This window comes from Drosophila pseudoobscura, chromosome 4, assembly GCF_009870125.1.
Source record: "Drosophila pseudoobscura strain MV-25-SWS-2005 chromosome 4, UCI_Dpse_MV25, whole genome shotgun sequence".
Classification (NCBI taxonomy): Eukaryota; Metazoa; Arthropoda; class Insecta; order Diptera; family Drosophilidae; genus Drosophila; species Drosophila pseudoobscura.
In genome coordinates, this window is record NC_046681.1 from 28,563,299 (window position 1) to 28,803,744 (window position 240,446).

Sequence of the window (240,446 nt, forward strand, 5' to 3'; positions counted from 1 at the left end):
ATCTGATCAAGGAAAGGAGTTTTTTAATGTAGCCTTCGGAGAGTTAATGAAAAAGAATAACATTAACCATTACCATACATATACACACCTTAAAGCATCTATTTGTGAACGTTTTAATAGAACATTAAAAAATCGTATGTGGAAAATCTTTAGTATGCAGGGTAATCATACGTGGATTTATATCTTGCATGACTTACTAAAAGATTATAATAATTCATATCACCGTACTATAAAAATGAGGCCTATAGATGTAAACAAACAAAATGAAGAGTTTATTTTGAAAACAGCTTATAATATTTGTAAGGTATTTCCTAAACACAAGTTTTCCATTGGTGATCCTGTTAGAATAAGTAAATATAAAGGTATTTTTACAAAGGGCTATGATCCAAACTGGACAGCCGAAGTTTTTAAAATTTTAAAAGTAAAGTCTACTAATCCTGTAACATATGAGCTGGAGGACTATAAGGGGGAAATGATCAAAGGCTCATTTTATGATCAAGAACTCCAAAAAGTTAAAGATGAAAATGCTTTCTTAGTGGAAAAAATACTTAGAAGGAAAAAAGAACAAGTTTTTGTTAAATGGTTAGGTTTCGATGAAACACACAATTCATGGATAGATAAAAAGAGTATATTAAAATAATTAAGCACGCAAAATATTTATCAGATTTAATTTATTTTTGTGTATTTTTTTACATTGAAATATAGTTTTAATTATACACAAATTAAAAATAATAATAATATAATGTTAAATTTACTTATACCATATTTTGTGTATTATTACTAGCACCTAAAATATTTTTAATTTCATAGTGATTATGAGCTAATGTTGAAATATTATCAGGTAATATAAATCTTTTGTCATCCTTATAATTTAGACTTATCTTATTTACAATTTCAGTATAAATTTTATGACCTCTACTTCTAATAACTCTCTGTTGTCCATAATAAGTTTTTTTATGTTTAATGCATTCAATATAATGAGTATGAGTTAATCGTTTAACTACTGACTTTTTTACGCCTTTAACCTTTTTTACGTTATAGTCAGTGTTATCATCTTTAGCAATTAAATATGAGTATGCTTTCGCTTTTAATCCTGCAAACGACGTCATTATTTTTCCTGCATTTTCGTCTTTCATTAATCCAAGCTCTTTGTTATTAGCGAGATTGATACCGAATCTGTTTGAGGCTAGGTAATTGGATGTATCAAAGCGATTAGGATTGAATTTAATTAAATCATAAAAATCTTCTTCTGATGATATAATAAATGAATCTGTATCCATATAGAGTATTTTTGATGATGGACATTTTACAGAATGAAAATTATAGAAATAGTCATACATTAACCATTTTGAAAGTTCTAGTACACTAACTCCAATGTATATGGGCTTATCATAAAAAATTCGGGACTTAGTTGATTCAATGGCAGCCAAATTATCTCCAAAGATTTCAACACTGTGGAAATTATGTCTTGCTATGCGTTGTCTAAACCCTGCTGAGTTTTGTCTTGACTCATAATGCTTAACTAATGCAACCTCACGACGTTTTTCTACATTCTCCATTGTTTTACCGTAAACGGCATTAACCATTAATTTGTAAAAGTTTATCTCAAAGTCATTGCTAGCTAATTTTCTAAGAGATGTATTGAGGTCAATATATGGTTTCAGCCAACAGGACTGATTAAATGATAAAACTCTAGATATTTTTTCTAAAATCATACCTTGCTCTATACATAACTGTAGCTGCTTCAAATGAATTATATAGTTCTTTTTATCACTTAAGTCAGCTATTAGTTTTGTCTGCTTTCCTCCTGGTGGAATCTTATTTTCGGGGCAAAAAGGTAAACTATTATGCTTATTATGAATATCATCAGGATATCGCAAATCTACTTCTAAAATATATCCAACATCACTAGATGCCGATATGCTAAGAACGTTGAAAGATGAAATTTCATCGTTACTTAGAAATTTAAAATTAGAAAATGGAAGGGGTTGACTCATAGCCCATCCATATAAGTTGTTGGCGTCAATATATGAAAGGAAATTTATGGGTTCGTTAGGCTTAAATTTATTATTTAAATATTTGTTATTTGCTGTTGCAATCCGTTGAGTGCATTGAGTCAATCCTCCACGAACAGCAGTTTTTAAAAAATTATAAATGTCAGGATCACTAACAAGTTCTAATTCTACTCTTGTGTATTTTAACATTGCATCCCATGAAACTGAAGGAGCAGTAACATAATTAATGGGGTCTAACCTGTACACTCGGGAACAAAGACTCCTAAAATTCTCAAATACATCAGCAAGAATTAAAACATCGCTTTCCAAATATAATTTTAAATAATCTCTAATAGATTTGCAATTAAATGCGTTCCAAACCTTCTGGGCAAAGTTGTAGTCTTCAACACTACATTCCTCATCATTCAGTGAATTATAAAAATTATCTCGCGAAGGAAGCAGGGATTCATCAAATTTTTCAAAACTATCCAAATAATCATAGGGAAATACTCCCTTTCGTCGTAGCATATCAAATTTTTCACCTTGATATTTACTTCTCAAAATTTTAAAATTCGCTATGTTCATATAACTAGCGAGTTTTTCTAAGCTTGAATTTAAAAATCTATTTGAATCTATATATCTAATTTTATATTGATGAAGATAAGATTCATCGAGCTTACAAATTTGAGTTAACGCAATATATAACTCTTTATTGCAAGGAATGGGTCTTAGTTCATCTTTTATTGACGTAACAAATAAATGTATATCATAACGAGATAAGTTATGAAAAACTACCGGGAAAAAGGGATCGCTTAATCTAAATGTCTGTTTACACAGCTTATGAATAGGACCTACATATTGTCCTGTAAACTGATCAAAGAATTTTTCTCGATCATCATCAGAAATTTGTTTCTCGCAGGCATAGCATTCACCGTGTTCCTGGTAATCCTCTTCCCAAATGTTAAACTGATAGATTGGTTTTTTATAAGACTTCCAGTACTTCTCATAAAGTCCATCGGTTTTCATCCTAAGTGCTTGACAAAATTTTTGGATACAATCCGGTCCTGAAATAACGAAATCATAATGTTTATGAGTTTATTGCCTTTGCTGGAATGTTAAAATATTTACCTTCGTATGTCCACATCTCATTTAGATGTTCATTGTATTTATGTACAATATAAAATGATGCTGCACATGCTGTATGCCTCTGTGCCATAGTAGTTGATGATTTTGATGGATCATTAAGATTTATATCGTAATTTTCCAAAACTGCTTCGATGTCAGCATAAATTACTACTGGTGGAGATAGTTTTTTAGAAAAACTTTTGAATACAGTTTTGGTATTAGGTTCAGGATACAAAGCAGCAACTTTTCCACACTCTTTAGTGTCATGTATAGTATTTGTTGTACTATAAAATTGCAAGCAGTTCTCGCAAAAATATGCCGTATTATGGGATTTACTATGTTGTGAATAACATAATTTTCTCATGCACGTTATATATGCATAATGCATCATTTGCATATTATCACTATTAATTCCAAGCAAGTTTATGTGGTGAGTCCGAATTTTCTTAGTCCTCACTGTGGGTCCCACAACGTTTTTTCCATTCTCATCGACTTCATAAACATTGATGCTAAAATCCTCATTTGCTGATTCGAATCGCTTGATTCCTTTGCTTGTTATTGGAAACTCAATTCCGGAAAAATTTAATCTTACTCCTTCATAATAAATGATGTCTTGCCGTATGTTTCCGCATCGATAGGATGATGGTATTGTTAACTTATCTCGGGAAATTTTTTTTAATGCTGCTGTTTGATATATAGTTTTAAGGTGTGTTCCATAGGCTAATGATGCTAAAACACACCACTTGAAACAAAAATCATCGTCATTTTTAACATTTATGAGTGCATTTCGTGACTTAATTTTTTTGGGAGCTTGGATAAACCTGTTTGCAGCGATATGCTCTAGTTTTATCATGGTAAGTTCAAAATATTTAAAACACTTTATTGCCCAACCTGAATCCTTCTCCTGGAATTCACTGCTGAGAGTTATCAAATTTTCTATTGTATCATTTAGATGATCATCAATCAGCTCGTTTTCATATATTGGGTTGTATGGCGTAATGAAATGCTTCATTGTTTCTGTTAAGCTTTCATCATCAGTGTTTTTAACGTATAATCCATATACTTTTAAATTGTATTTTATGGATCTGTACTCACTCATGCAGTGACGCAATAAATTGATAATATCATTTTTGCAATCATAAAAAAACTCTTTTAAATCAATCTGTTCACTTTTATTTGAGTGAACACGATATGATTTTAAAGGAAATCGCGACTCCGTTGAAATTAAAATAACGTTTTCATTTTCCTCTAGTTGAGCTGCTCTTGCATTCTTATGTTTGTCCGACATCATATGGCGTCTTTCCCTAGACGAAGGGTAACTTTCACCGCAAATTGAACAGTCAATAATCCTTAGGTCCATCGGAGTATCCAATCGAGGCCGTTTTGAAGCTCCTGACGTTGAAGCACCTTGAAGATCACTTGAATTAGATCCTTTGCTCATAAGAATCTCAAAAGCATTCCTAGGTCCCAAGCATGCTTCATAATGACTATCAAACTCTATTAAGTCGATGGACTTAGAGCAAAGGTCACACACTACATTATTACGCAAATCAGAGCATCTCTCATAATGAGATTGAAACTCTGAAAAGTCAACGGACTTATCACACATGTTGCACTGAACTTTTGATGCCATTTTAAGTTTTATTTATTTATTTATTTTTTTTTTTGTATCGAACTAACCACTTTCACTATTGAAACAGGACTAAGGGTTTCCTTTTTAAATGGTATCTTTTTAGGCCCCTCCCAAACACCTTCTTAATCTTTTATATCCAAAACAACAGTACCTGTTCACAAACCTGTTTCAAACGATCCCTACTGGGTCAATCTAATAATATGAGGGAAAGGTTACAACCTCTATTCTACCTGAAATCCACTTATTCTTTTTGTGTAATCCTCACGTGGAAGAAACCTGTTTCAAACGAATCCTATGATTCTCTTGTAATAAGAGGAAGTGAAATTCAACCAATCAAAAGTAAAACAGAAACATTTAAAATAAATAGTGGTTAAATGTGTTATATTTATTATATATGTACATATGTATATATTATTTTTAGAAAAATACATAAAATATTCTTATTATATAAATATGTATTCGTATTATTAAAATTTCGCCTCAGCTAATTTTACCGCAGCAATTAAGTCATCATCATCTTCGTCCCGAAGTAGTTCCTGGAGTTGAGATCTTTTATCATCATCCTGATTATCTACTAAATCGAAAATGTTGTCATCATCCGGGAAAATGTATGCTGGATTATCATTATTAGACGTTGCATTCCTTGGGTCATCGTCGTCATCATCCCATTTAATGTCACTTAACCAGGTCAAGTTGCTCTCGAGATAGGTTTGAGTCTTAATCCCAAAAATCAAGGACAGGTCTACGGAGCTCGGCTGAGAGTCCAGATTTATGGTTGATTCCGGTTGGGAATCGATAAAAATGATTTCAAGGTCATCCATCGTTGTTGAAAGATTACTAGTTTATGTCCTAGCTGTTAGCTGTGAGTAGTTATTATATAGGCACTTTGCTATGGGACAGTGGTAGGTACACAAAGGAGGAATATAAATTATAGAGAAAGTAGAAAGGTTCAAGGGCATCGAAACCGTTTTTCAGGAAACACTTAAAAAATACCTCTAAACTATCACATTAGATTCATTGCAAAGGGATGACCTACCTGTTTGAGGGTTGTTTGAATCGCAACACGGGACCAATCGTAAAAACAGGTTCATTGACAGTAAGTGGGAGGAGAGAGAATATAAATGAGCGAAGGATCGATTTGAGAGGATTTTACATGGTTGAGAAACAGGATTAAGATCGAAGTTAGTTCACATTATCGCCGATAGGTGGCGCCACCAAGTAGTAAGGATACGGGACAGACGTATATTTACTCTAAGTAGCATTAATTAATTTTGATGTCTTCCTATTATAATTTTATTCTTTGCGTGCTCCTATATATATCTCCATTAATTTGTGTTCTCTTACCATTCAACCCTCTATACGGACATCTAGATACCCAGGTTTCCAACCTATGTTTTCTATAGGATGTAAATTTCAGAAACTTCACACATTTGTTTTCCCAATTCAATGTTAATAAAATATCCTATAAGTATTTATTTAACTTGACCAGTTAATAACATAGCAGAAATTGGTTCCCAATTCAATGTTAATAAAATATCTTATAAGTATTTATTTAACATGATCACGTAATAACATAGCAATATGATGCACACTTACATTCAACATGTTGCCAAGCTGCACATGCTTAAGCAAATGTTGCTGCAACATGTTGCGAATTTGGTAATTCAGTGTAAAAAGTCGCTGTCCCGTATCCTTACTACTATTAGCCACGTTCAACGGGGCGTATGTGCCACGTTATCATCATCATCATCGTCAGCATCGACAAGCGATGGTCACTGGCCATCGGCCATCGGCCAGCGGTCGGCGCTTGTCGTTCGGCAATTGTAATTAATTGTTAATGGGCCCCCACATAAATATATATAATTTGCTTATTTTGTGCAGCAAATATTTGCTTTAACCGCAAACTTTACCATAGTGGATCGGGGTCCGGGGGGCCCCCAAAGAGTTAAAACGACTGCAAATAAACCTGGGGCTGTTGTTTTAATGCTTTTTAAAAACGTTTAATGATAGGGGAGGCAGAGAAGGCCTCCATCAAGTTAATTTACATATAAAGATTCTCCGAGGGCCTCAATAATGATGAAAGTGATGAAGATTGAATAAAGCCAACGCCAAAGCATGTGGAATAATTTATCATGGTTTCTGTTTTCGTCTTTTTGTTTGGTTTAATGAAAGCCATATTTTCGTTAATTTAAACAAATTATTTTTGATTTACATTTAATATTATTTAAATGAGGCCCGGAAAGGCGTTGTAGAACATATGTGGCAAATAAAGAAAGATGACTTGGAATTTGGGCTGCTTTCAGCAACACTTATTTAGGACCAAGTTGACGTCTTCACCGCAGCTGCTCTCTTTCGAGGGTCCATCCGTCTGTCAGTATGCATTCAAACGTGCAGAGCCAAGAGTTCCACATGGGATCCACATCACTTTATTAGTAAATTCCCCTTGAATAGGACCTCCTATCGGCCCGTTCTCGGGCTACTCTCTGGGCGAGGTCCCTGATACCTACTCTCTCACCCACAGGAGTACAGCAATGGAATAGGCAAAGGACAAGAATAACGGCGGCAAGGCACACGCTCAAAATACTCTAAAAATAATCTCACGATACCACATATGCAAATCAATTGGAGAGACAGGGACCTATCTTTTTCTCTTTCTCAAAATTATAGGATTCCGAAGGACCTTCTTGGGACTATGGCCTATTAAATCTTATCCGTTTTCACGCGTGACCTTCTTTTACAGGCTTTTCTTTGAAACTCAAGCTACTTATACTTATACGAGAGGGCAAGCCCCCAGCATATACGCTTCGCTACCCGGCTCACCCCCGGCTCACTCGCTTTGATTGCTCGCGCAGAAGTGAGTAAAATATCGGACGAGACCGAGAGATGAACATGGAGCCGATTTTAAAAGCTTCCTGTTGAAAAATCTAACATTAATCCTCAGCTCCTTTGTCAAGTTCATTGCTCTGGCTATCTACCTCGCAATCTTTATGCAGCAAATACATATAATGTCACTCCGTCTAGACCGTAGATCATCAGTGGGGTCCATATATAACGAGTGCAACTCATATAAAGATTCATCTTTAGTTTTATTGACAAATTACTTGATCAAATGTTCAGCAGTGTGCCAGGAAAATGGGAAAATAGTTTTTCCTTTCGCTTGCACACTCATTGATGAGAGGTGGTGGGGGTGGGGCTCCATCAACGATAATGATTGTCTTGCTGGTTTTCGGGGTGTGTGTGGGGGGGGGCGATGGGATGGGATGGTAATGGCACTCATACATAATGATTATGGGGCCACTTTTCTCATAAAAATTCAAGCAGCAGCCCCACGATAATGATGAGGTCGATGAGGGTACGCCGGAATGGAGATGTACTTCGTGGACTGATGGAAAAACAAGCAACAAATTTGACTCGGGCAAACACTTGTCATGAATTGAATCATTGATATTTCTCTTGATTATGCTTTGGGGCGTCAAATCGTGGACTCCTCTGGCCCTGCCACAACATAATCATAATATTTTATTATGCCAAACTTTCGGATACCCATCCCCCAATGACGCTTTGTTTTATCGGCAGCTCCCGAAACCAAGGAAAAACTGATCCAATAACAAAGGCAAATATTTTCTGCCCCAACAGGAGAAAAATGTGGGATGGTGGGGGAGGGGGTATGCTTCACTGCTTTTCCTGGCATTTAAACAAGTCAAGCGATGCTGCTGCTGCTGCTGCTTCCCCGAGTCAAGTCTTGAGTTCTGCCTTTGAAATGAGAAGCCAAGTGCCGAGAGATGCCCCTGCAGTCCTTTCCTGGAATGCTCCCCCCCGGGGGCCCGATTCGCTTTCATTTGATTAAACTAATTCGAGCAGACGAAAGCTCTAAAAGAGACGAATTTCTGAGAGAAAACTGAATTGAATAGAATAATTAAGGAGTTGGAAATTAAACGGGAAATACTACGAAAGTTTTGGTTAATTAAAGCATAATGAGAGCGGATTATGGTCAAGGCAGGTATCATGGGGGGGGAATGCAAATCCCTTAAACTATAACTAATTTCGGCCAAACAAAGTCCAGTCATTATGTTTGAACTCTCATTAAGCCCAAAAATTAAACGAAATATTTGCCAAAATTTGGCTTAAATTTCGCTGCACAATCCCCCATCGATTGGCTGCTTAACTTTTGTCATAAATTTGGACTAGCATTGGACTAGCGTTTTGGCTTTTTCCCATTTTCCCGCACGGAATTCGATTCAATTTTCAGCCATGATACACGGCACAATGCAATATGTTTATCAGTTTATTGATTTTCGAGAGCACAAACAGAGCTCCTCCTCCTAATCCCCCCAGTGGATTGCAGCGCATTTGGCAAATGTGTATCCACATGTCGGAGTGGAAGGAGAGTGGTCCATGGTCCGTGGTCCAGGGGCCCTGGTCTCCCCAAGACTTATGTCAAATGGCACAAGATCAAATATCCTGTGGTTAAAATGCGATTCAGTGATAAATGCGACACACACATGTGACTTGCGGGGGCGAGTGGGAGTCGCCGGCATGCGGCAAACAAACAAACAAACTTCTCAGAGTCGAAGGCAGGGGCAAAGGTTACCAAATGGGGTCGTTATAATGCATGCCCAGCCATCAATATGGGGGCTAGGGGCTAGAACCCACCCTCACAGCATCGGGAAAAACTCCATCCTTGGATCCGTAGCCCCCCACCCGCCCCCGCCGCTATCGCCGTATCTCTGGCGCCATTAGTTTCCTGCAGGAAGGGTTCTGGTCCACTGCTCTCGGAACAGGTTCAGGTTCGTGTTTGCGGTCGAAATTAAATTGCAATTTCAAACTTCCTTGGCCATTTTCATTTTTATGGGATTTACGCCGGATCCTAGCTTCCCCCTAGCCCCCTTAGCCCCCACCCTATCTGCAGTTCCAGGCTTTGTTCTGAACTGCAGCTACGTGCAAAGTGTTCGCACGAGAGAGAGAGAGAGAGAGAGCAGGGAAAAAGGAAATAGTTTTTTCCATCTCTCGCTAAATGGATAAATGGAACGGCCAGAGCCTGCAGATAGCTTCAGGTTGATATTCGAGCATTCTCAGTTACCGTTGCGCTTAATGCATTTGATTTGCACTCTCCCGAGTGTATCCCCCTCTCGCTTACTCTCTTTTAGTATGCATGTATCTCTCCCTTTTTGCCCATCATCTGCCTTCATGGAAAATAATGGCAAAACTCGCAGGGAAGGTAGGGTATCGCACGCGCATATTATGTGTTTTTTTATGCAGCTCAAATAATTTATTTATGTGGTTTTTTTAATGCAAGATATTATAGATAATACAAAACAAAAATAGTAGAAAAACGGAAAAGTTTACTCAATCTATGGATAATTTTTAATACAAATAAACTACTCATTAATTGAAGCATTTGCCTTTGTTTGTTGAGAGATTAAACACAGAAGGAAGGGGGTTTTTAGATGGAAAGAGTATCCCAGAAGCCGGCCTTTCAGGATAATCCATTTCCGGACTTTTGCGTGTTGGAAAAACATAGTTTTCTGCCTTGTTAGAGCATCCCATATTCGTCCTTGTTCCATTCCGAAATTCCTCTTCCTGTCCGCTTCTTTTTTCCTTTTTTCTCGCTGCAATTTTGTAACTTAACTAGGGTTCATTCATTTAGCAATGTCAACAGTTGGCTGACCAGAGGCGTCTTTGTTCGACGCTGACCGAAATGAATGAGTGAATGCCTGACTGAATCACAGAACGAATGAATGAATGAGCGAACGAATAAAAGGAAGCGGGCAAAGAGAAGGGCCCTTGTGTCTCTCCAATCTCTCACGTAGCCGCAGTTAGTTTTCGGTTCGTGTCAAGTGTCGCCGGTCTCTGGAAATCCAAAACCGACCAACTTTAGGGACTACTGACCAAGAGCTAACTGACGGACAGACTGACTAACTTTGTTGAATGGAAATCCGTGCTCCACTGAAGAACGGGGTAAAGAAAAATGATACATACTCGGACTCGTACTCGTACTCGCCGGCAAACTGTGAAATGAAATTGATAAATGATGAAGGAGCAGGCACGAGTACTTTCGATCCAAGATCCCAGAGATTCGAGTGCTTTTTCCCAGTAAATTGTGCTCTTCTGATGATGCATTCATTAAACAATTAATTGCAATGGGCCACAGAGACAGAGAGAGAGAGAGTCTGATGAACTCTGTGCACCCTCGCGCTGGGCCTGCAATTAATTTCACTTTCAATTTACTTTTAATTCTCCATTTGATGGTAGAGTTTTTTTGTTCTTGGTGCGGAAGCCGAATGCAAATTAATTTTAATTGCCATCATTTTAGATAATCGAATGAACTTGACCAGAAAAGGACCAACGCCCCAACACCCCCCGAAGGCTGTGGCTTAGAGGCCTTCGTTGATATTGAATTTCATTTTCTATTCTCAATTGTTTCGATTGTCTAGTCCTCGGCCTCTCGAAAGCAATTAGGTCTAAAGTCAATTATTCAGAAGACAACTTCCGCCCGAACATCCTCTATTAAAACCCCTTATTTTTCCCTTTTTTCTCTTCTTTTTTGGGTGGGGGCGCCCATTAGTGCCGATAAATTATTCCGCTACGATTTGTTGCTTCCATTTCGTATTGACAGTTTAATTAGAGGCATTTGGCTTTGGCTTGGGCTTTGGCTGGGTTTTGGCTTCGGATTTGGCTTTTCAATTTATGCAAAGTATACAAATGAAATGCAAAACTTTTGCATCTTCTTGGGGCTCGTGGGGGCTCGGTGCGGTGGCGGGGCGGCCTTTAAAGCCACTTAAATAAATCCCCAGTGGTGTCTGGCACTTTTCACCCGTATACGTATACGTATACGTATAAGAATATTGAATAAAATAAGCTTTGGAAAAGTTTTGGCTAATGCCTTTCAGGCGGCAACTTTTCCTACAAAACAATAACAAAGCACTCGAGTGGTGCCTCTTGTTTCCTTTTTGTCTTTCGGTTTTTTTTGGCAGTGTGCCCAGCTGTGTGGCTTGCCAAAATCGTATTAATAATTAATTTATTTGTGCCCCTCCTCACGGCCAGCTCTCTGGCTAGGGTCTGCCACTGCACTTGACCATATATTGAACTTGGTTTTATCTGCTATATATCGTCACTCTATATAGCATATATACTGCTGGGTCTGAGTGGTTTTTTGTGTGGTTATACCCACAATTTTATTGCCTGTTCGAGTTGTCCTTATTGCTTTTGTTGGCTTGTCCTTGCCTGGCTGGCTGGCTTTCCTTTGGAACAGCTGACTTCTCTTAACTTTGACATTTTCACAGTTTCTGGCTTTTGGCCTTTCAGCCGACCTGCCGACACTGCCTGTCCTGGCCATGTCCTTGGCATTTAAGGCTCTCTGCATTTGGCCTGTCACTGACAAGATTTGCTGCATTTTCAATGTGGATCAATGACATTGCATCGGGCATACAAAATGCATGAGATTTTGGGGTATTTAAGAGCAGCAAACATTGAAGAGTAGCCGGAATTTGGACGGAAGATGATTGAATATGGTTTATTCTTTGTTTGGGAATTTGATGGGAAATAAATCGGTTTCCGATTGCGAATTGATTATTTTAATTAAAATTCATCCAAAAACGAAGCAGAAACAGATTCTTCGATGCTTGATCGTTTTCTTTATCTGGCAATATCCGAAAAGTGGCCTTTGTTTTAGTCGTTTCGAACCCAAACATCAGTCAACACCCCATTCCCCCAAGGTCCAAAAAATAGAAATAAAACCTGGCGCACAAAACTCAAACTTAAGCCGTGGACGGAGGATCCTGTGGAGGATCCTGTGTGGTGCAAGAACCATGGCGATGATGGACTACAGCCTGAGCAAGGCCATGCGCCACTTGTGCACGGCGCCGTGTCCGTGCCAGAAGTGCAAGGCCCTCAGGAGGGCGCGGGCCAATGGCGGAAAGCCCTGCAGACCCAGAAGTCCTGCCGGCAACGGGGAACCCCCCTCGGGGGAAGATCCCCTCGACGAGGACCGGCACATGAACTTCAAAGAACAGGACTCGTTTGGGGAGCGGTACAGCACCCTGCCGGCGGGCACCATAGTGCCGGCGGTGGTCGACATCACATGCGGCCACGAGCAGCCTGCGAATACGTCTTCGTACGTGCGCCACTCCAATATCCGCGACACGTTTGGGGTTCGTGTGCCGGAGGGCACCGGCGATCTGGTGGGCCCCGGACACAGGCTCTGCAGTGCGGAGCTGCACTGCGATGAGAGCTGCGGCTACGGCACGGGCTGCAACGCCGTCTGCACCAGTCGCACGCAGCCGGCCTTACCCGTGCCACAGCAAGTGTCAAGCAGCGTGGTCCGAACCGAGGGCAGCGGCTTCAGTGGAGTCGAAGGCGAAGCCTCCGGCAGGATAAGCGCCTTCGAGGGCAGCGGCTTCGGGATGCCGAAAGCCTCCGGCGGTGGAGTAAGCGACTGCGGAGCCAGAGCCTACGGCAACAGTGGCACCGGGACTGTGGGCAGTATCTGCAATGAGGGCTCGAGAAGCGTCTCGAGAGCTGGCGCAAGCGTAATGGCAAGAGCAGGCGCCACCGGAAGTGGACGCGGTCAGGGTCTGGTAGAGTTTGACGACGCATATGGGGGATCCCCACCCAGCAACAGCTACAACAACAGAAACAACAACGACGCGGGCATCCAGCTGTTTAGGGACATGCGAATCAATCAGATTGTCACCTTCATCATTGAGATCATGGGCGTGCTCATGTAAGAACCCCCTTCTAGATCCCAGATTCCCGATCCCTAATGGCAGCCTCCCTTCAGGTTCTTTGCCATCTGCACGATCAGCTTCTGGATCACCCTGGGCTACTATGTCGTCAAGCTATTTGTGGACCTCAAGGATGCAGACAGGTGGGTGAAAACGGCGGCCGGCATCCTTGTGGGCATCCTGCTGATTTCCTATTGTGTGACGGCGGTTACGAACAGCGAGGGAGGCTTCTGCTGCCGCGCGAAGAGTCGAGTAAAGGCCAGGAGCAAGTGGAGCCTCGACTGTTGTCCCAGGATCAAGGGTTTGCTCAACTACTGCTCCGGCAAGCCCCAAGCCGTCTGCCCCAAGGCAAAGCCAGCAACATGCCCCAAGGCAAAGCCAGCAACATGCCCCAAGGCCAAACCCAAACCCAAACCATGCCCCAAGTGTAAGGCACCGTCGAGCACCCTCATGTCCATGATCTGGCCCCAAAAGGTCCAGCCACCGCCGTGCAAGAAACCCACCAAATGCTGGTGGGGCAAATGCGACATCAAAGGCACCCCCAGTCCCAAAAAAAAATGCTACAGCGACAGGCAAGGGCGTTCCATCTTCAAGAGCTTCAATCGGTATGGAATACCCTGCGAAATGAAGCAGCCGCCGATGTGGATCGTCTGGCTATATCATATGGTTATGAACCTGTTGGGCTACTGACAGACAGGATCCGTCCGGACAGCAGCAGGAACGGTATTCAGGGAACCCAAAATCTTGAAGTTTAAATAAAAACAGTCTAATTGGCATTTACAATGGTTCGAATGCGGCTGGGGGTGGGATATTGTTTCAGGGAATAGTAGGGGGAGGGAATGGGGAGGGGAACCCTGGTCGTTTCCGTCCCCAGAATCCACAGTCTGTGCACGTCTAAGCACATGTACACGGATCCTCAATTCCAAGAAGCCATAGATTGAGAAGGTTGTGGCAAGGGCCGCGGCTCTACTTTATACTCGATACTCAGTCAGTCAATGCATTGAATCCCCTATACTCTTCGATTACCAAGAATAAAGAATATTACTTGGAGAAAATTATGAAAAATACGAATAAAATATACCATTTATCATCTTTATCGATATTTTTACACCAATTATTCATTCCTTTTTGAGGATTTGTAGTCTTCAGTGTTCGTGGAAGTCTCTTGTAGCTTGACGGATTCATGCTCTTCTTGGGGAGTTTTATTCTGATTGGGAGTATCATCTCTTCAGTTTATATTGGGAGAAGGTCCCTGCCTCTCATATTCCCCTTAGAAATATTCCATCTTCTGCTGATTGTCCATCATTAACCGCCAAGTAATAATACTTATTTCTTTTCTTTCATTGTTTATTTTCAGATGCCAAATGAATTGGCTGACACAATGTTACAGTGCCTAAAAATTGTATCTTTTACATTATATTAGGGTAAGAATGAATGAATAATTTGGATAGATTGATTAGGTAGATCATGTTCTACCAGTACTGCCATTCAGAGTCCATAATTATTGTTGCTTAATCATTTATGAAATAATTGCTAGACAAAAGGCTTCGAATGAAATTCATGTTTCCAAATAAATTCAAATAAATAAAACAAATAAATGAGAATTCGCTGTCGTCGGTTGAATGGAAACGTGTATTTCATAATTATTAAACAATTGAAAGGCAGACACAGACACACACACAGACACAGACAAAAACCAATCGAGTGAACGCACGCACGTAAAAAACAAACCCGCAAAAACACTGCAATTTGTTTATGATCAATGCAAATTTATTGAACAATATTGCGGGCTTATGGCTCGTCCGTCCACACCCCACAAAAACTAATTGCAAATACCCAAAAAGACCAGACAGTATATTGCAAATAAAAAAAACAAATAATAATAAAACAATGAAAATGCGACGGCGTGTGGCAGAAGTTTCGCCTGCAACCGAAATGAAATGCAGACACATAAATTTTCCACAGACAAAAACGGCGCGTCGTGGGCCATTGTCTGACATTGAAAATGGGAATGGGGGAGAAAAAGTTTGGGGAAGCCGTGCTCAAGTGTCGCAACTCTAATTTATTTCAGGCTCGAATGCAGTATCAGCACCAGCTGAAGCCGAAAAACCCCAGACCCCAAGCCCAAACCCGAATCCGAAACCGACAATGGACATGGACACGGCTTAATTAGCAGTCGAGTCGAGTAGAGTCGAGTTGAGTTCAGGGTCCAACCAGACACTTGAAAGTTTTGTTTGTCTCTCGTCTGGGGGCCTGGGCTCTGGCGGTGGTCCTCGAGTGCCACCGAATGCCATCAAGAACTCATTTCCGGCAGGGCTACTTCCCACAGGATTGCCTGTGCAATTGCAACAAATTTGCTGTCATTAAATTATTAAATGGAGCGCAAAACAAACAACCAAGACAGGAGGGCAAAAACGCACAAAACTTCTTCCTGCCTAATCAAAAAAAAAAAACACTGAGTTGACCAACCCCAAACCGCAGTCAATTTCCCTACTTCCCAGGGAGTGGTGGTGGAGTTCCTTTTTCCTCTTCCCAGAGTTCGGTTTCCCCCTAATTATGAGTGCTATTCCGGCTTGTTGCTGTTGATTAACCGTCCAGGATTACCCATCAGTCCATCAGTGCGACAGAGATAGAGAGAGAGAGAGAATGTCGCTGCATTTTGCATCTGCATCTGCATCTACATCTACATGTGGGTGCCCGTAACAGAGTAAACGGAGTACATACACAGCCAGATTGTAGCCAGTTCTTATGCCAGTTCTGCGCTCGTTCATTCTAATTGAGTTTATGAGGTCCCTGACAGACGGACCGGAGAGGAGAGGAGAGCAGGGAGCAGAAAAACTCTGTGCCTTGCATTTTTGCAGTGAGTCGAGAAATCTCTGACTTGTCGTTCACTTTGATGCATGGCATTTTAATAGAAAGGCAACAGGAAAATGAAGATTAACTTGTTACTGGGGTGGGATTTATGGGGTAGGCTGTGTACACTGTACACAGCGAGTGGGATCCAATGGGAAGGCTGGAAATTGGCTGACAGAGAAGACAGAACACAGAAGGATCCGCATTTAGTGGCAAAGTAATGAGGAAACTAAGCCTTTACCAACACTGGCGGGCCACAAAGAAACAAAGAATGTATACGTAGATGTTTAGTTTTATAATTATAAGCATCTATTCAAGGAAGTAGTTTTCCCTTTTGTTTTCCTGAAGATTTCCTGCACTTTTGCTTAAGTTTTACAACACTAGGTGGGAATTGAAAACTCCCTCTGTTTATAAAAATAGTTCAGATAGTTATATATCCCTACCTTTATGTCTCTAAGACGCCTTCTGTCCCTCCGATTCCCTTTAGCAACACTCTTTAATGATCTTCACAACACTCTCTGGTTAATTTACATACTCTTTCCCTTCAGAAACAATAAACTGATTGTTGAAACTATTCTAATACCATTTAGGTCAATCTTTTCCTCTCTAAACCCACCTTGTTGATCTTTCCAACACTGGCTGCTCATGGAAATAGGTTTTCACTCTCAGCCAAACTAAAACCTTTTCTAATATGTATATCCCTACCACTGCCATGCCTCTCCTTCGGCTGCACTCTGCCGTTTCCCTCTTCAACTACGTCAACACAAGTTTATCAACACTGGCAGGCAGAATCTCGAACAAAACCAATTAGATTATCATTTATATAGCAGCCATAATGTAATATGATGTGTAAACAATAAGCCCGGCATTAGAATGAAGGATGAAGGACGAGGCCCAGCTCCACACCCGCCGAACAAAAGCTGAGGGGAAACTTTGCCTAAGCCCAAATACAAACCCAAGATGCCGGCATCAGGATGAAAATCAATTTCTATAACTAAACTGAATTTAGGAGAAAAGATGGCCACAATACGATTCCCGTCTACGTCTCCGTCTCCGTCTCCGACTCTGTGTCCGACTCCGTCTACGTCCCCGTCTCGTTAGAGGAGTTCTGTGCGAGAAAAAAGTATTGCTTCTGGTTTGCTTCTTTATTCCTTCGATGTTTTCGTTGTATTGGGAAAAAGTTTATCGCAGAGCAGAAATCTATTAAGAAAGTTTTGCCACAACGCAGCAGTTTTCGGTTATGCTTTTTGTTTTCTTGGCTAGAAAACTGTAAAAGTTGCACTTGCCTCTTTCTTTGGCTCTGGCTTTATGAGTTAGTTGCTGGTATGGTGGATAAGTGTTGGCGATAGGCCATGGAATCCACTACACAATACTTCAGGAACACCAGGAGCCAGGAGCCAGGAGCAGCAGCAGCACCGCAATAAAGGATTTCATCAAAGTTGCGTCTAAAGCAAAAGAAGGTTTCGTTTCGGGCGCTGCCAAGTTGCCAAATTAGTTTTGCATTGTGCATTGACATAATTTCCCCTTGAGAATGTTGTTCGCAATTTGTTTTCAACATTCCCGTGCCCCGAAGGCACTCAACGTGCGCTCTATTGAGTTTTAATTAAGAAAGTTACGGGCACAAAGGACCCATTCTGTAGTTATAATTTGGACTCTAAATTGCCAGGAAGCCTTTTCGGTCTTTTCGATCAATGCCAGACATATCAATTGTCATTATTTGTTAGTGTCGCTCCTAATAGACCCCCTAAAACAAACACTTATCTCTGGATTGCTCTCCAGCCAGACTTGTGCGAGTGTCTGCCCCTGAAACTGCTGTGAAACTGCTCTGAAAAATTGCTTAATACGCGGCCGCCCCCACCACAGCGTGTGGCGCCCACACCAAAAAACACACCCGAAAAAAGAAATAAAAGACCGAACAAAAACTGGCAGTGAAACTTTTGATATTGCATTGCTTTTATTCGGATTTCTTTAAAGTTTTTCACACTCTCCCCGCCGCCCCTCTTGTGTCCCGCCCACTCGCTTCCTGTGGAGAAGCTCTTGCTGATGCGTGTAAACTTTGGCATTTGCGCAAAATTTAACAGACATTCAGGAGAAAGACACAGAGTGGAAAAATCCTGAGGGAAGACAGATTCGGGAAATCTTTATGATATTTTTATGTGCCCTGAAAGTGGGAAGTAATGGCCTGAGGGCGGGATTTGTCAGGGAACTTAAAGAAAATTACCCGCGGGGGGAAGCTTCTCCCAGATATTACCCATAGATATATATGTATGTATTTGCCCAGGTACATTGACAGCTCACACTAAAAACATGATTAGCGACTGAACAGGACACTTCAGCATTCGATTTCGTATAAATAAATAAAGTTTTGGGGGCATTAACGACACTTGAGAGGAGAACTACCACCGAAATTGGTAGCAACATCTTTCGGAGTCGCAATCGGAGTCGAGGTCGGGGCTCCGAGCATGTCAACAGAAAGAACGACAGGGAAAACACATCAAGAGAGAGAGACAGCGAGAGGAGAGTAATGGTCGGACATTTACGTGACTCGAGTCGAGTGCTAAGCCACAGGAATGGGTACACTCTCTCTCCCTCTCTCTCTCTTTCACTGTCTGTCTCATGGTGCTCCTTTGAGTGGTTCGTCCTTCTCTGTTTGTTTGCTCAGTTCCCCTCGGCCTGAGCCCGAGCCCGAGCCAAAGAGGAGTGTTCCAGCTGATGATGATGATGGTTTTTGGCTGCTTCTGGGGTGTTAAACGTGCTCTTTGCCGTGCACTTCAGTCTCGGGGCGAGGGTCCCCTGTCAGTGCACTGGTCAGCCATGTGTCCCCACTGGTAACAGGCCAGACATGACCATAGCCATAACCATGGCCAAATATGGCCAAAAGCAGCAGAATCAACCATGGCTATCCGAAATGTGGGAAATGCGACTATGAGTTGTTTTGGCGAAATGAAGATAAATGTTTAAATGCAAAGTTGAAATGCTGACGCCACAGCATGACAAGTGGGATAAGAGGAGCAGATGCAAGGATATATTTTATATTTTTCATGCCACAACAGTTTCGAAAAGAAAACAGGAAGATGGGCAGAAGATTGCAGAAAATGGTAGACAGAATCAAAAAGGAATAGCTAATAAAATTTCATTAAGTAAATCCCATAATATCCCCAAAATAACAATATAATTTTAAGATAATTTATAAATAAAATACAGATAAAAACCTGGAAAAATACGAGTAAAATGTGCCTCTCATAGATTTCTATTTTAGTTAAACAAGGGCTTGTATTATTTTTTGTTAATGTTTTATTGGGCTTCTTAATTGAAAATTCGGTTAATTTTAGCCTCGAACGAAGATAAAACTGCTGAAAATATTATCTTGAATAACTCAAAGGCCTTCTGCTGTCTTTTCTTTTCCCCACACACCCATTCACTTATTTCCCTACAATTTTCTTCCCATAAAACCAAGATCCCATCCGAGTATTTGCCCTAAATGACGGACTATCCCCATGGCATTGGCAACCCTCTGCAGTGCTTCAAGTTTCCTTTGTTTTTTTTTTAGTATCCCACGCGTTTTAATTGCCTCTCCCTTAGGTGTCGCTGAAGCAACATAAATTAGTGACAAATTCATCGATATCGACACATATCGAATGACAGGGAGTGTCTATTTCCCTGGCCCTTCCCTATCCTTTGCTGTCCTGGCAGGTCCTTGGATGACTAATGAACTGATGACAAATGAAGCAAATGTCACAATATAGCGACAAATGAAGCGCATTAAATGGAATTGTTGCGCCCGACTTATTGTGACATAAAAATGCACTAAAAAAAAGAGAGAGAGTCCGATGTGGCAGTGGCAGTGGCAGTGACAGCTGTTGCAGCCACTGCGAAGCGAAGCACTCGACGAAAGAAGAAAGACAAAAGTCAGGCTACTGCCCGGAATGATCATCGAATGCGACTTTTGTTTTGAGGCCCCAGCCCCTGTAATTATGCGATCAGTCGCAACTGCAGCCGCAAACGCAACCGCATGAAAATGATGCTGGTCCGGGTCTGGGTCTGGGTCTGGGGTTACTGGACCCCATAATGTCATCATCATGATCATCGGCACAGACCCCAGACCCAGGCCCGGACATGTTCCCACATCAAGAGAGGAAGACACCCTCCCCCGAATCGCATTAAGTGATGGATAAGCGGTTTCTGATAAAGTCAAAATAATAAAAATTTAAAAAAGGAAAAATAATAACAATAAACGCGTGTGCGCATGCGTGCTGCAGTTCTCCACCGAAAAGGTCAACTAATCCAAACGAAATTGAACCTTATATGAGGGCGAGGGCTGGGGCTGGGGCATGTGTCTGCCCATATGCTCATCTTTTTTGTTGTGTTTTAAACAGTTTTCGGGGTAAGGGAATATTTCATAAAGCAAACATGTGCCGACAATGTGTGACCAAATGTTGAGACAATCGGAGAATAAGAGGGAGACTGAGAACAGCAGGATATCTCTCGAGATGAGAGACACGAGACACAGATCCAAAGATACCTGACAACCTGGGAGCCTGAGAGCGGCTCTTAATTGGTCCAAGGTGCTGCTGCAATCCAATCATTTCTTATCGACACGAGATGCAATCAAAAGTGAAAAGCAATTACATCTTCTCGCCTTATTTTATGGAATTTTAATGAGTGAAATTATGCCCAGGGCAGGGTCTTGAATATAGACCGCAAAATACAAAGAAAAAAGTGATGAAATGTAAACATTTTCGGTTAGAATTTTCTTGCTGTTGATTTTTGTTTCGTTTGGCGCTTTCCCCCCGTCTAATAAAAATAACAGCAAAAACGCGCCATGAATATGAAATTCGATGAAAATATTCAACGAATGCTGCCACAGAGCCCCTAAAATATGAATAAAAAACAGCAATTGGGGAAAATAATCGAAAGGAAATGAAAACTTGATAGATGCTGGAAAGTTTATTCTACTTTGGTGCCAGATTGAAAAGTTTGTTCGGTCTAGACGGGGATTTATGGCCAGAGACTGCGAATAATCGGCGAGCATTTTGGGCCCTTGGGGTTCCTTAAAATAAAGGGAAAGCGAACGTGATTTAAGATGATCTCCAGCAGGGCTTTGCAGTATTTTCTTCAACTCAAATAAACAAGTTTCACCCACTTTTCCCCCCACAATAATTATAGCCACAATCTTCCACTCATTCAATTCCTCCCTCAGTGAAAATCAACCTTCGATATTTCCATTAGGAATTTTACAATACATAAAGTTGAACCATTTTCAATCAATTTCCTTTTTTCTTTGGGGGTTTCGCGGAAAACTGTCAAGCAATTATTCTGCATTCCGTGGAAATCAAGTTTTTACCCTGCTTTAGTGGAAAAGTTTTAACGCACAATTCCTGTAAGGGAACCGACGACCCTAGCCCACCTGAGTGCTGTCAACAACATCGCACCATCACCAGCATCACCATCATCAGCATCACCATCATCACCATCTCTTCATCAACACCATCTTTTGTGGAACAATCTGTGCCTTTTCCACCTTCTGGTTGCCGTTTTAAATCCGACTCTCTCGGTTAATTAATTGGCCTTCTTTTTGAATTTGAAATTAAAACTGCCGTAACCCTTGCCACCACTCAAACGCCGGTCTTAACAGCCTCTTCCCTCCTCCTTCTATGACGCTACAGCACTTCCCCTCTTCCGCTTCCACTTTCCTTGTTACGCAGCACCCTCTTGCCCTCGTGCCACTACATACTTGCTGCTTAATTACAGAAATTCGTGGGGCAACATTTCTGCCGCCCCTAATCCAACTCCCCCTTGCCCCCGCTCCACAGCTTCAAGTACTCCTGCCTTGGGGGGTGGGGGGGTCTTGGTCCATCATCCACTAACCAGCAAACTGCATTCACCAAAACAGTCTGCAAAATGTCGCTCCCTCTCGCTCGCGCTCTCGCTCGTGGCGTGTTCCGATTCCGTTCCGTTCCGTTTCGCGGCCGCTCCTTGCGAATTGTCGTCTCAGAGTTGCACTCAGAGTTCCGTTTGCTGCCGTCGCGTTCGGTGCGTTACCGTTTTGTTCTTCTTCCAATTGGAGGCACGTGCGATACGGGTTTCTTAACGGTAACTTGTTTCCCAGCTGTGCTTGTGTGTGCCTGTGTGTGTGTGTGCGTGTGGCATGCGTATCTGCTGGGGTTGAGTGTATCTGTGTGTCCGTTTGAGTGTATTCGTGGACCGTCGTCTAGTGGAGGCATCATCGCACATAAACAACGCAGACTCTCCCTAAGAACATGGCACTTTTTTGGCTAGGATTTCCACTCTTACACCCTCTATGTGTGCGTGCGTGTAGGTGTGTGCGAGGGTCCTTGCATTTACCACTTGACGTGCTCCCATTTCTCAGGTTCTCTCTCGCTGCAGCACCCCTAGCATTCCTCTGGCCCTCTCGTGTTTACTCGATCATATGGCGCGCATTTTGCGTGCTTCCTTCCTCTACTTTCCAAAAGGGGTTCTCTTTCTCCTCCACTCCTCCGCTCCTCGGGCTCCTCGGGCTCCTGCTCCTTTCTTTTTTGTTTTTGGCTAACTTCCTGTTGCGTCCTTTGGCTGTTGTTCTTTTTTAGTATTTTTTTCATAGTTTTTTTGCGTCTTGGCCTCATGCTAAATTTACGAACTTCTTGGGGAGCGTTTATTGTGTGCATAACTTTCGCAAGGGCGGCGGTAGGCGGGGGGCATGGATGGATGGATGGGATACGACTTCCACCTTAAATATCTGTATATTGCGGGCATATAATTTTCATCGCGTCGTCGTGTGCAGTGAAATGCAAATTTCATTTTATTTTCTCATTCATGCAAAATGAGTATTTATGACTTTTTGCATTGCATTCGCTTGTACTTCGTCTTCTGGCTGCTGGCTGTCGACTGCTGGCTGCTGACTGCTGACTGCTTCCTGCAGCTGATTTATTTTATTTTTTATTTTTAGTTGATTTTTATACCATTTCCCCTAAAGTTTTGGGTGTGTCGCACCGGAATGGCTTCTGAGGAAGTGGAAGGGGGCCGTCGCGTAGCATTTGAAATGGCGCAATTAAGACTTTAATTTGTTTTTGATTTTTTGGAATAGACTGGTATAGGATCTGCCTGGAGTTTAATACTCCAGAGAAGGTTTTTTTTAGTACTCGAAAGAATGTCAGAATTCGTGTAAAAGGTTTTGAAGCTCCTTATGGAATTGATCACATTTTTTGGGAATTATTTGACCATCAGAACTTTTTCCCATGCTCTCTCCATCGCGCTTAATTGTTTTTTTTTAATCCATAATATTTTTTAATAATTTATGATTTTTTAATAATTAATTAATTTCATAATTTTTCATAGGGATTTGCGATACTTTTTAAATATTTAAAATATGTTTCTTCGCTTAAAATCCCCATTTCGGAATTTCTAATAATTTATTTATTTTATTTTTTCTACCTAATTTATTTTACTTTATTTTGGAGCGTCTCTTGGTGAGATGTTTTCCACTTTGCAATCCCCTAGCTTCATAAGCTTGTACTTTCATCGACCATTTAATTACCTTTCTGTGTGCTTTAAGACCCCACTTCGCCCCGAAACTCCCACCCCCAAAAACGCACCCCGAAGCATCATTGTAGGAGCATCACTAGCAACCAGGAAAACTGACAAAAAAAAGACGTCGAGTGTAACGGAAACTCATGAAACTACAGGATATTACACAAATACAGATAAACAGCAACACCTCAGAGGAGCCAGGGAGCCGGGCAGCCAGGGACAGGGCTTATAGCTATGGCTACAGCTATAACCGAAACGTAGGAAGTCAGGAAGTTCCATCTGCGGTTGATTGTGTGTGTGTGTGCTGTGTGTGTGGGGGAGAGATGGGATCATCCAGAGTCAGGATGTGTAGGCCCAGGATGGGATGCAAAACATATGATTGAGAGAGAGAGATAGTTTTCTCTCCCTCTCTCTGCGCCCACTCACTGCAAGCACGCTCTCTCTCTCTCTCTGTCTCTCCCTGTCTGTTTTTCTTTCTTTTTTGGTGGTGGGAAATTCTCACAGCGCTCCGCGCTCTGGCTGTGAGGACTTTTCCAATGTGCGGCCCGCTCATTGTGTCGTTTGAGTTGCTCGTGGTAGGACGACGACGGCGTCTCCGCGTTTTCACAGGGCAGAAGACTGTTTATAGAGCTCCGGTCCCCGGGTTCTACGCTTTGGTCCGCGCCAAAGGATATACACAGACACACCCCACCCGCCCAACTCCCCACACCCCACACACACACACTCACACACTCACACACATCCATCCGGCTGTACAATACATAGGCGCAGAGTGAAAAATCGTATGTCTGTGTTGGGTTTCGCGTCGCGTGTCCCGTGCCCCGTGCCCTGTGCCTGTGCCCCGTGCCCCGTGCGAAAGTGTGTGCATGTCTGTGCGTGTTTAAAATGGGCACAGCTCACAAAAAATTGTTTTAAATAAATTCTAAAAAAAAAGTCCATGCAGAAAGTATCAACCAAATCCGATTGAATCCCAAGGAAATTCCTGTATAAAGTGGAAAACCGAGGAAAAGCCTCGCATAAATATTATACATATACAACAAAAGGCGATATATATATGTGTGCGGATATATATCCATGTGCGTGTGTTTGTGGAAACGTGCAAAAGTGTTTTTTGGTAACTAAAAATCCCATCGAAAACCCGGGTTTCAACATTTAAGCCAAAAGCCGTAAGGATTATTGAAGTTAAGGAGAAAAAAAAAAAACACCGAAAGCTCTGGATGAAAATCAATAATTGGGATTAGTAGCTGAAGTTTATAACAAAAAAAGGAAGCCAGGAAATTCGAGGAAATTCCAAAGCAAATGTAAGCCAAAATAATGGTTATTTAATGGATAATTTTTAGACCTCAAAACTTTAAAAATTGGGTTTTGAAATGCCAAAAAATCCACAAAAGTAAATGTTTATAATCAACGAAAGTTTGTGGTTATTTCTACTAAATATATGGGTATTTTCAATGAAATTTAAACGATTTTTAGCCCCTTTGTTGCTCAGGTATTCTTTTGTAGAATTTTTGCTTTATTTCCTTTAACAAAATTCAATTTTGATTTTGTATTTCTCCGTGCCATTCTCTTGCTTTGTGTGCCTGTGTGTGTGTGTGTGTGGCGCATTTGAGGTTAACACACCTTAGACATATACATACACAGCACACACAGAGGAAACTCTCGCACACACACACACTCGTATACAGGCAGAGCCACTGTGGAAGAGCGTCCAAAAGCGAAGCCCCAGCCCCGAGAAGCCGCTATGGCTGGCTCCTGTGCGTATGCAGCAATTTCTTTTCGGTGGAGCCGGAGCTCTCCCGCTCAGGTTTTGGGGAGCATGAAAAATCGATCGATTTCCCGGTTGGCCCCCCCCCATTCCACTCTCCGTCTGGAGCTACAATTATGGCCTGGCCTTACCTCCCATCCCCCCACGCGACGTCGCCTGGCGCTTATCAGCACAAAATACGAATCCGTAGTACTCCACATAGTTTCCTTTGAACAGAATTGGCAGGACACTGCAGAGAGTGCCTCCCGGGGGGTGGTTGCTTTTTCTGCAAATAGAGAAGGAGAGAGAGTGGGAGAGGGAGAGCAAGAGAGTTCTGCCAGCTTTGCAGAGCTTACTCTCAGAGGCACAGGTTGGAGCTGGCGCTCTCTCGGAGAGTCCCTCTGGTGTATGTGTGTGTGTGTGTCTCTCTGTTGACTGCACTTGTTCGTTCTTTTTGTTCTTTCATTTTGCTTTTGCTGCGCCTTTCTTGCCGGTTTCCTACTCTTTGCTTTCATGTTTGCTTTGTCCGGAACGAGCGGACGGCCAGGGGAGGAAAGCAATGAAGGGTGAAATAACGGGAATCCAACTAGAATTTCACAAAGCGAAAGGAAAATACAGCTTTGGGATAGTTTATGCAAAGGATACGATATTTTTATAGAGCGGAAAAGTAAAACAGATACTTTTCGATTATGGACATACATTTTTTTTAGACATTTTATGGCCATACAATATATTCAGAAAATAAATAGTTTTTCTATTGCATATGAACTATAATAAATATATAATTATTTAAACAATTGTGGTTGGTCTTTTGGGATGCTATATCTTTGGGTATATTCATTCCAACGACACGAATCAAACATCCTGTGAAAGGTCGTACATTTTTCTTTTCAATTCATCAAGTTTTTCAATAATATCCGCACTACAGATGTCGACTAAAAATTATAAAAGTGTGGAAAAAATAAAAAATTTTGGGGGTCTATTCCGCATCCTATCCTATAGGCCTACAACCTTACTTTTGTCTCATGCTAAATTCACTAAAAAGTTGTTCATTTTGTTGGAAATATTCGCTGGTATTTGTTGGACACCAAAGATTATTTCCCCAAATTCCCACCTGAAATATTCAATCTTTGGATTATCCAAAACCATATTCCACAATCCGCCGCCACTTAAAACATTTTTGGGCTACCCTGCCGCTCTCCACTGCTCCTCACACACAGACAAATACTAAGCGGCAAGCGGCAAAATTGCTGACAACAACAGGAACAAATTTCCATTTTATTGAAAAAGATAAAAAACTAATCACTATAATTTGTGAGTCAATAATAACAGCAATAATTTGCAGCCGAGCCAACAACCAGCCAAACTATAATCTAGCAATTTGCGAGCAATAATGTAATCAGTAAATTGCGTCTACACTTCTCGTGGGTCCGAACAAAAACAGAGCCGGGCCCGGACCCGGACCCGGACCGACAGACAATCAAGACCGAAGCTCAAAGCGGTTCGAAGATGCCATCCCAAGACGGCGAGAAACAGCAACAAAAATTAAATAAGCAAAGGAAAAAATATGTATATAAATATGAGTGTAAATCTACGTGCTAGTCCGGAGAGTAATAAAACACAGGCTGGCCAAAAGCCGAACGCCGAAAGAGTTTTTTGTTTGGGCAAAGTGTGGCACAGACAGTGGATGGGACGGGACAGTGGTTTAAAAACGATGAAAGTTGTGGGAATATCTGTATGGAAACTGTTTAAATTTGGATACATAGGTGCTAGTAAATGATAGTGATTACGATGCATAAAGTCATGCCTCGATATTCAGAAATGAAGCCTAAAAATAGTTCGATCCGTTGTCTTGATGCATGATGCATTGCTGTTGGTTAGCTGACATATCGATTAGGATACATAAACAAAGAAAAAATAATACAAAATTATGTTTAAAGATTAATACTTCCCTTTTACGCAAAATTATTCCAATTTGACGACGAAGCTTCATACCAAATATCGAGGGGTTCTGAGCCGAATATATTGGCGATGGCGCGATAGTAAGGAATGTATCATAGGCATTCCTTAGGATTCAAAATATGATATATGACCCTTGATACATGATGCATAATACATTGTGCTGCTGATTCACTGTGTAAATGATTGATTAATGGATTGTCAAAGAGAGTAATCGATGAAGAAAATATTGTGGATGTGGTTATCGAACAGATACCTTTATGAAAACTATCTGAATGGAAGGAACAACAATAATAGATATTCTGGCATAGATTTAATCAAGGTTTTAATATCTCCTTATGTCCCTAAAAAACAGTCAAAGGATTTCTAAAAATACTAGGATACTAAGATGAAGAACTCCATCGGTTTTCGGGTCCCTCTCCGCAGAAACTCCCCGACTTCCCATCAATATCTGCCTTCCGCCCATTACCATGACATGCCTTACCACTGTCCTAGCATTTTGCCATTGACAGCGTTGATGTTATCGCCTTGGTTCGAGCCAAAGCCAAAGGCAGCAACAAAAAAACAGCCAGAAGAATCGGAAGAAGCGGACAGTGACGTTGACTTTCAACTGTGGGAATTGTGAGAGGAGCAGCGGAGCTGCTTGCCACCTTAAAAGCTTCAGACAGCCTCAGAGAGTTCTTGGCCAAGAAGTCAATATAATTGACTTATCTGCGCTGCATTGTCTTCCCTCCAGTCTTTTGGGGCCAAGACGACGACGTTGGTTGCTGGGTTCGTCGGTCTGTTCCCCTCTGCGGTTGGGTTCGAGCCATAATGAAGCTCGCTGGCCTCGTATTTGACTTATTGCGGTCGAAACCAGCCGCCGCCGACCAAGACGCTACAGAGACGTATTACATACACATATAAAAAAAAATTCATTGATCGATGGCGACGGCGGCGCGAGAAGCGAACAAAAACACGTGAAATATTGGACTCAGAGCCGTCTCAGGTGAGCGGCACGAGGCGGGGGGCATGGGGCACGGGGCACGGGGCGGTGGTCTGGTCAATAACTATTGAGATTGATTGAGATTGCTTTGCGGTTAAATTGAAAGAAAAGCAACAAAAAGCTTTCCCTTCCTCTGGTTATGCAAAACAAAAACAGGGCAAAGATAGTTGCGAGATTGCCAACTTCCCTTTGCCCTTTCCCCTTTCCCCATTCCCGTTGAGAGCGTTTTCAATTAATTTTTTTCGGCACTTTCATGGCCAAAGCAACAAAAAAGAATGATTAATTTCCACCTCAATTTCCTTTAGAGAATCTGAGAAGCCAGAGAACTCTGTGGCAATTTTCCACTCAAGCGACAAGTGCTTCGGCCCCGAAGCCCCATCGAAATGAAAATGGTCCTCCATCTCCAGTCGCATCTTGTGGACTTTGGTCCGAAAGTCAAAAGCAATTTATTTGAACCCTAACCCAGGAGAGGCTTCTCTCAACGCACGTCCCCGGCATTCGATACACAATTATAATTCCTGGCTCCGTGTTTGCTCTCGGAGCGGAGTTCTTCGTTCTCTTTGCAGTAAAACGAATTTGGAAATTGAGAATCTTAAGCGCTCAATGAATTTGCATGCCTGCCATCCGTGTGTGGCAAATATTTAAACAATTTCTCATTTATTATATACTTGGTTGAAGTTTCGCCAATTTTCATTTCGTTCGAAACGGGTCTGAGTTTTTGGGGAATGCAGGGGCTTAAGCGGAAGGGGGTTTCAAGTGGAGGAGGGTCTTCCACATCTGAGGAACAGTCGCTCTTCGGATTCTCTGTATTTTCCCAGGCTGTAGTCCCAAGAATCCTTTTTTTAAATATATTTCCTCAAAATGTATTCCAAACCATTTTGAAAACCTCTCTTTTTCGGTGCCTCTTGATTCCGGCGCCTTCTTTATACGACCCTCTCAAGGGGCTACCTACCCACGCCCCTGGGCCTCTGGGCTCATAAATCTTCCTCCTTGTTGGCCGTTTTGCTGCATTCTTTCGACTGAGTGCCATTCCAACGCCTTGTGGCCTGAGAGCTGGGCAGAAATGAAATGAAATGAAATCTTTATGAATGAAATTTCTGCTTAATGCATTCGTCTCGTCTCTCGGCCACATGTGAGCAGCATGTGTGGGACGGGCCTGACGATGATGATGGCTGGCAATGGGGGAAGGGTCAGCCTGGGAAGTCCACATGCAACGTTCGCCCTCACCATTTGGTGCAACATCTTTAATTGAGGCTCGGTCTTCTGTGGCACTGCAGAATTTGTCATTTCTAATGGAATTTTGTGTCCACAGAAATATGCAAACAACTTCCGTCGGAGCGGCAGGGGCACGTATGCTTAAAATGCAACCGAAGGCCTCGCACAAAAGAGCTGCCACTGCAACCCCAATCTAAAATGATTTCCCTCTCTGCACTCCGGTTTTTTTTTTGTCCATATTTTCCACTGCATTCCGTTGCTAATTGAGGACAATTAAAATTTATTAGCTGGCAACAGCAATTAAATGCAGAGACCCGTCACAGAACGAAAGATTTTACAAAATATTAAAATTGAAATGTGCAAGAAAAAGTTATATATGGGATGGGTTTTTAATGGCAAAATGTTGTAATGGTATCCATGTTAATTATGCAAAAAATGTGTAGTGGATTCAAACGTTTACTATCCATAGAAATATCTGCTCTAACAAATATGCAGGTTATCAATTAATTTTCTATAAAAAAGGACTGGAAAGTCTTTTATTAAAACGTATTTATTCATTAAAAGTTCATCGAACAAGGGAGCCAACCCCCGGCTCACTCGCTTCTCTCGTTCGAGAAATAATAGAGTGATGGTTCGATCCCAAAAACCTTCCAGTGTTCGCTATACAGAGTAAAATAATATCTGATGGCATTAAAAGACTGTCTCCATATCCTTTTACCTCTCGAATTTGAAGTTATTTCCTATAAAAATTTATATAAAATTTCAACGATAGATTTCTCCTGATCTAAATTCACATTCTGGCCTCAAAATTCTCTGTTTCTTCTTAGCATATATGTATATAATTATTCATAATCAACATGACAAGCCATTCAAGTAAAGAAACTAAGCATTTGGTTGCCCAGAGTCCCCATAGATACAGCGAGCATCATCCTTCTGCTGCTGGCAGTGGCTCTTTCATGACTCGTACAAAGTATCTTCTGTCTGTTGTCAAGTATCTGGAGCTTCCACTCGCACTCCCACATGGTGGGTGGGGAGGGAGGGGGGGAAGGGCTAAGCTTATAACTCTAACAAGCTTACATCAATTCATATTCTGAATAATTGCATTTGTTGGGAATTGTGCGGAAGCCCCTGCGAGAGGGGTCAGAGCCCGAACCCACTTGACAATCAATCAGTCTTAAGTGGAGCAGCAGAGAGGCTTCTGCTTCTGCCTCTGCCTCTGCCTCTCTCTCGGAGTACCAGCATCAGAAGGCGGCATTAGCTGCTAATCTGCATATTGTGTCAAATGGTTGATGTGCGTTCGTTCGTTCGTTCGAGTTAGTTTATTTTTTTGCCAAGTGGCACTTGCAACAAATTGGAGATGAAGCCAGCTGCCGCCGCTGCGGGTACAAATTTGAATCTGCAACAAGAGTGAGGGGGCGGCAAGGCAAGAGATTTACGAGAAATGGTGCAACGTTGCCGCACTGTGCTCGGCAAAAACAATAGAAAAATCAATAGGAATTGCAACCCCGAGCGAAAATCATATATAGGCACATTCTGATCTCCAAAGTCGGGTGATTGCCCTCTTTGCCGGTGGCTGTGGTCCCTGAATGAATCTGCTGCACCCCTGCCACCCCTGCTGCCACACGCTTCCTCCTGCTTTGATTCCGATTCCGACTTCGTCTACGCCGTAGACGTCTCTCAATTGTCTGTGTGTGTGTGTGTGTGTGTGTGCGTGTATGTTCCGTGGATGTTTATGTGTGTGCGCTCGCGCATCGTATCCTTTTTATTGCACAAAAGCAGGAAGCTGTAGGGCTGGACCCAGGACCAGAATCAGGACTCCGGACTCCGGACTTCCACCGCTACCCACAGGGTTGGGCATCTGAGGGTGGTGACGACAAATGGCAAAAAAAAAAGTGGAAGCAAAGTGCGGAGAGCGGAGTGCGGAGTGGAGTGCGGCAATACTTGTGACAAATCTGTAGGAACACAACACAAAAAAACTGCAGATGTACGCCATACAGGAGAGGGGTTCTACACGTCCCTTGCACGGTTGGTAGAGGGGGGTGTAGGGGTGTAGGGGTGAGCCACACAGGAAGAACAGGGGCACGGGACTGCTGCCGCGGCCAGGCGCTATAAAAATGTAAAATTCATTCAGAAACAACAAAAGAAAGAGTGCGGGAGAGAGAGGGAGAAGGAGCGAGCAAAGAAGCAGAAGATATGCGACAGCAACAACGTGACTGCGCATAAATATACGTGAAAGAACAAAGAGAAAGCAAAGAGTAAGAGTGAGAGAGAGAAAAGGGAGTGAGAGACAGTCGAGCAGGGAGACAGGGAGACAGAGACAGAGCGAGGAGAATGCCAGACAACGGCAATCAATGACTTGTTTAGGACAGCAGTAAAATGTTAGTTATAGCAGGGGAATACAATATGTACTACATGAGATTTATGGGGGCAAATAGAGCAAGGAAAAGAGTTAAAGATTTTAGAGGAATATGTTATAGAAAGTAGGGGATATTTATATAAGATATTTCAGCACTGTTACCTTTTTCCGATTGTAAGAAATTGAGAAGATACGTTCACTTAGGATACAACTTTTCCTTCTGAAATGTTTTCACCACTGAAAAAATAAACATAAACAAATATATAAATAAATAATAAATATAAAAGAATAAATATATTAATAAAATATACATAAAAAAATAAAAATATTAATAAAAAAATAAATAAAATATATATAAAATTATGCACAATAAAAATGTATAATTATTATTAAAAATAAATAATAAAGTAAATAGTAGCTAAATATATTTCCCCTTCTAGAAATTTTAATAGGGTAGGTTCTTATACGGTATTTTTTCGTCCATTTATGTCCTACCATTAAGCTAATTTTAATCTGTATTTGCATTTCGTATTATTTCTCACACTGATTAGCTGAATTGAAATTCATAACCAAAGGAAATGTTCCCCTATTTCGTTTTAATATTATTCCTTGCTCTGATTGGAATAATATTATTTCGGCAAACAGTTTTCCCCATCGATATTCCATTGTATTTATTGCCCATTTTGCCACGTTTCACCCTGCACGTGGCGTCGTGCGAGTGTATTCATGGAAATACCAACATTTTCCGTCGTGCGTTTAGCATCTGTTATTTTATTTATTTAGGTGTTCCTCTCAATCGATGCATTTATTCCCCACTTGGGATATTTTTACATTTACAGCGTTTTACGGTTTTATTGTTTTTACGGGATTGCGTATTGGAAATGCTTTCCAATTAATTCCCTCCCCCCGCCCAATCGACCGTTTACGCTGCGGATTTTGGCCCAATTTAATTAGTGTTGCGAGGCTTTTGGGAATTAAAGTGTCGTCCAATTAAAATGTGGCACGGCACACAGACAGCACAATACACTCGAGTGCAAACCGCGTAGAAGAATGCAGAATGATGCAACAAAAAAAATGCAAATATTTAACCTTGATGCCACATTCCACAGGCACACGAACAGAGGCAACCCCTGCCTCAATGTTGAGGCAAGTTGAATGGCCTTTTGCTGTACCGAAGAGGCACCCTCTAACTACCTTTCACCCCCCCCTACCGCTCGCACTCTCTCTCCCTGCCATTCTCTTCCATCGCTTCCATCGATTGCAATTTCTGCGTTCTACTTTGTTTGTTTTTCATTCTATTCTCTCTGCTTTTTTTTGCTCGTATGTTTTTTTTGTTTAATTCAATTTTAGTACATTGCACTTTTTGTGCCAGCGATGACGCCGGAAGTGCAGCGGAAGGTGATGGAAGTGCTGGGTGTGGTGGCACGGGCTGGGGCTTCCCCTGCAGTCAGACAATTGTCGACAGACAGCCGGACGGACAGCCGAACGGACAGCCGGACGGACAGTCATGAGTCTTACATGAGAGTTGCTTCTGCACTGCCTGCCTTTCCTGCCCGGGCACACTGCCAAACAGCTCTCTCGCTTCTCTCGGACTTGTTCCGAGTTGCTCATAAGTTTTTGGCACATTTCATGCCCGTTTCTGTGCTGTTCCGTGCCATTGTTCAACATTTCTCGTTAGCTGAAAATAATGTCCAAAGCTTCCTTCGCTGGAGGTTTATTTAGTTGTGCACCTAAAGGCCCACAGAGAAGGGTGATGGAGGGGCATATGCTCGTTATGGGATTGCTTGTAATCCTCAATGTTCACATTTCGAAGAGGATTAGGCGAGGGGTGTCCTTGTATACATATGTGAAGGTAGAACCTTCCTCAAGCAAGCGCCTTCCAGGGTATCCAAACAGTCAGCTTTCAAAATCCTGGCGGATGGAGTAGACGATTGCATGCAGAACGCAATGTTAATCCCAAACACACAAAATTACTTAATCGCCTTTTCCAAATAAAAGTAATCAGCAATTGCCTGCCCCTGCCCCTGCCCCAGAGCCTGCCACAGTTCCGTTCCATTAATGGCACATCGAAGAATTTGCTTTGTGGACACGCAGAATATTCCTCGGAGCTCAAAAGCCAGACAAAAGTCTGCAAATTTAATTAAGGTGTTACCTCTATTCAACACCTCCCAGGCGTTCGTTCGTTGGCGCTCCCAAAGCCCCCCAAAACGGGGGAAACGCAGCGGGGAAAGAAGGTAATTTCTTTCAAAGGGTTTTCCTGGAAGAAGACTCCTCCAAAGGCATAAAGGAAGGGCTCGCTCCGGTTACTGTCTGCAGGTCCTACATTTAATTGCTTAAAAGCTTCGGCATGGAGCATGGAGCCGGGTGCATGGAGTGACCCACAGCACTTTCGATCAACTAAAATTGTTATTTCTGAAGCGAAATATTCGTACGCCTGCAGGGGCCGGCAGTTAATGACATTATAATGGCCAATTGCTGGGGTTGGACGGGGGGAAATTGTATTGTAAATAAAGGTAATTCGATTTGTTTTACTCCGGAATTAGATTTGATAGCTGGAGGGGCTAGAGACAAGATATTATGTGCAATTATAGTAGATACTGAATCGATGAAAGAACTCCTGAATAGGTGGAAATTTTCATTATATCTGCGCCAGCAAGTGAAGCGAGTGAGCCGGGGGTTGATGCACGATCGAAGCGTGTGTTTGGGAGGCTCGTGAATGATTTATCTAATGATTATTTTCAAGAAAATGCTGCAAATTCTAGGTGTTGTTTTCAATTCTGAAAATCTTATTTCATTGTCTCTATAAAAGGTTCAATCCTGGAATTTCAAACCCCAAAAATATCTCTGAATTGGCCACTAGATTTTCCCCCGTGCACTGCCACTTTATGCTCTATTTCTCTCTCTAATTTCTCCCAGTGTTTAAGCACTTAAACTATGATTACCAACAACATCTTAACCACTTATCATCATCATCGTCCTCAAGTGTGTGATCAGCTACCTGAGTTATCATTATCGCTGAATTCCAGTTAGCACTACAGGTAGTTTGTTTCTTGTTCTTGTTTTTTTGCCCACTCGGCGTCTAGAGGAGGCGTGTCACCAAAGGCTCATGCCCATGTGTTAACACATAATTTGTTGAGAGCCCAGCCAGCCAGCCAGCCAGATGGACGGACAAAAACCCAGACGGAGGCGAGTATCGGGTTTACCTCGAGTGTGTGCACAGACCACGCCCCCTCCTCCTCCTCCTGCTGCTGCTGTGGCTGCTTCTGTTGTTCCTTTTGGACCGACCGTCCGTCTGGCTACCGTATTTACGCCATTCGAACGGGTTTCCTTGGACGGTTACCGTCTCGCCTTGTGTTGTTTGCCGCCGATATGCAAATATTTGCCACGAACGAACGCCCCGATATGATATGCATTGTCTGGGCCAATTTTCAATCGAATCCAATCCTCCGGCGCATGGCGGAGCGGGCTGGAAAAAGTGCAGCAGAAAAAATATATATAAGGAACGGGTCGAAAAGGTGCGTAATGACTTTATTTATGGCCGGAGACTCAGACAATAGCCTCGGGAGAAACCAATGCAATATTTGCATGTTCAAGTCATTTTGTGCTCTGGCATCCTTTTTGCGAAAGTGTTGACAGGCCATAAATACTCCAAGGACCTGGGGAATTTAATGAGTTTCGTGGCCCCCAGACCGATGTATGATTTCACGGGAATTTCATTGGGAAATTATATACATATTTTGAGGGGAAGGGGGATGGGGCTGGGGGGAATCTTTCGACCTGACTCCAATTTAAATACCAAAAACAACGGCTCAATTAATCATTGTCTGCTCAATTTTTCATTGTCACCGAGGGGCATGCACCAGTAGGATGACAATTTAGGTTGGGGTTGGGTGTCCCCTCCTCTCTCCCATGGGCCCCTGGATGTAGATCTGGCTCTGGCTCTGGTTCTGGCTCTGGCCTATTTCATATTTGATGAAGCACTTCGTTTGTGTCCTGTCCTCTCTCTCTGTCTGTCTGTCATCCATTCTGTTGCCATATTCCCGGATACATTAGGCGGACCCTCTACCTCGCCCTTGCTTCAAAATTTTCATCCGTTTTTCATCCCCCAGTCGCTGCTCCTCTCCCCTCGATGCCTGTCATTCTATTCATTTTCAAAAATTTCTACCTGAGAGTGAGAGGCAGTGGCTGTTCGCTCTATTGTTGCTGAAGTGCCACGCGCTGGCTGGTGGCACAACAGAGAAATCTCCTCTAACAGAATGCTTCATCGCCTTTGATGAAGTGGGCTTTGCATATAGGGATTTACACAAAACCCTTCCCTTCCCCGGCATATGGGATGGGTGGCGCTCCCTGTTTTCGGATAAACGTTTAAATAGTTTCCTTTCATTTGCATAATATTCTAGGGGTTGTGCCCGCAGTTCTTGGTAAAAAATTTTGTAATTTAATAATCTTTATTTTTTTGGGGGAATTTTTCTGTCAAAGGATGTGAAAGAGTTTTTTGACCCTGCTAAATGAGTTTTGTGTGGGGAAATGTGTGGGAAAAGGGTTTAGAATGAGGGAGCATCTCTTAGGACTTAAAAACCATTAGAGATGAGATTGAGGAGCTTTAAATCCTACTTTTCAATGTCTTCTAAATATTAAGAGTCTCTTTCTTTATAGCTGTTAAAGAGCCACCTCTCTAAAGCACCTTCCTTCGCCTCTTAACCCATCACCCACAACTTTCATTTCGCTGCCAATTTAGTGGCCCTTAAAAGTATTTAATAGCCCTCCATTCAAGCACAATAAAATCTCATAAAAAGTCTTACTTCCTTGTTGAATATTAAATCTAAAACGTAGCCTGAATGAGTGGAAATTATTCGAAAAATGGCCATAAATTGATTCGAGTTTGGGTCTCGTACTCGTAAAACGGAATTTGAATTGGAATTCGAAAGCGCGTGAAAGAAAATGATGCCAAAGTTTTGTTTGTGCGGGTGAAAAGCGCCTGTCAATAAAATATGGAAATATGAATTTTAATTGCATGCCCCGACCATGGGGCAGGGGGCAGGGGGCAGGCCAACCAAAGTGGAAATCAATAGAGCGGAATATCAATAAGCCATACCCGCAAAGAAGAAAGCAAACATATCATCCTCAAAAGACAATTAAAGGTTCATTAGGCAAGTTTTTCTTTCTTTCTTTGTTTTTTTTTTTGGGGCTTTGGGTCGAGCGTCAAGTCAACAAATAAAAGTGTCGTAATTTATGCATTTTGTGGGTTTTCGATCTTTTATGAGCTACGAGCTACTGAAACTTGTTCAAAAACTGTTGCCAGCAGTTAAAAATCGAATAAACTAAGGCACGGAGACGGAGGCTGGGGACTGGGGACTGGCTGTGGCTACGCCTTGAGTTCTGGGGTCTTCTTTTTTTGGGGCTAAGACACAGCCCGGCAGGTGGTCGCTTGGCGTTGACTTTTAATCGATTTTAAATGACTTTAATATGGCCAGAGCTGGGCTTGCCCCAAGGAGGATGCTCCGCGGGGGCGTGTCGCAACTTTTCCTTTCCTTTTCCCCCGATACTCGATAGTGCAATTTATGGGCTTAGCTTTCAATCAACTTTATAGCTAATGCATCTTTCGTGCCCTTTTTGGAGCCTGCCATGACGCATCCATCATTTGTTGTATGCTCTGCGCATATATAAATATAAATCAGACAAAACTGAAACAGAAACAGAAACATTCCAGCATCAGGTATTCATTTATGCCGAAATGTAGAGCTATGCATGATCGTCTATTCAGCATATTGTATCGCATTTTATCTTCGCTTTTAATTAAGTGACACTATGAAAAATAAAACAACTTCGGACCAACTTTGTTTTGATTAATCGCGGGATTGGGCCGCATTTCGAATGGGATTTTACACGCTCGAAGAGCCGCTGCAGAAGCAGCTGCTCGATTGAAATGATTTTGTTTCGTTTTCGGAGAGAAGAAAACGCTGCCAAACAAATTGTAAATGATTTATAAGGCCCAAAGATCGGCTCGCCGTGGGCTTGTTACCCCCGAAACTATGGGTTTATTAGCGGCCCAGAAGCGGGTTATGCAAATCGCGTACATTTCGATAATTTGTTTGGTAGTCAACTCCGTCAACTGATTAGCAGATGCCATAGATACAGATACACCGTAAACGCCGTATGCTCCGTGGAGTAGCCAAAGCTCTCCGTTTTCATAGCTAATTGCAATTAAGATGCCGCTGTGGAGATAGCCCCCGAGGAGGTGAGAATTAAATGTATTTGTGAGTCGAGTTTCGGGACAGACGATGTTCAATGGGGCACTGGGGGAGCGAGGTGTGTTCTCTGGAGGTTATAAATGACAAGAGATCGTTAAAATTGGTTAACAATCATTTGGAGCTCGGATTAAATACTCCTGAATGGAGAATTCAGAGATCAATGAAGTCTTACATCAATTTAAAGAAATTTTGTTAATGAATTTGTTTAATTTTCGAAAGAAATTCCATTGAAGAAGAGTAGAATGTGTGGAATATTGTTAGAGAATAATTCATTTGAGAAACTTTTGGGCCTTAAAGAGGCACTACAGATTTCAGCGAATACCAACAACTAATTAGGCCCTAAAAAATCATCCTTATTGAGGTTGTTTCTGGCTCTCTTGGCCCTTGCCTGATTCAGTGTTCCCTTCCCAAAGTGAATCCCCAAGTCCACACATCGTTAGCCATAACTCAGGGCCAATCAGCCAGACCATTTGTCACTGTACATCATCCACATGACGGTCACACCCAAGGAACCCAATAATCGCCTGGCTCAGGCTAGTTATAAGATCATTAGCCATATCCCTCTCGTTCCCAGGCGAACAATCGACAATTGTTGGACCAGAAATCCTCCTGCTCGTTGAAGATAATAACGCGTAAAAAGCAAATAAAATTATTGTCAACACAATCGGTTATTGTGCAACGAAAAGTCAGCGGCGCCTGCGCAGCTGTTGGAAACCACTCCCCTCCCCTGCCCTAGCCAGAGCCTTACACTACCTTCGCGTACCTTACACCCAAATAAGAGGGTGCGTGCCGGTTCGGGCTCGGGATTATAGATGAGGGACACACAGCCCAGACAGCCCAGACATGGCGTGTTGCACATCGCGTAGCGGGTAATTAAAATAATTTCCACCATGAAATGTTGTTTTTTTTTCTTTTTCAAGGGCGACCATGTGTGGTACACATTTGGGTCGGAACTTCTGGGGGTGGAAAGACCCAAAAACCCAAACCTAGGGCGAAGCCTGGGCCTAGGACAATGTGATTGCCGGAGCGTTATGTAGAGCATGTCGGGGCGACATCAAAAAAGCCACCGAAAAATCCCACATCCTGTGCGAAAAGTCCTTGACAGCGGCACAACACCCACTCTCTCGCAACCTTCTGCACGGTGCGAGTACTTTGTGCTCTGTGTGCTCCGTGCCAAATAGCTTGAATATTAAATATTTTTGCTAATATCATTAAAAAGTTTTCACTTTGTGCAACATTCTCTTCTGTGACGACGCTTTGTGCCTGCTGCTGCTGCCCCTGCTGCCACACAGCAATTAAAAAGTGAAAAGTTGACAATTTTCTCAGGCTGCAGTTGCCACTTCCACATCCCCATCCCCATCCTCCCCTCTGGAGCTGTCCAAAACGTTGTTCCGTTCGTCATCTTTTGTGGCTTTCGCCCCTGCTGTGGGGGGCTTCTACTTTAATTAGCAGAAATAAATTGTAGGAATTTCTGCGTGATTATGCCAGTGGAAGGAGTGGGAAGCTCCTTTTAATTTTGGCTTTTCGGTGAGATTTGGGAGGCAACGCCGGGCTGGCCGACTACAAAGGCAGCCAATTAATGCGGCACCTAATGGCCTCAGACCCTGTAATTATCGACATTTTGCGAGGCTATGCATGGCGATAGATCGGGAAAAGGCTTGCAAGTCAATTGTTGAATTAAGAATGGAATAAACCAGATGTAGAACGTGTTTAACACCCAAAAGGAAGCGTTTCCGAGCCCATAAGGTATATATATTCTAGATCTGCACTTATATCAGAGTCGAATAGACCTAGGACATCGAGACTCCTGTGGTATTACACAGTCCACAATGTACAGTGGATTTAAAGTAGAGCCTCGGCCCTTGCCGCTGCTCACAACGCTCCCGCTCGCTTTTATGACAGATGGAAGTTCGGCGGAGCAAAAGGAAAAAAGGGGAAAACCTTTGCTAATTTAGAACATTATTTTCTTTAAAATCTTGGATAATTATGGATTACCTCAGACTTTTTCTAAATTCGAATTCGATGATTTTTGTATGATATTCAAGGAAATAATTGTAGGAACACAATATATATCCCATAAAATATGTCTTCCTATTGCCATTTAATCCCCAGAGAGATTAATCCCCACAGAGAAAGTTCTTTAGTTCTTTAGTTTTTACGATCTCTGGTCACGCATAAAGCGGAGCCCTGAATACTTCATTAGCCCCCATAGGAGGCGGCACAAACGTTATTTACGCCACAAAACCAATTGAATAATTCACTTTCAATGACCCATAAATATTTCCATGTCCTTCACTGACGAAACAGAAATCAATTTAACCTTTTTTTTGCCCTCTTCTATTTGCAGAAACCCACACAAAGCAAAAAGAGAAGAAAAACCCAGGAAAATGTATTAAACTCTGGATCGAGGAACAAAGGAAACGAATCCATGAATAATTCAAAAGTAAAGTGTAAAATCCACAAGTAATAGTTATAGAGAGAGAGAGAGAGAGACAGCGAGAGAGAGAGAGAGAGAGGTAGAGAAGCAGAGGAAACGAGGACGAGAGTCAACAATTAACTTGGCCAGAAGCAAAGCCAACGCGTGCCCCACCAGAATGGCGGCACGACGTTGCCACTTGGCCCGCTCCCGCGACGGGGGGCCGCTCCGGCAACGTACTGCTTGCAACAGACTCAATCTATCCTCCTGCGCGATAATTGTGGTAGTGGTCCACCTGCTGGCCGTCTCCCAGGCCGGGAGCGAGGAGGAGACCAGCTTTGCCGGCCTCTCGGCGGAGAATGCCGCCCGGATGCTGGCCGGGAGTCCCGGCGATGCGGAGAAGAGCTCCTCCCATCACAGCGAGATGTCCCTGGTCCTGCCCCACGACACCTATCCCGGTTTTAGCATCAAGAAATTTAGGACACATCCGGTCAAAGGGAATGGCACGTCGCACGGCGGTGCCAGGGGCGGAACTGGGGCAGGAAGTGCCGCCTATCACATGCTGGACAGCGACTACTCCAAGTACTTCACGGTGCTCGATGACGGAGTGGTGATGACCACGGCGGACATCTCGCCGCTGGTCAATCGTCCCGTTCAGCTGGTGGTGGTGGAGCAGACCCCCAACGCCACCAACACCCACAACCTGCAGCTGTTCGTGATGCACCGCAACGACATGCTGCGGTTCTCGGGCTCCCTGCTGGACGCCAGCGGCGAGGTGCGGGAGAACCATCCCGCCGGCACACGGGTGCGCGGCGTGCCCCTGATGCAGGCCTTCTCGGGGTCCATTCTGGACGAGGAGCTGGCCAAGCCCAAGAAGGTGCGCTACACCATCATCGATGGCAATGTGGACGACGCCTTCGCCCTGCAGGAGCGCAAGGCCAATCAGAACGTCCAGCTGAACGCCAGGTCCCTGGTGATTGATGGCAACGACGAGTCCGGCGTGTGGCTGGTCACCAACCGTCCCCTGGACAGGGAGCTGCGCGCGCACTATGACCTCTCCGTGGAGGCCTCCGATGTGGACGGCCTGGACAAGACTGTGTCCAGGATACAAATCGCCGTGCTGGACGAGAACGACAACAGGCCCGTGTTCAAGTCGCAGGACTACAAGTTCGCCATCGCCGGCCAGAAGTCCTCCAGCATGGAGAGCAACAACAGCGTCACCTACCAGCGCTTCGCCATCCTGGGCAAGGTGGAGGCCACCGATGCCGACGGCGACAAGATTGCCTATCGCCTGCAGTCCCCCTCCAATGTGGTCATCATTGTCCCCCAAACGGGCGAAATAATGCTCGCGGGAGAGCCCAGCGCCAGCGAGCTGCTCATCGAAGTGGTGGCCCACGATCTGCGGTATCCCAGCCTCCTGAGCGCCCAGCCAGCCAAGGTCCTGCTGGAGTTCCTGGCCCCCGAGCCGGTGTCCTTCATCATGCAGCACCTGGAACACGACGAGGTCAATCTGCACTCGCATCATCGCGAGAAGCGGCGTGTGACCCGCGCCGTGCGACCCACCAAGCGGATCGAGTTCACCGAAGCCGACGGCGACACGGAGGGCAAGAGCGTTTTCCAACTGGAGAAGGAGACCGACAAGGAGACCTTCAAGATACGCGACGACAATCCCTGGGTGACGGTGGAGACCAATGGAGCGGTGCGCGTCAAGAAGAAGTGGGACTACGAGGAGCTTGGACCAGAGAAAACCATCGATTTTTGGGTCATCATCACGAATATGGGACACAATGGTGAGTGTTTTATATGCTTTATATGTTTTGAGTTTAAGGTATGGTCGGGGGCCACTGATGGCCTCCTCCTCATCGTGATTTATCCCCAATTATTCGCCTGTTTTCCCATTAGGCATTCTCATAAATATTCCGCCGGAGCAGGCCAGATTGAAAGGCAATTAGCGAGTATTTACTGTATTTATTTGGGGGCACAGACACTCACACTCACACTCACACTCGCAAATTTGCTGCACATTTAAATATAATTATATGTGTCTCTCATACGATTATGGAGTGTCTGAAATATCAATGCGCCTGCATAATGAGCCCCTGACACAATGGCCACATTATGGAAATGTGTGAAAGATGAGACGACGAGAGGAGAGGAGGGGAGGGGAGGGTAGAGGAGGGGACAGGACATAAGTGCCTTTCAGCATGGCCAATCCAAACAGAATCTAATTGAATTCGGATAGCAGTGAGGCCACGGAGGTCAATAAGTGGATGAAATATAGATGGGTCGTCTCCCAGGAAATGGCCAAGAACAGCTGCCGGCCTAATGAGCTTCCCAGAACTCTGACGAGGCGTGTAAATATGATTGGAGCAATCGATTGATGGGAAATTCTAAGAAATTTCAAGGGGAAACCCAGAAAAAATGGAGCCCATGGAACCCAATTAAATCGCAGGAGAATCTAGTCTCTCCCCCTCTTTCGGGCTGTATGGGTTTTTGTTTTGAGACCATCTTTTGTTGCGATAAAATTGCAAATTGCTTTTCAAATATTTGGTTGTCATGGAAAGCAATTACACTTGAAACAAGAGCAACACACAGAAACAGATACAGATAGAGATACAGAGAGAGTGGCCAGGCTCTGTGTGTGTGTGTACTTTTTTCAAGCACTGTACTTGGTCTGCCATTTCGAGCGTGGCTCGATAAGCAAATATTGAAGGACTCGAAATCCATTCAGGCATCAGCATGAGCAGCTGTAAAACGACTTAGGATTACACTGTCCGACAGTGGAGAGTGGATAAAAAACCCCAAAAACCACACAACCACCCCCGCACGGCCCCTCCCACCCTGCAGCACCCACCCACTATCCATCTGGATGCTGGATGTGTGCGCCCCCAAAAGTTTGACACGAGTCGAACAAAAAGTTGAACTGACGTGACAGCTCTGGGGTCTCCCAGGATGTCCATTCTGGTTTACATCCATGTGCCCAGGTCTCCGGCAGACCGGACAAGTTCATGAAATGTTGAAATATATTCAGGACCCGCACATAGACAGGCACCCACCGATGGCCACACGCCCACACAGATACACCTTCCCCCACACACACAGACACACACACAGAGATACTTGTTTCATTTAAATCAACGTCTGGCACAAAACTGAAAATAAAACACTTTTTCCTCTGCAGTTTTTCCGCATTGCTCTCCCGCTAATTGTTGAGGCCGTTGACGGGTGCTCCAATGGATTCGTATGGGATATGGGGCATGGCTGGCCAAAGGGATTGTATGGTTTCCCGAATGGGATTTCGCATGTGTGTGTGGGATTGATGGGTTGGGATGGGGTGGGATTGGATTGGGAGTAGCCCCCTCGCAGCCCCCTTTTGGACAGTTCATCTGTCAGTCAATTAACAGTTTCCATAAATGTTGCAACTGCAAATGTCACTCATTCTGTTTGCCCCATCGTGGCCCCCCGTTTGGCCTCTTCTCACTCGTTTGGAGTGATTTTCATTTACATTGTTTGCTTGCCCCTGCCCCCTGCCAGTTTGATTGCCTTGACACTTTTGGAAGCAGCTCTGGAAAACTTATTAAACATGTATTTGTTAAGTGCACCGAAGAGCTGGCTGCTCCAGGTCCTTGGGATTGCTGAAATGCACGAAGGATGTAGATTCAAAGTAATATCGAATTATGGGATAATATTTGTGGAAAAGCCAATTCAAATTTAAAGTTGTGCAAAGCCCATAGGAGTAATTAGAAGGTGTTTGCCTTGGTCATTGGGGAATCGAAAGGAAGGAAGGCATCAGGGAATCGAAGGGAATTTTATTTATCCTTCAATAAAGGAGTTCTGAGCATCATTATATATGAATCTTGAACTAGAAGAAGGCTCTCAATCTCCTATCGATAGCGGATTATCTATCTATCAATCTCTCTCAAAATTTACTCATATTTGCGCTCGGTGCGACCGAAGCGGGAACAGGCGAGTCGACGGAGAGAAGCGAGTGAGCCAGGGGTTGGCGCACGAGTGAAGCGTGTTCCATATAATGGTCTAGGCTATCCTTAGTATTCCGCATAGAATACCAGTAGAATACGGAATATGTTTAACCCTTCTGCTGACTTTTGAGGGGATTTTTCGGGATCTCGAGGGTTTTTCCCCGATATTTGAAGATGTCTTGTTGAAACAGAGTCTTCATTAATCTTCTATAATGTTTTACGTATCATAATCAGTCCACAGATTTTCAGTTTACCTTTAAAAATGTATTTTCTTTATTTCAAGACTACATTCTAGATCCTAAATCATAATTCTTCTCATAGAAACCTCCTTAACAAGATTACAAATATCATTCTACCTACACTACAGTCCAACATGCTCAGCATTTTCCTCGTTCAGATAAGGAAAAACCATGTCGCCGCTTCTTTCTTTCCATGAACTAACAAACAAACCACTTGATGACATCTCAGAAAATACTCATTACAGCACCCGATAGCCTCCACTTGAAGTGCAGTTTAGTGCTCGTATTTCAAGAGGGAAACCTAGAGACCCGGCCGTAGCCCAGGGAACATTTCATGCACAAATTGCTACGCTCTCTGCCTATCATCCTTGATCCTGGCAACTTGAGTTAATTTATGTATGTAGCCGTACGGTACGGCTCCTGGGGAGGAAGGACAGCCGAAGCCTGCTCACATGGGTCCGATAAGCATGGCCTCCCTGCCTTAAACGGTGAACGGGTGGGCAGGGTGAAAAACTGAAGGAAAAACCAAACTATGTAAAACACTTAACAAAGCATTGCACTTGCACTGCGGGGAGGGGAAGGGGCTAAGGGAAGGGGCTAAGGGAAGGGGTACTGCAGCACAAGTGAAGAAGAAATTTACGACAATATTTTTCATTCATTTAAAATGCTACGCCAATACACATGACAGTTTGAGAGAAAGAGAGGGCTAGAGAGAGAGAGAGAGAGAGAGAGGGTACGCTGCAGAAATGCATGGAAATGAAACACAAATGTTATGGGAATGAAACGGAAAAGGAAACACATGAAATTTGAACAATTTGTTGGAGCATGCGCCTGGTGAGAGAGAGAGAGAGAGATTTCTGATGGAGAGATTGAGCGATTGCCTCGGCTAAGGGTTGGGTTCCTCAACGGACGCGTGCCAAGTCCAACAGGAAAACGCTCGTAACAATTAGAAGAATTCCCCCCCGTCCCTTCCTCCTTACAGCAGCAGTTTCAGGCCAAGAAACAGAGGAAGAGCATACGCACAATTTGTCCAGCAGAAAGCCAGAGTGACAGGGAGAGAGACGGCGAGAGAGAGAGAGAGAGGGGGAGTACAGGTGGCAGTAGTCCTGATTGAGTCGCTGGTCCTACGATGTACGATGTTTGTTTTAGAAATTTCCGAGCGCATTGTTTTACCCAAAAATGTATGCAAGGCTTTTGCCATCAAATAGCTCCGGCAGGAGTGGGTTTTTAGTGCATGCCAGCAGGGGTTGATGTTTCAGTGGGTGGCTTTGACATTCCGCCACTCACACACACACACACACACACACACAGACACTACCCCCCGCCCTTAGCCACACACGAAAATCGGGCCAAGCGGCGGTAAAAGGGAAAAGGAAAAGGCATGAAATTTTATGCACTGCATGAAAAATGAAAAGTTGCACGCAAAAAAAGGAAACCACAAAACAAAACACGAATAAACAGTTCCCTGTGGGCAAGATAGGGGGAGAGGGATGGCAGGGGCATCTCAGGACCTCCCCCCAGGGTCCTGCAGGTCCCTGCGTGTGGCGTGCTGGCATAAGGAACTTGAAGATATGCGCCAGGTGACATTCTCCGCCCCTGTATTTCGTACAACTGCAATTGGCAACTTTTGTGCCGATAAGAATGAAGTTTTCCCAGGGAAATGCCCCAGAACGAGACATGAAAAAGTTTACAGAGGGACAAACGGACATGGCAGCCCATTCCTAAGAGAAGCGCGCAAGTGGCAACCCTGAAAAGAGTTGCCACTGCATACTTCGGGGCGGCAGGTAAGACAATGGCAACCCTCCACAAGCTCTAAGACGTGCCTTAATTATGAAAATCAAAACTTAAGTTTATGCCAAGGAAAAGTTTCCTTTACTTGCCGCGTACTTCTTTGCACTCTTGCTCGTAGCTCTCCCATAATCGAGTTGAGAGTCGCACACACATGGAGAGAAACTTGCTTAATTAAGCATTAATTTCACGTTTTATATGCATGTCGGCGGCGCCTAGACAAAGTAGGCGGGGTAGAGGGGCGCAGGCCGCCGTCAAAGACCGTTCTTGTAATGGCAATTATTTAAATTAGGTTTACGGCACAGCGAATGGCAGGCAGTTGTGTGTGTGTGGGCATCACTTATGCATGGGCTTTGTTCCAATTTAATTTTAATATAAATTATGAACATTTTACAACAATTATGGCAGGCATTCTATTGCGCAAATGTTCGGTCTAAAGATCAATCTCTGAGAGTGGGTTATCCCTCTACAAATACTTGCCCTAATACACCTTCTAAATATATTCCTTATGCCACATTTCGTAGTGCACATCTGCGCCATGTTGCCAGCTTCGAAAGTGTTGTGGCCTAAATTCCAAGTGCCACAAATAGGGGGCGGGGCGGGGCGGGGCGAAAAAAGTTTTCCTCTATGCAGCGGCGTGGATGAGAGATGGTTAGGCTAAGATTTTCCAGTGTGACAGTCGGGGAGGGTTCGAGGCTTCGTTTCGAGTTAAATACATTTCACGTTATCCGCAACAAGGTTTGGCAGGGCCTGTCCCAGATACACATTTTGACAGTCAATGGGATTGGGATTGGGCTGTCTGCCGTCTAATTGGAATTGCATTCAGATTAGTTTTGCCCATGTCCTTGATAGTTTTACGGACTAATTCCCATATAACCCATCACATCAGAGGCTTGACCTTTTCATTGTTAGGGCATTTATTGACAGGCAAAATGGTAAGTTATGGCCAAAATTACTTTTGGCCAGCGGCAAACTTTGGCCAGAAAACAAGAAAAATTACTCATGTGCCTGGCACAGTTCTGCCATCGATTTGCGTTATCCGTTTTTGCATTTTGTGTCGAATTTGCATTTGCCATGTCAGAAACAGAAACAGAGCCGAATAAATACAGACAGAAAAACCATGTAAAATGGCGCATACGAGTGGAAAAATGTTGTACACGAACGAAACAGCGGACGAGTGCATATGAAATCGAATAAAACACAAAAACTACCGAACAATGCTTCAAAATTATTAAAAAAAATAAATTGAATATAAATAGGGGAAAAACTGCATCATACATTTGTTTGTAATATGCCAGATCACCCGCACGCAGTCTCTCAATCACCGACATTCAACATGTTTTGCAACAGTTTTTTGCAGCATTCCATTTTCGTTGCTGCAACAATTTCAATGGCCCTCGAAGGTCCTCAAAATGAACAAGTTTCGAATAGTTTTTCATTGAATTTCAGCTCAATTTGTCCGTTTGTTCGTTTGCTACAAAGGAAAACCCTGCTGGAAATCCACCAAAAAAATATCACAAAATTATGTCTGACAAAATTTGATCATCTTCTGTTCGAGGAGCAAATCAGAGAAAATCATCTGCAATTGTCAGTATTTTCTGTTTCAACTGTCTTTTGTTCACTCAATTAACTGCGCTCGAGGGCAAAATATTGTTCAATCAATTAAATAATTTTCCATAATTTAATGGGATTTTCATGTATAATTGATTGGTGTTTTTTAGTTGGAAAAATAGTTCAAAAATGAGTTAGAAATTTGCTGAACTGTCAGCGAAAGAAAAGTTTCTGATTGCCGAATAATCAGAGTAGACAGCGACATAAATGTTCAGGGCCAGATGCGCAAGGAGGAAGCAGGAACTACATAATATGTATGACATAGGGCCACAGTAGCAGACATATAGCCAGAGTCAAAGCCACAGTCACAGTCAGAGTCACAGTCAGAGTCAGAAGAGTCGACGGGGCCAAACCGCCTAAAGGCAGGCTACACACAGAAAGGACATCAGACAGGCAGGCGGCCACACGGGATACGGGATACAGTTCTCCACCAAAAAGATGTGGCAACAAAATGGCGACGATGTTGCCATGGCGGCAGACGTCGACGAAGAATGATGGAAACAGGAGGCTGGATTTGAAGCAGCAGCTGCCTTTGGCGCACTGCGTCCGTCCCGAGACCCAGACCGGGACAGGGACGGGGACCGGGACCGGGCTTATTCTGTTTGTTTTGTATTTTTAGTTTTCGGTGGAAAATGCGAGACTGCAATGGCAATAATAACACTCATACAACCATAGATATGTATATATATATTGTTTATATGGATACACATTCATAATGGCGTCCAAGGGATAAGTAATGGCGCCCCCCCGCCCCCCCCTTTTTCGGAGCAGTCAAAACAGGAAGAAGAGCCCTTAGAAAACTAAACGACAAATGGAATAATAAGTATGAAGTAAACAGAAAGGCAGACAGCGCGGGGGCAACACAATAGCCCGCCCCCGCCCCCGCCCCCCGATAAAGCAAGATTTATACATATATACTCGTCCAAGGAAAAAGTTGACTTGTGGGGGGGCTGACTTTCTGTTTGTTGTCCAGCAAACAGCCCTTGGAGCGGCTTATGATTTACTCTGATTCATAAGATCAACTTTAAGGAATGTTCAAGTTTTGCCAGCTTCATTTTTCCCCAAGATTAGCTTCAAGTTTCCTTAGATCAGCATAGTTTTCCCCAAGCATTTCTTGGCTTATTTGCTGCAAGAACTGAACTTTCTTATATGGAAAAATCGCCTAATCTAAGGGGAGAAAACTGTAGCAAATTAAATGCTGAAAATTTATTTCAATGCCATTTCTTTGCACTACACTTTCTCTGCCTCTTTCTGCCACTCCCTGGGGTTGTCTTTTCTTTGTTTCTTGTTTTTTTTGCCTGCTCCTTGTGTGTATTTTATTTCCAATTTGTTTGCACTGCAATTTCATGTGCCATTTTTAGCCAAGTTTGTTCAAACCAACGTCGTTTGCTGGGACTGGACTCTCGTTACGCTCCTTAGAGGGTAGAGAGAGGGTGTACGGGTCCAAGGATAGGTCCATCTTGTGGATCCTGTAGTTCTTCCCAAATAAACCTCCACAGGGTATCACTTGGGTCTCCTCCCTTCGACCTGTGTCCGCTTCAACTTCATTTTTCCATTTTGCCATTTGCCTTGCTTTGAGTTGAGTTTCGCACATCCGCTCGGCCATTTCGCCGCAGTAATAATTCATGATACAAATTGCGTTTATTACAATATAGCAGACCAGACCAGACCAGACCAGCCCAGCCCCAGAGTACAGTCCGCACGGAGAGTCCGAATGGAACGGAGCACGAAGGAGCGCCATTCCGGGGGGGCCTGCTCTGCGCGTGGCAGGCAACTTGATTTGCATTGCAAAAAAGGGTTACGTTACGCAGACTTTGGTATGCACTGGGGGCGTGGCACTGGATTGGATTGGATTGAGGATGGTGGACGGCGGACGGTGGACGGAGGGGCGGCTACAATTGGCCTGTGGCAGCAACTCGGGCTTGACGTTTTCTTGCGGCAGTCGGCAGTTATTTATCACAGTTCCATATCCTCCTCCCATCCATAACCATGCCTCCGTGTGCGCTGTGATTTGTGTGGGCGTTGTGGCACTGCATGATCTAGAGAGAGCGCGCGGGGGGGCGTGGGGGGCACGGGTGCACGGGTACACGGTCACACGTCATGGTCCAATTAGCAGCCGAACAGCGCCAGGAGCGATAGAGTTGTTGGCCATAATAATCGCGAGGGCACACAGTGCCGATGAAAAGTTAACGCACAAAATCTTCACACTTGATTTGGTCAAAATGGTTTTGGTTTTTGGCTGGTGTTTGGGTGCGGGTTTGGGTGCGGGTTTGGGGTCTGGTGGCGTGTCCATTGATCCGTGAAAATTGCACATGTCAATGAATCTGATTATCCGACGCTCTCGGCTCTAACAAAATTAGCGAAACGGATCCACGTCAGATGCCAGACCGAAAATATATAAATATTTAACACGTTTTTGCCACACCCCCCCCCCACACACACACACACACACACACACACACACACACACACATTATACGCCTGCATAGCTCCACAATAAATTGCATTAAAATTAATAATTGATGCTGTTTTTCTATATATTTTTTTTTTGTCTGAATAAACATTCACATAATCAGTGGGGAGGCCATCAAATTATGGGATTAATCAAATGAGTCTGACATAAGCAGAGATTTTGCATTGTATTTTGAAATGCCTTTAAAATAAAGTACTAGAAAAATCCATAATCCAGAGAATGAGTACATAAATACGGTATTTGAAACCAAAAAGGGGCACTCTAGAAGCGGTGAAGAAGCATGTTATAGGGCCACCTTCTAAGCACCAATCGGTACCCTTCTATCGGTGGGGAGCGGCACAGGATCGTGTCGAGTCGTTCATTTACCCAATAATTCTAGGCAAAATAATCCCGTTTGAAACCCATACATCATATTATACATAAATAAACATTGGAAGATTGAAATTCCTTCATAAATCTGTTTGAATGTGTGACTGAAGGTGCCATAGAGATATGTCCGGTCAGAGCGGATATTATAATTAAAGCTTGTTTATCTTTTTGTTATATGTAGATTCTTGATTTGGCGACTAATAGAGTATGTCTCCATTAAATTTCATACAAAAGATATATATTTTACAATTATTATACTCCTACAAACCCTGAAATTTCCTGCAGTCTTTAATTCTCTAGCTTGGGGTTTCCCCAAATGTTATTCGATTCGTCTTATTTTTGTTTTTTGACATCAATACTTGAGTATAGCATAGAGATTGTATAAATAGTATTGAGTAAATTAGTTTATACAATTTTGAAAAAATCTTTTTCTAAATCCCACTCTTTTTGACAAAAGACCAAATGATGGAAATAGATTAAATAAAATTAAATTAAAAACAAAAATTTTGTTCAACAAAAACTAAATTTTTCCAATAGTTTATTTTGTGACAAAACAAATATATTTCAGAACTTATTCTCTAAATTTTCAATTTATAAATATGTGGTGGTACCGCCCTAGCAAGCCTTCAGATATTCATCCATTATGTCCTCAAACCAAATCTTTTCTCTTTCTTTATATTCCCTAAGCAAATCAATCATTAGTTCGACGAATTGTGGGGCTAATCAATGCCTAGCCCTTAACCAAAAATATCTTTATGGATGTATTTGCTTTCCAGTGCGTATTTCACTATAAAATTTAGTTCCATCCTCTTTAAACTCTTTAAAACATAATCTAAATGCACACAATCTAAGGGGAAAACTCTGTATTAGTTTTTCGCGATATTTATGGCCTCCATCCGATAAAAGTATATTGCGTTCGAAGCTTATTTTTGCCAGATTTAGAGCCTTGTTTATCATTCAGTGATAGTTTGCCCTGTTCGAAAATCGGAATAATAACTTTCGCTGGGCCAAATCAATAAACATTTGCCTGCTGTGGCGGAATAAATAATTTCCACACGGGCAAAAAACTGCGCGACTTGAATAAGAGCAGCGGAAAAACAAGTGAAAAGCATATTTTGCACTGCATTTTAGTTTCGGTTTTTGTGTGTGGGCCGTGCGATGAAAATGAAAACGGAAAAAACTATTTTTTGAGTGAGAAAACACAAATCAAACAGCAGGTGTGCCCGCAGGACAGGAGGGGTGAAGGGGGGGGGGGGTGCGGATTGGCCGTGTTCGGTGGCCATTTTGTTTTCACATTGCAAATACAAATTGTTCGCTGCGGCCCCTCCCCTAACTCCACAAAACAAAAAGATGGTTGCAAAAACATACAAAAATTTTCTGTTTTTTGGCCCGGGTCGAAATGGCCCGGCCAGAGTCCTTGCTTCCTTTTCATTTTTCTGCTCTCTTCTGCTCTGCTCTCCTTTTTTTTTTTGATTGTTTGGCCGGGACCAATCACACTTTGCATATGCAGCGTTGCGGTATTCACACCAGCGATTGCTGGGGCTTCCCACTTCCCACCGACGCCACGGGGGGGGGTGCCAGTCGCTGCCCAAAAACATGAACCGTTCGCTTCCTGTGCCCCGAACTGTGTTTACTCATTAAAATGCAAAATGCTCGACCCTGTCGCTCCTGTGGAGGGTAGAAGTGCAAATTATGCCGTGCGACAGACAGGCCCCAAGCCATACCCTGTTCCATTTTCCGTTTTGGGGGGCTGTTTGGGCCGGCCTTTAATGACAACATGCCAGATGTTGCTCCGTCTGAACTGGACACTTGCCCAAAGCCCCCCCATTGTGCCCCTCCACCCACCACCCTCCACCCACTGTGTGGGCGCCATTGTGCGGTTGCAGTTTTATTGAATGGAAAGTGCGTGTCAGTCGCCGGACAACGACAACAATTTACATAGCTTAATGCGTGGAAACATTTAAATATTGTTCGGTATTTGCATTTAATTTGAGCAATTTCCAGTGGCTCGATTTCAGGCTGTTACGAATGGGGGGCGTTGGGTGTGGCTGGCAGAGATTTCCCTTTGGGATTGCAGATTGTAGATGGGATTTGTATGCCAGACATGCGAGACACAAATCAGCATCGGCAACGGCATTGGGGCCACGTTCTCTCTCTACCTCTCTCTCTCTCTTCTGCTCGGGATATGCGCTAAGCTTTACGATTATGATTACGATTTTCATAGCATACTTTTGTGTGTATGTGCCAGGCATATCCTTACGATAGCTGCTCCTTTTTCCTCCTTATGACTGTCGCTGCCGCCGCTTCTGCCGCTTCTGCCGCTTCTGCCGCTCCTGATTATTATTGGAAAGTAACGCTCATAAAAATGCATATTAAATGCGGTAATGGTTATGGGGCAAACTATAATTTTTCGTGGGGATATAAAGTTTTGCTCAATGGGCGGAGCGTGCCACGAGAGACCTTAATGAAGTGGCGTGGCACCACCACCACCAGGGGGAGTACAATCAAATCAATGAAGTCGATTTCTTGCAAAACATTTCCCTTCCACACCGCACTCGAATATGTAATTTATCTCACATGGCCACAGTTCAGTGCATTTCTATGTCACACTCGCTCTCCCTCTCTCTCTCTGGAGGAAAACTTAAGGGAAATTTATGAACAGGGCAAAACTTAAAGCTGTGCAAGAAACTACTCTTCGGTCCGCTCATCAATCAAAAGCCAAAGTCCTGTGCTTAACGAACAGGAGAGTTGCCGGGGAAAAAAGCTAATGTCTCGTGCCACTGCCAGAGGCCTTAAATGACAGACTGCCACCACACCTGTGGGTGGGTTAGCCCCAGTCCAAATTGGGGTGGCACTTCCACCTGATTGGTATGCACAGGCCATGGCCCGGGCCCCCAGTTGCTTCTGGGCATCTCGAGGAATACCCCCACTACTGCTGGTGTCTCCTGTCCCCTGTCCCCTGTCTCCAGTCCTCTGTCCCCTGTCCGGGTGCCGGTGAGGCAGAAATTGCAATCAAGTCAGCGCAGTTGCCGCACAATCGCCATCAAACTCAATCAAGCTCACGGCAGGCAGCCCCTGGATAACAACGGATTGGATGGATGAAGCGGTGCCTCCTGCCTGAATCTCGGGGAACGGAACGGTGATAAAGCCTTGCTGCAGCACTGCCTCTGCTTTTCCACTGGAGGCGCTAAAAGAAAATTTCATTAATTTTCGCTTAATGTCCGCCATGTGCGCAATTTCACTTCGTTTTCCTTTTGGCCATGGCTCTGCTCTGTGTAGGCAAAAGCCTCTCGGAAGGAGACCCAAGGAAGCGATATAAATGGATGAAGAGCGAGGATAAAGGATAAAGCAGTTGTTATGAAGTTTGATTAGCATTCAGGTGGCAGTTTGGTTGGAAAATCTTTTCAATTTGGAAGAGGGGAAGTGATTTGCGATACGATAAAAATCAAGGGGAATTAGAGTACCGAAGATTCCTATGATTTGAGGAACCTAAGCCTCGGTTTTAAGGCGGATTCTGAGCTTAATAATCTTTAGAAATTATTCCAGTGTATCTTAGAGTTATTATTCAACAGAGACGAGGCATTTGCCGGACATGATCCACCTGGATATCTGCGGATTATTCCTATAATTGGTGGCTTAAAGCCTTCGCTTTAGTGAATCTTTACCCCCAATAATCCCCTATAATGACACGAAAATCCCAGTGCTAGGACACAGCTCTTGCGCCTTAATTACACCGATATCAAACCCCGAACATGCCTGCCTCAAATCCCGCCTTGAAGTCCATTACTCACATCATCTTTGTGGCTCTTGGGGAATGGATCTGACGAGTAAAGGCCATATATTTTGCCCCATTTTCGTATAGCTCATGTCAACCTAATAACGCTACTCAATTCCGAGTTGATTGCGTAAATTTTAATTGACTCGCAGAGCACTTCTCCGTCTCTGTCCTCGTCCAGGCCTGGCGCAAATTAATTTATTAATGTTGGTAATATTTTTTCCTCATCTTTCTTCTGCGCTGAAATTGGCAATTAAATTGACGGGATGGCCGGGGAAAAAGGCAGTGGCAATGTATCTTCGACTAAGCTTTTGCAAATGATGTCCCTGCCTTACGAGCATGTGGGGGGGCGGGGGCGGGGCGGGGTCTCTGGTCTGGTTTGCTGCCTGGCTGGGAAAAAAACGTTTTAAATTGCTAAATTTATTTATCAGAAGCACAGACAGAAATGTGACACCTGCTAAAGTGTACATTTTTATGGTAAATGTCAGTGGCAGTGGCATCCACAGGCGCGCGGGCACCAGCGGTGGCAACAACAGAAGTCATAACATTATCTTTATCTCCAACTGCCAATTTGTTGCATTGCCCTGCCATGCAACGAGGCGTGGCAGATAAGCGAGGCGCACCGAAGAGCCGCAAGGAGGCCGTATCTCTATCTCTCCGTTGCTTCGAATACCCTGTAATCGAAGGAATAAAAGGGTATATTAGCAGATAGAGAACATGAGGACACCTTTAACCATTCGGGGAATGCCTCTTAATGCCGCTCTTCTCTTCAGCTCAGATACTTTTGTAATGGGCATCCCGTAGTCGTTGCTGCTCGTTTCTGATGCTCCTTTTTTCGCACTGGGTCTCCTGTCTCGCATAACTTTGCATTCGAAAGCAGGCACTGCCTCCCTGCCCCGCCCCTGCCACAAAGTGCGGCTGCCTAGTGAGCAGCAAACTCGTTGTTGCCTCAGCTGCAGCCCTGCCGCATGCCCCAGACCAAGTGTTAACTCATTTGCGTGGCTGTTAAGTGACTCAATAAACGACATCTCAAATTGAGGACTCCACGCTGTGACTGCTGCATCTGCCTCTGCCTCTGCCTCTACCTACTGCTCTCCACAGAGTATTGCCACATGCAGCACTAGCTCAGGCTTATATAATGCCCCCCTCCCTCTAGCGACACCTCTCTGGCATACCTAAAGCCAGACCTGCAGATTTTCTTGGTTCTCCCCGATTTGCAATGACAAATTTTTAATGGAAACTGGTTTTCGCTTATTAAGATAGTTAGATACAAAGATACTTGTCTACGAGTAGTCTTGGGCAAACATATTTCTATACAAAGATTCGATTTCCAGCCAATGCTCTTAGATCCCTCATATCTTTCATTTCTGCTCCCATTTCCCGTAGATAAATGTGGTAAAAGTATCTTTTTTCCCCCTCGCTGCTCAACTAGTTATTTTCCAAAGTTTTCCTCAGACTCATTTCCTCCGTTTGAAGTTTGTTTCAATGGCTCCAAGGCGCCCTCCCAGGAGTTGCCCCAACATCCCCTCCCCGTCATTCGATTAGGTTTGTTTTTGTTCCATTTTCTTCGCTCCGTTTCAGTCCAATCAAGTCCATCCATCGCGCAAAAACTTCAATCCGAATTAGCCTCAATGCTGCTGGAGGTCCCTTTTCGTCCCCCTCTGTTGCCCTCCCCTGCTGCCCCCCCTGCCGCTGCTGCTGCTGCTGACGTTCAATCAATACCTTTCGAGTATGTTCAATATTTGGCAATGGCTTTTGCTACTTTCTTGCTCTGGCCAGAATCCATTGTTAACAGCTTCATTAAATCCATGGCGTCGTAAAAAAATGGAGCTCAAGGAGGGCTCCCGCATAAGGAAAAATATAACACCAGCCATAAAAATATTTCGAAGGGGGAAAAGTTCCTCTTCAACATTGTACTCGTATTTCTTGCACGTATTTATCCAAGGCATAACCCGCCCCTGCCCCACCCCCCCGGGTTGTAACCGCAGAGGAAAATGAAGAAATTCATTTGGAGCGAACGCGTACCTGGATGCCAAGAATAAAGTTTCGACTTGACTGCATTTTAATCAAGCCAAGAGCCAAACCGAAGAGAACCGCATTTTGACCCTCTCGAGTTTGCAGAACACCCAAGGGGCTGGGTGGTGCCGGTTCCCGGGTGGTGTCAATTGTTCCGGTTGTGCAACACAAAGGTTAAGTTGCCGTCAAACTGTGGCGAGAGGAGGGAAAACATTTAGCCAAAATATGCAGCTATTGTCGGATGTTCTCTCATAATTTGTGGCGGAAACAAAAGCATATTTTCTCGAGTGGTTGATTAGGGATAGATTCCAAGGAAGGAAGACCAAGGGGAAGCCTGGCTGCTACGCTTTCTGGCACTTTTTGATGGGATGTGTTTCTTCAGACTTCTCACAGCACAACATGGATTATTCTTTGGAGTATCGTTGGGGAAAGTTTATCTAAACATTCCCGGAAATCCTGGCTCTGCCTCTGTTTAAGTGGCACTCAAACGGCACTCCCTGCCTGGCACTACTGTGGAATACATGGAGAATCCACCAACAAACGACTTTCATATGACAAAAGGTCGTTTCAAAGTAAATTTTTGTCAAACGTAAAACAAATTGTGTATGCAGCAGGGAAATGACATTAATGTTGCACGTAGCACAAGTTTCAGTTGTCAATTTTCTTAACAAATTCAATTTTTATGCGCGCATCAGCTTTCCACCGAGATTCGTTTGCTTCCGTCCAAGACGAAGGGAGTGTGCGGGGGGAAGAAAAAACTTCAAGCTGGCACCCACTTGAAGATGGCACCACAGACGATTGCCTGGAATGGAGAGGGAGGCCGTCCCCCCCTGCGTCCACAATATGCCATCCCTTAAAACGTCTGAGCTGTGATGAGCCCTGCCTTCTCTCGTTTTTCTTTGTATCCGACTCGTGCTTTTGCTCACTGCAGCATCTCTCGTTTTGACTGCTGGCTGGCTGGCTGCCTTCTAGTTAATCCATTGAAACAATAAGCTGCTTTGTTTGTTCTACCGACGACGACAGTCGACAGTCTCGCACTTTTGCTTTGGGCTTTTGTTGAAAGCGACGAAAGAGACGGCTATAGGTGCAGCGGCAGTGGCAGCGGCAGCGGTTTTGTGCAACTTTAACCTCGTGTTACTCTTACTCTCTCTCTCCGCTTTTTTCTCCACTTTTCCTACAGTTGCCATTGTTGTCGCAGCGCAGCTGAAGTGCAATGCAAAGCCGGGACAAAGCGCCGTTTCCCGGGCTCCTTTTGGGTGTTGCATTTAGTGCTAACCTCTGGGTGGATCCAGCCTCCAGCCGGGCATCCCCTTGTCTGGCTTATGATGAGAATGGCCTGGGTCTCTGGGGGTTTGGCACAGGCAACGGCATCCCTTGGCAGTGATTACGAGTATTATAGTAGCTGCATGGTTTTGACTCCTTAAGGGTCTCCCGCCGTCGCCTCCGTCGCCTCTGTCGCCTCTGCCGCGTGTGACAGTCACTTAATGTGCACATGTACACGTATATGGCGATTCTGATAAGAAATAGGCAGCACAGATACACCCACACGCGTATATAGCGGAAGAGATCTACAGAGGAAGTGCTAGAAGAACTCTTAGGGGTTGACGGAACACACAGAAAGGGTCGTCGTCTAATGCGGGGGCGAAATCGTGCCATGAAGTTTCATTAAATTGAAATGAATGCGAGGAGAAGTCACGGGGGAAGATGGCTGGGATAGTTCCTTATTGAAACAAAAGCGAGGAATTAGTGGCACTCCCTTTGAGGAATGCAATCTCTAATGAGCATCTGATTACACTGACACTTTCGACGGTCTTTGGCGAGAGTTTTGTGGTTGGATCTTCATAGAACCCGATAAACCCAGAAGGCAGCTTCCTTTGTGATTGTGTATTGAGGCAAATGTGCGCCAATCGACTTTATAATTGGTTTGTGCACTCTACAAGGACCCGTTTGAATGGAATAGGTTTCAATCTGAGTCCCTAACGATGAGCCACGCGATGAGCGCCTGATAATGGGGACATTCCTTGTCCGTAGCTCCAGTCAGCACTTACGGATGAGCGGAATATTCAATATTTGGCTAAAAAAACGAGCTTGAGACGTTGCTAGCTGGCGTTGCCTGCAAATTTCTCCTTGCGACATGCTCACACGCACATATTCGTTATCTTCTTGACTTTGTTCTCATAAATTCATTGAAACCCATTCAACTCCAGTTGAAAATTTCTCGTTTAAATCTCTCTAGCTTCGTCTGAGGAAACTTAATCACAAATCACAGATTTATTCATGCTTGTTGTAGAACACCACATAATGAAAATCGTTGGCATCGCTCTGTGCCTTTTATTCGCTCCATACATGCATTTATTTCTCTGGCTCTGACTACAAAAGCCATTTCCAGCCATATTCCAGGACCACATTCTCATTACCCCCCGCCCCTCCACCTATCCCCAGAGGCTTCTCGTGTGCATTGTCGCCACGGATATCCGCCATGTTGGCTGCTCCAGCTCCAGCTCCTCCTTCTGCTTTTCTCTCTATGCACATTAGTACCCCTCACACTCTCACACACACACACACCACACACCCATAACAATAAAACTCTTTTCATATTATTTAAATTTCAAGTTATATATATTTTCTCTTTCTTTATTTTTTTTGCGATTTTTTACCTGCTTTGGCACTGGCGCACAATAAGCCATAGAAAAGCGCTACAATGCCAAGCTGCTGGCAGCAACAAAGTTGGCAAGAATCAGCATATAGCTGTGCCAAGTTATGGCCCAGCAGGACTATGGATACCCTGCCATCTCCTGCCATCCAGTGCACCCCTATATCAGGGCCTGTGCAATCTGTTGAGCAAAATGTTTGTGGATTTCTGTGCAAAGGTCCTTTCTTTGTCGGGGGTTTGTTGTTTCTTTAGCCATATTTGCTTACCCATTGGTGGCGGGGCTGGGGGCAGGGGGGTTGGGGTTGGGGTGCCCTGTTTACAATTCACTTTGGCTGCACTTGAGAAATTACACATGCAGCAGCTCCCCCATTTCTGCTCTCTCTCTCTCTACTCTCTCTCTACTCTCTGGCCCTTTTTTTATATCGCGCTCGAATTTCTTTGTGTTTGTCGTCTGGTAAGGGCGGAAAGGTGGGCAAGTAAATCGTCTGTCTTATTTGCCTGCTACTTCAGTTTTAGCCGCTCATTCAACTCCCGCCCTAGCCCCCACACACGTACCACCCCCACTCTCCTCTGTGTCCGTGTCTGTGCTGGGGATAGCTCCCCTTCTAACCAGTGGGACTACAACATGATTGGAATTTTCCGGTGCAGACATTTTTTGCAAAGGTAGCACAAAAAAAAACGAAAAAAAGGTGCGAAAAAAGACCGAGACCCGACCCTTGCCTTTCTCCTGCTTTCACCCAAACAGTCGGTGGTTGTGTTATTGATTTTTTCAAGTTTAAGCGCTCTTTTTTTTGTTGGTGTGCATGTTTAGTGGAAATTATAAGTTGGCTTTCGCTGGAGGTCTTAAAAATGTTAAATAATTGCGGCGGCAGCGGCAGGGAAAGTTAAACAAAGGCTAAAAACATTGGAAATTATTTGAGATACTTCTTCCATTGGATTTCAAATCCAAATTCCCCAAATTTTGCCTTTCATTTGCCTTGAAACTGCTTTTCCAGCTGATTGCATTCGAATGGCTCGAGTGAAATCCGAGAGACTTACATTACAAAGGGGAGATGGATGTGGTAGCCACCCCCATCAGCCCCCCACCCCCTCCTGCCACCATCCATTAGTTGAAATAACAAAGGGCAACCGAACCGAAAAAGCTTGCAACCAAAAAAACACAAACAAAAACCGAAAACCCGAAAACCGAAAACAGTGAAGGGAAAACACATTTCTTATATGGCTTTCCATCTCGTTTCTTGCAGCGGGCATCAAGTATACGGACAACCAGCGTGTGATAATCCTGGTGAAGGATGTGAACGACGAGCCGCCGTACTTCATCAACCGTCCCCTGCCCATGCAGGCGGTGGTGCAGCTGAACGCCCCGCCCAACACGCCGGTCTTCACGCTGCAGGCCCGCGACCCGGACACGGACCACAACATCCACTACTTCATAGTGCGCGATCGCACGGGCGGACGCTTCGAGGTGGACGAGCGTTCGGGCGTGGTGCGGACCCGAGGCACCGATCTCTTCCAGCTGGACATGGAGTATGTGCTGTACGTGAAGGCGGAGGACCAGAACGGCAAGGTGGACGATCGCCGGTTCCAGAGCACGCCCGAGGAGCGGCTGTCGATTGTCGGCGGCAAGCGGGCGCCACAGTTCTACATGCCCAGCTACGAGGCCGAGATTCCAGAGAACCAGAAAAAGGACTCCGAGTAAGTTGTTCACAAAAAAACACAGAGCACAGAACAGAGAGCACAGAATGTATGCAAATTCCGTTGGCTGCCAATAAAAGTTATGCATAGCAAACTAGTCTCTGAGCCCTGGACATGTGTGCCACAGTGTGTGTGTGTGTGGGTTTGTTTATCCTTCGCTCTCATTGGAATTCCACTGGGGAAAACAACTGTCAAAAGGCAGTCGAGCATCAGAGAGGCGACCCTTAAAATATGCAAGAAAATTTTACATTTCCCTCAGCTCCCCCAACTGCCAGCTAACCATCTTTCCGTTTCCATTTCCATTTGCACTTCCATTTCTTTCATCTTTCCCTTTTTTTCAGCATCATTTCGATTAAGGCCAAGTCCTTTGCCGACCGCGAGATACGGTACACATTGAAGGCGCAGGGTCAGGGCGCCGGCACCTTCAACATTGGACCCACATCGGGAATCGTCAAGCTGGCCAAGGAGCTGGACTTTGAGGATCTCCGACAGCCGCACGTGTACTCGCTGATTGTGACAGCCACCGAGGACTCGGGCGGGTTCTCCACCTCAGTCGATGTGAGTCTTTAAAGGGCACTTTAAGGGGAAATATCTCATCGCAAATCTCTCCTGCAGCTCACCATCCGCGTCACCGATGTCAACGACAATGCACCCAAGTTCGAGCTGCCCGACTACCAGGCCCACAATGTGGACGAGGACATACCGCTGGGCACCAGCATACTCCGCGTCAAGGCCATGGACTCGGACTCCGGATCGAATGCCGAAATCGAATACCTCGTCTCCGATGACCACTTCGCCGTCGACTCCAATGGCATCATCGTGAACAACAAGCAGCTGGATGCGGACAACAACAACGCCTACTACGAGTTCATTGTGACGGCCAAGGACAAGGGCGAGCCGCCGAAGAGCGGCGTGGCCACCGTCCGCGTCTACACCAAGAACAAGAACGACGAGGAGCCCAAGTTCTCGCAGCAGGTGTACACCCCCAATGTGGACGAGAATGCCGGCCCCAACACCCTGGTCACCACCGTGGTGGCCTCCGACAAGGACGGCGACAATGTGCGCTTCGGTTTCGTCGGCGGCGGCACCTCGTCGGGCCAGTTCGTCATCGAGGACATCACCGGTGTCATCCGGCTGCACAGCAAGGCCATCACCCTCGATCGGGACAAGTACGAGCTGAATGTCACCGCCATGGACGATGGCTCCTGCTGCGTGAACGGCGATCAGACGATACACACCTCCACGGCCGTGGTCGTGGTCTTCATCACGGACGTCAATGACAACAAGCCCGTGTTCAAGGACTGCAGCACATACTATCCCAAGGTGGAGGAGGGTGCTCCGAATGGCAGTCCTGTGATCAAAGTTGTGGCCACCGACGAGGACAAGGGCGTGAATGGACAGGTAAGAGATATATTCATGGAAAAGAGCAATCAAAGAGCTCGTAAATATCATTCGAAGAGTATCTATCAATCGTAAAAGCTTTGTTACCTCAAATCTCGTGTCAATCAAGGCCTCCCCTTGATTACTTTCCTCCCCTTTGAGCACTTTCATCGACACCCATTTTAATTATGGGCTATTTGTGTTTTGAGGCCAGCCAGCCCTAAACGAATTATCCCCATGTGTTGGGAGAGATTTCATGACGAGATTTTAGCCATAATTTTCGTGTCGTGTTTTGGCCAAGTTCAATGCACTCGAGAGTGCACTCACGGCATGTCGTGTCTCGAGGTCAAACGCCTCTCTATCGCTATCGCTATCGTCAATCGTTAAGCAATTTTGCATGTTCCTTCCGTCTGCAGGTGAAATACTCGATAGTCCAGCAACCGAACCAGAAGGGAACCAAGTTTACGGTGGACGAGGAGACCGGCGAGGTCTCCACCAACAAGGTGTTCGATCGAGAGGGCGACGATGGAAAGTTCGTTTCGGTTACGGTGAAGGCCACGGATCAGGGAGATCCTAGCTTGGAGGGTGTCTGCTCCTTCACGGTGGAAATCACGGATGTGAACGATAATCCCCCGCTATTCGATCGTCAGGTAAGGAAAACTCTAACAGTAAAGGGAGTCCAAAACAAAGTCTAATGAATATTTGGCCTTTAGAAATATGTGGAGAACGTCAAGCAGGATGCCAGCATTGGGACAAATATACTGCGTGTCTCGGCCTCCGACGAGGATGCCGACAACAATGGGGCCATTGTCTATAGCCTGAGTGCGCCCTTCAACCCGAATGATTTGGAATACTTTGACATCCAGGCCGAGTCCGGTTGGATTGTGCTCAAGAAGCCACTTGACGTAAGTGTTTGCTTTTCGATTCAGAGACTCACTGAGACTTTGGTTCATGTACCCCTCTTTATGATTTTACCAAACCCCCCACCCCCAAAAAAAAGAAAGAAGAAACTAACCAAGTTCTGTATGATTTCCGTTCTAAATTTTGAATCGTTCTTCTGTTTCTTACTAACCATTCAATGACGGATGCTTAGCATCTAACCAAAGATCTAGAGAGTCTGAGCGGCTTGTAATCTAATCTTGTCTATCTATCTGTATAACTATCTTATGATTGAGTTCTTCGGTTTTCAAACTGCACCTTTCTTCAGTTCTGTTTTTCGTTCAATTTCGACGACGCCGCCGCCGCCGCCAGAAGTACATATTCGATGTGCAAGCAGTGCAAGTTTTTTTTGCCACATCGATAGCTACGTTTAGAGCTATCTCGTATATCGTATAACGTATATCGATATCGTATGTCGTATATTTTTAGTTTTGATTCCAAACAATTGTTTTGTTTAGTTTATAGTTTATAGTGCGTAAAATTGGCCCAAACGAAAGCAATCTAAACCCGAAAGCAGAATGCCAAGAAAGCGAATTGATTTTTAACATTTTTTGAAACAAATCAAACTAACACACAGATCAGAGGTTGGGTTGGGAATCAAACGAAACGAAACGAAAACGCTTATAACAGACCGTACAGCCGCTTGAATACCTATTTTTTGTGGTGCTAGGTTTCTAGGATTAAGAAATGATGTAAATAATGGAAGCATTTCCGCCCCGATACGATCACGAATATTTTTGAGCATCGTTGTAACCATTTTTTGATGGCTCTCAAAAAGAGAAAACTTTTAAAACAAAAATATATCAATTTTCCTTTTTCCAAGTAGCTTTATTTTGTATTGCCACTTTTTGATTTTTACCCAAGAGAAATTTACAAAAAAAAACTCCCCACAAAACCCCCGAAGAAACCGAAAATCCAAAACGAAAACTTTTTGTCGAGACTATGAATTTTTTTGAACGTCTCCTGCTGCCAGCCCAACAAGTGTTTTTCATACATTTTTCTTTAGAGTTATTCGTATTTTTTGATCAAACAAATGTTTTGTATTTTTGAAGAACATTTCTGTTTGCATGCCCATGGAAAATGTGGCCATAATCGTGTTTTTTTTTCTTCATGGAAAGCTACGCGGAGAACCTAGAATATGGTTTTAAAATGTGTAATTTATGTTTTAACTGCACCTTTTATGTTATGATTTGATTTGTGTTGTTCCGAGAGGATGATAGATGACGATCGAGAGGCATTTTAATATTTTCGCTTTTAATTTCCCATTTTATATATTTACATATTCAAAAATTATGGTGTTCTATCGAAATGTCTAATCAACGATTTAGGGTTGTTATCCAGTAAGTAAATGCGAATATTTACTGCTTTACTGTGCTAACCCCGCAACAAAAATCACACAGAAATCTGTAAGCTAACCTCAAAAAAAAAAAAAAAAAAAAAAAACGAAACTAACTCCAGAAACAGGAACAGACTGTACTTCATAATACTTCATAAATAGTTGTGGAACAAAAAAAAACATCACTTCATTGTAGGGCACCTCCGAAAAATAGACCAAGAAATAGTCTCGTCAAAAAAAGCAAACAAATTATTTGAAAGGAACCCCATCCCAGAATCCTTATAACATTGCTATTCCCCTACTAAAACCACTCCTAACCTCACAAATTTTGACTATATTTATACCCCTCTCCTGAGAAATATTATTTTTATGAATATTTGATCTTATTTGATTTGGTTTGTGTTTCATATATTATTAAAAATACATTTGAAATAAACATTTAACGACAACAACGATGCCATCAAATACGTAATCGTCACGTAACCAAACGTAAACCCAAGACACAAACCAAACCTAACAACATTTTGCTAACACTTTGGTTCTGGTTCGGGCATTGACTACCCATTGCATTAACATGGCAATGTCCCGTTCTGCTGTTAACGCTAACATTTTCGGCTAACACTACGCTTCAATCAAAACTCACACTCAATCGATCAATCAACAGCGCGATCGCTATCGCTTGCGCGTCCGCGCCCAAGACAAGGGCCAACCGCCCTCCTATGCCGATGTTGATGTTGAGTTAGATGTCGTCGATCGCAATAATAAGCCCCCCATTTGGGATAAGAGCGTTTATGGGCCGATTCACATACGCGAGAATGTCACTGTGGGTACGGTTGTAACATCGGTTAAGGCAAGGTTTGTATAGCCAACACACACACATACATACTCGTACTCGTACTCTCTTTCTCCTCCCTCCATCGCAAAATCTACACACACTTAACACTAACATGAGAGTCTAACAGCTGTCTGTAACAGTCTCCTAACATAGTCTAGTTAACAGCATTTAAACATTTGGCTAACATAGCATTTAAGCTTTCCCTACGGTGCATTTTTAACATCCGGTCTGCCGGTCGATGCTGCTGTTATCCTTCTGCAGAGCGAAAGCTTTACGATGTACAAAGTACTTTTTGGTGGTCGTAAAAGCTCTCCCAAGTTTCACACCCGTTTTTTTGTGGGTCCATCAACAAAGTTCGAAACCAAAGAAGAATTCGATATGGAAACAAAATTCAAAATCTGGAAGTCTTTTGTTGCTGGATTTTGTAACGATTTTGAAACGAGCAATCCTTTTTGCATTTTGATGCGGTTCCCCATGGAACTCCCCACACACTTACCCCCGCCCCTTGGATCTGCTCCTGCTTCTCTGTCTCTGATTTATCCCCCATTCTGTGACTCAAATTCCCCCCACGACACGCCCGGAATGCTGTGAGGATCGTAATGAAATTTTGGTGTTGGTTTTCATTGGATTAACAAAATATAGGTACCAAATATTGTATGTACTCCAAACAAGGTTGCAGTTTAGTTTTAAGGCTCTAGGAATCACAAGGTAAATACTGGTACACTCGTACACAATGTGTTCAAAAATGTTAAAAAGCAATAGTCGGAAACGAAAACGAAAAGAATTACAACCAAAGCAAACTGTATGAAAAGTATGCTATTGAAAATTCTACCTATAAAATGCACAAAAACCCGATATTCTTTTTTTTAAATTTAAAACCATTTAGTTGAGACTATATTTCCTATATTTATTTTAAAGCCACACAAAACTGAGGCGAGGGTCGAGACAATATAAAATAATTTGCACTGCATTCAAAAGAAACCAATTTATAGAGAAATTGTGAAAAAAGGCCTAAAAAAACTGTTTAAATATTCGTTATTTTTTTTAATAAGTTTTTACTTCTTTTTAAAGAGGTGTTGGTTTACGAATTTAATTTTTTGTTTTTTTTAACCATGAAAATACAATCTACAATATTTAATTCCATTTTTTTACAACTTCTTTGAAGAAATGTTCCAACTATATTATGTACTTTTGTTTTTTGCCTTTTTCCTAAACAAACCTGAAACGCAAAAAAAAAAATACCGTGTACCGACGTGTCGCGTCATGTTTTTGCAACGCCTTGCTTGATTTTGAAATACAAACGATTTTTGAAATGTATATAAAATACAGCGCGAGACATACAAGTTAGAGGCCATGGCCCAAGACAAGGGCTATCCGCCACTATCGCGTACTGTCGAAGTACAGATCGATGTGGTCGATCGGGCCAACAATCCGCCCGTCTGGGATCATACTGTCTATGGGCCCATATATGTCAAGGAAAATATGCCCGTTGGCGGCAAAGTCGTCTCGATCAAAGCCAGGTCTGTTCATTTTTCGTGCAAAAAGTTTACCACATTTCTCAAAAATCAAAATCAAAAAACAAACAAAAAAACAAATCAATCAAACATTTTGCTTAGTTATTTTATAAGAAATATGTATCATTTTTTTAGGTGTCTTTTTTGTTTCGTGTTCATACTTTATCGGTTATTGGTGTCATATTTGTCTTGCCATTGAGTTACTTTGTGTGTTCTGTTTGTTCCTAGCTGCTCCTTAGAGATTGATTCCCGTTAGAAGAGGGGTCCCTGGCCTCCTCTTCGAACCCCCCTTTGTTTACATCCTTTAGTGCTCCCCGTTCCCATATCATCATCTCTCCCCTAGTATCCCTCCATCATTTATGAAAGCACTCCACAAATGCACCTGTGATATAAACACAACTATAAGCTGAAAATGCACAAGCCACACGTTTATAAGAAATGCACAACATTTTTTTTTTGGTTTAGTATTTTGTTTAGTATATAATATAGATTCTACGCAGACGCAGATACTGAATAGTGCGATATTCCGCATCGTATCGAACTCCTGTCTTAGGAAAAATCAATCAATAAATGGGATCACTTAAAGGTGTAAAGGAAAATAAGTTTCTAGACTAATATACTCCATGGGGAGCGCCTTGGGCGCCTATCCTGGGATCCTTCGCACCGATATGAGTAAAATATCGGATCTATTAGATAAAAGAGATATAATACATGATACAGTACAGGTTTACTATTATAGAGTCATCGAAACGCTGTGTCAGAATGGTACAAATATCTACTTTAGCTACTTTCAAGTCTTCAAAGCGTCGCGCGTCATGCGGCAGCGACCCTCGGTCGGTTAGGCGGGAGGGCTACTGGGTTATGGTCTGGAATCCGAATGGTAGAGCCCACTGCTGGCGTCGCATGGGTCACCTGATGGTGCAGTCATTGCAAAATATTACAAAAAAATAAAATATATTTATCATCCATAATTTCAAAAGAAAACTTCCATATTTTCTTTTATCCAAGTTGCACTTTTATAAATCAATAAATTATGGCCTCATATGAAGTATCAATCGATAATTATACGATTTCTTTGGGAAAACTTTCGCTTTTCTGGTGATATTGAAAGAAAGTTTGTTAAATCTTTGGACGTTAAAACCCCATTAGAAGTGATTAATAGACAATAAAGCTATTTCAATGAAATAACTCCTATTCCAGTTCCGATATTGGGGAGTAATTTGGTATGTCTGGAGCTTTGTTACTCCTCCATTAGCTGAATAAATGATAGATATAGTATTTGTTTCCACCTTATGGCCTTCAAATAGTAGACTCTACCCTCCAAATTTTTGAAATTTTTTAATGAAAATCCCAGTGAAAAGTCTCACTTGATTCTCATTACTCCTCAAGGGTATTTCACGCTTCGCTGAGCCTCCGAAAAGTTTCCTTCTTCTCCTTTGGACGCACATGTCCATAAGCTGCTGCTCAAACTTGAAACTGTACAGAAGTTGAGGGGGGGGGGGGGGGGGGGGGGGGACCTTTGCCGCATGATGAGGTGGGTCAGTTTCAATTACCTGCCACTTAGTGTCAGCCAGTGGCTAAAATATGAAAAAAGTATAAATCCCGCGCCCCACAACTATTCCAAAGGGGAGGAATGGGCGGGGAAGTGGGTGGAAAGTTTATTTTAAACAAAGTTTTGTTTTTTATAATTGCAATTAAAAAGGAAAAGAAAAAAAACCAACCTGAAGAAGAGCACTTAAATGACTTCTGGGTCGCAACTGGGGGGATCTCTGGGATGCGGTCAGGTCAGCCCCCCCCACCCTCTCTCCCGCTCTCTCTGCGGGGAGCGTTTTATCTTCGTGGCAAGCCATCCACATGGCACTGGCATTTTAATTATGCGTCAGTCCAAGTCAGTTTTTATATTATCCTCTTCCTCTGTGTAGTTTTTTTTTGTTGCGCCACCATGCACTTTCCCTTCTGCCGCACTAAAAGCAAATGCACTTAGAACCAAAGGATATAAACACACACAAAAAAAATACAAAAAATAACTAGAAACGATGCACATACGCACCTGCACAGAGCCTTAGACTTGGCTCGAACCCGAATCTATCTAGAGTTTGGTTTAGTTCCGTGCCCTTAAGTACACTTCCTTTCTGTTCCCCAGCGCGGTATTAAGGAAATTACAATCTATTAAACGTGCCTGGGTTTCTGCTTCTTGTGTTTCACTCAGTTTCTGGCCTTAAGTATTCTCTTGGTTTTATTATAATTTTTAAAAACATCTTTCGTTCACCTTTCCCTTCAGTTAACGTTTCTCTCTCTCTCTCTCTGTCTCTCTCTTTGCAATTATCTGGTCATGTCCCAGCACAAAAAACAACAAGAAATTTGTCAACATATATATATATATATACATTAGAGGGCGGGGGGCCAAGATGCCATTAGGAGAGGGTTTAAGTGTTGGGAGGCGCAAATCATAGTAATTGGGGCGCCTCGAGTTCCCCATTGTGTGTGCTGTGCGGCACGTGGCAAGGTCGTGGGCACAAATACTCGTACATACGTTTATCTATACAGCCTAGAGCAGCTTAATCTTTTGTTTGTGTTTTTTTTTCCTATTTTAAATTATAGAAAATAGTTGAAACTGCAACAAAAGAAGCCACAATTGTGCTCAGTGTACAGAAATAAGTATAAACAAAAAATATATATATTTTTCCAACACTTTCTTTTGGGTTTACCAACACTCACACACACACACATAGACACACACCATCAACGGAAATTTAATGAAATCTACTCACACCTTACATCCAAATCACAGAACAACAACAACAACAGAAAAAACAGAAAAGAAACCTCCAAGAAAATTTCATGCAATCCACAAAAAATTTCCCACCCCCCCACCACCACCCGCTACTCCACCCACTCCACTCCACCCCGCCATGAGTTTTTCTTCTCATTTTTTGTGCCATTTTTTTGTCCTTGGCAACATTTTTGCGCAGTCTGACAGTTTTCATTTATTTCTTAAGACCCGGCTCTTAAGGCTCTTTTTTTTTTTTGTGTACCGCCACTCCCGCTGCTGCTGCCATTTTTCTGTCAGCTGCAAGTGTTGTCCAAGCGCAAATAATATATGTATATATTTCGTATATATATATATTGTTCCCCCCTGATTTTTGCCTAATTTGTTTTTCATTATCATATGCCGAAACCGAACCCAAACCCAAACCCGAAACCCAAATGGCAATTACATTTTTTGAAGCCATTTTTATGTTGTTTTTCCCCCAACCGTTTTTCCTTTTCGGTTTCCCTCTGCTTTGCGGAAAATTATATGTACTTTTCTTTTGCACAAAAGACGCTTTAAGGAATTTTTTTGTGCAACAGCAAAGAATCTTTTTGAATGCACATTGTTTTTAGAGCAAGAATTCTTTTTATGCGTCGTTGTGTTTGAATTTTGTCATGTTGCATGTCGTATTCTTAAAGAGAGAGTGTGTGAATGTCTTTGAAAACGAAAGAGAACTTTCCCCTGGAACTTTCTCTTCATTGATTTTTGATAAATGAAATAAAACATTTAACCATTTCATTTCGTAGCCTAACCATTATTTCATGTAGAAACGTAATATTTTTCCCCACAAAACCCCATTACCGAAAATTTACTAATATCCGAATCTTGCCTTCTTTGGCTGGGCCCTTTGGCCGGGACGCGTCTGCAGTTCGGGCATTGAAGGCAATCCGACAGTTTTCTACCGACTGATGCCCGGGTCGACGGCTCAAACGAACAAGTTTCATACGTTCTACCTGCAACAAAGACCGGACAACGGCGACACTTGGGCGGACATAAAGGTGAACCATCCGCTGGACTACGAGAGCATCAAGGAGTACAATCTAACCATACGTGTCGAGGTAAGAACTCAATTTAAACTTGTCCCAAACAGGGCCCCAAGAAGACGTGTATTTGGGGATTGACTGTCTGTAATTATTTGATTTGAAAAGTTTTAATTACTTGCGCGAGTTTCCCATGCAAATGGCAAGTGGCAGAGGGCTGGGGTTGGTCTGGATCTCCAGATTCATTAAGAACTAGCTGATTGACAGACTGACAGAGCAATCAATTGCATTCCCCATCAAAGTCAAGTCTTAGAGGCCTCATTAGTTGTTGCATTCAGATCCCGGCTGCTCACAATGCTGAAATATTAATGAGAATTCCGGATAAACCGCAGTGCATGGCCTCTAATGAAATGCCATAAAAATTCAATTGCACAAAAAGATTTTTACACCCATTTTCGTGCAATGTTCAGGTAATTAAATATCACCGGGTTTCACTTTAATTCTGTGCATTCGACTGAATAAAATAAAAGCTAATGGACCCCTGTGGGCCAGTGGCCGCTGCTGTAAAGGAAAACAAAATTTCAAAATTATTTGCGGTTTCATCCATGAAATACTTGAATATTTTCATATTAGTTTGACAACAATTTCGAATTAATTTTTAATGTCCTTTTTTGTTGTTGTTTTTGTTTTTGCTGTTTTGTGGTTCAACAAAAATGCCAAATAGATGCAGTGTTTTTTGGCGTCCTTTGCGGTTGCCGTTGAAATGCAGAAGAATAAATAATTTGTTGGAAATGTTTTCAATTTTAAACTTCAAAAATAAAGCACTCTTTCCCCTGCTTTGTGCCTGCTTCAAGGCTTCTAAAACAGTTTTCCCCACTGATTTTGCCAATTAATCGAATGTTCTGGGGCCCCCACCCCCCCGTCGTCCTGGCCAAAAACGAGCCTAATTACGGCCCTGTGTTTGCACAGGAAAATGTGGAATAAACACAAAATAAATAATTCATTTCGGGGCTCGTTCAAGTTGTGGTGTGTAAACATGTGTCTATTTCTATATTGATTCCCATATGCATTGATTAATACCGTAATGCCGGAATATGAATGCCAAATGCTGTGCAAATAGATACAGTAATATTAACAGGACACTCTGCCACAATTCAGAGCCTGCTGCTGGCCAACAAGGCAGCTAATAAACGACAGATGTTGCTCTATTGATTGATGGTGTTTAATCAATCAAATGACAAAGGATTTTCATTAAAATCCCTTACACGGGGTAGTCCCCCCTCAAGCCACCCTCAAGCCAAAAAGCCAAAAGTATTTAAAATATTTTTTAATCAAGCTCGTTTAATTTTTATTGCAAATTAATATACAAATATTTAATCGAGGCGAAAAAAAACGACTCATTAAACACACTTTATTGTTTAATTAAAAAAACAAACGAAAGAAGGACAGAAAAAAAAAAGTTATGAAAAATCAAATATCCCCCCTGAAACTCCTGGAAACCCCTGGGAACCCCTGGAACCCCTGGGAGCCCCTGGAACCCCCTGAAACCCATTTTTTTAATATTGCTCACATTTTCCTCTTTTTCAGAACAACGGAGCCCAACAGTTGGCATCGGAAGCGACCGTTTACATAATGCTCGAGGATGTTAATGATGAAATACCGCTGTTCACCGAACGCGAACAGGAAACGGTGCTGGAGGGCGAACCGATTGGCACCAAAGTGACACAAGTGAATGCGATCGACAAGGACGGCACATTCCCCAATAATCAGGTGAGTGCACGGCCATGGGGTGCGAGTGGGGGGCCTCGAGTGGGGTGCGGAAATGCCAGGCGATTGCTGTAGCAAATTAATGGCTGGCGCACGATGAAGTTGGCAAAGAGACACGGCGTAAAGAGCGGGGGGAAAAGGGCGATTGACAGGTGAGAAGATTGAGAGGTAATAAGAGAATGGTAATGGAGAAAAAGATAGAGGAAAAACCTGCAGATATCTGTATCAAAAGTGAATGACATTGTGGGGCTTACATATTTTTATGGGAGATTTCTGTATAGCCAAGAAATGAATAAAACATGTACTTCCCAGAGATAAAAGAACAGTAAATTATGCTGATAGATCCCCATTCGAATGGTTAGGATTTCCATTCCATCGTCCAAATATTATCCCTTAATTCCAATAAACTGTAACAACTTTCCATCTCTGTGAGTACAACCCTTAAGACCCTTTTAAATTACCATCATCATCCATGCTCCGTGCTCCATGTTTCACGCGGTCCTTGCCCCCAAATGAGGCCTGGTCTGGCCTGGCCGCCCAATTTATTTCCTTCTTCATTTTGTAACCCTTTCACGCCTTTGTAATTGTTTTTTTTTTGTTTTTATGGCTGTACGCCGTGTCCTTCGTCCTTCCATTGGGCCATCAGCTGGCAGCTGGCTAATAAATGTCAAAGAGTTAGCATTTTTGCACGCCTTCCAAGTGTGTGCTAAGCCCTCGGATGGAAGGGCCAGCAAAAAACTAATGCAAAATGCAGAATGAAGCCCTGCGAGGACCCCCAGGGGTTTGTCTTTTGTGCGTCCCACGATGGACATCCCCCTTCCCCCCTCAAGTCGCACTCGCGATTATAATAATATGGCACTTTGGCGACGTTGCTGGCCATTCTTTCAGTCCAGTCCCGAGTCTCCCCCCCCGAGCCAAGTAATTTGCATGTACGCGTGAAATGTCCGCACTAATTAGCGTTTTCATTTATAGTCCTCGGCGACCACAAACGTCAGATTCGCAGTGGCAACGCCTGAATGAACGGCCCTGAACGGGTCGGCACGGGTCGGTCCTCGTCTCTGGATTTGATTATCATTATCGTTCCGCTTTAATGTCTGCAAGGCGGTAATTAAATTTTCGCCACGTTCTTCTCTCCTCTCGGTTTCGAACTTAATTTTTAATTTGTCTCCTTTTGATGTTGTGTGTGTGTGTGGCCCTGACCCAAGCCCATGCCAAACCCATGCGGAACCCAAAAATAAACCCACAAAAATTCTACTTCCAGGTCTACTACTACATTGTGGACTCGCCGCGTAACGAGGGCAAGGAGTTCTTCGAAATTAATCTACAGAGCGGCGAGATCTTCACCAAAACGGTGTTCGACAGGGAGAAGAAGGGCGCCTATGCCCTGGAGGTGGAGGCCCGCGACGGTGCCCCCTCGGCACGACCCAATAGCAATGGACCCAATTCAGGTGAGTGGAAGAATTTAGATATATTATAGATGTGGTTTTAGACGAAAAAAGAGGTACAAATATGGATATAGCATGATTTTGGGTGTACTTGTAGACAGACCTCGAATCTGTGAACAGCAGGGACATATACTTGGTTCCTTTGATGCCTATCTACTTCCTGTTGAAACTTTTGGTTACAAATGCATAAAATACTTCGGCAGCAACAAATTCGTTAGGGCTTTTCGAGTGCAGCTGAATTTCCCTACAAATGGCAGCAAATAAATTGTACACCGAAATTCCCCAGACCAAACCAGAACCAGACCAGACCCCAAAAACGAATTCGTTCTCCAAATATTGACCAGGCCAACAGCGAATGCGTGCGTGTGTGGGTGTGTGTGTGTGGTCGTATCCCCTGTGTATCTGTGGGTGAGTGTGTTTAGTCAAGTGCATTTGGGCTATTTTATTTATGCGGCATGTTGGCCAGGCATTTGCCACACTCGGTGTGTGTGAGGACATCAAAAACATTTCGCATAGGTTTCCGACTGCCTCTGAATGGTTAAGCTGGTTGGAAAAATATTTGACATAGGTGCGGATTGTTGGGCGAATGAGCGCACAGATTGCAAAACTAAAAGCATTTCAACCTAAATGATCCATTTGTAGGCCCCGGAGCTTTAAGGGAATTAATCTCCCGCTTGTTCACCCAAAAAAAAATAAATAAAAAGAAAAAACAATTAAAAGAAATGTCAGGGCACAAATTTTGATTGTTAGTTGTTCCATATATGTATATATACGATCTAATGCCTGTTCTTTCAAGGCCTTGGCATCGTTCTGTTCTGTTTGCTATTCATTAAAAATTGCCCCTGAAATGGCAATCAATTTTTTGGTTCGGGCCACTTCTCATTCCATTTTGATTTCATTTTTTGTGTGGATTTTTTCCCCGCTTTTTCACTTTTTCTGGGGGGCTGTTAAAATGCTTTTCAATTGTTTAATACATCGCTAAGCCGTACGTAAGCTCGTGGTAAATGGAAACAGTGGCAAACAGATATATGTATATATTCTGTGCAGTGGCATGCCACAATTGGCAATGATGTGATGCAAGGGCTGAGGCTAAGGCTTTTGGCCATGAAAAACGAAAATTAAAAAGTTTTCCCTCTGTTTGTGTTTTCGGTGGGGGAAAATGGGACGGAAAACAGAGGCATAGATACGAGTAGATGTAAATTACAAACAGTTGCTTACAAATATTGATATTCAAGCGGGGGAAAGGCACGGGGGGGGGCCCGGCAAGGGCTTATGGGGTCTGGGCCTCGGCAACAGCTTGCGGTTTGGCAATTTTTGGCAATTTTGGCCAACACCAAACAGAGTGGGAGCTTGTTTAGAGAGCAGGCAATAAACTATTGTTAAATGTATCCCAGGCTCAGGCCCGGTCCAGGCCAGGCCCTGGCTATGCGATGATTTGTTTTCAGTTCTGCTCCATTTTGTTTCTGTTTCCGTTTCAGTTTTGGGCTTTCGGTTTCGTTTCCGGTTTTTGCTGATGCAATGCCAAAACTTTTTCCGGTTTTCATTTATTGTTTTTAATTGATGTTTCCCCATTTGTTTTTGCACGGCAAAGGGGACCCAACATTTTGTATATTTTGTGGGTGGAATAAAACATTTGTCTGGCAACCAAAAAATGCTGCAAATTTACATTTTAAACCCAGCCTGGTTTCGGTTTTTCGCCGGTGTATTTACATATGAAATTCAGTGCATTTTAGTGGCCACTTAATGGGGACTTAAAGGGGGGGTTTTACAGGACTTCAATTAGAGTTAATTTAATTGAAAAAAGAGAGTATTTTGAGGTCTCGACTACTGCCCCTTCTGTTACCTTTAGTTATTCTTTAAGATATCACATTTTCTTTGCCAATCAGAGCTAATAAATTGGCTGTTTTTCATGCACTTCCCTTTGGAATAATGCTTTCTTTTGTCGTTGTTCTTGAACCCATAAATATGTATACTGGAAAACCTTCAAACCATCATTTTCGAGTCAAATAACAGAGAAACGCAATTTACCGGAGATTTCCGCGAGTATACGTAGTATTTCTCCTTTGGCAGACTTTCATTTAATTTATTTGTATCTGTGCGGCGCTTTGGACCAGCTCCCAGGACTCGGCTGGGACTGGGACTGGGACTGGGCTTTGTTCCGTTTCACTTCAATATTTGTCCTGTCACTTTTAGCGCTTCGCATTGGCATTTTGTTGCTGGCTTTTTCCCCGAGCAGCACGAATGCTTGTTTGTTGAGTTTTTGCATAGTTTTCCCCTCCTGCCTCTACCCCCTCCCCTTGGGTTTTCTTATTTTTTTACCTGAATGTTTTCGCAGCGCTTTGACTGCATTTGTAAGCAATTTCCCACACCCCCCGCCTCCCCCATTGTGTCGTTTCCCTGGATTCCGCTTTGCATTAGGAGCCAACTCATTTTATTTTGGATCTTTGAGCGACCTTGTGACCTCTTTAAATGCTGGTTCGGTTGGCTGTGGCCACAGCTGCTGCGTTTTGCTTGCATTTTCCGCATCATTTGGCAGCCAGACCCCAAAGGGGAATCATTTGTTGCCTAAACAACAAACATATCTGTTTTGTTATCCCAGGACCCACCCCCCCCACCCCACACACACGCACACAGATACACAGATACACGGATACCCAGATACAGTTATCAATGGCTTGTTTTTCTTTCTCGGTTGTTTCTTTCTCGGTTGTTTTTGCCCGTATCTGCGGAACGTGCTCTTTTTAGTTATGCATACTTTTAGGCTTAGGAGCCACAGCCACAGCCACAGCGACAGCGACAGGACCTGCACGTACCGCAGCCTTTTGGCTCCTTCATGCATAAATTGCGCCGGAAACAGCAGCCAATGAATTGAAGGGCAGCCCAGGGAGCCGAACGCCGGCATACCCTGGCCGTTCGAGGGGCTTCGAAGGTAGCAAAAGTCATGGGATTTCTGTTCCACCTCTTGGCGAGTACAGCCAACAAAAAACAACAATCTGCTAGACAAACAAAACATGACAAATGTCGGAAAGTTACATTTTAAGCATCAGTAAATCGCCCCCCGAAAGAAGAAAGCAAAAGAGTTATCCCGCAGGGGGAAAAACTCTCTCAAAAAATATTATTTATTCGTGGGATCCTCCTAGAAAATTGAGCCACTGCCAGGGGCAAATTAATCCCTTCCTTGACACTCGTAAAAATCGCATTAAATGAAATAAGCAGAATTTGCATGACAAGCGCCCGAGTGGACGACCCCAACAATGGCCCCAATTGTTACACACATCATAAATTCACAGGGAAAATCGGGCTCTCGTACACCCTTCAGGGCATAAATGCTCTCCAGCAGTTGTCTAATTTCTGGGGCGGAAATAAGTGCTCGTAAAAAATGTTCGGGCACATAAAAATCCACTTCCAATACCATTGGGGAAGGTTGGGGCCGAAAGTGGGGACAAACTATGGGATCTAAACGCTCTCATATCATATTCGATAATGTCCTGCCAGCCATTCAATTTATGACCTTCTTGCCTTTTGGACCATCAAAAATTGTGCTCGACTCTTGACTATTTGTAAATAGTTTGTTGGATTCTTCAACTTTAAACCGCTTTGGCGCACATTGCGCATACGCAGTGATGTCATCGAAGCCATCGAACAATAAATGGTCGCCAAGTCGGGAATTTCCTTTACAGCCAGAGACCATTAATCTTGATTGCAGCACTCCATCATTTATGATCGATGTTTGAGCGTTGTTCTGTCCGGTATAAATTGATTTCTGCCTTCGAGGAAACCCCAAAGAAAGCTCCTGCCTAACTAGGAGTACATTTTCGATGTAAATTTAATGCCTTTTTGATTTTTATCTAAATTTAACAATGCTTTTCCGTGTTTCCCATTGGGAAATCTATTTAGATAAAGTATCTGGTATGTTGAATCATTGTATTTGGGAAAAGGAATGGTACTTACACTGGGGGGTTGTGGCAAAAACTGAAAAAAAGACGGGAAATGTTCTTTAGTTACTAGAATTTTTTAAAAGAAATATTTTTTAAAAATATAAAAAGGTTTAAAAATGCATTAAAACTTTACTCAGACTTCTTCTATGCAATTTTTTCAGAATAAATTATATCTCTTATTGGAGGATATTATCAGAGATTTGTTTCGATGTTCTGTACTGAATATACACCAGAAAATATATATAAATATATTATATATTTTATATAAAAAACTGAAATATTAATCTTAGATTTTTCCATATCATTTTTGCATTTATATCTCCTGTAGTACCGATTTATTCCATTAACTAGATACAAGACAAAGAACCATAGACGAAATCCCACTCTATTTCTGAATAAAACTACAAGAACCCTTTTCTATAAATCTACATTAAAAAGCCCTTCCATTTCTGCTCCAAAACTGCTTAAAACTCTTGCAAAACTCTTTCTCAACCCCTTCGCAATCGATTCCCTCAGACAATTAGGTAATAGCCCTGACAATTCCCAGACTGTTGCACCACCAGTCAGTCGCTGGCGGAGAACAAAGCCAGATAGATATGCACTGTTAATATTGGTCCAGGGCAACGCCAAACAATTTGTCAAAAGCAAACCCCGGGCACTCCTCAGATGAGGAAAAAAAAGAGGAAAAACATTTCTCCACCACTCACACGCTTGTCCTGTGTCTGTCTGTGTATGTCTCTCTCTGTGTCTGTGTGTGTGTGTGTGTGTGTAAGAAATCATGAAAAATGGCATTTCCGCATTGCCAACTTCATTTCCGTTTCTCCATCCGTCCGAATGGTCAGAGAGTGGCAACAAGTCAACAAGTTGGCCAAGTGGCAGCTGCATTTACCAAACGCTGAAGAGGGCCCCGACAGCGTCTCGAGAAATGCCCAAAGCTTGAGGAGACCCGCCCGGACAACGGTATAAAGTGGAATCCAGAGAAGGGAGGAGTCCGCGTCGAGTAAAGTAAACGCAAATATGTACTTTCGACCATTAAACAAAGCACTGGTAGGGCAGTCAGCAGGCACTTGGGCCAATTTGCAGCGTTTTCTGGTTACCGCCTGATAAACAACTTGAAATATTTAAACGCTTTCTTTCGCAGCCTCCATTCCCCAGTTAACCCACTTCGTACTCTTGTACTCTGGAGCATCTTTAATTTGCATAAATCGCCTTTAATTCGGCGAAGCATATTTAAAGACTAGGCCCCCTCCGATCCGACCTGATCCGACAGTGCGGGGGGGGGGGGGGGGGAGGGGTTTGCCAGAAATAGACACTGAGCCGAGTCAATTGCGCTTTCTAGAGCAATAAATCTTGCAGATTATTTTAATTTCATGCAAACTATTTCAAGCTGAGCTGCGTTGAGATGCCTGTCAACAACTTTTGCGACTCCTCGAGAGCGTTGCGCCACCAGCCGCCAGCCACCCGAGGAGAGCACAGAGCACAGAACAGAAAACAGAACCAAAAGATAACAAAAAGTTGCCGAACCAACACAAAAAAAACATAGAAGAAATTCCAGCCACCAGAAGCGAACTCTGAGTGAAACAAAAATGAGGTTAAAATCCACAAAACGCACACCCGCGAAGACACTTCGTTAATTACTCGCGATTCTGAGAACCTCTCACGCTCTGTAGCGCTCTCTGTAGCTCTCTCTCTCTCTGTGGAAGCTAACATTTTTCGAAGCCTTAACAGAGCGAAAGCCGAAAGAAGGAGAGCGCGTACCTCTGTTGAATGTGGATTCCCTTTGGAATGAATGTTAGCAGCCTTTCTGTTGAATTCTGCACAGATTCTAACATTCTGCGATGGGAATTTCTATTCATGTATCAGACAAGTACTCAGCAGACAACATTTTGAATGTAAAGTCTTTCTATTCACCTTCTGATAGGAATGGAATATACATATGTAAAATCATTACAGATTTAATTCTGTTTTTCTCTGTTCAACCAAGTGTCTCCTGTGGATTCCTTTTGGCAGCCTGTCTGGTAAACTCTGTACATTTTCCAGCATTCTGCAATGGGATTTTCTATTGCTGTATCTAAGAACTACTTAGGAGACAACATTTCGAGCGTTAAGTCTTTTTATTTCTAGTCCACACTCTACAAGGGAAAGAATATCTGTTAAACCTGCCTAAGAAATCCTTAACAGCATTCCCCTATAGATGGCTTAACAGACCAAAGAGGGGAATCAGAGCCCTAACATACACCTCTCAAGCCGAAAGGAGAATTCCTGTAAGCTACAGTCCCCTAACATCTGTGTCCCACATTCTGTTAGCAGTTCTGTTAGCTAACAGCAAACCTAAGCGACTGCTCTCTCGCCCGGGCTCTCTTGTGGATCCCATGTTAAATCACTTCGTGTGCGGCACTCGTCGTAACTGTTAGCACTCCCACATCCAGCAGCGAGTTAACAGGGCCGGCTTTTGGGCAGGTCTTTGAACTTGCACGCCCCTACCGCCGCGTCCATGTGGGTGTGCAGTATCTGTGTGAATGGGAAAGGACTCTCCGCTGGCACTGCTGTTCGTGGCGCATCTGGAGGGCGCTTCTGAACATGTTGAGCAGCCATCGGGGCGCAATGCAATGAAATGCATCCTTATGTGCCATCAAAAATCTGCGAATCTGTTGAATGGGCGGATGCGGAGAAAGAGTGTTAAGTGCTATTTGATGATCATCATATTAATGCAATTTTCATTCGCCCTGACCTTGACACCCATCCGCATTTCCATTTGGCAGAGTTTTCATTTGATTGCGGGACACTATGGGAGTGAAAATCGGTGGAATCCTTTAAGTTGCAGTATGTCCTTGACAGCTCCACCGCCACCCCGCTTGGCAACGGCAACGGCAACCCTTTGAACTTGGAAAAGAAACTGCAAAAAGAGTGTCTTTTCTTTTGTGGGCGTGTCTGGGTGGCCCCCTGCCCCCCCGCCCCACTCGAGTGGGATATTTATGGCGCAGCACTTTGGGTCCCACTTTTCAATAAACTGCTTAGTCGCTGGCAGAACAGAGGCATCTCTCCTGCATCCTTTGGTGATTTATGGATGGGTGGATTTCGCACCCCTGCATCTTGTTGCCATCAAAAGTGCAAATAAATTACACCTTTGGCCGCGAAGGCAAAGAACTGCCCATTTGGCATAATGCCGGTCCCACCATCCCACCGGCCACGCCCAAAGGATGCACCTCATGGCGGTTGCCGGTTGAGGCTGGTCTGCTGCCTAAGCGTTTTCTGATGAGGCATCGCACCTGTGGCCGCTCTTAAAGCCATGCAAATCGATGTGCCAGAGGCATTCTCTGTTCACCATTCGATTCAATTACGGATGAAACATTTCCCCAAACATTTAATTAACATTCTTCCGGGCGGGAATGGTTTTAATTGCCACAGGAATTTGCAGGTAGCTAGTTGCTGGTTCTGGTACTTATTCAAGGCATTCGCTGTGGCCTGCGATGCCCATTAACGTGGCCATGTCATTCACTTTGACATCCTGGAGGACGCTTTCGAACGTAAATGACACGTGTCAAAAGTCAGTTGCAGAAAGTGGCAACAACATCAGCAGTGGCAGCGGCAAGAGGCAAGAGGCAAGAGGCACACCTACACACAGGCACCTTTAATTGTTAACGAAGCAGAAATTTGTGGCCGCTGAGAGTCCAAGGACTTTTTGATCGACTTGCTACAATCCTGCGAAGCTCCTTCCAAAGAGCATTTCGTTTGCTGCTTAAATACTTTTCCCGGACTCAAGATTAACATCGCCCACGCCGCTGCGTGGCACCTTTGTGGAGCCCCCGAATGATTAATGACAGCGATTTTCCTCGAGGCCTCGAGGCCTCAAGGTCGGGAGGGAAAGTGTTTTTCTTGATGGAAATCTACTTGTTGGCGCCACTTTTCGCTGATGGACACGGGCTCGTGGGACGGGCAAAGCCCTCTCCCAGAACCGAAGAAGCGGATGATTACGTTGTCCGGCACTTGAGCTTTTCCGACTGGCCTTTTGCATAAATTAACCATCTCAAAGGTTAAGCGCTCGTCAGCAGCAGCCTACCGCCACATAAAGGATTCTCTTTCCCTCAAAGTTTTCTTTTGGTGGCGGAGAGGAAAACCCGAAGCTGCACGCAGCTCATCAATTGTCAGATGCAAATGCAGCGCGGGGCCGGGGGGTGGAGGGCGAATGCCAGGCAAATTAGTGGAGGATTATGCTGGGAAATTCTAGGAGATAGAGACTGGCGCTGCCTATCACAAAGCCAGGCCAAAACTTCAGGTAACGCCAGACCCCTTCTGGCTACAATATTGAAAGCCAACGAGCGAAAAGAGCTAGACAGAGAGGCAGCACTCGTCGTTTGTCGGCATTTGTCACGTGCAGTGACAGCCAGTGGCAAGACCTCACCCCCACACCCCCCACCACGTCCACCCCTCCATCGGTTTGTTTGGGAATTTGTGTGCAGCGCCATTTGATTGAAAGGCGTTGCGATTGCCGCTCCTGCCACGTTGCCATACCTAACCCCAAAAAAAGCACCAGGAAATAGTAGAGAAGAGTGCAAAAAGAGGGAGAATTTTCTATGGAAATTCCCGGGCACACGCACACGCACAGCGCCAGTCAGTCAGTGAGTCGTCAGTCAGTCAGTGAGTCAATCAGGCAGTCAGTCATGCATTCAATTATCCAATTCAATTCATTTGAACACGTTGCACTCGAAATTATTGCGCAGGCTCTTGTTGAAACAACTTGATGAGAAGGAGACCCAAATTGAAGAGCACACAACAAACGGGAGCCGTGCGAAATGTTGACTCTGGAAAAGTGCACAGGGAAATGGCATTTTAGGGATAATGGCCACAGTTCGAATCGCATTTAAATTTCCACTAAATTTCCACGAATATATAATTGTAAATGCCAACATTTCCATTATAATTAATTCGGCAAAGTGCTAGAACGAAATTATTGCATAAACAGGCATTTTTTATGGCTTGTAATAAGGGTAATTAGAGCGCGAAATTCCGCTAAATTCGGGGCAGCCAAATAAAGTACGGAGGAGGGAGTGGGCGTGGGCCTGGGCGTGGGATGTGGCACCTACACGTGTTGGTAATTTAAATAACCTCCTAACCAACTTGCTTAGTTCGTTTAGGGCCATACAAATTGCACTTCACAAAAAAAGGAACACAAGGAAAAAGGGAAACCAGGTCAGAGCAACAAATATTGCGTATACGCCGCGTGTACACAGAGCGTTTAATTGATTTTCGTGTGTCCAACGCTGGGGACTAGGGACATCAATGCCTGGGCAAGTATTGAATAGGTTAAAGGCCATATGTGTGTGTGTGTGTGTATTTGATGGATGAAAGCCAAAGCCAAATCTAGGCAGCGAGGACACATTGAATGCTGCTAATAAATTGACACTGACACTTTTTTTTTTGGCGGGGGGGGAAATCTTTAAAGCCACGAGTATTCAATCAGGGTATGATTTTCACGCTTGAAAAATCCCCCAAAATGCACACATGAATGGGGAATTCCGTTCTCGTTTTTGCTCTACCGCGGGCCAAAACGCATAAAGTGTCAACTTTATCATGAGACCGCAGCCGGGTGGCACTCTCTCACGGGTTTTTGGCCACCTTTTTGGCGACTAGAACACTCGGTGAGAGTGCTGGAAAATATTACCGATGCGTGCACATTTCGCACATTTATCGGTGAGGGTCAGCCTCTCGGCCAAAGGTGTTTGGCTTTTTTCCTCTCTAGCCCAAAAAAATTCTGACAGTGTGCGTGCCTGAGGGCCATAAACTGTCAGAAAAGGTGGCAAATATGTATTGTTAGATTTCTGGAGAATGAGATATTATAAAGAGGGACATATGATAGAAATGTATCCAAAAGATATAGATATTGGAGGGACCCACGATCCACCTTCTTTGGGCCATCTTTTCGTAAATTTGAAAACTATCTCCGTTGTAAATTTTCCCCCAACACAAACAAGAAACCCAATTTGCTTGTCATTTCCCGAACAACAGAAAAAAGTGTCAATGTAAAAATCTAACAATTTAATTAAAAACTTTATGGCAACATGTCGCTCCTTCCTACTACCAAGAAAGAGAGACAGAGAGAGAGAGAGAGAGAGAGAGAGCGAGGAAAAAAGAAAAACAAGAAAAAATACTTCATAACTTCTGTGGCTGACAATTGTGTGGCTCGGGAAAAGCGAATCGAGTCGAACAGAAAAGAAAATAAGGAGGAAAAAGCTGCAAATATTTTTCATGTAACCAATAAAAGCATAAAGTAGACCAAGTCCTCGCGCGCTGCTGGCAAGGAGATGGAGATGGGGATGGAGGATGGAGGATGGAAATGGAGTCTCCTCTTGATATATTGTCATAAACGTTGACGAAAGGCAAACATAGGAATCACAAGCTGGAAAATCATCATCATGAAAGCAAAACAAAAAGCCAGACAGTCACACAGATACCCCACACACACACTCACACAGATACACACGGCTACAGCTACACAGCTGCCACTGACAGTGGGAAATCACATGAAAACAACATGTCGCTGACATCGATGGGCGGGGGCGGGGGGTAGTGGCCCTGGAGTCGGGTGTGTGGCGCCTGAGTGGATGAATTTTCCCGCCCCCACCCACAAACTTTTGAGACTTGTAAAACTTTTCCAATGCCCCGATATAGCCGCCCAGCAAAAAAAAGGACAACAAAAAGTTTTCACATATTTTACTTACAATTAAATGCAATTGTTCGAGGCTGCCACTAAGAAGAGGAGCCACTCTCCGTCCCTCCCTCTCTCTCTCTCTCTCTCCAGTAATTTATGAAAACGCCGAGCGCGTAAATTATGAAAATCCACTTAAACTTGCGCCAAAGGTGCGTGGGGGAAAGGGGAATGGGGGGAGTATCTGGGGGCTAACGAAGCAAAACAAAAGTCGAAACGGAGGCCAGACAGGACTGTCGGTGCTGCTGCTGTTATAATTGTGGTTTTCCACTGCTGTGCTGGCACTTTTCCTTCAACGCTGCCTTTGTGCAGATTCAGCCGCAAAGAGCATTAAGATTTTCATCTGACATTTGAAATTGTTGCACGATTCGCACATCAATAAAGATTATGAGAAAGCCTTATCAATAGGGATTTATATGTGTGAAGATAATAAATCCAAGGGGGAGGTTTCTGGGGGGTACAAATAAATTCCCTAAATTCTTTATAAATTCAAATAATTACTTTTAATATTTAATAAATATTTACCCCACCCAATTTCGGCCTCCTTGTGGATGTGGGCCCCCAGATGTTGCCTTCAAAATTCCCTTAAACAACAGTCAAAACTCACGACATGTGAAACATGATGAAAATATGGTCTCAAGTTAATTTCGAGGCTTCATTTCTTTTTACTTTTATTCAAATTTTATGTTAATTTCGTGTACCACACATAGGGCCGATGGAATGGCAGGCGACATCGTTATGAAAATACTTTACTTTTTGTTTGTTGTTTTGTTTTTTTCATTACCCCTAATTAGCTATGAAAATGTCCTTTTAATTACGGCCGTAATTAACTCTAATGAATTTTAATTGTTCGCCGGGCCGCCATATGATTTAATCAAAGACAACTGTTAAATATTTTCCCCAATTGTTGTTCTGCTGTCATTATGCTTGATTGTCGTCTGTCTGTCTGTCTGTCAGCGTCTGTCTGTCCTGCAGCTTGTTTGATTGTCGGCACCTGTCATTTCATGCGGTTTCCTTCAAAAGTTTAATATCCCCATGTGTGTGTGTGTCTGTAATTGAAAACCCGTGTTCCAGGTGCATCTGAGTGGCGATAATTGGTAGAACAACTCCCGCGTTTCACATAATTATTCAGATTCGAGCTCAATTAATTAAAGAGGACTCTTGGCTATATACTCTTTTTTTTTGGTAAAATATAGTACTACTTCTAGTACCGATTCAGACCTAAGGATGCATAAAACTGTCGACATAACTCACAGGTTCAGCGTCGAGTCTCTCCAGACACTGGAGGGGAGGGGGGGAGGGTGGGGTAGCAGAAAACAATTGCAATTACCAATTAGAGAGTTTCAGGGTTTTCCCTTTCGCATCTCCAGCGGAAACAATTTCATTGCTATTTTTGATTTATTCGCCCCGAAGTCGCAGACAAAGACCCAAAAATGGAGCAGCAGAACGGAGCAGAACAGAGAGCGAGTTTCGTATAAATCAAATCCAGCAAGGCGTAACAATTTTGTTTAATATATAATTTATACATTTTACAAGAGTTTCAAGTGTTTGGCACGAGAGAAAGTTAGTGGAAGAATAATTAAAATACAAGTACTCGTTGGGTTTCATATGTTTAACCTTGGGGACGATTTTTTGGGCTAGTATTGTGGAAAGAATATTTAAAAAATATAGAACAAATTATGGGTATTTTCTTTTAATTTTGTGTCCAAAAATATAGTTTTTAATATTCATAAAAACCCACTATTTCCCAGTAAACCCATATATATATTTTACACCCTTAAACGACTTTCATTAAAAACTTTTTGGCCAAGTTATCATCAGTTTTTCGCGGTGCATTAATTAATATTCCGTGTGCAGCGGGAATCGCAGCCACAAACATGCAAAATTATTAATATTAACTTATTTAGTGAGGGGTTTGTGGAAGCAAACCACATGTGGGTAGTGGGTAGAGGGTTGCGGGTTGCGGGCTGTGGCTTGTCAGCGCAAATATTCGTGTCGCATGCAACAAGGCAGAAGAAATGACGACCCTTCTACAGAGCACTGTCGCTGTCCCTGTCGCTGTCCCTCCAGCCCACTCCTTCGACTCCGCTCAACAGCTCAACGCTTTTGACTTTTAATATGCAAGCAACACAAAACCATCTCCAGGACCCCATCTCTGTCGCTGCCGCTGCCGCAGCCGCTGCCGCTGCCTCTGCCACATCCACATCATGTTTTGTTGCAGCTGAAATTATTTTGTTGGAGCAGCTCCGACATTGAGTGTTGCTTTGTTTGAAGAGGCACCAGACCCAGCACCAGCACCCTTTTCTATCCCCCACTATAAATTTATGGGGGCCTCCCCCCTCCCCACCCATGGTATAGTCTTTTATTAAAGTTTTTGCCACATTTTGTTGCTCTTCTCTGGAGGTCCTGCCACGGAGCTCCTGCTCTTTCTCTGGCAATTTCTCATATGCAACAAAATTTGCATAAAAAATAAAACATCAGCAGCCACGCCGAAAAATTGTTGCGTTGGTATTTTTCTTTCCATTTCCCTTTCTCCCTTAGCCAGTGTATGGAGTGTGTGTGTGTGCCTGAGAGAGTGTGTGTGTGTGTGTGTGTGTGTGTGGGGGAGGTCCTGTGTTCATGTTGTTATTTTTACAGTTTGGTTACTCTTTTGGCCCCCAACTCATAAAGATATATATGCAAATTCTGTTCCACTTGGCCCACGGCCCTCTAGCCTTCCAGCCTTCCAGCCGGCATATGAGTTGGCCTAATCATGTGCCACTCAGTCAGCCATCCCATCATGTGGCATGCGGTCGGGGTACTGGGATACTGCAGGTCAGATTATCCTGCTAAATGGGTAAACAAGTTCGGGGCTTCGTCTCAAAGTTTTATCATTACCGAAATTCACTTTTAATGGATAATGTATCTTGCAAATCCGATTCGAGGGTGATTCCATTCTGATTTGATATTGAATTTATTTGAAAAGTTCTTTGGGCTTTTTCTAATAATAATTTTGTTTGATATCTAGAAAGCCCTAATATGCGAAAAATATTTGGAAAAATGTGTCTTCCTCTTAAGAAATTATAGAAGAGTGAATTAAAGACACAATGGATTCAACAGCTGCTTGTGAAACTCAATCGAGATGATCCTGTGACTACAAAAATTATAAAACTCAAGAAACAGTTGAGGAAATCAACTCCCAGCAGAGTCTGGGGGGAGAAAGCTCTCTTTCCAAGGGCCCAACTCTTATGAGAACTTCGATGTGATCTGCCAATATGGAAGAAGATATAGCAGACCCAGATATAAAAGCATAAGCTCGCTGGAAAAGAACAACAGCAAACATTTACAAGCATTCAATGCAACAAAAAAACATCAAAATCGAACAAAAACGACTCCCAAAAAAACTGGCAACATTAAAACACACCACAAAAAAACAAAACCCTTTCGAATGGGTTAAAAATTGCATTCACTCGTGCCTCAAGTTGCGAATTCATTTTGAATTTTTCGACTGCAAAAAGCCACCGACAAAAAACCCTTTTCACAAAGGCCGCAGAATTGCAGTCGAACCACGCCCCCACCCTGTCCCCATTCTGCCGATGTAGCGGCTCCTTCAAATACAACAAAAACGAGGGGAAAACGAAAGCCTTTGTTAGCATAAAATTGAACATGTGTGTGTGTGGTGCTCCTCTTTTTTGAGTCCTTCTTTTGGGGGGCCGCACGGATTATCCATGGGATTATCCTGTGCAGCCTGACTGCGTTTTAGTGGAAATTTCATTCTTGTTTGAGCTGAAAAGGCAATCAAATGAGGGCCAATGTGTCCCCCACTTTGGTGTATTTTCCCCCTTAAATTTCCCTCACAAGTTTCTTCAAGTTTTCCCTTCCCCCGCCCCCTCCGCTCACCCGCTGAAAGAAAACTTGCAATTTGACTAATTGAAAATGTGTTTGCAAAAGCAAGAAAAATAATTTCCATAATTTGATTTCCCCCCCTTTACGTGCTGTGCCCCCCCCCCCCCCCCCCCCCTCCTCGCAACAGTTTGGCGCCTGAGTAAATTTCAAATAACAATAAAACAAAAAACAAAAAAAAATATGGCGAAAATTTACAAAATTAATTAAAAATAAAGGTTGGAGTGGGGGGTGAGTGGGGGGTTGGGGGCTAATAAAGGGCTGGCTGGCTGGCTGGGTTGTCTCCGGTGGATTTTGTTGTTGCGGCGGCCCCTAATTGAGTTCATCAACAAAATTTGTTTTCTCGCTTGTTCCATGCGTGGGGTTTTTCCCATGTAATGCGCGCAAGGGGTGGGGCGGAGCGGGGGCGGGTAGGGTGGAGCTTAAGTGTAACTTCAATTGTTGATTGTATTTGTGTGTGTGTGGGGGTGTGTGTGTAATCCGATGCGCTTAGTCGCTGTGCCACCGCAAAGGATTCTCGAAATTTGGGGATTTATCTTCCAATAAGTTTGAAGCCTTTAAAGAGGCAGAACTTTGGTTAATTTTCCACCTTTAAAAGACGTAAAATCAACACGATTTGGCCGGCACTTAGCCGTTGAGGAGTGTTCCACTCTATGGAAAAACCTAAACCAAATACAAATACAAATACAGCCGCAAACAAAACGGAAGCAAAGCGGAGTCCTGCCTGTCTCGGAATGAGCAAACAATGGTGGATATGTGTGGCCAAAAGGGTTCAGGTGGGGTCACAGCCCGAGTCCCAGTCAGAGTCAGCTGTGGTCCAGAAGGGTCTCGGGGGCGGGCGTGCTGGTGTCAAAACAACAAATTGTTTTATAATGCGAGACCCACAACCGAAACCCAGACAAAGGACAAACACACTCGTCGTCCTCCCAAAGAGAATGGAAATGGAAAATGGAAATACTCACCCACACACACACCCACACACAATGGGCAACCACATCCCCCTCTCCGCCCCATTGAACAACCAGGGGCGTGGTCAGCACGTGGTCTCTCCTCGAAAGCGAAGCAGGCTTATTGTTCACATTGTCTAAGCTTAAATAATTTGCTCCGGCCAAATGTCACACGGCGGGCGAAAGGTGCCGTTCCGCAAAAATCTGTCGCCCCCCCCCCTCCCCCCTCCCATGCCGGTGGCACAAAGTGGAACTTTTGTGTCTGCAATTTTTGGTCGTGAAAGGCAGGCCAGCAGCGAAAAGCTGCCCTCCAACAAAGCGAAGCATAACTAATTGCTGCAGCGTGCTACGCCCTTTTTGTTTTTCTTTTTTTGGGATACCCAGGGGCACCTGGTGACCAGGGGGTATACCTCTTGGGGTAGCAGGTGAAATTCTATAAAATACAAATAGAGATATCTGGAATATCTATAGAGGGCTGGCAGGCCTTTAACCAGCTGTTGAGTATCGATCTATCATTAGGGATAGTCAAGGGTTTGAAACCAAGAACAAATATTGTACCCATACTTGTTTGTGGAGTTCCTGGAGCAGATTCCTACTCCCTGTGGATCCCTACATCTATTTTATTCCTTCTCTAATGGGTACCCCTGTAGTCGCTACCTCTCATCTCCCATAATTTTTTGTTGTTGCGCATTTTTGGGCAGAAAGTTCTCCATAGTTGTCTCAATGGTTTTTGCGTTACCGACAGGCAATATTCCAGCAAAAAGGAATTTGCTATTGGCTTTATTTTCGACCCCAGGGAGGGCCGGATAACTGCAATTTCCAGGCTTCAACTTTTGCTCCTGTTGCATATTCACAATATTAAATAGTTTTCAATATAGAAAGAGGCTCCGCGATTGAGTAGCAGGTGATTCTGGGGCGGATTCATTGAGTTGTCACCTCGACAGGTCGCAAATTGGCCACGACTAATGCAATTGAGCAACTGCTGGGCTGGGGTTACGGGTGTGCCGCCGGAGAGTTGTGGGAATGTCTCGGCCCGTAAATTGGCATTCATTTGCATTACCGTAAAAAGTTATTCGCACATGCATGTGTGCACTTGGCCCGAGAGCCGAGACCCAAGGCCCGGGCCCGGGCCCAGCCAGCCGCACGCTCCAACAAATTGCAGCTACTAAAGCGCTAAAACGTGACGACAGACGATGGCAAGGAATGGAACGGAACAGGTATGGTCTTTGGCCAGAGTTTTGGGGCAGCTTGGGGTGGGGTTGTGGCAAATACCCCAGTAAATTCGAGTGCAACAAGCCTGACACTGGCCTGGCGTGGGATAAGGCGCAGCGGCGCCAAGGCATTTGCCTGTCTTTCCACTTTTATTTCACTTTACTCGGAACGCTTATTGGCTTAGTCCGAGATGCAGATGCAGTTGCCATTGCCGTTGACTCAATAAATGTCATAGACATGCATCCATACTTCCTCGAGAGTAGTGCTCCTCGAGTAAGCCGCTTTGCTAAGCATTCTTCCAAGGACCGGGAGAAGGACTCGGCATGCTTTGATCCAGTCGGATGGATTGAGTGGGCGGACGAGGCTTTTAAGCCAAGTTTGCTGACTTGGCAACAGCTCGAAGGGGAATACAAATTAGCTTCGACTGCAGCGTTAAACTTTAAGTACAGCAGAATTTTTTGCAAGAATTTGAAGCCATTGAAATCACATTAATTTTTGTATATTTCTTTTATTTGCAGGTATGTCACGATTTTCGGAGAAACAAGGCCATATTTTCACGTATGTAGAAATATATATTAATATTTTTGAAAGGGGAATATGTGCCTTAGAAGGCTATAACGGGGGATATAGTTTATTGTAGACGATTAAATCAGTTTTCACGACTAGAAATATCCATCCACCATCTGATTTTTCATAGGGCATCCCGCAAGTATCCACCAGAACCCATCGAACCCGCAAGATGGACAGATAAAAAGAACTAATAGACATCTAGAAGGCATAGCTTTAGGAAAGCCCTTGTTTACTCATCCCGAGGCTCAATCCTCTCCACCGCAAATCCCTTCGAACACAGAGCTCTTCGGAAGCATCTGTTCTAAAATTAAATGCATACAATAAGGCGCTGTCTGTGCAGCAGTTGGCTCCACTCTGAATGCGGTGTAACGGGGGGGAACCACGCCGGAACAATGACAGTACTGCCATTTACAACCAGGGCTGGAAATAAACGCAAAATGACAGCCAACAAGGTGCAGGAACAACAACGAGAGGCACGACAGCAACGACGACAGGCGTGACGCAAGTTATGCTCAAAGTGGAAGCGCAGTTAAAGTGTCAAAAACACGCGCACACACGGGGGGAGAGGGGGAGCAGGGAGCAGGCAGGGGAGGCGTAGGGAGGAGTAGGAGTTGCCACGCCTTCACACACACCAACCCCCAACCTGTCGTACCGTCCGGTAACCACCTTTGGATGTGCGTGCGAGTCAGTTTTATAGATTTTTTCGCACGTGAAGCATTTTGGACGCGCCATTAATCTTGAACACTCATGGCGACCCTCGCAGGTCCCCCGCACCCTCTTGCAACAGTCACGGCCACATTTGTCATAAATATCGAACAAGCAAGTGGTTGCCACACCCCTTCCCCTTCGATAGCCCCTGTATTCCAGGCACTCAACGCAGGGCTATACCCTTTGCCAGGGCCAGGGTATTCAGATTTTCCGATAGACCTTGGAATAGACCTTGACAGTCTCGATCATGCTCTCGTTGAATACGGACGCGTTCCAACATCGCTGTGAAAGACTTTGCAAAAGCAATAAAAACGGACAAGCCCACTACAGTGGCAACAACAAACAACTTACTTGTGCGAAAACGTTTAAGCGCGCGGTACTCGTGAAACTAAGTGCCGCTCGTGAATCTAAGCGCGCGGTACCAGTGGGACTAAGCGCCGCTCGGGTTCCTTAGCGCGCGGTACTCGTGTTTGGCCCCGTCGCTCGCGGGCCCCCAAAGCGGGCGCGACCTACGGTCAGTGCACGCGCCTACAGACTAGACCTCAACTTCGTCTGGGTTAAACGCCCAAATCTACCTGACTTAAAAATGGAACTACGTTCATCTAAGTCCCTTACTAAAGTCTCTCGTAGCATTAACAAACCGTCAACTGCTGATCCAATGAGTTCCGCTACTGCCTCAGCTCTTAAAGCCCAGCTCACTTCAGAACTGACAATACTTAATTCTACGCAAAAGCAAGTTAACGACCAACGTGCTACGGATGGTCCCAATAACATTCCCCACTACCATGCCCCACAGCCAACTGACGACCCTCATGTTTCTTGGCAGGACAGAGGAGCTCTCCCTCCTCCAAAAAAGAAACTTCACTCAACTGAACGCAGTCTCCCAAGTAGTCGAAACCCTTCTTTCGCAAACTACTATGCGCCACTCGCGGACACTGACGACTCAACTGCCGACGGTACCGAAGATATGGACCTCAGCCCTCACAAGGAATGTAATGAATCCCCTACAACCAAACGCAACCCTCTGCCTCCTCCAATCATCATACCCGGGGTAAACGACATCACAATGTTCTGGTCAATGCTGGATACGTTGGCAAGCCCCGAAAATTACCGTATAAAAACAAGCACTGGAGGACAAATTAGACTCCTATGCAACGACTCAACCACTTACCGCAAAATCGCCTCCGCGTTGATGGCTAAAGGCGTTCTCTGTCATAGCTACCAGTTGAAAGAAGAACGGTCATATAGAGTAGTAATCAAAAATCTTCACCACTCCACCCCAACTGATTATATTAAGCAAGATCTCATGGCCAAGGGGCATCTAGCCCGATTCATCCACAATCCTCTTAACAGAGCGACCAAGAAGCAGCTCAACTTATTTTTCGTGGACTTAGAGCCAAATGAAAATAATAAAGAGATCTTCAAAGTATCAGACCTCTGCAGACAAAAGATAACTGTTGAGCAGCCACAACGCAAACAGGAGATATCACAGTGTCACCGTTGTCAAGAATACGAACACACCAAAAGATATTGCAACAAAAAATTTGTTTGTGTTAAATGCGGGGGTCCGCATGCCACCATAGAATGCTCAAAGCCACAAGACGTCGAGCCCAAGTGTGCCAACTGTCTTGGCTCCCACACTGCCAATTATAGAGGTTGTAGGGTCTACCAACAGCTTCTATTGAAATTTTACCCACAACCACCACAGGTAAATTGGGAAAACACTCATCAGGCGCAACCTAGGGGAAAGAATACTTCCGGGCGCACCCAGAAAAACTCTCGCTCGCTCTCGAGAAGCAGCAGACAGAGGGACATGCCACGCAACGATATGTCCATTTCCCAGCCAAAAAGTCAGGAAAAACATATATCCTATGCTGAAGTCGCTAGAGGAGCCCAGCACCGATCAAGGAGTATAGCAAGAGAACCAGGAAACCGGAACCCATCCCGTACTCGTACCCAACCAGAATCACCTCACAACACGCCTCTTGAGAACAAGCTAATGAATCTTGCAGATAAGCTAGACCAATTCATGCTAATGCAAAACAGGCTTATGAAAATGCAAGAGCAGATCCTCAACATTCTCTCAGCCACTAGCCTCTCAAAATGCCTTACCGTATAGGTATTTGGAATGCGTCGGGCATAGCCAACAAAAGCCTAGAACTCAAAAACTTCATTGCATCGAATCAAATCGACATAATGCTTCTCTCGGAAACGCACTTCTGCAGCAGAACAACATTCAAACTAATAGGATACGAACTCTACACTGCAAATCATCCCTCCGATAGTTTTAGAGGAGGATCTGCTATCCTCATCCGCAGCAGCCTCAAGCACTTCCCAATCAACCCCATTACAGATGGCCAAATTCAAGCCGCTAACATGGTGCTAAGCACCTCTCTAGGAGAAATAACTATCTCGGCTATCTACTGTCCTCCTGCTACCTTATGGACAAGTTCTCAGTTCCGCTCTTTACTATCTAGTTTTGGGCCAAAATACATTGCAGCTGGGGACTGGAATGCGAAGCACCAATGGTGGGGAAACCCTCGCTCCTGCCCTAGAGGTCGCGAAATCCACGACTATATAGTCTCAAGTGGAGCCAACATTCTTGCCACTGGCTCTGCAACCCACTACCCATACGACTCCAACAGATCGCCTAGTGCCTTGGATTTCGCTATCTACAAAGGCGTTCCCCATAGATTCCTGCACATACAAGCGAACTTCGACCTTCCCTCCGATCACCTACCGCTTCTCATAGAAATGCACTTATCCCCTGTCAACTACCCCACTAAACAGAAGCTCCTGCACAGTCGAGCAAACATTGAGATTTTTCAAACCCATTTGGAAGATCACATCCGACTTAACGAGAGATTCGAGTCTCCAGAAGACATTGACGCGGCTGTACGCTCGCTTAATAGCCTCATTCAGGAAGCAGCTCTCTCCGCAGAACCACCCACGTCCGAGGAGCGCTCGACCCGACCTGCTGCATCACCTGACCCTCACATCGAAAACCTTGTGCGTATCAAGAGAAGACTAAGGAAAGCTTTCATAAGAACTCACGACCCAGACACTAAAGCTCAGATGCACAGAGCGGGCAGAAACTTAAAAAAGGCCCTCGCTGAGAAAAGCAGCAAACACTTCGACGAAATGCTAAAAAGAGCCGATACAACTGAAAGTAGCCAGGTCAATCTCTGGAAACTCACCCGTGGCATCAAGAGGCAGCCACTGTGCAGCTTTCCATTAAGAAACGACAACGGTACCTGGGTGAAGTCTGACTTGGAAAAAGCAGAAGCGTTCGCTAGAAATTTAGAGACCAGATTCACTCCAGCCGATATAGCACCTCAAGATCACACGCGAGCACTCTCCTGGTACTTAGAAGCGCCCCTACAGATGTCGATACCAACCAAGCCAGTTTCACCTTCTGAAGTCCAAGCGGAAATAAAAGCTCTTGTGAACAACAAAGCTCCTGGGCACGATTTAATAGATGCCCGCATCGCAAAACTGCTTCCACGCAAGGGAGTTATGTTTCTAGTTGCACTCTACAACGCCATCCTCCGCATCGGCCACTTCCCCACCCAATGGAAGTGTGCAATGATTGTGATGATACTAAAGCCAGGTAAACCAACGTCAGCCCTAGAGTCATACAGACCAATAAGCCTACTGCCAGTTTTCTCCAAGATATTCGAAAGAATATTCTTGAGCAGAATGGTGGCTGAAAGCTGCGTCAAGGAAGCTATTCCACAGCACCAATTCGGTTTCAGAAGACAGCACGGGACTCCGGAACAAGTACACAGAGTGGCTCAACACATCCTCAACGCTTATGAAACTAAGCAATACTGCTCAGGGGTGTTTCTCGACGTGAAACAAGCTTTCGACAAAGTCTGGCACAAGGGACTTTTATATAAATTAAAGATGCTACTACCCGCCCCCCAGTATTCAGTCATAAAGTCATTTTTGGGAGAAAGAACGTTTATTGTCACAATCAAGGACGCTATTTCAGACATAAAAATTATCAGAGCTGGAGTTCCACAAGGCAGCGTCCTTGGGCCAATCCTGTACACATTGTTTACACGCGACCTGCCGCTACCGCACGTCAACCCAAGCAACTTCCTGGTCGCCACTTACGCTGACGATACTGCTATTCTTTCGTCATCCACCTGCTACAGAGCCGTTGCTGAACAACTTCAAATCTACCTCGAATCCGTGGAAAAATGGGCAAAAAAATGGAACATCACAATTAACGAAACAAAGTCAGTTAACGTAAATTTTACTCTAAGAAGCAAGCACCCACCAGACCTAACCTTCAACGGAAATATAATTCCGCGCAAGAGCAGTCACTGCTACCTCGGTGTCCACTTCGATAAAAGCCTAACTTGGGGACCGCATATCAGAGCTACAGTCATCAAATGTCAGAACAAACTCAAAAAGTTGCACTGGCTCATGAACTCAAAAAGTAAGCTTCCCCTACGCAATAAAGTCATATTGTACAAGGCAATTATAATCCCTATATGGACATATGCCATTCAAGTCTGGGGATGTGCAGCGAAGACGCATCTGAATAAAATCAGAGTCATGCAAGCGAAGGCTCTAAGGGCGATGACAGGTGCCCCGTGGTTTGTTCGGACCACAATGCTGGAAAGAGATCTCCTCATCCCAAAAATTGGAGATCAAATAAACCATCATAGCAGTCGATACAACGATAGGCTCATTAACCATCCAAATGAAACAGCTAGAGGATTACTGCACCCCCAAATCCCACGCAGACTCAAACGTCTCCACCCATTGAACATAAAAAATAGAAAAATTTGCTGAATAACACATCATTAAAATGTATATATAAACCTAATCATTAAACTCTTATAATATGTAGTAAGCCAATGTAAATATCACTAAAATTAGATCATAGTTTAAGTAAAGCTGATTTCTAATAAAATAAAAAAAAAAAAAAAAAAAAAAAAAAAAAAAAAAAAAAAAAAAAAAAAAAAAAAAAAAAAAAAAGACCTTGAAAATATCGCCACGAGACCCAATCGCTCTTCGAGGGTATGTGCTGCCTCGACTACCAAAGCCCGCTCCTTCCTTTTTTGTTTTTATATGACCACAGACAGATGGGCGGGCGTGCAAGTGGGCGTGCAATGGTGCAGGAGGCTTGTGGGAAATGGGAGGGGGGCAGGGGGGGCGGTGGGGCTCCCTGGCGATTGATTTAAAATGCACTTGAAATTATGTACGATATATTTGACAAGTGAATTTATTTAAATTTTGTTTTTGGCAGGTGTCCGATGCGGCCACCGATGGGGCGTACGAGTGTTTTTACTTTATGGAGGAGATGGGCGGTGGGCGGTGGCGCAGGCGGTACCATAACAAACGACGAGCACTGTAATTTATGATTTCGAGTGTTGTCTGCTTTTAGGGGTCAACTCATGGCCCGTGTGTGCTCTGCGTTCGTTCTGGCCATTGTTTATGGCCCCTCCGCGCACTTTTTGCCGCAATATGTTGCCCCAACCCCCCCCTCGCCACTACCCCCCAAAACACAATGCGTTTGTAGCCCCGAAACAGGGGGGCAGAGCGGCAGAGGGGCAGAGGTTGAGGCAGAACAAATTGCGCTACATAAATTATGCGAAATGTCAAAAAGTTTTTGGCCGATTGAAACACAAACACACACACACACACACGCACGCCCCCCGCCCCCCCATCGCATGGAAATAAATTGAATTAAATGGACATTTCCAATGGGGTAAATTTGTGGGGCGGAAAATATGACATTTCGGACATCATTAAATGGTTTTAAATCAGTTGAAAGTAGCTGTAGAACGGGAATAGGCTGTACATGGGATTCCCCACGAAATACGATAGATGAAGCCACTTTTGTGAGTAATCCTTGCTGTACAAGCTCCCTCTGCTGCCACGAAATTGATGAGCATCCATCTTTCATCTAATAAATGAACTTTTTCCATCGAAATAGTTTTACGCAGAGTTCGTTTCATTACGAGTTTCGCCAGCCAAAACTTGTGCCATCAAAAATGATGTTCTTTTACTTGTACGATGATCTGGCTTTTGCTCTGCATTTAATAAGCAAAGTAAGTTCAATTTATGATTTTATCATGCATATAAACATTTCACAGCTCGAGTGTTTATGGCAGACCTCCCACTTCCAATCCCCTGTCTAAACTTGCCAATTTTTGCCCATCATCAGCCACAGAAGCCACAGCCCTCTCGAGGACCCTCTCCGCCTTTGATGACTGCATTTAAGGGCCACGCTTTGGGTTATAAAACTTTAAAATATGTGCGTATAAAACTCAACAGCAGCGTACTCCGATTTGCATCTAACAATGTAGGAAACGCGTTTTTGGCAACAGCTGAGGCGGAATGTTTTGAGCCGGCTTCCAAAGCTGGCCAAAGCTGGTGGACAGGGAGGACTCCCTCTCTCTCTCCCTAATTCCTACTTAGTTTCGTCCCCAATAAAGTTTCCAAAATGAGACAAAGTTTTACACGGGGATTTTAGTGGCTAAAAGTATGGGCAGCGACTAGCAGTTTGCGTTGAGCGACTATCAAATTAACAGCTGTTCCTGAACACTGTTTGAATACTACAAAATTATCTTCTAGAATTTACAAGAGATTTATTGTGTTAATTGGCAAAGTTAAAATCGCATAAAAGGCATCAGGAATAAGCCTCTGGGGCAGCTATAAATTTGCTGGAAAAAACTCTCCACAAATGCTTCGTTAAATTACTTTCTTCTACCTTCAAAAACAACCAAGAACTTCTTACCACATGCTATAAACTAAATGAAATTTATAAATTCTACGCTTTCGGTACTTCAAAAGCTTATTGTATACTACTGAATGTATACTAAGTGCACTTTTATAAGTGCCAACGTGACTTATACTCACGCTTATATTAGCTTCTCTTGTACTGTATAAGCTGAAAGCTTTTGCAAAGTGGTATATCTTCTACTCATACTTATACATTCGAAGATACTAGGAAGCTGAAAGCTTATTGAATGCATCTTCCTCCAATACTTATACATTCGAAAGCGGTATAAGCTGAAAGCCTGCTCATACATTCGGTAGTCAATATAAGCTGAACGCTTCTTGAATGCATCTTCTACCAATACTTATACATTCGGTAGTCAGTATAAGCTGAAAGCTTGCTCATACATTCGGTAGTCAGTATAAGCTGAACGCTTTTAGAATGCCTCTTCTACAAATATTTACACGTTCAAAGTCAGTATAAGCTGAAAGCGTTTGCCATTCTTTATTATAGTCCAGTCATAAGTTTTTATATTATATAAATTCCGCTTTGTATCAGCCATAAATATACAACCGATTACAAAGGACTTTGCTATAGTTCGAATTCGTATACCATTCACTTGTATACTATTCCCTCGTATACTTTTTACAAGTCCCAAATATCCTCTTCTACAAACTGGAAGCTATATTTCCCTGAAGTTCCTGAATCCCATAAATTTTCCCAGTATATCCTCTACTTTACCCTTTTAACACCTCCTGTTTTATGGCTTAATCTTTTCCGTATAACAGCGTTTCGCAGCCTCCACTTAAGCGACTCTCCCAAGCCCCATCTTAGCCTGCTTCCTTGCGGGTTAGGACTTTCATTCACCGCTGTTGTCTTTTAGCCCTCTTCTCGTCTTTTGTTAGTTGAGCCAACTTAATTACTTCACCGCCTCATTCATTACAACAGTTTGCTTGTCGCACAATTAAAACTGTAAGACTGCCCAAGAACAAACACGAGAACATATTGGACAGGCGACAGGGCAGAGGCAGCGGCAGAGGAGCTCATCCTTCAGCTGCTCTGTTGGCTGTTGCAACTTTGATAGCCTTGGAGGGGGGTTTTCTTCGAGGTTTTGCTCCCACTCGAAGGGTGGCTCATTAGAGTAAATTATGAACAGTTTAAAAAATCATTAGCAAAGTTGTGTCTGCCGGAAGGAGGCATGGGAGTGCACGAGTATTATCGCAGAATTAACAATTCCACAGAAGGCATAGGAGATCTGTTTTAATGGGAGTACAAGGTCAAGTGTGGCAGGAGCAGGTGCAGGGGCTTCTCCACCCTCTCGGAGCAGCAAATCGCTTAAGACCCTCGAACAAATAAACAACAATCACAGCATTTAGATGCACGGATACGGGGATATAGAGACACAGATATACAGATACACAGATACATTTGTCAGTCAATTTTCAATTGGCTTTTGAGCCTTTGAGCCGGCACGTAAATTTATTTGCCTTTGGGCTGGCAATCAGAATGGGAGCAGGCTCGTATTTGGTATCCGTATCTGTATTTGGTATCTGTATCTGCATCTAAAATCACAATCAAATCAGGCAAAAACAAACACCTGAACAATGAAAAGTCGCTGGGATTTGCTGGCGCAGGTGTACGCCCCGAAAATCCCCTCCTATAATGCAGTCAATTGAGTTTTCATTTCAGCGAATGGATCGCCAAAAGGCTGCTGCAGGCAGCGAATTCCGACGATTTATTAGTTGCAAATCGAATTTTAAAAATACATGCACCTCGACATGTGGCACACACGCGTCCATTTAGCAACCAGGCAGGTGCTAATATTTCGTGGCACATACTGTATTTCGTGATTTGTGTAAATTATATGCACATCAGGCTAATATTTTAACCAGTTTTTCCTCATTTATCATTCATTTAAATCGAATCGCATCGCATCGCATGGCATCGAATGCAATGCATTGGCGTGTAAATTTGATGCTAAAACTAGTCATGCATCGCACGAATCACAATAATATTTGCAATTAAATATTAAATTTGCATTAAAAACATTCCTCAATCAAGGGACTGGCATTCCCATCAATGCATAATGCAGTTTCTGTGTTCATTCCAATTATGCGAGTGGGTGGGTGGACATTGGCAGCTGCCATCATTTCACATTTCACAAATGATGGAAATGGGTGGGAAAACTCCTTCAAGATGTCCGCCTTTTGTTTTGGGGGCCCGAAGCAGAGGAAATGGAAAATTATTAATTACATTTTATACATTTTATGCGATTTATTGTTTGATTTATGCGCAGTGAGACGCCGCCCCTCCCCCCCCGCGAAATGAATAACTTATTGTTTACGACTCACTCCGAGTGAGTCCCTGGCAGTCTCAACTCTTTCCTCTTGCCTCTTGGCCGTTTGCAACGATAAATCAAGGGTTTTTTGTTCTATTCCGGGGGCTTTGTCCGGGCAGCTGTCAGGCATTCCCCAGCGGACACTCGAGTATGTAGAAATATTATGACATTCCTTTCAAAAAGGATAAATTGCTTGCTGAAAAGAAGAAGCCAAGCGTGAGACATACTCCATAGGTCGTGGAGTTTAAGAACTAAAAAGGAACTGCCCCACCAATCGGTTTTCCACTCGGTTTTTGGCTTTGGAAAAACTTCTCGCACAGCTCAGGGAAAACTTTTCAAGTGGCTGTGGCGGAAGAATAATTTCTTAATTTTCAATTAAGCAACACAAACAATAATTTAGACGTGAAATGGAAAAAGTGTCGCTTGTGCCTGTCTGCCGCCTCTACGCAATTAATTTGCTGGGAAAAGGGGCGGACAGAAATCAGCTGAAAAGCTGACAAAAAGTAACACGGCACGAGAAAGCAATTGCAAGACAATCTTCTGCCACTTCTTTCCCACTTTTTCCCCCCCGCCCTCTTCTTGTGGACTTTTTTGTGCCTTCTTGCTTGGAGCTGAATACGCATAAATTCACATCCGGCGACAAGATGGCGCAATGTGGAACGAGTTTTCGACTGCAATACCTCGTTCACTTAAAGCGTCGTGGAATTGTCAACGTTGCACTTTGTCAAAGGGAGAAAAAACGACACAGAAAGAGAGCGGCAGAGGCAGAGGCAGAGACAACTCTCAGAGACACTTGCCATCCCTGTCTGTGTGTCTGAGTGTCTGTGTGTTTGCCAACATGGCGTATGCAGCACTTCCGCTAAGCGAAAAAAAAGAAACAACGAAACAGAACGGAAATGTGCAAATGAGAGCGCCTTGAATATCTTAAGCAGGCCATGGATACGAATACAACACCCCTCCGTCTCCCCGTCCCTCCGTCTCCTTTACTGTCATTCCAATTATTGTTCTGTTTAGCTTTTTCCCCCTCCCTTGCTCCGATGCGCCCCGAAAAAAGATGACAAGCTTCGGGGTAAAACAACGATTTGCCATTTTTCTGTTATTTCGCTTAATTGGAAAGCTATCTACAGCAGTAAAATGCACAGCATTCCGGCTGCAAAATGGGGCCGAGAGAAGAGTAGGGAGAAGCCAAATGATTGGCATTGCAGATTAGAGGCGAAAGTGTTGGCTGGTCTCTGGGTTCGAGGAACGATTTAAGGGAAATGCACTGCAGGGAATCAGATTTAAACTATATTTTGTGGTGGAGGGAACCCCTTATCCAATTCCCTCAAGTTCGAAGCCCAAAAACCACTTTGGGCTCTTTGGATGTGCCGAGACCTTAACCCAAATTGATTGCACGTCCGAACAGCAGCCCCTGCGTACCCCTTTTAAGCCACAAAACAAATTCCAGCAGAGCTATTTCAATTTGTTACTCATTTGCACGCAGCAAACAATCAGAGACTCCCCCCCCCCAGCCCCCCATCCCCTAGCTCCAACGGAACACACACATTTAGCATCAATTACCATCGCGTGCTGGCTGTGCCGGGGTGGGGCAGAGGAGCTCTAATTAGATTTCATTTTCAGCCTCGATGTGAAAAACAATGCCGAGTGCCGTCACGTCACGTCACGTCAATAGGAAAAACAACAAGAAGAACAACAACTGTGCAAATTAACAATGGACAAGGTTATACAATCAAATAGTCGACAGATCAGATCAGGTTATCCGTTTTCAATGAGCTCTCCAAAGGGTGGGGGGTGGTCCTTGACCAAAGAGAAAAGAGCTGGCAGACACTTTAAAAATGCCATTATTTTGGATTACAAATTCGCATGCGACTCTCTCTCTCTGGGTCTCTGTCTAATTTTTCATTGGAAACCAGAAAACCAGAAAGAGATGGATATAAATCCACAGAAAGAGAGAAGCCATGCGTCTGTCTGTCTAACTTTGACCGCAAAAAGCGCCGCGTTTCCATTTCCGACAAACACCAAGTCCGCCAAGTCCTGTGTCCTGCGTCCTGCGTCCTCTCTGTGCTCTCTGTGATGGATGACAGCAGCGAGTGTGCATCATTCATCAGTCCACCAGATGTGCATGTGTGTGTGTGTGTGCGTGTGTGTGTGGGGATGTGGAGAAAATTGAAAAATTCATTACAATTAGTTGACGCCACTGGACAATGACCAAAATGATTTCCCTCATACAAACTCCCTTCAATTTCTGTTTAGCTTTTCCATTGCCATTTAGAGGGGGCTTTTCCCCCGTGCTATTTGTCCACCTTTTGCCATTCTGGTCCATTCCTCCATTCTCTGTTTGTCTATTTCCTCTGATAATTTGACAATTATCACTTTTTGGGGACTTTTTATAAGCGACAGATCCAGCACGTGTCAAGTGCAGGCGGCTCTGCGACAGCAAGGGTCCTAGAAGGGCAAGTCCCTCCTCTACAGGGTGTTCCCTGTGCTATACCATCGCTCGAGTCACATTTTTCTAACACAATCAGGGCGAAAGTTTATTTGCTCGACCAGCTGTCACACGGCGACCTTTATCACGTTTAACGAGGCACACCAAAAAGAAAAAAAAAACAGGACAAAAATTTCATTATCACGTCAGTGAAATACGGTGGCCCCCCAAAATCTATCGTCCACTCCACCTTTGGGCGCCCACTGCCGCCGCTCTTTTTATCTACTCTGCGCCGCAACTTTTATCTACTCTTCACGGACTCCTTAACCTTTGTCTACCCTCCCCCGCCCTCCGCCCGCACTCTCTAATTGACCCGAAAACTTGCTCAAAACTTGGCTCAACAATTTTTCACGCCAACTTAAAGCCGCTTAAGCCGTGGAGGCGGCAGACAAACCCAAGTTCAGAGTCCCAGTCCCAGGGAATATCTTTACGGTTGAGTGGACTTTAGGGCCTGCACTTCATCGTGCTCGGGCCTACCTCCTACCTCCCACCTCCCACCTCCTACCTCCTCTCTGCTCAAATGCTCATTAAGATGCATTGCAATCTGTGTGTGCAATATGCCTTTCCCGTGGGCCTGCTTGCTGATAATAAACGTAAAAGTTTTTCCACAACTTGAGTTGATTATTATGCGCCGACAAACTTGGAATTGTTAGTGCGTGTTAAAGATTTTGCATTAATTATCAGGATGGCGGTGGAGGCGGCGAAGGCGGTGAAGGCGGTGCTCCTCAGTTGGCTCCTCTTGTGAAAACTTTAATTAAGTCATTATGCAATTGTGCATTGCGCATACGCCTCGTGTTTCGACTGTGTGTGGCCGAGTGCTCGTTCCGCAAACTAATTAAAACGTTCCGGGGCTAACCTGTCTTCGGCTTCTCTGTTTCAAAACTCAATTTGTAGTGCCAATATTTCCAATTAAAAAAAAAGTCAAATATTGGCCACAGTTTGCCATGGAGAATGTATCTTAACCGAATTAAAGCCTTAAGGAAGGAAGAAGTATAAACAAACACATAAAAACCGTAACAGACAAATAGAAAAGTCATAAATGCTGATACGGAAAACCACATTCCAACAGAAACTTTTTCATACAAATGCCATAAAATGGTGAAACTGCAAAACTTGGCCCGAGACTGCAGCCTTTTATGGGCCCCACAATCGAAAGTAAAGCCCCTCCCCGCCCCCCTCCCCCTCCGATTTGCCTGCTGTCAGAGTTGATTTCCCTCACTCGTGGCGTATTGAACTTTTTGATGATTTAATTGTGCGGCAGGTGGCTGTGGCAGTGGCAGTGGCAGTGGCAGTCCTTAAAGTCCTGTGGCAAAAATATATATACATTCGTATTTATATATCCTTTGTGTGGTAGCCAAGCGGCTCTCCAGCTCCTGGGCTGTAATTCGCTTTGTCAACGCGCAGACAATTGAGCTCAAGTGTTGCCACTTGGCTCTAAGCAGCCCCGTCCTCGACTTGGCCTCATAACAAGTCGTAAATGTCTCTGAGAAGAGGGTCCCACAAGCGATTGTGGGCGTTGGACAATACAAAAAAGAATTTGGTGGAGCTAAAAGTTTTCTTGAACAAAACTTGCGGGCACGTGTCGCTGCCTGTGGTCAGAGATGGACGGACAGTCCTTAAGATCTGAGACATGTGTGTGCCATAACGCATACGCCTAGTGGTGCACGGTTTATGCAACAATTTAAAGCAGAGATATGTGTCTCGGTGGCTGCTTATTGATTAACTGCATTGCCTTCTGGGACTTTAATTTCGTGTTGCTGTTGCCCCCAAAGGACAAACAGAAGCTCCAGCCCGAGGATTGCTTACTTTTCTCCATTATTACTACTATAATGGTCGAAATGCTCATTGTCTGGCGTGGCTGTGTGTCCGTGCGGCATCTTGTGCCACCCCGAGTGCAATTGTTAGAGCGCTGCAACAGAATTCCGGCTACATTTTATACCACGGACACGTCCTCGAGTCTCGTTTAACTTTTTACTTCCTTGTGGCCTTTGTGTCGCTTCCTTCTGTCGCTTTTTTGTGCCTTTCTGTGGCTCACAATTGAGTCGCAAAATTCACAAAAAGTTTCAAATCAAAACACAGTCAACGCCTGGAAGCCAAAGAGAGGGAGAGGGAGGGAGGGAGAACAAGAAAGAATATTCCTTCTCCGGCAACTAATTGAGTTTTCTACGAATTGAATTTTCCATCATTCCATTGTTTTATTGAATCCCCCCCCATGCCACCCCATGCCTCCCCATCGAAATTGGGGTCATGGAAATTATTATCAGCAGTTGGCCAGCAGTTGTTCGGCAGCTGCTTTAAAAACCCGCTCGCTCGCTCGACTGCCAGCAAATTAGCAAAAAGCTTCTTCTGCCAAGGACACGGCACAAACAAAAGCCAAGAAGGCAGGCGGCAGTCGGGCAGGCAGGAAGGAGAGAAACATTCACGTGTATATTTTATTGAAGCGACTGTGATTTTACCTCCACATCGAGGCAGTAAATTCTCTAGGCGTACACTGATTGCTACACCGAACACCGAGCAGTCGAAAGAGTCGACAGAGAGAGAGAGAGAGCGGTAGGACCCACAACGAGGTCAGGCCTCGGCAAACACGCACCCAAAAGCCAAATCAAGACGAGCTGACTTGGCCCGAAACTGGAGAGATTTCTTTCTTTTCATCCACCTCCGCATCCACATCCTGCACTATCAGCACAACCCAGGGGGAGGGAGGGAGGTAGGGAGGCCCTGCAGGAGTGGGATAATGAAATAAGCCACAACAGCAACTGCTGCCCGAACATATTGAGTGGAAGCTGGACAAACAAATGAACTAAATGTGAACACGTAAGGTAAATAGTGGGCCGAAGAGATTGCGGCTCCAGGGGGGGCTGTGGGGGGCAGTACTCGAAACATATACTGCCACAAAAGGATGCTAACAAGCTGGCTTTAATCTTCGATTCATCTATGAATTGGTTACTAAACTGTGTGTAAACTCTCTCGCTTTCTGCCTGTCTGCTCATTTTTGGGAGTGTAGGAAATTATGAGGGAAACAACAAGCGATGGAGTGCTCGGACAAGGGATTAGACCACTGGAAACCGGTAGATTTAGATGGGTTTTTAGCCCAAAATCATCTCAAGTCCTGGAATTCTAAACCCTTTGGATCGTACAGCTGATATATCTGCCTCTTCTTGGTCAACTCTGGCCCTTAATCCCCATAATTCTCTCTCTGGTTTTGCCAACTTCTGGAACACAACTCAGCAATTAATCTGTGGCACGTGCCACGCCCCACTGCCACACACACACACACACACACAGACACAGAGAAATGTTGATAACAATGTGCATTGCCACTTGCAACGTGTTGCGAGATTGTTGCGTCGCTTTTATTTATGGAATACTTTTTTGCTGGCACTCTCCTCTGCTCTCCTCTCTCCTCTTCCGTTGTTAGCACTTTTTGTTGCAGCCACTATTTTGACAGTAGGTTTTTTTTGTTTTTGTTGTTGCTGTGGCTGTGGCTGTGGCTCTGCCTCTCTGGGTATTTGTTAAATGTTCGGCTTTTGAGTTTTTTGTGCAAATTGTTTGAACAAACTGTCACCAAATGACGCCGACGTCGATGCGGATGCGAATGATGATGATGGCGATGACGAGATCCGAGGCAGGGAGGATGCCTTTTACGTTGTTATGCGTGTACGTCAGGAGTGGCCACTGGCCACTGGGATACAGGATGTGCATTCAGCTCTTGTGGCATTTTTTGAAAGTAATTAAGTGAGAAATGAAAAAGAATTTCCATACCCATACGGAAACGGGCACAGATTGGAGCGGACCTTTTTTGTAGCTCGGACATGTAAATGGCATTGAAGATTAATCAGGAATTATATGGCATAAAAAAAATACAAAAATATTAAAGCTACTCCTGGGTTGCATGTGGGGAAAGATGGCAACAAATTGGTGGCATTTTTACACTATGGAAAATTATGGAAATGGAACTAAAAGCACTCGAATAAGGAGAGTATTCCAGTTGATACAATTGCCCAATCAGGATTATTTATGGATTAGAGGTAGATAATAGACTGAAGCTTATTTACAACAAATATGAGAGCCATATCTTGAAAAGGCCTAGAATATTATCCATTAAAGCAAAAAAAAACCTATAAAAATCCCTCAAATAATCCTCATATCTTTAGAAATATGGAAGAAATCCGAGGAACCACATAAAGCATAGAAATATAAAGAATATGTATAGAAATCTCTATAAAGTCGAGCATTTTCCAGCTCTGCTCTGGCGACCTTTAAGCCTTAAATTCTAATCTCAAAAATGCAGAAAAGACTATATATAAATCGAAAGGTTTTCAGAGCTCTGCCAGGGCCAGGCACAGACTGCAATCCGGCAGCGGGGCAGCGTGGCAACGTGGCAGCGTGGCAGCGTGGCATGTTGCATGGGCCATGGCATTGGGCAGATAAGCTGCATCTTATGCAAATGTAATTAAAATGCAACAGAGAGCGCTGTTTTACAATATTTTATGTTACTTTTTCTTGCTTGTGTCTATTTTTTTTTTGTCGTATTTTATACCCCATTTTGTTGGGTGTGATGCTGCCCCATGATGCGACACTCCGCTGTTTGTTTGCCTTTCGCTCTGGACGCTTTTCGCTTTTCGGTCAGCGTATTCTATTTCCCTTTCAAGTTTTTTGTAATTAAAACAAATTAAAGTTAATTAAATACATTTTGAGCAAAGCAGAGAGCCATGAAATTACCTGACGGGAGGAACAGCCAAGAGGCGACAGAGAGTGACAGAGAAGCACTATCCCAGAGCCAGGTTAATCGCTTATATAATCAAGTAAAGCGTAACCCCAAAAGTCCACTAATTGGTTCACATAACAAACAGAAGCCACCGAAAAACCAGAAATCCACTCGTGGAAGAAAAACCCAAATCCAAGATTCATTCCAACCAAAAAAGGAAGCCCGAGGGAGAGGGAGATGGAGATAGAGATAGAGGGAGGTGTCCACTGCCAAAGTCCTTTCACTTTAAGCTGATTACAAAGCACTTTTTTCAGTGGTCCCTCTGCCGTGGGATTTCCATTTCTCTCTCCTTTTTCATTGTCACTTTTGTCACCTTTTGTCGTGATTTCTGGCAAACGTCAAATACAGATTATGCAACAGAGAGCACAGAGCACAGAGCATGGAGCACGGGAGAGTGAAATTCCTGTGACAGAAAATACTTCCTGCAGTTTGCCGATGAATGAAACAAATGTATGAAACAGCAAGCATGATTTGAGCCATGAAAATTAATTTCTGCCTTAATAAAGAACAAGGAAAAATTGTAATTTAAGGCAACAAAGAGTGTCGACTGCCAGGAGCAGACTTCCTGTGTGGCCGGAGCATAAGGATTCCCAGAAAAATGCGAATAAGCAAACAATTTAATTAAAATTCTATTTTCTTCAAGCAAGTGTCTATGGGCGGGGGCAGGGGCTGGTGCAGGGGCTTCAAAGCTTAAAATAAAACTTAAATTTCCCCCCCGGGCTGTGTAATCGGAGCCACAAGTAAACTGATACTTTGATTAGTGATTTCTGGGAGGGGGGTTGGTGGACGGGGGGCTGGGAGAGGTGCAAATAGAGACTTGCTTTGATGGGTATATTCCAGGAGATGGGCCCCGAGGGGCAGACCTCATAATGAGGCAGTGAAGGAAAGGGTATACACCCGCCCGAGAGCAACTGCCGCATGACGCGTGCCTGCTGGCAGGGGTAGAATTTTAAAATGCTAATCAATCGAAACCAATACCAAAACTAATCCCCTCTTTTCCTTTGTATTTTTTTCTTTGCAGGTGAATAAAATCACATATGAACCCCGCCCCCCTTACAAACCGCACGGGGAGGGGCACAGGTAACCGCATGGAGGAAAAACTTTAATTACTTTGACGCTGGAGTTCAGTGCCAGTTAACTTTATAAGCAATCCCTCTTAACTTTAAGCTGCTTAGGAAACACAGAAGCAGCATCGTGGGATGGGATTGGGATTGGGATTGGGTCTGGGGTGGGGAAAAGTCAAGGAAAAGCACTGAAACTTTCATGGGCTTGGGTCAATAAAACACAATGGAAACAAACGAAACGAAAGCCGAGCGAAGGGAAAGAGAATACCTGAAAATATGCATGACACACACAGATACACAGATAGATACAGGATACACCTCTGCCAGCAAGATTTGTAGAGCTGCCAAAAGCAACAAGGAAAAAGGAGAAAGGGGGATAGGTGGGTGAGGTGGTGCACAAACATTTCGCATAGAACACCAAGTGCAACATGCGGTTTTGTGGTTCGGTTTGTTAGGGGCTGCAGTCACTTTAATTTTCACGCAAAAAATACACTCGAACAAGGGAAAAATCGAGCAGAGCCACGCACTGGCCAGCGGAAAAACCAAACATTCATACTCGTATCTTGTGTGGCCATTTCCGCGCTCAAAAACCTAGATACAATTTTTGGAAAATCAACTAACTAACATTTGAACTCCAGCCATTGTTTCATTTACACAAATAATTTCATTGCACACACGAGCACGCCGCAAAAATTGAAATACAAATAGAAATGGAAATAGAGAGGGGGGCTGAATATCATATCTATAAATCCATGTGCCCCAGATAAGCCCTGCTTCCGTTTGCAGGCCGGCAAAGGCCTGGTCCTGGTCCTGGTCCTGGTCCTGGTCCTCGTCCTGGCCGACATGAATATTCTTCTCTTTGAAATGATTGCATATTTGATCTCTGGTTCTGGGAAATGCACAATATTTTTGTGCTGTGCTGCCCGCCCGGCTAGGGGCTGGGCATTTATTTTGATAGGGAATAAACGATGGAAATTTCCAGAGTGAAACACAAAGAAATATTTCTTGAAATTTACATTTTTGATAGAATTTCGGTTCCTTATTTGAATCAATTTCCAGGACAATGAATGCCAGAGGACAAGCGATTTATTGGGTTATAGATTCGTTATAGATTAGTCTTAGGATGGAATAACAGAAGCTGCAATGAAAAGACTAGGAATAGGCTACTGATTCTCTGCAAAACCAGGCCATTGAGAGCTCCGAAGTGGATCATATTTTTATAGTTCTTGGAAAAGAAGTTCTGTGGGAATTCTATGGGATCTTAGGCAACAAAATATACTGCATTTCGTAAGCATTTCCAACGTGTAATCGGGTGTAAGACTCTATTTTTATTAAACCATTTCCAAAATGTTCTTAAAGCCTGTAAAAGCTGTAGAAATTGTAGCTTTACAAATAGGAAGAAAATATAATGGATTTTTTGACAGGGAAATGGGGGTAGGACTTTATTTTTATTCCAAAATATTCTTCCTCTGTAGAGGAAAACTTTCCACTTTCATAGGGTTTCATGCAGCCCTCCCGCAAGGTCGAATTTCTGAACCTCACTTTAATGAAAACGAAATGAAATTTTATGCTTAGGTGTGGAACAAACATAAACCCGCAATTGTAGACGAAACACATTCGCATTCAGAGTCGCATTGTTTGTAATGCGAGTCAACCACAGACCGCAATGGGGCATAAAGAATATTTATAGTGGGACGATGTACTAGATGGGGAGGGAGAGAGGAAACCTTCTACGGGAACAACAATGAATTTGTGGCCATAAAAGCCAAAACATTGTGCAGCACCAGCTGCTAGATGAAACAGTGGCAGCCACACAGCACAGCACAGCACAGACTGTGGCAAGGTCTGGAGACGTTTCAGACGTATATGGTGTGTGTGTGTGTGTGTCGTGTGTGTGTGTGTGTGTCTGTCGTGTCCACATCGATAAGTTGTCTTTCCCTTTCCTGTGCTCCATATTCTATCTCCATTTGAAGCACATTTCAATGGTTTTTATGGCACGGAACATCAATCAAATGGAAAATATTATTGACAAAACATGCGCACGACATTGTTGATGCGATTTCCACTGCCACACTCGCATGAGCAGAGGACATAAAAAATAAAGCAAATATATACTTGCAGTAAGTGCTAGGGACATGCTCGTACAGTTGTGGTCACAAGAATAGGAGCGACAATCAGGTTGAGCAAAGAGAGACGAGGCAGAAGAGGAGTCCCACAGCAATAAAGGCATCCGATCTATCGTTCTGTCTGTTCTTCGATCCTGAATGATATTTGAGGTGTTTTATACACTGTTCCTTCCATAGACCTTCCCATGCCCGCTACAACCTTCTTCCGAGAGTATTTATTGGGTATAGCACACCTCGTTCAATTTTCCCTAGATATCCCCTATTATTTCGGCCCCAGGTATTCCCCCATGTTCTGTTTCCCAGTATCTGTGTACGTGCTGCCGCAAAACTAGGCAACAATTTGAATTGTATCGCACCGCATCGCAATAGTTTGATAAATTACTGCCAAAAATTGATTGATGCTTGGGTCTGGGTCTGTGGAAAAACGCTTTCCATGGGCGGGGCTGGGGGGGTTCGTGTTGTCTCTGTGTCACTCCCGAGACGCGTGTCGATAAGTCACGCGTGACTATCCAACTGACGGCTCCTGTCCTTGGTCTCTCTGGGTTCTCTGGTCTCTCTGGTCTCTCCGGTCTGTGTGGCACGCGTGAGGGCATAAATCAATGTAATTAATTTGAGTTTATCAAATGCTGAAAGTTCTTCAGATGCCTAATGGCCATTCGAGTGCTGGATAATTATCTCCATTTGTATGTGGCAGACACTCCACCACCACCACCCCCACGCCCACCAAGCGATAGTCCAAGGTCAAAGGAGCCCCCTCAAAGAGATGCCAAGTAATTTGTATTAATAGGATTCTAATTTGTTGGCTACTTTTCTCCATTAACGAGGGCGAGAGAGACCACTGCTCTTAAAGCCATAGATTTCTTAAATTAGTTGAGGCCCTGCCCCCCTCGCCACCTCATCCATCGACCTGTCTCCTATTCAAATTCCTGGCAGCAGAGTTTCGACAGTCGTGATGAAAGTTGAGAGATACAATTTAATGCCTGAGTGCAGCGCGGGGCCGACCTGCAAGTCCTTCGAATGCCCGACACGCATTCGGGGCCCGCTCGAAAGGATACTCCAAGGGATACCAATCAATGGACATATGCCGGCGACTAAGCTGGAATTCCCGACATGTTTACACCGCTCGATGCGGCCTGCAAGCTGTGGATGCTATTAAAAGTTTTGGCCAAAGTTTCGCACATAATTTAAACTATGACACGGGCTTCAGTCCCCGCCCTGCCCCCCTTCTCTCCCGCCTTTCAGCGTGATTAGTCGCCACGAGAGGTGGTCGCAGGTGCGTTTCGGGGCAAGTTTTCTGCTGATATAGCACTTTGTCCACTTGACGTAGTTTAGCGACATTTTAGAGCTCCCCCCCACCCCTTCCCACCCCTTCCTACAAGTTCCCAATGACATCCTGGACAGGGCCAACTTTTGTGGCACTCAATTTGCTGTCGAAACCGGTAAATGAAGCTGGAAAATGAATCTCCCTCGGAATGGAATGGAGTGGCATGGAATGGTTCGAGTGCCTCGGACTAGTAATTGTCATGGCCCCATGTCCAGGCCCAGTCCCATTCATTATGCAAAAGCTGTTCGGGGGGCTGGGCCTGGTATCTGCATAAATTCCAAGAACCAGAATGCTCCCAGAACAAGCCAACAGCCCGACACAAGGCATAAACAAGTCAAGTGCAAGAGCTGAGGCTCTAGTTTTTGGTCACAACAGAATTATGGCCATTTGGTAATTGTACCAAATCGTATGCAGCAGCAACAACAACAATGACAACTATTTTTGGGGACTGCAAGATGTTTCTTTTGCCCCCGACCCCCCACACCCCCCCCTTTGGCTGTTAATGTCATCAGCCAAAGTAAAAATTCCCCCCACTCTCTCTCTTTCTCTTTCTCTGTGCTTTCACTTGGACCGCAAAAACCGCAAAACACCAAGGCTTCCAAAAAGTCGTTTGCTTTTTTGTCCTGCCACAAATGTTATTATCAGCCGTGTTGCAAGACTGCTGCTGCTGCCTTAATGCCTCCATTTAGTATTCGCTTTCAACTCGAAGGCCGACTGAGGCTTTAAGAAAATTGAGGGAAACTTTTTCTGCCATCCATCATGATGGAGTCTCGGAGCACTTTCCACTTTCCACTCTCCACGATTTATCATCGCTCACCTGGGTGCCATAGATTATTATTTTTTTTTATCAATTAATGCCCCTGGTATCGCCTGTCAAATTTTGGGGGCTTCATAAATTTGCCAATGCCTCGCGCAGGACGTGACAAAAATTTCCTTGGCTGATTTTCCCAGCCACAAGGAGGTTTGTTTGGCTGTCAATTGATTTTAATGGTTCCTTTTTTTCGGTGGCTCGTGGGCGACGCTGTGTCTGGCATATAAACTAATTAAAAAGTGTCCTTGAAGGGCGGAAGGACAGCAGCAGCCAAGTGGAAATAAATCATGGGCCATTGAAGGGACACCTTGGCACCGCACCTCACATATTTGCCCGCGGAGAAAGCACTTTCTAGGGACTTTGCCAGGGAGGTATTATGTTCCTTTTGCGGTGCATTTCATATGTTCGCTCTCCGAACAGGATCGTGTACCAATCGACAGACAGAGCCTGTCATATGGGGTGTGAAAAACCCCAATAACCACAAACATGACAATCATATGTGTACGCACGGCCGCAGAATATCAGGGCGAGAGACCGCAGGACACATTGTTGTGGAGCTCGCATAAATTTTTGTTCTACCAACGACCAAGGACGAGCGTCGGGACGAGCTCAGGACAGCTCAGCATCTGCCAGTCAGACGGGCTGACAGACAGACAGATGGACAAACCACAATCATAAAAGAATCAGAAGCAGAAGCTGCAGCAGCATCATCCGAGCGACAAAATGCATTTGAACAAGTTTTTACGACATCCACAAGCCGGAGAGGGAGCGGACGGACGGACGTACGGGCGAAGAGTTTAAGAATTGCAATAAAATATTCTTGCAACAATTTAGATGTCTTGGCCTTACTTGCAGTTTCCTTTCTCTTACTTTCGTTTCCTTTGCTTTCATTTCATTTCATTTCTGCCTGGATGGCGTTGGCTGGCATTAGCCAGGGCCCACAGAGACATTGTGATCTCTGTGCTCGGACATGCAGTTAGCTTGTCTTTATGGCCAGGCCACATTAAGCCCCATTAATGGCCTCCACACACACACACAGTGCCCCATAGATCTACAGGATGCAGGATGCAGCCAGCGATTCGTGTTGTGATTTCCTGCGGCACATTGTGTGCCGCAAATGCATCTCAGTCATAAAATAAAACGGCCACGTGGGGGGCACGCAGCGAGGCCAATTAGTTTTACCTCGAGCTGAAAGGCAGGGGAGGACCAAGGACCAAGGACAAAGGACGTACTCGTCGATGTATCTTCCCTGGCACTAGGTCTTTAGGAGGGTATTCTTCCTCCTGCCTCTGGCTAGGGTCTGCCCCACTCTGAAGGAATGCCTAGGCTCCCCCTCTTTAATGGCCGCGAAAGCTGAGAAAATATTTATTTCTCCAATGGCTTGTGATTGTTTATTATTTTTTGTGCTATTTAATATCGTTAAAATTCATTCAAGTGCAAAACTTGACGATAAACTTTTGCCGCAACAAAACAGCCCAAGCGAGAGGAGGAGAGGGGGTAGGGGGGGGGGAGGGTAGGGGAGGAGCTATATATGGGGGATATATGGGAGCCAGTCCCATAGGAATACTGCCAAAGAAAGCTCTGGGAAAAAATATGGCATCTTTGATTTTGACATTGTGCCACATCACGTACTCATACATACACACAAAAGACTCTACATACGAGTCTGTGTTGGTGTGTGTGTGGTGGGGGTGGGGGGGGAGGGGGAGAAAATAGCGCATAAATTTATGACACTCGAAGGCGTGGCATGTGGCATTTTGTGCACCAAAGCGTGACATCTTTTGGGAGGACGAAAATGGAACACTATTTGTTTGGCAAACCGAGAGAAGCGAGTGGGAGTGCGAGTGGGAGTCAGAGTGGGGGGTGTGGCACACACTTTATGTGGGCTAAATAAGTGATAAAGTTGACTTTGATTCTGGCACTCCATGGTACGCCACTCCTTGCCCCTTCAATCGAGTCCAGTTAACCCGAAATTGCTTCAATGTCAATTTTTACGAACGATCCGCAGGATTCCGAGCAGCTGTCCAAAAGCTCAATGGGATACATTCTATTTCCCCCCGCCCTTCTTGGCCTAGGTTAGTTTTTCTCGAGTGGAGATGCAATCAAAATGGTGTTGGATAAATAGATAAAGTATTTCCGGAGCTGTTGTGCGCCTCAAGCCGATAAAAATGTCACGGCGGATAAAAGCTTTTCAAAATTAGATTAAACGTTGGCTTCGGCTTTGGCTTTGGCCTTTGCTTTAAAGGTTTTGCTTGCTTTATAAATAATATAAATTCCATGCATCCCCTGGATGGAAATTCCATTTAACTGATGCTTTCATGTCCAGGACACGCGTTGCAGGGAACTCAAAGAGAGAGCTCTCCCTTTGGCATGACATGCCGCAGAAGGCAGCAACAAAAAAAACACGACATTAAACACGAGGCAACGTGAAATTTTTCATAACTTAAACATCAGCATTCAATCTGCAGCCATCTGCATCGATAAATTTAATTTTGATGTAATAAAGTCGGGGCAGAAATTGCTGGCAGAAAGGTAAAATGGAAAATTATATTGAATAAATAAATAAGGACAATAAGGGGCAAAAGGAGCAAAGGAGCAGGGGCCAGTAGGCTCTGAAAGTACTGGGCATATTTCTTTGATTAAAGAGGTTGAATATTAATGGAAGTTAGTCCCTGTTTAAGCCCAAAGCCCAAAAACAAAACTAGAAATGAAAACAGAATGCACACAGATTTATTTCGAAATTAATATTAGACATCCGGCAGAAGCAGAGAGCGAGGGGGAAAGAGCTCTGTTACATAAGCATAAATATTAATAAGTATGCTGGAAAATGATTTGCATTTAATGCCAGTCCCTGTGCCAGTGCCAGTGCCAGAGCGAATGGGACTATGATTTCCCCCAAGTTTTAATTAAAATGTCGTCACATGGAAACCGAAATACAACTGAGTTGGCAATTAGCAATGTTTTGCCATAAATTTAATTCAAAACGTTGGCCCAAACATTTGCTAATTTAAGCGCACCGAACGCACAAATACACGCCCAAAGATACAGATGCAGATGCATCTCTCTTTGGCAACTTATCACACAAGCTCGCAGGCCATGCCACAGATGCAGCAGTTGCAGCAGTTGCAAGCAGAGTTGTCAACCTGCAAATGTGCATAATTCTGGCAAACACAGATACGTACGATCCAGGACCTGGCCCAGGACCTGACCAAGGACCTGGGCTGGGCCAAATTATAAGCCAAGATACAAACACCACAGCCACAGCCACAGCCACAGCCACATGTACGTGCAGTGAAAGTTGTGTCCTTTGGGAAGAAAACGGAGGACCTGTACCTAAGTAAATTGATAAACAGAAACACTTGGCCGCAGCAGGGACGATACGTTTTCCACCGACGGAGACCACAGGCTGCCGGCTCTCAATCGATTCCTTCCATCGCTGGAAAACCCATCGTCTCAGAGCCTCTCCTCCGAGAGTTGTCTATGGGCTGTTAAGCGGCAAAAGTTTGTCGCATCCTGGGACACATCTGCCACAAATGTTGGAGCATAAATCTGAGCAATGTCCCAGGTCTTTGGTCTCTGTTTGTCTGCCTTTCCGACTCCACAGACTCCACAGACTCCTGCATTTATTTAATTAAAGCTAAGCGAAGCACTGCACTGCTTTCGAGTGTTGTTATTGGCGCAATTATAAATGATATATGTAATTTACTTGACCAGTAATGTCCACTGATATGTCGTCCCATTGTCAGTGGCTTTGTTTGAGCTCTCCCCCGCCGCCACTGCCCCCGAAGAGGGTATTGTCTTTGGAGTCCTTCTTCTATTTGCCCTGCACTTGCATATTAAATTTCTCTGTGTTTTCTCTGGCTCTGTGTCCAGCCATCCATCCATCCATTTGAAACTCAATCCGACCCATTTTCTAGCCACAAAAGGTGTTGTTTAACATTTGAAACGTAATATTGGTTAATTATGCGGCCAAGTCTTGCCCTTAATATTGAAACTGAAATTTATTTCGATTGGGGGTAGTATGCCTGTGGCGAAATGGAAAATCTATGAATATCAAATAAATTACATCATCACACATGCAAATAAGAGCCAAAGTATCTCTGCTTGTATCTGCTTAATATGCAAAATGCGTAGGCGGCAGCCAGTGAAAAACGTGGCTGAAAAGAGGCGGCGATTTGGAGTCGAAGCTGGAGATACCCTAGAAGAAACACAAGGACTTTTTTGGACAAGGCTTTAACTGGCTTTGGGGTGCCTTCTAGCCCCTTTAAACCATTTTGAAAATGTATCAAACCCTTCTTCGAGAGCCCCCAAAACATCATCTTGTAAAAATGGGCCAACAAAATGATTGTGGCCTCAATAAGAGGCGTCAAATTGTTGCCTTGTCTCCCCCCCATTGTGTCTAGTACGTGATAATTGAGCAGACAGCCGCCCCCAGCCGCCCCCCAGCTGCCAGGACGACCTCCCTTCAAGTGTCGAAAATTGAAAATGAGAAATTTAACTAAACGAAATGTCGTCTTGTCTCCATTTCTCCTTCGCAGTCACCAAATTCATACGCATTGGCATTGCCGATAAAAACGATAATCCGCCCTATTTCGACAAATCGCTGTACGAGGCCGAAGTGGATGAGAACGAGGATATCCAGCACACAGTGCTCACAGTCACGGCCAAGGATCACGATGAGTGTGAGTATATCCCCCCACCGCCCCCCAGGAATTCCACAATTATTATCTTTCACATACTCGTATTCTTTGGTCTCCTCCAACAGCCTCACGTATCCGCTATGAAATTACAAGCGGCAACATTGGCGGCGCTTTTGCGGTTAAAAATATGACGGGTGCCATTTATGTAGCCGGCGCTTTAGATTACGAAACGCGGCGACGGGTAAGTTTCCCCCCTCCCCCAAAAAGAGGGACAGGAGCCTGCTCCTCTGTAATCGACAAACGTTCTTCCGCAGAGATATATTTATGACATAAGCGTGGCGCCCAGTCAACTGTGAGATTTGTTTATGTCGCTCCGAAACATGTAAAATTTCCCCGAAAAAGCGGTTCCTTTTTAAAGGAATTTCAAGGATCCGAGGAGTATTTTAGATATTGCTTTTCTCTCTTTAGACTTCTATAAAATTCATTAAGAAACTCCCCCCCGGTCCGTGGGGGCCGCCAGGGCCACCGCGAGGCTACTTAAATATTGAAGAGCTCCCAAGCAGAGTTTTGGGCGAAAAAGTCAAATAGCAGTGGCCACAGAGAACCTTGGCGAAACATTAATTGAACAGAGCAACACAGCAAAAGGCAGGCGAAATCTTAATTGAATTTCAATTTGAACAATTGGCCAAAAGTGCAGTGCAAGACGGGGCCAAGACAATGGCAGTTTTGCCTTGACTTTAATTGGAAATTCCTCATCGAGTGGGACCTTTGAGGGCATACCCGTACAGTGAGGGCTTACAGTATAGGGCACACAGTGTATGCAAATATCTCATCAATTAAGCAGCAACAATACAAAATTACAATATGAATTATGTAATTTAATTATGAAATATTCCCTCCATCCACGCATCCTGCCTCGTCCTTCGTTCAGTACGAGCTACGGTTGGCCGCCTCCGACAATCTGAAGGAGAACTACACGACTGTGATTATCCATGTCAAGGATGTGAACGATAATCCGCCTGTTTTCGAGAGGCCCACCTATCGCACCCAAATCACCGAAGAGGATGATCGCAATTTGCCCAAACGCGTCTTGCAGGTCAATGATTCAAACGATTCACTCGAATAGTATTCACTCTTTGGTTGCGTTATTCGTAGAGCTTTTTGCTTTTGCTCTTAGGCTGATGGAAACAAATGTTGTTTTTGGTTTCCTTTTATGTTTTCCTAGAATTTTATTGCATGTCAAGAGTTTTTATTCCCTCAATCCCGTTCCATGCCTGAAGCCACAAATATTATTGCACCAAAAAAAAAACACCCACAACAACAAATATATTTTAGAGTCAATTATTTATGGGTCGGGGCGGGGGGGGGAGCACTTTTTGCTCCTCTTTCTGTCAGTCAATAAATTGTTGACATATTAAAGGTATTTACGGCTCTGCAAAATTAATGGACTACGCAGTTTATTATTTGAAAAAGTTTTGCCCCTTGCATGAAGGTTTTTTTTTGCATTCGATTTAAGGCTCGTGTGATTTAAGGGCATAGAAAAAAACGCCTGAAAAGTAATTGAACAATTAAAAAAGGGCCGTCCATTCTGGAGTGGACAAATGTCGGCGAAAAAAACTTAAAAATACTCGCATATCCACAGTCATCTATAAATAATTTCCATTGCGGTTTCGAGGAGGCGAAAAAAAGTATAATAATATTGATTTATCATTAAGCACGGAACGTCAATTGAAAATATAGTACAAATATGCAGAAGATCGGAGCATATTGAATTGTGGCCTTTTAATGAGTAAAAGCGGGTCAAAGAGGGTCAAAGAGGGTCAAAACTATTACAAGATACTCTTTGCTTCAGTTTCGAGTGGGAACCATCTGGGGCAGTTTTCATTTGACCCACAAACATGTGTAAAACCATTATTTGAACTGAAATTTTACTTTAATCAATATTTTAATGGTTTCTTTTTGTGTGTAATTTATGCGTATTTTATTGTTTATTGTTTAATTTTTTGGTTTATTCTTTATTGTTCTTTCCCCGTTGCGCCCGAAAACAAATGTCCTGTTCGCCGGCCATATATTTTATTTAATGTCCTGTGCATACGGTAGTACGAACTGAAATTGGTTGCGTCGGACAGTTTGAATGAGAATCAAACGACCATCGTCATAAATGTGCGCGACGTCAACGATCTGCCGCCCCAATTCCCGCAGACGTCCTACAACCGTACCCTTGACGAGGAATTGACCACGCCCTTTACCATCATGCAGGTCTCGCTATAACATATACCATATACCATGTACCACTTACCATATCTCTCTCTCCGTACCGTATCCATGCCATTTCCATCTTGTACATAGCCGTGCCTACTCTCATTTAACAATTAATTTAACCCCCAGCGACATTAAATCCTCTCCACCATTCAATCGCATTTCGCATTGTAAGCCAGCAATAACAATCCGTAAACATAATGAATAATCGCCTGGTGATGGGTAAATTTGTTAATTTAAACCATTCGGCAGTAATTTTAAAAAATTATATTTAAATTGAAAGTAAAATTCCCCCAGGCATTCAGGTTGAAAGGACATGGTGAGGCATTAATCCCAGGCCACACGATGGGTTTTCCACCGATGCGACACGGCGTATAAATATACGCATATTCCTCCGGCTGAAAACGCCTCGTGTAACCTCCTTTTTTTGAACATTAAATTTTTGTATTTTATTTTTCTGGTTTTTGGTAAGCGCCAACCATCTCTGCGGTCTTTAATTGCCCCGCTTAAATGTCGGGCGTAAAGTTTTCCCATTTTATTTATCATAGTTTTTCCATTAGCCCGTTTTCTGTTTCTGTTTCTGTTTCTGATTTTGATTCCGCCCGTAAAAGCTGCTAATTAAATCGAATACGCTCTTTAAGTATTAATGCCACACACACACACACCCACACACACACACACGTACAGCATTTGCTCGATTAAGCTTGGGGTCGGTGCAGATTTTGTATTGTGGTTTGTGCTTGTGTGTGTTTTTCCCAACTAATTTAATTAAACTGGTCGGAAAATGGAAAATAAATGTAGCTGCAGCTTAAGGCTAACAAAGGGAATTAAAACCAATCTTTCAGCACTTTTGAATCACCTTTTATTTACATTTTACTAACCGACAAACAAACGCCATTCTCCCCGGTCTCTCGAACATATTTTTCCATTGACTAAACCCCAGATCTGTCGCCATTTGGCTAACAAAAGCATAATCCCCGCCGGCACAAAAAAGTCCCATAAAAATGGGGTTCAATTAGCCAAACATTTTGATTAGAGTTGATGAAAAAAGTGTAATAACAAAAGCCAATGGTAAATGGGGATTAAAACAAATAAAAGTCACCGAATGGAAAAGTTTTTTCGAGAGAAATTGTGGAAGAAAAAAAAACGTAGTGCATGATTTTGTTTAATTTATTTTGTGCATGATAATTTATGGCATGTTTACTGCTGTGCTTTTTGTTCTGTATTTATTTGTATGATTTATTCCAGAATATTCCATAATAATACCAGTTTCTTGCGTTAAACAGGTGACTGCCACAGACGGCGACAAGGATCGTCCCCAGAACATCGTGTACTTCCTCACGGGCCAGGGCATTGATCCCGATAATCCGGCGAACAGCAAGTTCGACATCAACCGCACCACCGGCGAAATATTCGTATTGAAGGTAATGAAATAATCTTAAATCAACGTTAAGTACGCCTCCCAATTTGGGCATTAACAAGTTGCCACAAGCCGCAGGCACACGGCGTACACAATAAATAAAAAAACGATATTTAAAGAGCAACAGACTGATTGCTGATTGGGGGGCCACCCCCCATCCACCCATCCGCCCATCCGCTCATCCGATGCTCACTTAAATCTGTGAAAAAAAACCCCGGGAAAGTGCTCATTATTGGGGGCTTGAAAGATAGTTCTTGTCGAGGAAACAATTAAAAATACTTGTACATTCCCTCAAACACCAATTAAGGGATTCCTGGAGATCCTTTTTGGGGAAATAAATTGCCAAAACCTTTTCTAATTCCCCGAAAAAAGCACGAAAATCGAATTGAAAATTAAATTAAAACTAATTACAAAAATCACAATTGAAAAACCCCATGCCGCATTCCAGTTGCAAAAATTTCGCTTTATTCCGCGCACACACTGACTGCCAAAAATATACGTACGTACGAGAAATACTCCAGGGCCAAATTAAATGAAATTCCCATGCGTGCATCCAAAATACTCGCAGAATGGAACGAAAAAAACATGAAAAAAACATGGAAAACATTTGGGGGCCCAACCACTTTAGTCATTTTTAGCCCCATAGACCAAGCCGACTATTCCTCCCTCCTACCCTCCTCCCGCTCTATCCGCAAACAAATATAATTTTGTATTTTCAACCGCTCCTCATGGCAGGAAGAGTGTTTCGGAACACCCCCTGAAAGTCTGGGGGAGGAGCACATGATAAGGGATAACATGTACAAAGAAGGGGAGGGGAGGGGGTGGGGGCTATAGTCCGTGACCCACTCACAACTAATCCCTTAAATTGAATATGTCATAACAATGTTGGCAAATTTGTCATGCAAATTAAAGCGATGACGACGCAGGAGTATGGATACTCGTATATATACATTATTTATTTTTTAGATTCTTTTTTCTAGACTAGAGGGTAGTCCGGGGTGTACCCTTTAGGCAAAGACTATGTTTTGGTTCTAGAAATGGTTTGCTGGAGTACAAAATGCCTTCCCAGAGAGGTGCAAATTTCTAGATCCTTCCCCGTGGAGACCCCTTATGGGCAGCCCTTTGTTCCTCGATCACTGGATAAACCTTGCGTCTAATCCATCACTCAAAGAGGACCCTTTCTGCACACATTTGTTCCGTTGTTGTCGCCTTTTTGTGTGGCACATTCCTTTTATGACAAATCCAATGTCAGCGCCATGCAAAAGTCTCTCTCTGTGGCTGTCACATGAGAGGGAGAGCGGTGGGGGGGGGAGCTTTGGGGGCATTAGCCAAGGGTTCTGCCAGCAGCTGTGCGGCATGCGCCAACAGATACAAAGCGCTGATTAAAATCGGGTTTTCCCCCTTCTTTTTTTGCGCTTTTTATCATGAGGAGGGTCTGTGCCCCCCCTCACCCCCCTTCCCCCACACACACACATCACTCAGGGTGCTGTGAATGCATATCAAAGTCAGAATCAACATCAGGTACAGGTACAGGTACAGGGCTCAGGGCTCAGGTTGGGCTTCCAGCCCCATTGTGCTTGAGACAGGCCGAAGGAGAGTGGGGAGGGAGGGGGGTTTGGGGACTTACAACAATGTTGTCCGCCCTGATGTTAATCGGTTTTGCGTTTATGACAGCTTAAAATTACACACAATACCCGTTAGGGAGTACGCATATTAACCCCCAACGGATATAACGGCGCTTTACACTCTCCTTTTTTCCTCCTTTCATACTTTTTATAGCCCTTGGATCGCGATCAACCTAATGGACGGCCCCAGTGGCGCTTCACGGTCTTCGCCCAGGACGAGGGCGGCGAGGGACTCGTGGGCTATGCGGACGTCCAGGTCAATTTGAAGGACATCAACGACAATGCCCCCATTTTCCCGCAGGGCGTTTACTTCGGCAACGTCACGGAGAACGGCACCGCCGGCATGGTGGTGATGACCATGACGGCGGTGGACTACGACGACCCCAACGAGGGCTCCAACGCCCGGCTCGTCTACTCGATCGAGAAGAACGTGATTGAGGAGGAGACGGGCTCGCCCATTTTCGAGATCGAGCCCGACACGGGCGTCATCAAGACGGCCGTGTGCTGCCTGGATCGCGAGCGAACCCCGGACTATTCCATACAGGTGGTGGCCATGGACGGCGGGGGGCTGAAGGGGACGGGGACGGCCTCGATACGCGTCAAGGACATCAACGACATGCCGCCGCAGTTCACGAAGGACGAGTGGTTCACGGAGGTGGACGAAACGGACGGCACGGCCCTGCCCGAGATGCCCATCCTCACGGTGACCGTCCACGACGAGGACGAGACGAACAAGTTCCAGTACAAGGTGATCGACAACAGCGGCTACGGCGCCGACAAGTTCACGATGGTGCGGAACAACGACGGCACGGGCTCCCTGAAGATCGTCCAGCCGCTGGACTACGAGGACCAGCTGCAGAGCAACGGCTTCCGGTTCCGCATCCAAGTGAACGACAAGGGCGAGGACAACGACAACGACAAGTACCACGTGGCCTACTCGTGGGTGGTGGTCAAGCTGCGCGACATCAACGACAACAAGCCGCACTTCGAGCGCGCCAACGTCGAGGTCTCCGTCTTCGAGGACACCAAAGTGGGCACCGAGCTGGAGAAGTTCAAGGCCACCGACCCGGACCAGGGCGGCAAGAGCAAGGTCTCCTACTCCATCGACCGCTCCTCGGACCGTCAGCGACAGTTTGCCATCAACCAGAACGGCTCCGTGACCATTCAGCGCTCCCTCGACCGCGAGGTCGTGCCCCGCCATCAAGTGAAAATCCTGGCCATCGACGACGGCTCGCCGCCGAAAACCGCCACTGCCACGCTCACCGTTATTGTCCAGGACATCAACGACAACGCACCAAAGTTCCTAAAGGACTATCGTCCAGTGCTGCCCGAGCATGTGCCGCCCCGCAAGGTGGTGGAGATTCTGGCCACCGACGACGACGATCGCTCGAAGAGCAACGGCCCGCCGTTCCAGTTCCGCCTGGATCCCAGCGCTGATGATATTATTCGGGCCTCCTTCAAGGTGGAACAGGATCAAAGTGAGTACAGCAAGACCCTTAGAGATATATGAATGGAAGGGATATCCCCTTACGTTTCCTTCCCCTTTGGCAAGTTTCGCACATCCCCAAAGCAAGCACCAAGTTATTTCCGACTTGAATGCCCTTCGATCCGTTCATTCGTTTGCCGCACACTTGCCAATTACTTGCAAATTGCTCCGCACACACACTGGCACTCCATCGAGGGGGGGATCGGGGGTTTGGGGGATCTGGAAATAGTTGCCAGTGCTGACCATTTCGACTTTTTGGCCAGCAAACTTTCGCCCTGCTGCGATGCAATGAAAACTTTACCAAAATATTTGGGTCAAAGCTTAAACAATGCACAAGCGTAACATTTTTTCCACTGCTCTCCCCCCCTCCCCACCCCCTTTTTGGGGGGGTGGCTTTGGTATTGAAATTTCCTAACAGGCTATTGAGGGAACGGGCTGGGATGTGTCCTGTGTGTCACACAATATCGCCACGCTAACAATAGCATAAAAATGCAATTACACCGAACCCGCAAAAAAAAGAGACACAAAATCGAGTCCGGAGTGGAGTCCGGAGCGGAGTCCCGAGCGGAGTCCGGAGCGGAGTCTGTGGCGGAGTCTGGGGCCGAGTCTGGGGCTCCCCCGCAAATGAATAGCCCAGGAATCTTTGGCCATAAAACGGAAACAGCAAACCGCATCGCACCCATTGCGCCAGGTCCCATGAAAATTTAAATAATATAAGCACAAAGATACAGATACACAACCTGCATGGGTGTGCGTGTGTGTCTCGAGCAGGAGATACAGAAAATAAAATGGCAAATGCACAAGTTTTCAATTAAATTACCTTCCAGGAGGGGGCCAAAAGGGGTGGCCAGGAGAGGGCCAGGAGAGCATGTGTCTGCCGCAAAAGCCAAAACTACACACACACACACACACACATGAGTGTGTCTGAGTATCTGTGTGCCGGAGCGAGGAAAAGCCAAGTTAGAGAAGGAAAAACTGGGCACAGCTCGTGCGGGTGGCAATCCAATTTTGATGCCACAGCTGGGAGCCCTGGGAACTTCGGGGATCAGAGCCGGAGTGACTCTCAGACTCTCTGCTGTGTGCGGACTCGTATTTGCATACAATTTGCCTAAAAACACACCACGGAGTGTCTTTAAAAATACATTTCCAATGTGCGGGAGGAGTCCAGCCCCCTCCCAGCCTCTCGGGCTCTGGGGCAGGCCACAGTCGAAGACTTAACACTTGTTGGCTCAAAGGCGTAATTACAACAAATGCGGGGGCCAAAAGTTGCATCCGCAATCAGGTGGAAAGCGTGCTGGCTAATAAAAGAGCTTAGTTTTTGGTCTGCTGGCTGATTGGCTTACAGCTTACAGAACTGAGGGATTTTCAAGTTTATTAAAAGCCTAAGCCCTGCCCAAAGACCTATTGAATGGGGAATAGGATGGGAATAGTCTTTCAGGGAAATAAAAAGCCTTTCTGTACATCTATTCACTCCCTTTACCCTCTCTAATCCCACCTTAACAGAGGGCGCCAACGGCGATGGCATGGCCGTGATATCCTCGCTGCGATCCTTCGATCGCGAACAGCAAAAGGAGTACATGATACCCATTGTGATCAAGGACCATGGCTCGCCGGCGATGACCGGCACCAGCACGCTGACCGTGATCATCGGCGACGTGAACGACAACAAAATGCAGCCCGGCTCCAAGGACATCTTCGTGTACAACTACCAGGGACAGTCGCCGGACACGCCCATTGGCCGCGTGTACGTCTACGACCTGGACGACTGGGATCTGCCCGACAAGAAGTTCTACTGGGAGGCGCTGGAGCATCCGCGCTTCAAGCTGGACGAGGACTCCGGAATGGTGACCATGCGGGCGGGGACCCGCGAGGGCCGCTACCACCTGCGGTTCAAGGTCTACGACCGGAAGCACACCCAGACGGACATCCCCGCGAATGTGACGGTTACCGTGCGGGAAATACCCCACGAGGCGGTCATCAACTCGGGCTCCGTGCGCCTGTCGGGCATCTCGGACGAGGACTTCATCCGCGTGTGGAACTATCGCACGCAGAGCATGAGTCGCTCGAAGATGGACCGCTTCAGGGATAAGTTGGCGGATCTGCTGAACACCGAACGGGAGAACGTGGACATCTTCAGCGTTCAGTTGAAGCGCCGCAATCCTGCGCTGACGGACGTCCGGTTCTCCGCCCACGGATCGCCGTACTACAAGCCCGTGAGGCTCAACGGCATCGTCCTGATGCACCGCGAGGAGATCGAGAAGGACGTGGGCATCAACATCACGATGGTGGGCATCGACGAGTGCCTCTACGAGAACCAGATGTGCGAGGGCAGTTGCACGAATGCCCTCGAAATCAGTCCCCTGCCCTACATGGTGAATGCCAACAAGACGGCCCTGGTGGGCGTCCGCGTGGACACCCTGGCGGACTGCACTTGCGGGGCGCGCAACTTCACCAAGCCCGAGTCGTGCCGCACCAACCCCTGCCACAACGGCGGACGCTGCATCGACACCAGGTTCGGGCCGCACTGCTCGTGTCCCGTGGGCTACACCGGGCCTCGCTGCCAGCAGACGACGCGCAGCTTCCGCGGCAACGGCTGGGCCTGGTATCCCCCCCTCGAGATGTGCGACGAGTCCCATCTGAGCCTGGAGTTCATCACCCGCAAGCCCGACGGCCTGATCATCTACAACGGCCCCATTGTGCCGCCCGAGCGCGACGAAATGCTCATCTCGGACTTCATTGCCCTGGAACTGGAGCGCGGGTATCCGCGACTGCTCATCGACTTCGGCTCTGGGACCCTGGAGCTGCGCGTGAAGACCAAGAAGACCCTGGACGACGGCGAATGGCACCGCATCGATCTGTTCTGGGACACGGAGGACATTCGCATGGTTGTGGACTTCTGCAAGTCGGCGGAGATCAGCGAGATGGAGGACGGCACCCCGCCGGAGTTCGACGACATGTCCTGCCAGGCGCGCGGCCAGATCCCGCCCTTCAGCGAGTACCTGAACGTCAACTCCCCGCTGCAGGTGGGCGGCCTGTACCGCGAGCAGTTCGATCAGAGCCTCTACTACTGGCACTACATGCCCACGGCCAAGGGCTTCGACGGCTGCATCCGCAACCTGGTGCACAACTCCAAGCTGTACGATCTGGCCCACCCGGGACTCTCGAGGAACAGTGTGGCCGGCTGCCCGCAGACGGAGGAGGTCTGTGCCCAGACGGAGACCACGGCCCGCTGCTGGGAGCACGGCAACTGCGTGGGGTCCCTGTCCGAGGCCCGCTGCCACTGCCGGCCCGGCTGGACGGGTCCTGCCTGCAACATTCCCACCATCCCGACCACCTTCAAGGCCCAGAGCTACGTGAAGTACGCCCTGAGCTTCGAGCCGGACCGCTTCAGCACCCAGGTGCAGCTCCGCTTCCGCACGCGCGAGGAGTACGGCGAGCTGTTCCGCGTGAGCGACCAGCACAACCGCGAGTACGGCATCCTGGAGATCAAGGACGGCCACCTGCACTTCCGCTACAACTTGAACTCGCTGCGCACCGAGGAGAAGGACCTCTGGCTCAACTCGATCGTCGTCAACGACGGCCAGTGGCACGTGGTGCGGGTCAATCGGTACGGCTCGGCCGCCACCCTCGAGCTGGACGGCGGCGAGGGTCGGCGCTACAACGAGACCTTTGAGTTCTCGGGCCATCAGTGGCTGCTGGTGGACAAGCAGGAGGGCGTCTATGCCGGCGGCAAGGCCGAGTACACGGGGGTTCGCACCTTTGAGGTGTATGCCGACTACCAGAAGAGCTGCCTCGACGATATACGGTGCGTATACGCTACATAGATGAGGGATATACCCATGAATACTCACCGCTTTGATCTCTCTCTCCCCCTCTAGTCTTGAGGGCAAACACTTGCCCCTGCCCCCCGCCATGAACGGCACGCAGTGGGGCCAGGCCACAATGGCCCGCAACCTGGAGAAGGGCTGCCCCTCGAACAAGCCCTGCTCGAATGTCATCTGCCCGGATCCCTTCGAGTGCGTCGATCTCTGGAATGTCTACGAGTGCACGTAAGTTCCAAGCCCTCCATCGTTTCGATCATCCAACGCATTGCTTTTCGTTTCTCATCTTCCAAAAAAAAAAAAGAAAAAACCAAAAAATTAATTGACTGTTCGGACTGAAATTACAACCAAAAATGTATCCAAAAACAGGTTTATAAATTTCATTTTGATTTACAAAGAGCCCCAACCCAAAATCCCAGAAAATCCGCCACAAAAGCCGAACATTTGATGGGCTTAATCAATTAAAGGCAGGACCCCACACACACACGAGAAACAGAACAAAAAACAGAGGAAATTGAAGTAGGAGGGCAGCCTTACAGGGCAGCCAGCAGAGACAGAGAAAGAGAAAGAGTCGGACACGATACAAAAGTCCAGTTAGTGATTGGCACTAAACGTTGCGTGACAAATCAATCGGCTTAGGCTTACGTTTCTGTCGATTTCAATTCCGATTTCGCTTTGTCGAGACTCGAGTCGTAGGAGAGAGAGTGGAGAGAGAGAGAGAGCGTTTGTTCTGCTTGTAATGGTCTTTGTACATATTCACGCTTTTGTTTCATTACACACACACACACACACACACACACCTTTGAAGAGCTTATGCTTTGCCCTTAGAGCACCCCAGGTACAGGTACAGTTGTGTACCCAAGTACTAGCCGCTTATCTTACACGTAAACCCAGGCACACACACACTTTTTTTTGTGCTCCAGTCAATCCCTTGGGTCAAAGTGCTCAAAATCAATCACCAAAGAACACACAAATCCCCTGTAAAGTGGTCGAGAATCGGTTCAAGTCAAAGGTTTATAAATTACACGACCCCCGTACCACCCCTCGTTTTGCGTAATCAATCGTTCAGCACTCACTTCTTAATCGCTTGAGAAAAGGTGACTCTATCGAATCCTCTGAAGAATGATTCCCATTTATTCCGTATTTACTTTTATATTTTCCGTTTTATCGGTTGTCCTTCGTTTCTGTTCAAACAAGACTCTACTGGGACCTACATAAAAATCGGTTAAATCAATCCATTCATTCGTTAAACGCATTTTTTTCGGTTGCTCCAATAAACTAATGATATAAAATCTGTAAAAAAACAACAACAAAACAAACAATAGTTGCGGCGAAGGACGTATTATGTCGCCCGATTCCAAGGGCTGCATGGACCGCAACGAGTGCCTCGATATGCCCTGCATGAACGGCGCCACTTGCATTAACCTCGAGCCCCGACTGCGGTACCGTTGCATATGTCCGGACGGTTTCTGGGGCGAGAACTGCGAGCTGGTGCAGGAGGGTCAGACCCTCAAGCTGAGCATGGGAGCCCTGGCGGCGATCCTAGTCTGCCTCTTGATCATACTGAGTGAGCATCAAAGATCGAACAAAGAAGAGACCCATTGAATCCCCCCGCCCCTTTGAATATGCAACAACAATCTTGAATCCTAGAGCCTGCTTTTAGCCTTTAGACTGAATGTTGTAGCGTTTATTCAATCATTCAATCATCCAATCATCCAACCATGTTTCCATGCACTTTTGCACTTTGATTTCGTATGATTTTGCCATCTTTCTCTCCATCAAAAATTACCAAAAATCTAATCGAATTCTCCATCGAAATCACAGTTCACCGAATGTCGCCCTTATTTCATTCAAAAACTCATTTCCATATTCATATATCGATTCATATAGCGTATCCATTTTGGAATGTTTGCTTCTGGCACTTTTTCCCGCCTCTCCCTCAATCAATGTTTTTTTAATGTTATTCAATGTGCTGTGTACTGTATGTAAATATTTGATAAACAAATGCGAAACGAAAGGTTTGTACAACCCGCCTGTAGTGGAATATTTTAAACAATTTATAGCGGAAATTACAGGACACTGAAACCAGTCCGCAGACCCGCCATGGGTGCTCCCTTTAGTAGCTTTTCCGCCTCCCCCACCCCCCAACCCTCACTCAAAGTGCACTCAACTAAAGAGAATGCCCTTCAGGTAAGTTAACAAATGTGCAGTCAAGATACAAGACAAGGCCAAGACCTGGCCAAAACGGTAGAGCAATTGCAATTGTTGGCTTTGGCGTTTCGTAGAAATCACGAAGCACTAAATCCACATCACTGACAGAGACACCCACACACACACCCACACACACACCCACACACACACGCACACACACACACACCTGCACATAAGAAGGGAGTTCTCAGACGGCTCAAAGGAGCTTCCAGCTGGCACTAAGAACTCGAATCTCGAACCTCGAACCTGGAGCCTCGAACCGCTGCCCGTCCGTTTCATTTTGCTGGGATTTACGACGATGGCAGAAGGTTTGCATTTCTTTTCGAAATGCGAGCATCTCTCGGGGTAAACAGCCAGAAAAATGCCACTTTTAAGTTTAGAGCCAAGCCGGGCAGACACGAGACTCGCCCACGAACATTTACAAGTAAATACAGAGTTTATTTCATGCCAGAATCAACTTGAAATAAAAACTTAATGACGTACAATGTGGCAGGCGAAAAGGCCAAGTGGAAAATGGGAAATGGGAAAATTCAACAAAATTATCAAGTACCTCACTCACTTCTGATCGGTTTAAACTACGCACTTGGGAGCCATCGAACAAAGAGTAAAAGAGGGCCAAAAGAGGGCCAAAGCGGGTAAGACGGGCCAAAAGGAGCAGCTAGAAAAAAAACTATTCAACTTTTCAACTGGCGCTGATTTAGTGCGAAAGTTTTCTCTGCTTTTGAGGTATTTATTCTATCTGCTGCGTTCTTTTCAAGTTATTTGCCTCCTTTTCCCCTGCGATGCCCCCGCTGTGTGCTCTCTGCGCGCCCCCGCGGCACTCGCCAATCAATAATCGACTTCGTCAATATATCAAAAGTGTCTTAAGTCTGCATTTGAAAAGTATTCAATTGTGTTTGCCGGCAGTCTCTCATAGTCTATTGGGTTTTGTGAAGGAGCTCGGAGTGAGGAGGACATGGACATGGCCTTAAAGAGTGGACAAAGGGTAAACCAATTTCCGTCATTTGTAGGACATTTACGGCGACAGATGATATGAAGGCATACACATTCTTTGTCTGTGCTCCCAGGAAGATTTTCTTCAAAGAAGAGTGGAAAAAGTGAGTATTCTCTTGGAGAAAATCCCACGAAAAAGCCAATTATTTATCCCCATGAAAGTGGGAAATTTAAACAAAAGAAATCCATATTTATAGGAAATTTATTTGGTAAATATAAGCTTGAAGTTTCAGAAATATGTTTTATCATAAATTTTGAGATATTATCATCAAATTTTGAGATTTATTATCTTCCAATAGTTTTCCTTCGTGCCTCATAAAACATTTATATGGATATATCTCAAGATTCTTTAAAGAATATTCATAGGGGAAAGGGTTCGCCCGTGGCCAATTTTCACAGAAAAAAGACACAAAATTCCATAAAGTTTTTCGGAAATAAAAATAAAAAAGAAAAGGGAAATTTAGCTCTTTGAAATTCACAATTGATGCATCTATCACCCATCAATATTAATAAATTCGTGCCAGGGTTCCAGGGGTCTTCCCACTTTACAGCCAAAGTTAGAGCCAAAGTAAATGCCATGCATCTCAATTATTCGTTGCCTTTGGACGTTTTCACACCTCAATGTCCCCAAGTCAAATGGCATTGTAAAGTTTTGTATGCCCCAAACGAACCACAACACACACTATTCCAAAAACTAATCAAAACAAACTTAAAGATAGAGATGGAGATGGAGATGGAAACAGTGCGAGAGCATAAAATGAAACTCAAGTTAGCGAAAGAATGCAGCAGAACGGAAGAAAAAAGTTTATTCAATTCAAAACCGAAAAACAACGCAAAAAGATTGTTGCATAATAATCATAAAAAAAGAGAGAAAATAAAGAAGAGAAATTGTACCAAAAACAGCACTTAAGATGCGTGTTAGGGAAAGGGACTACGGGGGCGACTAGGGGGGGGGGGGGGACTAGAGGGATGAATGCTCGGCCAATGCAAATGCAAATGCAAAAAGTTTCTCACGCCATTGGAAAAACTGAGAAAATAAACTCCCACAAAGCGTGAAATAATAACAACAGCAACGAAGAACGAAGAACGTTTATAAGACTTTCCGACACGACACTTTCCCCCCATAAAAGACTCTGAGGAAACGAAAGAGAAGCAAGCGTTACACACCTGCATGATGGAAACAAATTTTTAAATAATTTCTTTTTGTTTTTCCCACACATCCAAACATCCGAAATCCACCCACAACATTCCACACTCCAACAAAAACCCGTGCCACCGCCACACACATATCGTCTTTTGGGGGCCCGTTTGCTCAGGTGTCCGGCGGGCTATAAGGCCTCCGGCAGTAGTTGTGTGAACGACAACGAGTGCCTGCTGTTCCCGTGCCGCAACGGCGGTCGGTGTCGCGACCATCAGCCGCCCAAGAAGTACGAGTGCCACTGCCCCATGGGCTTCACGGGAATGCACTGCGAACTGGAGTTATTGGCCTCCGGGGTGCTGACGCCATCGCGTGATTTTATTATTGCCCTGGTCCTTTGCCTCAGCACGCTGATATGTAAGTATATCGAAGTGGAGTGATTGAGAGTCCACAGAAGGCTCGACAGAAGGTGGAGGGACCTCGTAAGTTAAGGTTCACCCCAGACTAGACTCCAAAGAGGCTCCTAGCGGGCCTCAAGTAAGTTTTGCATGACTCACAGCCCATTTGTGCGTATTTATTGTATGTATTTATCCTTCGTTTTCTTCGTTTCTTATGCCAATTAAAAGTTTAATCAAAAGTTAACATGCCATTTAAATATTGATGGCCATCGCTCTTGAGCTGTAAAATTAATTAAGTCGTGCAATCACACCGAAAGTCATTTCCGCAAATTAAACGACACAACATACAGAAAAGTCTTTCATAAATTAAAGTTTATTGTATTGCCGGCCATGGCACAATTTTTGCATATCAATGAAAAATGTCAGCCACGGCCCAGGAGGGCGGGAGGGCGCGAGTGATAGCCGCGAACGAGGGGAAATGCCTGTTTGACTAACACAATAATTGCAAATTACGAAATGTCCAGCTGGAAACAGAAAACATTTCCACAGAAAGTTTTACAGAGAGACTAGAATCAGGGGGGGGAGGCAATGGGAAGTAGAACCTGGCCAAGAACCAGGGAGTACAGTGAGATAACAGAAGTGGAGCCTGAAGAGAGTCTTGGCGAGGGGCTTGGAGTCCATTCTGGCACGAGGAAGGCCAACAAAGTTGCCAGAAGCCGCAGAAAATTACTTACGTCAACTTCAACGGACGAAACGGAACGGTCGTCCTGGCCATTACAACGACTTCAATATCATCCTCCAAAAAAAAACAAAAAACTTTGTGCAACAGATGCTGTCTGTCCCTGGGACCACGCTTCGCAATATGGTGGAAAAGTGCGCTGAGAAAATTAGAAAATCACTCGGGGAAAAGAGAGGGAGAAGCGACCAGTCGTCTGTGGCTTGATTTGCTGTTTGGTCAGAGCGCCATTTGTCGCTGTTTTTGGGGGAAAAGGAAGAGAAAGAGGACTCTGGGGAGAAAGCGGTCAATATCTGTTTACTTTTTTGTAAAGCGCCCTTTGGAGGGGGTAGTACTAGTTTTGCAATGATATTTATCCACTTTTGTATCTATGATATCCTAGAAAGGAGAACATATATTTAGTTCCTTTTTTTTGCTCGGAGAAAGCGTATCTTCTAGTCGCATTAATTCCCATATATTTTTCATATTGCTTTTAAGAATTTTTCTGCATTTCTTTATATCCGTTTTAGTAGTTCCACAATTTAATTAAGCAAACTCCTACTCGTACTCGTACTCGTATATATTTTATTCATTTTGTATCTGTTGGCGCCCCTCTATAGCCCTCCCCCTGCCGTTTTTACAACTAAAATTGCTTTGCATGCTAAATTAAGTGTAGTTTAATGCAATTTGTATACAGTATTACGTGCTGGGTCCCCCGACAGCTGTGGCTGCGGCTGTTGTTGTTGCATATCAAAGGCGGGTGGGGGGATAGACAGAGAAACCGCTTTCATGGAACTGCATTTTAATATTGTTTTATTTGCACGCTCTCTTCCGCGCAGTACTGGTGCTCGTGTTTGTCGTTTACAATCGGCGGCGCGAGGCGCATATCAAATATCCAGGTCCCGACGATGATGTGCGCGAGAACATCATCAACTACGACGACGAGGGCGGCGGCGAGGACGATATGACGGCCTTCGACATCACACCGCTGCAGATACCCATCGGGGGGCCCATGCCGCCCGAGCTGGCGCCCATGAAGATGCCAATTATGTGTAAGTATTCCTCGACTGAGAGATCTTTCAGAGAAGATGCATTTCCCCTCTTCATGTCCAGATCCCGTCATGACACTGATGCCCGGTCAGGAGCCCAACGTGGGCATGTTCATTGAGGAGCATAAAAAGCGCGCCGACGGCGATCCCAACGCCCCGCCCTTCGACGACCTGCGGAACTATGCGTACGAGGGGGGTGGCAGTACTGCGGGCTCCCTCAGCTCCTTGGCCTCAGGTGGGTACCGCCACGAATGGTTTTGGTTAGTTTTGTTTGCACCCAATATCAAAGCAGCCTGAGATGAGCCCCCAAGAACCGTAGGCTATCGACTAGAGAGAAGACTAGAGTAGCGCACTCGACTCCTTGCTGATTAAACATATTTTTCTGACACTTTCAGGGCAGCAGCTCTCAGATACGGCTGAATATTGGGTGTAAATAGGCGTTTTGGTGTTCTTTGATTAATATGGACTTTTGGGTGTGCGTTTTTCGTGGCGTTTTCTCTTCCCCCCTTTGCAGGCACGGACGATGAGCAGCAGGAGTACGACTACCTTGGGGCCTGGGGGCCGCGCTTCGACAAGCTGGCCAACATGTACGGTCCGGAGGCGCCCAATCCGCACAATACCGAACTGGAGTTGTAAGTGGCAGGGCCCCAAGGGAGGGCCCGTGCACTAAACGGTGGCCCGAATGGAAGGAAACTAAAGGAAAGATAAACTGTTGGTAGATACAAAAGTTGCATTTAAAGAAATCCAATCCAATCTCTACGAAACACACACACACACACAGACAGACACACACTCATACAAAGAAAGAAAGCGCAACCAAAGAAAAGGCATTGCAGAAGAAAATCTTTAACTAAGAAAAGGAGGAAAGGAAAATGGTAGGAGGGGGAAAAAATCAAACACATATTATGACACGTAAAATGACATTTGTATAAATATTTCATCAGCATTTAAATTTAAACAAATTACCAGATACGAGATACGAGATACGCGATAATGAAAACTAAGTTATTTTTTAGGGCAAACGAAAAGCGAGGAAAATCGAGAAAAATCGAGGAAATTCGAAAGAAGAAAATTGGAAAATGTAAGAGAGAGCATACCAAAGCTTAGTTTAGGGAGCGCTTATGAATTTATATCTTTAATTCGTGAACAGATTTGTTGTGCATATTATGTTTTAAGTTGTAATTATTATTTTTAGGACTCTCCCTACGTTCTGTATAACATATTCGATGTATTCGTATCCAGTCATTTAGGGATTAAGTTCGCTCCTGATTTCGTATTACTTTCTAAGGATTAAACATTAAAGGATTAAAACTTACATAAATGAATACCCAAAGACTGTTTTCGTTCCATCATAACAAGTATATAAATACATTTAAACACACTCACACACACACACACACAAAACACATACATATATATTACCATTACCATTAACATTACCATAAATACGAATATAAACATTACGAAACACTTTTTAAACTGCGAATCCGAGAGATCGCTAATTAGAGCCTGATTGGTCGAAAGAGGATACTCCTAGAATTATATTCTAAATAAAAAAGCAGAAATCTTAAGCTAAATTCCCCGCAAAAACTAGCCACGAAAAAACAACAAAAACAACAAAAACGCTAGAAAAGTAAAGTAAACGCAAAGGAAAATGGAAAAAAAAGAAAAAGAAAATTACCTTTAGAAGAACTTAGCGCAATTGAATTAATATATAAATAATACCTAAAAATAAACAACAAAAAAAACAAAAACAAAAACACTTATATATATAAAAATTAAATATGCCCCTTTCCGGGGGGGGCAGGGGTATGGAGATGGAGATTACATTTTACATTGTATATATTATTAGTTTTTAGCACGTATACAAAGGACACACACACACACACACACAGACACACACACACACACACAGCCAGAACATTAAAGCCACATACGAAATTGGTAGCAGAACCGAAAACTACAACTAAAACTAAAACTAAAACTGAAGTCTTTATATATAGTAAGTGGCGAAAGGAGGGGGAGAGGAGGGGAGTGCATTCGCATTCGCATTCGCATAACAAATAAAATCCAACATTTCATATGCATAAACCCGAAAACCAACTGCATTTAAAAACCATTTCATTCCATACGACAAAGCAAATGTTTTTTTCGAGATCGATTTTATATCAGTTTTTTTTTATGGGTTTTCAATACCTTGGGAATACTGGGAAGAGTAGAAGAGTTTATTGATTTGGAGGGAGGGAGAGAAAGAGAGATATATGTGTGTTGTAAGTGGAATTCGGGAAACTTTTTCCTACAAATATTATCTAGAAAAACATGGGATTAGGGGCAGTATATCGGATGGAAAATTCTCTTTATGCGCAGCCCATTGATAGTTTCAGACATAGAACAAATGATTCTGGTTATGGTGTATCCTCCAATCGATCTGGAGAAAGGCTAAAGGCTATGGCTATGCCTCCCACATTCAATAGAGGCATTCATTTGGCAAGTATCTGCTTCTAGTATCTTTCAAATTCCCCTTTACCGGAGCTAGATCAGTCGCAAATAGAGACACAAGAATTTCAAAGATATTCGATCGAATGATCGCATAAATATGACCGCCACAAAAGGGAAATCATACCCCAAGTTCTCTTTGAGATATTATCCAGCCCTGTGTTCCCCTTCCATATACAGCCGTAAAACAGAATACCAGGTATCCCGATGGTCGCCACAGCGACTAAATCGACTAAAATTGGTTTCTTTTTGTTGCCATAAACTTTTGTAGAGCAGACTTTTTGGCTCCTGGAGAGGGGGGGAGACCACTCGCCCCGTCTGCCCATCAGCTTAGGCAATCGAAAACAATAATCGCAAATCTGCTATGATTTCATCTGTTATTTCATATGTGAATGGGGGAACGAAGAATAGACTTTATTTTCATTTTGTTTGTTCAATAGTCAGCCAGAATACAGAAAAAACTATGAACAGAATGCAGAAAATACAGAACCGTATTGTAGAGAACCGTAAGTACATAATATATACAAAAATGAACAATATATATATATATAGACACAAAATATACGAGTATGTATATGAAATCTATCTAAATCATAGAGTTTTCCAGGCAGCGTACACATAAGATGCATAAATGCCCACAAACATGATCCTATATAAAATTCATTTTCAGTTCCACGCACACACACACACACACACACAGACACAGTCACAGACATTTTTCGGTGTTCGAATTATTCCTATTACCACAGAAAAGATAAGAAGATACTTAAGATATCCAACACAAACAAACAAACAAACAAAAAAAAAACAACTGCAACAAAAGTTGACTATTGACTATTGAAAAGTGCAAAGATTTTAACGTAATTGTTAAACCATACAGCGAAATAAATATTTAAACTGATGCGAAACCACAATAAACTTCTCCGCTGTACGACGAGGACTTGTTTGAGAGAAATTCTTAGAACTTTTAAAGCACATTAATTGTTAAAAAGCAAATCAGCCCGAAACCAAAAGTAGACATTTAGAGAGAGGAGGAGAAAGAAAACAAAACACCAGACCACAGACCCGCGAATGAGTCGCTTCGATGGCCGACTGAATGCAGCTCTGATTTTCTGCGATATTTATTGAATGCCGCTTCGATTATTTACGCCTTGCAGCTCTGACTTCCAGCCCCCATTAACCAACCCGATTTGCTACAATTTGCTACTTGCTTTCGATCGATGGATCGATCCTTTCGGTACAGCACACACCCAAAGACACACACAGAAAAACACTGCCAGAAATTATGGGTTTAGTTCTCTCGCAAAACAAAAGACTTGAAAACGGAAAGACGATTCAACGAACAGTTCTTTTTGTAGGCTTTCGCTTTTATTCTGAATTCCTGATTTTTCGTTCTTCGACGCATCTGACTATGGATAAAATTTTGCATTTAATATACGTATAGGTCGAGAACCCGGAAACTTTTTTAAAAACAAATCCAGCGCCCAGACAGACAGAAAATAGTTACAAACCGAAAACCAGGAGAGGGATATTTTATACAGAAAACAAATAAACCACAAGAAAATTAGTAGACAGAAACGCAGAAGTAAATTATATACTCATTTACACACGTATTTGTTATATATTTTGTAATGTAAGTTAGAGGCATAAACTATATATATATTGAATAGTGCACAGGACACACACACACACACACACATACATGATGAGAAATACATTTACACAGACAGACAGACAGTCAAGGATCATACTATTTGATAACTATGTATTTATAAGGTATGAATTTTTTACCAAAACTGCAAAAAAAAGCAAAAAACAAAAGCAAAACCCAGATGTAACCCCATATAAAATCGATTGAAATGGAAAAAACTAAACACAACTCAAAAAAAGAAAATCTGGAGACAGAAATCCAATTGAAATGCAGTTTTCTATAGAAATTTGCATATAAGTAAATTATTATGTAAAATCACTTTAACATACAGTAAAAAAAGCAAAAAATAAAAACTAGTATTTAAAAAAAAGGAAAAAAAATTATGAATAATTTACGAGTAATATTAAATGAAAATCGAGCGCAAACTAACAAATCAATTGTGCGGCATTGCAGCAGTCTCGATTCGGTTAAAAAATTTACATTAGAATAATGACTAAATATGGCAAGATATCCAGCGATGGAACACTTGCAACTGAATGGCAAATCGGGAATAAAATTAGTTAAGAAAAAAACATATACACACACACACACACGAACAGCCTACACAAAGGACACACAGACACATACACATGCACTCATAATGAGACAACAACAAAAAATACAACAAAAACTGCAATTATATTAAACAAGAAAATTATTACAAAAGCAACAAAACACAAAAAAAGAACAGTGGAAAACCAACAAAAAGAAAAGGATAAAAAAATAAATAAAGAATCTGTAACGTTATATGGAAAACAAAAAAAAAAAATACAAAAAAGTGTGGTTTTATTTTGGAAATCAAAGGGAGTTCCGAATGGATTTATTTTCAAACAGGAATTTGGCAGAGGATTATTGCTGAAAGTATTTGTTGATGGGATAAGGTGCAAGGACTTCTTCATCAAGGGTATCTCCAAGCGACAAGGCCGACCTGAAGGACTCTGTTTGTGTCATTGGAAATGACTGGAAATGTGTCCTTTGATTATGGATAATTTTTAGAGTAAATCACACTGTCACACATGGTACAGGGATATAGCAGAAACGTCTTAAAATTGTATGGGAAATGGAGGCTTTTCTGGAATCAAACCTTTCCAGAGTATTCTAGAAGGGATGGTGAGTCTTTTTACAGAATATTTATGTCTGTGGGAAACGAAAGACAGAGGGAGACACGAAGCAGTGTGGCTTGGTCTTCATAGACCAGCCGTCAGGATAGGAAGAGGGAGAGATATCTCAGTTCTCAGATCAGCCAGGCATCGGATACATAAGACTATGACTATCAGTAGCTATAAAACCTGGAGCTGTTAGAGGGTTCGATGTACTCATAAAACACACGTTCATCGTTCCCATCAAGCCACTTAATCCCCCACATTCCTTCCAGACATTTAACGAATCAAATGAATAATTATGCTTCTTCTACCGATGTTGCCAATATTTGCATTAATTTTGCCCTTTTTGAACTACTTTCAAGGCCAAAAACCCATCAGTCCTTTAGGCTTAATGAACCATTTGAAAGATGCCTGAGGAGATGGACTGTGTTTACTGTGTCATTTCTTAGAAGGTGACAGCTTCATCTCATTACAGATCGTATTACCCGGACTACTGTGTCTATTCCTATAAGTATTCCCATTCAAATAAAAAAAACCACCAATCTGTCGCCCAGAATCCACTTTCCATCTGAGTTTTCCGCCAGTCCAAAAATGTATTTTTCCCTTTAATTCCCACAGACTCATTTACGGTCAGTCGGTGGCACTTGATTACGATTCGTATCGAGGGCCAATGCAAATATTTGACCACCACAGTAATCGCTTGTTATCTCAGCTTTGGACACCGTGGCCACCACTCCCTTTTTCCTTTTCCAGGTGGAATCCAGCACACACTTATATTCGTTTATATTTAGGAATATTTGTGTATATTGTGTATATTGTGCGAAACGAAATGAAACCAATATTAGCCAAAGTCAATGTTGAGTCAGACATGTACTCCGTGCAGTGCTCGGGGCAGACACCACTCACAGGAGCATATTATATCCTTATTTGGCTTTCGGAGTGTGGCCTTTGCCATTGTCTGCTATCCGGCACTATCTCGGCAAATACATCCCAGAGTATCTATAAAAACACACACACACACAGACACAACAGCAACAGTGCCACAATGCCACACTTTTGCCCCAAGAAAAGTTGGCGCAACAAGGGGAGAATGTACAAATACATTTCTTTACCGATTTTCCTTCGCTTTTTATCCTTCCTTCTTTCTGCATTTGCCTTTGGAAGTAAGGAGGGGAGGGTACGGTGGGGTAGGGGGGTAGAGGGGGAACGAGTCTGTAAATGGATTTGGCTTTTGGCTTTTCTCTCACTACTCGTACAATTTCCGTTTGGCATTTTCCTGATAGTCAAAGGAAGGAATGAAATCTTCGCTCGACCACAAAGGCAAATATGTATAATGGGGCAAAGGGCCGGCTCGGAGCTCCCAGCATCGGTTTGTTTTCCCTACTTTCTTTACTTTACCCTTCAAGGGGGTGCCACGATTGGGGCTAGAGGTTCGCCATGCAAAAAGGTAATCGTTTTGGGGCACTAAAAAGTATTCAAGACCATCGATACAGCCTGCCGATTCACATGTTCTTAGAGATGTGGGGGCGTCCTTCAAGGGTATCTTTCGCATCGGCTGTCGCCGGCAGATCGTTGTGCTCTTTGTTTTCCCTTACATTTTCCAGTGAAGCATCAAATTTCCAATATTATTGCTCCTTGTTGAACATTTGTCTTGTCCGCTCGCTCGCCGTTTGTTCTGTGTCGGCTCTTGGCACGTTCCAACAATTGTTTAAGGCGCCAAAACAAATTGCGCATACGACGGGTGGTACAGCGGCGAAGCGAAGCGAAGGGCTGCAAATGTATCTGCAAACATTCACTTTGGAGCACAATTTATAAGCCACAATTTGTGTGGACTATTTTTAGCTAAACAATTTGTTTAGCCGTCTCTTTTGCAGCTGTCGATTTATTGGCCAGTCACGGAACCCTTTCACCTCCCTCGCCCTCGCCCTAGCCCCCCTTTTGTCTTTCCTTTCCCTTTCGTTTGCCTTTTCCTCGCTTTCTGGTATTTATGGCCTTTGTTTCGGCTGCCAAATTTATGAATTTTCCTCTCGCTTATCGCGTCTAACAAGTGGGTGGTGGTGCTTGTTGCTCCCGACCCACACTAGCCCGCACTTTCCATTTCATCGCTTTGGATTTTCTTTGGATTTTTATACAGGGTATTCAAAGGGATAGGGGTATGCCCCTCGCCTGAATCCACACCCGTACTCCCACTTATTGCCGGGTATCGCCGTATCGGTTCTCTCGCTCCACACTGGAATTTCTCTTCGTTTTTGCTCATTTGCAGTAACAATTTCTAGTTATGGCCTCCGCGAGGCTGCTGCACCGATATTTGTATTGATTTTGAGCCTGGGCTTCATTCAGGCGAATGTTTCGACTTCAGTTTTTCCAGTTTTCCTCGCTTCCTCGCTTTTCTGCGTGCTCTTTTTTTATGGCAGGTTGTTAAATGCTTTTTGTCCGGCATTTTTTTTTGCTCAAGTCCTGCCGTTTATGAAATTGCTTCGAGCGAGGACGAGGAGGAGGACGAGGAGGAGGAAGAGGAAACTTTGAGTGGAATTCAACGATGAATTGATGGCAGCGACTTTTAAAGTGAAAGATCAAATCACATTTCGAAATTTTAAGGCACCCCACGATTTATGAGAAATTTCTCATAAAATCCCTCCCGACTTCAAACAGAAAAGTGAAATCGGGCTCGAGGAGAGTGCGGACTAGATAAGCACACATCTGTCAGACCCACATGTTCGACCCCTTTGAACGGATCCGACGTCCTTGTCTTTGCCTTTCCTGCCGACAGTCGACTGCCGACTGCCGACAGCCCACACATATTTCAATATTTTGCCAACATGTCACTCAGATGACATTCATTTCCTACAGTCAACACGCACAATTTGTCGCTCTCAAATGAAATGAAATGAAATGAAAATGCTCGAAGAAAACCTACAACCTACACGCCGAAACACCGAAACACCGAGAGAGACGGACGGAATCGGGAGGTACACACAATACCATGCATGACACACCGGAAAATCTTGGGGAAAAAACAAAACAAAAAAAAAAGTGAGCGAAACATGTTTCAGCAAAAGCACCCCCCAAAAAGCAAAAATCAACACATGCAAATGGGCGAAAATCTAGGGGGAGGAGGGGGAGGGGGAGCGGGCACACAGATATGACAGCCTCGGGCGCGATGCCTGGGAATAGATTTCAAGAAATGTTTATCCACATCCACAGACACACATACACACATACACACACATATACATCTGTACACTCGAACGAACATGTAGCCAGCCGTGGAAGCCCATTGTAGACCCACGGGTGGGGCCCAGCACGTAAATGCTTTTGTGAAGGCCCCAAATGAAGCCACCGAAAAATGATAAGTGAACAAGCTGCCACATAGAAAAACGCTCAACTCAACAGATACTCAGTTTATCGCATAATAATAGATATTCATTAATTTATTCAATAATTAAAACTTGAAAATAAAGCCATCGAATGCGAGGGAAATAATATACGAGTAAATGGCAACAACAGCATAGAAAGAGGCATTTTTATGGAATACTCGTATAATAAATACCTATGCACTATAAAATACCACAAAATAATAATAATAATAATTAATACTACAGTCGAACTTCTCTATAATGAATCTCTTGTACAATGAATTTTTCTATATAAAGAATTTATTTCCAGATCTCTTAAAATTCGTTAAATTTTCATACCTTTTTTCTCATTTTTTAACCAGTTTCCTAATAGCGAATATTTTTTTACTACTATTTTTTCTATGCCCATAGCTCGAAAGCGCATTTGATCTCCCTTTAGGGAATTTTTTTTTTTTGATGGTGATTTCCTATCAAAAATGTATTTGGGGAAGTCCCGAGCTATACTTAAATGTGGCGCTGATAATCGATAAACAGTCACTGTATACCTTTTTGACGATGAGAAATAATGTTCCTAAAAATATATGGCTTCTATAACGTCCTCGAAGTTTTTTTTTTTAGAAGGAAAAGTGATCAAATCGATCGCAATAAAATTAAAAAATTATTTGAAAGTAAAAAAACTGAAAAAAATAATTATTTTTTTAAATTCTTTTTTACGAATTTGTTTATTTTTTTCTTTGCTCTGCTTGAGATCCGCCTTATGGAAGTTCGACTGAATTATTTTCGAAGATTGTCAGATATTTTCTTCGAGATATGTATCTGTAAAAGAATCATATTCACATTCTATTCACAGAATCTATAGCCCTATCCCTGGTAGATTCAATTGTATCTTATGTGACAAGAATCCCGGAACTTTTCAACCTTTTCTTCTCAAGCATACCTCACGAAATACCCTGCTTAAGAACAAATACCCAAAGAGCAGACAGCAACGAAAACTTGAGCAATTTAAATCGTAATGAGGCTCAATTTGATTGTTCCACGCCCACAGCCTAAAGCCCACAGGGCGCCAGTCCTTGCTGGGGTCCACTTCCACTTGTTTTCGGTTACTCGTTTGGGCCAACTTGTCAGTCAATCAAAGGGCAAAAGTATGGGCCCAAGACCTTTCAAAAGAATAGCAAAAAAACCCAAATATAAGACGGGACAAAAAGGGACAGTGTCCGCTCGGCTGACAGGCATTGAATAAATAGCAAAGGATCAGTTTAGAAACATATTAAATTTTGTGGCTACAAATAACTTAATGAATGTGGGAATGCCCTGCACAATCTCCATATATCCCTCCATCCGCTTCCCACATCCCTTTTAGTCATATGCAAATGCTTTGGGGGGGCCAAATGGACTCTGAGCCCTTGAGTGGGCGCCAAAAATGTTCGCTCGGAATTTGCATAAAGTGTCGTCGGGCACGTCTGTCCCAAAAGCCTAATTGAGCCGAAAGATGGCTCCGTTTTAAGCCAGTTTTAATTGCTAGGGATACCGGTAGCCGGCTACCGGCCAAGTCCTAGACTCTAGCTGAGATTTCTCTAGATCATAGCATATCAAGCGGTTAACCGCTATTTGTGAAATTAATTGGCATCTTTGGGGCACGGCGCACGCTTTTGAGGGGCACTCCGAGACTTCGGACCCAAAAACAAACCGCACACAACATACGAAGCCGTCCACTCAATTAATTTTATGTTTGCTCTCTGGCCTTTTGGCCGGCATTAAATGGCAGCAGAGGGGACTGTGCAGGGGGCTGTAGAGGGGGGCGGTGGAGAGCGTTTATCTGGTTTTGGTGTTTTGGTAAATGGATTAGTTCATGAGCATATTAAGTGATGGTTCAATTTGGGAGCAATATATATATGTATCTGTATCTGTATCTGCAATGCAGTTGGCGGTCACTAATTGCGGGCTTTTCTTGGCACAGTATTTAAACACATCGAAAGCTGCTTAAAAATAATGATTTTATGGAGTACTTAATGCGGAATTGGCATGAAAAGCCTTTAAAACTATTAAAAATCTAGAGAGAAAATTAAATCAATCATTATTTTCCATTAATATATCTCCTTCTTCCAAAGATTGATGGCCTTGATTGAGCCTCAATCAATCAGTTATCTCATTATACTTGTATCCAGTGAATGCCTCAGAGCTGGAAGCAGATATCGAAACTAATTCCCCAGCAAATTGGCCACACAGTAAGGACTGGCCTGCTGCATGCCCCCGAAGCAATGATAATGCGATTTAATTATGCAGCAGCTTAGTGGAACGTCATCGAAGGACCTTGTCTCTGGGCCCCCAAATAATGCAGATTAAATGTTGCAAATGTTACGTGAGGTAATTGCTAGTTTGTATTGAATTTTGGTCCAATCAATTAGGGGGAGGGGCAGGGGAAGAGTGTGCGGAGGGCCGCATTCGATATCCTCCGATATCCTGCTCAACTCTTTCGAGTAATTTAAATGTGTGTGTGCGCACACACAACGGTAGCATTTTCTGATTGCTTTCCATTTGCGGAAGAGATTTCTCCCCCCCCGCCACCCAGTCGAAGGATTCGGCCTGGATATTCATTTAATAAAAAGCCAACAGGGAACAAATTTTAATGAAAGACTGCAAGTGCGTGCAGGGCTGGGCGGTGGCGGGGGGGATCGGTGGATTCGTTGCCCGGGAGAACTGCATATGTCTGGGTCTGGCCTTAAGCGCCCCAAGGCCCCCAACAGCCGGAGAAAGGCCCCCGAGGCGAATGACAGCAACAGCAACAGCAACAGAGAGGCAGTTGCAACAGGACTCGGCAAAGGGATAGCACGGCAAGGAGCACTGCGTTACGTTCGTGCCTGATAAACTCTTTGGCAGGGCTTTTGACGGGGTCCGAACCGCTGAAAGGACATAATAAATGCCTCAATTTTTGGGGCCTGTGCAGCGAGGGGCGGTGGGAGTGGGAGGGCAACGTCAGCGGACAACGGACTCAAATAAAAATGTGTAAAATTCGTTTTGGACTGCCAACCAAAGATACTTTTACATTTACACACACGGAGTGGCCGGCAGTGCCACAGGGCGAGTGGGAGGGAAGCCAATTTCATTGAAATTTCCCTCTGTGTGAGTTGTCATTGCGTATTTAAGTTAAATGGACGCATGGCCGAAAGGATACACACGCACGTAGACAGCAGGCCCACCGTGTGGGCTGAGGTCAAAGGTGGGCCCTCGACGGCGGAAACCAAGAGGAAATGCTCTTAACCAATCGATAAATGCAACTTGGGCGGAAAAGCTCTTCATATTTTCACTTACAATTTTGCACTATTTTTTTTGTCTTAAATTTCCCGATTTTTATGTAAACTTTATTTTAAAGCCGAGCCTTCAGGTCTGCCCCTAATCTTCCGCTTCTCTCCCACCAAAACCCCTTTCTTTCCACGCCCCTGCACCGCTGTGTATCATTTCTCATTCCGTAAATTACATTACAGTCGAGTCATAATTGCGCTGATTAATTTCCATACAGTAGCCAGTGGCCAGTGGGCCAGAGAGCCACAGAGACAGAGAAGACAGGCCGCGGCGCTGTCTGGTGGCAGGACCACAGCTGCCAGGCGGCATTCCATATATACATATATTCCATAAATTGCAGCAACAAAGGTTTATGGGCTCCATCTCCTCCTTCCATCTTTCCATCTTTCAGTATCTTTCAGTATCTTTCTGGCATTATATACTCGTATGTGTGTGTTTTCAATTCGTTTCTTCTTTTTTGCGGCGTCATTTAAAAGGCAGCATTCTCATTAGCATAAGAACCGCAAAGAAGAAAACAATTATTACTTTTCGGGCATAAGACCCACTTGGAAAGGTAAAGAATGGGGTTTTCCAATCAATAAGGTTTCTTATTTTAAGGCATAAAAGGTGGGACGATGGTTCAAAGGCTTACTTTCCGTTTCGGTTTAAGGATTCGCCTGAAAAGTGGAGGAAAAATCACACATGAAGCGATAAGAATCAAATTGGTGCTCTATAAAGAGTCTGCGATGAAAAATCTGTAAATGGAAGCCCACTTTTAGTTCCAGAAACATAACAGAATGGAGTATCCTTTACTTTTAAGCTATTTTAAAGGACTTCTCATACTCTAATGACTTTCCATTTCACACCTGTATCTCTCTATCTTCCCGTTACTACCAATTCCGAGTATCTGAAACCCATTTCGTGTCAAATATTTACCTGTCTCGACAGCCACGTGTCACCTGCCCGGCTGCCTCCTGCCTCCTGGCATTCGCCATTCGCCATTCACCATTCACCCGTGCTGCCTGTGACAGGAAACACGTGACATTTGTGCGCGCCGAAGACGGAAGAACACAGGGGCTTGACACTCTATAAAAATCACGTAAATTTCATTAACAATCCTCCGCACAGAGCACGGGAAAAGGGACTTCCAGAGAGTGGATACAATGCAAAAATAAAATAAAATAATAATTGCAGCGAGATTTAATTGTGCATGTGAGAAGTTTTCGCCCAAAAATAACCGGAAGTCACATACGCATACGCACAAACACACACACACGGAGAGAGAGAGAGAGGGAATGTCACACAATGGTGGCAAGGTGCAAAAGGGATATGCACCATGAAATCCATGTGCTTTTAATGTTGAAAAATGAGTTTGTGAGCGACCATGGCTCTTGCTACACCTTTCATTATTGCCATTCGGAATCCCTGAATCCCTGATCCCCTCCCTGCCTCCCCGCCTCCCTCCCCCCTGCCTTTGTGTGTGCAGCGAAGCAATTTGGCGTGTGAATCGGGTCAGGTCAGCCTCGTCCTGATGCTAGTCCAGGTCCTGGTGCTGCTCCCATAGTCCACACTCGGCAACATTCACCGTCGGAATTTATACTGCACTCGCGAACAAAATGCCAGCCACCCATTTTGATACACTTTCGCGGGGAGTTCCACTCCATTTTGATCAGCTGTTTGCCAGTAGATAGAAATACTCTATAAAATATGAACATCGAACCATTTCTATACCATTTCCATTCCATATATATCTTTACAACAGAACATATGCCACAGAATCGATGTCCTATAGGTTATTCCAGTCTTCGGCGCTCAGAATCCAGCCATTATTTCTCGCGTTCCTGTGTTTGTTGCTTTTTTTAAGATCAATATGTGCATTTGCCTCCCCCTCCCCACCCCCCGTGCCACTCCCCCGTGCCGAAGGTGCACTCTGGCAAGTCATTAAGTGTACGTGCTCGCATGTATGCGGCCACATGCAACCTTTAACCACATTTAATTGAAAGAAATTTTATTCTAAGTGGCTTTAATAAATACGAAAAAAAAAACAAGAGCAAAAAAATCCTGAACTAGATTCTTGAAATGTTCAGCCAAGGTGCAGCGGAAAATGGAGCGAAACAGGAGCAATAATTGTATGCGTGTTGGGGCACATTTTACAGGAAATTTTTTAAGGAAGTTACACTCGTGAGCAGCGAGAAAGTTTTTGTTGAAGATGTGAGGAATCTCTAGAAAAGGTAACAGCAGTAAAAGTCTATAGAAATATCTACCTTTCTGCCTACAAATACCTTAAGGAATAGAAAACAGAGACTGATCGTTGAGATTGATTAATGCATTCATACTTACATATGTACATACATATGTATGTATGTACATACATATGTGTTGGGTCTCTATTAGAATTCGGTTCTGTTTCCATTGCAACAAGTCAAAGATTTACTCCGCGGGGGGCATCTGTGTGGGCAGATAACTCAGAGAGCAGAGAGTAGTTCTGTTCTCTGAGCATGGCCAAACCCTCCCTCAAAGCCAATGGTCGCTCTTTCTCTTTCTAACCCACACACAACGCCACAGAGGAACACGCTCAACGCGCGCTCTCATCCTCTTGTCCGTTTTGATCCTCTCTGAGCGAGCAGTCGCTCTGCCATCGCCCTCTCTCGCTCAAACCTAAACAGCCATGGGACAGGCAGTGGACGAGAATGAGCTTGCACGGGAACTGGACGGGCAGTGGACAATAAGCAACGGTTAATCGGAAAGAAGGCAACGAAAAAGAACACTGCGAACAATCTCGTAGCGTGCAGCTTGGAATACACTGAAAATAATAGGAGGATCCGACATTAGATTCTGCGGGTCTTCCCATTTATAGACTAGAAGCATACCTGAATGAATTCCATGACAAAATACAGATACATATATCAAGGTTTAAACATTTGAGAAAAGCACCTACTGACTTACATATCAGCGATTTAAGCCACCATTTATGCGAATGAATAAACCGAATCTCAAGGGGGAATTCGTTATAGGGAAAATTCTTGGTATAAAACTAATTTTCGCAGAATTTAACATTGCAGTGTTCTTGAAATAAATTCGTTGTACGGAAGTTCCTATAAAAAGAAGTTCGACTTTATTTATAAATCGCGTGTCACGGTGTTTGTGTTAAAAAGTCCTGCCAAATGGATTGATCGATTTATATGAAATTTGTTTTATTTATGCTATTAAATTTGCACCGAGAATGGAAATATTAAAATGGAAATATTTTCCCACATTTGACTCATATCTGCGCCACCGATGCGGAGTTGGACAAGCGAAGCGGGTGTACAGGGGTCCCCCTGTGCCCTGGTATATGTTTATAAGTAATCATCATCTCTGAAAAACTTAAACAGAATTCAGCAGCATCAGAGATCAATTGAGATCTTGAAGAGCCCGAACTTTTGCTTTGCGGTAAGTTTTCTCTCTCTAAAATGCCAGAAACCAGACAGAAACCTTTCAGGGCCATGCGAAAAACAGCTCGAAAACAAAAATCTTAATTAGCAGAACAACAACTTTGGGCGTTTTGGGTACACAATAGTTTTTTAATTAAGTAAAGTTTCGGTTTACCCGTTCTTTACCGAAAAACCGAGGATAAATTTCTGGGCAAACGTGGGAAAACCCAAACCCAACACCAACGCCGTGGTATTGGCTGGGAAAGCGCGAAAAGTGGTTATCCTGCAGCCAACAATGAAGCGGCGGCGAGGAGGGCTCGGAGCTGTCAGACAAACTGTAAGCAATCATTCGCTACTCCACAACCAGAGGGAGAGGGGAGAGGGGAGAGGGGGGGATGGGGTTTCCCCTCACCAGAAAGGAAAACCGCAATGAGCGATAAACTTAGCATTCACCTGCTGCGTTTAGTGTCGTTTCCGCTTCCGCTTCAAGGCAACTGCTTATTATTGATTTGTGCCAGAGGTTTCTCCAGGTTTTACAACTACTCGGGGTACTTCTGGTAGTCCTGGCACTCCTCATACTCCTCGTACTCCTGGCACTCCTGATGCTGCAGCACATGTTGTGCGAATTGAAATAGTTATGACAGGCGTATGCGCAACGCGCAGCGCTGCCAGAGAGAGCGCAGAAATTACCATATAAATGGATTACGAGCAAAGCCCGAGCCCGAGCCCCAGTCAGGGTATGAGAGCAGGTGGAAAATGCGGATGGAAAAGCACTCACAGAACACGCAGAACGCAAAAATCACCGAGCAATCGGTGGGGAGACGCCACGCCGCGCCGTGCCGCGCCGCAAACGTTTTTCCAATTTGCCAAACGGAAATCATTTTCTTATTAAAGTTGCAGCCAGCCGTTGCAATGGGGCAGGTTCGCCCTTTCCCCCCGCCATCCTGTGGCACTGCAATATCGACAGTTTTGTGGCTGATTAGCTTCTCGAGACTCTCTTTGCCACATTAGCGCCACTTTTACTGTCAACTCCGAAAGGAATTATGACCAGGGGCGGGGGCAGGGACTGGGACTGGGGCAGGGGCAGGGGCAGGGCGGAAGTGGAGCAAGTTTTTCCACCAGCTTTGCTGCTGCGGAAATTGCACACTAAATGACAAGCCAAGTATTTATGATTATGCCCTGTGCCTCAAAGGGTATACAAGGCTGGCAAAAGGGCTAACGAGTGCCAGAAAGGGGAGGGAGGGAGAGGGGGAGTGTCCTCCTGCCAAAGGCAGAAGCATGAAATATTGACAGTGCCAAGAAGAAGGCTGGGTGCCAAGCAGGAGTCAAGTTTAACTAAAGGGAAACTGGAAACACACAAGGAGTGGCCAAGGATGCATCCCTTTAACCGAGGAATACCTGATTGGGACAAATCCGAAGCCCCCAAGGACACTCTTTTGCTAAAAGCTGTGCCTGCATCCCCCTGGATGGTCTTTGGGCCATTTAAAGACCGGTTTCTGGCAACAACTGTGCAAAATATGGCAATAAATTAATAACAAATTTAATTAGTTTTCAACGAGATACAGCAGCAGACAGACAGAGACAGAGAGAGAGAGAGAGAGAGAGAGACAGGGAAGCTTTGCATTTGAAACCAGTATTTTTCGGTGGGGGGGGGGGGGGGGAATGGAAAATGGTCCAGAGTTGCGTTTTAATTCTTGTTCCCGCTGCCACACAGAGCAAAACTAATTTGAAAACATTTTAACACTTGTTTGGTAATTTTGCACCGGTTACCCATGTTGTTGTTGTTGTTGCTGTTGTTGTTGTTGTTCCCATGTTTCGGCTTTTTGGGCATTATTAGTTGCTGTCGTTGTTTTATTAGATTTCATTTCGGCTGCTACATTTACTTTTCCCGCCAGCCATTATTATTACACTCCACTGTACCGTGCACTCTGCTCTCTACTCTCTACTTTCTACTCTCTCTAATACTACGAGTATTTCTGGTGCCATTCCCTGGCAAAAAAAAACACATTTGTTCAAATAACGACCAAAGCACCAGAGAATGCGATGGTAGATCCGACAACGCGACACCCAGTAGTGCTCAGGAGAAGGCCATGCAGATCTTACAAATATTTTTAGATATATTTAGGATCCTCAATGAGTTTCCCAAGAAGTGAGGTGTAATCCGGTCACAAAACTCCATAAAAAAGTACTCCACACGTCGTTGTATTGAGTAATCGGGTTTAATGTTTATTATAACTTTCAAATATATTATAGTTAAGTTTCTTTCCATATCTTATTACCCCTTATTACCCTTCTCGCTGCCAAAGTCCAACTCTTACTCTACTATCGATATATCTTCGTATCATTCGTATAGTATACGATATATATTATCCATGGGTCTGCAATGCCTAAATATCGTTGCTTGTTATTTATGAATTTTCCCCACAAAATACCTGCCCTTCCGATAAGATATAGCTACAGTTTTTGCACAGCTATTTAGTGTTCTACCCCTCAGTGTTTAAGCTGCCTCCTGCACTCATCATACCCTCCCGAAAAGGGTGCAAAAACAAGCCCAGCAACTACAACAATATTAGCAATAACAACAGCATAAAATATGTATCCACTTTTATGGAGTTTTAATTTGTTTTGTCGCCAAAAACACTTCCCAGAGAGAATCCTGCCTGGCTGCCATTGAGAGGGGGGGCATCCAGGGGGGCATCCAGGGGGCATCCAGGGGGGGAGGGCACAAGTTGGTAATATCCGTTTCACGTTTTGGGCGAAGCTAAAACACTCAAAAAGTGTAATTACCCAAATGGTGTTATAATTTAGATGTGCCTCAGAGTGTGTGTTGTGCCACCCCCCACAAGGGCTGGGGGGAAGGGGAGGGGGGCGACAAATTGAAAGGGCTGTGCACAAGAAAAGTTCAAGAAACTTTGTCGTGGCAACAATTTCAGATTTTCGGCTAAATGCAGCCAAAAAATTGCCAATGTTTTTCATTGCCTTTTTTTCTTTTTTTTTTGTTGGTAACAAAACAAATTTGTGCTGCCACATTAGAAGTTTGTTTAATGGTTGGGAATTGTTCTGTCATTAAATCTTTGAAGTGATTGTTGTTTAATGTTTATTCGACTGCAGGGTGGGGGGGAAGGAGGGGGGACGGCAGGCACTCTTCCCTCTTTGAGCAGTCCTTTTAGGCACCTAAATATTCATCTGCCATCCCGCGGATTGCATCCCAATTTGTCTCGAAACAATTTCCCTCTGCCCGTCAAAGCCCCCCCTTTGAGGCCCCTCCCTCTAGCAGATTTGCAAATAAATTACACTGAGGGAAACGTGAGAAATTTGTGTACTGCATTTGTGTACAATTTTGGCCAAACAAAAAAAAGGGAACATTAAATTGGACAACATGTGCGCGCCTTTTGCTGTAGCTTTTGCCATAAATTTTACTGATTTACGAGAACGCAATGTGGAGGGGCAGGAGGGGGCAGGAGGGGAGTTGGAGGGGCGCTTCACCAACTAAATAAATGTGTGCAACTTTGCCCCATCTGGTGGCTGCATATCAAAGTATTTGTTGCACTTTAATGGTCCGCCAAAGTGGGGCACTAAAACTTCTCGAACTTGCACTCTGGCTGGTTCTGGCTGGGGTTTTTTTTTCTAAATGAATTACACATTTGACATTTGGCAAACGATTTGAATAATGCAGCAGGCGGGGGCACCAACAACAGGTGTGCGGCCTCTCAAGTGCGGTTCGGCGAGAAAGCTTTTAGCGCCTAAAGGTATGCAAAGCAGTTAACAGTTGGCACGCGGCAGGGGCACACGCCACATGCCACATGCCACAAAGTTGCAGGGCGGCAGGCAGGCCACTTCACAGGCCCTCGGTTCAAGGCCCTGCCGCACCACCCTGCCACCCTGCCACCCTGCCACCCTGCACTTGTCATTAGATGGTAGGTCCCTCCTTTGCTGCCCTTTGGCGCCCTTTCGACCTTCTGCATTCTGGCCACGCCTTTTGTTGCAATCTTTGGAGCAAACTTTTCGCATTAGCTCCGAGTTTGATACTCCAAAAACTATTATAGAAAAATATTTTTGCAACTCGAGTGATGGGTGGGGGGTGGTTGCACATTGACGGGTACATTGTATGGTCTGATAAGTGTGCGTGCGGCAATGGAACAGTGGTTCCAAAGGCAGTGTTGCCAGAGCGAAAAGAGGCCAACAAACGCGGCTCGTAATAGTGCTAGAGGGGGCTCTAGTTCCCTATTATACATATATTCCAGTGGTAGCTAGTATTTTCCACCTATATTTTCGCACCTCTTTAGGCCACGTCGTAGCACTGTTCCACCCTCCTCCACCCCCCTGCTCTCGTGTGAAACGTGTGTCCTGACAAACTTTCCTTGAAAACTGCCAAATGCTTTTCCTTCTTTTCACGTATGTCCCGAGTGTGCGTGTGTGTGTGTGTGTGTGTGCGTGTGTGTGTGTGTGTGTGCGTGTGCGTGTGTTTGTGCAGTAACCATCGTTGTCGACATCGCCCAGATTGGCACTCGATAGACGCAACTGCAATGCATTCCTGCAACGTCACTCCTGCCACTCAGGACACAGCCCTACACTCCTGTCTTCCCCCCTTCAATGGGTGGGGGGGGGGGGTACTCCATGTATTTTCAGCTTAGTTAACACAAAGGCATATTTACTTTTTCCCAGCCCCAGCCCCACCCACAAAACCCGAAAGTTACTTGCATAAAATTTGATAAATTCCGCCTCAGCCCTTGAGGGGCGGGAGGGGGAGGACACCCTCTGACTGACGGCAAAATCTAATAAAAAATACCATTCAGGAGCGGGCCTTGGCTGCACGTGAGGCCCTCACATTGCGGTCAAAAGTTAACATCCAGAGTGCCATCGGCAGTGGGCTCTTTCAGGACTTTGGAGGAGAGCGAGAGAGTTCCACTGCCTTTTGGGCATCATCCCCCCACCCTCCTCTCCCACTGGCTTTCAATTACCTTTTGGGCTTTGAAATTAGCATCAAGCTGGGAAAACTTAAAGCCGGTGGAGAGGCGCCTCGGTGCTTCGGTGCCTCGGTGCTTCGGTGCTTAACTCGAACCAACTGTTGCCGCGTGATATGTAACTTGTCAGAAGTTCGTTGACGGGCAGATTAAACGGCAAGCACTGCCAGGAGCGGGGAGCGAGGCAAACGCTACTCGGGGGGCATCATTTATCATAAGCTGCAGAGCATTTTGTTGACACTCTTGAAGGGTTTTGCAGTTCATGGATAGCGTATTCGAGGGAGTATTCAATTATGCTCGTATTGTGCTTTAAATCTACTACTTTGTAGACTCGACTTCGACTTGGACTTGGACTTGGACTCCCGCAATGTTTGATCAAAGACCACTGGCTTCGCCTGCTGTGTCAACTGATTAAGACACTCGTACGCGTGCCCCCAAGGAGGATGTGGCAGATTGTGCTCATCGGAGCATTGCAAATCACAACAATCATGCGCGTTCAATTGCGCATATTGATTGTGGAATATAATGGAGCTACGGCTACAGCCACAGCCACGGCTAGAGGCCTATGCTTTGATTATGCTCACAGGTCACACAGCAAAGGTCCCCGGAAGACACCCATCCTTATCCACATCCACATCCACATCCCTCCTTCTGTGTGTGTAAACTAGCTCAGGTCTCAGGTCGCCACATCCTGCGGCTCGGACAAGTAGCATACTCTTGTGTCTCTCAGCTGTCATTTGTCCGTGTCCGTGTCGGCTGGGATGTAGTCCCGTGACGAGGACAAGAGGTTCATCCGTCTCTCTGTGTGTGTGTGTGTGTGCGCGCTTGTTGCGCGACCTTAAACCACATACACTCGCACTCGCACTCGTCCTAGTACTCGTCCTCGTAGTCCTGCCTCCACCACGCTGTCAGTGTAATTGTGCGCACACGGCGGCAGGGGGCAGGGGGGCTAACCTCGTTTGTCATTGTAAATTATGCGGTTAAATCGTTCGTGGGCCTAGTTCTCTGTTGTGTTCTCTCTTTGTGTGCGTTTCCCGGACAAACCCAAAGCCCAAACCGTAACCGAAACCGAAACCGAAACCACGGGCTTTAACACACAATCTTTTTCCGTCTGCTTTAAAGTATCTCCAGCATACATCCTCCCCCCCCTCCCCTCCCCCCCTCTAGCCAAAATGAATATTCATATGCGAGTAGTAGTTCTGTACTTCAGAGCAATTCGCCCGGCACTCGCCTACAATTTCCATATCTTTCACACATCTCCTACGTAAGCAAAAGGGCGGAGCAGGGAGGGGCAGGGCGGGGCAGGGTGGGGCAGGGAGGCCAGGGAGGGGTCTAGAAAAACTATATATGAAATGCAGTTGGCCTGCAGTTCAAGTCGTGAAAATCATCTAAAACTGCAACAAAAAAAGTAATGAAAACGCAGCGAAAGTTAAAATGTGGCATTCGAAAAAAGTGGCATAAAAATTAAAATGAAAATAGTGGAAACGGAGAAGGGAATTAAATCTATTCCAACGAGGATTAGATACCCTCACAAAGCAGATGGAAAGACTTCAAATTTCATCCGATCTCATCAAAAAAGTTCCAAAGGGAAGACCAGGTCCAGTGCTAAGCAACATCTCTACCAAATATTACTAGTATTTTTATAGAAAAAATACCAGAAACGGGGTGGACATTCTATTATTTTCTTATGGAGTATATTATGGTAGGTTTTTTAAGCATCGAATATTTTAGATATTTTTTGATTATATTTTCAATCTTTATTTTTCTTCTTTTTATTTTTTTTTAAAGAAATTCAGTCCGTATTAATCGCAAATTTTAGTATTTTTGTAGCAATGGCATGTATGGATTAATTTCGACTTTTTAGAACAATTTTCGAATACATTCTGGTACTTTTGTTAATCATGGAATATTTCAGATATTTTATTATTATATATGTATATAAAAATTTATATATATTTTTTTTTAATTTCGACAATTTTTGTTAATTTGTGTATAAAAAATACTAGACTGCGTGGACCATTCTAGTATTTTTGTGACAATTTGTAGAGTTTATTCTGGTAAGTTTTTTAAGCATCGAATATTTTAGATATTTTATTATTTTTGTTGTTTTTAAATATCGACTATCGACTAAATTTCAGTACTATTATAGAAATAATTCAGGAATCAATAATAAGAATGGATTAATTTTGATTTTTTAGATCAATTTTTGTATTATATTCTGGTACTTTAGTTAAGTTTCGATGATTTGAGATTTAAATTAGTATTTGTAGATTTAATAATATTTTTATTATTATTTTTTTTTTAATATCAACAATTTTTGTTTAATATCAAAGAAATATTACCAGAATCAGTCCAACAGAATAATACTGGTGCCCTAATGGTTACCCTTTTATGAGACATTATTCGATCCAGGCATTCCATATTGAATCTCCTGCAGAACTCCTCCTACCACCCTTCCTCCGCTAGTCCTATGATATTTTCCACTCTATTAAAAGTAAATTCACTCACAAAACGCCTTCCAATGCAGCTATACCCCTGCTCAAGCTAAGGGCACTCTAGGACACACCAAAAAATAACAAAAAAAAAAGGAGAGAGATACCATTCCTACACAGATACTCGTATAGCACTCAAGGACCCAGAGTGAACTTTGACTTTTTCGTACCGCAGAGCCATGAATATTTGTGTTTATTACGAGTGCAAACTGTAAGCCAGAATTTGCATTTGCCAAACAGGGATACTGTAGAGAACAGCAGATACTACTAGGGGGGGGAGGGAGGGGGATGCAGGGATTGTGCAGAAGGATGGATGGAAGAGATCCTTGATTAAAATAGTCATCTGGTAGTTGATTAAATTGTTGTATGTGCTGGCCATAATTAAATGGCAGTCTGTCGGGGGATAAGCATAAAAGCCCTTAATTAAATTTCCTTAGAGAGGCATTTGTGTGTTGTCCGGAAATCCTTAGAAATTCACACGAGACCTCCTGCTGATGCCCCATCATCCGCATCTGCATCTCCATCTCCATTTCCATCTCCATCTCCGTGCCGCAACAGGCTCCTCCTTTCATCCTTGATGGATTAATCTCTATCACATGTAAACAATTCACGTGCTCTCTCGCAGACACTTGCTTTTTCTTTTGTTTTTTTCCCCCACTTTCTCCCACTTTCCCCACTTTCCTCGTTTTTCCGTTTTTCCTGCTGTGTGCTGCTGCATGTTATTTTTCAGCACTTTGCTTCTGGTTTTTCCTCTGGGCTGCGTTGCATCATAAAGTCATTTAAGCATATAAATTGCACTTTTATTCTCCCCGCCTGTCACACAAACACAATTACTCAGACACGTTCGCTCGCTGGCTCCATGGGGGCCCCCCCTCCATGGGCCATCCAGTGAGAGTGTTGCCTTTTTCCGGGGACACACGAGAGACGCCTCTTGAAGATACTTTCCCTTAAAAAAGCTGAACACTTGAAGAGGATAAGTAATAGACATCGATTGGAGGACGCATCTCCCGCATAAAATCCACATTTTAAACCTCTTTCTAGGATTACATTAATCCCCATAGAATGTTAACCAAAAATACCTGCACCCCCCCGGGAGATACTAATGGAAAACGGAAGGGAAAACCCTCTTTCGTGTTCTTTGAATAATGGCAATGCATTCGCATTCAGTACTGGGATACTAGGAGTAACTCTAAACCAAGGCAGTGCCCCTAATTACAGCTCTTCAAAGCCATTCAGGCTCCAGGCGACTTTTGTCCAGGCTCCAGGCTCCAGCCTCCGGGCGATGCCCAACCAGCGATGGGGCTAATTAACACGGGGTGGTTGTGGATCCCAGTCGCAGTCGCAGTCGCATTAATAATTCCATCGCAAAAGCAGCCCAAAAGCCAAAAACGAGTGCAAGCTCATTTCGCATTTCGCATACGCCAGAGAGCCACAGCCACAGGCTTTTGTCATCCACTGTCGGCGTGATGCATACTTTCAGAGCAGACTGTACGGCTCTGTTGTGTGCGTGGGTGGTGGGGGGGGGGGGGGGGGGGGGGGGAGTGCAGTGGCAACAACAAATTATAATGCAATTGCAAATGCGCGTCGTTTGTTCATTTTTCTGCATGTGGGTGGAGGGGTGGGGTGGGTTGAGGGGGGATGTGCGCTTGTCTGCTGGAAAATGGATGCAAAATTTATGTGTGTTTTCCCAGCATTTCCTGCATTGCATTGACATTTACTTGGGTTATTACCGATGCTTTGGGCCAGCCCATTCCCCAGCCCCCCCCCCAGCCGCCACCCGCCAATGCGACTCATTTCGCATAAATGCAAACAGCAATTGTCGCTGGGAAAACAACCCCCTCCCTCCCTCTCCCTCTATCGCTTGGTCTGTATCTACTGCCATTTTCCTGTCCGTTGGCTTGTTTTCTGCGGTTTTTCGGCATTTTTCCGCCAATTGTTTTTGCCTGGCTTTTCAACACTTTTGCTGGAGCATTTTTGTGTAGCGATTCCGCGGTCAACCGCATCCTGTCAGCGGACCCTCGACGATTCGAGGCCAACCAATCCTCAGTTGCATTTACCTGACTTTAAGCGGAAAAAATCCATATGAAAATGGTATCTATATTGCTGTCGAACTCTAGGCCAATAAATGAAAGATTTCTTGGGGAGGAACACAGCTAAAGATACTTTCTTCTCAAGCCCCAAGGCAGGCACTGATTTTGTTCGAAAGGAGATCAAAGTAGTCCTCCCTGATTCCAAGAAAAGACCATAAGATACATTTTGATAAGTTTCTAAGGGAATCTGTGGCATCTCCCATAGAATAAATTTCCCAATTGCATTCCTTTTGCCTTTGCTGGCAAAAGATACTCACCCCCTCCCTGAATGGAGCAACTTGTTGCATCTCAAAGATAGAGATACAATTATAATTCTGTTGATAGGAAAACTTTTAATCGGCTTAATGCATGGCGAAACTATTTAACTAATTCCAGGGGTAGGCATCCGCCGGGCTGCAGCACACCAGAGTCAAGTCCTGTGGCTGTTCGATGGGATGCTCGTACAACCGAAAATGTATCCACAAGATACACAGAGGGAGTGATAGGGGGGAGTGGTAGGGGGGAGGGAGTATCGCACTTAGCTGAGTATGCATAAAAGCGTAACGGTACATAATTTCAATGCTTGCACAAACTTTAATTAAAACGACTTTACCGAGCGCTAAACATCAACGCCCCCAGGCGACAAACCGCACACACACACACACACACACACACACAGATACCCCAGACACAGATACAGATACATGGGACATACTCGTAGATACACTTTGCTCCCCTGCTCCTCGCTCTGCTCTGCTCTGCCCTGCTCTGCCGCTTGACATGACGCTCCTAATGAAGTGCATGAATACCTTCAACAACATGTGGAACAACCTGAAACTATGTCCGTGTGTGCGGGGAGAGTGTATCTGTGTGTGTATCTATGGTTGGGGGCGTGTGCCTGTATCTACGGGTATGTGCGTGCTCATAATCATTTTGATGGGCACGTAAAATTCAAACTAAAATCACTCGAGCGTTGCCGTAGCGCCACCGCCACCGCCACAGCAACGGCAGTTGGCAAAACCAACAAAAAATACGGAAAAACAACATCAGGGAGAGGCCGGGAAACTAATATACAACAGTTGCACGTGACTTTGATATTGAAAATGGTGTATGCTCCTATGTGTGTGTGCTGTGTGTGTGTGTGCTGTGTGTGTGTGTGTGTAGTGTGGATGTGTTTGAATGGGCCTCCCGCGGCGCTCTGTTAAGTATTCTATACAAAATGGCATTTCAACATTCATTGCCAGGCAGACATCCCCACAGATACGCAGATAAACAGATACACAGACACAGATACTCACTCACACACACACAACCCAAAAAACTACAGACCCCTTCATGCTGCCGGGATTTATGAGGAAACTTTGGATTCTATTTAATAATATTTGGTTAGACCCTGAAAAGGGGACCCAAAATTGGGCAAAAGTGAGAGGCAGGATTTGCTACTATACTGCTTTGGATCTGGGATATATATGTACCTTGGAAGTAGATATCTGTGAGGTTTTTTATTGGCAAAAGATAAGCTTCAGGGATCCATTCATTCGGTTCTTTCTAACAATACTAACAATTTCTATGGGTTTTCGCAATGGATGGAGCATGAGGGTATTGAGAACATACGATCGGATGGATATGGGTTTATGTTACACACTTTATAGTTCTTCGAGATCCCCTACGTCCTTTAAAAGTAAGATTTTCGACTCAGGCATAGTCTATAGCCATATAGGCACTCTTTTCAGCTTAGTTTTGGTTTAGTTCCAAACGACACTCTACTGGTGTTCTGGTGTTCCACAGAGAGCTCGAATTGGAATTCCTGAAGTCCTGAAACCCTGTCCATGCCATGATGATGGGTCTCTGGAACATCTTCTCCCCCTTACAGATCAGACTCCAGGCCATACATCTACCTATTGAAGACCAGAGGTCGGACCACAGCTCCCCCCCACAATTACAGATCAAAGTCCAAGACCTGCTTTGGGGAATTGGAAAGAGTGTTGACCCCAAGCGGCGTGGATAAGCCATTGAGTTTGGGACAGGCTAGCAGTGATTAAACGGCCGGTGGTAGGCAATGATAGCCGCAGGACAGGCTTTAAGTCATGCCCGTAATAGCCGCAGCTGTACAGTAATCTAATGCAATAATTAGGTAATTAATCATATCAAACACAGACACACCGCACGCACCGCTGGCACACCCCCACCAACCACTCCCAATTGGCCGTTAAGTCAGGGGGAAGGGGGGGAGCCCCCACCAGCCACACCCACCCACACATCCCATTCTATATTTTCCTTTGGCTGAGAGCCCCCATTCTATGCGTTCCTTCTGTCCAGAGATAAGCGGCAGGCCATAAACTGCTAATTAAAGACAAACAAAACACTTTAAAAATCACAATGAACTGAAGAGCCGCAACATTCCCCGCCAGGATTCCTCCCCCCGCCCCGGGAAAGCCCCCAGGAAAGCCCCCTCTGGTTAACCCAGACCATCGGCCGTGCCTCTTTTGTGGCATACAAATTGAAAAGAAAATATTTAATTATAAACGCAAGAAAGCAGACGGTGAAGCGTTTACCTGTTGAAGAAAACTCATCTCGCGGGGAAAACGCGGAAAAGCCCCCAAAAGCATACATAAGAAGAGCTAATGGAATTTATTGTTCTGCTGGCCCGCAAAGAAATTTATGATAATGCAATAATAAAGTACACAATCAAAAAAAAAACACAAGATACCCGACAGAATGCTGTTCCAGTTGTGGATTTCCTTCTGAGGGGAAATAAAAGTCTTACCTGTATGCCGGTATTTTATTTATTATTTATCGTTCATTGCCTTAAAAAACGGAAGGCTTTCAAATACAATAAAGAGGATAATGAGGGATTAATCACAGCTGGTTTAATGGAAATCGAAATGGAAATGCGCATATTTTTCTGAAAGAAAGAATAAAATAAAAGCGAATCTTTTTTTCTAAAGGTTATTCGTGGACAAAAACTATATTTAAATATCTACAAATATCATCAATATCAATGCCGTTCAATGGCGAAATTATATTTCAGAATCGCAATAAAATTAAACAAAAGTCCGTGGGATTTGCTTGGCGGACAAACCAATTAGGCTAACGCTGTTGATAATGAATAAATTGCAGCAAGAAACAGGCGAAACAGATACAGATACATAGCCATAGAAGTGCAAAGAGATACAAAAAGAAACAAAGAGATAGACAGAGAGGGAAAGGGGGAGTGGCAGAGGGAAGCCTGAACAATTTAAAGCCCATCAATTCAGGACAAAGGCAGCGCGCGTTGAAAACAATTGAGCAGTTAATGTTTTTGTTAGCCCAAAGTCCACGAGGAATAAAATGGTGGAAAAACCGTGGGATAAAAAATTCAGATACTACGGGGGAAAATGGTGGGGCCCAGATTGGGGATAGAACAGTGCCTAAAATAGGGGATTGTAGAGGGTAGTACTGGGGGATGGATGAGGGAATGTGCCTCAAATTGAAGATTGGAGAGCAAGTGGAAAAAAGAAAACCATTTGCGACTTTTCTTTAGGGTTTTCTTAGGCATTTCTGTGGGCAACGTGCCGGGCCGAAACTTTTAATAATTGAAATAAATAAAATACAAAAAGAGAAAGAGAAAGAGAAAGAAAGGAAGTAAACATTTTTTGGGGATGGCAGAGGTCGTAGAACCGCCTGGGAAATCCCCCGATGAGGGGCGGGGGGGGGGGGGGGGGGGGGGACAGTCTATGTTCGTATATCAATGAAAACTCATTTGGAGCCATAACAAGCGGAGGCCGGATATTTTATAAATAACACGGATATGCCCGCCGGACACTCGTGTGCTCCCTGCAGTAGAAGAAAATTTAATCAAGCGACGGACCCGGCGAATTATTTCTGCAAATTCATTTACGCATTTTCGTTTTGGATTCCTGCCGCCCCCAAGATCTTCCCTCCTCGCCATGGGGCATGCAAAACGGTTTTTAATCCCCAGCATTGTTGGGCCGTCTCTGGATTCCTGAACAAACGCATTGGCCAATTTGTGGCAAGCTACAAAAGAAGAGAGAAGAAAAAACGAACAAGTGAAACTGAAGGTTGAAGGCTGCTGGCGCCGCAGGCCCTGTGGCAGCCACGAACTGAGGCATTGACAAATGGAGCGAGGCCACTGACCGGTTTACTCGGTCATCTATAAGTTTCAGCCTCCATTTTGAGGCGTCCTTGCCCAGAGCCTTTCCCTCCCATCCCCACCCCACCCCCTCCCCGGCCACAACCCTCTGGACAATTATCCTAATGAGTGTGAGAAATGGAAAGTCGTATCGCGTCATCCGCACTGAAAATAAACGGATTATTTGTATGGACGCAGTTTTCTTTAAATATTTGAGGGATCCATTAAAAATTTTGGTGCCACTTGCTGTTACAATTTTGGCATAGATTTTGGAGCAGAAGAGCCGAAATTAGAGGAGAAAAAGAAAATACCGATTTTAATGCGCTCCAATGAAATATTTGTGAATAATATAATTTTATTCTATTCTTTTTTCACTCACCCACTATCTATTTGCTGTTCTTTTCCCTTGAGATTCGATTCTGATGAAGAAAGAGAGCGCACGACGACTTCGACTTTTACGACAAAACCGCACCGAAACCGCACCGAAACCGAACCGAAACCGCACAGGCAACGAAACGCACGAAACGATTTCCAATAAGAGCACAAATTTTACGCATATTAATTTAAGGTGAGGCACTAGGGGGCGGAAGTTCGTGTGAATACACCAAGCGGGAGAGAGTCAGATCAGCGGGTAGTGGGAATGCCTCACCCCATCACGAACTTCACTTTTAACGAGAGCACTCTCTCCCTTTTGATTCTCTTCCTCACTGCATCCCACTACTACTCTCCATTGAAGGGAGTGGGAAAGGGACGAAACTTGACGAATTTTCAAGCACGCACACAAACACACACACATTGCTAGAACTCACGTGATCCAGCGAAAAAAAGGCGAGACAAGGAAAAAAAACACATTTTAGATTTTTACACATAAAAAAAACGAATTATATAAAAGTATTATGTTTAACAAACATACATCAAACATTGCACGTATAAAACACATATTTTTTGCACTTTTCCTTCGTAGATCTGCATTTTTGCCGCCATTTTGCCTCCTTCTGCGCCCACGCCTTCTTCCAAACACTTTTCTTGCATTAAAACACATTTAATTTTTACATTTATATATGCACTGCATTGAACTTCATTTCACACACCTTCTCGACATTTTTCCTGATGGATTTTCACCTTTTTCCACATTTTCTCGAATTTAAGCGCGGAGCTAACTTACAGAACGCGCGCTTTGACCGGCTGAAAAAATTTGAATGAGAGCGCTGCAAATGCGTTCATTCTTTGATATCCTGTTCCTCTTCCTAATTGCTCTCTCTCTCCAGCTACTTTTGCGAAAACGAGACGAAAAAAAAGCTGGGACAACGAGACAATAACAGATTTTAGATTTTTCAACTTCTTTCTCTGCTACTGCAAATAGAGATCAGTTAATGTAATAAATCTAAGTCATTTCACCATACGCTGCACCTCCAACGCGCACTGTAACTCACTCACCTGTTTCGTCTCTAGATCACACTCAAACTCCCACACACTTTTTATCTCTCTTTTCAGTAGCAGAGGAAAACGACAAGGAGCATGATGAAATTTTACAAGGTTGAGTGAGAGAGAGAGCAGCACCAAGCTGTTGCACTGAGCAAAAGGTGTCGTGAGAAGAATGCGTGCTGCGAGAGCGGACCACCATCATGAGCTTAAGCAGCTGCAGAGAGCGTGGGAGTAGAGTGAGCAATTAAGAAGAGTAGCAGGCATGGGCTTACCCAGTTATCAGAAGGGGGGTGACTGGCCGCCCCTTCAGCGTGCTTATTAGTGGAAAACATATTAGAATTTAATATTCGCTGCATATTGAAATAAAAAGGTTTCTACTTAATTGATTTGATATGAATCAATGTTTCTAAATGCATTTAACATCTTCATCAAACGCATAACAATCACTGACCCCTTCGCGAAATACTGGGTACGCCCTTGGCAGCAGAATGAGAGATCAAAGAATGAACGCATTTGCAGCGCTCTCATTCAAATTTTTTCAACCGGTCAAAGCGCGCGTTCATAAGTCAGCTCCGCGTTTAAATTCGAGAAAATTGGGAAAATGGTGGAAATCCATCGGGAAAAATGTCGCCCAGGTTTGTGAAATGAAGTTCAGTGCAGTGATTATATAAATGTACAAAATAAATGTGTTTTAGTGCAAGAAATGTGTTTGGAAAAGGGCGGGGTGGCAAAATGGCGGCAAAAATGCAGATCTAAGTAGGAAGAAAAAGTGCGGCGATTTTTGGCATATTTTTATATATGTGATATGTATACATACATATGTGGATAAACATATTTTGTGCAAAAATTATTTTTTTTCGTGTGGAAAATCAAAAAGTTTTCGTTGTCTCGTCCGTTTTTTCGTTTCGATTTTCGTTTTCGCAAAAGTAGCTGGAGAGAGAGTGCGAGAGAGAACAATCAGGAAGAGGAGCAAGAGATCAAAGAATAAACGCATTTGCAGCGCTCTCACTTTCATTTTACCGTCGGCAAAGCGCGCGTTCGTAAGTCGGCTCGAGAAAATTCGAGAAAATTCGGAAAATGGTGAAAATCGATCGTGTAAAATGTCGCGCAGCTGTTTGAAATGAAGTTCATATATAAATGTACAAATTAAATGTGTTTTAGTGCAAGAAAAGTGTTTGAAAAAGGGCGTGGGCGCAGGAGGACGCAAAATGGCGGCAAAAATGCAAATCTACGAAGGAAAAGTGCAAAAAATATGTATTTTATATGTGCAATGTTTGATGTATATGTATGTATGTTGTTGAACATAATACTTTTGCATAAATTCGTTTTTTTTTATGTGTAAAAATCTAAAATGTGTTATTTTTTCGTTGTCTCGCCTTTTTTTTCGCTGGATCCCGTGAGTTCTAGCAATGTGTGTGTGTTTGTGTGCGTGCCTTAAAATTCGTCAAGTTTTGTCCCTTTCGCACTCCCTTTAATGGAGAGTAGTAGTGGGATGCAGTGAGGAAGAGAATCAAAAAGGAGAGAGTACTCTCGTTCCAAGTGAAGTTCGTGATAGGGTGAGGCATTCCCAATACCCGCTGATCTGACTCTCTCTTGCTTGGTGTATTCACACGAACTTCCGCCCCCTAGTGCCTCACCTTACATTAAATTAAATCAAAGTAAATCAAATTAGAGGGATGCTTTTACGGCGATGCGATGGTAAGTAAAAAAGACATAATTCATATTTCTTATTATATTTGCATATTAAACGAGTAGTTTCGAACGTGAAAAATACATATTTAGCTGAGATTTACTATTGGAGGTCCCTTAATTTAAAAAAGTTAAACCAAACTCTAGGGCTTTGGTCACGGCTGCCATTACCATGTCTGAAACCACAACTACGGCCTGGAAGAGCATGTCTGTCAATTCCGGGATATCGAAAGCAGATACTAAGCGGATCAAAATCACGGCAAGCACCAGCATGACAACCGGCCAGACCAGCGAGAGCACGAAGCGAGCCATCCAGATAATCACATACCAAGTGATCACGAAGACCAGTACGTAGCCGATGAGCGCTCCCAGGTCCGACGACAGCGCCATGTTCTTCACGAAGTACTCGTAGAGAACCGTGTGGAGTGAAGCGTCCCGCCAGTCGCCGATGTCCTCAGTACTGCGCCTGGTTTTCCACTTTTCCTCTATTTTGGGCTCCATTTCAGGATTTTTTTTTTGTTTTTTAGATTAATTTATTGAGAGATACGAGTGCTCGTTGTCAAATGAACTGAAAAATCCGAAGGCATGCTATGCTTTCGGGAACTAGTTGACACATGGACCCAAGGCCAATCATTAAGTGCCCGGAAATTCGAGCAAATCTCATGGTTCAACAACAAAATTGTAGGGGCTTGTTTTAGTCTGGAAAAGGGGCCTATGTCAGATCGAAATAATCTGGTAAAAGGCTAATGCGTGGTCCAAAAAGAGTGAAAATAATGCCAAATTTTCTAACGTTTAATAGGTTCTATCTCATCGTACCGCCCCCCTGCCGCCCTCCCCTACCGTTTCCCAAGGGAAAGACCGTTTTGCACCAATCATACGCTAGCTTTAAATCAAAATTTCAAATAGTTTCTCCTTAGCATATTAAAGTGGTTGGGGCTTAGGAGGAGGGATGTCCTCTGGCTATTTGTGACTCCTTGTTAGGTGCTTTGCCAACACAAGGATAAGTATGTTGATCCAATCAGAGGGAACAGCAACCCAATCGTCATCGTCATCGTCACTGCCACGTCCCGGCCATCGCCCAAAGACTCTCCGCCCGACTCCGGCCGCAATCCACTCTCCGCTGTCCACCGCATTACGGTTTTGGCTGAATATATTTTCTTTGGGATTTGCGGCGTCTGTCAACTGTCGTCGGTCACTGTCGTTGGTGGGCCATCGGTGGCGGCTCTGCTGCTCACGTCCCGACCTCTAACCCCTGGCTGAGCTTGCAATATTATCATAGATGGTAGATGGTAGATGGTGGAGGGCAGAGGGTAGAGGTGGAGGTAGAGATTTTACTCGTATTTTATATTTATTTTTATATTATTCGAGGGCAGTGGAAGAGGCAGAGGCAGAGGAAGGGGAAGAGAAGGGCGGACGGGGAGGAGGGGGAGCTGCTCTACATTCAATAACTGTGAATAAAACTGAATAAAAACTGAATGAATGAACTGCTGGCTAACCTTGCCGCTGGTTCTGGGGCACCGAGCACAGGGCTCTTTTGCTACTCTGCTTTGTGTTCAGTTTATTAAAATATATTTTCCCCCCTCCCCCCGGACACCCCCCCCCCCCCCACACTTCTCCACCACCCTTTTTCTATACAGAGAGAGAGAGAGAGGGCGAAGGAGTGAGCTTTCCCTTTTGTGTGTGTGTTTTCTTTACTCTTTAGCTTTGGTAAATTTTGCAAAAAATTTCCTTTATTTAAAATATACTTTTCTTTTTTTTCGAGTCGCCGCAGGTCAAAATGTCAGCTGAAACTGGACGATATATACGGAATATGTATTTATTTTCTGCCGCATCTTGTACTATTTTTTCGTGTCGGGTAATATGGTTTTTAGAGGAGGTTTGTAATGCCGAAAGGTTATTTTCAAAGTCTATACAGAATATAGAATAGATCTATAGCTATGTATGTCCCAAAATGGCATCTGACGCATTTCTCACAGTCATATGAGTTTGTTCAAGATCAGTAATATGTTCTAATAAGTTCTAATCGTTATAATAAGAAGAAATATCGGTCGAAAACGCGTTATTTCTACCAATTAAATATTTCTTAAAGAAAATCCGATACCTGTGAGAGAACCCATCATTCGTAGAATAATACGTATGGGATTTTTATATTTTTTATATTTCTTCCAATTAAAAATAAATTTAATAACTTTTTCAGGGTATCCCAATCGTCCACACCCGACTGGCAGTCACCTTTCTTGTACTTTATTTTATTTCATTTTTTGGACTTGTGGCCTCTGCATATTTTATGCCCATTTGCATGTTCTTTCCACGACCTCGTTGTTTTTTTTGCGGTGTTTCACTCTCGAAGATTTATTTGTCAGATACGCTCTTTTTTATTTGATTTATGATGGTGCCCCCACACAATGGGGCCTGGCGGCGGCCGCCAAGAGTTGATAAGCAGCCACCCAGGAGAATCCTGTCGAAACCTGAGAGCTCTGCCTACAGTTATAGCCACCTGTCCCCCCCGACGATTTCGGGCTCTTCCACCTGTCCAGCCCTGTCCAGCCCAGTCCTGTCCAGCCCAGTCCAGTCCTGTCCAGTCCTGCCCAGCCCGACAATGAGCGACAAGACGCCACTGGACCCCAATCAGCCGGTGCTGTACATTGATCATTGTCGGTACCGCGAGAATTTCCGCCGAGACGCCCTCCAGCTGCACGTCTCGCTGGCGGAGGCCTTGCGGGCCCTCCATCCGCGGGTCAAGCTGCAGCTGCGGATCAACGAGCACGGTCCGCCGGAGGAGGAGGGCGCCTTCGAGGTGGCGATTGCCGCCACGCCCGCCGAGTCCCCCTCGGACAGGCAGCACATCTGGACGGGTCTGCGGCGGGTCCCGTTCGCCGCGAAGGTGCCGCATGTGGACGACATAATCACTCCCGTCTGCAATGCCCTGCAACTGGTGCGGGACGACGACCACACGGACGGGGAGTCGCACCGACGGAAGATGGCGAATCTGAGACGCAGTCGCAGTCCCCGATGAGCCCAATAACAGTAGGGCAGGGATAAAAGTGGGAGGAGAGTGAAGGGCAGCGGAGGAATCTCCTGGGGAATAAAATTTGGAGCAGTCAAATCCCTGAAAAATCCCTGGTAGTGTTTCCTGAGCATTTCATTGCAGTCCTCAGCGATACGGGTAAAGACTCCTAATGCTATGGGCTGGCCAAGAGAAGGATATCTGAGCTGGATAACACTAAGGACCGAAACTAATGAAAAGACAAACTGTGTGCCGCCAGGAGCCGGGCTGAGCTGGATCCTCCTGCTGCCACTTTTGCTGCGCACCAAATTGTGATGTGTAACTGCGTGCAGAACGCCGCCAGTTATGGCAGGAAGGAAGCTTGCCAAACGATGCAAATGAAAATTTCAGAGGACAAGAGGCAAGGAGCCCTTCCCCAGAATTTCTGCTCATTTTCGCACAGAGCGAAGGGGCGACGGCAAGACTTTTCCTCCCCCCAGAATCTTTGAGGAGCTCGAAAGAGGAGCTCAAGTTGAGTGCTGCTGCATTTCGGCTTCATTGCATCTGGTTGAGCAGCACACTGGGCAAAAGGAGTCTGCACACACACACACACAGAGGCACACAATAAATCCCTTTCCTTCCCTTTCCTTTCCCTTCCTTTAAAGTAGTTGTATAATATTTTCGTTGGCAAAGTATTTCGTTGGCTGTCGCTGCCTTCTGGCTCTGCTTTCGTGACTTAAGTTTTCAACACACGCACTGAGATGAGAGGAGCATCCAGCATCCTGCATCCAGCATCAAGCATCCAGCATCAAGCACCAGCACACGCACACTCATTAAACTGAAACCCGGCAGTGAATCTATTACGGGATGCCCTTTAGAGGCAGGTAAAAGCTGCCCAAACAAAGGTTTATCAACGAAAGATTTGGATGGGTATCCCTAGATCGTATTTAATTAGCTTTTACCAGCGAAATCGGAGATCGAATCGAGAAGGTTCTAGGAAAATCCATCAAATAAAACCCAAAGCTCACTGTTTGTGGGCTCCGTGCTCCCAGACCCTTCCTGCACCCCGTTACATGCCTCACCACATCTACAATATACCCTGCCTGCTGGCAAAGTACTTTTGCACACATGTGCCTAGGCAGGACGTGCTGGAAGGAGCTTTTGCCAGGGCCAGGGCCTGGACCTGCAGTCGGGTGGCAGAGGGAGGGGGGGTGCCCGTCTTGAAAGGCAGCATAAGTAGTGGAAAACAGCAGCATATTAATCTTGCAAACAACAAGCGGCTAAAACAATAGCCATACTCGTACTCCGTACTCCGTACTCCGTACTCCACACAGAGCCGCGAAGACAGCCCAGCATCCTTGCCCCCCTTGCCACCCCTTTCTGCCCTTTCCCCCCGTGCCCCACTCTCGAACAGAACGGAACACATGAAACTAAAGCGTTTTTGTTCTCCGCCCGTATTTTTGCACAAAGTAAATGAACTTCATTATAAATAAAACGTCTCTCTGGAGTTTGCTTTTCTTCGTTGTTGGGTTTTTCTTTTTCCTTACTTTTTCTTTTCTTTTGTTTTGTTTTGCTTTTTTGCTGTTTTGGCGGAGAAAGGCTTTCGGTTTCAGTGTCAGTCGGGATGTTAACAAAACGCCTGTGAAGAGTGTGGAGTACGGCTTTTGTTTTTCCGTGGAGTGGGGAGTGGAGTGGGGATGGTGTCACGTCTGTCGCTGCAACTGGGTTGAGGCTTGAGACCCAAAAAGCGAGCAGCCACAAAATATGCCAGAGATCTCTGAGGGAAATAATGGAGACTTTTAATACAGTTTTCTTGCCAAGGACTCGCCACACCTTATGAGGTATCACAGATCCATTTTTATAAGTTCGATGAGGAATGGAAACCCCTACTTTTTATATGGAATTTTAATTCCAATTTAATTTATTTGATGCATTGCAGAATTTCCATCCTTCATTCGTTCTATGTCCTTGGTATTTTGCTGCTCCCTAATACATTTCCCCGCTCCCCGCTCGCATCTCCCATGCCCCCCCTCCCCCATAAATTCTGATTCTCTTTGAGAGCTTACTGCCTTCATTATCCTCCTGCTTTCCTGGTACTATTTCCCTTTGCATTCGTTATAAACTCTCGTGTCATTTATATTTGCCAGAGCTGCAAATATTTAAAGAGAATTTTGTTAAGAGACGCACATTTTTCCCCCCAGGACGCCACTCCCCAAAAATGTCACACCCTTTAAGGTCCTTCCTCCTGGTCTGCGGAAAAGTGCAAACTGCATGTAAATCGCGTTTAAAAATATTTCAAAATGACATTGTCGATGGGCCCCCCTCCTCCCACCCCCCCATTGACATTCAATTAGCGTGGAACACTTTTTCCCAGCGCTTTTCCAGCTGCAGCAAATGATAAGTGATTGCTTTCTGGCTTAGACGCGTTTCAAATTTGTTACATTTCCGACGAATCGAAGCATTAATCAACGATGGTATATCATTTATTGTAGTTTTCAAGCAGTTTTAAGCGTTGGTTTTTCCAAAATACAACCAAAATGGAACCTTAAAGGGTATCCCTTGTGGGTAAAGCCAGAATTTTGCCTTTTAAGCTCTAATCCAAACGTTTTTGTCGAGGCACAAGGGAGGATGCCCACAGAAATGCCTCCCACCTACAGGATATCCCCTAGTCCATACCTTCTCGCCATCCATTTATTACTTTCCTTCAAGTTTTTCCTCTCCTCTCCCTTCTTTCCTTGTTTCAGCTTTCACTGGCACATCCGTTTTGAAAAGTTAATTAAATTTCTCCTTCAACTCTTTACATTTATTGATGTATTGAGTATTAAAGTATTATTATGGAGCATTTTCAATCATTGTTAAAGGCAATTTATACGATGCCAAAAATCATTGAATGGAATGCCAAAAAATAAAGCGTTTAAGTGGTAAATGGAATCCAATCCGTGACCTGGCTAATTGCTACGTTCTACGGCCTTTGTTTGTGAATCATTTATGCACTCGTATCAAATAATCATAATCATCATTGATGGGTCATCACAATCATCCGGGGATTCGATGATTCGATGCTGCTGCTGTTTTTAATTAACAAAATTCCCATTTATGACAACATTTGGCCGTAACTGCGGCCTCATTTTGACACAGTTTTCTAATTAGATTACCTCTGTTTAAAGGGGATCTATTTGTGGTTAAAGTGGGGTTTTATTTGCCGATTAGAGGAGATCTTAGAGATCAATCTATATAGAGTACAGTGTTTCTGGACCATCGCCCATCCTTCTCTCATTCCATATCCGCGAAATCCATTCCTTTATTCTCCCTTAGCCCTACCTCCAGGTTAGCTCAAGGTTAAACCCCGTCAGGGCTCAATCCGAAGCTCAAACGAATACAAAAGTAGAACATCTGCCTCCAAAGTCAATTTCGATTTCAATTAAAAGCCGCCTGCAAAGAAACGAAACTCACGGGAAATGCAAATACAATTTTTGACATTTGTCCCCAGAACGAAATGCAGACAACGAATGGAGACTCGAGAGGTGGGAGGAGCACGAAAGGGGGGAGGAGGCTGGCGAGGTCACTGGGCCAGCACTCAACCGAGTGACAAGTCAATGGGAGATCTATCTGGCAGTCGGCCGTGAGACCTACTCGATGGGCCAGACATATGCAGAATGGAAATGGTATTTCAAAGGGGAAAAAAGGAACATTTTACAAGCCAGGAATTGGGCAAGGGATTGGCTATAGCCAGAGTCAAGATTCCCTACCCTTTGGCCTTTGAAAATGTGGCTCGTTAGACCCTACTTTGTCCGTCTAGTGGGGAAAATCTCCATTCATCTAAAAGCGATGAAGAAACAACCAAGATACAACTTAATTCCTACACAAATATCTCTCCAGTTCAATCGAAGTCTATTCCCAGTTCTAAATTCATCTGAAATTCCATTCGAAAGCAGTCAAATCTTTCCAAATTGAATTCAAAAAGAAATCACAGTAAGAGCCCCCCCAACCCCCTCCCCCCGGCCGATACTCGCATGACAACCACTTGCCCTAAACTCCTGCCAATCGCTGGGCTCCCGCGACTGTCATTTGTGATGATCTATGACGGGGACCATAAATTTTGACTGTTTTCCATCTGCGGGGGACGGCGGGGACTGTGGGGACTGTGGGGCAGCGCGTGACGGCACAACACAGTCGTTCGACTGCCGGGGACTGTCACGAGCCGCGCGGCTATCGATGGCCCGCGACTGAGAATTGAATTGAATTTCGGGTAGAATTTTGAGGAATTATTACAACTATCCGTGTTTGAAAATACGGGGGCGCTAAAAACTGATTGCCGGAAATGCCTGTAATCGGTTGCACATGTGGCTGCTGCCCCCCCCTGGCCATCCGAGGTTCGGGAAGTGGTTTATTGCTGATTGGGTGGCATTCACATGGGGCCATTGTGGCAGCCATCGGGCCATCGAGCCAGCGAGCCATCGGTTTGTTGCAGTTTTTAGCATTATTGTTATTATTTCTGCGGTGCGGCGAGCGGGCGCTTCTTAATGATTTATGCATTCGTTGTGCATAGAAATGACATTGCAGTACCAGAAGGGGGTGCCCCTGGGTACTGGCTCCAGGGGGGTGGCTCTCTGCTAATTTAAATGCACATTTGGGGCACTTGCCACGGGCTGTGGCGGGGGCGGGGGCGGGGTACGAGTATGTAACCGCATTGCCGTCGACAGCCGTCGACTTCTGTGATTTATGCGAGCTCTCTTTCTCTCTCTCTCTAACAGGGCTTTAGCAGAAGAGCATTAGCAGTGAAGCCTTAACAGCGCTGCCTTAACAGCGTTGCCCTAACAGCGTTCCTTTAACAGTGGAAGAGCCCCGCCTTTAACATTGAAGAGTAAATATCCCAAAGAGCAGGCGCTGTTAAGTCTAACATTCGTCTCTGCCTCGCTCTTCGGACTGTTGCCAACAGCTGTGTAACATCTGAAAGAGCGTTGTTAGAGCCCTGTTAGCCGGGACAACATTAAGGCTGTTCGCGCCGCCCATTAGCCAGGCGGCATAGGTCAGTAATTTCAGGCCAAAAACAAATACAAAATCCGAGCAGGTGACACCATAAATCATGTGCTTTAGCAGCTCAAAAAATACACATATTGTGGGTATGCAGATTTGTGGAGTCCCTCAAACCCTTCTTGGGATACAACCAAGAACCAAATAACCTTTATTTTTACCTTTAGTTTGATGCCAGACTTCAAGCGGAAATCCATCCATTAAATTAATGTATCTTCTGCTTGGTCATGGCTCAGCTCGGTGGGGCTTTCGGTTTGCTTTTAATTATGTTTCGATTATTGGCAGCAGCCATTGTCCATTGGATAATGACTTAAACTTAGATATGATTTTATGGTTCGTGCCCCGCTTTTGTGGACCAAAAATGCATTAAAAATTCAGCTCAGTCATCGAAAGATCTACGAAGGGAGGGGGAGATGGAGGGGGAGAGGGGTAGAGGGAGGGACACGACCACAGGACAAAGGGTTTAGACACAAAAGAAGCCAAAAAGGAAAACAGGAAAAAGCAACCAAAAAAAGATACTCCAAATGGGATACACATTTGTATCTGTATCTGTGAGTGTGTGTGTGTGTGTGTGGCTCACGTTGCTATTTAAAATTCATTTAAGTGCAAAACAATGACAGCAAACGGCAGAGGCACTGGCACTGGCACTGGCACTGGCACTGGCATTGGCCCCCGTGTTGCAAGTGTATAATGGGGCAGTGGCATGACATTGCTTTGGCTTTGGGCCTGGACCATGATGTCGGTTGTCGGTGCCGTCGCTGTTGTGCCTGCAGTCGCGGCAAATTACGTGAATCGGCGAATTTTGGCAACAAGATACGGCCAACGACAGCCGCATAACGACGGTGTGGCCAATTGGCGATTAGCATCACTTTTACGGGGCAAAACAGAGGTGAGGAGCAGCAGGGCCACGCAGCAGGAGGCAGGAGTAGTTTACAGGATTCCCCGTAAAGGAGAACAAAACAAGGAACTGCGAACACCGAAAGGATGAAGTCCAAAAAGTGTTTCGGGCTGGCGCCCTGCGATATGCAATGCAAAAACAAAGGCAGGCGTTGCGGAATGCGAGTGTGTGCGTGTGTGTGGGTGTGCCTGTGTGTGTGGGGGTGTGTGTGAGTGTGGCGTGACTGTAAGTGATTGTAAGCAAGTGTGAGTGTCTAATGAAGCCATCGGCCGATGGCAGGCCATACCCATCAGTGGCCCGAAAGAGTGCCAGGGTATATGGGATTCATTACACCCATGAATGCTGTGAATGGATTCACCTAGAAGCAGCTTGAATGGAGAAATATTTCTGCTTTTTTTTCTTGATACTTTTTGCCCTTTCATCGCACTTCCTCTCTTCCTGAGTCCCAATTAAGGTATCGCCTAGTCCTTAGCTGCCTCTCTCTTCCTTGCCTTGTCTCTTCCTTGTCATTTCCCGTTTTTTTTGCTGCGCCTAAGGGCTTTGAGAATGACAATAACAGCAGCAACAGCCACCTCAGAGTCGTCGGGTCGGGTCGGGGGGGGCAGTCCCAGTTTCAGTTGTAGGCTGGGACGCAGACTACGGACCCTCTATTCAGGAGACAATGATGTCGCCGAAATCGTTGACGAGGAGCTGCCACACACACTGCCGGGGGAGCAGGGGGAGCAGGGGCCAGGCCCGCCTGGATTTGGAGGACTCAATGCCGGGCGCCCGACGAGTGTCAATATGAAAATGAATGCGTGCGGTTTTCTTATTCCATTTTTTTTCGCTGTCCTCCTCTGCTCTCCTGCCCCCCTGCTGCGCTCTGCTCCGCCTCTATGTGTGGATATGAATTATTCATAAAATGGCAATGGCACTCGTGGCAGCGGCGGCAAGAACAAGACCAAAGTCGTGACGAAGCCATTGGAATGTGTGTAGTCCGCAACCCGGGACAAAAAACCCCAGAAGAAGACAAAAGGAAGGGCACTTTGCTGGTGCTGGCGGAGGGTTAATTTACCCTTTCCCAAAGGGTACCACGGATTACACGGGATCTTGACAGGTTCAGCGAGGAATGGGAGGAATATCCTCCTCAAATCTGATCAAAATCAGGCGACATTGAAGGGTATCCCCGCCACCATCAACCTCCGCTGATATCTTTCCCTTGTTTTGGTGACTTTTTCGCGGGTTCCTGTGGCACCGCGACACCCTTAATGGGGCAGCAAAATGTAACGAGGCTGACGGGAAGAAGGCACATTTCTGTGGCCTCCTTTAAGGCAGGTTTGACTCCTCGACTGGACCCGACCCCTAGATCTACCCAAAGTTATCCACAGTCCTCGATGCAGAGCCTGCCGCTGCTGCCGCTGCATTTTTCCAGCTAATTAGCAAATTGGAAAGTCAGAAAGCTTATTATGTCGATGGCAAAAACTTTCACCCTCTCGAACGTTGCGTATAAATCAAGTGGCGGAGGCGAAGGCGGAGGCGGAGGGTTTCTGTTACCTTTTCGAGTGGAAAATGCATAATTTCGCAAAGCAGAACCAAGTCAACAATGGCATAAACATTTGTCATCATCATTAGCATTAGGCATTGGCCCCACCCCACCCCTCTAGATCCTTTTGGGTCCTGCCTGCATAACAACAAGCAAATCCATAATATATCCCCAATCAAATGAACCTAAAAAAGAAAGGGGGGAAAAAGGGAAAATTAATCGAACTACCAGCAAAAGGCAGGGAAAAAAGTTTCCCTTCAACAACAAAAAAAAAAGGATTCGGAAAAGGAGTAGGAGAAGGGAAGGGGGAAATGGAAAAGTGAGACTCCCCATATTTGCATATGAATTTGCATATTTCTATGTATGTATGTATGTGTCCCCACACCCACACATATGCACACACTGGTATCTGTGTGTGTGCCCGTGTATTTGTGGGGCTTAGCATTGCAAATGTTCGCGACTTTCGCCGAGGCTGAAGCTTATTCAAATTATCTCAAGAGTGCTTCTGCTGCGCCCAGATAGTGCGGGGGGCGGGGCGGGGGCGGGGTCGGGGGCTTCATGAGTGCGGGAGACGACTCGCAAAGAGGCAAACAAAATCCATATTGTAGGCTCTCGTTGTTGCATGAAGTGGCGGCTGTTGTGGTAGTAATTAGCTCAGGAGTTGCAACACAATTGATTCGCGGAATTCGATCCCAGGAATATTCGGAAAAAATACCACAGAAATATGGCAATTTGTTGTAATTGTAATCCATTTTTTTTGTATTTTTGAGTATTGGTTTTTAGTATTTTTTGCGGTATTTGTGTAGTATTTTTATAGTATTTATTTTAAATTTGTAAAGCAATTTTGTGGTATTTTTAGTATTTTTATAATATTTATTTTACATCTTTTTAGCATATTTTTTTGGTATTTTTTGGTATTTTTATCTTTTGTTTTAATATTTGATATGATATTTTTGTGGTATTTTTAGTATTTATTTTTGTTGATAATTTGTTGAAGTATTTTTGGTATTTTTCTTAGTATTTTATCCGAAAAATACCACTAAATACCTAAAGTACTATTTTAAATATTTTTTGAAAAAAGATTTTTAGAGAAAATTAAGCTTTACCGCAGAGCGGGATGCGCTTTTAGTTTGTGGAACCTTCCTTTGGAATTCTTCCAAATATCAACCTATCCTATAACATTCCATTTCATAGAAATATGAGCGGAAATAAATGCGAATATCAAATAGCACGAAATGTTCCATGTCCTTGACTTCAAGGGAGCTTTAAAAGGGATCTATACATTAAACGCTCGTCCTGCTGTACGCTTCCGTCTCCTTTAATATCCTTGAACATCCTTGGACCCTTTCCGCCGCCTAGGCATACTTCATTTGTGGCGGTAATAGTTATTTGGCCAGCAGTAAAAACAAAAAGGATATAAAACAATTATGGTCCCCGCGCTGCACCGCATAAAAACCAGGACGGGGCCACAACCTTTGACAAACTTTTGCGACCGTCACAGTCCCGCGACTGTCGCCGCTGCCGCCACTGTTACGCACCGCAGGACTCGTCCTGCACTTAAGGCGGACTCCACACACCTCCCGCACACCCGTGGACACGTACATGAAGCCTTTTGTCGCGGCCAAACAACTAACTGACTGACTGACTGACTGACTGACTTGCTAATGAAAAGTTTATTGCTCCGGGGTTGTATCTACTTAGAGGGCTGCTGCTTCCAGGGACCGCCGTGGACTGGCAGGAATGGCCTCTGGAATGCCGCCACCTCTGCTTCATATGCAATGCCTCCTGGTCTCTCCTTACGAGTGATACCGATACTCTTAGAGCGGTTGCTGTGACTTTAACTGGATGTCTGGGGACAGCCTGGATGGTAAGCCTGGAATTTTCGATTGGAATTTGGAAGTTGGAGTCTTTATCTTCCCTGTAATCTCCTGGTGTCTCATGTTTGAGTAGAATACTTAGGTATTCCTTATCTAAACCAGAAATTGCGACGAATATACAATCTTCATAGCAGAAGTTCTGCTTGGCATGGCTCTCGCTTTTGTCAGGCAAAGATTTGATCACGAAACTCCTTGGAGTTGTTCTATGACTTCTCTCCTTACACAATTCCCTCTCAATTGCTAGAATACCTAGATTCAATGGAAAAGTAAACTTTTTGTTGCCTGAATAGGACTCGGACATGAATGGATTGGAGCTTTCCAAAGAATTGAAACAATCCCGCCGTATCGAAGCTCTACCCATTCAACGGCTAGTGGAAGTGGAAGTCATTGGACTCCCAAACGCACTTTGGATGGCCGAAGTGGATGAAAAACTTGTACTCCAAAGCCTACTCCATTACCCAATGTATTTACAGATGCAGTTAAAATGTGTTTCTTTGCCGAAAACTCTATCAGGAGTACGATTCTGCAGGACAGCAAAAGGGTTGGGTCTCAATGCAGGGGAGAAACGGTGGCACACGTTCTGTAGAGCAGATTTTGGCATGGTGACAGAAAAAAAACATATTGGATGTGATTGGATTGGAAGTGATTGCCTCTCAAACGATATTTAGATTATCGTTCTCCTCTTTCTCTTTCAATCTGGGACCCCAAAAGCGACTGCGGCTACAGTGCGACAAATCAGACATTGATCAATCGATGGATATGATAGATAATGCAGTTAAAGTGTGTTTCGTTATCGAATAATATCGTTATAATGGATGTGTTTGGATTGGTAGTCAGGTGTCTCCCAAATGCCTTTCATTTTTGAGTATTTTTCCTGTATTTGTTGCATGCTATAAAATATATTTTTCTTAGAATTTTATTAGAAATCTCCTAAAACTCCTTGAATGGCGAATGGTCTCTGTTCGTATTATCCTTATCGAATGAAAAGATGTGAAATTTTCCAGCGAATCAAAGTCGTATATCGTATTCGTATCTCCTCCATAGAGCGAAACGATAGTTTGTGAAGGGTATCTATGAAATGCGCTGCCATCTGTCTCTCCTTTTTCCCCAGTTATTGTTTCCACTGACACTCCTGTTGTCTGTTTAGTGCTAATATTATTTACACCGAAACGACAGAGAGAGAGAGTGGAGCCCAGACAAGAGGGAGAGAGGAAGGGAGTGGGAGGGGGGGGGGGGGGGGGGAAACAAATGACAATGCGACATAGACACATAAGCACTTTATGTGAATGACGGCCCTAGGCATAAAGTAGAATTATAACGCACACACACACGGAGTGACAGAGGAGACGCCGAGGAGGAGATGCCTATCCTGTGAGTCCTGTGAGTCCTGCGACTGTGCCCCCACAAAACTATGCAACAGCATTTTGTGTAACTATATTTTAAAAGCAAAGTGTGTGCCCGGCCGCAAGGCACCCGCAAAGTGGCACCAGACGAAGGCAGCCTCAAATGAGCATTGGAGATGGCCCCCAGAGAAGAAGAGGCTGGGAAAGGGGAGAACCCCTCCCCTCCCCCCATTGAACGGCTAAAAGATATGTGTGTGTGTGTGTGCTTTCTCTTTATACTCGTTCAGCGACGTGTTTGTCCAATAAACCTTGAAAAGTCATTAGAAATTTTTCAATTATGCAAACAAAACGACCGAAGCCAAAGGGAAGCCAACCGAAACCTGAATAAATTCTGTGGCAAAGCGAAGATAGAGATGCTCCAAAAGGGAAATCATTGGGCTTAGGAAAAGCGTTGATCTACATATGGGGAAATTCGTATCTGGAGAAGGGAAGCAGCACATCGATGAGGCATCTTTTACTTTAATTTCTACCTTTTGGGAATACTCATATACATTCAGGGCTGTGCTTTGATCAGTGAAGATTACACAGGGATATGTGTATATATAGATCCTCTAGATATGTTCATATTTCGTTGATCCCTTGAGCCAGAGAATCACAGAGTTATAATCCTTAAAACCAAACGATTATCTGTCTTAGATCCGACGGCAGCCTCATAAATCGCTCATCTCTAAGGAACGCACACATATGCGTGTGGGTGTGTGTGTGTGTGTGTTTCTGGTGTGCTGTTCACGTATTTTACGAGCTTTTTTTATTGATAAACAATAAAACCAGCCATCGCACTGCACCTGGAAAATCCCTCCGCTCTGAAGAGCCGGGCAGAGCAGAGCAGAGCAGAGCCATCCGCGGCCCCAACTTTCGCGCCTTTTTTATATATTTTTGTTTAATTTTATTTATTTTTGTTTGGCGGTGTATTTATGGGGCAACATGCAAATTGAAAAGGAACATGAGGCACGACACACACACACACAGACACACACACACGCGCGCACAGGTGGAGAGGCCAGGGGAAAGCGTGGCATGCCTCAATGAAAAACGATCACGAGCATTCCGTAGTACGTATTCCGTATTCCGTATTCCGTATTTCTGCTTTTATTCTTTATAATGCAATAAATAATTTTATTATGTGCCAAGACCAATAAACACATTCGCTTCGGGAGGAAAGCAAATAATCGAAAACATGCAGGATATGCAAAGGATAAGGGGGCGTGGGACGGGGGCTGGGAGATTCGCATATAAATCAAGGATATGCAAAGGATATGCCCATCCCCCCTCTTTATGCAGCCCATTTTCCCATATTTCCCCACTTACGGGAATACCCTAATTAGAGGCAGAGTCCTAACGGAATTTGAAGGGGGTTTGCCTCTAAGCTTTTCCCGGGAAAAGTGGGAAAAACCCTGTTTAGATTTTCCAAAAATATACCCAAAATATTTGGATATTTCTTCCAGATCTTTAGAGCATTTTTCAGTCGTGTCGACTCCCTGGATAGCCACTCAATCTTTTCGTCTCGTCTTGACATTAGGAAATGAGTTTTTCACAATACTTTTGGCAATTTTCACAGGCTCCCTTCGAGGGGGGAGGGGCGGCTACTTAGCCACGCCTCCACCACACACGAAAACACACATTCTGGCTTACAGAACAGGACCAGAACCAGGACCAGAACCAGGACCAGGCCGTAATGCCTGGAAAATCCACAAAAACCTTGTTAGCTTAAGCTCATTTGATGATTCGGCAGGGGCCGGATGGGTGGGGGGCGGTGTATCCCAAACGTATGGATGTAAGAGCTTTCCCTCCCCCCCCACACACACCCTTCGTATGGGTATACGTGTCCTTCCCCCACATCGTGTGGGGGGTGTACAAATGATATGCGTATTTAAATGGAAGTGGCAGTAGCTTTTCAGACAAAGGCAAAGCCAGGGGGAAAGCCAATAGAAAGTCAAAGACAAAGTGGCAGAAGGAGCTCCAAGGTGGGGCTGAAGGCCGGGAAGGGGCGTGGATGAAGGGGTAGCTGCGCAGCGGAGCAATGAGATAATTCGGCAATTGTTTATTTACCCATGTAATCCCTGATGGCGGAATAAATCATCCCACCAGAAGCATCTTTTCCAGGAATACCACGAATATCTGTGGAAGATATATGAGCGATCTTTGCAGGTTGGGAATGCGATGATTTTCGTACTATTAGTAACCCGTTTTTCCCTCCAAACTTGCATCTCTATCCGCCCAAACCATGGCTCCTGTGCACAGGCAAATCTGGCGTCACAAACCCCTTCCCTCCCTCCCTTCTGATGTGTTATTTTTCCATTTTCGTCACGGAGATACACACGACTGGGATTACCAGTGGCATGGCGTGGCGTGGCGTGGCGTCTCTGCCATGTGTGCAACCATATTGATAAATAATAATTTTGTGCAACTTCACTCAAAGCAACGAAATTTAATTGCAACTGCGAGTGCGAGGGCGAGGGGGAGGGGGAGTGCGAGGGGGAGTGCGGAGCAACTGTGGAAATGTGGAAATTGTTTGATTAGACGTCTACAAATATTTGCACCCTCTCAAACCCTCCATCCCTCCATTAGACATGCCCCGAGGGCCCCCCCCCCGCCCTTCCGTTGATTAATAAATGTCGCGCTTTTGTGGCGCACTGGCAAATACGGCCCGGAACACCCTTTGGGGCACCGCAAGGCAGCGATTTGCTGTCAATAAGCCTTGTCAGCAACATGAAATTAACGCTATTCAAGCCTTCGGCGGAGCGACGCGCGCCATTCGAGAAATTCTTTCACATTTCGACAAATGTCTGGCTGTTGAATCAGAATTCCCCGCCCACCCCCGTGCCAGTCTCCCCCCTCGCCGCTCTCGACACTTTCAATCAGGGAACAGGGGATGGAGGGGGGGGGGGCACTCTATACAGCAGACATCTCTGCGCTCCGTGACAGCCATCGAGTGAGAGAGGGAGAGAGAGAGAGAGAGAGAATGCCAATGCCGCTCAATAAATGTCATTACATTGTCAAGTGCATATTAGCGCCATAATTGAGCGGCGTGAGCAGAATTTCTCTCTCGTCTGGGAAAAAGGAAAAAGGAGGAAAAAGGAGTAAAGAAAACCTCGCAAAGGGGGGGCGGGAAACTTTTCCGTTTGCTGTGTAATCGAGGCCACACACACACACACACCACAAAAGATTGCGAATTTTCTATAAAAACTCGTTTTAACTCTACTTCTTTTGTGGGCTTTCCAGATCTGTTACCAAATCGGGCCTGCGATTGTTGTGTATTTCTGTAATTATCTGTCCACCTCCCCACCCCCCGCACCCCCGGATTTTCCACAGTTTAAACAATTTAAAATCAAAGCATTTGAGAGCCAACTAATTAACTGGAACGAAGTTCATCGCAAATTTGCACGAGTGTGCAAGCAAAACACTTGTTTGACTTTTGCAAATTAATTATTTAATTTAATGTAAACATTTCGGCCGACGGCCGGACGAGAGGGCCAATTAAAATTGGTCGGACGGCAGGCAGGGGATGGGGATACCAGGCACAGGGAAAACAAGCTCCGAAACAGCAGCAATCCATCGGTTTCCATTGCAAAACTTAACATTGAAATTGTTTACTAAAAATAGTACTTGGTCCTGGCCTTTCGGCCTCCCCATTTCTGGCTGGGCGCTGGAAACCATAAACCAAAAATGCATAATACTTAGCGGTGCAGCGGATTTGGCGGCTGCCCTGGAAGGAGGCTTCGGGGAGCTTTCTGGAGCCCATTGGTGGATACCCTTGCCGATCCTTGGCTCTACAAGGCTTGGCTTCCCAGGGAGTCATTGTTTCAGCTGTTGATTCTGATCAATTTTAACTTTCTTGCGTTTGCGGATCGCCATCAAAAGCCAAAGAGTATCCCGCCACCCACACCCGCCCTTCCTTCAAAAAAAATCTCTTGGCAGGACACGTACCACAGCCCATACGCCCCTGCCTTTCTGCCCCTGCCTTTCTACCCCTCCTTTTTGGCTGATTTTTTCAATTGAATTTTTAGTTTATGCAACAGCAGGCGATAAAATTGTGTGGGCGTGCCCTGGCCCTGGCCATGCCCTCGAACCAACAAAACTGGAAAGACGCCCAAAATTATTAGAGAGAAATTCTCATCTTTTTCGCGTTTCTTGGCCCCGGCTTATGTTTTATGGCCCGGCCGCCAAATGCTGGCCATAACCAGACACACACACAGAGGCACGGGGTAACTGAACTTTCGGATGGGAAAAAGTCGGAACATTTCGCTGACACCGAAGGGGTTTGTACCCTTCAATGGGGGCAGGGAATGTGGGGAATAATTCTTAAGGGTCTCTTCGAAAGAAAAGACGGCCCTAAGGGCTCTTGAAATTGGGAGATAGAGGTTTTTAGGGGATTGTGGGGAGGCTCTTGCTGGTTTTCCCTTCGAGTGTTGATGGATTAGGAATTTATATGCAAAATTCTTCCAAGATTCGGGCCATTCGGTGGATATACCCTGCCTTTCGGACTTGTATCGAGCACTTTTTTCTTCGTTTGCCACTGAATTTATGGCTATCGAGCGAGTTAGCAAAGGGGGAGGGGAGGGAGGGGAGGGGGCAATGTGCAACAAACAAACAAAACGAAAACCAAACACATGAAAACATAACTTGGCATCATTATACGATGGCTGGGACTGTACTAGGGCAGGGGGCGGGGGGCAGGGGGGGACTGGAGCAGTGGGCGGGCTTTATACATAGATCTAGATCCAGTTGTGAGCTCTTGAACTTTTTCCTGCACTTTGTTGTTGCTGCTGTTGCAGATTTATGTTTTATGACCAAAATGTGTCTACGATTCTTGGCGCGAGGAGAGTGTTTTTTTTTGGGGGGGGGGGAGCCTATCCGTGGCTCTCCTCGAAAAGAAGTTCAAGTATAACTCATGTCGAGGCTGGGGCTAAAATACGAGGCATGCCTGGCGAGTTCCTGGCGGGCCACGACTGCGGCCAACATATTTCAATTATGAACCGGGTTTCTGGAAGCGTGAAAATACCGCTATATGTCCTGCGACATGCATTAAAAGGCGATTAAGTGAGACATTCGTAGTGCTGGGAGTTCGAGAATATTTTAGGGATTTATTCACGGTTTCTCAGGCGATGAAAGCTTGGGGCTTCCTGGCAATCCTTTCGCCTTCAATGGCAAACATAACTTTTGGGCAAATCCTCCCATATACGCCTCTCCTTATCAGCTCTAAGCCCAATGCCGCACCTGCCCGTTGTGCCGGGCCCTGTCAACGCCGACTGTCTGTTATCGGCCTCATCAGCGGCGGTGCGGGGGGCGGTGGGGGCGGGGGGCTGTCTACATCCCCAACATAATTCCCCGACAACACAATGGACGCGCGGTGCCAGTGCGATTTGTGTTAAACAATTTGTAGTTCATGTTTTGTTAGTGGCGCTCTGAGAGCATAGTGATTTCACTTATCGCGCCGTGCCACACGCCCACGCACCCCCCCACCCCCTTCCCCCCCGCCCGACTGTGGCGTTCATGTGAAAACAACACACAGATACAAGCCCGCCAACACGCACACTTACACTGGGAGAAATATCGACAACTCTGAAGGAAATTGGAGAAAATCTGCAACTGTTTTGGGGGGTTTCATTCCTTAATTTCGAAGTAAAGATTGTGAAGAATGGTTATAGATTGTGTGTAAAGGGGGTAGAGGGGGGTAGCAGTCCACATTGTGTGCAGGAAAACCCTTTTTCATTGAGTTTCAGAGCCCCCTTGCAAGACCTTTCGCTGTCTTTTCCTTCAGTGTCCATCCCTGAGCAGCCTCCTGTTCAAGGACACCCCCTGACATGGTCGCCGCGATACGCGATGTAACAGTTACAGTCACAGTCACAGTTTTGGACACGGGACACAATTTACAGTTGGCCGTGTGGCAGACAGGCAGACGGGCGGGCAGACGGGGCCCCGAAAGGCCTTCAAAACTTGCTTGTTATTCGATTTTTGGTGCGATATTTATGATAAATATTTGCTGGCTGTGCAGGAATCCCCTCTCTATGCCCTGCCGGTCGGTGTATGTCCTGTCCGTCCTGTGCAAATGATGTGCCAGACAGAGGAACGACCCGAACGCCTGCCAAATGGTCAGTCATTCAAATTGAAATTGCGATACTTTTCATTTTTTAATGCCAGAGAATATTCTTTTCATTCTTTTCAAATGAAAATCTTCATCTCATTTGCTTTCATCATTTGGGAATTTTCTGCGCAATTTGCATTTGCTCTGTCGCTGCTTTCGGGGGCACTTAACTGGAAAATATTTCAATTGAAGTGAATACGGGGCAGAAATTTAGACAAGGAATAATGCTTTGTCATGCATTCGAGGCGGTGGTTGGGAATAGTTCGACGAAAGTATATATTAGATATTAAAATCGTATAAAAGATTGTGTATGCTTATAAAAGATATAGATATATAGATTAAAAATCAATTTAAACAAAAGAGGGCGATGATTTTTATACTAGAAGACTTCGAACATCACTAATGGACTTTGATGGAAGCGGGGATCCCCAAAGAAGCTTCTTCAAGCCGGATTTCACTCTGCTGCTGGAGCCATCGTCCCATTGCCAAGGACTTACGCGATCCCTGAGCTTCCTCGCCAATGGACAATGGATTGAAATCGATCTGGGAACGGATGAAGGTGGCAGCAGCCTCATTTCTACAGCGGATGTTCAGCCTTTCCTCCTCTGTCCATAGCATAAGAGAGTCAATGGCAAACCCCAATCCATTCTCCCTCGATCTCTGGTGTTGCCGGAGATCTGTAGACCCCATACCAAGTGGGACAACAAAAGAGAAATGAAGAAACACTCCTCCAACACATGTAGACCCGAAATTCTATCCCATACCTCCATTTTTAGCTTGGACTGGAATACCAAGAATCCCGAATTTAGGTTGGAAAATACCACATTTATTCCAGAAAAATACCAAATGCAGTTAGACAGCGCATCAAGCCACGAATCCCCGCCTTATTGAGTCATCTGATGGCTTCTCGACGCCTCGCAAATCCTTTTCGCTTCGGATCTGAGGCAAGAAGTTGCCTTCTGCCGCAGCAACTTAAGGGGAAAACCTATCCGAGCAATTGAGTGCATTTCCTGACTGTGAAAACTTATCGACTGTTGGCAAGAAAAACCAGCCAACCCCCCCCCCCCCCCCTGGCTCCCCCTGCCGCACCACCTCTTTGATCTCGATTGAATGATGTGTGCGTGTCACACTTTTGGCCAAAGTGCAATTACCTATTTGTGTCACGTGCAGTTTCGGGGCGGCCAGGGGCGGCAAGGGGGCGGGGCTGGGCAGGACCATCGTGTGGGTATGGGTATGGGTATGGGTATGCACATAAATAGCGAGTACATCAAAGTCAGTGCGGCGTTGCATGCACCAGCTCCTCCTCATGATTAGGGTACTGAAGCCAGTTTGGTTGTGGCATCCACAGCAGCAGCACCAGAAGCACCAGCAGCAGCCCCAGCAGCAGAGCCAGAACCAGCCATTGTCAAAACATCAGGCGGAAGGAGGCAGGGAGGGACTCTCTGGGAGGCGTCTCTGTGGCCCCCATCTTTCCGTGCACTGTGACGTGGCAATTGTGCGGGCACCGAATGTCTGATCCCCCCCCCCCCCCCCCCTCCACCTCTCTCTGTTGCCCTTCTTCTTACCCTGTCAGCGGCACTCAGTGGCCCAGAGCACACACTCACTCTCCCCCTCTATCCCTCTCCCCCTCTCTTCCTCTGTTGGCCGCGTATCCCTCATTCCTAGAATCCTACGTCACGAGGCTTAAATCACGTTAAGATTTTCAACGCTACGACTTGGCATGTTTACTCTCTGGCTCTCATGCACTCCCAGTCTCCTATTCTTAGGCTCTCCTGCCGCTCCCTCCCCCCTCCTGCTCCACCACTGCTCCTCCTTCTGCTGAAATCTCGCGCTCTACTTACTCGGCTGCTCTGCTGCCTGTTTCCTTCAGTGAACGAGCACCAAGACCCATTAATATGAGGTGAGGAACTACTCCGCCACTCGCTCTCGCTCTTACAGAAAATAATGTGAAGCGATAGTCGAATATGGGGATCGAAAATATTGGATTCACGTGAGAGTTTCTCTCGAAATTCCCCGCCTATTATTGAACTCCCTTGTGACTACTTCTAACACAATCGAGACACAATCTCGAAGAGAAAGCGAAGTGAAGGGAAGCTAGGGGAACACCCTCTGCTATTTCGAGAGCACGACGAGTCTATTGGATGACGGGGTCAGGCGGCAGACGGCAGACGGCCGAAGCCCTAATGCCAGCGAGAGCGCGACAGATCGAGAGAGCGGTAGAGCGGTAGAGAAGGCGAAATACAGAAAGAAAGACGCGAGAGGACGGCTGCAGAGGCTGCGAGGCGAACGCGGTGGTCCGCTAACTCTCCTTCAGGTCTTATTTTACCCTCTTTACGCACTGAGAGCGCTCTGACGCCTTGCGTGATGCGAGAGAGATAAACGAAGCAAAATAAGACCCGAACAGAGAGTGCGTTGTGAGAGCGGACCACTTGGTATAATTTCCTCATGGGCGGGAGCATCTGTATGTACACATTTATAAGGATATCAATGTGGTGCAGTGGGCAGTGCTCTCCGTTACTGCTGCAGCACTGGCTGTAATATGTAGATTACTGGCTAACATTGGGCTGCGTAACCCCACAATGAGAACACTCCAGATGTACCAACGAATCTTCAAGCCGTTTCTCTCTCCCACTCTCCACTTCCAGAGCGGGCACTGGTAGTGTCCCACCTTTTATTCATACACTTTGCCACCGCCCCTCTCTGTGGCCCCTCCTAACTCTTTCTGGATTTGCTAAACGCATGCAAACATCGCTTTACTTGGGGTACAAATGATGCCAGCCATCCGTCTCTGCCCCTTCCCCACTTCCTGCCACCCTTGGGACGCCCCCATTGCAGTCCCTGCAATCGGAGGGCGTGTCGCCAGGCAAATGTGACAATGATTTCTGCTACTGCTCCGAAATTTGGCAAACAGATGACAAGCAGTGGAAAGGCAGTGGACAGGCAGTGATGCGAGGGTGTGCGGGGTGCGGGGGGAAGCACGTATTGAGCAGCAGGAAGGAAGTACAGTGGGCAAAATCGGGGGATAATCGGGAGCATAGATGTACCACCTATGAAGGGCCAAGATCCCCACAATGGGAGACGATTAAGAACGTGCACATTAATGGGGAAGACAAGGAGAAGGAAGACAAGCCGTTTAAAGGCTCGATAAGAAAGGGTAACGAGCGGGAAGGCACTTGAGCCTGCATATCGTTTATCCCCATGCCACCCACCTAGTGATCTATTTGAAAATATTCGATCTCTTTCCATTTTCTGCTACTTTTACTACTACTTATGTCCCTCCCTCTCTCTCTCTCTCTCCTCACCGCCAAGGGGTGCACACTGCACGAGGAAGAGTGTGTGCGAGAGAGGGAGAGAGCGAATGAGTAAGCACATGGAAGGAGTAGCGTATTGATTTGTTCCTTCGGGCTTTAATAATGATCCGATCTGATCCACAATGATTCCTTTTTCTCGGTTCTTCAAAATAGGGGATGCCACAGATCTTCGCTCTTTGTGGGGGCGGTACGGAGCAACCTTTTGTTTAGAGACCTCTCCAATATCCAATAAACAACAAAGATCTGCATTGAGTGGTTGGAAGTCGAGTGGAAGCATTGAGATTTGGGAGACATTGAGATATTCCAAACACTGCCATTTTTTCTTTGTCAAATTTCTGATATATTCCTTTTGGGTGCAGCTTTCAGACTTTCTTCCATACATTCGTACGTATATTAGCAACAAATCCTTGTCTAGTATATCCTGGCATCCTGAAACAACTTCATCTTTCTCTCTGTCTCTCCCATGGACAATTTACAAGCCCACTCTGTGGCCATAAACCACTTGAAACTTCAATATCTGCAGTCCGGGCTCCGAGGCAGTCTGGTTGGCCCAAAAATTGAATACGTGCGGCCCTGTTATAATAGCCGGGACTCTCCTTTTGGTCCGATTCTTTCCCGACTGCAATAATATTTACGGCTTTTCGCCTAAATTCCAATTAAAACTGGGATGCCTTTAAGTGCTGCAGTCCGTCGGGACTTGTCTTTGCCCGCACCCCTCCAGGGGGGCCCCAGGGGGGGGGGGGAGGACAATATTCGGGCTATCTAAAAAATGCATAGGCCACCTTCGCATGTGTTGCCAACTCGACCAAACCGTTGGCCGTTGCCCAGCAATTAGAGTTCTACAGTGGCTGACCACCGCCTCCGTGCCCGTGACCACCGGAGATGTATTCGCAGAGCACAAAAAACGCACAACAGGAAGGAGAGTGGGGCGGGGGCAAGGGCAGGGGCAGGGGCAGGGGCAGAGGAAGCAACTAGGAATGTCAAACGAGGGCTAAGGGATACCTGGTAATGGGATTTGGCTCTAGAAGGTTCTAGGAGTATAGAAAAGATAAGGCTTCCCAGGGAAACGATAGCGTAGATCGAATGGTGGCTATGCCTCGTAGAGCTCCTCTCTTAGAGGTAGATATCGAAGGATGCCCGTCACATACGGCTCCACCCATTAAGTATACCCCTTCTGGAGCCCCGGAATACCTTCTAAAAGGGGGGGGGGGGGGGAAACGGAATGAATGAAAAGAAAAATGCACAGCAAAGTAGAAAATCGCACAATCAAAACGAAACTGCTGACCAGCATCGATCTATGGCAGACGACGACGAATCGGAATCGAAATCGAAATCCGAATCCGAATGGGAATGAGAATGGCAGCCGGAATGGGTATTGCAATGTGTCCTGTACTCTGTGTCCTGTGCTCTGTGTCCTGTACTCTGTGTCCTGTGTTGTGCAGAACCATTAAAGTGTGGATGTTGTCGCCATCAGGAACTGGCACGTGGAGGGGCACAGGGGGCGGGATGCAAGGCAAGGCAAGGCATCAGGCATCTGGCAAAGCCACAGAGCCGCAGAGTCACCGACATGGTAAAAATTCATGTTTTCCAATGTGTCCTTCCCGCATGGCTCCATGTGGATGGCTCTGTGCTCGGCACATATGTGGTGGGTGGCCTTCTAACTGGCGGTGCGTTGTCCTATTTACGTTGTCGTACTTCATGCATTTCAATCACCAAACACAACACAATTTAAATATGCTGATTGGGGGGCTGAATTTCGGTCGCCAGGCCTCCGTTTCGCTCCTCCAGGGACATTGTTTTCAGGGGCTCCACCGCGGGGTGGTGGGCATCTTTAATTGGCTTTAGCTTTAGCCTCCCATCCGGCCATCCTTTTAGCCATTTCCAGCCATTGTTGCCGCTGCTGCTGCTCTTTTGTCGGTTGCCATAAATTTTGTTCATTGATGAGTTGCATCCATGGTGGCACATCCGATCCCCACACGCACCCGTCTCATTGCTTAGCTAAAAATAATTTAATTAATTTTTGTTTGCGCTTTTTAGTTCGATTTTGTGTTGACATGCAAAATGGATTTTTTATAATTGGTTTAGCGAACGCTTTTCTGCACCGAAATTCCGGGGAATGGCATGGGGATCCGGGATTGGGATAATCAGGAAAATGTATGCGAAACTTCGGCTAAAATTGGTTGAAGGGGGGATTACTGTGCGGGGGAATGTTTAGTGGATAAAATGATATGTTTTTGGGACGGATTGGGGGGGGTACAAGGGTGTTCAATCAGCTCTGCGGTTCGATGGGGGGAAAGGGTTCGAGCGGGAGGCACTAGATCAATTTTATTTTTGTTATTTTGGTACATTTTTCATGTATGTGAAAAATCATATCAATCTGTCTTCTTTTTAATTATTTTTTAATATGGAAAAAATCAAGTATCGTGCAGGGTTTGAATATTTTTAGGATTTTTAAAGCGTAGTAAATTTATGAAGGAATATTGAAAGTGTAAAAGGACTTTTCGGTATAAATTAATTAAATTTAATTTAATTTATTTAATTAAAACGTGGTCGTATAGGCCTTGAAGAAAGCCTTGAAGACGATCCACGACCCATAGGTAAGGGCCCAGCTATGTCCCCTGAAAGATTTGATTGTAATCTACTTAGGAGGATAATTATTTACATTTTAAGGATTTAATATTCTCCCAAAATATCCCCCAAAATTAATACGATTTTCCATAAAATCAAACGATGGCAAAAGCCACTCGAATTCAATAAAGCAGACGTAATGCCCATAAAACTATTTTAAAGTAAATAAAAATGGAATCAATATTTCGAAAAGTTTGTCACTGCTGAAAACGCTTGAAGGGTGGAAGGGGAGGGGAAATGGTGGCAAATGGCGACTGATCAAAATGTACACCTCTGATTTCCCTGGACAGTGGAGGCAGCGGGGACAGTGGAGGCAGCGGAGGCAGTGGCCCCAGAAGTTCCGGCCAAGAGGAGGCGTCACCAAGCTAATCTGCTGGCTGTCAAAAGTCATTGAAACAATTCGAAATGACAGCAAATATGGAATCGCACAGAGATACAGATACAAAGCAAACACCTACAAGGAGGAGGCGAGGGGGGGGGGATAGGGCTGGTGCTCCAGACACCAGACACCAGACAGTGGGGCTCACATGGACAAATGTGGAAATGGCGGGAAAAGCCGGAGGAGGGCGAGGGGGAGTGGAAATGGAACTTGGAAGCGAAAACTGCTGACAGTTGCATAAACAATAAAAAAAGGCAACCCAAAAGGGGTGCCAAAGGGGGGGGGGGGGGGGGGCAGCGCAACGAGACAGCGATTGCGGTCAACATCAAAAGAAAACTAAAAGAGAAAGATAGAGAGAGAGAGAGAGAGAGAGACAGAGACGAAGAAAAGGAGAGCAGTATCCGGGACAGTAGAAAGGGTGAACTGAAAAGAAAAGCGAAACGAAACGAAACGAAACGAGGAAACGGGAACTATTACTCCTTTTGGAAGTGCCACACATGCATGCAACGTGTGCAGCTACACCCCAACCCCCAACCCCCCATCCCCCAACCCCCATCCCCCCTCCCCCTCCAATCTGCAACTCCATGATGGCTAAAACAACAATGTGACATTTTTTCCGCTTTGACGACAATTTCCCTCGCGGCACCAACAGGCATCGCCATCGCCATCGCCATCGCCACTGCTGGTGCGACTTAACGATACAGAACACAGGAGCAGGAGCAGGAGCAGAAAACTCCCGAAAACAAGACAACGGAGGAACCCATTGGCCTCTCGAAGCAGGTGATACCCTTGCAAAGGGATTTAGCAGGAAGAAGTCTTCTGCTGTGCCTGAAACATTGGGCTTTGGCCGAAGGAGGGGATCCTTAGGGATCGCCAAGAGTTCAGCTGAAGAGGGGCCTCCTTTGGTCCCCACTCTGACACCATTTTCTTGCCTTCGATGAAGAATATTACAGCCAAACCATCCTTTGAGCGGAAGTACCTCCAAAATGATTGGGATAATTCCTGGAGAGGGTATAAAACGGGAGAGCATCAGTCGAGAGTGATAAAAAGGATGTGCTAACCGTGTAGATGTACGCAATATCGTATTGCTGGAAGGATGTGCACTAGTAATACTGCTCCCCTTTCCCAGGTATCTCAAAGGGAGCGCAAAATTGATTGTGTAAATAAGAAAACGAAAATGCCGTTAGTTTACGTTTTCCGCTGACAAGCTCTTGAAACTGTCCACAAACCGAAGGGCCAAAAGGGACGAAAAGATGTCCAGAGTCCAGGGAAAAGACAGGGAAAATGGCTGAGGAATGGCCAGAACCAAGCGGTAGGTGGGGGTGGGGGTGGGGGTGTGGGGGCAATAGCAATGACAATAAAAGAGAGATGATGCACAATCATTGCACAAAATTGGCAGACAGATAGACAGACAGAGAGAGAGAGAGAGAGAGAGAAAGGGAGAGTGTGGAACGAAATTAAAATTGAAATTCATTCGAAGTCTCGCATTTCCAGCTTATTGCCAACTGACTTGCAATGCAAATGATTATCCATGAAATATTGTTTGTCCTACAGCCAAGGAATGGTAAAAATACATCATTTTAATCCCAAATTAGTTGTAAAGTGAATCTATTCGGGTATTCCCCTCTTATTCCTTGGTTAAATCTCGTTTAGAGAGCTACAAACACAATCGAACTTCTATGTAGCGTATCTCAAGGGAAGCAAAGAAAAACAAAGAAAATTCCTAAACAAAAAATAGTTTTTAAGTTTATTTTGTTTTTAAATAATTCGTTAATATTTTTTCCGTTTGATTTTTTCACTTTTTCTTTTCAGCAAAAACTTCAACGACGCAAAAGGAAGCCATGGATTTTCCGGAACATTATTTTCCATCTCCAAAAAGGTATGCAATGCCGTAACATTTATATTTCGGGACTTTCCCAAATACATTTATGATTTTCTTTTGGTAGGAAACACATATTCAAAATTATTGAACAATAAAATTCGATCAAGGGAGATCGAAAGTGTTCGACTTCCGGCCGTAGAAAAAAATCTTAGTAAAGAAATATTTTCTATAAGGAAATTCGTTGTAGGGAGAGCAAAATGTACTGAAAATTTAAAGAAATTTCAGTTTTCTGGAAATAAATTCATTACTTAGAAAAATTTGTTATACGATTGTTATACGATAGTTCTTCATTGAGAAGTTCGACTGTACCTCAATTAGAGGTTTCTCTTTAAATGTGCTCTAATTTCACTGGAATATTTTCTTTAAGTGTAAAAGTTCTATACTTTGTTATAGATAAGAATAAACTACTTATAATGATTCCACTTTAATGTTAATTCCGCCTAAACGTTTCGCTGGCCAACTCTTTGGATTCTTAAATTAATTTAAAACTTGAACTGAGGTTGAGGTTTTGGCCCCGATTTGCCATTCAATGGCGTGGGCCGAAACCAAAAGAATTCCCATCGATTGGCCCTTTTCCTAATCTTCTTTTGGGTGGACTTAAATATTTTCTGTTGGCCAACTTGTTGACCGGGCTAGGGGCAGAAAAAACTTTACCGCAAACCCGTTAACTAATTTTCCAACATTCACTGATAAATCGAAGGGGAGGGGGCATGGGGCGGGGGGCAGGGGGCAGGGGGCCTCGCTACATTGGCTGTTAAAGCAGCCATGCAAGAGGTGACGGAGACGCCACAGGGGGGGCAAACGGGGGAATCTGTCTATAAGTTCACCGTAAATTTCCTTTTCAATCAAAATGTGCTTCCATTCAATTTGCGGGGCGTGGGCGGGGGCGGGGGCGGGGGAGGGGCCTGGCGACGAGGTAAGTAGCCGGCTGCCACGACACCACGACACCACGACACCGAGTGTGAGGCAAAGCTGCAAAGCCAACTTTGAACTATTGCCAAGAGCCAAGAGCAAAGAGCTGTTGTGGCGCCACACAGTGGCAGGGGGGCAGGGGGCGTGGGGCGTGGGGCGTGGGGCCTGGGCTGCTCACCGGAAACGTTCGCCTGGAATTTCAACAAAGTCCGAGCCCGAGTATCTGCTCGCATTATGTAGTGACCCCGGGATAACGACTGCAAAGCAAACTGACCGACCGACCCCCAGACCCACCCACCGACCCCTCCAGATAGAAGGCTCGATTCGATTCCATTCAGAGATACTCGCATAATCACACCGTGAGGATAGTTTAATTATTTGCTTGCCATTTCCCATTGTTTCCGCTTTCAGAGGCTGCTTCAAAGTGAAATTTAGACCCGAAAGGTTTCCCATAATTGTTTTAGTGGGGAAAGGAAAGCCTTGAGCTTAGGGATTTTCCTAAAGCTGCCCTTTGAAGATCGGTTTTCAGAGACATTGTTGCAGGTATTCTCAATCGTGATGAGATAACTTCCTATATAACACGAGATATCCTACAAATTCACGAGAATGTAGATCATTACATAATATCGAATCAGAAAATGACTAAATTTCGATCAAAGCCTAGGGATAGGGATTCTGGCTTGTGGAGTTTTCCCCTACCTCTGGAAATAGGTATGAAACCATTGGATCTTTTTCCCCCAAATGATACTCTTATCTACTCTTATCTTAAGTCGAACTCCAAGGTATAAATTTCTCATACAAGAAGTAGAATAAAAAGTAGGGCTAGTCCTAGCGCCCTCTCCTATAGAACAGCCTTGTACCTTCCACTAAATTTAATTTAAAAAAGAACTCGTGTCCCCATTTTATATCTAGGATACTTTCAAGTGTTTTATTTCCAATAGATAGTACATACACGAATATGGAATACATAGTGCTCTCAAACTAAATCTATTATATTGACTCTATATATCAGATACAAGTTCATATACATATATACCATAGATTTCAACTACAATAGATTGGAATATATATTCTAAAATACACATACTTGTATACCTGCATTCGAAATCATATTCAAACGTTCGCTTTCAACCACTTTGTGCCCTCTTTGCCCTGAAACCAACTCCTGGAAAGCGACCAAATCATAAAAAGCTTTTCTCCTACGAAATTTTCCTCTAAGAAACTTGCATGTGTATATAATAGACAATGTTTCATAAATATTTAAGCATACGATTAGCGTATATGTATGTATTGTATATATTCTTTGATTAATTGATACCATTGGAAAGCACAAAGTATTTGATTTTGGTTAGATTTTGGAAAATACCATTTGACACTCTTTTTACCGATTCAGACATCCTTCTTAAAACGTATCCCTGCAGTTCCCTTTGTTTCCAAGTTCGATTTGATTGTTTTGTTGATTTTCTAAAAATTTTTGAAAATATTTTTTCCTCTTTTCTACATCTACATTTACGTTACTTTCCTTCGTGGCCCACCTTTACAATTTTTACCTGTTTTTGTTTTTTGTAGCTGAGTTGCAGTAAATTGAACTAAATTTGTTAGTTTTTAAGAGTCGGTCCGATATAGATTGGAAATATAGAAGTTTTTTTGGCAGGAAATGCCGAAATTTGGCAATTTTACATCCACTTGACATGTCGCATGCATCGTACAGTGGCGCCAAGTGCGCCACGACTGTTTTCGGAACCATTGAGTTCTACATGCGTCTTACGTTCCACCAAGCAGTTCGGCCTCATCTCAGACACAAACCGAGCTGTGGAAGCTAGTTCTTGTTGGTGGTGGACTTGGCTGCATTGGCCAAATTGGTGGCTGGCTCCTGGAGTGGAACCCATTGCGCGGTGGCATTTTTGGCGCGAAACATCTCCTCGAAGAAGATCTTCTCCTCAGTGCGCACCTCGGACGAGTTGCCGATGAGAGTGCGGCCCAAGATTTCGCTCGATCCTGTGGGAAAATCATCGAATACTCAGGGAAATCCCGATGCAAACACAAGTTCCACATACCCAAAAGACCGTCGTGGACGACAGTAAACTCGAGCACGCAGTTCTTCAGCGTCTCCTTGTTGACATCAAAGGCCAGGGCCTCGTTGTACACAGGATTGACGGTGCTCCGCTGGACGCCGGTCTTGCGCTTCTTCATTTTCTTGCCCACAGGCCCGAGGAGAGTCACCTTCACGTACGGATCGGAGGAGTTCCTGGCATCGTCCACAATCCGCAGATTTCTGGCCTTGATCAGCACCACCATCAGGCGTTCGGCCGAGGGAAGGTAGGCCAGGGACACCATTATGTCCCCCAAATCCACTTTCATGTCCTGGGCCGAGGCAGAGCTCAAGGGCGTCCACAGCTGCAGTTGTTCGCTCAGATCGATGTTCGCCAGATGGAGCTTCGTGCCGCCAATGCACACGTGCCGCGAGTAGGCATCAAAGTCGTACAGCAGAATCTCCACAGTTCGCTTGTCGATGACCCCAGCGGCCACCTCAAAGACAAAGTGCTCGTCGAAAACTGAAGGAAGAGAAGGAATAATAGGGGGGTTGGGATGGGGATTGATCTAATTCCTACCTGGATTCAGGGTCTTCTTGTGAATGCGCGTCTGCCAAAAGTTCTTTTTGTCGGGCAAGAGGCGCACCTTGGCGTACGGATCAGCAGAGCCACTGAACTGCCTGGGCTGCAGGTTCTGAGCCTCCAGCAGTCGCACGTTGAGCAGACCCCCCACAGGATCGTAGCTGATGCCCACGTGCAGGTTTCCACGCACTTCGATGGCCGGAGCGGGGTCCAAGGTCTTTGGCTGAGCGTGCTGCAACACAAAAGCCTTTAAGTATGGAGAAATCCTCGAGGATTTCCTCGTATCCTCGCACTTACGCTTCTGTAGAGGGTCATGTCGATTTTGGTGTGATCCAATTTGGCGTTCATGGAGGAGACGCGGGGACGCGTGGGGTGCATGGCCAGGACGACGTGCTTGTCCGATCGGGCGATGGGCACGGAAGCGGTGGAGCACAGGGACAGGGTGTTCGACTTGAGGCTGCCAGTGGGCGAGGTGGGAGTGGGCGGGGCCGACTCCTCCGTGGTGTTAGACACTTGTTGTTGGACGGCGGCCGTGGAAGTCACCGAGGCCGGCACCCAGAAGGCCGGGTCGTTCTCGTCGTTCTTCAGGGAAGTGGGACTCAGATTGCCGCGCGAGCACTCGTTGAGGTTGTCCACATTGTAGCCGGCGGCACCAGCCACCAGGGCCTCCCTGCTGCAGAGATAGAGAGGATATTGACTTGGGAAAAACGGTGGGGGCTCAGGCCAGTACGAGTACCTCTGCTGATCCTCGTCCTTTTCGTTGGCCGACTCCAGGAGGTTCTGCTCGAACCAGTTGAGGCGGTAGCGCCTCGAGCAGGTGGTGTAGAGAGCCGCTCCCACGGCCGACACCACCAGAAAGGAGACCGAGGCGTAGACCCCGATCTGGGCCAGCGAAATGTCCTCCTCGCGTATGACAATGTCCATGGCTGTGGCTGCAGGAGAGAGAGGGGCAGAACGTGGTTCAATTACTTCACACGACCCGACTTCGACATCGCCTAATGACACCCAAACTAGCCATAAAACATTCATTAGCAAGTCAGGACTACGGGACTACAGGACTACGGGATGAGTCTCATAAATAAATCAAAGCCTGCCCCTGCCCGTGCCCCTGCCCCTGCTTCTGCCCTGTGGTTGGCCTGGGGTTATTAATTGAGCGGCTTAAGGTGGCCACAGGCACGTGCTGACAGTTTTCCCAGTCGCCAGGTCGCCTAGTAACCACAAGGACCAACGTTTTTCCACTCCCACAGCATCAAAAGAGAAGAGAAACGAAGGCCAGGCCTGGTCTTTGTTCAACCGCCGCCACCAAATTGCCCATAAAGGCGCCTCAGCCCCAGTACCAGCCCCCGCCTCCGCCTCCACCTCGGTTTAGCTAGCAATTAGCCGAGCAAACCGCCAGGTGACCCCGCAACTACCAGCCACACAATCCCGCAAATCCCCAAGATCCTCTATGCGGAAGTTTAAAGAACTGCAGAGGCCCGGAGTTGGGTCCGACGTCTGTCTGTCTAAGCAGTTGAAAAATTTATAACCGAATTGTTAATTAATTAGTAAGTATATTTAGGAGAATGCTACGGCCACCTCTGGACGGGGGGCTGGGGGGGGCCTGCATTCGTTTGATGGCCCAAATGCCACTCCCTTCTGCCCGCCCTTGCCTGCCAATTCCCGCAAAATTTGCTCCCGAGTTTATTATTTATTCAAGGGCAACTTTTGTTTTCGGGTTTCCCTTTCTTTAATGGCAATTGCATGAGAGGTGTGCTGTATGCGGGCTGGACCCGAGCCTGGGAGGCGACTCCCCCCCATTGGAATGGGAATTTCATTCTGTAAAATCTCTGCGGAATGATTTATGTGCCCCCTTATGTGTGGATCTGGGGATTGGGGGCAGCCAGTGAGGGTTTTTCGGCCTCGTCTTGGGGCTGCTGCGTGGGAGGACGGCTGCTGCTGCTGCCACCGAAAGTAATTTATGAAATTAGTTCTAATTTCAAGTTTGACAGTTTACCGAGCGATAAGCAGGGTACCTGCAGGGGGCTGTGGCCCCATAAATCGAAGGGAAAACACGGCACATCCCGCTTAAGTGCATTATGCAGCCGTTTCCAGTGAAATTCGGAATCTATTTGCCTGTCAATCCCTCGGTAATCCCCTGGGAAATATCACGCAAAATGCCATCGAACCGATATCACCGGTGGCTCGGCTGGAGGATGGAGGAGGGAGGACGGAGCAGGGAGGACGGAGCACGGAGGCCATGTAAATCACACATAACCCAATCAATGTCAAATTGGGCGGATCACAGAGGAGCTGCCACGCCCTGCATCATCAGTCAGTCACTCAAAATGTTGGGTTCGAGGTCGCTCAAACAATTTGAGTACTCTAGCGGAGGGTCGCTAGCCTTTCACTCGAAGTTTGTGCCTTGGAAAGGGAAGTATTTCCCTACTGAATGTCCCTCTTTTATACCTCAACACTCCGTTTGGGGGTTTTGATATGAAAGATACTTTATGATCACTTTGTAGTGAAGATACAATGGGAATCATAGCTCAAAGAATGGAATCTCTTCTATAGAATGCTTTGAAATTGAAGATTGAAGCCAAATCCTTCAGAAGAAGCCACAGAAATCAATGAAACTTTAGATATTCGCCAAGAAGATATAGTATCTATAGTTGTTACATTCCAATTTCTATGCCCTTTATCCCGTTTAATCAGAGAAAGGGCATTCACTGGTTCACCTCCAACCTTCAGCCAAAAAATCTCGTATCTTTTTTGAGGTTTTTCGCCCGCTACAAAATGTTTCGTCCCGACGGATACGAGTGTGCGGCCGTGTGTTTAAATGAATTTTCGAGCTTTCATCTGTCGCTGCCACATTTGTTACATATGTATTATATATGTACATATGTGTATAGGGATTTATGGGCATTGTCGTAAATTTTAATAGAGAAACCGCACAGCGCTCTGCAGCCCTTCTGCCGAAGGTCTGGCCGCCTCGACGGTCTGTTGGCTTTGTAAATCATTTCTCTGGCTTTTATCGGACACATTTTCACTTTTTGGCCGGGCTCGAGCCTCGCGCCTCGAGATAAGAGTCGCAGGCACTACTTCCGCTAATGTGTGCAAAGTCAAGGCCATTCGGGGGGCCGCCGCACACCCCGCACCCTCCCACTCCCCCAATTGTGGGCCAGCTGTCCGCAAGTCCAGGCCGTAATGTGTTGACAGAGTGACTAAAATTAAGTTTATCTAATCGATAAAATCAACCGCATGGTTCATTGCCTGTTCTGTTGTCGTTCCCTTTCCCGCACCCCCCTCCCCCACCCGTGATTTCTTTCAACTTTGGCCAACGATTTCATCATAGAAATGCCCTTCGCTCTCGCTTTAAAATGTATCTTTTTCGCCACGCTCGCAGCGCCCTCAAATTGCACAATTATGGCAAATTATGTTCATTAGTCTAATGAAGTGTTTTGTGGCTCAAAGACCCAATTTTTGCGACAGACAAACGACCCCCTGTGCCTGCGTGGAATATACCCTGTAATCTTTGTGGGTCAGTAGTTATCCACAGAACGGATAAAGGACTGAAAAATAGGCAGATTCTGTTCAAGTTCAAGTTAAAATTCTCCATAGAAGATATCTTTCATCCTTCGGCTCGTCTTCACCGCCCAAAACAGAACAGAAAACGTCTTTGATTCAACTGAGGAGAGGCTTCTTCCTTCTTTTTTCCTACGAAAAGCCCATTAATTAAGTAAAACATGTGACATCAAAGCCATTATACTATCATCTTTCAGATCCGGAAACAATCTGTCTGTCTCCGCCTTTGTCTGCCTCTCAGGAATGCGACTCCGACTGCGGGCTTTCTCCTTGGCAAGAGCTTCCCTCTGAAGCTCTGTTCGGCGTCTGCTTCCTCAGGTGGTACGTGTTTTGCTGGTCTGGGACAGTAATTAGATTATGGCCACGGGTCCGTGTGGTGGCGCGTGTTGGCCTGTCTGTCGCTGGGACAAAGGCATCCGCAGTGGCGGAGAACAGTGCCACTTGTGCTCTTTGCAGCGGAAGGAATGCCTTAATAAAAATGTGCCAACCATACGAAGGCTGCCTTCCCAGGAATCCTTGGCCATGCCTTTCGCAGCAGCAACTCGGCTTTCTCCGCCCTAGCTTATCCGTAAACTGCAGCAACGTCTCACCCCTCCCCCCCTGTTATTTGTAGAGGGCAACCTTCTGTGTGCATAAACAAGCAGCAGAAGTTTGCCCATCATATCCGGGGGGGTGGTGGGGATGGGGGGAGTTGATGAATGCTCCCCCGGTCACGGAGGGGGCAACAGAGTCATGCCAGGGTCTGCTCCGTCAATAGACTGCCAACAGCCATTTGTAATGCCCGCTGGAATGACACAGAGAAGGTGCTGGCTTGTCGGCATCAACAACATCATTATCGTGTGCCATCTAGGACTGTTTTGTGGGGTTTGTCTACAGGGTATGTGGGGCATAGAGTGTTGAAGGTGAAGCACACAACGAATGCATTCACATCGATCTGAAGCGTGATCTAGACACTTGTAGAGTATCTCCCCGTCGAGCACTCTTCCGCTTTGCCTTGTCTTGTTATTCGAGTTGATTATCCGCCGGCCAGGGCTGTGCAGAGCCTGGCAAATTGGAGGCTGTGCCCATCCCCCGGACCTGCTTAATTAGCCATCAATGTTGGTTATTTATGGCATAAAGGGATGAAGGGATAAAGGGATGAGGGATTGTGCGTTAAGGGCTTGGCTGAGAGCCGAAAAGGCTATTCACAGCCATTGAGAGGCTCTTCGGAGCGAAATGTCAATCAAGGAAAACAATTTCCAAAGAAAACCCATTATCTGGCGATATATTCATTCGGCAAGTTTCCTGGAATTTTCCCGCAACTTTCAAGCCTTTTATTTCCCACAAGAAACCGGCCTGAAACACTCGTCCCGCATGCGAATAAAATGTTCCATTAAAATCAACAACCATATTTCCTTTAACCACAGGCCATTAAACCTCGAGAAGGGGCGGGAAGGGGGGCCGGGACTGACTGCAAATATTGAAAATAAAATACAAGAGAGTGGAGAAATGCGACAGCAAGATAAACAGCAATTTAATAAAGTGACCCAAAGTTATGGGCCCAAGAGCCGAGCCAAGAGCCGAGCCAAGAGCCAAGAGCCGAGAGGAGCATAAAAATAAACAATAAAATGCTCATTAAAAAGCAAAAAATACCCAAGATATGCGTACAAGCGGCTGAAGCCGAAACGGAAATAATAAGTGTGATATTAATACTTGTTCTCGGAACAAAAGCGAACAGAACAGAGCAGAACCCTTGGCCTCGAGCACACACTCCGCCTCGACCCCTGGGACCCCTCCCTACCGCTGCCCCAGGCCGAAGCCCTGCCTGGGCTGCCAATAACTCAACAAGTTAGCAAACATGGCCGCTTGGCTTCTTTATGGGGCACCCCCGAGTCGTCTATCTTGGGGGCTTTGTGCGGTAGGTTTTTGCATTAAAGATGCATTAATCTTTGGGCACGTGATAAATATTCATGGCTGCTGGCCGTGTCCTGTGTCCCGTGTCCCGTGTCCTGTAATGTATGCACTTCTTAAATGCAGCCTGTTGCCCGCCCGACACGCAATTTGTTTCGGGCAAGCCGAAGGTCGAAACTGAGCCCGAGGTCTAGGTCGAGGTGCCACTGAGGGTCAGGGCCAAATACGGGTGTTTCAAGGACCCAGGCCCGTGTTTGAGTGGCTCAGAGTTTCGCCCAGGTTCAAACAGCCGCCGGCGCAGTAATTTCTCGACGGAAGAAGTCCTTGCTGGCTTTTCAGAAGGCTTTTCACTGCCAGGGAGCATGGAAATGCCAGCATATGTTGGCATCCCACAGAAGCTGCAGAGTAATTTAATTAAAAAGAATGTGGGCTTCAGAGGAAATGCACACCGCGGCGCACGGCTCGTATACGCAATGCAATCAGGCTAATCTGTAATCAGCAGAGAAGAGTCTGTGTGCTTAGATATCCAAGAGTCATTCGGGAAGGTGTGTTACGCCTCCACTCATTTTTTAAGCAAACATTTACATATCTTAAAGATCGATTACCAAATCGGAGAGAAATCAGTGGCCTTTGGCTTCCCTGCATTTCGTATTCCCCTTGAAGGAAAGTTCCCATTGTTCCGGCGACTTTTCCTTTGAAGTGCTTGCCCCTGGGGTAATCCTAAACCCATCCGTCAATGCGGGAAACTAAACCTTTTGCTGGAATTCACCCCCTCCCCCTCCACACAACATAACATGCTGTAACTTTCACAGAACTAAACTTTTTCACTTAAACTTTCGCCAGTCGCGTCGCTGGAAAAGCAATTTAGTTCTCCCCCATCAGGTTCCCATCGCGAGCAAACATTAGACAACAACTTGGAGTCAATAAAACCTAAACATAATTCCGTGTAATCTGTTTGCCGAGTCAACCCGTTTCTGGCTCGATTTCAAATCGGAATTTTATCGCCAAATTTGTATGCAAATGGAAAACGGCCATCTGGCTGTTGATTATTTACAAATCGGAGACACAAAGCCTAGTGCATTTTGTGTGTGTTTTCCGCCACAATATGTTTCAAAAATCCTGTGCGCTCAACGTGGCGAATGCGCAATATGCTCTAGAGGACACGCATACCGACCGTTCTTTGGGGCTCCTGATGAATTTACGAAGACAATTTCCTTATTAGCAGTCCGTTCATAAATTTTTGATTGAGTTTACGGCGCGTTACGGCACGGTTATCAAGTGATTTTAAACAATATATCCACTGGGCAGGTCGGGGACTCACGCGCTCGAACAACTTGGTCGGTGCGTGGCTGAAACTCGACTGTTTTGTCGGTGGCTGGCCCAAAATTACACGCAGTTCCCTCGATGTCATTTCCCTCAAACACACCCGTCGGTGAAAGCCACACAGATACTTTTGGGGGGAAACTTTCGCAGATGCAACGCGGAAGGAAGTTCCGGCATCCCAAAACTGAAGCTCGAGTCAGTTGATGATGGAAATTACAGAGGAATGTTTGATAATTAGATTAAACAAGTTAAGTACTGGATATATTCTGTAACCCCAGCAATCCTCCACTAATCGGCGGCAAATCCCCCCACCTTGGAAGCTCTCCGGAAAGCAACAGCTGGCACATTTGGAAAAGCCCGCGCAACGGGGAGTGCGTTGCCTGGATAAAAGCGTCGCGTTTAGAAGAGCTTTCCTCCCAGTGGCTCAACGTTGCCACGTGGCTGTACGGCTGTGGGCTTTTGGAATAGTATTCATCGCTCTCTAAACTCGAAACAATCCTAGCAATCCTGTGCCTAGATCCGCATCTATGGCTCTTTTTTGGGCGATGCCCATGGACTTGAAAGTACGCGTGTACTCTCTCATTATCACTTCGTTCTAGTCTATATTCGCTTCGACTTACGAGTTCCATGGACTTGAAAACGAAAGCAAGCGAAAACTTAATCTCAAAGCAATTCTGAAACAATCTAAATTCCGATCTTCGACCTTATAGTAATCTTTATTTGGACTATTCTGATTGTGACGCGACATCATTTGTTTGGGACATGACATCGTCGCCTACCCAAAATCTGACGCACAGTTCTTGAGTGATAACCCCAAAAATGGGGTTCAAATGGAGCCTATATTCACACCGTATACCCACTGGGGTGCCATCGCTCTCTGGCTTGTTCCAAACGATATTTGATACGACTGCGGCCCGACCTCAAAGTCAAAGTCAAGCCTTAGCCCAGTTCTCCCTCCTAGAGCTCTTCCATCAAACATTTTGTGTGGTTAGATTATTGAATTACCAAAACCGAACATCGCCACTTGCCCCCATTCGAAACTCGAGATTTCTGTGAGGTTTTTACTAGAACAAATCTTATAATTAGTTTCGTGTCTATGGCGTAGTGGGAATTTGTAGTTTGCTGTGCAATTTATGACTTGTTTTGTCTGGATTTTCTAGAAATTGATCATTCTGATTAACAAATAGTTCAAAAGTGGACTATTTCCAAATTCAAAGCTTTATTCAGCGATAAAATGGGAACAATTCTTGAGCAAGTCTTGTTAGCTTTTGGATCTGCTAAAGCCATTTATTCACTTACAGATTTTCAATAATACTGATAAATTACAAAAATTACACGTACATCTCTCTTGCTGCCATTTTCATCATACAGAAACTTTGGGGAAACTTTTACAAAGGCAGATGGAAACTCCCGCATGGAAAAGCTGAAATCCGTTGGCCATTTAAGGGCAAGATGGGATCGGCATTGATGGGACCTAGGAGCACATGTTGGATAACAAAGTGAAGATACATTATATATAGCATTAGAACCAACCTGCTTAATGGAACCCGGAAACGGTGGAAAGTCCCTTGTTTTGGAAGCAACAGCTGGAAACACCCATATCGGAACTAGACAATCACTTGAAATTTTGAGAATACAATCAGGATAGGATGTTCTGCAGAGCCCTCACGGTTCAGCAACGCTTGGGCTTGCACCCGGCTAAAGATGGGATTCGGTGTGGATAATCAACTAAAAGTAAACCACTTTTTGGAGATGTACTTACATTTCTTGCCGCGAGACCTCCTTCCCGACTTGGTCTTCTTGCGGAAGCTCGCCTTCTGCTCGCAGCTCAGGGCATTCCAGGCCTTGGCTCCTTTGCTGATCATCTCCCGGGGCGACAGGCCGCAGTGCTTCTTCTTGAAGATCCGCAGGTAGTTCAGGTACCCGTTTTTAGTGACTGGTCCCACTTTTTGGGCCCTGTATTTTTTTTGCGGCTTTGAACTACAACCCATGTTTGTAGAGAAAAAAGGCAGACGGAGAGATTACCGAAAAAACAAAAAAAAAAAATGCACTAAAATATTTATTCCGAATATTTTTGTCACTTGTTTACTCGACTGGAACTGAAAACTGTCTGCCATATTTTCAGTAAAACTCCTTGTGGCTGGCATTTTACAGGTTTCGATCGAATTCATGGCACGGGCGATTGGCTTTTTTCTACAATTGTGGAAAATATTTAGGTGTGAGGGGCTGCAGAGCAGTGCAGGGCATTCAAATAGGATGTTTTCCGATGTTTCTTGCTCCATTTCACAGAATCAATAGACGTGATATCTCAAGGGACAGTGCCCGGTGTGGTATCTAGTTGTGACTCGAGATTATACCATTCTGATTCGAGACAGAGAGGCTGCTTCCCTCCTTATCAGAAGAGGCAATGAATAGGCATTAATTCAGCTTTGTCACGTTGGAAATATATTGAAATTCTGCACAGATCTTTACCCCCGAGTCTCAACAGCATCCCCACAAAAAAATGATTACTAATCATTATATGCCGATATTTCTGAGTGTACTTTTCTCTTATTTCATTAATACTGATGCCCACAACCAAATCTAAATTTTATGCAATATCCATGAATATTATAATTTTTTCTGTAATCGCAAAACTAATTTGAAACAATATAAAATTCGATCTTCGACCGTTTAGTAATCTTTATTTGGACTATTCCGATTGTGACGCGACATCATTTTTTTGGGACATGACATCGACGCTTACCCAAAATCTGACGCACAGTTTTTGAGTGATAACCCCACAAATGGGGTTCAAATGTAGCCTAGATTCACACCGTATACCCACTGGGGTTCCATCGTTCTCTGGCTTGTTCCAAACGATATTTGATACTTGACTGCGGCCCGACCTCAAGGTCAAAGTCAAGCCTTAGCCCAGTTCTCCATCGAACAGCACTCTTCCATCAAACATTTTGTGTGGTTAGATTATTGAATTACCAAAACCGAACATCTTTCGAAACTCGAGATTTCTGTGACGTTTCCCATCGGTGAATAATATTTTTGTTATGCAAAATCTTATAGTTATTTTTTGTTCATATGTATTTATGGCGTAGTGGGAATTTTTAGTTTGCTTTGCAGTTTGCGATTTGTTATTTTTTGTCTGGCTTTACTAGAAATTGATGAATATATTTCATCAGCCCTGGGGTTTCATAACTTTTGATTATAGAAAAATCTCGCAGATAGTTGAGTAGTTCAAAAGCGTGGCATTATTTCCAAACTCAAAGCCAAGCGTTTTCAAGTTCAAAGTTTTATTCAGCGATAGTACAGAAATAGTTATCGCTGTTCCCATTTCAATTTAAAATGGGAACAGGCCTCAGATCGGAGTAGTTATAATCGTAATACTGCGTTGATTGGTGGGCTTTCGAACGCCTCCTCTCTGCATTTTTTCGAAGCTATTAACCTGCAAATGTTTTTGCGTTGCACCGATGCACGTTTGACATGGGCCAATAAATCAATTGAAATACTGATAGGGCCCCAAGTGTTTCCCTTTTAAGTAATCCAGATTAATTGGGTAATTAACAGGTTTGCAAAAAGAGAACAAGTTTGTTATGCTCCTCTGCCCCGCAGCCTGCGAAATCGACTAGTGGGATTTACTAGTGGGAGTACTAGTACTAGTACTAGTTCTAGTAATTGTTATTGTTATTAAATATCATCGCAATTGGAGGCCCTCCCATGAATATTAATGAAAACACGTTTGCCTTAATGCCTTAATGTGGATTAATAGCTATATAATAGCTATATTCATCGCCGAAGCAGCGGAGCTTCGTCTCATCGGATCGTTGGATCTTCGGTGCTTCGGTACTTCGGTTCTTCGATCGTTCAATCCCGAAGTCTTATCAGCTCTCTGTTTGGATCGATTCGCTTGATTCACGTGTTTTCATTTATAAAACGATTACAATCGTTGGCATGAATGACACTCGACTGCCAGTGGCGACCCAAGACGCAACGAAACTGGACCCCAGGCCCAACCGCTCAAGCAGAACATCCACTCAGACAAGACGGGTTTCGACGGCGACTGCAGAAATCATAGTACCGGGAAAAAAGTGAAAGTGAATCTGTCACGTGGAAAAATGTCGTCGGCGCTGACGAATCTCTTGCAATCTCTGCGCATTGTGCCGCTGGGACACGGCAAAGCCAGCAAGAATGTTGTGGTCGTGGCCACGGAGAAGACGCTGCTCAAGGGAGAGGAGCTGCCGGAGATCGCGCTGGAGGAGGTGGCCCAGCACGACAGCTACGACGACTGCTGGATTGTGATCTACGACCGGGTGTACGACGTCACTCTGTTCCTGCGCGACCACCCCGGCGGTGTCGATGTGATCATGGACCATGCCGGACGCGATGCCACCATTGCCTTCCACGGCACTGGCCATTCCCGGGCTGCCATTGAGCAGATGCGCCAGTTCCTGATCGGGGAGCTACCCGAACCGCAGCGCATCTTTCGAACGAACCACAACAACAGGGTGCTGTCCTCGGGCATACCGGAATAGTGTCAGCCGATCCACCGATCCACCGGTCCACCGATCACTTCACTTCACTTCCTCTTCGATCCACTCGCAATGCCGCCGTCCATCTACGCACATTCCCATACACACTCGCACTACGTTATTTGTATATATATGTATCTCTTAAGAGTATTCTACTTCGTTCCTAAAGCTAATCAGTTTCCAGTCTCGCAATCCGCAAACCGCCTTTGCCTAATCATCGCCTGTCGTTCAGCGAATATTTATATATTTTGTGTGTTTAAATTGTTTTGTCAAGACTTGAAACGGAATTAAGATTAAATTATTGTATTTTAATAGTTATTGTGGTGTTTGAATTTTGATATTTCAATGGGTTAAAGTTTGGGAAGGGAAGCAACCCATCAAACCAGTCAACAGTTGAGGGGACTCTCACAGAAAATGGTAGACAACGCACACGCCCACGCGTGCATCAAATACTGAAAACTCCGCTCATCCGAAAGTGCGGATTGCAGCTACGGACAAGGAATTTCCACACTCTCATGCGCTCAAATTCAAACTTGAGCCAGATGGTATGTGCCACTCTTGAATTATCATGAAATACGTAATACTTTATTTGGTAATGTTCATCTTATGCATACATACTCGTACTCGTATAGTCGTACACTGACATCATAAAAATGCGCACAAAAGAATTGCTTATTAAAGAAATAAATATCACTCAACAGATTCTCACTGGGCTGCTCTGGACAGGAATCTTCTCAACCTCCGTTTCGTCTGACTAGAATTATTTTTTGGCTTTTTCGAATTGACTTAAAAAAATTGCTTGTTCATCGATTGCTTATCAGAAGACGGGAAATACACGTTTAACTGCTGCTGCTGGTGGGCGGCTCGTGGTGGGGTCCCTGGAGCAGGGCCTGCAACTTGGCGGCAGCCGGGAAGGCGCCCAGATCCAGAGGAGCGGATCCGGTGGTGGTCTGTATGTACGCCAGAAGTCTGCAACAGAAGTGGAATGTCATGAGAAACCGAACTTGGGTGGGATTCTATCCCGTCTTACCTTCGCAGCTCCTCGAGGGCATTCTGCTGCATGAGAATGTAGTTCTTGGCCAGCAGCAAGGTGGCGATCTTCGAGAGCTTCCGCACCGACGGCGAGTGGGCGTAGGGAATCACACTCCTCAGCTCGTCCAGGGCATCGTTCAGATCGTGCATCCGCCTGCGCTCCCTGGCATTTATATTCAATCGCACGGTTTTCCCCTGACGGTTCTTCTGCTTGCCCCCGTTCGAGCCACTGCCTCCGGGCCCGCCGCTCGAACCACTCGACAGGGCCACTGTGGTGGTGCCACCGCTGATGGCAGCAATCGCAGCCGCAGTCGGACTCAACGGCTTGTCCGGTCCACTCGGTCCGGGCTTGTTCTCATCCGTTGGTGCTAGGCTCTGCTGCGACATGCCCATTCCCTGGGCGTAGAAGCCCCCCAGACCCACGGAACCCAACGGAGTGCGGCGTCCGGGCACGCTCTGGGGTGGGCTGGCGGTCGGCGCAGGATGTCCTCCACCCAGCATGTTGGCCGTCGGGGGTATTGGCATGTGTCCGTGGTTGGGCAGCCCGGGAAAGCCGAATGGCAGATTCGATGGATCCATTTCTATTTCGTAGATTCTGCAGATCTGAAAGGATAAAGATGGGCCGTCCAGATGAAGGGATGTGAAATGGTTTCAGGGTAGTCACTGCTGTCACAGCAGTTTTGCAGAGTTGCCAGGGTTGTTCAATTGCTGGCAATGGGGGGTGGAAGCTCTGTGGTGGCGTGGCGCCAACTGGCGGCGCTTTAGGGCAAACTAGAGCTTCCCGAAGCTGTTGCCAGGTGGCTTTTCGCTCAAGAGTGAAACATTTGTTTATTTATTGTTGTTTAAATGTTTAACTATATTTTAAACAATTAAAAACATTTCACAAATCTAGACATATATTGCAATAAATAAATAAATATTTATCGCTTAATGTTTAATTAATTTATTCCTCTGTTTATTTCACTTGTTTTTTAATGTTCTCTTGATGGCACACTTTAAGGATTATTTATTTAAATTAACCACCGCACAGACCGAAAAGAAATGCGAATAATATATTAAAAGCGTACGCACCGCAAACAATTTATAATGCGGCTGCCGTGTCAGAGCCGAGGATTCCGATTCCGATTCCGAGTCCGAGTCCGATTCGCTGCGATGCGCGAGTGTGGGGTTCCCGGCAACAACAGACGACCGCGATTTTGTGGTGGTTTATAGCAGTAGTCGCATAACGATTTTCCGATTTTTTTTCTCCTCCATTTTAGCTCCTGCTCTCCTGATTCTGTCGCTGTCGCAGCAGCAGCCTCTGCCTCTGCCTCGGCCAGCGCAGCGCTGACGCAGCGTCGGTGTCGATTATAAATTTGTGCCGGGCTCGGGGCTCCGGGCCTGGTCGTTGGCTGGGTGTTAATCTCCGTCTGTGTGAGAATATTATGAAGCACTATATAAAAATGAAAATGTGGGTCGGGCCTCGGTGTTGACGCCGGTGGTTGACGTTTAGTGGTTGTCCCCTTGTAATGCAGCCTCCTCCCATCCCCCGCCCAATAGTCTCCCAATCCCAATCCCAGTACCAATTCAATGCCGAAACTGTATGAGTCACAGCCAGCAATAGTAGTTGTTGTTGTGGTAGTGGTAGTGGCAGTAGAGTTTTTAATGCTCTCTGAAATAGCAATTTTTCTTGTTGTCCAAGAATTTTTATCGTCGCTCTCCCCTGCCTGTTTGCAACCCTGCTCTGCTCGGCACTTACCTCTCATCCCCGTGTCCATGGGCCCGGGTCCGGGTCTGGGTCCGGGTCCTTTGTCTGTGATTTCAATTTCCATTGAAACTGAATCTAATCACATGCTCGCTGCCTGCTGATCCTTGCCCCGCTGCCTATTCCGATGATGATGATGGCGATGAGGAGGAGAGCAGGGCGACAAAGCCATCGCCTTTGGGGGTTGAACAGGAACAGGCCATAGAGCTCGTAGCTCGTAGCTCGTACATCACAGTACATCTGCATGCCATTCGATGCATCTGTGTGTGGCGGTGGTGCTGCTGCTGCTGCTGCTGCTGGTGGTGGTGTCCTATGTATTTGTTCGAGAGAGAGCTGCCTGGAAATTATGGTATCGCATTGTTCAAAGTTGGAACAATGCCATAAATGGCACATGCCAAATATATTTCGGTGGGTTTTCTCACACGCTTTGAAGGGGTATTGCCTATGAGAGACTTTGTTTGATTTAGCAAAAGAGATCCTAAGGGTTCTGATAGTATTTCGTATGAAAAGTAGTAGGTTTTAGTAGTCAAAAACACACAATTACCACCGATATATGTATATATACTTGTATATATCCTTTAAACTTGAGTTTGAGATTAGTTTTTTCATATTTCATCCACAAGAAAGTGTATTCTACGCTTCGGTGTCACTTTCCATGCTCTTGGCTAGTGCTGGGAGGCCGCAAGAGCGTACCAGAACTTGACTCGATGTTCAATAAGTACCAGAAGCATTAATAAAGTCATTCCTGAAAATATAATCCAGTGAAAGTTTTTTTTCAATCCATGGATTCAGCACTTTTGATGGGATCTATGGGTATAGCTCCCAAATGAACTGCACTTAAGGGTGGTCTGAGCAAAACACATTAGTTTTTCGTCTTGTTAGAGAGCGAAGATAGAGGATTCCCAGAGGAGGCAGAGCATTTACTCAAAGTGGGCTTTCGGGCAGTCCTTTGACCCCCCTCCGCCGTGGCCTTTCGGGCCGCATTAATGTAGGGGAAATTATTGTGTCAGATGTTCGGTGCAGTGGCAGCCGTATGCCATTATTTTCAATAGAATCCGTAATCTGGACAGCCCCTCTAGGCAATGCACCATTCGGTCCGTGATTGTGAGAGTTTTCTCTCTTTATATAGGTCTCTGTTTCTCTCTCTCTCCCTGTCTCTCTCTCTTGGGACTCTCCTCTCCCTTATTGTAATTGTTCCGGGTCTAATTCAGTTTTTATGCAGCATTTACATTGCAATTTACGGGCACCACCCTAGTTTAAACCTCCGCTGCCCCTCGACCGGTCGGTCACCGGAATAATTTCGACTTTCAACCCCGCCGCCGCATCACAGAATAGAAGGAAATGTACAATTTTTGGTTTTTTCATTTTATAGCCACATTTTTATCAATACATATACATATAGATGGTCCTCCTCTGGGTCTGGGCCCGGGTTCGGGCTCGGTGTCCGGGTCCGGGTCCTGGTCCTGGTCCGAGTCCTAGCTCTGTCGCTGGCAATGAGGAATTTCATTATAATTTGCATAATTTATGCGCGACCGTGATTTGCATAATTAAGATTTGTACATTTGTGCATGCCAGTCATCATTAGCTTAGGTTCCGCACTGCGGACCAATTGTAAATGGCCAACACAGGGATTTTTCCTGTCCTGTCATACCTCGTAATCCGGAATGATGGTGCAAGGGTTAATGGGTGGCACGGGGACGATGTCCATGGAATAGAGTCTAAATTGGGGGTTTCGAAAGAGATATATCATGATCGATGGACATTCTTCTGTTCTATATCCTCTTTTGTTAGTTTTTAAAGAATTTCCTAGAATATTCCAATGTATATTAGACTCTGATTCCGCCCCTTTAAAGCTAAGGGTAACTTCCAGTCCATACCCCTTCTCGATCATCGCCCACTTGTTTCTTTAGAGAAAATTACGAATGCAAAAGCCTCGGGGGGAAGCCGAAAACCGAAAACCCCAATTTAATGTTCGGCTATGCAGAAATTAGACAACACCATGGATGGGGATGGGCATGGGGATGGATCCACCACTAACAGCACTCTATGGAGCCATGCGAATCAATCATTAGCATTTTATTGTTGAAAACCCAATTTGGCACATTTATGAGAGTCTTTCTCTGCCCCGCAGCCCGCAGCCCCCTCCCCCCGTAGGATAGTCGATGACTTTGTGGGTTTATGGCTTTCTAACCTTATTATCGATGGGCTTTGGGTCGTCTATTGGCAATATTTATGGCACACCATGACGCTTCCCCTAATGATTCCCTAGCGTATCATTTTCAAGGTAGCAGCTACGTTCCCGGCAATCATTAGAGCCCCGAAACCCATCCAGGCAGACACACACTTCGGCACTCGACAGTCGCATATTTTATTTCGTTATTTTTATTGGCAAACGTCAAGGAAATACAAAAATGTGTCAATTGTACGCTTGGGAAATGTGCCCTGCCGTCTCGTACGAATAAAGATATATTTATGGTTTCCCGCCATTTCAGCCGAAAGTTCTTCGGGTGAAAGTTTGAGCATTTCGTCCGATACTCGTATGTGGGGCAATATTGGATTGCCAGTGGAGTAGAGGGATATTTTGCCTGAGGCTTGTCTCTATGAAACATGGATACCCATATTGGATTGCTATTCATCCAGTCCGTGGATCCCATTCCGTAGATCTGGACTTTCGGAATTATTTGCCTTGTTTTTTGAACAAATATACGAGATGTATAGTGAGTGCTCTTTGCTTTGGAATCGCCTGAAAAGCCCTCCACTTCACACTCTAAATAATTCTAAATGTTATATGGAAAGCATGCCCCGAAACAGGAAACGAAAACCAGGGAAGTGTGTGGGTGCTCCATCCGTAAATTTGATTTCACATTTGATAGGATTTCTCATCCATTAGCCGAACTGAATGGATTGCGTTGAGCTTTTATTGATTACATCTAATGCCCGTCATGCCTCGTACGCGTCCCCGTCCCTCCCGAAAAACAGAAAAAGAACGAATATAATTTCAGACAAAAGGAGAGCGTGCAATATTTTATCAAATTATGCGATGTATGCAGCATCCTCCGCTGCTCCGCTGTTCCGAGGCCTTAACAACACCCCATTGCCAGAAACACCACACCACAACCCACCCATCTCCGTACTTACAATTTATCAGCATCAAATGGAAACCAAACAGTCGCAGGGGGAGGAAGAGGAACGGGAAGGGGAAGGGGAACGGGAAGGGACTGCACTGCATGAGAGGGAGTAAAGCCGGCTACAAAACAACAATAACAGTGCCAGAGCAATACCAATTCGAATTAAAATGCTGCCGATTCGGCGAGAGAACGGGGGAGATGGATATTAAAGCTGTTGCCACACGATGCCTTTTTCACCGATGATTTTTGAGAAGAGAACGTTAGAGTCGCGCAAATACTAAATCCTGCAAATCACTTGGATAAAAACCAATACGAAGTGCCTTCTGTTTGCTCGGAATAGCGGCTCTACGCCTCTGGATGGTCGGAATCTACAGACCCCAATGCTTGATAGAACCTTCCTCCTTTTCCTTAGGTTTAAACATGTCTCAATCCCGTCTTTAGTATATTTCCTGCACAGTTTCTGTAGAGTTAAAACCGATGGCAGTATCCTGGGAACTCAGTATCGAACAGTTTTCGGAATACTAGAATAAGACATCGGTGAAAAAGTCATCGTGTTTGGGCGGATTGAGGATGATTTTGCGAATGCGAGTGCGGATCGGATCGGAGGAGGCTGCAGGGCCACCGCCTACCACCCCAGCATCAGGCGCAAAAGGGGTTGTTTGTCGGCATCGTGTTTGTGCCTTTCTCTGTGTGTGTGTGTGTGTGTGTGCGAGGTTTTTTTTTTGCGCGCGTTGTTGCAAATGGATATGGAATGTTACACAAACAAAAAGCAGAACGACGGCCGTGCAGAGGGAGAGCGGCAGAGTGGAAGTCGAAAAAAGGAAGAAGTTGAATCAGAACCGAACACCAAAAAAAAGTGGGAGGAGAGCGTGAGAGGAAGAAGAGGTAAAAAACAAGTCGAGCGAAAAGAGGCGGTATCCAGACTGTGGGATACCCTGGTATCAGATCTGATTGGGAGTCAACTATAGAACAAAGGGATATAATTTGTATATCAAAGGTATTCGAGGCACCAGTATCATCAGTAAATGCTGAACTTTTACGTTCATTTAATTAATAAATTTAGTAGTTAGTAAATCTCCGATTAAGATAATAGTTAAAAAATATTTAGACACTGACTGCTAACAGCACCAGGATCCATTGTTGCTAAATTTGATTCATTTCAATTTGTATTATAGGTTTTCGCATATCGGAAGATTCTTACGACTTCAAAAATATACATTTTCATGAGCGGGAAAAAAATATACACATATTTCCAAAACAGTTTGGGAATGACACACTATCGTTAGCAAAAAGTTGCGAAAACCGGAGCCCATAAATATGAATTTATTTATTTATTTATTAAATTAAAAATTATCTGTTAATAATGGTAATTAATTACAAAAGGAGGAAAAAAGAGAAGCTAAAAGTTAGTTGAATTTAAGTGATTATAAATATTGCATGCAATTAGTCCAAGGGACACTTCAGGGGATAAGGAATGACAGGGAATGACAGAGCGAATTTTGCCAAAATGTAATCGTAAAAATTAACGAAAACCGGAGCAAAATATGATACTGGTTATACAATATTGGGGTACATAGAAATTGTAATAATAATTGGCTTCAAGTGGATTTTTAGCTTAAATATTCTTATATTAGATATTTTTTTGCCTAAGGTTGAGGCCTAAACGAGCATATAAGATAAACGAGTGTACTCCGTGAAGAACAATTGGTCTATTACTCTGAATATCTTCGTTCTGGCTGTACATCTAAGGGAATAAAATAAGCCCTGATCTTCGATAGGACCGATAATCAGGCGGAGTATGAGCCTTGGTTCTGCCTCTGGTTCCACCAAAAAACAAATATCAGATTTGACATCGGAAACACTTCATTGTTGAGCACATCAGACCCCACGGATACGGGGTACACAGATAGCAGGCACGGAATACCACGCAAAGGACAGCCAATGCAACCAGGAACAAGGCGAAAACAAAGGGCCAAACTTTGACACGACAGAGGGTGGGCGGGCGGTCGGACAGGGTTTCAGGTCGGGCGGCTAGATGGACGCAACAATGCCAAGTACAGCTCGATAAATGCCGGCTGAGTCAGCTCTCGGTCCCTGGTCCCTGGTCTCTGGTCTCTGGCCTGGACCGTGCTGGACCACTCGCACCCCCGGTGTATGCGCCACCACTGATGCCGAGGACGATGATGATGATGTTGATGCCCCTTGGTGCGTTTTGGGATTATGCTTCGTTTTCGGCTTGGCACACGCATTTTTGATTGTGCCCCCGGTACCGAAAAGGTCGCTCCATGGACTGCAATTACAGTTCGTACTCTCGCATTGCCCAGGTAACGGCCAAAGCCACGGCCAAAGTCATTCGATATGCGTACTCCTCCAACCCCGATGATCACCCGAGACGGAGCGGAGACGGAGCGGAGGCCCCTCTCTGGCTGAAAGTCAACTTTTGTTCGGTTCCTGTTGCTGATTTTGATGAATTATGCACTCGCCGAGCTCTGGTGCCCGTGTGGCTGTTGTCGATGTCGCCTCCGGAATGACAGACAGTCCACAGTCTCTCCTGCAGCGAATGGCTCTGCCCTGGCTTTAATGATGTGTCCTTATTTCTAATGCTTTCAACACAGTACGTACACGGCCCTGGGCTCCATCCAGCGGCCGCAGAGATTGGCCATCGCCTTAGGTGTGGTTCAGAGCGTGCGGGAGCTCTGAACAATGTATCCACACGTATAGTGGTGGGATGTTTGTTGGGAAACCCAAGGGAATTAAGTTTCGGGATGTTCCAGCAATTGGAAACTACCAGATTTCGCTCTCTTCTTTGGAATATCCAGAGAGAGGACCACCAATAAAGTCAGCAATCCACTTACACCGACTAACCATCTAACAACCCAGGGGAACCCTCTGAAATCTCTCCGAAATTGCCTTAAATCCTGCTCAAAGCCGTTCCCGTTTAAAACTCTGCTACCCATCTAATAGTGGACTCGCCATCCGGCCACTAGCCCGCTGGGATTCGCGTTAGTGACGCCCACAACATCCATTAATGGCCAGCAGGCCAGATGCAAGACGTGCGATGTGGCAGGGGCCAGAGCCAGGGCCAGGGCCAGGGATTCATAACAAATTGTTGCGCTGATGTTGATTAGACTTAGTGCGAAACCACCCGACAGGCCTGCCCCCGCCCCCCCCGCCGTGGACCAACCACCGCGAGAGCTACATTGGAAAACCGGGAACAGGGCGGAGGTGTGCTGTGGTGTCCGGAACATCAGTCACATCTTCAATTGAATCGAATGGACGTGTGACGGGGGGAGACGCCGCCTCAAATTTTGTTTAGTTTTCCTTTTTCGCTGTTAATGACGGATTGTGCGTTTCTCAGCGTTTCCCCAAATGGAATTTTGATTGTATCCGCCTACGTGCCACAGGACTCCCTGCACAGCCCCTGGGCCCCTGGCCTGGGCATCCATCTTGGGCTAGTTCAATGTTAAATGTGTCACGTCGGCAATTATTTGGCCACATGAGGCATTTCTTGTGGAAAGGGAACGGGGGGGGGCGATGAGAAGACATCAAAATAATTTTGGCATTTATGCCCAATTTTCTGGGCGGGGGTGGGGAGGCTGGCTAGGGTTCCATTTTTGCATTTTGGATGATTCTCGTTCTCATTTATTTTATTGTGCAGTCGAGCGCATAAAATGTGCAATAATAAATGCTGACTGCCGACCAGCAACCGGCGACCGGCGACGACTTTGTCCTGCTCCTCCCTGGGACTTAAAACTTTATGTGCATATAACATCCTTTTTTTTTTGTGTGTGTTTGTCCTCATCCTTCTGCGGAGCCCTGAGCCTGGGAACGGACGGTCGGTGGGTCGGTCGGATGGTTGGATGGGTTTGGTTCGGTTTGGTCGCTGGCAGCCATCGTTAACATCATCAGTGAAGCAGTCAAATGCTAATAGCTGCCATTTCCTGCAGGTCCAGCATTGGAGCTGGGGGTGGAGCTGGGGATGGAGCTGGGGGTGGAGTGGAACCAGGAGCGTTCTGGAAAATTATGCGCACAAGCGAAGTTGCGCTTCTCTCTCTACCGCCAGTATTTATGTATATTCCCCTTTCCCTGCTCCCCGCTCTCTGTGTGCTTTTCTCGGTTCACTCAGTTCGTTTGTGCCATCCCCGCTGATTATGCTTTGGCGAAAAAGGAAAGAAACGAAGGGACGAGAGCGAATAATGAAACGAAGGAAAGAATGATGAAAGATATGGGCAAAGGGAGGGGGAAAGTATATGAAAATGTTGCATTTTCATTGTAAGTCGGTGAAAGGAAGGGCATTTACATTTTAGAATATGCAGCAGATTAAAACAGGAAGCTGCAGGAGCTGCAGGACCTTTAAGAACCGCAGACTCAAGCAAGCGGAATATTTTTGAATGTCAAATGAGCTTAAAGATAGCGAATCGTAGATTCAAACAGCTTCGAATATGGTTACAACAATCTTCCTCTTAGAGAACACCCTCCTGGCCTCGAGGAACACTTCAACTCCAATCCAGACTTGGCCGCAAACAAATTGTTTGGTTAACCACAAAACCAAATGAAATTCCAGTGACACAAATGACAAAAGCACGAGGCACGAGGCACGAGGCTCGAGTCACCAAGAAGTTTCCTGCAGCAAGAAACAATCATAATAGCCAGACTTTTGGCATTATACTGTATGTCAGTGATAAATTTAACAAAACCGAATGCCGGCGCTGGGCGAAAGTCTTCAAGCAATAAAGAAATTCCACAAATCATTATGACACAACCGCAAAATACGAAACCCGAGGAAAACTTTCTGACAGCCAGAGAGAGGGAAAGAGAGGGGATAAGGAGATGTGATGCCAACTTCAGTGAGGCAAAATTGAAGAAAAATAAGTTTTGGCGAGGGGGGATACCTCCACCACCCACCACCCACCTCCACCACCCACCTCCCACCTCCTCCTCTCTCTTCTGTGCTTCTTCTGTGCTCTGTTTTGCCATCCTGGCCGGGTCTTTCACTGTCGTTCTTTGACAGCGTCAAATAAATTGAATCAAATGAGGAACGAACAAAGATGCCGGGCAGCATTTTGCAAGACGGAGAGCCAACTTTGCATGCGTCGAAACTCAATTCTAATTAACATAAATTTCCACAAATGAATGTCAACCGCAAGTGGCAGCTACAGCCGCGCCGAAGCCCAAAAAATGAGGGAAGAAAGAAACGATGGGGAGTCCTCAAACTTCGAAACAGACACTCACGTACTCAAGCAACTTGTAATTTAATTTATGTAGCGTTTCAACTTTTTCGGCAGTCATAAGTTAAGCTGGCTCCGGATCCATCCGTGGTCTCAGCACCCCCCGGCACCCCGCACCCCGCACCCAACAGGTGTGGAGGGACTTGGCTAAGAGTGCGCTTAGGACGGAGCAAAGACTTGTCCCGGCACGTGTGTGGAAAATGCCAAGAACCCTGTCATGGGTGTGGCAAACCCGCCCACAGCTTCCGGCTGCCCCCCCTTGCTCCTGTGGCTGCCCCTTGTCCCGCACTGTCTGTGTGTGCGTGTGTGTGTGCGTGTCTGTGCCCCCCAGTTCTGTTGTCTGTTGCTGCCAGAAGCTACTAATGAGCTCCACAACAAGCACAAATATTATTCGAGACGAATTTATGCATGCAGCGAGGGAGAGTGGAAGCAACTTCGTTTGACTCAAAGGCAGAGGCCCAGAAGGGGTATGCCCACTTTCTTGGCCAGTTTGTAACGCCTTGAAGTTCCACGAGAATACAGGACTCTGAAGCACAGCCCAGTCCCAGCCGAGTCCTCAAATGGCAGGGCATTCATCTCTCGGTTTCCATCTCTGGGTCTTGGACATTTTTGTTTCTCCATTTGCTTTGTTCCTGGGGCAAAAGTTGCCGGAAACGGAAATGGCATTTTGTGTTCTTGTGCAATTTGGACGAAGAAAGCGGACAAGCGGGGTGGAGCGGGGGGGCCAGACCCAAAAAGTTGACTTAACTTTTCACTTGAAGTTACCGAATAAACTTTAAATGAAGAAGGAGTTGGAGCCGCCACAGCCACGGCGAAGGACGCGATGCAGCGATGCAGATGCACATGGCCCGGGGACCGGGGTTCGGGGTCCGTCCTCCATTGCTAAGGAAAAGCCGAGCGGAGGTAACAAATTTGCCAGCGGTTGTCAGGACCAGGGGCGGCCACAGACAACCGGCGGGGCGGGGGGAACAGGCGGCGGCCTCCGGACGATAACGGAGCGGCGCATGTCAGGATCAGGATGCGCGCCGCGGATGTCGACAGCGATATGCAAATTAGATACAAATAATAGTGAAAAAAAAAATGAAAAAATGGAAAGGAACGCAGTGCCGGCGCAATGTAAATGGAAAACAAAATAAATTCCACTCAAATCCCTGCACGTAGCAGGGTCCCCGGGTCCGAGGGCTGTACAGGATCGAGAAGGGTGCTTTCCCAATAATAAAGGGGTGCATTCGGAGTGCGGGGTGCGGGGTGCGGGGAGGGGTGGTGCGGCCGCCATTTGATATGCGCAGCGTCATAAATAATGTTCAGCATTTAATTTCATTTCCATTTTACGATATGATATTCAGGGATATTCAGGGAGTCCTCGCATGCCTGCTCCGCAGTCCGCACAAAATTGACAGAATGGAAAGTGTAATAAAATTTCAAATTTGTATTTTACTTTCGCCGAAAGTTTGCCGCCAAACGGTGGGTAGCATTTGATTTTACGATTTCTAGGGAGTGCCCCCCCCCCCCCCCCTCACTCCAGCGACTATTTATTGATTTTAAATTGAAAAAGTTTTGCCTAATTGAAGGATATATTTACATAATCGTTTGCCTCACTCTAAATAATCATCTCTTGCCTGAAACCTAACGAAATAAAGCGATTCCCAAGGACTTACAAATGAGTCGCTTAAGAGGTGGTGGGGGGGGGGGGGTGTACTTGTCCCAGATGCGATATATCGCTGCCAGAGAAGCGATAATATATTGCTTTTCCTTATTAACATCGGACTTAATCCAATTGAAAGCCGAAGCCCGAAAAGAATCAATCAAGTCGGCTCTGCCCCCCGCAGAGCCATTCAAGGGATATTTTGAGGACAAATCCTGGTGCATGCACCACCACGGCCCGGCCGGGAGATAACAAAGTTCATTTACAAATGATCCCCCGCACAATGGGCCCAAAGACAAACTGCAGCTGCAGAGATGTAGATAGAGACGCACGAGGGCCGCTCCAAGGCAACTAATTTAAATGAAATGCATTAACAATGGACCGACAGGGCAGGGTAGGGGCAGGGAGGGATGGGTGGTGAAAGGCTTAAACCTAATACTACCCGTAACTTGCAATGCAACAGCAACAGCACCGGAGATTTGCATGTCTGCGTGTAGGTATACTCGCATCCATTTATTGATTGATGGAGATGTGAGTGCTGGCTGTCCGTCCTGGTGCGTGGGCAGCATGCAACAAAGCCAAGGACTAGACCACACCTTCGACTTTGGCAATAAACGTAGAAAAGCCTCCAGCTTAGCTGCAGTCACCCAGGCGAGAGGGCTTCCCATCCAACCATCCATCCATCCATCCATCTGCCACACACGAGAATACATATATCTCTCATATTGCCAGTTGCCAGGCACCGCATTGCATTCGAGTGTGTGTTTGTTGACTGTTTGTTGTTCCCGTGTGCGGCATGACTTGCTTAGCCATTGGTGATTTATGTCATTGTATGGACCATGCTGATGAAAAGCGCCCAGTCTCCAGTCTCCAGGTCCCAGCCTCCTGCTGGCCCCTGCTTTCCACCTGCCCTGCCTGGCTGTCTGTCTGTCTGTCTATCTGTCAGTCCTACTGTGCGACCGACTGTCTGTCTCTCTGTTAGGCATGCCTGCCTTGCTGGCTCAAATTATTATTGCCAAGTGCACTCGGGCGTATACGCAATGCTTTTTTCCACTTGAGCATGCCAGTTGCAAATACAAAAACAATGCTTTTTCCATCACCAGTCCTTCCCAAGTGGGGTATGCTTTGTATTTCTAAGCGGCTTGCCCCAGTACTTTCTTGACCGACACCTCGCAGTCGCAGGAGTTTTCCATCATTTTCCATCGTTTTTCCGTCCCTTTTTGTTAGGGTAGCTGCGACGGCGACTCGATCGACCCACCAATCACTGTGTTTTCCATCCAACTCGTGTACTGATTCGTTTCTTGGCTGGCTGCAAGCAACAATTGCAATTTGTGCTCCGACACACAATTGTGGATTATTCATTTGCGAAACTTTTTCTCGGTATACCCCACATATTTTCCGTTTTGCTGTTGTCAACGGCAGAGCTGCTGCAGATAGAGAGGGGGAGGGGTAGCAGGAGGAGCCTGATAATAATGCTGCTGGTGATGTCTCCTCATGATGCTGATGGTGTTCATCCTGCTGCCGCTGCCGCTGCTGCTGCTGCTGTTGTGATTCAGTTTTGCCATTTTCTGCGAATTAAGCCAATTTATATGCAGACCCAGTATAAAGCATCATTGAGATGCACTTTATGCGATTTCTGTGCCCGCAATCCGAAAAACCCAAACCCAAAGAAATTTCATCCATGGAAATTAATAATTGTTTTTAAAAGTTTTTTAATAGCTACAGGAATGAACAAGGACCTTCTTTGTTGCCATCGCGGTCGTCGCTTCTGTCGCACTTCATTAGCGCGGAAAATTCGCAACGTTCGAAAATTGTTTTCCATTAGTGGAAGTGGGTGGCTGGAGGTGGCGCCTCCCACAAGCTTGCACTAAGCCTTTATGCATTTGATGGCTTTGCGATGGCAGCTCTGCCATATGTGGGCTGCTCTGGGGTCGAAGGGCGAAGGGCGAAGGGCGAAAGCGAAACTTTTGCCCACAGACTCGTTACACAAATTGAAAATGTTCCCGTCAAATGGGGGGACTCCCCCCTCCCACAAGGCCTGGGCCTTAAAGTTGCAACATTCTCTAATTGGTTTAGAGCGGCAATAAGATAAGCTGCCTAGAAGTCTTAAAAAAGTATATATATATATATACTTCTCAACCAATAAACCCATTCTGTTTTCCCAGAGAAATAAATCCTCAAAGCAGAGAAAATGTAATATTCTTAGTATTTTTCAAACGACAGCTGCTTGTGCTTGTGTTTGTGCTTCTGTTGCGGGTTTTCATACCCGGTAATCGCTGGACAGGAGGGGTATATTTTATTCGCAGAAAGGTGGAAAGAGGGAAGCCCTTGAGGGGGATCGTCCTATATGGCCTGCACTCGTCGCTATTGGATGGAAATAGCTTCTACATTAACCTGTACTCGTGGACTACGTGGAGTACCAGGTATCGCCTTGTCGAGGCCGCAGACCTGGGCGCTGCTGTTCCTGTGGCCTGTGCCGATTTTGCTGCTTATTTGTCGCTGTTTCTGTTTCTGCTGCTGTTGTCATCGATCTGGCCGGGTCCTCTGCACTCTTGCCTTTCTGCCCATAATTCAATATTTATTTGCGCATATTAAAAATACTTCTGCAGTAGTTCAAACAGCAGACGGGGGGAGGGGGGGGGGCCGGCAAATATGAACAGGAACTTACTGAATAAATATTTTTGCAATAAATAGGGAAACTTGCACAGATGCGACGGCAGAGTGGGTGTTCGAGCATCCTTGAGCAGGGCAAGGGGAAGGGGGGGGAGGAGGAGCTTGGTGATGCCACATGTCATGGACAAGATGGAGGGAATACGCATACACACACACTCGTACGAGTATCTTTTGTACTCCGTGCCACGTTTATTTATTCAGTTGCATGTTTGCCCTGCTTAAGCAATGGACAAATAAATGAATCTCAATTGCAGAATAGATTCTATTTGCAGTTGCATTCAAGTGCAAATTGCACAGGGCAGGGCAAATAAGCAGCTGAAACCCTAAGCCCTAATTCAGGGATAAGTTTCAGCTTAAAGTCGATTCCGGGGGGGTTCTGCGGCGGGCGGGGGGCGGGGGGTAGCCGGCTAACCTACAAACCTACGGCCACCTGACCGCATCTTGGCAGCCTGAAAACACCAAAATCTAATAAGCAAATGCCTGTCAACTCCACTTCTGGCCTCCAGAGAGTATATCCAGCAGCCCCTTACATACATTTATATATATGGAAGACTCCTGCGTGGATATATCTCCTCGTTACATGCAAAACCCGTCGCACCCACATGAAAGAAAAGTTTTCCCAGCTAAGGCTCCCCCAAAAGTGGCACGCAAAAAAAAAAACCATTGACACACCGCAGCCCAGCAAAGCCAGGACCTGGACCCGGACCCAGACCCGTACCCAGACCCGTACCCAGACCCGTACCCGGAGAAAGAGAACTCATCGATCCATTAAAACCCAAAGTCTGCTCACGAATACGTAAAATAGCAAATGGCCGCAGCAGCAACAACGGCAGCAACGGCAGCGGTCCAAAAAAGGACTCAAGGACTCGTAGGTGGATGTGGATGTGGCGTACACTGCAGATGCGACCAGGCCGGAGCAGCGACTGATGAGGTTAAGCTGGCAGGGCATGAGCACCAGGTAGTCAAGGTTGCCATAGCAATAACTGGGAGAGCATCTCATCTCTCCAGCCCCCGCTCCCGCTCCCGCCCCCGCTCCATCCGGTCTCTGGCTGTGTGTGTGGGTGAGTGTTGCTCATACGCCATGTTGTGCGCAGCACCACAAGTGCTGGGGGCCTGGGCTATAAAAGGCGTTGCCATGTACAGCTCGCCGCAGAGCTGCTTCTGCCGCTGCCGTTGCCAGGTGGCCTGTGGATGGCGCACTCCTCTGAACAGCTCTGAGCCCTGAGCCCTGAGCCCTGAGCCCTGAGCCCAGCTCTCAACCCGATTCTCGAGTGGTTTGCTGCTGATGCTGCTGCTCCTCCTGCTGCAGCTTTGTTTGTCTTGCTTATCAAAGTTGCTTAAACTCGAGAAAAAGCCACGTTTTTAGTTAGTTTGGGGATTTGCTGGAGATATCGGCAGAGCTGGTGTGTCAAAGAAGATTTCAACTTTTGATTGGTTCAAGATGCTATCCGGTTCTCGGGGGAAGGTGGCGGGGAAGCACAAAAAACATAGATAAATGAACGAAGTCGGCACCAGGGTACCATTCAAGTCTCTTGGAAAGTCTTCAATATTTGGAAAGTTCTTATGGGAAAGGCTATAAAGAGCCAGAAATATATATAAAACCAGTTTATGCCTTCCCATATCTGAAACAGAATATTTATGCATAAATACCATCCCTGTCCATACAAAATATCATATTTTATAGTCTAATAAGTTGATAGACCCCATAAAATCTATATTCCTTAACATATTCCTAGTCCCCCTGAAATCTTCAAAGATCCCCCAATTTCTTGCCGTGTAAGCCAATGCGCAGGCGCCATATTGCTTGGTGGAAAAAACATGGCTGCTCTCACGGCCAGGACGGACGGCACACTCACACTCGTGCACCCACACCCGCAGCAGCTGGAGAGACAGACAAAGGCCATTTCCCCTCAACAAATGAGCAAGTATACGCACACCCACACACCCACACACACACAGAGAGAGAGAGAGAGAGTGATTTCTACTCCGACGTGTTTTGCTCACAGTTGTGCAAACGATTTTCAACACATTTACAATTATTGTAAATGTGTGCAAAATTTCAGGCCCCACACTCACACATAAGCCTGTCTCCGTGAATATATGTATGTGTGTGCAGGGCCCTTGTGCGGGCGGAGCGACCAGTACATATATGTGTGTGTGTGGGTGTGTGGGTGTGTGTGGGTGAGCGCCTGTGTGTTTGTGTGCAAAGTGAACATTCGATTTTACCGGTTGTTGCTTTTTGCCGGGTTTTTTTTTTACTACCACTAGGGGAAAAGCCAGAGAGAGAGAGGAGTGGTTGGTGCGGGGACAGGGGACAGGGGACAGCACTCTGTGTCTCCCTCTCCCCCTCCATCTCCCTCGCTCTTTGAGTGGTTCTCGTCATTTTGGGCATTTGAATGCGTTCTGGGAGAGTCCTCAGTGTTTTTGGGCCTGTCGCCATATTTGATGTTTGCCCCTTGTCCTGTTTCGCTTTCGCGTCCAGCAACTTGGTCAACTTTGGTCCTTTAACGGTCCATCTCCACGCCACTTCAGCCCTCGGCCCACAGCCCACAGCCCTCGGCCCACAGCCCTCGGCCCTCTCCTGCAGGGCCATCCATCTAACTGCTGGTCAGATCCGAGGCCATCCCCACGGAAATACGTTTGCGGCCTGCTGATGTCGAGCAATTTATTAGAGCCAAGATAATGATGTCCCTGTCAGAGGGGAGTCTTTTTAAGGAAGCGATTTTTGGAGCCAGCAACGACAGATACCCTTGCAGATTCGGCGTTTCTATAAACGGATATAATGGATCTAATGCCAGATATGTTTGATACATAATATTCCCTTTATAAATACCTAAAAGGCATCAACGATTCTGGACCGATTAGGCCCTATAAATCACAAATAAGATAAAAAGCATTCCATCAGCTGGATTGATTTCCAATCAGCCATAAATATTTTATAAATATTTCGATATATTTATAAATAATTTCGCGCTGACATCGCTCCGCCTCTCCGCTGTTGTTTGTTTTTTCGTTTTCGTTTTTGTTCTCGGGGATACTAATGGCCGGCCCAGACGCCATTGCCCGACACCAGCACAATGGCCGTGCTATCGCCGCGGCCGAGGATGGCGGCGGCCATTGTTGCGTCCATTCCGCGTGGCGTTTTCCAGGCACACATTTCCCCTAGTACAGGCCAGAATAGCCAGACAGGAGCACAACGACAACGGCATCGAGTCGACTAAATGAAATGAAATCAACATGGCTACCCCAAGGATACCCATGCGTATACGTATTCCGAAATGGAAATGCAAATGGAAATGGGAATGGATATGCAACGTTGCCAATTTTTCGCAACAATTTCGTTTCGGCTTTTCATTTGCTTTGATGCGGCATGGGGCAGCCCTCAGGAGTACTCATTAAGCTCCACGAAATTTAATTGCTGCATTTTCTGTGCCCTTTCCCCTTTCCCCTTGCCCCTTGCCCCTGCTGTAATTCTGTACCTTTTTGAAACGTCCAATAAGCGTTTCATTGATGGCTCTTTAACTCCAGTTTTTGTATAGGTTTTTTTTAAAATTTTTTTTTTCCCGCTTTCATTCATTAAATGATTTTTTACCATGTTTTGCGTGTTACTGAAAGGCAATTAAAAAAATGGAAATTGTTCATTTTCCACCCAACAGAACTTTTCGAAAAAAAATGTACATCTTTTGTTGTAGTTGTTGTAGTTGTTGTAGTTGTTACTGCTTTCAGTTGGCCAATTTTAATAAATTCAATTGTTCGTTGCAGATACCCCCCATGCCCCCTCCCTCCATGTCCCTCCCATGCACAAGTGTTTCAACATTTGGCCAATTTATTGCCCTTGTTGTTCCAGTTTCTGTTGTGCTGGAAAAGTTTTTCAATGAAATTTCCCGTTTCTCCTGCAGTGGCAAATTGATTGGAATTGGATATTCCAGATAAAAGCGAAGGAAGCGAAGCCAGCACTTGGAAACCTCTTTTTTTGAGAGCCGGAAAACTGGTTTGATGTGTGGTAAATTGTGGCTTATGCTAATTGAATAGAGCTTGTTAAAATAATCGATTGAATCAAATTTTAAGTTGTTGAACATTGAAAAATAATGCGAAAATAATGAACTAGCCACTTAACCGATGATGGAATGCACAACAAGTGCAACAAGCACAAAAAGTGATTAAATATTGCGCATAATTATTCAGAAAATTATTATTAAATTGTAGACCCGGAATTCGTTCTAAATATTAAAGTGGAATTTTTCTATAACATTTTTGAAGAATTGTAAAAGTTTTTGAAGGGTCCTTGAAGGGAAATACTATTCAAAATGCAGCTGCATTTTTTTGTGGATTTCCCATATTCTTTATAAGCTTTTTTTCGAAGTCTCTGCAGCCTTAACCGCCGAATAAAATCTATTAGTCGAAAGAAAAATCATTTCCTTTATATGGAAAGCACTCTTTTTCATTCCAGCCAGCAGACTTCCGCTGATAATAAAATAATAATAAATTTTACTATGAAGCTCGGGCCAGAGACCATGGCCACGAGAGAGAGAGAGAGAGAGAGAGACGATGTCGACGTCATCGCTTTAATTTATAGCAAAACTGTGAAAATACTTCCACTCTCTCTCGCCTCGTTTAGCCTTCTTTGGTGCGACATTCGTTTTTTGGCCAGGGCAGTGCCAACATTTTCTAGTATTTGCGCCCTCCGAAAAACCACTTTTCATGCCCGTCAGCTGCAGCTGTTACTATAGAGGAGAACCAAGACCCGACAGCCGGGGCCAATTCCTTTTTTTTTCGCCACTCTCCTCGGCCTCTGACCCCCTGACCCTCCGTCTGGCTGTCCTGCTACCAAAGTGGTAAAAAGGAAAATTTCCAACACCAAACTAAAGGCATTTTTCCAGTGGCTGCCTTTGTCTACCGAACATTTGATGGAATTTTTGTGCACATACTCGTGGAGGGAAAAGCTTGTTATCACTCGGTGGCCACATCTGTCACCTTCTATAAATCACACACACACATACTCCTTGGAAGACAATTTTTATGTGGAGCGACAGGATCTTCTATTGGGTCTACATCTTGTCGGAGCACTGCTCTGCGCTCGGGGTTCTGGGCTCTTTTATTATTTTCCAACTAATTCCTTTAATGGAAACTTGAACAATCATGACGGGGCAGAAAGGGAGGAGTGCCCACATGCTCTTGAAACGAGTTTTAAATACACTTGCAGGACTTTTCTATGGCCCATGGAGTAGAGGCGCTCGGATGGAGAAAACACATGTTTTTGAGCCAGGGTTTTCAGAGATATACGCAGAAATAAGCATCTGCGTCATGCAAATTGAAATGGATTGCAGAAGCAGAAGCAGAAGGAGATTTCTTTGTCTTGGAGCTCTCTGCAAATCCAATGGCAAAGCAAACAAAATCAGTGTTAGAGTATCCTCGAGTGCTCTATAGACAGGGTCTTAGTGGAGGAGGTCTGAATTGCTCTTACGCATAAAATATTAGATGGTGCAGTGCAATTGTTGCCATTCCCCGTTGCGGGCGTTGCATTGTCTCTACTCGTGTGCAGATGTGGCACCCGCTCGACGTGGGTCGACGTGGGCGTGTGGGCGTGTGGGCCAGTCAGCCTATATTTTCCGCCATTGTAACCGCCACCCAGCGTGAGCCCACACTCTGGCTGAACCACCATGGCCGCTTGTCTCTTGTTCGTGCTGTCGCATTATTCTTCCGCATTTGCTACCACTTTTCTTTATCTCCACTGAACAGAAGCAGGCAGCAGCAGCACCAGAAGCAGCACTAGCTGCTCTTTGGCCTCACAGCACCCTTGACTGGGTGTCGTGGGACTGGTCCTGGCTCTGGGGCTCCTCCATCCGACACAAAATTCAATATCTCGTGTTACATTTCATTGCATGCCCCCAGATTTATTGTAGCGTAATGGAAAACGTTGCCTGAAAGCTGTGTCTGTGCGAAATTCTCCTTTTCGTGTTATTAGAATAGGATACACAAGAATCCGAATCCGAATCCTCATCCTCATCCGCATCCGAATCCCGGGCATGTCCATGTCTAGGCAGCTGAACAATGGTGTAAGCTTTTTTAGCTTAGCTTGCGATTCCATTCCCCTTTTATTCGTCTGCTTTTAATGGTCTCTGGGCTAAATTTTATGATTTTCGTAGCTTTTCTTCTCCGGCTGCGGGCTTTGCCGGTTTATTGTTTCGAGTATGACACATGAATGTATATATCTTTATGACATTTATAAAGCCAGGAGATTTCAGTTTGTTACGCTTCTGATTGCCTAAGCATTGGCATTGGTCGGCATCGGTCTGTGTACAACCTATGTATCCTTGATGGCCTTCCGCCCGATTGATTAGGCAACTAACTGAGAATAATGTTCATTTTGCAAGTGGCTTTTCTCTTTGAATTGGGAGATTTTTCAATTGCAATTTCCCTGTTCTGCTCGGGCGGAAAATTGTAATTTTCCCTTGCACAAATATTTGATTTATTTCGTGAGCGAAATGAATAGTCTTCAAGGCGAACCCTGCACTCAGCTTCCCCGGCAGTAATCCGAGCCCGAATCGAATGCAATTTCCATTCGATGCAAGCCGAGAATTTACTTTTAGCCAAACTCTTCATTATTCTGCAATTCATGCTCGCATATCCTTTTGTGCTGCTGCACACTTGTGAGGCATCTTAATTATAGGCTCACACACACACACACACACACACACACACTCGCATGCGGAAACATGCAAAAAGGATACTTTTTCGCATGCAGCCACAAAATGCAATATCCTTTTGAATGCATGTGTGTGTTTGTGTGTGCGTGTGTGGATTTATATATTTTCAATTTCCGCTTTTATGAGTGTTGCAGAAGCGAACATTTTCATAGACGAGCAAATCAAATGGTCTCGACAGGGGCCAGCACCATAATAAACGGCAATAACTACGACTAGGCAGGATTTGATATACGAGTGGTGGGGGGGGGGGGGACAAACACAGCTGCACATATGCTCCAGGATGGTACGCCATTGGCGGTTGAAGTGCTCGCACAGACGAAGACGAAGACACACCACACACTCCCAAACCAAGGCCCATCCCCATCCGCATCCCCGTCCCCATTTAGATGGAAATGCATTGAACTGCTTATGCAAATGCCAATCAAAATGCGGTTGCCTGCTGCAGGCAGCCACCCAGGGGGCTGGAGGCACAGGCATAACTGCGCACAGGATGCGGCCCAGCCCAAGCCCTTCGAATATTTCGCATGGCAGGAGCTTGAAAACGCTGAGCCAGTCATCGGCTTAGAGACAGCCCTGAAATTGTTCCTAATGTGATTGGATACAAGCATGCAGAAATTATTCCCTTTCAAGACAAACAAAGTTGTTTTAATTATTTTAACTTCGCTTCGAGAAATTGCTAAACGGTTTAACTAATGGAAAGTCCTAGACTTTTAAATGACTTTAATGAGCTCTTTCTAGAACCATTCAGTTTCCTCTTAGGCAACCAAATGAAGCCTCAAACTTTTGAGTCGTTCTAAAATCCCATTTGATCTCCTTGGATGGATAGGCAATCGTTTCAGTGGTTACTTTCTCTTCAAGTGTCAGTTCAAGGCGATTCTCGACAAGCTTTCATTGCCGTTTCATCGAAATTATGAAGAAAATTCAGCACTTCTAAGAATATTATTTGTGCAGATTTTATAGCGCAATAAGCAACCATTTCACATGAGTGCTACTCGCTGGAAATTCTAGGAAATTGTGGCCTTAATCAAGGCTACTTACACATTTTTCGTAGAATCCGTGTAATCATTCCACTTGGTGTCCCGCCTGGAGGACGGTCTAGGGCTCTGCCTTTCGCCAATTTAAACTTCATCGAGCACTCTTTGCACTTCAGGGCACCAATATCAAAGAATTCACTTTAGTTAAGAGGCCCGCCCTGCTAGAGAGTCGAATGGCTTTTATGGGTTACCTTATTTTCAAATTTAAACCTCTCTCAGCTCCTTTGTGAGTATCCCCCCGAATATATTGCAACAATTTCGCTTGATTGGAGGCCCAGGACCCCATTCCATGCAAATAATCTCACGAGTAATCTGCATTGAACAGTTATTAAGTTTTCGCAACCCAAAACCATCCTCCAAGGGAGAACATAAGCTAAAACCCGAGCCGGGATATGGGGTATACACAAAGGACCCAGCCGAACCGAGCCGAACCGAAGCTGAAAGGATCTAAGCGCCTGGAGGCAGGCAAACAGGACGAAAACAGAGCCCAAGCCCCAAATGCCTCAGCATTTAATGCATACATACGTATGCGAGCATATGCGAAGTGGAACGCACACGGGCGGATGCCCAGCGGAGCGGCGGAACCCCAGCACCGGGCACTGGGAGGTGGAGACGATGGAGACGATGGCGGAGTGCTACGGCTTGCCTTCATTTTCATGCAGGCGAAATTTGCATGCCAAAGCGTTGAGGCCACCAAAAAAAAACAAAAATGAATGAAAAAAAGGAAACAACAACAACTGGAGTAGAAAGCCCCTCAGGCCCTCGGGCCCTTGGGCGTGCGCATGCAGAAGCATGTGAGGAGCGGAGCTCAGAAGCGCGTAGAAAAGCGCAAAAATAGAAAAGAACAAATTGCACATACATACATATATCTGCGGGCACGTGTGTGTGTGTGCATTAGAGGGTGTGGATGTGTGCGTAAGTGAGTGAGTGAGCGGGGGTGTGGCTGTGGCTGTGGGTGTGGGTGTCGCATGAGTAAGTAAAGTACTTACAGCCGCACCACCCCTTCACTTAGCAGCCCAACTAAATCTCAGCACTCTGGAGAGCACGCCCATGTTATTTTTACATTTTTACATATTTATAATCAGTTCACTCTCGATACCCTGCGAAAAGGGTTTAAGGATTCTAGGGAGTTGCTTTATCAGAAACCTTCCATAAAAATAATGGTTCGAAAAACGTAGTTTTTATGTGCAATGTTGTATTCAAAGAAACTCTTAATAATTTCAATTCTATATATTTTTAGACCACTCAGACGATTCGGACCACTTAATCATACTGCGATAACATCAACAATTTTTCCAAAACCGAATCCAAGTAAGAACAACCCCTTTTCAGTAGATAATACAGCAAATTCTTGGATCTTGCAGTCGAAAATGTACATAAATATATTTACACATCTCTCTACATAAAAAAGTCCTGGTCGTCGTGGTCCCGATATATTATTTTGGGTCGTCTTTTTAGGCCCGATCTTTTATTAAAGAACAAATGTGGGAAAGAATATTTGACCGCCCTAGTATATATATATAAACATACATATATATATGCATCAATAAAATAAATCCAAACGAGATCAATATCGGCAGACTATTTGAAATATCTTCTATAGGAAAAAATCGGTAAAAGATAAAGATTTTGGGGGAAACAATGTTGTGTCTTAGAAAGTCCCAAAAACATTAAAGTTTTAAGCTTCATATATATACAATTTTACATATGCAACTTGGCGAAACCTTTATCGAACGACTATACGAAAGACTATACGAATGACTCCCAAGTAACTTCTTTTTCAAGGGTATCTAAAACATCGACTATGGAAAGTTGTCCTTCCTTTCGTTGTTTTCGTTGCATTTTTGCATGCCGTTTTCTGCCAGCTCAGAGATTTTTTCTATTAAATTTCCCTTCTCTCGTGTTTTTCCTTTAACTAAGAGGCACTCTGTGTAAAAAATTGCAAATTTCCTACTTACCAAGTTTGCTCGAAGCTGCTCCTTTTTCTTTGTCAACTTGGATGCTTGACAGCGTCATTCGTTTCGCTTTATGAGTTGGGCGGCAGGTGGAAATGGGGAGATGAGGTTAATGCAACGTGCCACCTGGCGTTGTCCTTGTCGCCACGTCGTGCATTTTCATCCTGTCTGGTCGCCTTTCCGGGCGATCCCACTCCGGCTCCTGCAGGGACAGGACCTGCACTAAGCCACGTCTAATGCATATTTGTGCGACGGCTTTTGCATGTAGCTGACGTTAAATTAATTTCCGCTAAAGAAATTATAATCTGGCATCCTGCTTTTCCTCCTCCACCTCCTGCACTCAGCTTATTGGCATATTTAAGATGGCATGCGCATCCCCCAAGTTATTCGAGAAATTTTAATAAGGATTTCAAATTGAATGAAAAGGAAGAGCGGGAAGGGACGGGGATCACTTTTTTATAAAGGAAACTTTATATAAAAGTTTGTAAGTATTTTATTATTAGATATACTTCAAGAAGAGATTGGGACTCAGGAGGAACTAGCTCGTTGACTACAGGATGGTGCCGACTTAATGTGTTTAAGGTGAATTTTCTTTCATCAACTCTTTTATAAAGAGATTAACTTTTCTCTTCTAAATCTTGTAAATTATTAGGAATTAAAAGTTGTAAACTATTCAGTCGGATTGTAACTCTCAAAATCAAATATATAAATATCAATTCAAAGATTATGAAGACTGATATAATAGACGAGAGTTACACACACTGGAATTAATAAGGAATTCAACCAATCTCCAGATGGGAGAGATATCTAGAGAGGAAACTAAATCCATATCCAGTTACTGTTTCTTATGATATAAAACACTTTGTGAATCCAAAAGTTCTGCAGAAAATCCTTATTTTATACAGGCTTCTTCTGGATTTTCCTGGAATGTTCCTTGTTAAACTTTTATTCACATTTTCTTAAACACTTTTGGCGTCGTTTGCTGTTTTTGATAGTAGAGTTTCGTCCGCTCTTGGCATTCACCGCGTGCCTTATGGTCGAAATACATATAGGCCTACAGTGGATACCAGGAGAAAAACGTACCAAACGACGAGCACTGAGAAAAATGGATCCCCCATACCAGGCGGGACCACGGGAATATCCTTTTGCGCGCTGCCCCGAAATGTGACCCGATGAGGTCATCAAACGAACCCGAACCGGTTTGATGTCTCAAGTTCCCACAGTCTTTGACGTTTGCACTAGATCCGAGGCGGCTGAAGGTTGAGGGAGATCCTTGGTGGGGAGCGCGATCTGCTCGATGCCGAAGACGCGATCGAACTGCCCGAATTGGCGAATGTGCCACGATACAAAACCCTGATGCCGGCCAGGGCCTTAAGTACTCACGATCGCCGCCGGGATGTCTGTGCGGCCCGCCTCCGTTTAGGGGTTGAACGGCTGGGAGATTCGTCCTCGTTTCGGTAACAGGATCACGCTCACGCTCGTGCGCTCTCTCTTTGTGCGCTCCGAAATCCGGTTTCGGATCGGATCGGATCGGCTCGGCTCGGCTCGGTTCGGTTCGGGCCAGCAGAACAGCTGCCTCCTGCCTGCCGGCCCATCCCCCCTTCGAGCCAGGCGAAAATTCATTCACGTATATCTTGGTCGTAGGACATTCGAGTGCGCCCGTCGTTATTGTTGTGCTCGCTGATTTCACGATTATCTTCATCGGTGTATCTGTGTGTGTGTGTCGTATCTGCTTCTGTGTGCGGCGTATCTGCATCTGTATCTGTGTGCCTGTTTGTGTATCCTTTTTGCGTTGCTTTTTTATTGCTATTGCCATTGGCGTCTACGTCACTGAAAATGCATTTTTATATCCTGTTTATTCGCTGTGATTTCCCCACCTCCTGCCCCAGCCCCGGCCCCTGAAGGTGGCAGCTGTGGTCCTTGGTCCTGCTGTAAAGGTGAATGTGCTCGGGGATCCGGCTGCTTTGTCCCGACCTGAACTTTGATTTTGTTTATTGTCGCATTTTGTGTGCTCTTTTTTGTAAGTAGCAGCATTCGGTTATTGTGCTGATTGTTCAACTTTCACAAAGACAAATTGGTAAAAGTTTAAGCTTGATTTAAGTTGGAAGTCCGTTTCAAAAAGAAAGGAGAGTCATATGAATGAGAGGTGAAGGTAGACTGAGGGTGAAAATAAAGATATAATTTCTTAGAAAGATAACAGATTGAATCTAAGCAAATTTTATTGATACATTTGTTCTATTCAAAATAAATGTTTATTACAAATCTTAAATCCTGAAACCAAAAACAGAATGATCCCCCTTTACAAATTATATTTTTTTTTAAATTTTCTTATCAAAAAATATATAGATCCTGTATCATATAACTAGTAACCTACTGCTGTTATCATGAATATCTTAAGATGTATCTAAAATTTAATAAAAATATGCGAAATATGGCTTATTTAGAAGTTTTCCCAATTCGTTTATATAGCCACCAAATTCACATTTTGAGTAGTTTATTCCCTCTAGTAATTTTCTAATATTCTTCCCTAAAACATGAACCACTCAAGAGAATCATTAGTACATGCATTAGTTAATATGGATATTAATTACTAATCCCTAATTTCCCTAACTATAAAACCAACAACCGCGTTTGCGATCCATAACCCGCGTCCCAGTGCCCGTCCCCCTCCCAGTGCCCGTCCCAGTGCCCGTCCCCCTCCCTGTCCCAGTCCCCGCCTCCATCAGAAATACACAAAAAATCAGTCACACGACCCCTAAAGAAATCCGGAATGCATCTGGAAAATGCTCAGCAGAGAAAAGCCGAGAGTGTGAGCGGGAAGGGAGGGGTGGCTGCAGGCCAGCAGAGGGGTATGGGTATGCCGATGGGGATGGAAAAACAAGATGCATTGTCCGCATTGTTGTCAACGAGAGCAGCTGATCGACAAACGGCACAGGACAAACAGAAAACCAAACTGGCAATCTGAATAGGCCCGAAACTGAATAGAAAACTGAAAGGCGAGAGCCGAAAGCCGAGAGCCGGCCCATGGCCCATGGCCCGTGGCCCGTGACACACATTTGCAGCAGTCGTGAGTGGGGACAAAGGAAATGCTGGAAAAACGCTGCCCCTGAGCGTTTTCCCTGCACAAAAATTGGCGCCCAAAAACGGCAACAATGAAAATTGCATGAAATCAGCTGTTGAAAGCGAGGCAGCTGCCGCATGCCACATGCCGCTGAAAGGATGCACAGAGCAGAACAGCTGAGGACTCGCTGCCTCGCCTCCAATATTGATTCTGCACCGTGTCACAGTTGCAGATATTTAAATTTCACTTCTCCTGTCAGCCACGTCTCATATTTTAGCTGTGGGCTGCTCGATTTTTTATTGATTGCCCGCCAGAGACCCAGTTGCTCCATTGAGCATGAGATCTGCCTCTGGGCTGAGAAAATATATCTCACCAGAGCGAACGATGTGTGAGCGATGGGCTTCTATAGATGTGGAATGTGCACGGGCCTGGCTGCACTCAACGAAGAGGGTACGTGGACTTTGGCTTAAGGTTTGAAAAGATTTTATGCTAGGGAAGGAACATAATATAATAATGTTCTACAGACTCTATACAAGCCAAGCCATAGCTGAAATGGGAATAATATTCGGGATAAATGATAAGAAAATTTAGATTTATGATTTTAGAAGTTTGAGAAATATATTTAGGTCAGAAATCATAGGTATATTGAGCAGCCACTAGATCTTAAGTAAATTTGAGTTTAATTCGAATTCAAACTCGTTTTAATAACATAATTTATATAAACTCTATTCCGAAAACATGTTAGAGAGTTGGAGGACCTAGTATATCGAGTATCCCCCTCCAGGAAGTTCAAGTTCAGTTCCTGAGAGATTTGGTATTGAAAGTTGACTTTCTTCATAAACTTTTCTCTCTCTTTTCTATTTCATAGAAACTTTTGAACTCTTATCCTACTTCTGAAGAATTACCTATCGAATAAAATATCCACATTTCAAAGAGATTATCTCTAATATAATCTTTTCGTTTTCCTTTGTAAGTCTTTGCCTTAAACATGACCCACTAAAAATAATCATTAGTTGATTCTTCCTCCAAAGGGAGTTCAGAGCTCATGGTCTATGTCCCATAAAGTGTATGCCCCTCTTCGGCCATAACTAATGAGCTATGCTCTCCATTTCAGCTGAGTTTCGCTGGCACAGAAATGGTCCTTTTATGGCAGAGCCAGCTCTAGCAGCCATCTGCGCCGTCTAAGGTCTGTCCCGTCCTGCTCCGTCCTGCTCCGTCCTGCTCCGTCCTGTTCCGTCCCGCACTGCTCTGGGCTGTCTGCCCCACTGTCATTCTATTTCAATGCCTGACAATTAGCTGGCTTTATTCTTGCTGTTGTTGTTGTTGTTGCTGTTGCTGCTGTTGCTGTTGCTGTTGCTCTCCTGTCGTCGCTGTCGCATTGCTGCCACATGAGCACTTAAGCATGATTTTAATGTCAATGGTTGCGCTGAGGCTGCCGCTGCTGCTGCATGCCCCGGGAAGCTTCTCTTTTTTATTGCCTCAGACAGGAGCAGCAGCAGCAGGACAGAAGCCGGGCACAGGGAAAGGATAGTTGCATTTGC

General features: G+C 44.8%; 7 protein-coding genes across 19 annotated transcripts; 4 read left to right on the forward strand and 3 right to left on the reverse strand.

Annotated features, from left to right (window-relative positions):
• The first annotated feature begins 12,418 nt into the window (after positions 1–12,418).
• Positions 12,419–14,251, forward strand: LOC6903229 (uncharacterized). Its single transcript, XM_002132894.3, has 2 exons — positions 12,419–13,474; positions 13,532–14,251. Exons 1-2 carry the CDS (start codon positions 12,561–12,563, stop codon positions 14,163–14,165), a joined length of 1,548 nt encoding a protein of 515 aa, XP_002132930.2. The 5' UTR covers positions 12,419–12,560; the 3' UTR covers positions 14,166–14,251.
• Positions 14,252–14,838: 587 nt separating this feature from the next.
• Positions 14,839–137,807, forward strand: CadN (neural cadherin). Of its 12 annotated transcripts, none has more exons than XM_033380622.1 (23): positions 14,839–14,899; positions 40,713–42,571; positions 60,930–61,380; positions 61,722–61,938; positions 61,996–62,781; positions 63,177–63,410; positions 63,474–63,665; positions 65,028–65,039; positions 65,700–65,890; positions 71,065–71,254; positions 72,764–72,946; positions 74,205–74,391; positions 118,545–118,688; positions 118,772–118,887; positions 119,578–119,742; positions 122,192–122,329; positions 124,105–125,428; positions 126,940–129,241; positions 129,315–129,485; positions 130,583–130,824; positions 135,552–135,764; positions 135,826–135,996; positions 136,276–137,807. In XM_033380622.1, the coding sequence occupies exons 2-23, from the start codon at positions 40,960–40,962 to the stop codon at positions 136,395–136,397; spliced, it is 9,363 nt and encodes a 3,120-aa protein (XP_033236513.1). In that variant the 5' UTR covers positions 14,839–14,899; positions 40,713–40,959; the 3' UTR covers positions 136,398–137,807. The 12 variants fall into 12 exon arrangements, with proteins under 12 accessions (XP_033236513.1, XP_033236514.1, XP_033236515.1 ...); XM_033380623.1 differs by lacking the exon at positions 130,583–130,824 and adding an exon at positions 133,778–134,016; XM_033380624.1 differs by lacking the exon at positions 119,578–119,742 and adding an exon at positions 120,747–120,905.
• A 32,604-nt stretch (positions 137,808–170,411) lies between these two features.
• On the forward strand, positions 170,412–170,969 carry LOC4817668 (selenoprotein BthD). The gene has a single exon (XM_001357020.4). It carries the CDS (start codon positions 170,469–170,471, stop codon positions 170,883–170,885), a length of 417 nt encoding a protein of 138 aa, XP_001357056.2. The 5' UTR covers positions 170,412–170,468; the 3' UTR covers positions 170,886–170,969.
• A 27,089-nt stretch (positions 170,970–198,058) lies between these two features.
• Sytalpha (Synaptotagmin alpha) lies at positions 198,059–207,798 on the reverse strand. 2 transcript variants are annotated; one of them, XM_033380214.1, is made up of 6 exons: positions 207,709–207,798; positions 200,138–200,333; positions 199,699–200,074; positions 199,399–199,633; positions 198,844–199,341; positions 198,059–198,784 (listed from the first exon to the last, which is right to left on the reverse strand). In XM_033380214.1, exons 2-6 carry the CDS (start codon positions 200,323–200,325, stop codon positions 198,606–198,608), a joined length of 1,476 nt encoding a protein of 491 aa, XP_033236105.1. In that variant the 5' UTR covers positions 200,326–200,333; positions 207,709–207,798; the 3' UTR covers positions 198,059–198,605. The 2 variants fall into 2 exon arrangements, with proteins under 2 accessions (XP_033236105.1, XP_001357057.4); XM_001357021.4 differs by lacking the exon at positions 207,709–207,798 and adding an exon at positions 206,027–206,234.
• On the reverse strand, positions 207,732–208,291 carry LOC26532672 (protamine-like protein 99C). The gene is made up of 2 exons (XM_033380215.1): positions 207,938–208,291; positions 207,732–207,873 (listed from the first exon to the last, which is right to left on the reverse strand). Exons 1-2 carry the CDS (start codon positions 208,164–208,166, stop codon positions 207,848–207,850), a joined length of 255 nt encoding a protein of 84 aa, XP_033236106.1. The 5' UTR covers positions 208,167–208,291; the 3' UTR covers positions 207,732–207,847.
• Positions 208,292–210,118: 1,827 nt separating this feature from the next.
• Positions 210,119–211,010, forward strand: LOC4817670 (cytochrome b5). Its single transcript, XM_001357022.4, has one exon. It carries the CDS (start codon positions 210,285–210,287, stop codon positions 210,699–210,701), a length of 417 nt encoding a protein of 138 aa, XP_001357058.2. The 5' UTR covers positions 210,119–210,284; the 3' UTR covers positions 210,702–211,010.
• A 246-nt stretch (positions 211,011–211,256) lies between these two features.
• Oli (Olig family) lies at positions 211,257–213,180 on the reverse strand. Its single transcript, XM_015180947.2, has 3 exons — positions 212,802–213,180; positions 211,729–212,333; positions 211,257–211,667 (listed from the first exon to the last, which is right to left on the reverse strand). The coding sequence occupies exons 2-3, from the start codon at positions 212,307–212,309 to the stop codon at positions 211,538–211,540; spliced, it is 711 nt and encodes a 236-aa protein (XP_015036433.1). The 5' UTR covers positions 212,310–212,333; positions 212,802–213,180; the 3' UTR covers positions 211,257–211,537.
• Between the last annotated feature and the right edge of the window lie 27,266 nt (positions 213,181–240,446).

Excerpts from the sequence above, each read along its gene's own strand:
- LOC26532672 (XM_033380215.1), bottom strand. The coding sequence starts at position 208,166 with ATGGGTTGTAGTTCAAAGCCGCAAAAAAAATACAGGGCCCAAAAAGTG. Across the intron at positions 207,874-207,937 it reads GAGGTCTCGCGGCAAGAAAT|CCGGGTGCAAGCCCAAGCGT; the intron begins GTAAGTACATCT and ends TCCCATCTTTAG.
- CadN (XM_033380622.1), top strand. The coding sequence starts at position 40,960 with ATGGCGGCACGACGTTGCCACTTGGCCCGCTCCCGCGACGGGGGGCCG. Across the intron at positions 42,572-60,929 it reads CACGAATATGGGACACAATG|CGGGCATCAAGTATACGGAC; the intron begins GTGAGTGTTTTA and ends CGTTTCTTGCAG. Across the intron at positions 119,743-122,191 it reads TGCCCAAACGCGTCTTGCAG|GTGACTGCCACAGACGGCGA; the intron begins GTCAATGATTCA and ends TGCGTTAAACAG.
- LOC4817668 (XM_001357020.4), top strand. The coding sequence starts at position 170,469 with ATGAGCGACAAGACGCCACTGGACCCCAATCAGCCGGTGCTGTACATT.
- Sytalpha (XM_033380214.1), bottom strand. The coding sequence starts at position 200,325 with ATGGACATTGTCATACGCGAGGAGGACATTTCGCTGGCCCAGATCGGG. Across the intron at positions 200,075-200,137 it reads AAGGACGAGGATCAGCAGAG|CAGGGAGGCCCTGGTGGCTG; the intron begins GTACTCGTACTG and ends CTATCTCTGCAG. Across the intron at positions 198,785-198,843 it reads CGTCCACGACGGTCTTTTGG|GATCGAGCGAAATCTTGGGC; the intron begins GTATGTGGAACT and ends ATTTTCCCACAG.
- LOC6903229 (XM_002132894.3), top strand. The coding sequence starts at position 12,561 with ATGGCGATGATGGACTACAGCCTGAGCAAGGCCATGCGCCACTTGTGC. Across the intron at positions 13,475-13,531 it reads GAGATCATGGGCGTGCTCAT|GTTCTTTGCCATCTGCACGA; the intron begins GTAAGAACCCCC and ends GCCTCCCTTCAG.
- LOC4817670 (XM_001357022.4), top strand. The coding sequence starts at position 210,285 with ATGTCGTCGGCGCTGACGAATCTCTTGCAATCTCTGCGCATTGTGCCG.
- Oli (XM_015180947.2), bottom strand. The coding sequence starts at position 212,309 with ATGGATCCATCGAATCTGCCATTCGGCTTTCCCGGGCTGCCCAACCAC. Across the intron at positions 211,668-211,728 it reads GCCCTCGAGGAGCTGCGAAG|ACTTCTGGCGTACATACAGA; the intron begins GTAAGACGGGAT and ends CTTCTGTTGCAG.